The following is a 218,772-nucleotide window of genomic DNA, read 5'->3' on the forward strand; positions in this document are numbered from 1 at the left end:
GGTTAGTTTCAAGAAAGATTGAGAGACATTTATTTCTGGAAACAATTAAAGGCTAATTGAAGTTTATCTTTTATAGTAATGACTTGCCACCCGAGTGTCTCCTGGGAATTTTATTTCTTTCCCTGACGCTGTCCCCACCCCTCAGTATTGATTATCTAATGGTGTGGGTCATGCCTTGCTGTTTTCTGCCTCTCGCAAATGAAGCTTATATGATTCTTATTGGGGACTGAAATAATGTTCCTGAGACCATTCTTCTGTGTTTATTTAAACTCCTTCCTTGTTCTGTGCTCCCTTTTTCTTGTGTCATTTCCTCCAACATGAAAAAAAAATGTTGTTACCTATGGATGTAACAATGGTCACAGTCATAATATGTTATGAAACTATTCTGCCAATACTGGGCTCACCCTTCAGAGGTATCTCTCATAGTTGTGGTTCCTTATCCATTCTCCACCCATTTTGCTGCACCTAATCTCACTCCTGCCAATGTCACTGTCATAACCTTCCCCTAATGCAGGCATGGCTAAACTTGGCCCTCCAGATGTTTTGGGACTACAACTCCCATCATCCCTAGCTAACAGGACCAGTGGTCAGGGATGATGGGAATTGTAGTCCCAAAACATCTGGAGGGCCAGGTTTGGCCATGCATGCCCTAATGGAACCCATATTTGCACGTATACCACTAGTTTTTTCCTTGTTTTCTGTTTTCCTTGTTACTACTGACCAGAGTGCCAAGGCCTGTTGTTGTTGTTGTCCAGACTTTTGCAGGATGAGATTCCATTAAGAGGAATCCAACACTCCACTTAAAATTGCTTTGTTCCCTCACATCTCTTGCGCAGCATGAATACATCTCTAGTCCTCAGTTATTAGTCATCTAAATGTCTTAGGACTCCACTCTGGATTTGTGTAGGCCATAGGGTTTACTCCTTAGCCTTTCCTTCTCCCAAAGATGTCCCAAAAGGCAGTGGATTAAGAAAATTAGTTTGAGGCAAATGTGTATCCATAAACTGATAAAAGGGACGTGGGTGGCACTGTGGTCTAAACAACTGAGCCTCTTGGGCTTGCCGATTGGAAGGTCGGCAGTTTGAATCCGCACGACAGGATGAGCTCCCGTTGCTCTGTCCCAGCTCTTGCCAACCAAGCAGTTTGAAAGCACACCAGTGTGAGTAGATAAATAGGTACCACTGCAGCGGGAAGGTAAACAACGTCTCCATGTGCTCTGGTTTCCATCACAGTGTTCCACTGCACCAGAAGCAGTTTAGTCATGCTGGCCACATGACCCGGAAAGCTGTCTGTGGACAAACGGCGGCTCCCTCAGCCTGAAGCGAGATGAGTGCCACAACCCCATAGTCACCTTTGACTGGACTTAACCATCCAGGGGTCCTTTACCTATACCTATTACCTATAAACTGATGAGAGCATCAAGCACCATTTCTTCCTGGTGACCACTGCATCACCTGACCTGCTCATCCTGTTTCTCACTTCCCAGCCACTTGGCTCCTTCCTGGATCCTACTGCTCACCATTCAGCCATGGCAGCTTGGAAGTGCAGCTTGCCCTGGCTCCAGAACTCTTGGCCTTCATTGTGGCAGGGTACATTCTTTCCCTGTATTATACACATGCCCCTGAGCGATGCAGAATGGATGCTCAAGTCAAAGGTTTATGAAAGGTTTATAAGAGTTTAGAGCCAGCCTTTTTCTTTTCTTTTTTCTTTTTACATCCCACATCACGATATAATTTTGGCAAAAAGAGAGATTGGCTTGGGAAATGTGGTCATGGATATGGGCCCTGGCTTGTTGCTATAGCTCGTATTTCACCTCCTTGAAACCGTGTTTGGCTTGGTAGAGAAGATTGAAAAACACTGTCCTTTAGTATAGATGCTTCATTACACACTAGACGACCAGTTACAAAATAAAACAAAACAAAACACATGCTACTCAGAGATGATTTCCTCACCTGCAGACCAGTATTTTATTGATGCAACGAGAATTCAAAATTGCACCAGTCTAAAGGACACTGGATTATTGTATTCCTCTTGGTTTCCTGACTGCTATTAAATCAATGTAGGCAATAAAATAAGAACCTCGCCTGTAAATTCTTTTCTCTGACAGTTCTGGGACTGATTAAATATTTGCATGGTTCAATTGCAGCCATGTACGATCAGATTCAAGGTCCAGGAATGCACTGAAATGCAACTCAACACTCTCGGATGCTGAATTTTCTTTATTCATTTGCATGTAAAAAAGAGAAGGAACATTAAATAAACACCTCGGAGATACCTGAGCAGATACACAATCAGCCCTGTATGATCAGATTCAAGCATAATTCTTTTCCTTTTCTTTTAAAAAGCCAAATGTATTCCAACAGAATCTTTCTCCATATCACCACACACATTATTTATACTAATTAAAACATTAAAATGAAAAGCATTTGTTGTTTGCGCAAGGGGGGGTCATGTTAATTAATGCTGTAACATGCATGAATTATCGTTCTTTTTCAAATAAAAAGGAATAAAACAGGGTCTTCAATGACAATAGCAGATATAGGTTAGCAGAATTATTAGGTAAAGGGTTCATTATTCAATCATACATGAAGCTGAGCCCTGGCACTGTAACTGAGCTCTTGTGAACCCCTCTTATAATAAACCTTGCATAAATTTGTTTAGAGTTTAAAGGCAGAACTTTGCTGCCATATTCATTGAGGAAAAATAGAATAATTCTTATTGAGCTAAACTGAGGGTTGATACAACCCTCTGTCCTGACAGGTATCTCTACATTTGTGGTCCATCTGCACTATACATTTAATGCAGTATCATACCACTTCAAACACCCATGGCTTCCCTCAAAGAATCCTGGCAACTGCAGTTTGTTAAGGGTGCGGAGAGTTGTTTGGAGGCCTCATTCCCTTCACAAAATGACAATTCCCATAATTCTCTGGTAAGAGGAATTTTCTCTTTGAGGGGAATAGGCGGTCTCCTACAGTGGCGTAGCGTGGGTTGTCAGCACCCGGGGCAAGGCAAGTAATTTGCGCCCCCTAACCCATGGATTTGCGCCCCCTAACCCGTGGATTTGCGCCCCCTAACCCGTGCATTTGCGCCCCCTAACCCTAACCCCCAGATGTTGCGCCCGGTGCGGCCGGCCCCCCCTGCACCCCCACGCTACGCCACTGGTCTCCTAACAGCCCTCAGCACACCTAACAGACTGCAGTTACCAGGATACTTTGAGGAAAGCCAAGGCTGTTTGAAGTGCTTCAAATACTGCTTCAAATGTACAGTGCTGAATGGGCATTATTTGTGTGAAGATTGTATCAACACAAAACTTTAGACAATTTCCAGTCACCCATTCTCAGCCTCTAGTTTTATGTTTTCCAGTGCAGTTCTATACATATTTACTCAGTGGCAAGTTCCACTGGGGGAAATCCGATGATATCAGTCTACTAGCAGAACAGACGTAATTGGTGAAATGGATTTCCCCGTTCTGCTTGCAGCTATTATGTGTACCCCAGGTATGCTCCAGAGGGTTAGGGCATACAAGCAAAACACATTTTGGGGGAGATTTCAAAGGGGAGGAGATAATGGGTAAGTTCCTTTGGGACTTGCTTCCTAGTAAGCATGTTTAGGATTTCAGTCATAGAGACACTCATAGGCATGAGTATCTTTTATAAACTTTGTCATAACAGTAACAACTACCTTTTGCTGTGAATGATTTTACACTTCCTTTCAAAGGGCTACCCTTTAGTTCAGGACAAAAATCTGATGACAAAACAAAAGTTTAGTTGCATTGGTGCATTAAGGTTCGGAAAATGTACACACCACAACAAATGTCACAAAATTTGTTTGCATCCTGCCCTCAGTAACCAGCATGGTACCTTGAATGGTATCATAGCTAGCCTCATACAGGTGTTCTTTCTTTCTTTCTTTCTTTCTTTCTTTCTTTCTTTCTTTCTTTCTTTTGGTAAACTGCCCTGGAAAATCTGCTGAAGGGCAGCATAGAAATAAATCAATAAATAAATGAACAAATTTTGTGAAAGATCAGGTGCTGAAAACCTCACCAAAAAGCTTCGCCTTTTAGTGTATGTATGTAGGACGAGACACCCCATTTCCCTCAGTTACAAAGGGCACACACAAGATGAAAGGGAAGACAAGACAGGCATAAAAGAACTAATGAATTGTTTTATACCTTCCACTACATTGTTACAGACTTTTATTTCCCTTCAGCTTTAGCCATGCCTATGTTTTGACCACACTGGTCAGATGATAAGGATTAATTTGCTGTGACCTATTTGTTTTTAACCTTCATCTGACCTCTAAGCTTCTCCATCCCCTTCTCTTACACTCTTGGTCATCCATGCAATGAGGCCAAGAATAATTTCAAAGCAAAGCTCTCCATTATACTTAATTTTATGACACAAGCCTTTGGTTCCTACGAAACTTTGCCCCTCAAAAGAGAGCCAATATTATGCTTCAAAGGATGTGCAAAACATATTGCATAAGGTATGTGCAATACATTTGGCTATTCTGGCCAGGATCCTAGGATTCTCCAGGGCTCATGCTGTTATTACATATACAGCATATCAATAATAATAAAACCAGAGGTCCCTGCACAATGCTGCTCCTTTGAAGCAAAGGAGCAGCAACTCTCACACACAGGATCTGAGCCTGTGAGAAGCAAATTCAGAGGGTAGGACAAGGAAGGAGGAGTGGCATGGCACTGGTGGGAAGAAAGAGACTTGGCAAGAAAGGTGTCCCCTACCTTCTCCTGCAAAGATGCTGCTGCCTGCCAGGTGTCTCATTTTCACATTCAGCCTTCTTGCTGTTGCTTGCCTCTCCTTCCTGCCTGATGCTTCACCTTCTGACAGCCCAGGATGGCTCTGGGCTGTTCGACCTGACCTGTAGTAATCTGAGGCTGTCTCCACTGGACTGGAAGAAACCCAGATCCCTCCTAATAGGCTCATGTTGGCCTAGGATCTGGGCTTTGACCGTTTCTGGGACACAACCCTAGTCTCCAGTTCACAAAACCCAAGAAGATAAGTATGGATGTAAGGCATGTTACGTTTTCTTTTGGTTTATCAAGTCTTTGATATGTTCACACGTACATATACATAGATCTCTCTCATTCTCACAGTACCTACTTTTCATGAGGGGAAATGTATTTTCCATGTTCCTTTGGCCACCTCACCTGCCCCATGTTCATTATTCCATCTTATCTAAACAGATGCAGCGGTGCCCAAATAGCAGAGCACCTGATAAGAATTTGTTCCACACTGTAAAACTTCTCTGTGAAAGAACAGAACTTTCCTATTAACACATCTTTGCTTAAAAGGATATTCTGTCTGTAAAAGAGAGCCCTGTTTTGATTCCCTTTTGACCCCTGTTAAGATGGGTCTGTCTTATTAGTTTGGCATCACCTAATTCACACCCACTTAGTCACCCTTCATTCGTTTCCATTCCCGCCAAATTTGACTTTCTTCTTCAGTGCCACTCCTCAAAGAGCCCAACTATGCAACAGGAAAGTAACAAACATAAAGAGATGTGTACAGTAATAATGCATTCTGGCAGTAGGACAGTAGACTCAGCAACTTGCTTACAAGAGGCTAATAAACGTATGAAAACCCTAAACCCAGTTTATCAATGGTAAAAGGTAAAGGGACCCCTGACCGTTAGGTCCAGTCACGGACAACTCTGGGGTTGCGGTGCCCATCTCTCTTTACTGGCCGAGGGAGCCGATGTACAGCTTCTGGGTCATGTGGCCAGCATGACTAAGCCACTTCTGGCGAACCAGGGCAGCGCACGGAAACGCTGTTTACCTTCCTGCCGGAGTGGTACCTATTTATCTACTTGCACTTTGATGTGCTTTCTAAATAAATAAATAAATAAATAAATAAATAAATAGAGATAGCTAGATAGATAGATTGATAGATTGATAGATAGATGATAGATAGATGATAGATAGATGATAGATAGAAAGATAGATAGATAGATAGATAGATATAGATAGATAGATAGATAGATAGATGATAGATAGATAGATGATAGATAATTTGTATCCAACACTTCTGTTTCGCTCATGCAACAGACATCTGCCCATGCAATGAAATTTCTCCCTCGTCTTCTCTCCCACAAAATCTGCTCCAGAGGATTAGAGGACCCTCTGGAGTAGATTTGAGGGGTGCATGAGGAGAAGAGCAGAGAGGGAAGTTAGATTGTGCAAGCAGGACACTGCTCATGCAGCATTAGATACAATTTCTTCTTGTTGTTTCCTATACTTATCTACTGCTTAAAACTAAAGCAGTATCTAACATGCAGTCCTGAGCAGGAAAGGCTAAAAGCTTCATCTTCTTCCACTGCTAGGGACAAGGCTTTGCTTTTAAATAAGGTCTGAGAAAGTGATCTGAGGCCCACCTCAGGCTTGCATTCTTTAAAGCTCAAGTAATTAATCTGGGACGATTCTCCCTGAGGTAACAAATTAGCACTTCTGGTTACACTCTAGTGCCATTTAGAATCAAACTTCACCCTCAGGCTTGGGGTGTGGATGTCTGTAATCTACTTGTGACATTGTTTAATCACCCCAATTAGAAGTTCAAAAGAGCGGCTAAAGGAATTGCCTTACCCTAAACAGTTTACTTAGAAGATCCAGTTCGCTGTGCTCAACTGGATCTCTTCACGGGTCAGTTTTGATTACAGCCTCTGCATGTCAATAGTTTAATTACCAAGTGCTAATGAATGCTGGTTTGTCTCTTTTTAATAAATAAAACTCCAAACTGCCCTGCCAAGGCACTGAACAATATTACAAATGAGCCGGAAAAATAGGCACGGGTTTAAAAATAATTATCTAGATCACAGTAAGAATGATATAATAAAGCACTAGCCGAGGAGGTATCATGTGATATTTGCAAGCTAAAAGTTGTAAAATATTAAAAATTACACAGATAGATAGATTGTTTTAGTGCTGTAGGGTAGATGTGCTGGAGAGCCTATCCAAGGAGAATGTGTCTTAATTGCAGTCAGATTATTTCTTCTTGAAGGTGCAGATTCTTTCTTCTTGAAGGCGACTCCCTCCTGCAGACCTTAGGTACTGGACAGCTTTGCATGGGAGAAAACAGGCTCATCCACATCGAACCCAAGCATCTAAAAGCTTGAAAAGTAACAATTAGCAACTTGTACTGAACCAAAAGCAAACTGCAAAATCGAGCAGGTGAGCAAGAGTTGGCTCAATATTCTGTTTGTGTCAGACTCCCATCAAAAGCTAGCTGAAGCTTCCTGTTTTCAAGGGCTGTCTTGCATTGCATATATTACACTGGTCTGTGCAAGGGGTTACATGAATAACTATGACCAGATCTCTCTTAGAGACAGAAAAGTGTATTCAGTTTCTCAGGTGTGACTGATTAAAAGCATTGAAAGCATTCCTGGGCAGAGCTGCAACTGGGCATCTGGGAAGAAAGCCAGAAGGCCATGAAGCCCTATGAAGAAGCTTTATTTTAATAATAATAATAACTTTCTTTTTTCCTGGGCAAGAGAAATGCCAGAAGTGCTAGCATGTTTTTAGATGCTTTTTATAAAGCAAATGACTGCATGTTGTTAAAATTAAGTGGGCTTTAATTATAATTATAACATCCTACTCAAACTTTCAGACCAAAGATACACTATGGGTGAAGATGTGTGGTTGTTTCACCCAGTGTTTTGGTTTTTTAAAAATGCAAAGCAGCCACAGGTGGCTTAATGTTGAACAAAAAGCTGGTGAGAGAGAACAAATGTTTCACCTGGGAAGTCCAGAGGATGGCAAAATGAGAACAGTCCTTTTCAGTTGTGGCTACTTGGGGAATGCTCTCCCCAGGGAGACTTGCCTGGCCTCATCTTTAAGCACCAGGAAAAAACATTCTTTTTTAATCCAGCCTTTGGCTTTTCATTGTCTACCCTTTTTGCACAGGTGGGATGTTTTGATCTAGGTTTTTTGTCTTTTAGATTGTTTTTTAATGCCGGTTTTAATATATGTATGCATTTGTTTGCTTGCTTTAAATGTTGTAAGTCACTTTGAGCTGTCATGGCAAAAAAAATTGACTGATATTATTATTATTATTATTATTATTATTATTATTATTATTATTAATTAAATATAACAACAAGAACAACAATTGCAACCACAGTCCTTTCTTTGGTGCTATTTGTTCATTCAAAATTACCTGAAGCTGCTTTTCTCTTTGAGAGAGTAAAGAGAGTGTAGGGATCCTTTGCCTTTTCTGCCAGAGGTGGAAACACAGCTGGGGGCAGGGGTGAGTGTACACATGGGTAGCAAGGGAAAAAACCCATCCTTTTCCTCCTGCTGATCCCCTGTTCAACCTGAAGTCATATGTCATGAGTGGGTTTTTTTAAAAGCAACAACCATGAAAACAACAACATAATATTGCGTAATACAGTCGTACCTTGGAAGTCAAATGGAATCAGTTTCGGAAGTCTGTTCAACTTCCAAAATGTTCAGAAACAAATCGCAGCTTCTGATTGGCTGCAGGAAGTTCCTGCAGCCAATCGGAAGCTGTGGAAGCCCCATTGGACGTTCAGCTTCCAAAAATAGTTCACAAACCGGAACAGTCACTTCTGAGTTTGCAGCATTCGAGAGCCAAAACTTTCGAGAACTAAACTGTTCGAAAAAAGGTATGACTGTACTGAATTTGGTCTATAGGTAGTCATTTGGGACCTCTTTTTTTTTTTTACTACAAACTTTTTTTACTACAAGCTTTTTTTTTTACTACAAACAAATGCAGTTGTATATGTTCTGAATTTTAGAGTCCATTGTGATTTTAAAAAGTGTCATCTGCAGTAATAATCTGTATAGATTAAGACCACACTATTTGCTTATGCAAATAGTGACACATCTTTTTGTGTCTCTTGGAAGGTGTGTTAGGGAAGAAATGAAGGAACAACCGCTTGCTCTTAAAAACTGCATGCTCTCAGCACATCTTCAGATGTAAATCACGTGTTGCACTGGGCCAGGGAAAGTCCACTGAAAGGCATTGCATCCATAGTCACAACCTGTTTAATTGGAATTTGTGAGAACAAAATTATTCTGGAAATAATATACAGAAACACACACACACACAACCAGTCAAAGCTGTGGCTATGAATAATCTGAACAATCTGCAAGGGCTTCCGGTCTGTGGCTAATGGGATGTTTCACCAAGGCTTTGTCACCATGGCAAATACTTTATAATACATAAACATGTGCCGGGCTGAAAATCCACCCACTCTTGCTGAAAGATGGCCAGGTTTTGTAAATCTGCATTCCAGCTACCCTGCTGACTTTTGAGATAAGCCCTTTCAATCAACATTCCATGTGTTTAACAAAAATGTGTGAAAAGTACAGTTTAGAAGAACATGCATGCTTTTTTATTTTTACAGCTCAAGTTTTCATGTTTTCATGGGAGAACCTGGTTTTTAAACACACACACACTTCTCCAATGGTTCTGTATTTTCTCCTTTGTTTTTTCCTAGGGACAAGCTGGGAACACTTTGCCAAGTTTCTAGTTTCTGATTTTTAGCTTTGGCAGGTGTTATATGAATACTCCAGTTTTAATGAGATTTTATTGAGGTTTCTGACTGTTCCTTTATGGATACGTTTAGAAGACCAGGTACTTCAATGAAACCCACCCCCTCCCTGCTATATTAGCAGGGCTGCAGAACTATTTTTAAAGTCCATTTTATGATGTATTGCTTTAAAAGGGATCAAATGCGTGCAAAATTTTAAATTACAAGTAAAAGAAATGTCAGAACGAAAGTAGACTCCTGTCCCACCTAGCCATTTAAGGACTGGGTTGTGTGAATGACATCTGTAGCTTTGCATGACATTTAGATGTTTGATGCTGGGGGTGGGAGAATGAAAGAGTTCTGTATAAGGGAAACATCACAGAGCTTTTGAAGACAAAAAGTGGCTCGCTGTCACCTCTAGGAATCAGTAACTTGCAGTCTTGTGGAATGCGAGAGGTTTTTATAGTCCATTAACAAGTGGAGTGTCACAGCTCTGATAAAGTTAGTATCCTAATTCAGACCTACAGCTGTGGGTGCACTCATAACCCAATGGCAAATCAACAACGCTCCCCAATGTTATTTCCCATAGACAAAGCCAGAAATGTGGGTTTTAGTTTCAAGTTCTGTTAGTAATTTGAGTCACTTGGTTCTGTGGGTGCTCGGTGCTTTTTAACAGTTTCCTGGGTTTTTACTGCCAGCAGACTGGTTAATCTCTATAAAAAGTGTGTCACGCTGCTGACTTTGCCAGCATGAGAGAGGAATGCGCTATGATGTTGTTGCCTGGGATATCTAATGATGCATCAAACTTGTCAGACATGCCATCAGCTGTAAACAAAAAAACAAAAAGCCAGACTGGGAAGCACAAGAGAAATTCCTAGACCTACAGAGACACATGGGGGAGAAGGGGTGTCCAGAGGCGCAAGCTCTGGAGAAAATCCCATTAACCCAGTTTCTCAGACCCATAACCCAATAGTGCCAGAAGAAAAATGGCTGCCATGGGCAACAAAACAAGAGGTGCCAGTACTTCACCCCTTTCAACATTTCTCTGATGAAAATAGGGACATCCTATTCCATCCCCTCCAAAATTTCTCCAGTGAAAATAGGGAAAGCTGCACTATTGGGGAAAGCAGCACATTCTGGGATGAAATCAGAAGCCAGGTCATACTTTGTAATTTTGGGTCTGTCCCTGGAAAATCAGGACACTTGGAGGGTATGGTACTCCATACCAGTAAATTACTATCACTCACAAAAAGCCCTGCCCATAACTGTTTTCTGGAACATATTGAAATATTTCTGTTCATTAAAATGCACTAACTGTGAGAATAGCCATTCTACATTAAAAGCCTGACCAAGTCAAAAGCTTAGCCTTTCAGGAAGTTTGCTGCCCTTTGTTCTTGGAATGCTTAGCTTTATATTTTCAAAGGCATGTCCAATATGCATTCATCTGGGTTCTTCTAATAACATGCTGGAAGAGCAGGCTGGCCCTACTATTAGGTAGAGTGAGGCATCAGATGGGGGGGGGGGCGAGCGAGTGGCAGGGAGATGTTGGATGACAACACTCTTTTGTGCTGCCTAGAATACCCTAAACACCCATAGCTCACCTGCTTCCCTCAGGTGTGATGGGGGATATTGACCCATTGCCAGTTGAAATATGATTCAGCAGCCAGTTCAATCAGCTTTTATACATGGACTGAAGAGGACCACCATCTTGTCACTGGCCTCAGTCAGCTACATTTATTGAGCCTGTGAAAGAGAACGAGTCACCAAAAATAAAACCTATTACAGTGGTACCTCGGGTTAAGTACTTAATTCGTTCCGGAGGTCTGTACTTAACCTGAAACTGTTCTTAACCCGAAGCACCACTTTAGCTAATGGGGTCTCCTGCTGCTGCCGCACCGCCGGAGCATGATTTCTGATCTCATCCTGAAGCAAAGTTCTTAACCTGAGGTACTATTTCTGGGTTAGTGGAGTCTGTAACCTGAAGCGTATGTAATCTGAAGCGTATGTAACCCGAGGTACCACTGTACATAATGTAGAAGAGTATGCAGTGGGGAGGGGGCCTGGACCTACATAACTACATCCACTTTGACCAGTTAGTTTATTTCTGCAATTCTACACACACTTGCAATGGAGTTCAGAGCTATTTACTTCCAACAGGCTTACAAGTGCATTGCACCAGGTCTTGCTGAACTGAAAAGGGTCTCTGGAGCATATTTCAGAAAGATACTGCCCACTTGCCTTGTTGTGGGGAGCAATCTTTTATTTCCAGTAACAGGAGGATGATAGCAATGGCACAGACAGTGCAAATAAGCCAGGAAGAAAAGTGTTTTGCTCAAATGTTTTAGGAGACAAAGCCTCTCATTTGGGGAAAGTCCTCAGTACATTGGTTTTGCTCACCCATGTGATCAGATTGCTATACAGTGGTACCTCGGGTTAAGTACTTAATTCATTCTGGAGGTCCGTTCTTAACCTGAAACTGTTCTTAACCTGAAGCACCACTTTAGCTAATGGGGCCTCCTGCTGCCGCCGCACCGCCAGAGCACGATTTCTGTTCTCATCCTGAAGCAAAGTTCTTAACCCGAGGTACTATTTCTGGGTTAGCGGAGTCTGTAACCTGAAGCGTATGTAACCTGAAGCGTATGTAACCCGAGGTACCACTGTAACTGGGTTTGAAAGAATTTCCTCCATCTCTTGAATCTTATAAGCTGTCAGCTAGGAACAAAGTTTCCTGCAATGCACCAAGGATCATGGAAATCAACTCTCTATTTTTCTTTTGTTTTAAAAATGGGCTCCACAGTCTTTAGAGGTCAATAGAATCTGAAACATATCACAAAATCGGTCCTTTCTGTTTAAGAAGATACATACACCAGATGGCACCCACACAATTTACTGTTCTGCTTTGGCCAAAAAAATCCCTGCATTGAAATTCCTAATGATAAATGGCCTTTGGGAGCAAGAGAGACTCAAAACTAGGCCATTCTGAGTCATATTTTATAGACCTTTACTATGAATTTGAACTTAGGAAGCACAAATACCAGTGCAGTGTGTGTTGTCTGCCTGCAGTTATAAATTGGATTGTTGGGTGATAGGGACAAATTTCCCCCACTAAAGAAAGCTTATGGGAAATTAACATTTCCTTTGCAGCACAGCGGTTTCTTCTAAGAACAAGATTATTAGTGTACAACAGGAAGCAAGTTACTCTTGCCTAGAACATTTAGGCCATCTTGAATATTTAAATCAATTTGACCACTGCATTGAAATATTCATTTCCTAATTGTGTAGTGCATGAAATCTGAGGGCTACTCATGTTTTCCAATAAATGGAAAGCATGCTAAAAGCTTTCATACAAAGAACATCTGGTGATATTAGTTACCCCCCTCTAATACTAATTTTAACAGCTCCCAAATGTGGGTAGAAATACTACTTTTTATACTTTGTTTAAAGTTCATTTCCTGTCCCTAGGATATTTATTGACCCTCTAATGCTGGCCATTTCCACTTTCCACTTTTCCTGTGAGTCTTATACTCGTTTTCATTGACTTCATTCCATTCTTGACCTCTTTTCCCCTCAAGAAAATTAAACACAGCCCAAGACATGTTGGACACCAATTAGTTTTACAGCTCTTCTTACCTCCCCTCCGACTGCATTCTTTAGTTCATTGAATCCACCCATAATGTTACGCTTCAAACCTGCAGAGACAGGGAGGGAAATATAACCACACTGCAAAACGCAGATAATTAAAAAGGCTTTTGGGTAGCAGAAACAAAATTCTGATTGAAAGGGAGGTGCGGAGGGAAGGCTGGAAACAAAGCCGTGAGGTAAAGTTGTTTACTTTTTCCTTTCTTTAAAAAATGCACACTAAAGGGGGAAAAAAGTAGTGTCTAACAAGAAGCAATATTAAACCCATCGATACAAAAACAAAGCAAAACAAACAAATGAACCTTGGTCTCTCAACTTTTATATTTGTAGGGAAATAAATGTTTGTTATATTTGAGAAAAGGTTTTGTTTTGTTTTTACTTCTTTTTAAAGGCACTATTCACTTTTACAGTCATAAATTCTTATCATATGCTAGTCCAGGGGTACCCAATGTGCTGCCCCACAGATGATGTTGGGCTCATAGAATCATAGAGTTGAAAGGGACACCAAGTGTCATCTAGTCCACCCTCTGCAAGGCAGAAATCTCAACTAAAGCATCCATGACAGATGGGCATCCAACCTTTGCTTAAAAGCTTCCAATGAATGAGAATCCACAGGTTCCCAAGGGAGACCATTCCACAGTCAAACAGCTCTTACTGTCAGAAAGTTCTTCCTGATGTTTAGTCAGAATTTCCTTTCTTGTAACTTGAAACCATTGTTTCGAGTCCTGCCGTCCGGAGCAGGAAAAAACCAACTTGTTCCCTCTGCCACATGACAGCCTTTAAGATATTTGAAGTTGGCTATCATATCCTCTCTGTCTCCTCTTTTCCAGGCTCAACATACCCAGCTCCTTCAACCGTTCCTCATAAAGCTTAGTTTCCAGACACTTGATCATCTTAGTTGCCCTCCTCTGCACACGTTCCAGCTTGTCAACATCCTTCTTAAATTATGGTGCTCTGAACTGGACACAGTATTCCAGGTGCGAACTGACCAAGGCACAAGAGTGTAGTATTATTACTTCCCTTGACCGTGACACTATACTTCTGTTGATGCAGCATCTGTATGCTGCTGCATCACATGTTGACTCATGTTAAGCTTCTGTTCTACTAAGACCCCTAGAACTTTTCACATGTACTATTGGAAAGTCAGGTGTCCCCCAATTTATATTTGTGCAGCTGGTTCTTCCTGCCTAAGTGCAGAACCTTACATTTGTCCCTATTGAAATTCATTTTATTAGTTTGGGCCCAGTTCTCCAAGCTGTTAAGGTCATTTTGAATCCTGATTCTGTCTTCTGCAGCATTAGCTACCCCTCCCAGTTTGCTGTCACCTGCAAATTTGACGAGCATCCCCTCAATTCCTTCATCCATTTCCTTCATCCACAACTCCCATCAGCCCCAACCAGCATGACTACAGTAATGGTCAGGGATAGGGATGAGAGAGAAATGTGATTCAATTTGCATTCACAGCTGAGCTTGCAAAATTTGTACTTTCCAGAACAATATACAAATCACAACATAACCATCCTTCAAAATTTGCACTGTGTACAAAAATGCAGATATCAAAATTATTATGATATAGATTGGGAGAGGGAGAATTTTTGCTATATTCTAGTGCAAACCTAAAGCAAAGCAGCGATAGTGTTCTTCCTGATTCACCCAACAGTATCAGCATACTCCTTCTGAATGCTGGAAGTACAAATGTTTACCAGTACGAATTAATGTTTACAGATTACTTAGCTACTGCAGTTAGAGCCAGAATTTCTAAAAATCAGCCATTAGACAACATGCAAAACTAGGCAGGTTTATTGTGACAGAGCTTCCATTTAAATCAATGGAGCTATCTTCCAAATAAATGTGCTTAGGATTGATTACTCAGTGCTTACTGATGACTCGGCATTCACATAGTTTAGTTTGGAGGTGAACTGAAAGCAAAACAGCTTGAAAAATCTTAGTCTAATGCTAAGTGTTCCTTGAATTCTGGTCAGTGCTCTTTTCCATTAATCCAGGAACAGGGTCCTCCAGATGGTGTTAGATTTCCCATTGATTGCAGCCAGAATTGATATCCGAGATATTGATGTAGACTAAATGTTTTTGAGGACCATATTCTCTCCAAGCAATGCTGGTTAGAGAAACTAAGGACAGGAAGTTGAGCAGAAAAGTGTCAAATTTAGATTTTATAATCTCCAAATGGAGAAATATTTATCCCTTAGTTCACATGAATTTAGAAACTGGATCTTCAACCATGACATCAACCAAGACAGAGCATCCATTATCACTGCCAATTATTCTATTTGGTACCCTCAAATTAAGGACACCATTTAAGGCCTCACTACCTTGAGACACTGAATTTTCCACTATTACTGTATTTTTTGCTCTATAAGACTCACTTTTTCCCTCCTAAAAAGTAAGGGGAAATGTGTGTGCATCTTATGGAGCGAATGCAGGCTGTGCAGCTATCCCAGAAGCCAGAACAGCAAGAGGGATTGCTGCTTTCACTGCGCAGTGATCCATCTTGCTGTTCTGGCTTCTGAGATTCAGAATATTTTTTTTCTTGTTTTCCTCCTCCAAAAACTAGCTGCATCTTGTGGTCTGGTGTGTCTTATGGAGCGAAAAATACAGCACATAGATGCCCTCAGCATACTTATAGGAGAGATGCCTACTATAGGTGAGATGTTCATATGGCACAAAAATGCATTTATGGATGTCATCAGGTTGAGAACATCATGCAGTATTTGTTGATTTGCCCTTTATATACCATGTCCAGAAAAAAATATATATATCTCCTATCTTTTATTGGCCTTTTCAGATCAATTCCCCCCAGGAAGTGATAGTTGAACTCATACCCAATAAAATTAAACATCTGGTAGCCAAATTTGTTCGGGCAGCTAAGAAAGTTTGCTGCAGTTAGATTAATGCATTGCAACTTTAAATTGTTATGCCGTAAATTTTTATGTTGTAGACTTTTATGCTGTAGAACTTTATAGACTAATGCTGTGTGATTTTAGAGGAATGCCTTGGTTTTCCCCTCTGCTGTTCATTGTTAAGTCCTTTGGCTATGTACAGTAAACTGAATTGAAATTGAAATTAGTGTTAAATTCCAATTCCCATCAGTTCTAGCCCACATGGTCAATGATCAGGGATGAAGGGAGCTGAGTCCAGCAACATCTGGAGTGCCACTGATTTCTCATTGCTGCATCGATCCATCTCCTTCCTTTCCTTCAGGTCAAAACACGGATGTTCACAGTGTTAGTTTAAAGCAGAGTCCCGTGCACAGCAGAAGGATGAGGAGTACGTGCTGCATACTCTATATTGCTTTATTTATAGTTCAAAGCAAGTATATTACAGAAAGACATCTTGCCTCTGCCGGAGCAGAGAAATGCATCCTCTCTCCTCGACAGCTCGGAGAGAATCACCAAAGCGAAACTGCAAAGAACAGTGAAAAACAGGAAACCAGTGTACGTCACATCCAGTCTCCCTTTCCCGTGAGAAACTCCAACAGTACAGACTGTGGAATGTAAACACCTGTCTCGTGACAAGCCCTTTCGCTGCACAGTGAAGGAAAGCAGAAACCAACATCCTCCCCCTTTCTGTGAACATCACTGGGCAGCGTGTTCGTACAATATCAGTACAAACCCAACTTTTGCACATAGGTACAGTGTTGATCCCTGGATACAATCTTGGACAATACATCAGCAGGAATTTCATTACCTGGCATATAGGACACCGTTACGAGTCCCTTCTGAATACATTCCCTAGCATGCTGCAACTTTAATTGCAAGTGCTTTGTGCTTTGCTTACAACCTTCAGACTTCAGCAAAGCTAAACATGCTTTGTTGTCCTGGTAAACCCGGATTGGACATTTGACAGGAATTTTCATATCTTTGCACAATTGTATTAACCATTCACAATCCTTAAGTGAATAAGACAGTGCATTCAGTTCGGCTTCACAAGAACTTAAGCTAACTGTTGTTTGCTTCTTGCATGACCAATCAAACAGATCCTGATTGTACATGTAGCAAACTCCAGACGTACTTTTCTTGTCTGTAGTGTCACTTCCAAAACTTGCATCTGCAAATATCTCAAGATCACCAGACTTTCGATTGTTAAATCTCAGTCTGTAATGCATAGTGCCTTTCAAATACCGCGCTATGCGTTTCAGAGCTTTCCAATCCTTGATACTAGGATTGTTGACTTGTCTGCTTAGCAAATTACAGCTAACAGCAATGTCTGGTCTTGAACATCTGGCAATGAAGTTTAGCTTGCCTAGCACACTTCTGTACAATGTAGTGTCAGAAAATGCTTCTTCAGTGTCATCTATCTGATAACCTGTTGTCATCGGTGTGTCTACAGGGTTAGCATCCATCAGATTTAGTTTGCTTAACACATCAGCAATTTTCCGTGACTGGTGTACTAGAATGTTACCATCTTGATCTCTCTCTATTTCCAGAGATAGGTAGTTGTTTACCTCACCAAGATCTTTCATGTCAAAGTGCTCTTTCAGTTGAGCTAGAGCGTTATTGTACATTGCGACATCTTTCCAAAAGAATAATAAATCATCAACATAAAACAAACAGTACAGTTTCTTCTGCCCCTCCTCTTTGACAAATACACATGGATCAGCTTTCCCTTGCTGAAAACCTAGAGAAAACAATACTTCAGTGAGTTTTGTGTGCCAACACCGTGCACTTTGTTTGAGACCATAAAGGGATTTCTTCAGAGCACAAACAAATCCCTGTTTTACCTGTACGCCATCAGGTGGAAGCATATAAAGTGATTTATCTAGAGATCCATACAGAAAAGCTGTATTAATATCATGGTGACTAATGTGTAGATTTTCCTCTGCAGCTAGCTTGAGCATAAGCCTTATGCTTTCATACCTCACTGTGGGTGAGTAGGTCTCGTGATAGTCTTCACCTGGTACCTGTGCAAAACCTCTGGCTACCAATCTGGCTTTGTGTCTGACTATCTTGCCATTTTGATCTGTCTTCGCTTTGAAGACCCATTTGCTTCCAAGCAGTTTCATTCCTGGAACTACTGGAACTAGCTCCCATGTTTTGTTCCTTTCTAAGGAATCAAGTTCAGCCTTCATGGCATTTAACCATGGCTCAGCTTCCTTTGAATCCAAACCCTGGATTTCTTGGAAACTAGAAGGTTCAAATACCTTCTTGTTTGCTGCGCATGCTTTGCACTTCATGTGGTACCTGCAGGGTTTAATAGTCATACCTTCAACCAAGGCAGGCATTTTAGATACTGCCTCAAAATGCAAATGACCAAATTTTCTATGAAAATCATGAATACATTCTGCATGCAAACTTTTGTTAGAACCTGCAATGCAACAAGTGTCATCCTGCACAACATCATCATAATACAAAACAAACAAACGATCAACATATTCAGCATGCAATACATAATCATTTTTCTTTGTGATGATGCACTTCCTGTTCTTGAAGGAAACGTCAATGTTCCGCTCATTCAGCTGTCCAACGCTGAGCAGATTATGTTTGGCATCTGGCACGTAAAGCACATTCTGTATCGATAAGTCCAAACTGTGAAGAACAACAGTTCCGTAGCCTTTACTGGGAATTGTGTGGTCATCCGCCTGGTGAATCGCACCTTCCTGCGGTGTAAAAGACACAAACAGTCTCTTATCGTTGCACATGTGGTGGGTCGCCGCTGAATCAACAACGAAGAAAGATCTAGACGTCTTCTGGACCTCTGCAACCTTTGGAGTGAAGCGTGAAACCATAGCCTTGTGCTGCGTTGTCCTTGACACCGGACCTTTGCCTTTGCCTCGGCCTTTTCCGCGCGATGAGCTTTCGCTGCGCTGCTCTGTCTTGGCCCTGGGATATCTGCATTCCCTCTTCATATGGCCTAGACGTCCACACGAGTAGCATTTCACTGCCTTCAAAGCTTTGGCGCCATCTGGTGGTTCCACTGCACTATGGGACGACGTCTGTGAAGACTCCCCCTTGCCCATGCAGCTAGCACCCCGGCGATCTGCTTCATTTAAAATCACGGCAGTAACATAATCCACTGTTAGCTGAGCTGTTGGTTGCACAGCAATCTGGGTTGCAACAGACTCCCAACCTGAACCCAAAGATTGTAGTATCATGAAAGAATACACAGCCTCTGGAAAGTTGAGTCCTCTCTGTTGCAGCTCATGTCTCAGATTTTGCATCTCCATCAGATGTAAACGCACATCTCCACCTTCAGCAAGAGCCATATTATGCAGCTTGTTGAAGTAAAACATAGTGGATCCAGCTTCTGTCCTTAAGTGAGCCTCTCTCAAAGCGTCCCAAATTTCTCTGGCTGAGGTCTTATCACGCAACAGACAGAGCTCTTCCGGGGATACTATCAATGTAAGAGTTCCCCTTGCTTTGGAATCCTTAGCTGCCCATACATCTGTAACTGGAGCTGGGGGGTTGTCTGTAATCACCTCAAACAAACCCTCTTTCCGCAGAATTGCCTCTGCATACAGAACCCAGTCCGCGTAATTCTTCTTATTGAGCTTTGGAATCCCACAAGCATCCTGAAGGGCCATCATGACTCTGGCATTAGCCTTCAGCGTCATATATGCTGCTTTAAATCTTGCTGCGTCACTGCTGCAGCTGCCTTATTCCAAAAGCGCACTTAAAAGTTACTTTCGATTTCCCCAGCATAGTAACTTGTGCCTGGGAGCCTTTTGCCTATTCCCAGCAAAACGGCTTTAAAGTTAAAAGTCCAGCCATAAGGCCATTAACTAGAAGCTGGCAGGCTGCCCGGAGCAGTAGCACATACCTCATCAATCATCTTGACACGCAGAGCAGATTCCGATCCGATCTGTCCCTCTGCATTCCGATCCCTTGCCGGCACTCCGATTCGACTTCTGGGCCCATAACCACGTGTTAGTTTAAAGCAGAGTCCCGTGCACAGCAGAAGGATGAGGAGTACGTGCTGCATACTCTATATTGCTTTATTTATAGTTCAAAGCAAGTATATTACAGAAAGACATCTTGCCTCTGCCGGAGCAGAGAAATGCATCCTCTCTCCTCGACAGCTCGGAGAGAATCACCAAAGCGAAACTGCAAAGAACAGTGAAAAACAGGAAACCAGTGTACGTCACATCCAGTCTCCCTTTCCCGTGAGAAACTCCAACAGTACAGACTGTGGAATGTAAACACCTGTCTCGTGACAAGCCCTTTCGCTGCACAGTGAAGGAAAGCAGAAACCAACACACAGTTAATCTTAAACAGATGAACTGTATTTTTAGTATGATAAATGGAACTTGCCAAAAGTTCTCAAATGATGGTCCAGTGGGACGTGATCCAGGTGAATTATTCAGATAGCTATGATGGATGTCAGCATTCTAAATTAAGAGGCTTTCGTTAAATCCTGTATTGTGAATCAGAAGGAGAATGACAAAAAAATATTAGTGTGTGAGCAAGGATATTGTTGGGTGAAGACATTTCCCACACTAAAGCTTTAAAAAAATGTTTGCCTATGGCAGTATTCAAAGAATATAAACCCCTTTCATTCTTGCTTAGTCCCCTAAGGGGGAGGTTATTGTTTTGCTGTTTTATTTTACTTATTTACTTGTTTTTATCCTGTATTTTATTCTGTGAACCGCCCTGAGTTCTTATGATGAAGTGTGGTATATAAATCTAATCTAATCTAATCCAATCTAAATAAATAAATAAATAAGCAAGCCACTGTAACAATTTGGGGAAGAAGAAGACAGTCAGTGCAATTTGGAAAGAATGAGTTACAATTCAAGAAAAAGATTGGTCCAATGATACGAAGCAAGGTGGAATCATTTAATCATTACACTTTAATGGTCGAAATTTGTAAGGGAGAGGGACTGACAATTGTGCACAGAGGCTCACGAATATGCCATTTGAAAGGAGCAATTGTATTTATTATATGTAGAAATTGCTCACTTCAGGATATGCACACACTTCTAACCACACGAGTCTAATGAATTTATATGTTCAGGTTAATAAGAAGCCACCTGCTGTATGCAGTAGAGTGAATAACAGCAAATGAGGTTAGTGGGACACTCATTGAGCCTAAAATTCTGGCTCAGAATAGCATCTAAGGAGTTGAAGCATGCAAAGGTTTGTAGCGTGTCTTGTATGAGGGAGAGGTTTAGAGGAAATGTGTGTGGGGGGGTGCCATAATCAGCAGGCTGTAGTGGTTCCCACTAGCAACACTTTGGATGTCCTATACTCTTCTATAACAAGGAATTTGGAGATCACCTTTGGAACACAAGGGTGAGCACCTTCTTAGATTTCCAAGTGAGTCTCTCCCCAGTGTCATATTAAAGCCAACAAGATAGGCTGGACAGTCTTTAGATATGTTAGCAGAGAAAGAGGGTCCCAGTTGCCTGATGGACAGTTTGACTTTCCTTTAAATGAGCTAGAGACTGGAGTGCAACCCTTGCCTCTACCACTCTATGCTTTTTACTCAGCAGGACCACCACTGACCATTGGTGATCTTGAATGGTGACATCAGGACAGGGCTTTGGAGAAGAAGTCCAGCACCCCACTTAGCAGAACGAGCAGGAGAGCTCCCAAAACACAGCAGGGCTAGCTTTGTATCTTGGAAGTAAGTGAGGCCATGCATATTGCCATCCACAAAACACCCCCATAAGACCATGAAGTCTAGTGCTCTAGAATTCCCCACCCATACACGCTTCTTTTCTGAAAACCTTGGGGAGCAACATTCATTCATTCATTCATTCTGCTACATTTCTCTTCTACTTTTTCCTCCAAGGAGCATAAGGTGATGTGTGTGGTTCTCCTTCTCCTCGTTTATCCACATAACAAACTTGACTGGCCCAAGGTGACAGCAGTGGAAATTAATGAACCTAAGTTAGTCAGGTCCACAATTTTCAGTGCATCTAACTGTGCTGGTCCCAGGGGGTTACCATGCGGCGTGGTCCGAGTCCAGTCCGAGGTAGAGGGTGTGGTATGGAGGCTGTCCGTCAAGGCTGAAGCGGGGTCCAAGGCAAGGAGTCGGGTGTGGTCAGGAACTCTGGCAGAAGAGCAGGACAGGGTGCCAGCAGGAACAGGATACCAACAATGTTGCTCCCGCAACCTGGGACTGGGCTGGCTGCCCCTAGGCATAGGGCGGTCCCGGTCTACAGGTGACTCACCTCTCCTGGCCTGGAGGCGAGCACTCCTCCTGCGAGAACTTAGTTCCCTCCGCCTCTCTGCCCTGAGCCTCTGCAGCTCAGGAGCGCCTGGAGGGTTACTGGACCCAGAGGCAACCTCACCTTCCCCTGACGGGGCTGAGAGTGGAGCACCTGCAGGCAATGGGTCCTTGATCACCTCTGGAGCCAGAGCAGACTCAGCTGGTGTCTGCTCCTGAGGATCCGGCACAGGTGAGGGCCCTTCAGGTTCAAGCCCCAGCCCCGGCTCAGCTGGTCCTGGAGGCAGGGACTCCTGTGCAGGCTGGGATTCCTCAGGTTCAGCCTCTGAATCCGATTCCCAGGCCATCACACTAACGTTAGATACAGCTCTCTGAAGTGATCAGCCAGTGCCTTAGTGCCAAATTCCATATAGAACATAATAGTTTAACGGTAAGAGATTTGCCCAGCTAAGAAAATCAGATCCATACTCTACCACAGCCTTCACCAACCTGGTGCCCTCCAGCTGTTTCAGACTATACCTCCTGTTGTGCTGGCTGATGGGAGTTGTAGTCCAAGACATCCAGAAGGCACCCAGTTTGTGAAGTCTGCCCTACTGGGCAGTTCTGCATAGGATATGATGGAGTTAGGATAGGATATGATGTATGTGCATGCCCCATTAAAATGTTAAGGCTGTGCCCATCTTTCTTTTAGCCTGTTTCCCAAATAGTCTCAGTGACCCCAGCGACCCCAGATTCTGTCATCACTTGTCATCTTGGCAGGATCTCATTCGAATGCCTCAAGAGCTTGTACTGCTGAGTGACCTTCTGTACTAGCAAGTCTATTTCTTGCCGCTCTTGGCTACTCTGGAACTTGCCAGTGTCTCAAGACTGTCACACAAATAACTGAGAAGAAAACTTTAGGGAAACGTTGGCTGTAATCTCCTAGGACAGTGCACGCCTGTTCAAGAAGCAAGATTTGTGATGTGAGGGGACTCAGCGTATTGTGGATTTTTTTTTGGTGTGTGTGAAAAGCATATTTTCCATTAAAGGACACAGGTTTACGCTCATGGTTTTAACACCCAGCTCTTCAAAGTGCATGTGGAAAAAATGGGGGTTTCCATAAAAGTAATTTACAGACTGAAGCATTTAGTAGCTAATTCGGCTAAAGTTTAATGTGGAGAACCAGAATGCTGGGCCTCCCAGGGTTGTCAAGGGCAACCATACATATTTTTGATATGAGGAAAGCCTGAGGAAAGTTGAGGGTGGTGATTGATTTGGAGGAGGAGGAGGGTGGGAAATCAGATGTCGCAAGAAAAGATAATATTGATGCTTTGGTTTTCTCTCAGAATTCAGAAATATTATATTCACCTCTGGAGTCATGATTCCAGTGTGGTTTACAAATGGTTGTGGGAAAACATGATAGAGCATTCCACATTTTTTTTAGCTGCATAATGCTTCTTAATTTCTTTTTTGTGAGAACATTTTTTTTAAAAAAATTCTGGGTGGAATTAATCCTTTAATTTACTCTTCATAATCCATCTTCCTAGTCACTTACACAGAACACAGCGACAATTCCACTTGTACAGTGAATTCATGTTCAACATATCTCTGTATACAAATAATAATAATAATTTATTATTTATACCGCTCCCATCTGGCTGGCCTTCCCCAGCCACTCTGGGCGGCTTCCAACAAAATATTAAAATACAGTAATGCATCAAACATTAAAAGCTTCCCTAAACAGGGCTGCCTTCAGATGTCTTCTAAAAGTCTGGTAGTTGTTGTTCTCTTTGACATCTGGTGGGAGGGTGTTCCACAGGGCGGGTACCACTACTGAGAAGGCCCTCTGCCTGGTTCCCTGTAACTTGGCTTCTTGCAGTATGGGAACTGCCAGAAGGCTCTTGGCGCTGGACCTCAGTGTCCGGGTAGAACGATGGGGGTGGAGACGCTCCTTCAGATACAAAACCATGGTTATACTTTGTATGTGTATGACTTCCTGCAAGGTGACTTTTGGCAGTGTCCTAATTGGAGATCCAGTTGAAATGCAATAATCTAAATATATTTTACACTGTAATCCCTCAGGGCAGAGGCCTGTTCTCTTATACTCTGCATGTGCCCCACACATACTGGTGATGTTAAAGATAACAACAAGCAGGACTTGCAACAGAGTGTTGCCATGTGGGGTGCTACTGCTGGGGATTCCAACTACTCAGTTCCCCTCTTTGTTTTGTTCCCCATGTCAGGAAGCTGACCATCTTTCCAGCCCAATGGGCATACTTGGTCTTTCATTTGATTGTTTTGGGGTTCCCCCCCAACTCAGTCTTCCATCTTTTCCTTTTTTGGGGAGGTGCTTCTACAGTGCTTGGGGCTCCCTCAACCTTGCTGATGCTTCCCTCTTGTGCATGAGTGGAGACATTTCAGCTACATTAGGACTGGTATTTAGAGAACTGATTTTCCAGTTAGAATTCATGATAAAATCGGTGTGATTGTAATATTGGCCTATCATGTGCTCTGCAAAACTCAAGACACTGAACAACTGGGCATGTGTATTTCAACCTCATTCACAGGACCAAGTTCCACATGAATCTTCCTATTGAGATAATTGGGGCAGGTCTGTACAAGAAACCAAATATCATGTGAAACCATTCTTCTTAAATAAAGAGATACCTCACAAACCTTTAGGGCTAAAGCACACTTTCACTTGTCTTTCACCTAGAAAGTGGTTTTCTGCTTGACCCTCTGGGCATGGATCCGAGCGGTTTCCCCCTTGCCCTGCTCCTTTCCCAGGGAAAACTTACTCTTTAGTGCTAAATCAGAGCAAATGTCAATCAGGAGAATACCTGAATTGCCCTTTGCTCAGATTGAGCACTAAAGAGCAGTTTCCCTGGGGGGAAGCAGCAGGACAAGAGGATATGTGGATAAGCTCTTGGTCTCAACACTAGGTGTGTGCGCGCTGTAAACAATCAATCAAAATGAAAATAAGGAGTTACCTTTTGCAAGGCAAAGGGAGACATTTATGGAATGCACGTTTAGTGGTTTAGATGTGCACACACAGAGAATTGTATTAAGTCCTATGCAATCAACCAAATCAAGGGATGTTATGAAAGGAAGGCTGTATGAAGGGCTGATTACAAATGTTCCAAATAAACAAAGCAAACAAAATAAAGCTCAATGTATACCAGCAATTTCAAATGTGGGTGCATGTAAAATATATTAACATGCATTTCATCAATGCCTCCTTTCTCTGTCTAAAGAGCCCATCATAATTTTCAATATAGGTGCTTACAAAAGAGCAGGGAATAGTAAGAAAATGAGTGGGGTGAGGCACATAAAAACTCATCACTATTATGATAGAAAAATGATTCATAAACTAAGGCAAGCCTGCATAATTTGTGGTCTGCCAAACTGAATGCAGCTTGCTAGGCTTGTTCACCAGGTGGGACATTTCCTGGTCTTGCTCTGGAACACAATGCATGTGAGCTGGATCCCACTAAGTCAGAACTTCCCTCCCTCTCCTCCACTCCCTGCACCACCACCACCACCCCATGCTACCTCAAAATTTGCTCAAGGAGGTTGGGGAAAACCCAGAGCAGATTTGAAAGGTAGGTTCAAGGTGCAGACAGAAGTTGTCCCACTTGCTTGGTGACTTAGTTGGATACAACCCTGGGTGGATGTGTATTATACATCTGACAAACCACGGTTCATACCTGCTGGGCTTCATTGAGCTTGATGGGTCAATGTTGTGTGGGCCTGAGGTGTTGTGTGGGCCTGAGGTGGGGCCATAATCTAATGACATACATTATTTTGACAACTAACTTAGATGGCTTTAAAACAGGATTCATGACTGATGACGAGTGGTTGTGATAACTGAATGAAACCTTCATGTCCATAAACCATATACCTCAGTCAATGCCAAGTTGACTTCAGATAGATACAGTGGTACCTCGGTTTTCAAATGCCTCCATAGTCAAACTTTTCAGAACTCGACTGTTGAAAGCCCAGAAGTAAATGCCTCGGTTTTCAAACATGCCTCAGAAGCCAAACAGGAAACGCAGCTTCTGTTTTGAGTTTTCCATATTGAGGCTTCCGTTTTAAGGCTTCCGCTTTCAATTTTCGGTTTTGGAACGTTTTGAAACTCAAATGGACTTCTGGAACAGATTATGTTCGAAAACCAAGGTACCACTGTAGTAGAAACCATTATGGCATTAATGGCAAACGAAGTCCTCGAAAAACAAATGTGCTTTCAGCAAACAACAAAATTGCATTAACACCAACATTGCACTAGCATAGATGCTTGGCTTAGTTCAGTGGGGAAGTGGTAATACAGAAAGGGTGCCACTACTGAAAAGGCCCTCTGCAGGTTGAGACATAATCAGGAAGGTCTCATCCAATTACCTTAACTTATGACTGATCAGGTTTGTATGTAGAAAGACTATCCTCTCTGTAAGCCAATTCCATGCTGTTTAGAATTGCATGTGCCAAATCCCAAACCTTAAACCTAGCTCAATAGTATAGTGGCAGTTAGTGCTACTCATTTTGGGATGTGTATAATGAGCATGGCAGGATTCTTCACTCAGCACTTTAGCTGCTGCATATTGCTATAGCTGCACTATTGCCTCTGGGTTGGTCACTGTTGGTCACAGGAAGCTCCAATTCCCACCAGCCCCAGTGGCCAGGGATGATGCAAACTGCAGTCCAATTTGCTCTGTGTTATCAGCTTAAGGAAAGCAGTGAATAGCCATTAATAGTCATGAAAATAAGCATGAGAAATGTGGTGGCAGGTGGGTACAGTAATCACAGCATATTTGCTGCAAAAGCCAATAATTCAACGTAAATGAAAAGTCTTTAAATCCTCCAAACCTGAATTATCATACTGTGTAGAAAAATCACTCTATGGTGACTGAGCGCCATTAGCTAATAAAGATCAAAACACGCAGCACAGTGATACAATTTTTTCAAGGAGGAAAAAGGGGTGTATTTGTGACTAGAGTAATGAAACATTTATTTCTTGGATGCCCTATGACTCCTCTTTTATTTGGATGTGAACAGACAACCAGGCTGGCTTTATCTGTGTGTTTTTAAATTGAAAGAACTTGCAACAAATGAATGGCAAGTGGGTGGATGGAAAACCAGCCCATCATTTCCTATGCTGTTTCTTTCCCCTAAGATGTGGTTGCAGAAATCTCTTTTGAATTATATTTCACTCTCTAGATGACTCAGGGCCTTGGTTTTAAATGGTTGGTGCCAGATTTTGTGTACTTTGCATTCCACACTGGCATGTATTGAATATTCAGGAAGTCTTCCAACAGCCTGCAGTCTGGTGCATTTATTAACCACAAGTTCAGGAACCAGATGGCCACTCCCTGACTGCCCTCGAGTCTTTTAGAAATGAACATCTGGAGAGAGGAAAGGAAACTGCACTTGATAGCCCTACCCCTGGCCTCCAGTGCTGATCAACCTACCTGTGTGCCCCAATGCATGCATGCTCTGAATGCTGCAATCTAGATTTTTCTTCCCCTCCAGGACACAGACCATACATTTATGGTCAATGCATCCTGGCTAGGGCTGGAGACAGGTGACACAGCTGACTGCTTGAGATGCTGGGCTTGGCAAGAGGCTGAGCATGGGTGACTCAACAATCCATTCAACAGCTAAAATACATCATACAAAACTGTTCAACTTGTAAAGCTGGAAATGCTGGCCTGTATGGAGTGCTGGGATTATGTATAGGCTAAGTAGGCTGTAGCCTTGGGCCTCTAAATCTAGGGGGCCTTGCTAGCCTGCCCTTTCCCTAGTGCTGTAGTCTCCCCTCTCCCAAAATTGCAAACCCAAGACTTCATGCAAGGGCAGGGCAACTCAGGCCCAGCAACTATGAGACAGGGCTAGCCTGAAAATGATGTATAGATGGTACATTACACCTGTGAAATTAGCTAAAATGTATAAGACAAATAATGAATGTTGGAAATGTAAAGAAAAAGACGGAACATTTTATCACATGTGGTGGGAACGTAAGAAAGTAAAAAACTTCTGGGAAATGATATATAATGAGATGAAAAAGATGTTGAAATATACATTTTTTATAAAAAAAACCAGAAGCATTTTTACTTGGCATTATAGGTGAGGACATCAATAGACAAAATGTTAAATTGTTTTTATATGCAACAACAGTGGCAAGAGTATTGTTAGCCCAGAAATGGAAGCAAGAAGAAATTCCGATGAAAGAAGAATGGCACATAAAATTAATGGACTACGGATAAAATGACAGGAAGGATTTGAAACCTGTGGAACCAGAGATTTACAGAAGATTGGAAGAAATATACAAACTATTTGAAGAGCAATTGTAATCAACAAATTATGCTAGTAGGACTACAAGAAGTTTTGTAAGGAGAAATATATGAAATACTGCAACGTAGAGAAAGAATAGAGATATTAGTTATCAGTTTAAATGTAATAGTGAAAGTAAGAAATGTAAATTAAGTGAATAGATTGAAAAAATTTCAGATGTGATTGATGGAAGTAAAAAAATTGTATAAGACATAAAAGTATGTTTAATTATTGTTGAAAATTATATGTTAAAAAACTAATAAAAATTATATATATATATATATATATATATATATATATATATATATATATGAGAGACTCAGGGCTAGCCAGGGGAGCCCAATTTGAAGAAGTGGGGCCCAACTTGAATTTTTTTGGTAAGGTCTCCACAGTCACTTACGGACTCACTGTTAAGACCGTGTTTATGGAAGACAATCTTACTCGGCTATGAGTGATCGCCAAAGAAGAAGAAAAGAAGAAGCTGTTTAGCCGCACACAGCCTCCTAAGAAGAAAACATTGTGGGCAGTGTCTGGCAGCAGGCTGGTAAATTATGTCTCAACGGGTGTGAACTGTGCAAGGCAACGTCATCATGGTTGTGGTAATTCTCCTCTGCCTGGCGAATGTGTCTCATCAATGTGCTTCATCGTGGGTGGTAAGTAATGGCAGAATTTTGAAGGGTGCTATGGGAGTGGCTGTCGGTGCTGCTATGTCCTGACAGCTGTTGCTGTCTGCATTTGGAGTACAACTCTATTACGCCGGTGTAAACCCTGGTGCAGCAGAAGCCCAGAATAGCAGCAAATAAAATCTGTTCATACGTCAGCGACTGATAAGACTTGTCAACCAGTTCTTCCAAAGTCTTCCTAAATTATAAAGCTTCAAAATGTAGGCCAAAAGAGAGCAGGTCTGGGAAGAGAGAGCCATGCACCTGCTCCGTGTAGCTCCTGCCCTGTCATTTGAAAGGGTGCCCACTTGCCCTCCTTCTTGACATGGAATGCTCTCTGTTGGAGGTCCAGTATAAAGACCATAAGAAGGGAGAGCAGGGACTTTGAAGTTCCCAACAGCTGTTAATCAAGCAAGCATGCAAGCAAACATACACACAGGTCACCTTTGTCACAGTTAGAACGCCTATGACATGGCCAGGCCTGTGCCCAATCTTGTTTTTGTACTATCTTGTTTGTTCTCAGTAACCAAAATTATATTATCAATATATACAAACAGAAACCTTTTCCTTTATTTGCAAGGAACCATACAAAACAAAGCGGCACTAATAAAAAAAAGTTCCAGGGTGGCAACAGAAAGCAAACTAAAAATGCTTTTGCAGCTAATTTCCCTCCCAAAGAGTTAAATGATAACTCATCAGTTGCAAATGGAAACAAAATATCTGTGAAAGGAAGAGGAGCAGGTTTGCTCAAGTGTGTTGCAGGTAGAAATACTGTTTTCAATGAAGTGAGAACAGTAGTTTACTTGCTTGAATTAACAAATAAGAAAGTTTTGAGAATTTACATACTAGATTAAAATTGATTAATTAATTGAAAAGCATAGCTGTCAACGTTTCCCTTTGTAAAAGGGAAATTCCCTTATTCCGAATAGGATTCCTTGCAAGAAAAGGGAAAAGTTGACAGCTATGTTGAGAAGGGGATAATAAGAAAAACACTGGGGCCTAATTTGAATAGTAGAGTGCCTGGTATCTGGTGGGTAATCTCCTCCTTTATTTCCACACTGTGGCTGCAGACCAAATCACCCGTCAGGAGAGCAATGAGATTCAGGTAAGGGTCAGATGCCTTGTCAATCCCAGCAGGTATATAACAGGCCTGTGTCCTGGCCAAGATCCTCCCGGCGCCCCCGCGGTTGTCCAGTCCCAAGTGCGCAGGAGGGCAGAGCTGGCTAGCTACCTCAGAGTCTCGCTGTCTCAGTCGCCCCCAAACTCGCGGCGCAGAGCCGCCCACAGCAGAAGAGCCTACCATGGCGCTCCAACCAACGGGCGGGCTCTTCCCCAGACTCAACTCTCGGGCCCCAGACTCTCAGCCTGGCTCCCCTTAGAGCTCGCGCCCGGGTGCCCTGTACCCCTAGGGCCTATGGACAAGACAGCCCTGGTCCTGGCCAGGCTTGCTTCCTGGCTAGGCCTGCGACCTGAAATTATATACAAGGAAAAAATTTGGATGTCCTTTCCTAATGTGGAAGCAATATTCCTGGGTGCCTGAATTTTCTGAAAAGCCCATGATACCCTTTCCTGAGCTTTCTAGGAAACATAGGAGGGTGAGGAGGCTGCATATGAACCACCTGATAGCTGCTCACTTTTTTCCTTTTCTTTAAGTGGTTTTTTTTAAAAAAAATGAAGACATTTGAAATAAATTCTAAAGTGCCCTGAAAATCAGGCAGAAAAATAGAAGCTTCCTTTGTAATGGAACAAAACTTTTTAGGGGTTTTAGCACAATATGAGATGTAGGGTAAAGGTTGTTGTTATTATTTCCAACTCTCTTTTCAATAAAGCTTTTAACAATAATCATAATAATAAAAATTCTCCCTTTCCACCCTCACAATCTCCCTCTGATGACGACCCTCATAATCTTCTTCTATAGGGTAAATGTTTTGTGACCCTTTCCCATTCCACAGTTTTCAGGCAGCCAGTTGCCTCATGGAGCTGCTATTCTTCCCAGAGGATAAAAGAGTTCTATTTATATCTTTTCTCCAATATGGGCATAGGGAGCAGAAAATCCACCACTGGGAAAAGGCTTCAAAAGCCACTCCCCACCATTTCAGTCTTCCACTTTAGATGGCATCCTTCATCTCCACTTCTGCATTTTTAAAATTTTTAATGCCAGGGACAAATATAAAACATGCCTGGAAAATGGCAGAAAAGACTTTCATCTTGATAGGTTTAGACGGTTACATGGTCTTTATTCTTATTCTAGATAAATTGTATAATCTGCATATATTTGAATCACTACAGTAGTTTTGTTAGTGGTTCTTTTTTTTTAGGTTTGAACAGTATAATATTGTGCAACATGCTCAGCTAGGAGCTTTCTACTCCTTTGAAAGCTGGGCCCTGGAAGCTTATTTCCCATCAGCCTAGCCAGTGTTTCCCTAATTTGCATCAATCAGTATGGAAGTTGTAGCCCAAAACATCTGGAGGGCACCAGGCTGAGGAAAAGTTACACATTTGAAGATATAAAAAATCACAGCCTGGCTAATACCTTTATTATGACCAACCAACATACCTTTTTGCCATTTTGGCTGGTTCTAATAAAGGTATTGCCTTTACTTACGTACTCAAGGATAATTCTTTTTGAAGCACACCTGTGAAGGGTAATAACATCCACAAAAATACAAATGAATATAGATTTTTTAAACCTAAAATAGGGGACACTATTAAAGGCTTAGCTGAGCACATATTTCTCAGCCTTACTGTGATGAACCAGGATCCCATCTCCTTTTGTCATATTATTTTTCCACAATGGAATGCCAGGATTTAGGTAAGTCACTACCTCCATTCCAATTAGTGCTAATAGGATTTACCTGTGCTGTGTAAATCCACCAATCTTCTATCAATAAAGCCTATTGTAAGGACACACTCCTGTGATCCGCAGCTATACTTCTAGGAGTGCTTGAGGCAATGCAGTGACATTTGATTTTAGGAACAGAGGATCCAAAGGATATTTTTGTGTGTGAGAGAGTTGCACCAATTAGAATCCTTTCTTTAAAAAAAAAACACATATCTTATTCTCAAGTTACCAATACCTTTTTCAGTACACACACACACGGTTTCCCATATCGTATCTTAACATTATCAATATATTTCCTCATCTTCCTCCAAGTACATTTCCACTAAGAATTGCAGAAAGATGAAATAATGGCACTGCTCTGGTTTCTAAGCAACCAAGTTGCCCAGGATCATGAAGAAGACTAAGACATGTCCTGGAGACTGATGAGCATTCAGACCCACCCACTCCCATATAAATAGCAATATATAAACTACATTTCTTATGTTTAGCCTCCACAAATGTATAGTATGATATCATCTCATAAAAAACAGTTCTTGAAATAGTTTCCCCACAGCATGAAAAGTTTTCTTTCACCTTCAAAAGGAACTTCTATTGTCTAGTTCTGTTTTGAAACTCACAGCAACAAAAGCCTTTTCAAGGGAGCTTTTCAGGCGGACATCAGTCAGAAAATATCATAAAGACAAATCTGGGCATTTTGGAACTTCCACTGGTCTAAAGATACCAGCTTTTGAAATATCTAAATCCAAGTCATTTCACCTAAGTGTAAAAATGAAACTGCTAGGCAGAGTAAAAATTATCCTCTAAAACTGGAACTTCTGCATTCATAGCATGTGCTCTGCCACTGAGCATCTTTAAATGTGAGGAGGTGGAAATGACGGGTATTTATAAGTTATGAAAGGTTTGGAAGATGTATAATATTCTCCCTTTATTGTAATATCAGAGCTTGCAGGGGGTTAGCGAGTGAAACTGACTGGCAGTAGAATTGGAAGCAAATTTATTTATTTAACTTAAATATTTATAGACTGCATTTCTACATAAAATACCACAATCCTTTTTAAACAGTGCCAGGTTAACTTATGGAGTCCACTACCACGATATGTAGCGACTGGCTACTAACTTAAACTGTGTTGCTTTAAATTATAATTATTCTGTTTCTTCAAATTATAAGCCTAACATTGCACTTATTTCAGTATACAGTTTTGATGTATTTCACAATGCTGTGCTTCTAAGTTATTTCACAAAGTTCTGAGTAGCTTTTAAGGTTAGGCCTCATCCTTGACCTTATGAGTTCGAAAACATAACACAAATAGACTTTTAATAATCATAATCTTAATCATAATAATAAAGCTTTTATATCCCCGTTTGTCCTCTCAAATTCTGATAAGATATGCAAGCCTTAATATAAATGCTTGAACTCAGGAATGGGGTGGTCATTTTGTTTCCATTTAGAATTAACAATCATCTGCTTTCTTTCTTTTTCTTAGGTTCGTGAAAGACTAGAGGTCTATTCAAAAAAATCCTGAATGATGGATCTACCAGTGGCCATTGGCCATGGCAAGATGGAACCTCTATGTTCAAAAGCCTTTTAACAGCAGGGCCTGTTGTCTTCACTGGAGACAGGATTCTGGACTAGACAGCTCTGTCAATCTAATGTGGCCCAATTCTTCCTTTGTTCTTATTAGCATTCAAAAGGGAAATTGGTCCTCTACCCAAGCCTTCACGTGATTATAAATTGCAGCTAATGATTTCATTTCATGGATTTGAGATGAAAGAGGTTCACTGCCCTAATTACAGAAAGGATGTTGGGGGGAAAGTCATCCCTTAAAAACTTTTCATCTGAAATGAAGACCCCCATTGGCTATACAAGTCATGCGACAACAAAAAGTAAGCAAAGCACAAGGTGATTGGTCTTCAGAATCCCCCACCAGCAGCAGAAACTTCAGCTCCAGTTACTATGGTTGCAGTCCACAAATCACTTTCTCGTTGGGATTATTCCTGAGTGAGTGGTTTGTGGACTAAAGCCTATGTAAAGTTTCTGTCTTTTAGAAACCATTTAAAGACTTAGGTCAAGTGACTTGTGGCTTAATCTTTTAATTCTATTGCTTGATAAGATTCTTTGTAGGTTCATTGAACAAGGAATGCAGACTTTTTCTTGTTCCCCTAAAAGGAGTTACCCACTGGAACAACTGGAAAATGAGCTGTACTTATAAGAAGGGGACTTGAACCAATGTGTTTCAATAGCAAGTTTTCTGGGTTGAAAAAACTTTCATGCTTCCATTCATGACCTTTTGAACAGGATGCAGACAATACATGCAGAATGGAAGCCTGCAGGAGGTCTAAAATGCTTCTTGTGATTTCAGCCCTGAATGATCATGGCTTTATTTTGATTTTCCCCACCCCAATATATTCATGTATGCTCTCCTCTTGCAAAATCTTCCTGTTTCCCTGTTTGAACAGTTAGCACTATCCTGTCTCTTCTTCTAGTCTCCCCTCCTTGTTTCTGCTCCTTTCCATCTTTTTGTTTTGTCTTGAGGAAGATTATACCATTCTTTCCCATACAAAACCCCTTTGATCCCTTTGCTCCTCGTTTTTGATGTTGTTGTTAATGCTCTTTTTCCCTTAATTCTTCCATCTCTTTTAGTCATCATCAACCTCTGGCGCATTGGCTTCCTAATTTAAGAATGCTGCTATCCCACTATCGTTGGGGGTGGGTGGGACTCTTGACTACTTCACTTGCTACAGTTGCTATCAACTATTGTCCTTCAAACATCAGGTGAAGTTGCAACTCTTTGCCCAGATCTTTGGGTAGGATGAGGTGGTGTTATTTATTTATTTATTTCTCTATCAACAACCTTTCACATGTGTCTCAAGGTAATTCACGAAAGTACCATAGAAACAACTAAAATTAGTTTTAAAAACAGCAGGTGGTATCAAATGCACTTGTTCCCTTAGTTCTTGCTCAGTGGAACTTAAAAGGTGCAAAAGGAGAGGAAGGATGATAGTTTTGTTGTGCAAGCATAAGAGTTTGTGTTAATGCAACATTAACATCCTTAGTGCCACATTGGGTGCAAGCCCTTACAAGAACAACTGCTATTGGATGGGCAAAACTGGATACCACTCTTCATCTTCAAGGAGCCACAAGACCCTTTATTATTTTCATTGCAACAGACTAATGTTGCTATCCTCCTCAAACTTCCCCGTGTACTTCACCTTGCCAACCATCAATATCATTATTCAGTTTTGAAATATGGTCCCACCATTTCTTTCATGTTTCTGTTGGAGGATCTGTCTTGTCCTTCTACCATAGGGAAGGAAAGGCTGCAGACCTGCAGATATTCTTCTGTTCTCACTAATGTTTCTTCCTGGTTATCTGATATTTATTTTTCACCATATGAATCACAATATGGCCAAGACAGAGTTCTGGTAATTCTATCTGTCATTGTCCCAACTGCCTGTTTCTCTCTGTTGATGATGTGTCATTCACCTATCTTTTGTATTTCTCAATCTTAGAGTTTCCTTTCATACCACTCTTCTTTTTAAATCTTTTATCTTTTTTCTTGTACAACTAACTGTGCAATCCTATCTTTGCCTACTCAGACGTAAGTCCTCTTGAGTTATATAGGACTTAAAAGGTAAAGTAAGGTAAAGGGACCCCTGACCATTAGGTCCAGTCGTGACCGACTCTGGGGTTGCAGCGCTCATCTCGCTTTATTGGCCGAGGGAGCCGGCGTACAGCTTCCAGGTCATGTGGCCAGCATGACTAAGACGTTTCTGGCGAACCAGAGCAGCGCACGGAAATGCCGTTTACCTTCCCACCGGGGCGGTACCTATTTATCTACTTGCACTTTGATGTGCTTTCGAACTGCTAGGTTGGCAGGAGCAGGGACCGAGGAATGGGAGCTCACCCCATTGCGGGGATTCAAACTGCTGACCTTCTGATCGGTAAGTCCTAGGCTCTGTGGTTTAACCCACAGCGCCACTGCCTGGCAAACGATTGGGAGTTTTGGGAGTAATATTTTAAACATGCATTCATCTGTTTTTGATGGTTCTGAATCCTAAATGGAAAAAAAAATCATTTTGCCAAATGCCTTTCTGCACTGTGAGATGGACTGCCATCTTTTACTTGTTTTGTAAAACATGGTCTCTTTGCTATTGCTATCGCTATCGCTATCGCTATCGCTATCGCTATCGCTATTGCTATTGCTATGGTGTCAACACTTCAAATGTGCTGTGTAAGTGATGACACACTAATAGTAAAAGTAGTAATAGCTGTAATCATCACCACCACCACCATCATTATTAATAAGACACACTTCCCATATAAAGCTACAATTAAATATTAGGTGTTATAAAATCCTAGGAACATTTCAGATATCTCCAGTCTCTCCCTCACCCCATGCAGTTATTGCACTGTCAGCTCCACCTTAACTCTTCACTACATTGAATTTTGGGGGGTCATAGTCTTAATGGAGAATTTCTCAGGCCAATCCAAAGCAATGCTTACTATAAAGAACAATGGCTAGGGAAACCCACAAACTGCATCAGCTTCTCTAATTGCATCTGACAGCTTACTGCCCTTGAGGCTGATGGAACTCTGCAGCTTAGAGGAACTGTGGATCACAGCCAAAGTGCTACGTTCTGGAGCTTCTTAAATACAAAAGCATGTAGAGGAAAATGTCAGGTCCCCCCCCCCCAATGTTCTTCAGGCACATCTTGGTTAACAAAGCAGGTTTCTCACGTATTTCCAGTGAACAGCTGAAATACTGCCTGTAAAATAGCTATATGAGAAGGTCCAAGTGGCTAGGAATTTTCAGCCACAGAAGACGCTCAAGACACTTGTTTCATGCCTGAGCACTAAGCACTGCCTCTGTGTAGTCATCAAACAGTGATTCCAGTTATAATGCATACTCCAGCATGCAAGAGAAAGTCATCTTCCATCTTGCTGACACACTATGCTTCAGCTGATGGTGTTGCAAGTTGTTTCTTCACTGAAGCTGAACTAAGAAATGTCTGGATGTATTTGGAAGATTATCCTATTACTGTTCCTTGGCAGTGCCTACAAGGGCAATTGTTAGCACAGAGATGAATAAGCAACAAATAACTAAGGACCATAATCTTCCATTAACAAATAAATAACCAAAGCCCTTAAGCCCCCATCATAATGTATTGAAACAAGGTACAGATCAGCACATTGGTAAATAGCTTAAGGTTTACTATAACTCAGTTCCTCAAGGGAATCGGAGGAGATCTAGCAGTAGACTGGAAGCTAATTCTTTGGCAATGGGGGAGCAGATGTTTAAGACTAATTGGGTGAATCTCTTTCTGTGTAATAGGAGTAGGCAGTGTGTCACGCTTCAGATGTGTTGGTCTCCATCGCACTTGCCCATTGGCCATGCTGGCAGGGGCTGATGGGAGTTGTAGTCCAACATCTGAAGGGTGCCACAGTGGCTACTCCTGTAATAGGGCATCATTGTTGGATTCCAACTCCCATCAGGCCAAACCAGCATGGGGTGATAGAATTGGTACTCAAAACATCTAAAGGGGACTAGGTTGGAGACGGTTAGTCTACAGCACTGCACTTATAGGACATTCATCTTCCTCTGCTTAAGTCTTGCTAGTTGCAATTGTTCTCCAAGATTCCTGACAACCCATGCAATCTTTAAAAGTAATGGGATACCCAGGAACATACTCCCCCCTTTTTTTTAGTAATTTATATACATCAAATCACTTGGCCTAGTGACATTCATGAAACACGATCACAACATGACTCTAACTCTGTTACCCCTATTGTTTATAGTCACTTTCTTTGGAGAAACCCATTAGCTTAGAAAAGATTGCTTAAAAAAAACAACAGTGGAAGCAATACAAGCCTTACTGGTTATTACATTCAACAGTCAATCCATCCAAATTCATTCCATTCAACACGGGCTATTTACTGAACATTTATTCTCAATTGTTTGCAAGGACATTATATGTTATTGCATCAAGCAATTGTTATTTCAAACTTTTGAGTGCCTTTCCCTGCCACTTTCCTTATCACAAAAATGTCCTGTTTGCAGGGGGGTGGGATCAGTTTAATTGCGCAACTTGAATTTGCCAGACTGTGATTGAATCCCATCCAAAAAAAAGTGGCAGTCTGGAAGGAATATCATGGCTGCAGAGGCTTGGATCCCTAATAAGAAATCAAGATACGTTACGGTTGCCCGGTGCCAGAGCCATAAAATCATAGAGAATCAACTAGTCCAAGCTCTGCAATGCAGCAATCTCAACTAGATCATACATGACAGATGAGCATCCAACCTCTGCTCCAAGGAAGGAGAGTCCCCAACCTCCCTAGGGAGTCCATTCCACTGTTGAACAGCTCTTACTGTCAGAAAGGTCTTCCTGTTTTTAGTCAGAGTCTCCTTTCTTGTAATTGAATCCCTTGGTTCAGATCCTATCCTCCAGAGCAGGAGAAACAAACGTGCTCGATCCTCCATGTGACAGCCCTTTAGATATCTGAAGATGGTTATCACATCTCCTCTCAGTCTCATCTTTCCCAGGTTAAACATACCCAATTCCCTCAACCGTTCCTCATAAGGCTTAGTTTCCAGACCCTTGATCATCTTGTTGGCCCTCCTCTTCTAACGTTGCGACTTGATGCTTTTAACTTCATGCCTGGAAAATACATTGTCAGTCCTGGAATAGAAAAAAAAGGTGTTGGGTAAAGCATCAGCTAATATCAGGAAACCTACATACTGGGCAAGTCAGAATTACTTGTGTATTTATCATGATTATTAAATATATTTCTATTTCCATCTGTTTTCCATCACAGAATCCAAGAGACTGTAGATGAAGCTCCTGGGCAGTTTCCCATCCAGACAATAACCAATCTCAGACCTGCTTAGCTTCCACAAGGTGGCTGCATCATGCATCCTCAGACCATGATTCTGAGTTGGCTCCTGGAAGGATTGCATAGAACATGCAATTTAACTTACTCAGCTTTTTATATCACACTGAAGAAATGTTGGGAAAGTGGTCAGACATCACCTTCCATACATCTTGTAAAGTATATAAAATCTCTCTCATTGTGTGGATCTTGCATCAATATTTCAGTTCTAGTATACAATCTTTCAAACAGGAAGAAAATCACTAATATGTCAGGGGTTATTAGGGGGTGAGTTAGAGCAGTTGCTATTTTGGGGTAGGATTCAATCATGTACAGGCAAATGCAGGTTGCACGATTACGTTTGATTGGGAAATATTGTGCGACAAGCCTGCTTTGCCAAAAGTCTGGACTATTTGTGGTAAGTAAAATGATGAGGAAATGCACCTGGAAAGTATGGGATAACTCCTGGTTTGATGCAATGTCATGTAGCCTTTCCAGAAACAAATCAGAATGAATGGTTAAACAGCCAATGTCATCTAATCTCCATGCAACCACATTGGGACGAATGTTCAATAAAGAGGTTGTCTGGAAGCTCCTTTAGAGTAGAATCAAAATGTTTCTTGCATATGTGAAGAAAACCCTGAAGAACAATGTGAATTCAGGAGTTTCTGGCTACCACTGTTCAAAGCTGAATTCTGCCTGATATTCTGCCTTTAAAAAAATCACTCATTCTTTGTGACTCATTCTTGGTCCTAAATGGTCCTAAACCATTTAGAACCATCCTTGGTTCTAAAATAAATATATAAATAAAATGGAAGTAGCATGGGAATTAACACAAATAAAAATGTTTAGCTGACAAAGCAGCCATGTCTACAACAGTGGTGAGTGGAGGGTTGTGTGAAAGGGTGTAGTAGTGCAGCAATCAGTGAGGCAAAGTACTACTACTTATTTCACAGCATTGATGATGGTAATGGTGATGTCATCGTCATCTCCTGGGGCCACATTTGCCAGTCCTTGTCACACCCAATAAATAAGATTTTATCAGAAACTGCACCAAATATGCTAAGCAGAGAAAGGCGTAGGTTACACGAAGATGCATGGCCAAGGATTAAACTGCCACTTCAATTTGGGGGAAATAAACTCTAAAACCGGTTAGTATAACCAACCAAAATGCCATAAAACAGTGAGCAAGCTTTGGGGTCCACAAGGTCATATATTAAACAAAGCGTGAAGTCAAGAGGTGGGTGGGTGGGGGGTCTAAGAATTAATTAAATAAATAAATAAACAAAATGTTGAGGGGTGGAGTGCATGAAAATAGCTGGCTTTGCTTTGAATCAATAAGTTTCATTTTACTATACACTCTCAGAAGGAGTATGGATTTAGGGCTGTCATGAAGAATGCCTGTGGTTCAGAATCTACTTCTATGTCATTGCTTGTGTGTAGAGATTTAGACCAGCACAGTCATACTGAGCAGTGGCGTAGCGTGGGGGGTGCAGGGGGGGCGGGCCGCACCGGGCGCAACATCTGGGGTTAGGGCAAATCCATGGGTTAGGGGGCGCAAATCCACGGGTTAGGGGGCGCAAATTACTTGCCTTGCCCCGGGTGCTGACAACCCACGCTACGCCACTGATACTGAGAGAGTTTGGCGTGAAAATCCATTGAAATTAGGTCCTGGCCCAACCCCATTCAGGAACTGGATTTTGTTTTTCATTTGTTCAAAGTTCTTTATCTTCTGGAAATCTGCACTCATATTAATGTCAGTAATTATGGTCCTCCTGCTATTTATTTTGTTGTAGTATCCAAGCTGTGATGAACTCTATCCAGCCAGCCATTAAATCAAAAAGCATGTCTCCTCATAATGGTCTGAAATTGGTGAAATATTGTCTGGCGACAAGGTCACGTTACTTAATTTTGGGAGACAAGAATTCAGCATTTGGAAAAGGCAGTTAATGCTAAGTAGAGGCTAATGAGAAAACCGCTGGTGTATTATGTCTTTGTGTTTTAGTTCTTTGAGAGGATTTCATGTCATAATTATGGGTCAGCAGAAAGGAAATTGCTGTCTCTGTGACAGAACTTGCTTTTGAATTTTAATGCTGAGGTGATCTGTAGCTTTGTGAATTATCCCAAAGAGGAAAATATAGGATCTTGTAACCACTTCTAAACATAAACCTCATTCGCAAGGTTTCACTAAAATAAGTCACAGGATTGCCTCATAATTGGTGCTCACCTCACATGGAGTTTTCAGGGGTTTCTGTCAAATGCTCAAGGAAGGAGTGTTTTATAGGAATGTTTGGGAAAGTCCAGATGGAAAAAGGGTGGCTCCCCTCTTACCCATCATCTACACTAGGGGTCAGCAAACTTTATCAGCAGGGGGCCTGACCACTGTCCCTCAGACCTTGTGGGGGGCCGGACTATATTTTGAAAAAGAAAATATGAACAAATTCCTATGCCCCACAAATAACTCAGAGATGCATTTTAAATAAAAGGATACATTCTACTCATGTAAATACGCTGATTCCCAGACCGTCTGCGGGCCAGATTTAGAAGGTGATTGGACCAGATCTGGCCGCCGGACCTTAGTTTGCCTACCCATGATCTACACATTCTCCACTTTCCTCAAACAACCAAAAGTCTTAGCTTAGGGAAGGGATAACAGGGATAACAGTAAGGAGAACTACACGAGAGAGACTTATCCCCTTACATCTCCCTGTTTTTTGCCTGAGGAAGGTGAATGGACTGGCAGAAGAGCACCCAGGCACTCTCTGGAAGAAACCCAAACCATGGTGTCGGGAGCCTTATAGGAAACTAATGGGGGAACAGAGTTTGTTGGAGTGTTGATGCTGTGAACCGTCCATCGTAGGCTCAGCATGTCTACAACTGTAAACAAAACTATATAGCACAGGAACTGCACCACTCTCTGGTGACCTTCATTCCAAGGAAACTAAATCCAAGGTATGTGCTGGGACTCCTAAAATCTCTCACTACTCTGAGGTTGGGGTGCGCATATCAATACACTTTATTCTTGAATAGAGCCAAGAACAGGCTGCAAAGCTTCTCTTGAAGCCCAACACCTAAATCTCTTCCCCCTCCCTGCCAAACACCAAAATCTTTTGAATCAAATCTGTCCTTTTCCTTAACAAAAAAACAAAAAACACTATCAAAATAAGTCAATGCCTCGTTTTGATAAAATTTTGAATAAAGGAAACATTGCCCATAGCCAATTTTTCCACAATTATGTTTTCTGTATGAAACATGTGATTTCTTTTAGACCCTTTAATATGTTGTGGTTCTTCCACCACAGATCTGTAATGGCAACCAGTCCCAGATAGAAGAGACACTGTGTGACTGTCAAGAGTCTAGCCTTATGCCAAAACATTTTACCTATTAGCATGCACAAAGCTTATTAAAGTCAAGGAGTGCTTGGCATCCCTTGAGTATCTTCCCAGTGGCTGCTTTCTTGAAAGTGTCTCATCCTTAGAGTACAGTAGCTACATTTTAGGAAGTAACAATGCAGGTCTTTTTGTTTCTTTCTGAGAATTTTCCCAGACGACTTTTGACAGCTTCCAAATTTTCTGGTGAAAACAATAAATTACGTTTGTCTTCCTTTTTCAATTAAAGGCACTGTAGCTTCTTCAGCTGGAACTTTTTTGTGTACATTTCCTACACACCTGTACTCATTTTCTGAAAATGTTGATTTGAAGTTAAATGGGGGGCTCATAATCTACTTTTTGTGTGGCTTCTGTTTTGACTGCTGCCTCTTTGTAATATGACAAAGAGAGAGAGAGAAGAGGAAGAAGGTTTTGTAGATCTTTTTGACAGCACCTGCAAGGCTGGATCAGCTGCAGGCATGCCATTGATGCTTTGACTAAAACAAAGATGGGAGTTTATGACCTTCCAGATGTTGTTGGGATTCCCATCAATCCCAGACAGGGATGATGGACGTTGGAGTCCAGCAATATTCAGAAGCCCAGAGGTCCTGAACTAAAGGGGAAAATTGACACAGATGCTTTTATATGCAGGGTCACACCTGGCTGAGAAGCCAGGCTCCTTCCTCCATCAACTGTCATGTGCCAGTAGCAGCCATTACACCGAGATATAGCAGTGCAAGGAACACAAAGGTTGTGGGGCCACCCCATCAGCACAACTGTGAGACCTGCAATGGCTGGAATAGTGTGAGCTTGCCTTCTGTTACAAGTGGGATGCACACTCCCATGTATGAGCAATGTCAGGAGCTCGTCCTACACTCGAATGCCCCTCATTCCTGATCCAGGAAGGCTCCTGCTTCTGCAAACTTACCTCTTTATCAGGATCAGAGCTGTCATGTGCGCAGTAGGGCTGGCCCTATCGTTAGGCAGAGTGAGATGACCGCCTCAGGTGGTAGAAGCTGCGGGGCAGCAGCCCAAGGGCTGACTCTTCTATTGGAGGACACAGTGTGTGTGCTATGTGGCCAGTCCTGCTTCCCCACAACTAGCCTGCTCGCTTCAGTAGGTGCCCATATCCCATTTTGAGTATTAGATTATAATTCAGTGGCCAGCCCATCCTGGAATGGAATGGCGGGGCAGCATCTTAGCTTTCCTCCCAGGCAGCAAAATGTATTTGGCTAGCCCTAGTACAGGTGTACCTTGGGTTGAAGTTACTTCCGGGTTTCGCCGCTCGTGCATGTGCAGACGCTCAAAATGATGTCATGCGCATGCATGGAAGCGGCGAATCACGACCCACGCATGCGCAGACGCATGTTGCGTTTACTTCAGGATGCGAACGGGGCTCCGGAACAGATCCCGTTCGTATCCAGAGGTACTACTGTACACGGAATTTCAATCTTGGAGATCATCCATTTCTTCCTATCTGTTCTCTGTCACCTAAAATCATCCAATGCATGTGTGGAATCACTAGAATACTCTGTACCATATTTTTCTTTCTTTCTTTCTTTCTTTCTTTCCTTCTTTCTTTCTTTCTTTCTTTCTTTCTTTCTTTCTTTCTATCGGAATAAGGTAACTTTAACTCTCTTTTTAATTGCTGGCCCAGTAAACCTTCCTTCTGGCCCCAAGTAGGCTTTCCGATAAGTAGAGGTTATCTCGCACTGATGTCATTTTTGTCTGGGACTGCAGATGTTTAAGGTATGCATGCATGTACATACACTAAAGTTATCCCTGCTTAGCTTCTCTCTTACAAAAAAAAATTGGCGAAAGAGTGCTTCAGGCTTCTAGTGGCTGCGGCTGTGGAATTTACTGCCAAATCAACACCATTTTAAGAAAGGCAAGCTTCAGAACAAAGCTGTTTGTTTTAACATCGGGCTCTTATTTCAAAGAGTTGGTTTTGCATACGGCATTTGCATCTGCAGGAACAATTATTTGGAATTTTAAAACAATGGTGGGCTGGTGGCTGTCAGTTCTTTCCCCTCCTCTTTCAGTGATTTAAACAAAATGATTTTTAATTCTGATTGTGTTGGAGAAAGTACGAAGCCTCATTGCACATGCCAGCGAACCCTTGGCTTTCTCATGAGCCTTTGTTAGGCTCTGGGTGTTGGTAACGTAAACAGACTGCTGTAGGTCTTTTCTGATGAAGGAGCAGTCAGATGACACTCTCCTGAATGCTGAATGGGAACCCCCTTGGAAAGCGCTTCTAAAGCTCTCCGTATCATTTTACTGTGACCCGAGAAACAGGAATGAACTGGCTAAATAAACAAGTAGTAAATTTAGCCTATCTTCAGCTGCAGGCAAAATGTTATGCGGTCCTTTCTTTCTTTTCACTACTCTAGTGATAATCAAGACTCTTCTACTTAAATATGTTTCCTTACTTTAAGGAAAGCTTGACCTTATATTTTAAAGACTAACCAAGAAAGGGATTTTAAGACAAATGGAAATGCATCTTCAATAACTTCTGGAGTGTGTATGCTGAGTGCGGGAAGCTAACTAAATTGTATTGAAGAAGCGTGGGCTTGTGGTAATGGAAAATAGAGAAGTTTAGCAACACTGTTACTTTCACTCCAAATACTGTTCAGGAGACAACTCTGACATCCAAGACATAGTGTCATACATACAGAACCTTGTACCTTGTGTGTGCATGTCTGTCTGTTTGTTTTTTGTTTTAATGTTTCGTCTGTAAACTTCCAAGGTCAAACGTTTTGGCTAAAATTTATTAACTGCAGAAAGAAAAATGAAAACCCTGCTGTGCTCTGTAGTAATGCCTTAGCAATACACTATATTCTCATTGAGAGGTTCAGCAGGCAGCAGCGACATAAGTCACTAAGATGCTCATTTATTCATCATGCAAATAGAGAGAGAGAGAGAGAGAGAGAGAGAGAGAGAGAGAGAGAGAGAGAGAGATATGAAATGCATCATCACAAAAAGGAGGGTGCAGATTTTCAAATCATTTGTGTATTCTGATTTGCATGTATATATGCCAATTTAGAAATATTTACCATAATTCAAATAGAAATACAGCACATCATAGACTGTAACCCAGTTTCTCTGGAAAGTACTACTGTACTGACCTGAAAACTGCTATTCTCCAAGAAAGCAATCTCAAAGGGATGCTCCAACATAAACTATTAAACTAAGAAAGAATTATTTTTATTTATTTTAAGTATTTCTAGGCCACTTTTCCAGGCAATACTCATCCAAAGCATTATACAACTACATAAAACACAGCAAAAGCCAACTAAAAACCTGACTTTTGGGGGGGGGGAGGAGAACACACACCAGTAAAAGATAATAAAAATTAGCCTCATTCCATCCACAAACATTAGTCCCAGAAGATCAATTGGAAAAGAAAGGCCTTTAAGGCCTCCGCAGCAGGGTGGCACATCAAAGCTTCACTGGGAGTGGGTTCCAAAGCTGTGGAGCCACCATGGAAAAGGCCCTCTCCCTTGTGGCCGCCAACCCCTTTGATCTAGTGGGTGGACACACCAAGAAAACCTCTGCTAAAGATCTCAGTGTGCAGGGGAGATGATCCAGGTGCAGGTGACTCAATAAATAGCTTGGGTCCAAACCACTGAGAGCAGGGGTGGCCCTCCAGGTGTTGCTGAACCTTGTAAAGATTGGGATAACACATGAAAGAGGAAGACCTTTCTAAGAGCCTGGGGCAGCATCCAGTGCTCCCATTCTACAAGTGCAAGGGATATACGCTAGCAGAACTAAACTCCCTTCCTCTCCTCTTCCTTGTAGCCCCCACTGCCCTTAAAGACAGCTTGGAAACTTCAGCTGGTTTGGAATATGGCCACCAGAGTGCCCCAACCTCCTCCCCAAGACACTGGAGGCTGAGTAGTCACAGAATCCAGGAGATTGCAGGTGCCTAAAGGTGCAGGCTGAATTGGCTTCTCCAGATAGGGCTGCACTCCTGCCTGCCAGGCTACCAGTCTTCCCCTGTCAGTGGCAAATTCAGGAGCATTGCCAGACTGTGTCTTTAAGGGGAAATGTTACCTCATCCAGTACCAGCTGTAAACCTCCTTCCAAAGCCAGGAATCTCCCAACGCATGGTGTGATGGCTTGTGAATGCTCTCCGCAAGAAATGCCTCTGCTCACTCAGAGATACATATATACAGTCTTTATTTTACATATGTACAAGCAGCACGTTACAATCATGCATCCGAATCCTCCGGCTCAGATTCTGGGAGTGCCTTATGCCCACCCCTTCTCCAACAGAAAAGGCGTGGAATTTTCATGTGATGTCTCTGTCCCCTCCTCTTTAACACTCTCCTTTCCTTCTCCAGCAGACGGAACAGGCATTGTTTCACTGTCTGTGCCAGAATTTCCTGTGCGGTGTTGAGGCTCTGGTCCAACATCTGTGAGCTGTCCTTCCTCCTGGCTTTCCCTTCTTTTCTCCACCACCACTTCCTGCCCCCCTTTCTCTGCCTGTCTCTGCTCCTCCCCTTCATTCTCTGGCAATACCATGACACATGGTACCTCCATCTTGGCTGAGATTCACTTCAGTTTGTCCACTTTCATTTGAATAGGGACAATGATTTCCTGTCCCACTAATGAGAATTGTCAGTTATGGCGGTGGCAAATGGTCAGGTCACTTTGCTTATGACCTTTGTTCCTTCATTCTTATATGTAGAATTTATACCCTACCCTTCATATTATACATTATAGAGACTTCATGCATCCAATGAAATTCAGTGAAGTCCACAAACAACTTATGCCACAATAAAGCTTTTAGTATTTTTAAGAAGTGTGAGGGAAGCATTGCAAACTATTCCGGAACAAGACCAAAAAGCCCTCCATTGTGTTGAAAGCAAAGGCATAAGATTATTAGGTTCTAAATACCACATGGAGGGGGACTATGAAATCAAGCAAATCTTGCTTAACTCTGAACTGCCGCATGAGGGAATAAAAAGAACAGAGGAAAAATATCTAGTGCTCTGATCTGAATAACAGCGACACATGCAGATGACTCAGCTACCATAAAATGAGTTCTCTTGCCCTGAGGTAGCTTGGTCATCCTTATGCTGCCAAGTTGCACTGAGAATCTTAGCAAAATATCTGATACAGATGGTTGGCAAAATGTGTGGCAAAGTAGTTGGCTGCAACAGATGTTCTGGGTGTGCCCCTCACAACAGTGAGGTGCTTAGCATGTAGGATGAGCCTCATGCAGTGCCATTTTTATGTATAGGCTAAGTAGGCTGAAGCCTAGGGCCTCTAAATCTAGGGGGCCTTGCTAGCCTGCCCGTTCCCAGCAGGCAACTTCCCCTCTCCCAAAATTGCAAACCAAGACTTCATGCGAGGGCAGAGCAACTTCTAAAATCTAGGGGGCCTCGCCAGCTTGCCCACTCCCCAGTTCCGCAGTCTCCCCTCTCCCAAAATTGCAAACCCAAGACTTCATGCAAGGGCAGGGCAACTCAGGCCCAGCAACTATGAGACTCAGGGCTAGCCAGTGGGGCCCAATTTGAAGCAGTGGGTTGCAACTTGATTTTTTTTTTGTAGGGCCCCAGTTGACAGCCAAAGTCTGCAAAATCTTATAGATATAAATAAAATCCATGTAGATTGCCCTGGTGCAGGGGCCCCCTTAGGGGTCCACAGGACCCAATTTGGCCCAATTGCTCCAATTGCCTTAAGGTCAGCCCCGATGAGACTGTGCAGGGATTGGCCTGACAAGCCCTGCACCTTCTAGGTCCCTGGTGTCACCATTTAGAGTACAGACTCAATGACTCGTTATGGAAATAAAGGAAATCAGTTTTCTCACCTCTTCCCCCCCCCCAAACCCTGAGACAATGAGCCCAGCCACCTTTTATTCACAGTCGCATAAGCACTACACTACATCATGGCCATAAACTTGTACGTTCAACCGCTGACATACACACCCAATATGTAGCAACGGAGATTTATGTTACTGCTTTATGAATGAACACTGTATTTTATTAATGTACTCTGTATTTTGTGAATTACCTAAGAGCCACCAATAGGGAGCTCTAGAATCTGACAGCTAACCAATTGGGTACTACCAAACAGTGACCCCTATTGCTGAAAGCAGGTAGCCAGCAGGAAAAGCTTCAGCTCAGCCTTTGCACTGTTGACTGAACACCCCCTGCTGTGCAGATAATGGAGAAAACTCTTAAATTGTACCCCTTCTGGCATCCTGGCCAACTCTATTATGCTGGTGTAAACCCTGGTGCATCAGGAGCCCAGAATAGCTGCAAATAAAATCTGGTCATACATCAGTGACTGATAAGACTTGTCAACCAGTTCTTTCAAAATCTTCTTAAATTATAAAGCTCCAAAATGCAGGCCAAAAAAGAGCAGGTCTGGGAAGAGTGAGGCATACAATGGGCAGCACCAGTGAAAAGGCCCTGCTCCATGTAGCTCCTGCCCTGTCATTTGATAGGGCGCCCACTTGCCCTCCTTCTTGACATGGAATGCTCTCTATTGGAGTCTCCAGGTCTAATATAAAAACAAAAAGAAGGGAGAGCAGGGACCTTGAAGCTCCCAACAGCTGTTAATCAAGGAAGCAAGCACACAGGTCACCTGGCCAGGCCTGGACCCAATCTTGTTTTTGTACAATCTTGTTTGTCCTCAGCAACCAAAATTATATTATCAACATATACAAGCAGAAAAGTTGTTTTCCTTCATTTGCAAGGAATCATACAAAATAAAGTGGCACTAATAAAGAAAAGTTCCAGGGTGCCAGCAGAAAGCAAACTAAAAATGCTTTTGCAGTTCATCAGAACTATCCAGCAATATCAAGTTATAGGAAAACTGGTGCTATTAACAGTAACCCTTCTAGTTCGTTAATTGATTTGGCAACTTCCATGCACATGACCTCTGATGCTAATTTTCCCCAAAGAGTTAAATGATAACTCATCAGAGGCAGCTAGAGTTGCAAATGGAAACAAAATATCTGTGAAAGGAAGAAGAGCAGGTTTGCTCAAGCGTGTTGCAGGTAGAAATACTGTTTGTAATGAAGTGAGAGCAGTAGTTGCTTGAATTAACAAATAAGAAAGTTTTGAGAATTTGCATGTTAGATTAAAACCGATTAATTCATTGAGAAGGGGATTGTGAGAAAAACACTGGGGCCTAATTTGAATAATAGAGTGCCTGGTATCTGGTGGGCAATCTCCTCCTTTATTTCTACACTGTGGCTCCAGACCAAATCACCTGTCAGGAGAGCTATGAGATTCAGGTAGGATCAGATGCCTTGTCAATCCTAGCAGGTATATAACAGGAAGACCTGGCCTGCCCAGGCCTTAAAATAATGTTATTTTAAGAAAAACATTACAACTTCATTTTCCTAAGAAATAATGCTTATTCCACAAAATGTTTACAAAGTTCAGCTATGGCAAAAGTTTTTCAGTGTTAATTTTATTCATTTTTTTAAAATCACCATGGTATTTAACAATAACATATTATGTCCTTTAGAGGAGAAATTGTGAATTGCAGAATTTTAAATATAACACTCTTCCATTTTCTTCTAGTCATGAGGGTGGGGGTGGGGAGGGGCCTCACAAGTGGAGTAGCCTAGGGCCTCTCTTCATCTAAATCTGGCCCTGGCCTCATGCGCTCTCTCAACCAGTTCCAATGTGGCTAGGAGTGGGTTTCAGTCAACTATATGTTTGGTTTCAAAGAATCATATGCAACCAAGAATCCTGGTATGAACCAATCAATGGTTAACTGCTAAACAAGTGCATTTTAAACCTTAGGTTATGATGAGACTGGTTTGTTTAACTACTGCTTGTTTTAAAGCAGAATTTCTAGTTTATACCTAATGCTGAGTTGAGATTTGCACATAATGCTAAACCGAGGCTCTTCAAAACTGTATGGAAAACCACAGTTTAGCATTACATGAGCTCCAGCCTTTTGAATTCAACACAGCTTCCTATAATTAAAGCAAAACTTCAAGTTATCACAGAGATAATCCAGAATGTGAAGAAAACAAACTAGCAGGTAGATTTTTTGAAGGCATATTTTAAACATCCCACTGATGGTATGTCAGTCACTTGGTCTTCAGGAAAATTGAACTTGCTTCCATTTTTTTCTTTTTTTAATTAGGCAATATTTTCTTAAGGTTTGCAAACTGATTGTGTCGACAAGCAGTCCCATTCATGTTCCTCAGAGCAGATTAATCATGTCTCTTCCATCAGTCCCTTTCTCTCTTCTGCTAGTAGCTGTTACACCAGCCTGCCTGTGTCTGCTTTCCCAGAGACATGGAGCAAAAAGTCAATGCTGTGGAGCCCAATTACCAGTCTAATTAAGTTTTTGCAGCACTTCACTGAAAGCAGTTATTTCTGTCCCAGGACATTCCGTCAGATTGCTCCATACTTGTCTTTTAAAAATTCAGTGTTAGGGTGGGAAGATGAAAGAGGACTCTTCACCAATGTCCTCTTAGGTAAAACACCATCAATTAAAAGGTCCCAGGAAGAATAATTTCCAACTTTTCTCAGTAATGAGTTGTCTGGAACAATGTGAAATTTGGTGAGTGTGCATACAATTAGTACATTTCAGAAAGGCAGCTTTAAGTATACATACTTTGCTGTGGCTCTGAAGTACTCTCTTATCTTCCTCATAGTTTCTTTTTAAGTATTTACTTCCTGGTTTTTCTTTCTTATTTCCATCTGAAAACAAAGAATGAGAAACTATTGTGGAACACAGTTCAGTCAGAAGGACATAGGACATGCCATGCATGATAAAAGTGACAGATTCTTGAAACAACACCCAATATTTTCTTTCAAACTATTGTGTCTTATTCCTTAGTTCTTTGTTGTTGTTTTAACTGAAGCTTTCCCACATCAAAACTATTTCAGCCATAGTAGCCTGAGATACAAAATGACCATTGGCCAAGTTCTCTGACTGTCCAATAGCTCATACTCAGCTGTAGGTAATTACTAGTCTCTCCTTTAACTTTATTCTTGCTGCATGGAGTTAAATTAGAAAATGCTTTAAATAATCACTGGACCATATTATTACCGGGGTGGGGGGAAGGAAAGAAGAGTTTCCACCACCCCCCTCCTCTGAACTAGAAACTCCAACCTTCTGGAAAGACTCAGAAGATGACAGCCTTTTGAATTCAACACAGCTTCCTATAATTAAAGCAAAACTTCAAGTTATCACAGAGATAATCCAGAATGTGAAGAAAACAAACTAGCAGGTAGATTTTTTGAAGGCATATTTTAAAATAATCTTGGCCGAGAATAGTTTAAAGAAAAAAAATCTACCCTCAGAAATCTGTCACCCTTTAGTGATTGATCTTCACATGTAACATTCAGTGGGTGTACACAGTAACTGAGCTGCACAAATAAACAAGCATACCTGCTTTCACACAAGTGCATGTACATGTGTAGAGACAGCTTGTACCTTTGTTCAGTGTGACATGTGAACAAGCCTTTATGAATAGTATATGGGGGCTTATTTTTCTAGTCAAGAAATAAAGTCAGCAGAGAACAGTGCACTGCTGCTTTTTCTCTCCTCCTCCTCCTCCTCCTCCTCCTCTTCTCTGTAGGGTCTCCCAAACTTCCAGAGCTGATTTTGAGGGCATGCAGAGGAGAGAAAAGTTCTGCTCCACTGGAGCGTTGGAGACTGTCTCGTGCCCCTCATGATGTGTAGATGCAGGGCTTTATTTCAGCCAGAACTCGTCGGAACTCAGTTCTGGCACCTTTCAGGTGGGCACCATTCCCATTGTAAGAGAACAATGGAGATGTTCGTGGTGAGTTCTGCCACCTCTTTTTCCAGAAAAATAGCACTGTGTAGATGGACCCTTGGAAATGTCTTCCTGTTTTATGTTCTGTCACAGTCTTTATGACCAGCCACTTGCCCTTCCTTAAATATACCATCTATACACCAATTCCATGCCTTAAGGGTCTGTAGGCAAATAAATGTTCTTAGTAATCATGGAATGCTCTTCCCTCAAGACCTCACCAAAAGTCTAAGCCTGCCTGGACATTTTTGAACCGCACCTTAAGGCTTTATTCTTTGAGATTGCTTTTCATGGTGAGGTTGTTCAGCATGTATAAGCTAATCTTAAATCAATACAATATTTTAGCATTCTAATGAGTGTTCCATATTTTGGTTTTATTGGATCAGAAAGTTACTGTTGCATAGGCATAGCAAATCCTTCAGATAATCTTTCCCCGTGCTGTTCTTTTCAAAGTATATTGATTCCCTAAATGGATCCCTAAACCATCATTAACTTGTTCAGGCAAGCCATGTAACGTTTGTGGACATTTTTCTAGACTAAAACCCAACATGGAGCAGAGGAACACAAGTCCAGAAGAACTCTCAAAGGAGAAGAGAAATCTAAAGAAGCTTGTCTTTCACTGAGGGCAATGAATATGTTCTATGACCATTTCAAGGGGTTATGGAAATGTCAGAAGAGCTCTGCTGGATCAGACTAAAGACCTATCTAGTCTGGCATTCTGCTCTTACAGTGGCTATCCAGATATCTTTTGGAAGTCCACAAGGGAGCCTATGGAATAGCTTAGTCAGCAGAGCATGAGACTCTCAATCTCAAGGTTGTGGGTTCAAAAAGACTCCTGCATTACAGGGGGTTGGACCAGATGACCCTCGTGGTCCCTTCCAGCTCTGCAGTTCTATGATTTGCATAAGGGCAATAACCCTTTCCCACTCTGGTTCCCCAGTCACTGGAATTCGGAGACAAGGTGTGTCTGATACTAGAGGTGATAGAGCCAGTCATGACTAGCAGCCATTGATAGCCTTATCCTTCATGAATCTGTCTAGTCTCTTTTTTAAGTTGCCCCAAATTGATCACTATCACTACATCTTACCGTTGTGAATTCAGTAATTTAACTATGCACTACACGGAGAAGTACTTTAATCATTCCTGAATCTTCCAATAATCAGCTTTATTGGGTGACCCCAAGTCCTAGTATTATGAGAGAAGTATCACTTTCTTTGCTTGTCCTTTTTAGCACCTTTTCCCGTTCTACAATACCCTTCTTGGAAGTGATTTGAGTTACACCCACTCCACCCGCCACCCACCAGGAACAGTCTTGAATTCGAAACTCATCAGGCCAAAATACTGCTTGGGGGGGCATCTTTAATTCTTTCCTATTTTCTTTCCTGCCATTGTTTACTTTCCTTCAAACTACCGCCTTCTGATCCCAACATTTATTCATTTGTTTCTGAATGAATGAATGCTTGTCATCAAGGTAGAAACAACAACCTTGCAATATCTCTAGTTAAATGGCACGGAATATATAAGGTAGGAAAGAGAGCCAATGTTTGAAGTTTAATTCTATGCTGATATTAAGAAAGAGATTTAAAAGGCCAAATATGTCTCGAAATATCAGTATGGCAGTACCCAGGGCATATGTGTGTGTGTGTCTGTGCGCACATGTTTTAAGTATCCAGAGAGAAATGTTTACTTTAGCTGAAGGTGAATTTACAGTCAGCATTTTTATGGATTAAATATCATTTGAAAAGAACAGTAGGGGAAAAGGTTATTTTAAGGATTTTCTATTTAAACTAAATAAAATATTTATGCAGGCAGGCTTCTGCATAGAACACAGAGGCGAGTATTCATGGAGGGCTCCTGTCTGTTTCTCTAAGCTGAGTAATATAGCAGGTATAGAGATGATGCATAGTTCTCTCTCTCCCCATCTGTGTATTCAGGTCCAGTCCCACACTTTATGTGGCAGATAGGTTTGCCACTAGGCACCACATGTCCCCCCCCCAAACCCCTGTAATACCAAGTGGCAAACTTTCAGGACATAAACAGGACACATGGTGATATGTCCTGAGTAACTGGATGCGACCATGATGTCACAGCAGGAGCAGGCAGCAAACTAATTTGCTGCATGAAGTGCTAATTGGTCTTCAGTTATATAATGGATGGGCAGTGTGGTGTGGGTGGTGAAATGACTAGAGTCTTGGACCAGGGTTCAAATCCCCACCCAGGAAAAAATGGGGAAGGAAGGAAAGAGAGAAGGAAAGAAACTAGAGGTGCTGCTAAACATTGTGAGCCCAACATGTTCTGGAAAAATTTCTTAGCAACAGTTCTGACACACCAGGGATACTGCTGTAACAACCACAACAGGACTTTGTGGTGGTGCTACCTTAGTTCTTTGTCTGGTTTTCATATCCCTAAGGACCTTGGGCTAGACACTTTCTCTCAATCTAACCTTCCTCACAGTGCTGTTGTCAGAGTAAAAGGAGGTGGAGAAATGCCTTGTGGATAATTTTGAGTGAAAGGTGGGATAGAAATGTTGCCATATTCCCAAAAGTGAAAATCTGGATAAAGTCGTTGACCTTTTCAGTTCAGAGGAGGGCGGAAGGTGAAGTTGTTGAGCTTTTGGGGGGAGGGTGAAGTCTTTGGGTTTCGCTGATTTGGTGAAAATCTGCCCGGACACCATTTTGACAGTCTGATTCCTGAACGGAAAACTCGGACGTATGGCAGCCCTAAGTGGCTCTACATGCAGACATGCATGAACTCGCCAAATACAATGGTGCATTCATTTAATACAGAACCTGTCTCCATGCAGGAAAATTGTGCATGAAGTAGTAAACTTAGGTTTGCCAGAAGATGTTATCTAAGCAGGTATATGATGTCAGTTACAGCTTTTTGGTCTTTACCTGTAGGATAGACCTGTGTGGAAACATTCATATTTCTCATTAGAAATGTGCACTTAGAACATTTTAGGTGTGTACTCAAAAGTGTGGAATATAAAATGGCCCCATATATGAACTGTTGACAAAGTATGCATTTGTACTTAGGTAAAATGCAATATAGCACAAAGAATCTTACTCCTGTCTACAAAAGTCAACTATGTATTTTTTTAATTTTGTATTTTTTTAAAAAACAACCTAAGAAATAGGGAAGTGTTGTATGGCTCACTGAATGCAATGGTGGAATGCAGATAAGAAATCAAACACAATAACAATATTACATATAAAGTCCTCTGTAAATCTATTTTGTCCAGAATCCTGTTCTCACAATGACCAACCAGCCTATGAAAGCAGGACCTGATCACAACAGCACTCTCCCTCCTCGTGTTCCCCAATAACTGGCACACAGAGACATTGTGCCCCAACAGTGCAGGTAGGACTAATAGGCAACATCCTCATCCTTCTTGCCACTGTTCATGTTTTTGCCCCATCCACTAGGCCCACCTTCCATGGAAACAGAACACAGCATATGGAGGTTACTCCTCCTCCTCCATCTACTATTGGTTCCCTCTGATAGGGCAGGTGACTTTCTTGTTTGCTTCACAAGTGCAACAGAAAGAAGGATAAGCAGTGGGGTCAGAAGGATCCAGGGATTGGCAGTGCATGCTTACTGACTGTGGCCTTGGCAGGTTCCCGTCAATGCCAATTCCTGACACCAGCCCTGTGTTTAACTATTGCTGTGTGACACAAGGTCGCAAGTTGTATGTGTGACACAAGTTGGAGGTTGGAAGCTGATGAGAAGGCCCAATGGCATGAGAAAGGGATGGGGCATCAGAATTAGGTTGTTATTGGCCTGTAACAAATTTACTGTTATAAAGTCAGCATGGGGTGTCCAAAATACCAGGGCGAGAGAAGGGGGCAAGGAGTGGAAGCAAGGTTTGGAATCCCCAAAAACTTTCCTGTCTATCAGAAACTTAGTCTTAGCAAATGTCAGGAGAATAAAGAGCTTGGTGCTTAAGCTAGGAGTGCATAACCAGCACGTGTGCTCCCATTTCCACCCTATGAAACTCTAGGCATTCAGAATGGCAAGTGCTGATAAGGGGAGCAATTTCTGTTGAATAAATGACAACTGCACAGCCAGTTTCTTCATGTTCAGCTATCCATCCTCCTAGAATTTCTGCAGCCTGGGTGAAAAAAGTGGTTCTATATGGGCTCTGTTAATTCTAGAGAAGCCAAAGCTCAAAGTCTGTTGATTCTGCCTTGGAATTAGCACCATCCATGCAGGTTGAAGTCCACGCCCTCCCCCACTATTTCTTTTCAATTTCTTTCAGTGGAAGTTTTTTAAAATGATGTAGTAAGCATAGACACTCTAATGCTTTCTATTTACAATAGTCCCTATTGGTGGTCTCTCCCGGGTAAACTACTGTCCCTATTTTGCATTTGGTAGAGGGGTGCTGTTGTTGTTGTTTGGGTTCCCTTTTAGAAATGTGTGCGGATGTAAACTAGAGTAAGGCTAGCCTGAGCTTCCCTCCAAAACATCTTATCCAGATAAATGTGGCTGAATGTGCTCATTGCAGCTATTCCAGATCCACTGCAAGATTAAACACTCTATTAAACATTCATAGTGAATTGTTATGGTCAGTTTCCCAAGACACCAGCTTCAGAGGTCAGCCCCAGGCACACTGTTGCAAGGAAATGTGCATAACACATGTTGAAGACCTACCTACAGCACCCCTATTCACTTAGGGGTTTGGATACAAATGAACACAAGGAGGGGGTGATTAGGGTCATGCCACTGGTCTGCATACCAATTCCAGCACATTCTTGAGATTTTTTTGGCAAAAAGGGGGATGTTTTGAGCTATTTTTAAGATAAATCGCCAGAAAAGACACTGCCAACATGGGTTACCATACGTCTGGGTTTCCCCATACATTTTTAGCGATATCTTGCCCAGACACTTCCAACTGCAGTATTCTGGCTAAGTCCAGGAAATTCTGGATTTATGACAACCCTAGTTTTACATCTACATGTATACACCCAAATGTGGAGGTATGTGATCCGAACCCCAGAAAATGGATAGTAAATGCTATTAAAATGCACTATTAAATATATTGCTTTGGAACTCGCCCACTATTATGGTTTAGTGGTTAAAGAGATGGACTAGGACCTTGGAGGCCAGGTTCAAACCCCAATCAGCCATGAATCCAGTGAATCTGCTGGTGTATTTCAGCCTAATCCACCTCACATGGTTTAAAGCAAATGTCTTTCCCCAAAGTATCCTGGGAACTAGTTTGACCCTCAGAGAACTACAGTGCCCCATACCCCTAACAAACTACAGCCCTCATGTGCTTTAAATGGATGGGGTGTGTGTGACCATAGCCTTGAGTAAAGTGGAGAATGTGGAAGTAAGATTGAAGTACCAGTCTTCTTCACTGCTATTTTTCTAGAAAAAGAGGTGCCGGAAGTCACCATGAATGCCTCCCATGTTCTCTTACAATGGCACTGTCAGGTGGTGAGGTGGTTGCTCATGAGTAACCAGGCAGGACTCCGACCTGTCTTTAACAGGTTTTTATTTGTTCAAACTATTTACAGTGCAGAACCAGAAAGTTCATGTCCATCTCAGTCACTTGCAGATTCCGGGAGTGGCCTCTTCCAGTTCTCCTCCCAGCGTAAGAACTTAGACGCCCCAAATCTCCGCCTCCCCTCCTTACGTTTCACCCCTCTGCGTAAACTAGGCGACAGAAACGGCTTGCCTGTTTCCTGGCCGGCTGGGCTAGGTGAGGCACTTGGGCTCTCAGTAGCATCTTCAAGCCCTCCCCTCGCTCGGCTTCCCCCTTCCCCCTCTGCTTCACTGGAGGTGTGGCTTTCCCCACCATTGGATGAGGAGCTGCTCCTTAGAAGCATGGGAGGCTCTCTGTATTCCCCTGCCTCCCACCCCTGTTCCGATGGCAATCCCCTGACAAGCGCCCACCTGAGAGGTGCCGGAACTGAGTTCTAGCAAGTTCCAACTGGAAAAAAGTCCTGGTCTTGTTGGCTTTTGTACATGAAACAGAGGGAGTTGCAATCTTGTCCTTTGCTTTAGGCTGCAAAACCTTTTGGGTTGGGCCTGAAAGGAATATAAGGCGCAAGTGCTGAAATATAGGCTTCACTAGCAACTCTGGTTTTCATCTTGGAATACAATCTCTCTTGGTGCTTCATATTTACCCAGGGCCTTGGAGACATGTTCTCTCTCTCGAAAGGGAGGGGAAATTTTCAACCTATGACACAGCCCAGAGCAGGTCACATTTTCCTTGTGTGGGGGTTATTGTTTCTTTTTAAAAAAAAATCTTTTGACAACTGAACTTTGCAAGGAACTCAAGACAGAAAAGAATACTATGCTTTCCTGGGCCGCAAGATAAAACAAGGTTCTGCTGTTTAACAAACTTAAAAGTAAATAAAAATGGCTTTAATGATTAGGAAATGGTCGTTGTTGTTGTTGTTTTAAAAATGGAAGCAAATCTGCAGTTATGTATGACGTTGGTTTTTCCCCATTTTGGTAGCTTATACAAAAAACAAATGGTTAGAAAATAAAGAAAAGTCACAGAAGCAAGACATTCACAATCCATGCATTCTTGACCTTCTGGCTCGATTATTACAACTCATTTTATCTGACAAAATGCCACATGCCATGAAAAGCTTCCAGCTAGTACAAAGTGCAGCCGCTCCTCTCGTTAGCAAAATATGTCATCAATTCTGCCTCTCCCCCCAACAAGCACATTCCCCAGCTACTTTGTGCTGGCTCTGTCTCAATTAGTTCTGATGATCTCTTGCTCGCTTGAGCAAATGCCTGAAGACCCTTGACAATTGTAGGGTGATACTTTTGCTGCTGTACTAGCAGGTCCAAGAGATTTGCCTGACCCCTAGATCCATATGCTTCTGGAGCTTGGGAATGGCAAGGAAGGAAGGCACTCCTGGGCCAGATGGAGACAACTGAGGAGACATGTTTCCTGCAGAGCCCAGGAAGCCTTAGTCCAAGTAGAATGTAGCTCTTTAGAGCAATAGAAAACACAGAGAAGCACAATATGGTTTTATGATCAATGATTTTTATCACTAACAGGTATTTATAATGAGTGCTACCAGAATCTTCCATATTTGGGCATGATTTAGTTGTCCACCCACCTTTTCCCCATTCAGATGAGACCAGAGTACAGAGATAGCTGCATATGCCCCTTGGTTAAAAATAAATAAATCCCACTCTAGAAAACAAAAGTGTATGGTCTGGCAACTGGAAATTCTCAGCACACAATTTTTAATGTGGTTTGCTTGTGTGGATTTCTTGGTGCGGCTATAGGAACCCAAAATAAGCTTCATTAATGTGTGATCCAAAAATTCCAGATTCCCCCCCCAAAAAAAAACTGATGTAAAAGTTTTATGCTACATTTGTGCTGTTTCGTGCTGCAAACCCCACATTTTGCCCCCCCTCGCAAACTGAATAATTGATACTCAAACTGGGGTCACAAGTAAAAAGCCAAAAACCTTTGAACGTGATGAGCCCCATCTTAATGTTTAATGTTTTTATATGTGTTGGAAGCTGCCCAGAATGGCTGGGGGGGGGGGCAACCCAATCAGATGGGTAGCGTAACATTATCATTATGGAATGGGAGGTCCCTATTTTCATCAGAGAAATGTTGGAGGGTATGTAAACTGATAATCTCAAAACACATCTGGATGCTATGCAGCAATCCATCGTTATGAAGTAATTGTATTCTACGCAAGCGAGTAAACATCTCTTGTTAAAATGAGGGAGGTCAGCATATGGAGGACTGCTGTTTGCCAACCTGACCTGTTTGAAATGTGACGTGTACATTTAACAGGGTTATTCGGTGCAGGTTTGGGGTGGGGGTTTTTGTGTTTTTTTAATCCAGCCAACAATCAGAAAATCCATGGCATCTTTGATGTCTGTGATATACAACAGAAGAAATGAGAACAAAATACATGCCAAAATGTTATCGGATTTAAAGCATAACTTACCGTCCCTTGTGAATAGCTAAAAAGAACGTGGTTCAATGTGAGGTCATTGTGGAACACAGACTGTAAGTGGAATACATAACAGCTCCAAAGGCAGCAGAAGGAGACTTTATTCTGGAATGGTGAACATTGTTGCCAGAGTAACAGAAACCTTGTGTGTTTTCACAAGGAAATGAATCACTTGTTTCTGTTGGCCAAAACTCTGTTTTCTTTTCATTTCATATTTGAGCTGCCTAATATATTCTGAAAGAGACCCAGCTTTCCAGTCTCCTGACTAAGACAACTTGTTTAATTAAATGCTCAGCAGAAGGTTTGCATAGTAATAACAAAGAAGAACCAAATAAAAGCACGAGTAATTTTTTTTAAGCACCCTTAAATGTCTCTTAGTATACACTTACTTTAATCGCGAGAATGTTTTATAATGATGAGGCATGATTCCGCCAAAGTTAAGCACTTTCAAATGGCACCATTTTCAAGGGATGGGGAAAAGATTTAAGCTTATGCTTAATTCTTGCATTCACTTAAAAGCACTTTAATGATTCTCATATTTATGATTTTAGTATGCAATCTTTATTTCTGGTTTCCATCCTCCTTAAATTACAGTAAGTTAAATATGTTTTTGTCTGATCTTTGTATCATCTCCGTCATGAAAGTAAGATTATACTCCCTAGCAAATAGCTACTAAAGTAATCTGAGAGGTATCATTGGCTTCAAAAATACATTATTTCACTTGTTACAAAAGCATTTTTTAATATTCCCTTCCCTGGTACATTTGTGAGCGAAAAAACTGTGGCCCATCACCACTTTTCATTTTTTTATCTGTTTAGTTTAATTTAGACAGTTTTTCCTCACTTTATATTCAAAAGAATCTCAAAGCAATGTGAAAATAGAAAAAAAATACAGTAAGAAATATTAATAATCAAATAAAAATCTATTAAAAGTAACATTCTACTATTCAAAATAACATGGTACTATTCAATCAGTAGCACACAGAGCTATCAATAGCCTTCGATACAAAATCCCAGATACTTTCTACAGCAAAGACAGCTTACTAGATAAAAACTGTACTCTTAAGATAAATTATCTGTATGCTGGCATGATAATAAGAACAGTTTGCTTATTTGTTTCTTCTCTATGAAATGCCAGATGAGAGGGAAATAGAACACAGATTATTTTTATTTTTAAATAATAATAATAATAATAATAATAATAATAATAATAATAATTTATTATTTATACCGATATTTAAAAGCAATAGAAACAAAGAACCCATTTAAAATCAAGCTCAACTCAGCCCTACAGAAGTGCAATTTTTAAAAGCTTCACAGAAGAAAAAAACTTTTTACTTACTTGTGTATAGCATATAAGCAGATCCTTCAAGTGTCCCTATTTCCCAGGGAGAGTCCCAGATTTAGAGAAGTCTTCCCAATTTCTGATTTGATCCTGGAATGTCCCACGTTTCCTTAGGACATCCCTATTTTCATCAGAGAAATGTTGGAAGGTATGGAGCTGGAAAGTATCGAGCAACCCCTGAGCCAAGGAGATAAATAACTATACAACCTTTAGAAGACATCTGAAGGCAGTCCTCTATAGGGAAGTTTTTAAACATTTAATGTTTTATTATGTTATTATTTTTGCTGGAAGCTGCCTAGAGTGGCTGGGGCAACCCGGTGAGATGGGTGGGGTAATAATAATAATAATTATTATTAATAATAATAATAATAATAATAATAATAATAAATGGGACATGCCTATTTTCACCAGAGAAATGTTGGAGGGTGTGTATAAGGATGGAGCTATTCGTCTTCAAGGGGCAGAGAGTTTCATAAGGAGGGTGCCTCAATTGTACAATATTCCTCTAGTGTAGAGGCCACAGTAGCAGAGCCAGCACAAGACATCCTGTCACTTGAAGCAGAACAGCAAATGGTGCTGAATGACATCAAGGTGCACAGAGACCAAGATTAGCCACTGGTGGTAGCTCAGTGACAAAGCAGTAGCCTTGCATGCAGAAAGTATTGAGTTTATTCCCCAGACTCAACAGGTAGGGATGCCGCTGTCTGAAACCCTCGGTAGGCACTGCATGCGCTGCATCATGTGATCGATTCTGCGGGGCGGGGCTTGCCTGGGTCCCCACAACATTTTACTCGAGTTGGCACCCCTGCCCAGGGGAAAAGCAGTGGGTCAAATGGAGGTGTGGATGCGATATATTTTTATGTCTCTGTTCTGTGTTCCAAATTATTTGGCACTTGAGGCAGGAAATCCCACAGCCGCTCCTCCTCCTCCTCCCTTGTAGCAAAGATACAGTCAGAATAAATAACTGAGCAATTTGCTGCCCTTGCACGACACCCAAAATCAGCTGAAGTGGCTGCCGCACTCTACCTAATGGCAGGACAGGCTCTGTGTAGGAGGCATGTAAACAAGGCTTGAAATCAACAAGCCTTGCCTGCCGTGTGCCCCAGCATCTATTAATCAGAAGTTGCCTGCTTCTAAACATGAGGTTTGGGAGCTGCCGGGTATATTTATGACCTGTAGGCTTATATAAGCCTTCAGCGATAATTAATGATAACTTGGATTAAATGAAATCAAGGGCATATTAATTAAACTAATAGGGTCCTGTTCCCGTGGGTCAAACAGATTTATTGTAACGCCCCTGGCCCCCATCCAACTCAAATTAGTCATGACCAAGGCTGGAATTCTATGCATAATTCTCTGAGACTTCCACATGGAACACAGAGGGACTTGATCAGAAATACCTAACCTCACAGTGCTTTAAGTTAGCTGAATCAGGGCCTCTCTTCTTGTTGAGCAGGGCACAGGACAGCCTAATAGCTGAGAGGTTTTATGGCTGGATGTTTAAAGAACAACACTCAAAGCAGGGAGGTGAATTTTTTTGCGGAGACCATCTTCCAGGCTGAAAGACAGCTTAACTGACTGTACAGATAATCGTTTAGTGCAGCATTTGCCAACCTGGTGCCCCCCACCAGATGTTTTGGACTACAACATTGGGACAGAGGAGATATGATAGTGATCTTCCAAAATCTGAAGGACTGTCATATAGAAGAGGGGGAAAGCATCAGGAAGAACTTTCTGACAGTAAGAGCTGTTAGATCATGGGTAGGCAAGCTAAGGCCCGGGGGCCGGATCCAGCCCAATCGCCTTCTAAATCCAGCCCACGGACGGTCCAGGAATCAGCATGTTTTTACATGAGTAGAATGTGTCCTTTTATTTAAGATGCATCTCTGGGTTATTTGTGGGGCATAGGAATTCGTTCATTCTCCCCCCCCCATATAGTCTGGGCCCCCCACAAGGTCTGAGGGACAGTGGACCGGCCCCCTGCTGAAAAAGTTTGCTGACCCCTGTGTTAGACAGTGGAATAGTTTCCCTTGGGAGGTTGTGGACTTTCCTTTCTTGGAGGTTGTTAAGCAGAGGTTAGATGGCCGTCTGTCACGGATGGCTCAGCTGTGATTACTGCCTTGCAGGGGGCAGGTCTGGATGACCCTTGGGGTCCCATCCAACTCTATAATTCTATGATTCTATCATTCCCATCAGCTCAAGACAGCAGAGACTCTGTTTAGACATAATGAAGCAAAAGACTGGATTTCCTTCCAGCCTTATTCTCTGTGTGTGTGTGTGTCCCTTTGTCTCATTTGATAGAACCTGATTTAGAGTTGAAGGCACAGCTCCATTAAAAGTTCTGGAGCAAGAAAGTTTTCTGCATTGTACTAAATCAGAAGTATGAATTCGTTGATTGCCAGGTGTTTCCTTCAGCTGGGAAACTTAGGCTAGCTGGTTCAGCAGGCAGGTGAAGGAATTGTATTTCTTTAGGCTAGAAAAAAGTGAGTGTCTTTCTTCCATTTATAATCTCACAGGGTTACTGTTGTAGGAGTGCAATGCCATGCAAGGCAATTTTAGTACAGTGGTACCTTGGTTTAAGAACAGTCCGTTTTAAGAACGATTTGGTTTACAAACTCTGCAAAACCAGAAATAGTGTCTTGGTTTGAGAACTTTACCTTGGTCTAAGAATGGAATCCGAATGGTGGAAGGGCACAGGCGGTGGGAGGCCTCATTAGGGAAAGTGTGCCTCGGTTTAAGAACAGTTTTGGTTTAAGAACGGACTTTTGGAATGGATTAAGTTCGTAAACCAAGGTACTAACACATCTAAGTGGAGATGCTGACTGTAAATTACGATGGGCAGCAATTTAGAGCATGATCCTGTATGTGTCTACTCAGCATTAAGTCCCAACATGTTTCGACTCCCCCAGATAAATATGGGTAGGACTGAAACCTTCTGTGTCAAGAGCACTTCACCCTTGGACACTTATATTGCCATAAATGATAACAAAAATATCCTGCGGTCCATACTTAAAAGAAGGGTGTTGCTAGCTATTTCTCCACCATACTTCATACCACATTGGATGATGTATTAGGATATCCTTCTCCAACCTACTGTCCTCTAGATGTTTTAGACTCCAGATGATTTTGCACTGCAGCTGTGCCAGCTGGGGTATGGATATAGTCCATAATGTCTGGAGGGCTTCGGGTTGGAGAAAACTATACCAGGAGTGCAAATGTGTCTCATCTGAAGATTAGTTTCACATATTGGCTTAATGTCTTATACCAGGGGCAGGGACCCACATGTGTGTGATTTGTTAACAAATCAGAGAACCCAAGGGCTGCATTCAGCAGTGGGCAACTTATTGGGGGCCACATGTCAGTGGCGGGCAGGGCCAGAGTCAAACATGGGCAGAGCAACGGATGCGACACTAACTTTTGTACAGTAGACTACATTCTAGCCACACACACTAATAGGTTTCTGTACAGACAGCCCCACACTTAACACTCCATCCTCTGTCCAAGCAAGCAAGAGGCATTATTACAGCTCAAGCACACATTACAGCCAAGCAGAAGCATTCCAGGAGAGTGCAGAGCAGGAGTGGTGAGAGGTGTGTTCTGGAGAGACTTCCAAGGGACAGAGAGGCCTGATGTTGCCCACTTCCACCTTCCTTATACACCCACATAAGAAGAGCCCTGGCGGATCAGACCAGTGGTCTATGTAGTGCAGTATCCTGTTCTCACAGTAGCCAAGCAGAAGCCTGTGGGAAGCGCGCAAGCAGGACATGAATGCAACAGCACTCTGCCCACCTGCGATTCCCAGCAACTGGTATTCAGAGGCCTATGGCCTCTGACAGTGGAGTTAGAGCTACTAGCCCCTGACAGTCTTGTCCTCCATGCCTGTAGCTGAGGGATGTGTCAAGGAGGGGGACATTTCTGAAAATGACCCTGGCTCCCAATCCAACAAGGCCAAGACACAGCCTCTGCACTGCTCACTACTGAACAAGGGAGAGGCTCCAAATTGGCAGCGCAGGATCAGTCTCACCTCCTGACACAAGTCTGATGAGCTAAGACACCTGAATTTCCCTCGGGACCCAAAAGACTGAGAATTTTTTGCTCCCAGCCTACTAATGAGAACAATTATTGTAAATAAATTCCACGACATTGCTATAAATGTGGAACTGCCAGCATTTAATAGGTATTGGTGCATATTTTACTCTCTGAAATTGTACACTGCGGGAATTTAAAATGCGGTTCATTGCAGCAACAACAAAAATACACACATATACAAAACTATTACAGGACTTTATAGATATCAGTTAATCAACTGTCAAACGATATACTTCTAGGATATGATATACTCCCACATCCTTGTGGACAAATCTAGAGCCATCTGAAGTATTCTCAGGCAAGCATTAATTCATTCAGGAGTAGTCTACTGTGCCTACACATTTCATCAAATCCTGTCACACAAAAAAAGATAGATAGATGGTAAATAGATAGTTTGCCCCATCACAGTGAGTGCAGAGGCAATGTGAAGCTTCAGTTTTCCAGAATCAGGATTATTGTGGTTGTTTCACACCCCTATTGGAGGTTTTCCATGCTGGCTTACCATGAAACTCCTGCAAAGTCAGGAAGAAGTTGTCCATTGTCTCTGGCTATGTGGTTCAGCATTGTACTACTGTCCTGCTGTGACTAGTGAGAAATCTAATGAAACAGAGGAATGGTAGTGCTGGGATTAGTTGTGTACATGGCAGGAGGCTATATGATTGTTCCCCCATGTACTTTATACACTGTGTTTAACGTCACATGCCCCAGAATTGTGAACAATGTATTAATACAACAAAATATACAATAAAAATACAATAAATCTATCATTGTAACAATCTCAGTCAGCAGAATCACAAAATATCTGAATACAGGTAGGTAGCCATGTTGGTCTGCCATAGTCGAAACAAAATAAGAAAAATTCCTTCCAGTAGCACCTTAGAGACCAACTAAGTTTGTTATTGGTATGAGCTTTTGTGTGCATGTATCTGAAGAAGTGTGCATGCACACAAAAGCTCATACCAATAACAAACTTAGTTGGTCTCTAAGGTGCTACTGGAAGAATTTTTTTATTTTGTTTAAAATATCTGAAAGTAGCCTATTTACACTATGAACCAGCCAACATATAGCAATAGAATAACCTAGGGCTGTCTTTCACTCAACACAGGCACTATGGGTTAAGCTTCTACAATGGTTACTGTATCATGGCATTCAGCAACTTGAGTTACCCACAGGAAGGACTTGGGCATAGCTAATTTAAAATGCATTCAGATGGGGCATTCTGCTAGCGTAGCTGTCATACCATACCTTTAAAGCACCCTACCAAGAAGGAGCAGGTATATAGCCCGGGGGTACTTCTGGGTCCATCACTGTCGCTTGATGGTCAAGTGGCCTTTGGTAACGTTTGTTTTCAGGGACACATTCACTTTAACAGTGGAAGGTATCCATAGATATTAATTGCAGCTGGGATAGTTTCCAGCCCTGGTAACTGTTTAGCCCACCAATGCGTTCAGAAGTTGAACAGGGTGAGTTGCTTGCCACCATTCTTCCTTTTAAAAAAACAGACAGACAATTGTTTCATTATAGTCAAAGAATGACGGAGCATTAGAGTTGCCATTCAGCTTCAGCACTCCTAAGGTGGCCAATCAGATGCCCTGGAAGATCAAAAGCAAGGTAATGATTGTAATAGCTTTCCTCTGTTGTTTGTCTCCCGCACCTGTCAACCTGCCTGGGAACACAGAGGATCTGTTTTTCTCTGTGAGAGCTGATAGCCTCCTTGTTTCCTTGTTGCATTTTTGCACAACTCTATCCATGAGCAACTAGAACACATTTTGGCTTGCTTCTCAGGTAGCTAGTAGCTCTAGTCCTTCAGCTGACATGCATATAAGTTCGTTCACATGATCAGTCAGAAGACAGCTTTTCGGTTCATTGAATTCTGTTGGATGAGTGGGGACCCACTGAACTGAAACTATGTTTGAAGTAGCCACTGACCAGCTGGCTGCATGAAACGTTTCCATACCGCAGTTTGCATGCTGCACATTCCTTACAGTGGTTGGGGCAGGGATGCCCACTCTCCATGCGACCAGGTCTTCAGGGGTGGGGAAGGCTTGTGAAGGCTTGTGTAGACATTCAGTCTTATGGGAATGTTGAGGATAGTAGGAGAGGATATATTGATTATGTTATCCTTCCTCACTCACGCTAGTGAGCTAGTAGCAGAGCACATTCCCTGTACATAGCAGGAAGCTAGATGATAGATTCGTTAGAACCATTTGAGTTGAGCAATCCAGTCTGGCTTCTCCAGATTGGATTGTTCCTGGTAAATCCCCTTTTGTTCCCTCTTAAAAACAATAATGACACAACAGTCTTCTTTTAAAAGTAATGATAAGGTTTACTTACATTCAGTTCACAGTATGATCCTGAAGGCAGGCTTTAGCTTTTAGTTACAGTTACAGAGAAAGGTGTGGGTTCATCCTCCTGTGAGGGATGAGCCCATGTGCGGCTGGCTGAGAGCCAGCACACAGCAAAAGGCATCAAGATGGAACAAGGCGAAACAGCGAAAGGGAAAAGGTGAAGATGGCTGCATGACCAGCCCTTTCATAGGGTCTGTCAGGGTCACACCCATCTACCTGGTCACACGCAGGGGAAGGATGCTCCAGACCAGGTTTGACAGGAAGTCCTCCTGGCTGGAGCAACATCCCCCTGTGTGTCCACTCTGGGCAAACAGGAAATGTTGTATTTGACTGCTTTTGTGATATTACATCCCACAAGTCTGACCCTCTTTATAAACCCTCTTTATTGTTTCCTAGCAGGCTCTGCCTCAACTTCTGGGCTTCCTTTGCTCCTGTGTAACCAGATTTACATGCCCACCAGCAGGGCCTTTTTTCAGAACTCAGTTCTGGCACCTTTCAGGTGGGCACCATTGCCACTCTAAGAGAAGGAGGGAGGTGTTCATGGTGAGTTTTGGCACCTCTTTTTCTAGAAAGACAGCACTGCACCAGGATACATTCTAATGGGGATAGAACTCTCTACCATGTTTCTCTCTGTGTCCCTGTTTCATGGAACTATGAAACCTCTGTGTTCTCATCATGTTTTCATATTTTCTGCACCCAAGGCTGGTATGCCAAGTTGAGTGAATAGTAACGCAATCTAGAATATACATAACAACAGGAAAGCTGCAAAGATGTCAAAAAATGATAGAATGAGGTGGGGGGGTCTTTGAAGGGCTGTAGCTCAGTAGGTAGAGTGCTTGCTTTGCATATAAATGACTCCAGGTTCAATCCCTGGTGTCTCTTGGTAAAACTGGGAAATATCCTTTCCGAAACTCTACAGAGCTATTGCAACTCAGTGTCAACAGTACTGAATTAGGTGGACTGGTGGTGTGACCTGGTAGGGAAGCTTGCTAGGAGGCTAAAAACTGCATATAAAAAAGTATCTTGACACTTTTCCTGAGAAAAGTGAATATCATTTCTTTTTCCCTGGGAATAGTGATTAATATTTATTTTTCCCAAGGAAAAGTGTACTGTATATCTTGGAGAAAACATGCCCTTAAAAACACAATGTGCAATCATTCATGAAAAATTAACAATATTCTTCTAATATGTAAATTTGGAAGGGGGGAACCCCAAAAATTAGAGTGTCTGTTTTCTGATCCAGGTGTGGCATTTCCACAGTTGCAAATAAACATATTTTTGACAACCACTGTCCAGTCCCTAGTGATATCTGGAAACAAGCTGAACACTGCAAAGAAACTGTCACTTATTTAAAGTTGATTAAGATCTCTATTTAGGTTTGTTATTTTGCTCTAAGCAGGAAACATGGTCTAGTGGCATAGTATGAACCAAACCCCATCACCACCTTGAAATGGCTGAGCACCGCACTGATGTATTCGGCAGCCTGCACGTTCTGGAACTATGCGTAGTTTATTTGTTGCATGAAAATGCAGGAAGGAAAACATTTGGGGCAATTGCATCTGTTTCATGAAGTGACTCAGAGCTTCTTTCTCTCTCCCTGCCCCCTCACTCTAGCATATTTATCATCCACACTTCCATCTTTAACAGACAGATGATACGTGCATCCCAATCTTAATAAAAAATAATGGAGAAATGTTGCACTGCTCCGATATGACTTGGGTTTCATCACCTTGTGTTGGGAAACGAATGTGAGGACACCCCTGGGAGTTTGGATTAGGATCCCTGCAGAATATGGATGACTTCTATCTAGCTATGTGCTCTGTGACAAGAGAAACAAGTCAAGAACATAGGGACCACCTGACATTTCAGCTACGAAATAAGAGAGTATAGACGAAAGGGAGGGTGATCATAGCAGTCTAGCTTGGGTTTTTGCTAGACATTTGATAGAATTCTACAAATGCTATCTTGATATTCTTCTCATATTCAGTGTGACATGATCTCTCTTACCAGCAGCAAGTGCCGTCTGTCTGTCATTCTTGACTGTGCTCTGCAAGGTTCCAGAATTACACCACCGATTTACATTCATAAGGTGTCATTCAAAGTGCATAGTCTGTTGGCAATATTTATGTTGCAACTCATTCAAAGTTGTTAATTAGCCTTCTAAAAAATAGATGTCCTGATTCCTTTCTAGCATTCAGCAGCTTGATCCTGGACTGCCCTCCCTGTGTGAATTCAGGGCAGCTAATGTTTAGTTTGAAGCTAAAGGGGATATTCTGTTTAGCTGTTGTGTCTTACGGTGTCTGGTATTAATATGTCCTTTATTAAATATTCTGTTGTTTTAAATTCTGTTGTAAACCAGAGATTTGCTAAATGTAAGTAGCATACAAATTGTCCACATAAATAAATGAAAAACTGTAGGTTGCTCAAGTCTTTCCTTAATACCTTTATCTATATAGATATAGATATATATTTTTAAAAATCTGCCCTCCTAATGAGTTGCAGGTGCCACACACTTTTGCATTCCCTAAAGCACATTACTGTTTCGGAGATGCGTGGTAGAGCAGTTGGCACTCCATAAATTATAAAGTGTTAATTATATTCATGCCCTTGAAACAAGAAGAAAATCCTCTGTTAACAGCAGATTTCTTCCAAAATGTGGTAATGAGATGTGTTACACCTCTTGAGGAGAAACCTGCACAGTCGACTTTCTGCTTCAAGCTTAAAGATCTATTTTTGACTCAAATCTCCATGGTCAGAATTGACAGTGACTATTTTACTAGCCGAACAAACAAATGTTTATTATCTATCAAATAAAGCCACTTGGAGGAGGATGAGAGCCCAACAGCTAAAGTAGAAACAGGAAGAGAAACACTTATTTGCAGATGCTGGCTGGGTTCTTGTTTTTCAAACAAATTTCCAATTAGGATCAGAAAATGAGCCAATGTACACATGGCTGGGCAACGTATTCTTGTGTTTTTATCATCATATTGTTGCTGTTATTTATTATGTCAATCAGTCACTTCAATAAAATGTATTAAAGCAACTTGACAATATGAAATACAACACATAAAAGCAATTTAAAGCCAGAAAAATGTAAAATAAAATAAAATGAACAATTGAGATAAAGCTGGGAAACGGTGAATGGTCCAAGGTTACCTACCAGTTTACACAGCTTAGTGGCAAAGATGGCACCAGGTTTGAATGGAGCCCACAGAATCATGCCCTTTGGTGGGCTTCATCCTGTAGCCAGGATTGTGGGTGGCTTCCAGGCCTAGTTGCCCAGTGCGTCCTGCCTCCCCACCCTTTGGCAGGCATCATTGCAATCCAGAATACCCTAATTGATATCTTACACTCAACACATTCGTACTGGAATCACTGTACACATTCCTACATTCGTACTGGAATCACTGTATGTAAATGGCCATATGATAACATGCCTTTCTTGAATGGCTTTAAAAGGAGGTTGGACAAATTCATAGAGAAAAGAGCTATCAATGGGTAGTTGCCTGGTGGCTATGTACTTCCTCCAGTGACTGAAGCAGTATGACTCTGGGTTATTCTTATGCCAGTATTCTCAACGACTTACGATGCTTCTTAATTTTGATGAGCTCTTTTAGGGCACTATTTAGATCAAATAACCTTCATCACACAGTGTCAGGGACTGGGCAGAGGAGGAATGGTGGAGGCCGCCTCCCCAGCCTGACCCTTCCAGAGAAGAAGACAGTTCAGAATTGCAACAAGAGTTTGAGGGAGGTCACAGCTTAGAGGCAGATGAGGGGGAAAGCTGGGAAATAATGGGAGAGGAGGAAGAGGAGGGCAACAGCTGATGGACAGTGTCTTTAGAAAGCATTCCAGACCCACCCCCTCTCCCAGAACCCGGTGAGCCTTGAAAGTAGTAGAGCAAAGGTCGCAGAAGCAAAGGGCCCTCAGTGCCACCCGTAGGGGAGAAGGTGACGAATGAGGAAGTGGGAGAAAAGGGAGTGGAGAGTCTCTTGGGGCAACACCATTATTCCAAGAGGCTGCATTCCCAAGACTGTCTCTGTGAATATTGAATAAAAAGCAGGTGGTACAGACTTTTCCTTGTCTTATCTGTTCCTGGCAACCTGCCATAGGGGTTGGTTCCTCTGCTGCCTGACACACAGTTACAACTTCATAGTCAAACAAGGTTAATCGACAGCAGAAACTTAAGGAGATAACTCAACTTCCCTTTTGCTGTCAACCCACCATCTCAGAAGATTTCATGTGATGCATTTCTTGATGCAAGTGATTAATGAAGCACTCAGAGAGTGTTCATAAATGGTTGTTCCACCAACCCAGGCAGAATTAGTGTGGAGGATGAGGGGATATGATCACACCCCTCATCCTTCAGACTGCACTAAGGAGAATAAGTCCCTCACTCAGTTTAACATGGTTCACTTTTAGGCAGACTGGAAAGAGTGCTAGGAGGTAAATGTAAAGCTGATCAGTGGTAGAAATAGCATTAGCTATGGTGAGAACCAAAGATTGTGAGCAGAACTCTCCAGTAACCAGAATTCTTTCTGGCAGCTAACAATGGTTTTCAAGTATGTGGAGTCCATTTAACAAAACCATTGTTATCATGTGCCAGCTGCAGTTATGCTGTTATTTATACACTGGAGTTGTGAAATCAGCTGTCCCTGAACAGCTGAACAGCTACCATGGACAGAGCTTTATTATAATGTGAACTGAGTAGTTGCTATGGAAGTAAAATGGTCTGTGATCATTGCCACCTCAGCTGATGATGTGTGATGAACTGGTTCTGAAAGTATTGTAGAGCTGGCACAAATCCCCTTCCTTCTGGAGCAGATTGCCAAGGATGCCCTAGGACTTTTATACAATTTGAAATTGTATTCCAAATAGTCTCTTTAACTAAGCCTGCCCTTCACACCTGTCATAGTGGGCACCTTGGAATTAATTCTACCATGCATCATGGCATACCTGAGAATAATCTCTCCAATGTACCACCACACCTCCTGTTGCTGCTTTCTAGTACAGCCCATTACTGCATGATGAATGCATTTACATTTTATTCTCGAGTGTGCAAGCTAAATAGTAAAACAACAAAATGACACTGCATGCTTTGTTTTGCAAAATATATAAAAAACATGGTGATAATGGCACACGACAATGGCTTAGTGTGCTTCTCTTCCACCTACCTTCCTAGCATCCTTCACTGATCTTTTGTATGCTTCAATTTGTGCCACATAAAGCATGCATATCACATTCAGAGAAGGGTAAATACTGTATTCAGAATAACTTTTAAGCAAGTTGAAAAATGAAACACACTTTTGCTGCAAGTAGCAGGTCAGTTCAACAGCAACCCAGATAGATGATAGATAGATAGATGATAGATAGATAGATGATAGATAGATGATAGATGATAGATGATAGATGATAGATGATAGATGATAGATTAGATATAGATAGATAGATAGATGATAGATAGATAGATGATAGATAGATAGATAGATAGATAGATAGATAGATAGATAGATGATAGATAGATAGAGAGAGAGATAGAGAGATAGATATGGATAGATGATAGAAGATAGATAGATATAGATAGATAATCATCCTGCTAAATTTGGTAGCACCTGATCCATTCAGATTAATTTGTCTAACATTGATCCTAACTTTCACATTCCATTGGTTTCACCATGAAAGTTAAGCACATGTTTAAACCTTTCCCACTGAAATCAATGGGCCTTTGATTGGCTTGTGTCCAAAGTGTTTAAGCTGTACAGCTATTTATGGCCAATGAAAGGGCTTTTCCTACAGCATTATGTTGCCACTCTTGGTGGTCCTCTTCAGGTGTTCTGGTCACGAAGGGACAGCATGGGAAGAAAAGTGCCATGGGGCCATCCATGCCTTTTAGATCATAGTCCTTATCTTGTGGATTAAAAGGCTCCCCACTGCAGACATGGGGAAGCCAACAAGAGCAGCCCAATGAGAGGAGTGTGGCCCCAAAGTCCTTTCTACTTGTGTCGTCCATTCATGGTTGTAGTGCCTGAAGAGAGCTTGTGTATTTTATATAACCACGTACCCTGTATATATTTCACTGCCACGGTGATTAATTGTTTCAGATGCACACAGGTTGGGTGGGATCAAGGTATTCAGAAAGCACATATTATCATGCAGAATGGTTGTGGGCAGAGCCCTGCAGATGCATGCAGGTGAACAGGAAGGAAACAGCAAATACAATTCTCTGGCATGCTCAATAGATAAAGACATTAGCATAGTGGAGCAATATTAACATACTGTGACTCACTATTTACTGAGCATCCATCAGTGCTGATTCCAAGCACCAGTAGTGTACACGGGATACGGGCAGGGGGTGGTGGAATGTGCTAATGAGGAGGCCTGTTAATAGTTTCTCAAGATAATATTAATAACTTCCCTTGGGATGCTCAGTAGCTTGGGTTATAGAAACAAGGAAAAAAATCACATATTGGCAGAAGCACCTATCAAATGTGGAAATGTTTTCATCAGTTGTTGCCGGTTGCCAAATAAACATGGCACCACTGAAAGATTGTCCATTTTTCAATTTTGCATTGTATGTATTCAGCTAAATCTGAACATATGCATGTGTAAGAATAATAAAAGGGTGGATTCAGTTGCAAAATATCCGAATGTATGCCTATGACCATTCACATTACAGAAATGACACATAGATTCACTTAAAAAGAACATATGCAATGCTAAAATAGTTGTGTATACATTAACTCTGTTACACTCTGTAAGATAGGAGGAGGTTCATACTTAGAACTTTAAATATCTGGCAGCGAAATCCCATACTCTTCTGTTTGATGGCACTCAAACCTCTGTTGAACTATGTACTGAATATAAATTATACAAGCCTTAATCTAGAATGTGATGGAGGAGGACAACCATGTTTAGTACAGACACTGTAGGGTTTAAAGTGATTCATGAATGAAACAAGTAATAACAGTGGTGGTAATTATGATAGTAACAAAGACAATAACAATAGTTAATTGCATTCATACAGGAGCCATGCAAAGTACTACGTTGGTTCTAATAATGCTTTCACACCTTTTCAACTGAGTGCTCATGGAATTAGTTGCTCTAGTGGTGAAAATAAAGCTATGGTGTCCATGGGGATGTGCAGCGTGATGCTGGAATGTCTGTGGTCAGGCTAGAGCAGTACTTTAAGACACACAAGTGAGGATGCAGACTCACATGTCTGTTATTTACTATTTGTGGACAAAAAGATTTGTGCTCCATTACAAAATGTGGTACCTCAAAAGCCATTTAAGAAAAGCTTGAAAGACTGGTGCACACTGGTACAACAACATATAAGCCAACAACTGGATAATTGCAGTGGCAACTATGCCTGTCATGTAATGTTAAGCATTTGGGGATGGGTTTTTTTCAGTGTTGGTTAATAAATACTTAACTCATATAACTGACATAATTCACCTATCACTTTCAACTGTTCAAAGCACTTCACAGATATTATCTCAGCGATCCTCACAACAGTAAAGAAAAGTGAATTAGTGTTATTATTATCACATTGCAGATGAGGATCTGAGGCTGAGAGAGAACAGTGGCTTTCTACTCAGCAGTAGGACTCCTGTTTCGCATACAGAAGGTCCCAGGTTTAAAGTCTGGCATCTCAAGGTAGGTATCCTGTCTGAAACCCTGGAGAGCAGCTACCAATCGCTCTAGACAATCCTGAGCTAGATGGACCAATGGTTTTACTCGGTATAAGGCAGCTTCATATGTTCCTAACTCTAGACTGAGAGGCTATATTCCTATAAGAGGATCCTCCTCTTCCTGGCTCTCACATAGCTCCTGATTCAGACAGGCACCTTCCCCCATATAGAGCTACCTGATCACAAAGATCTTCAGAGAAGGTCCTGTTAGATGTACCATGAGCTTCAGAACTCCATCATGCAGCAACACAGAAAGCGGCCTTCTCTGCGGTGGTGCCTACTCTGGAATGATCTCACTTCTACAATATGGCTGGCACCCATGTGCTTCAGTAACATATCTTTTTGTACCATCATTTCCCAACTGTTGATATTGTGATATTGTGATATTGTGTCTTAAAACTATGCTGATGTTGAACATAGGTAGCAATTGTTCAGAAAAGCAGCTCTTAAATATGTTAAATAAATAAATAAATAAATAAATAAATAAATAAATAAATAAATAAATAAATAAATAACATCTAACTCCGGATAGTCAAAGTAACAAAACAAACAAAAAAACCTTGTTAGGAATTAAATATTTGATTCTCAGGGTTTTTTTGTCAACCATTATTTAAACTCTCTTGATAGCTTCCCTTAAGCAGTATGTGATAATTTCACCATGCATTTTTGTTTTGTTTTCCCTAAAAGCCTGGAAGTCAATCAGCAGCAATCTTACAGGTAGAAAAAGATTATTGTGCCTGGGAAACAGGTTTTCATCATTTCCTTGTAGAAATAACTCATTCAATAGCCTAGAGGATAACAATTGCATTATTGTGCATATGAAATATGTAGGTGAGACTATAAAATAGTGCATTGTTTGTTGTCTTAGTTGTGTTATCAGCTCCACTTTGTTTTAAATGTACTTACTGTTTTTAGTTGCAACAGAATACAAGCTGGGTTAGGTATTCCACATTGCTGGTTTGCCTTCAAGATAGGCCTGTTATGGAAATATGCTTGAGAAACCCTTTGCTGACAAGCTAGAGACTGAGAGACAGTTTGCGCAAAATAATAATCTAAAACACACACACACACTGCAAAACATCCATTTATATTTGAATCTTCTTGGAGGCCACTGAATTTTATTTGCTTACTTGACTTTTTGTACATGACATTTCCTAGGAATTAGAAGCACACTTAAAAAGATGAAGAGCAAAACATTTTTTAGCCCTATGACAAAATCAGGAAGTGCTAAAAATATTTTCTGACAGGTTTGCAATGTTCCCAGCGTCAAAGCCATCCAATGGAGCAACCCTAAAAGTTAAATTAAAAACAGCATTGATGACGACAACAAATGTTGTTTCCAGTAAGGTATATTTGTGAAAAAATGATTATTGAGAACTTGAAACTTCTGGTCTTTCTAATTTTATATTCAAAATATTAACAATATATGGCAGATTTTGTGGCCATCATTTAAGCAGCGATGGTGAACCTTTGAGGGCCCAAGTGCCATGTTTACTATTGGCAAGCCTCTGAAGGCTGCGTTCCAGCAGTGGGCATAACCAGACTGAAAGCCGCAACAGACAAAATTACATTCATTACTAGGATTGACAGAAAACGTGTAGTTAAAATCTGAACTATGGAGATTCAGGGGGGAAATCATAACATTGTTGTTGTTATTGTTTAGTCGTTTAGTCGTGTCCGACTCTTCATGACCCCATGCACCAGAGCACGCCAGGCACTCCTGTCTTCCACTGCCTCCCGCAGTTTGGTCAAACTCATGCTGGTAGCTTCGAGAACACTGTCCAACCATCTCATCCTCTGTCGTCCCCTTCTCCTTGTGCCCTCTGTCTTTCCCAACATCAGGGTCTTTTCCAGCGAGTCTTCTCTTTTCATGAGGTGGCCAAAGTATTGGAGCCTCAGCTTCACGATCTGTCCTTCCAGTGAGCACTCAGGGCTGATTTCCTTCAGAATGGAGAGGTTTGATCTTCTTGCAGTCCATGGGACTCTCAAGAGTCTCTTGAGAGACTCTTAAGCAGGAATCGGCAAGCCACTCCAGTATCCCTGCCAAGAAAACTCCATGGACAAAGACAAAAGGCATATAAAATCATAGCATAAGGATCCACAAGGGGGTGGGGAGTCAAAGGAGATATTTTGTTTGTATTTTGTATTTGTTTTTATGCCCCACAGAGCTACAGTTCCCAGCACCCTTAACAAGTGTGCGTATGTAAGAGTCTCTCTCTCTCTCTCTCTCTCTCTCTCTCTCTCTCTCTCTCACACACACACACACACACATGCAGATATAGTCATTCACAACATGAAGATAAACATAATTTCCCCCACTGTCTGTCTCCAGCCCCCAAATCATCAGATCAGCCACCATCCTTTTGTCACATTTTGTATCCCAAGGGCCACAATCCCTCATGGGCAGCCTTCCAGAGGGCCGCAAACCAGTGGTGGGCTTAGCCAGATGCAAAAGTGGGCAGAGTAATGGTTGTGAATCTTACCTTTGTACAATCAGGCACATTCTAGCCATGCAGAAGTTTCTTTGCACACACGCACACAGGCCAATTTGAATAAAATATGGGGGGCAGGTAAGCCTCGCCCCGCATAATCCATCACATGACTCGGTGCATGTACACAATTTGAATGGCAATGCGCATTAACTTGGGGGCCCTTGTCCCCCTCAAATATTTTATTGGAAGGGCAGAAGCCCTCTCAGCCCCTAGGAGTTGACTTCTGTGCAGGCACACGTATCACACCTCTCTCCCTACTCCTTCCAGGCAAGCAGGTGGTCTGAACACAGCTGAAGGGCTCATTCAAGCCAGACAAAAGCATACACTGCCTAAGGCAGCCGCCTCACCCTGCCTAATGGTAGGGCCTGGCCTGGTAATAAGAACCATGAGGATAAACATTCATTGTTGTGAATAGGCCTGAGTGGTCTTCTAATGTGCTTCTTCGGAAAGGAAAGCTGAGATTCTTACAACGGAGCAAAAGCCGTCAGAACTCCTGCATTTGAGAAAAGCATGAGGCACTCTAAGTGCAGAACAGTGTGGTGTTCTTAGAGTAGTCTTTGCTCTCTTGCAAGTTCTGCTATGGGAAAGACTTTCTGGCTCTGGTCTGTACACATTAGAGCAGCTGTGTAGTCTGGCTCTCCCCTGGGCACTCAGTTGGGAGGAGAAAACTCTACTTACACTTTCCCACTTGGATCTGAAGTGAGCATTGGTGGCTTTCCCCTCCCCCTGCGCTGACTCCACTTTACTGATTTGGGATTTGAACAAATACAGTGTTTGTTATTTTTAATTTGGTCGCAAGGATGGGTGAGGTAGGGTGGAACTATTCAGCATTTAATATGCTGGCTGTCTGATCAAATTTTAAAGAGTATTCAGTCGAAAATCTGTTAGCTAGGGCTCCTTATGACATGCTAGGAAAACTATTTCGCAGCCTGGTTGACTTTTTAAGAATAAAAAATGCAGTCTTATATTTCTGAAATAGTATCTGAAATGCTTCTAATCTGTTAAGGGTGTGGTCCTTGCAACACAATGTGTGTGCTTGTAGGTTTGGAATAATGTGTACAATGTTTACATATTTGTGGACCTGCAAGAGGAAGATCTAGGTCCAACCTCCTGCCATCCAGATGTTCTGGAATACTCCAGCTGTCACACATCTCATTTTGGCTGCAATGCTGTACACAGGCAGCTGAAATCCTATGGACATCTGTGGAATTTAAATATGTGCTAACATTGCAAGCTCTGGCTTCTCTTATAGTATCTTCCTTCCCCCCCTTCCTGTTACTGTTTAATATAAATTTCATGTATTATCTCATTGGTTTAAAGAGACAAATGTAAGACCACTCATTCAAGAAGATTTATTTTGGTCCGTGTGTGGGGGGGAAATGGAATTATCTTAGGAGCAAATAGAAAAAGTAACAAAAGACACAAGACCAAACAATAACAGAAGATATGTTGTATGGGTGAATGTGGGAGGAAATTCATTGTACATTACAGCGGTGAGGCATTGTTACTATTTTGTTATCGCAGAGAGATGAAAAAGGAAACAGATCAGCCTTTGCCACATTTAATTAGCACATGGGTATTGGTGTGATTCTAATCTGTTTTCCTTTTAATTAGTATAATTGTAAAGCATATGAGGGGCTTTCCATATATGTAGAAACTGGCTACAATCTAGCTTTGTGTTCTAAGTACAAACTGAGCTTTGTTTTCTAACTACTTCAGATACCAGGGATGGAATACATGCTCCTCCAAAACTGTTACAGTGGTACCTCGGGTTACACACGCTTCAGGTTACATACGCTTCAGGTTACAGACTCCGCTAACCCAGAAATAGTGCTTCAGGTTAAGAACTTTGCTTCAGGTTGAGAGCAGAAATCATGCTCTGACGGCCTGGCAGCAGCAGGAGGCCCCATTAGCTAAAGTGGTGCTTCAGGTTAAGAACAGTTTCGGGTTAAGAACAGACCTCCGGAACAAATTAAGTACTTAACCTGAGGTACCACTGTACTTTTATTTATGTGTACAACCGTTAATGGCATATCCAAAACAATGCATTTTGCTCACAGGTGCACACATTAAAGGCTAATGTATGTTCACGCTCTTGGTATTAACTTGAAGGGATTGGTCTTCAGCCTTCTGTGTTGTTGATTCCTATCAAGATCCCTTCCCTGGTCACTCACCTCCAACTCAGACCCGATCAGTATATATGTAAAGTTTGATTTTTTATTTTGAAACCCATGTTCTCAACTTAGCATTTACTAACATTGAACCACTTCTGCCATTTTAATGCCCATTCACCCAAGTTTAAGAGATCTTTCTGAAGCCAAGGCAGCTGGACTGGAGCCACAGACACTTCAACTCAACGCCATGTAGCTTAAGTTATTCCGTTGCTTTCAAAGGACACCAGGTTAAGATCTTCTGCACTTACGCCCATTGAAATGAGTTGGCCCAAGTGCACTTAACTGTGCATTTGGATTGTGGCCCAAATATTTATGGCCAGAATCCAAAGAACTACTTTAGTCACACCCAAGAGTTTAGGTATGCACATTGGGATTATTTTACAACCTTTTTTGTTTGCACATTAGACACTCATGGTATATCATAAACTCCTTTTTCAAGCTCTCTTCAGTTCAAAAGCAAATTGCTGCATGGTATGGGCAAACTGCTGTTTGAGGAACACAGTCACAAAGTTCCCTTTGGGTCATGGAACAAGATATTTAGTTCTTTGGATCCTCATCCACATATTTTCAAATGATCAAAAACAGAATCTAAAGTAAGGGCTGGGGAAATATTTTGTGTATCTACATTCTGCCACTGACTTGGTTCACGTCACATCAGACCATAGTTTAAATTATGGTTTCATGTGAATGAGTAGGCTGATCTGCACTGCTCAAAAGACTGAACTTCATTCCTCCCCTACTCTGTTCTTCAGCACACTGAGGTGTCGGGGGAAACCAGAGGCTGTCTTACCATTGCTTGCTTACCTTCTGCCCAACCTGGTAAACTAAGGTTTGTCAAAGGCAAACAAACCATAAGCACTGGTTCACAAGTAATGGTAAGTAATGGTAAACTAAGTTTGCCCTCATTTGCCCAGCACCTGTACCTCATCACTCCTCCTTGGACAATGGAAAGACCTGCAATCCTGTAGGAAAACAAGGTTTGCTATGTGCCAAAGAGGGTTACAACAGTCCCCTTTAACCCAACTTGTCATTTTTAACCATAGTCTGATTCCTTGATTAACATTTGTAAATGGCTGTTGAAGTTAGCAAGATTTATTTTAATCTGCACATTCACTGGGAAAAATAATTAACCATCTTTTCACTTGGCAGGTGTTTTGATTGTGTAATAGACAGGTGTTGATTATACTTATATGAATTGTAAGATCTGTTTCTTAGTGCAATTGTATGTCCTACAAGAAAATGTTCTCTATTTTCATGACCCCTGTGTAAACTGAATGCTTGCCATGTCATATTGGGTTGGATTTTAATTTTTTAAAATAAAGATTAAAGGCACGATCCATCTAAAGTTGTGCTTTTATGTCCTGTTCACTTAAATTCAAGAGATTTACTTGGATGATAAACTATCCCATTGAAATCTGTAGGATTTAAAAGTATTTAACTTTGCCTGGATTGTACCCTTTCTTATACAAAACAGACCCATGTTTCATGAAATTATACAAGTGACCTTGACAGCATGAAATCTCTTTAGGAGACAAAACTCCCATCCAATTTGACAGCATGGACCATTTGAGCTGCAAATGATTCTAACATTAGATTTGATGTTCTAGCTATCCAAGAGGTCTGTAGAGATCTGAATATCAAGCAGTTCAAGGAAGGAGGCACTATGGGCAGGTGCTCATAGTTTCGATCTGATAGAAATGCCCTACATTCACATAATCTTGGAAGGTAACAAAACTGGTATCCATTGCAGTTCTCTAAACATGATTTTAATCAACTGGGACCTGCAACAAAATGTTATATTGCAAAATTATCCTGTTCAGGGTCCCCCCCCCCAGCCAATCGTTCATTCTTTCTCCTTCCAGTTTGTTAATTACTTTTTAATAAACATATATTCTCCTTTCTTAGTGTTTTATCCCCTAATGACTTTTTCTGCCTTTGCAAAACTGTGGCTTCCCACAGAGCCTGTTGATACCACCCTCTGGTTAGTGGATGGTGCTGTTATGGCTACATAAGGATCCACACTTGGATGATGAGTTTCCTATTAAGATGTAAGATTAGTATTGCAGCAAATGGTGTTTTTATCCACAGAAACAATTCCCAGAATCCACAAATTCTCTTGGGACCAAAATCAAATCCATGTTCTGCCAGTCTACTGCCTTCAGTTTTGTTTTTAAGGCCAGAAGTGATAGGAGAAATAAGTTTGAAACAAACAAACAAAGAAAAAACCCTAGCCTTCTCTTTTACACAGCTTTTACACAGGGGGCATTTCCAGTGGAAGGGGAAATGGCAAGGAACAATGCCGTGCTATCAGTCAAATATTTATGTAGGCAGGGGATAGACGGTCACCCTCATTTTTCCCCCCAGCTGTCCTGCTTGGTAGGTTGAAAAACAAAGCAAGGAGTGGGGAGAGTCAAAGATGCTGGGAGAGAAAGACAAATACTAGCACAACAGAAGAACAGGCAACTGGCTGTGGCTTTGCTAAATAAGGAAAAGAAGCATGAATTTTCAAATGCCTGAATTGCAGAGCATAACAATCATTCCTTTCTGGGGGTAGGTGTGTTAGCTGTTGCAGCCCGGAAAAGAAAATATGAAGACTCTTGTAGCACCTTGAAGACTAACAAATTTATTACAGCATAATGTTCTGTGGATCTGAGTTTCCTTCAAATGAAATGGCAGGTACCGGTATATGTATTCATTGGTGTAGACTCCACCGCAGAGGAAAAATAATTGTAAAAGGTAGTGTTTGGTGGCAATGAAATGGGGGGAAAGCATAACTCTTTGTTTCTTGCTTAACTGTTTCTTGAGGAAGCAGTAGAGATCCCATCATTAAACATGGATTACTTTATAAGGCCTTGTCAGGAAGAGGAAAACATCACTGTTAAGGGAAGGGAAGACAGTGTTCCGGTGACACTATAAAATGGATTGATAAGGACATCCTTGTCTGGCTTCAAGTTTACAATGACTACAACATTGCAGATTTAGACAGTGCACACATTACTGTTAACACCGGCTCCCACTGCTGGTGTTTGAAGCCGAGTACGCGTGATGTTAGCCACAATCCATTTGTATCTTGTAGATTCCTAAGAAATACTGCTGATTGATATGTTTCCCCACAAACCAGCTTCCATCCAATTTGAAAACATAAGATGCAGTTAAGGTTGGGTGTGTACATTTAAAGCAGCTGTGTAAAAGATGCTTTCACTGAATAGGGGTTTGGGGATGCAAACTCCGGCCCTCCAGATGTTTGGGACTAACAGGACCAGTGGTCAGGGATGATGGGAATTGTAGTCCCAAACATCTGGAGGGCTGGAGTTTGCCTATGCCTGCCCTATTGCAAGCATAGAGAAACAGGTGATGTGAATCAGGTGAAAACATCCCTGACTCTCCCTGGCGGATACAGCAGCATAAAAATGTGTCTTGAAATGCAATAAGACACTTCCCCCTCTCTCGCTCTCTCACACATATACATACACATGCACAAAGCACCTTACTATGTTTTAAGCCAGTGATGTGTACATAGCCTACAATTCAGCTGAAATTATATTAAGTGGTAAAAGGGATTGTGTTTGGTTTTGACTACCTGACATTGAATTTTGGCAGGTTTTACAGGAAGCATATCTGCTTTTTTATATTAAATACTATAACATTTTCTTCTTCAGAAAGAGTGAAAGATATTCTGACCTTGCAAAGTCTAACCCCTTCTAATTCTAAACATGCTTCATGCCCTCCACATATTTCTCTATGAAGTTCCATGGAACTCGTTCAGACATAGCACTATACATCTGCTGACCTTTGTAAATGCCAGCCATAGAGACATGCTGTTCTAATGCTGTGAGTGTGAAGATCATGGTGAGGATGTGGGGGATGGATCATTGTTGCTACTTAACAAGAATCCTTAATAAAGCACATCTGAATACATGAGTGAAAGCATTCTGCATACACTACTATACTACATTTCACCAGGAGAAAACTGGTTGGTATTATACATTGATTATAGCAAAAATCAAACAAAATTTACAGATGGCCCATAGAAGTAAAAGACCTGGAAATCAACCATTAAAACTGTACATACATACATACATGCATACATTGCTGCACAAGCAAAGGAACCCATCTTTTCAATTACCGGTATATGCTTGCTTCTGCTTATCAACAAAAACAAAGTTGCTGTTTGTCGAATTAGTAATCAATACCATAAACTAGGCACCAGATATTGGGACTTATTTTCCTCATAAATATGAAAAATCAACAAGCAGTGAGCTAAATCAGGTATTCCACCCCCATATAATACAACCACAAAACTTCAAATTAAATACAATATTTAAGTGTCCTGCCAAAACTGCAGAGGGCAGCTGCTGAAGACATAAACCTGGCCAGTTATCCAAGCTCTGATAGCATTGCATTTGAGCTACTGAAAAGTGTTGTACGTACATGGGGCTGCCTTGAGTGAGTGGATATTATATATAGTACAAAAGGCATCGGAGAACATATTGAAAATGTATCTCATCAGTCTTAAAACAGCTGATTTTGACATTCACATTACAGTCCTATAGCATCCTTACTCAGCAGCAATCTCATTGAGTTCAGTATGTCTTTCTTCCATGAAAAGGGATATAGGACTGCAGCCTCAAAATTTATAAGACTTGGAGTGAGACCTAAATTTCTTATGGAAGCCTTTATTCAATATGAGCATCCCACATAAGATTTTCCTCAAATGTCTCTTTCTGAGTTCCACTATTCTCTGAGACCAGGCAGGTAGTGATCAGAGAGGGCCTTTCCAGTGGTGGCACCTCACTGTGAAATTTTCTTCTCGGGGAGTTTTGCCTAGTGTCAAGTCATGTTTTGTTCGCATAAGCATTTGCACTCACCTCTGAACACTGGAAACAGAAGCCCTCATTTTTCAGTTGCATTTATTACTATTGCTATTATTATTTATTGTGTTGATATACTGCCCTCCATCTGAAGATTTCCTTCCTGCATTTTAATGCTTTGTTATGTATATGATGTATTTCATAGAATCACAGAGTTGGAAGGGAGCCTGAGGAGCATCCAGTCCAACTGCTTGCAATGCAGGAACATGCAGCTGTCCCTTACAGGGATCAAACCTGCAACCTTGGCTTTATCAGCACCATGTTCTATGTTTCCATATATATCGCTGAACACCGCCTCAAGGGTTGAAGTTGATCACAACTTAGAAATGTTGTTAATAGCAGTAATAAATATGAAGCACATTCTGAATCATCATATTTGTAATTTTTCTCCAAAGACTCCGGAAGTCAGATTCTGTACATCAAAGTTAAGGTGTAATGGGAGCTTGTTCTCATGTAAGTGTGCATAGGACTGCAGCCTAAATGTGCCTGCATTTCCCTGCCTCTTTAGTTGTGGTACCAAAAATGTTGATGATGTGTCAGTCCAGGCTTCTCTGTTGTTGAGAAGAAGAACGCTATTAAATCCTATGTTAATTTTTAAGACGACCCAGAAACATTTGTTTCTATGCTGCGTGACATACTTCATTATGAATTGCTCTTTCCTTTACTCTTCCCAAGTGACAACTGCTGTTACTATAACAGGTGATTATTAGGTGAAGAGGATCAACCCTGAAACAAGGAATTGCACAGAGAAGCTAACTCAGCATGAGTTCTGGAAGCCAGAAATGGGAAGAACTGGAAAACTGAATGGGAGAAACAAGCTGCCAAGAGTCAAGGACAGAATTATGAACAACCTCTGCTCCTATCATGCTTGTACTACTTTTACTGCATTTTATATATATACTTAATGGTACAATGTCAGATGTAGTCTAGATAGACACAAATGTATCCAGGAGCAACTTAAATGAGGGTAGAAAGTCAACTATGTTACAGAATGGAGACTATGACACCCTTCAATTCCTCCAGAATTTCGCTTGGGAAATGAGCTGCAAGAATGAGCATTATATAACCCACCGAAACGGGGTTTTTTTGGGGGGGTCCCTCCTGCTCTGTGATGCCTTTGTTGATAATGTACAGTCGAGGCACCCCTGTGTGTGTGTTCCTGAAAAACCAAACTAAAACAAAACCAAACAAAATAAACTTTCAAAAAAACAGTCAAGTGGCCCCTAGCAGCGCAGGGAACGTGCTCTGCAAGGAACAATGCGAGGCTCGTTCAATTCTCCAAAAATGGCCCGGGGAGGCAGCTGAGCATCTATAGCGAGCAGCCAGGAATCCCAGGAGGCAGGTGCTCCGATCCTCTCCTTTCTTTGAGTTCTCGCTTTCCAACGTCCATCAGCCGGAGAGCACCGGGCGCCAACGCTGCCGTGCCCCTTCGAAGCAACCCGGAGTGGGTCGGCTCCCGCCGCTTGCTGGCCCGGCTGCCTCTCGGAGCTCCCCTCACGACGACCGGCTGGACGCTACTCCGGAGCGCTCGCCGCGCGCGCTTCCCCCAAGTCAGTAGTACTGGAAGCCCGTCCCACCCTCGGCGGGATTAAGCACCGCCCACCTTGCCCTCCCCGCGCGCCTCTCTTCTACTCGCCTCTTCTCTTCCACCCCCACCCTCTCTCTCTTTCACCCCGGCCCTTTCCTTCCCACCCCTTGGCATTGCCACACAGCGGGCACGACACCCTCGGCTTTCCAGTCAGCGACACACACACACACACACACACACCCCACTTCGCGCGCCCGCGCGCAGGACTCTTTCCAACCGGCCGGGCGCTGGTGGTGGTAGCGCCGTCTGTTCCCTGGTCGTGCCTGGGCTGCTGAGGCGAGCGAGCGAGCGAGCGAGAGAGAGAGAGAGGCGACTCCCGGCCCTCGCGCGCGCGCGCGCCCCCTCCCCCTCGCGCATACACACACACGCGCGCGCGAGTGTGAGGGAGAAGAAGAGAGCGCTCTGGTGTCGTCCTCGGTGCCCTCTGCAGCCTCTTTCTTGCCGCCGCCGCCGCCGCCGCTGACGCCTTTCAGGACAGCAGGAGGAGGAAGGTCTGGGCTCAGCCGAGGAAGGAGGAGCCCCGCAGCTACCGCCGCCAGGAAGAAAGAAGCCGAGCCAGGGACATTTGGAGGGAGAGCGGGAGAGCGCGCGCGCAAGGGAGAGCGAGAGAGCGAGCCTCTCCCCCCCCTCCCGCGCCTTCCTTTCTCCGTCTCCTTCTTTTTCCTCTCTCCCCCCCCCCACTTCCCCTCCCCTTGTCAAGTGCCCTCCCTCATCCCTGCGCTGCGGGCTCCCTTATTCCAGCTTCATGGGCAAAGTGTGGAAACAGCAGATGTACCCCCAGTACACCACCTACTACTACCCCCAGTATCTGCAGGCTAAGGTACGGTACTGCCGCCGGGCTGCTGCTCTCCCTCTCTCCTCCGCCTTCTTCTTCTTCTTCTTCTTCTTCTTCTTCTTCTTCTTCTTCTTCTTCTTCTTCTTCTTCTTTTTCCCTTGCCAGGGAAGGGCACAGGGGGGCGGCAGGGCAGGGCTGGGCTGCAGTTTTGCAGGCTTGCTAACTATAGCCGGGAAGGAGGAGGGAGGGAGGGAGGGGGTGCTCTGGGGGAAGGGGGAGGGGGAAGGCTCTTGGGGATGGCATCAGGTTACAGTCACACACACACATGCACACATACAGGAAAGAGCCTGCAGCCCCTTTCCTGGCTCTGCCTCTCCTCTGCTCCCTCTCAGGATATATATATATATATTTGCGTGTGTTTGGGAGAGAAAGAAAGAAATGAGTGTCAGGCTTTCCCCTCTGAAGCTGGCTGGGTCACTGAACTGCAAGAGCTGCCTCTCTGTGCCCATCTCTTGCCTTGCTGCCATCTCCCAGGCTTCCTTCCTTTCTCATGTCTATCAGCCACTCTTGACCCTTCTCCTCCTCTGTTTTCTCCTTGTCTTCAGCTGTCTTCTCTCTCCCCTCCTCTTCACCCCTCCCCTTTTCCTCACGCTGCCTTGCTTCATCCAGAGAACATTCCTTCTTCTTTTCTTTTTCTTTTCTTTTCTTTTCTGCCTCCTTCTGAGATGTATCCTCAGCTGACAACGCTCTTTTCTCCCCTTCCACAATGCTAAATGGAGATCAGTGCGGAGATGGGCATTTCGCTGCCCCTGGGCTTTGGGGCTTCCCTTGGGGATTTAAGTGAAGCCTTCCCCATTTCCGCTCCTTCCATCTCTGTTCTGTGCAGTAACAAAATGGGATCAAGTTTAGCCAGCCCTCATCCACATTCTGTTGCCTTTCCCCCTTGTTATAAGTGCATTGTAACTTGCAACTGACCTTAAAGATACTTTCAAGTCTGGAAACAGCTGGATTGCAACAGAAAACCCTTTTTAAAATGACAGTGATGGTGTGCATTTGAAAGTTTGCTTTCAGAAATTTAAAATGTTAGCCAGACTGTTAAAAATGAAATCAGTTGTCAGTAGCTGTGGTTTACATTTTAATGAAGCTCAGATTTAACTCTCATTTATCTCTCATCACTGGATGATGAGAGTCAGAGGAATCTCTTTCAGTGAAAGTACAGCACTCGAAGCTAGTTTGATTGCAGATGGATTTGTTGTTTGCTGTTTTGTTTTGTTTTTCTGTTCAAGTGCATTTGACATCTCTTGTTATGCTCATGTCTGTGACTATGGATGCCTGTGGAATCCCTAAGGCCAGTCGGTACATCATGCTGCAAACTGGCAAATTCAGGGCTGGTTGCATCAACTGTCTGGAATATTTGGCATCCCAAATGTTCTCCAGCTACCAGCATTGCACACAATACACAAATTGTATCATATGTGAACTTTGACAATCATTATACAGTAATGGTTTTCTAGCTAACGGACCATCCAAAATGCAACCGTCCAAAATGTGATGAATGTGAAAATTCAGTTGTGAACATTGACAGTCTCAGACAAATTGTCTTAAAACTTACATATAGGCAGGTGAATGTTGACAATCACTGAAATAGGACTGTTAGCACCTACTAATTGTGTGTGTGTGTCTATTTACATATGTTCTCAGACATTCATTAAATTAATCTGAGACTGCTAGTGTTCACATGGGTATCCCCAAAGTCCACAAATCTTAGCATTTATACAAACTAGAAGAGTTCACATGCTAGTTATCGAAATAGTATCTTGCTTCTCTTAGAGGGAAGCCACCTAAGCCTGTAAATTATAAAATGGAGCAGTGACCAGGCTGTGGCTAGTAGGCAGGAGTGCTGAGCCTATGATAAGAGGGAATGGGAAGGAACTCGCACTTCTCCTAGCAGCTATATTGGGAACCCTTGGCCTCCTGCTTTGAGAAACATGGATCTGTGAACTCTCTCTGCCTTGGTGTCTTTGGTAGCAGCAGTTTGAGCTTGGCAAATTCTTATCTGTTAGCAATCACATTATTTCACATCAAGTTGCTACAGATTAGCTGCACCTCAAGTTGTTGTTGTTGTCTTACTAAATGTATCAGCACTTTTGGATATTTTGAATTGAAACCATAGTAGGCATTGGAATATGGTTGGTGCTTAGAAGCTCTGTGTCGACTCAGGTTTAAGCCAATGCATGCATATGAAACAACAGAATCATTTATTACCAAGTGTTATGGTTTATGACTGAAGTGCACCCTTCATTATTTCAGTAATGCAGAGTAGAAGCCTAAAGGGTTTGGTGTGTTTTTCTTTTCTGTTTTACTTTTCTGCACATAACAATATGAATAATAAATGAATGAGCTCAGGTGGGGAAAGCACACTTTTGCACGGGAATATTTGCCTGAGCTATTTTTGTATGTTATTAATAATAGAGAAACAAAGCACACAATATTTTAATATAGCTAATGCAGTACCTCTTGCCTTTTTTGCCCTGTAAATAATTGAAGGGAGAGATAAACTGTAATAAGCTTGCACTTGTAATTAGGATATCATCTAGAGAAAAGCTCAAGAACCATCTTCTGAAAGTATGCTTCCTGTATAAAGTATTTAATATTGATTTATTCTATAGTCAGTGAGTTCTTCAAAACATGTATTGCAGTTACTCCTATGAAATTATGGTCTGAAATCACATTAGTCTTTGTTTCATAAGGGAAGCTCACACGTCAATTTGACCTACATATATGAACTGCTAGATTTGATGATTATATCCAAATTTCCTGATTTAGTGACATCCTGCTCTTTGTTTTCTTTTTTCTTTTTTTTCTTTTTTAAGGGGAGAGGGAGAAAATAAAAACAAATTATAGATGGTTCCAATTGAAAAAGGGCAGACAGCTACTTTGTATAATTCAGTGGAATAAGTAAGCCATTTCTTGTCTCTACATAAATCTGGCCTGGACATGTGGGCAAATTGTTTCCATACACAAAAGCTCATTTGCCCTGTAATTTAGCTTAAAAGCGCACACTCACCCAAAGAGGTTTAAATACTCCAGTAGTTCAAGTGGCTTCAGGTTTTGTTACACGGCAGCAATAGAAGTGCTCCACAGGTTTTATATAGCACATTTAGAAATAATGTGATATAATAGGATTTTTCTTTAAAGCAGATTTAAATAAAAATTACACAGCCATCAAAAGAAGTGAATTGACAAGCTACTGGAATTAGTTTAAAGATCCCCATCTTTAAGCTAGCAAAAATATTCATTATAAACCAAAAAAAAAAAAAAACCCAACCCAAATGGGGTTGTAAGGTCAAATATCCCTATATGATATTTTAATGACTGTGAATGAATTCATCAGATTCAAAATGCATGAAGCAATTTAAACGACCCAATCTTCATTTTTAATGTGTTCATTGCAGTTAGTCATGAAACATTCTCATTATTTCTGCAATATAGTCATACGATGAAAGCACAGAGTAGTGTAAGTAGCTGTGATTCCATCTCTTTTCCCTACTCCACATTTAGATGGTAAATTTTGTGGATCAAGGACACAATGACTCTTCTCAAAATAGAAAGAGCTATCATGTATAGAATAGATTTTGAATAAGAATTCTCCTCTGTCTGTTGCTATAAATAGAGACAATTTATTTTGTAATAAGTTTTTGGGTAGATTTCATAGGTGATCATTCAGCCGAAGTTAAACTCTTTTAAGTACTACATATTTCCAGGGGAAAACACTTATATCTGTATCACTGTATCACTTAGCTTTGGCTGGACCCTGCTCATACTATTTATATTCCTGCAAAATAAATGATCTGGTTTTACAATGGAGACATGATTAGCAGGTGATAACTTCAACGTTAAGGCTGTGTCCACATTCATATAAAACAGAGGCCATTTTAACACGCATATTTGCACAGCTGACCTGCTCTACTAAGCAAAAGTTGTAATACAATGCAAGTGCAGAAATATTAATGATGAATACTATAGGTTCTCCTTGCATTTTGTTGAATTCAGAACTTCATGACAGTGGCTAAACCATCTGGAATGCAGGCAAATACAATAGCTTTTTACCTAGTCGTAAGAAAGTATTGACCATGTTTCTTAATATAGCCTCTCCTGGGTGAAAGTATTACAAAATGTTGCTGTGTGGTTTATGAAACTTTAATTTTGCCCTTATTTCCAGATCATGAATGGTACATAAACAAACTCTACTGGTTATGCTATAACATTTTGCTTTGAGAACACTTTAAATATAGTTGTTTATTCCTGTTAATACTGTGAAGTACCTGATACTTGGAATAAGGAGGCGCATTCAAACACAGTAACTTAAATACCAACACTCTTCTTCTTTAGTGTGCTTGCTTGGTGGTATAATAAACTTCGGAACAGCAGGACTGAATTTTGTTCTGGAATTCCTATAAGAATGCTCTTGTAGCATTTGTATGATATGTGGAAAATTTGTGAGTTTGATGCTAGATCTATATTAAGATTTTCCAAGGAAAATCCACAATTCATTTTAGCTGTAATTTAGTGGCTGGAAGCCTGACTGTATACCATAAATATTATTTGAATATGTTCCAACTGCACATGTGCATAGTATTTAAGTATTACAAAAATGGATATGGCCCTGTGATAACAGATTGTAAAGATAACACAATGTACTTTTCTCTCATGGTCATTATTGTGGGTGTAGGAGTGAAATAGCAGCTATGTCAAGATATCTTATACAGTGGTACCTCAGGTTACATACGCTTCAGGTTATAGACTCCGCTAACCCAAAAATAGTGCTTCAGGTTAAGAACTTTGCTTCAGGATGAGAACAGAAATTGTGCTCTGGCGGTGCGGTGGCAGCAGGAGGCCCCATTAGCTAAAGTGGTGCTTCAGGTTAAGAACAGTTTCAGGTTAAGAATGGACCTCCAGAACGAATTAAGTACTTAACCTGAGGTACCACTGTATACCAGAATGAATAACAGTGGTTGACCAACCTTTGTATATCGACAGCCTAAGCTGTACTCTGTACAGTGGCCTGAAAAAATAAGTGAATGAAACAAATAAATAAATAAACCAAATCCTCTTGTGGGACCATGCAATCTTGGTTGATGGTCCGTCCACCAAGAGAATGGTATTCAACCTGTTCTGGAAGGGGTTGCTGTCTTCCTAAAACACCAGGTTCACAGTTTTCAAGGACTTTCAAATCCCATTGAATAAGTGAATAAATCATATGCTCTACCTCCATTTAACGCATGTATATTTAGTTGTTTAACACTGATGAAACTAATAGGCCTGAAAACAGAAGTCTGCTTTCTTAAAATGTTCTCCAAAACACTTCCTAAAATCTGAGACGTTTTCAAAGTGTCAGCATATGCAACGAAATATCTACTAGGTTATCATCTATCATTTCCATAGCAAGCTGGCTTTGCTTATCCACAGTTCCCATAGTAGCATAATATCCACTTTTCCATGATAAGAACTGCAAAAACCTAATTAGTGTCATGCAACAAGGGAATTCACAGGCACACATTGATGGCAGTGTTCTCCAATGGCTCACTGTGTAAAGCACAGAGTTAGAAAGCAGCAGGTGGAATTGCCCCACTTTTCATTTGCATACCTGCATATCTTTCTATACTATGCTTCAATATTGGTTTCAAGGCAACTTTAGAAATACACGATAAATGATGCAGGATAAAAAAAAAGTAAAGAGAACAATTTCTAAGGTTAAGCAACATTTTGAACAAGGTGCTTCCTGTGAGTTAACAATGTTTAGGGAGCTGGTGTGTATATATTTCAAAAGGTGTATATATTTCAATTTATGTGTAGAATCCCACATCTACCTTATTCTTTAAAAGGGTAAGAAAACTGGCTTAGGATAAATGCCCTTTAAAAAAAAAAGGTTCCTTTTTGTTATTTTCTGTCTCTAAATTTATTTATTAATTCTGTTAAAGAGAATTTAAACTCTGGACTCCAATTGCAGCCACGACACTCAGGGTGATTTACAACACCATAAAAACATTCTGAAGATGTAGTTCTAGTGGTCCTCCCCACCCGCCCTTAGCTTAATAACAAAACAAAATTGTGAAACAAAGGTGTTGTGCGAATGCAGCTTTTTTTAAGCTGGCTGTTGCATACTGTAAAATGAATATAGGATATAAAATATACCCTGCCTTTGGCCAGCCGAAACATAAAACTGGAGCTTCCCACACAACTGTCAGATTTGAAGTAACTAGACTACTAAGTTTTAGCCAAACTCTTTGGTTCTGGGAAGTGTTAGAATGATAGGATTTCACAACAATGATGCCTAGTTCAGCACAACTTATCTGCATGGTATCTGTTTTCTCCTGTAGGGTGAATCAAACTTTAAGGCTAATCATGGTTTATTGTGAACGAGCAGCTTGCTAGTGCACACTGCTAAATCGCTCCCACTTTGCTTATAACATTTGCGCTAGTGGAGGAGCAAACCCAGAAGACTTAGCTTCCCATTATATCTAAACCAGGAAGAGTGATATGTTGCTCTCTAGCAAGCCATGATCAGTAGCTGACCTTAAGTCATGGTTTGTTGTTGGCTAGCTGGTCATATGTGAATATTATTTGGTGATTCCAAACAAATGTTGATTGTTATATCATATTAGTATGCAAAATCCATGTATCATTTTTTCTTAAGTCATTTTGGGGGGAAATTAAGAACTGCTAGGACATATTTATCTAATGATATATAAACAAAAAATGTCGATACAGGCCCAGATACAAGAGCCAGAAAACATATACATTGTAAGAGATTCAAGAAATTTATCATCCAGGACTGAATGGTTGAAAACAGCACTTCACCACTGTTTCTCCAGAAACTTGGAATAAATTGAAATGATGCAGCTAAAGGAGCCAACGGCAACCTACACTACTGCAAACTCTTAAAATGGTCACATTTTTAACTTGACATAGGCCATATTCACACCATTTCCCCGAAAGAACTTTAGTAATGACTGTTTTAACCATTGTCCTTCATAGACTTAATTCTGTCCCCCCAAAGTAAATATTCTTCCTCATGGATAGAAATATTGTCTCCTCGTTGAAAAAAATTAAAATGCTGTAAAAGGCAAACCCCACTGGTAATATTACTCTGTTGCAGTGCAGGGAAACTTACACATTTTCTTCACACATAGCATTTGTAGCGTGTAGGCATTTGAATTTGAAGAATGACATGAGGAATAGATTACTGACCCCTTCAGTACCACAGAACAAATCCTGATAGAAATGTCAGGAGAGCTGACCATGGATCTTGTGTGTCTTTTCTCGTTTGGTCCCCTAATATATCTTTTGTTATTCCTGTGATAAGTTTGAGAAAACAGGCATTGATTGTTCTTGGGTTATTCTTTTATTTTAAATGAGACATTCAGTTCTATGTGAGCTCTCTTGATTTCATGTTGTTTTGGAGCTGCTCTATCCTCTATCATACGTCTTATGGAGCTGTGAAGAGTGTTGTATCCATGATCTGAACCTGCATGTACAGCTTTTTGCTCCCTCTGGATGAGTTTCCTCTCCATGGTATGATGACTACACACTGGGGACCTTACTGCAGCCTACCCCAAACTTGTTCCCCTCAATATGTTTTGGACTACAATTCCCATCAGTCCCAGCTAGTGATAATTTCAAAGCAACCACACAGAGATCAGGCTTGAGTACAACTAGCCTGCACACCAGTTCCATCCATCTTCTCACGCAGTTTCTATAATTCTGTCAATAATTATTATTATTATTATTATTATTATTATTATTATTATTATTAGGGCGTTCCGCAGGGACTAAATGGTAGCCAGTGCAGTCAGACCAGGATCAGTGTAATATGTTCAAACCATCTTGCTCCAGTGAACAACCTGGCCATTGAATTCTGCACTAGGTGAAGTTTCCGAACCATCTTCAGAGGCCAAGAGGTTATGTATAACTTATTGCAGTAATCTAACCTTGAGGTTATCAGAGCATAGACAACAGTAGTTAGGCTATTCCTGTCCAGATAGGGTGCATAGCTAGGCCACCAGCTGAAGCTGATGGAAGGCACTCCAGGCCACTGAGGCCACATGAACTTTGAGTGACAGCAAAGGATCCAGTAGTACTCCCAAGCTATGAACCTGCTCCTTCAGAGGAAGTGTAACTGCATCAAGAGCAAGTGAACTCCCACCCATCCAGTCTAGGGAACCATCCACTAATAGTGTCTCAGTCTTATCTGGATTGAGTTTCAGTTTGTTGGCTCTCATCCAATCCATCACCGAGGGAAGACACTGGTCCAGCACTTCCACTGCCTCACCTGCATATGTAAAGGAGAAATAGAGCTGCGTGTCATCAGCATGCTGCTGACCACGTAATCCAGACCACTGGATAACCCCACCCAGTGGTTTCATGTAGATGTTAAACAACATAGGGGATAGGATTGAGCCCTGTGGAACCCCACATTGGAGGTTCCATGGAGCTGAAAAGCATTCCCCAAGCAACACCCTCTGGGAATGACCATCCAAGTAGGACTGGAACCACTGCAAAGCAGTGCCACCCACCCCTAGTTCAGACAGTTGCTCCAGAAGGATAGCATGGTCAATGGTATCGAAAGCCACTGAGAGGTCAAGGAGAATTAATGGGGGCATGTTTCCCTTGTTTCTCTCTCAACAGAGGTCATTATATAGGGCAACCAAAGCAGTTTATGTGCCAAAACCGGGCCAAAACCCTGATTGAAATGGATCCAGAAAATCAGTTTCTTCGAAGAGTAACTGGATCTGGTCTGCAGCCACTCTCTTCAGAACTTTGCTCAGGAAAGGGGGATTAGCAACTGGCTGGTAGTTAGTTAGGTTTTCCGAATCTAGTGAAGGTTTCTTAAGGAGTGGTTTTACCACTGCCTCCTTCAAACAGGCAAGAGCCACCCCCTCTCATAAAGAGTAACTGATCACCTCCGTGGTTAAATAGTGGTTAAATAGACTAACTTATGAACCTGGAATTCCCCAGGTTGAATCTCATCTCTGCCATGAACTTATTAAGTGATCTTGGGCAAGCCTAAGCATCTCCCTAAGCATCCATTTCCCCACCTGCAATATGGGAGTTGCTGTTGACCTCCATTGTAAGGATTACAACTAGATAATGCATGTGAGGTGCTCTGAGCCTGGGTTTGTCTACATGTGAACCTACACTTCATAGAACTACATCTTCCTTCAGGGCATATGATTAGACCTTGTTGGCTGTAGGCCTTTGGCCTGAGAAAGATGTGAATGGCTGTCAGCATAAAAATATTAATACTTGTATAACACTTTCAAGTGGCACCGCATGCACTCACTTGGGTTATAGATGTTTCTGCAGCACTCAAGGAAACTACATGACCAGAACATAATCATAACTCAAGAAGAGCAAACAAGAAAATGAACACCTGCTTCTTTGGAGGGCTGGAAGACAATGACTGCAATGCATACTTGATATGGGAGTCAGGAATGACTGCAGGGAGGGACACAGAAATGAACAAATACCAGTATACAAGTATAGCTGGACACAAATCTTTGTGACAGTGGAAGAGAATCTCAGCTTTACCTTTCAAAAAGATGTTTTGGTTAGCTAGAAGACCAGCCGAATTTCTGTGTTTTGAAACCTCTTATTCTTCCAAAAGTGGGTGAAATGTGCACAGACACAGGGACCTTTCAGAGGTTTCGTAGATAGAGTGAACCATTCCAGATGTGCTATGAGAATTGGTCCATATGGACTTCCGGAGGCGGCGCGACCGGTAATGGCTGCCTTCTCCGAGTAAGGAGAAGGGAGCTCCGCTGTAAACGGGTCGTCCGCTACGGCGAAGCGGAGACCCATTCAGGAAAACCACAGGTGGCAGAAGCCTGTGGTCTCGGGACCCGGCGGGCGCCAGAAGCAGCCCCCAAAACGTTGAAGGGACCCCGTAAGGGGCTCCGGATCGCGGAGGGGGTAGCGGCGCTGTGGGTCGTTGCGCAAACAGCGAAGTGAAGCCGCATTGCTGTTGCCGGTCAGCGCTGTCCTTTCTTCCTGCAACTTTTCTGAACTTTGGAAACTACAACCCGTGAGTAAATTTGGACATTGAAAACTTTCTGAAACTTTTGTCAACTTTCTGAAACTTTTTGAGAACTTTATGAAACTTTTAAAACTTTTTTAAAAAGTTGAAATCTGGCTGAAAACGGAGTGAGGATAAGCAGGAAGCCCATCTCCCGCTATACTGAACTTTAAGCAAAGAGCAGGAGGAGTGGAGACAAAAAGTTATGCGTTAACTAAATGCTGGCACCCTGTTAAAGCAGTTTTCTGAGTGAAAGACTTTGAGCTATTGACTTTTGCTGGTCATATTCGGGGTGCACTGATATCCTTCTTCTGTGGCACCAGTGGATTATAAAATAAATAAGAATCTCTGGTGCTGGAGCTGCCTGGATGAGCACCAGTTTGCAACTTTGGATACATTGAATTCAGGTTTTGAAACATTCTGAGTTGGAACTGGATACTTTGAAACTATTGCAGTCAAGGCACTGTAAGAAACACTGTTTTGCTTTAAGTTTTACTCTGCTAAAAATAATACATTGTGGAGGCGATAGACATGGATTTAAATTTATAAGTTTAACTTGGATTTGATCTTTTCCCTGAAGACGTATTAAGCTCCCTCTAGAGGATTTTGGACTTACAGCAGTGACTTTGTTTTACTTTCCCTTTCCCGGCCTCTGTTTGACTATTGCATCTGGGACTCTGCTTTCTCATGGGAACAACTTGGATTGACCTTGGATTACAGATAACTTTGGAATGAGTGGCGCAAGGAGAAGAGGAAGGACTAAACAAACAACTCTAACTTTATCTGCAGCCTCACAGCGTAGATCTTCTGTGCCGGCCTTGCCTTCCACTTTGCCTCCAGACATAGAGGCGGCCTCCCTAATACAGGCAGGGGAGGGTGAGACAGAGGAGCTGCACCTGGGAGATATGGCTTCAGGGACAAGTAGCTCTGTCTTGGAGAAAATTTTGGAGAAACTGGAGGCTCTGGACAAGAAGGCTGATTTGCATACAGCTAAAATTGAACAGAACACAGAAAGCTTGAATAAGCTGACTGGACAAGTTGCACAGAATGCCCAGTCTATTGGAGAATTAAAGGAGGCTGTAGGTGAAAATCGTAAACTGGCTGAAGATACTAGTCAAAGATTGGAAGAACTTGAGAAAGAAGTAAGACCACTCAGCAAACAAGTTGGAGAACATCAGATTTACTTTTTGATGACAGAACTGCGAAACAGGGAGACCAACTTGAGGATACGGTCAATACCAGAGGTGGAAGAAGATAATTTTATTGAATTTCTAACTAAGGAATTTGCCAAGTTTTGGAAGTTAGAGGAAAAAGACTTTAAAATTGTATCTGCTTTCAGGCTTGGCAGAGTCAGAAGGACAGAGAAGCCCAGAGATTGTTTGATAACACTGAGATCAAAGGAGGAAAGGGACAAGATTTTGGGCCTGCACTACGAAAAGTCACTAGACATTTTGGGCAAGAGAATTGAAATCTACAAGGACATTCCTAAGCAGTTGCTGGACCTTAGATCTAACTACACGGAATTGGCAAGACTGTTGAGAAGCAACGCAATTATCTTCAGGTGGGAGTTTCCACAAGGATTATCCTTTACCTACAGAGGGAGAAAGATCAAAATCAAAACAGTGGAAGATAGAGACAAGTTTTTGGGAGCACACGGAGAAGACCTCCACAAAGGACTTGGATTGCCAGCGCCAGAACTTCCAGGGGAGCCCGCCCCCTCGGATCCTCAAGGACCGGAGAACAAGGTACCACCCCAGAAAGAATAACCAGACCTATCCAGGATGTCTCTGCAGCTTTTGAGTTGGAACATAAATGGCTGTAACAGTCCCGAAAAAAGGTCTAAAATTTTTCATATTTTAAAAAAGGAACAATTGGACATTATATGCTTACAAGAAACACATGTGATTAGGCTCCATAGAAAGGTGTTAATAAATAAAAGGCTTGGTCAAGAATTTATATCATCGGATACAGTTAAAAAGAGAGGTGTAGTGATCTATGCAAAAGAGAGCCTTTCACCAAAATTTCTCTTTAAAGATGAAAGTGGAAGAATCCTCGCAATAGAAGTACAGTATCAAGGAGAAAAAATTTTGATATTAGGAATTTATGCTCCAAATGAAGGAAAATCGGATTTTTATAAGAAGTTGCACGAGATCATGCTGGATTATCTGGATTATAACAACGTCATCATGATGGGGGACATGAACGGGGTCGTATCAACAAATATGGATAAGTCACAGAACCAGAACATTACTAAAGAGGGAAGACTACCTAAGACCTTTTTTGAAATGACTGACAATATGGACTGGGTTGACATCTGGAGAGTTAGAAACCCCCTGGGAAGAGAAGGAACATTCTTTTCTGAAGCTCAACTGACTTGGACACGAATCGACCAAATATGGATAACTAGAAGTCTGGCACCTAAGGTGAGGAAGGTGGAAATCTGCCCCAAAACATGCTCCGACCATAACGCCTTGAGAATGGATATGACATTGATCCCAATCGGCTCCTTTAGATGGAAGATGAATGATGGCCTGTTTAGAGATCAAAGAATTGTAAAGAAGGCCCAAAAAACCTTAAAGGACTATTTTGAGATTAATTTGAACACTACGGTGGAAAAAAGAACTATCTGGGATGCAAGTAAAGCTGTGATGAGAGGGTTCTTGATTCAACAGAATTCCTTAAAGAAAAGACTGCAAAATGAAAAGAAAGATAAAATTCTGGAAAGTATCAAAGAGTTGGAGAAGAAGTTAAGATCTAACCCGAAGTCCCAACCGATTCTGAGAGAAATCAAACTTTATCAGGCGCAATATTCCAAGCTGATAAATCAGGAAATAGAATGGAAGATTAAAACAATGAAACAAAAAACTTTTGAATCGGCAAATAAATGTGGGAAACTGCTAGCTTGGCAGTTGAAAAGGAGACAAAGATTAAATACAGTAACAAACTTAGAGGTTGAAGGAAGGAACATTCAGAACCCGGGAGAGATTAGAAAGTGCTTCCAGAGGTATTTTAAAAAGTTATATACTCAAGGGCCACAAGATGAAATAGAGATTACACAATTTTTGGAGAGAAATGGATTAGCAAAGCTGTCAGAAGAAAATAGAACAATTTTAAATGGCAAAATAACACGACAAGAGATTGAACAGGCCATCCTGAGTCTGAAACAGGGCAAATCACCAGGGCCAGATGGACTGACCTCTAACTACTATAAGACATTGAAGGATTATTTGATACAACCTTTGTTGGAGGTCAGTAATGAAATAATGGAGGGGAAGAAGGCGCCTGAATCGTGGAAAGAAGCATTTATCACATTGATTCCAAAGTCAGAAACTGAAAAGACACAACTCAAGAATTACCGTCCCATCTCCCTTTTAAATGTGGATTACAAAATATTTGCAGATGTTTTGGCACGAAGATTTAAGAAAGTTTTAAGTGAGATAATCCATAAAGACCAGGCAGGCTTTCTCCCGGGCAGACATATGTTTACTAACACAAGGAACATCATAGACATATTGGAACTTTTACAAACAAACATAAACACTAAAGCAGTTTTAATTTTTATAGACGCGGAGAAAGCCTTTGACAACATTTCTTGGAAATTTATGAAGGGGAATTTAAAAGAAATGGGAGTGGGACGGGGGTTTGAGAACGGGATTGAGGCAATATATTCAGAACAAAAGGCTAAACTGATAGTTAACAATGTGGTTACAGAAGAGTTTAAAATTGAAAAAGGTACACGACAAGGCTGCCCGATTTCCCCATTACTGTTTATTTCGGTTCTGGAAGTGCTCCTGAATATGATTAGGGGGGACCGGTTGGTGGAAGGGATTCAGGTCGGAGCGAAACAATATAAACTTAAAGCTTTTGCAGATGACCTAGTTCTGACATTACAGGAGCCGGAGTCTAGTTTGAAAAGAGTACTACAACTGATTCAAAACTTTGGTCGAGTGGCAGGATTTAAGTTAAATAAGCAAAAAACTAAAGTTTTGGGGAAAAACATGACAGATATTGAGTTGGAACAGCTTCAGAAAGAGACAGAACTAAATGTGGTTAAAAAAGTTAAATACCTAGGGGTAAACATAACAGCAAAAAATCTGAGTTTATTTAAAGATAATTATGAAAAATGTTGGTCAGAGATTAAGAGAGACTTGGATAGTTGGTCAAGACTAAAACTTTCTTTGTTAGGCCGAATAGCTGCCATCAAGATGAATGTATTGCCAAAAATGTTATTTTTGTTTCAGACACTGCAGATTGTAGACAAGACAGAGTGCTTCCGGAAGTGGCAGAAAGATATTTCTAAATTTGTCTGGCAGGGCAAAAAGCCCAGAATCAAATTTAAAATATTAACAGATGCGAAAGAAAGAGGGGGCTTTGCCCTGCCAGATTTAAAGTTGTATTATGAAGCTGCAGCTTTCTGCTGGTTAAAAGATTGGTTACTTCTTGAAGATACGGATGTCTTGGATTTGGAAGGTTTTAATAATGCGTTTGGATGGCATGCATATTTATGGTATGATAAAGCTAAGATAAATAAGGCCTTCAAGAACCATATTGTCAGAAAATCAGTTTTTAATGTCTGGACAAAATATAAAGACTTACTGGAGAATAAAACTCCGAGGTGGCTGTCACCCCTGGAGGCTAAGGCTCGGAAAAGAGCCAATATGGAGGCCAACTGGCCAAAATATTGGGAGATAATAGAAAAGGATGGTGACAACTGGAAATTGCAGAGTTTAGAAAAGATGAGAGACAAAGTGCGAGACTGGTTACACTATGCTCAGATTAAAGAAGTGTTTAAAAATGACAAAAAGCTAGGATTCCAAGTGGAAAAGTCAAAGTTAGAAACTGAACTGTTAGAACCTAAGACTAAGGTACTTTCAAGAATGTATAACTTGCTGCTGAAATGGAACACACATGACGAAATGGTAAAATCAACAATGATAAAATGGGCGCAGGATATTGGGTATAATATTATGTTTGAAGATTGGGAAAGGTTGTGGACCTCTGGGCTGAACTTCACTGCATGTAATGCGTTGAAGGAAAATGTGATGAAAATGATGTATAGATGGTACATGACCCCTGTTAAACTGGCTAAAATATACCATTCGTCTGATAGCAAATGTTGGAAATGTAAGGAAAATGAAGGAACATTTTTTCACCTCTGGTGGACCTGCCCTAGAGTGAAGGCCTTTTGGGAGAAGATATATAATGAATTAAAAAAGGTGTTTAAATACACCTTTACTAAGAAATCAGAGGCCTTTCTCCTGGGTATTGTCGGCCAGAGTGTGTTAAAAGAGGACAGAACATTCTTTTTGTACGCAACAACAGCAGCAAGAATATTAATTGCCAAGAATTGGAAAACTCAGGAGCTACCCACTGTGGAAGAATGGCAGATGCAACTGATGGACTATATGCAATTAGCCGAGATGACCGGCAGAATTCGAGACCAGGGAGAAGAAAGGATGGAAGAAGACTGGAGGAAATTTAAGATTTATTTACAAAAATATTGTAATTTGGCTGAGTGCTGAATTGGATGCCAGTGCAGACAATTGTCTACCATTAAATTAGATTTAAGGCTGAATTATATGTCAAACCAAATTAAGATTATTAATTAAGATGAGTTAAATGATAATTTGTTTGAAATTAATTTAATAATGATGTAAGTGTATGCGGGAGGTGTGGGGGAGTCCCATGTAACAATTGAGAGATGTTAAATGGACAATGATAAGTGCTTATCTAATATATGCTTTATTTGAAAACTTTAATAAATATATTATAAAAAAAAAAAAAAAAGAGAATTGGTCCATATGTGGAGAGCAGTCTCTATCAAATTCTTTGCTCAGAATTGATGGTTTCATTTCTATTTATTTCCTGTAGTTTATATTTAGGATTTCCTTGTTTGTTTCTGCTACCTCAGAACGTGAAGGCACAAGAGTCAAAATGCTACAGAAATATTCGTAAAATGTAGGTCTTTTTAAAAGGTGGGGAAAGGTTTGGAAGTAACTCACTTTGTCTGTTTTAACAAATCTATCTATGACAACATGTCATTGTCATGCTACAATGTACTACAGTTTGCCAGCTATAAGATGTGCCTCTTATGGAAGAACTGTCTGTTGTTGTGAGGTCTTGATGTCTTACTTTCTAAAATTTAGTATTTTTTTGCATATATGAAGCACTGTTAAACAAATAAAAAAAGATAGGTTAACAACAATTTAATGACCTCCTAATTTCAAAAATGAGGTGATATACAATGGGGTGGTATCCAATTGAATTTTTGCACTAGTACAAGGATTAACACTAGCTCAAGGATATTTTACACACACACACACACCCCTTTCCTGCCTCTATGTGCACCCCACAGAACCCCCCAAATTGGTTCTGGAGGGTAGATGAGAAATCCCAGAACAAATTGAGTGTGTGTGTGGAGGACTGATGTGGTAGATTGTTTCATTGCATCAGGAGAAATCCTTGCACTGATGGAACAATCTGCTTAGGGCTACACTGAGTACAACCGCAGTTCCCATTTATGGTATATATTGACTTTGTGAACTTTTTTCTTCTATTACCCTCTCAATTTTTGTTGGGTTGTCTTGTAGTGTTTTAGCAAATATTGTGAGCTGCCTTGAAGGTTTTTAAATGGTTTTATTACTTTAAATCAGGAACACCCCATCCTCTAAATGTAGAGAAAAAGTAAGCTCCATGCAACTGAACGGGACTTGGGATGGTTAGGATCGTGCTATAAGGCTGGAAGCCTATGTTCTGAGTATGTTGGCTAGATAGCTGTATGTCTGGGTCTTGATGTTACATCACCATTAGCAGGCTGCAAGCACAGCAGGAGCACTAAATTGATATGGCCATTGGTTATTATTCTAGAATTATATTTTTATTTTTCTGTTTTTTTATCTGTCTATCATCTATCTATCTATCTATCTATCTATCTATCATCTATCTATCCAAGAGATTTCTGGCCCTCTAGTCACAATGATTCAAGGCAGGAAATCTTATGGGAAATTTTCCAGGGCTTCGTTTTCGTGTAGAACATTCTTTTCGTTTCATAATTTCATTAGTTGCTATGAATCAATTCCAACCGCAAGTACAGTAATACACAAATTTGGCAAAGTTTTCAGCTTTGTTTTCTAAATACAAGTAAAATAAACCTGCTAAATTAGATCACTCTGTAGGCTGTGGACTCTAATCTAGAGTCTGGGGCCTATTTCATCTCACCACGGAATATACTTGCTCTGTCTGCTGCATAGTGTCTTGAGAAGTACTTCATGCCTAAATATAAGGGTAGAGGGAGACATGCTCCTTCAGCTACTTAGGTCTCATGTTGTTTTGGGCTTTCTAAGTCAATAGCAGTACCTTCAATGCAGTCAAGACATTTATAGGCACCCAACGGTGTTATACGATCCCAGCTACTGCCCCAGGCAACATCCTCACAGCTGTATTTTACATTAATTTTAGCATCCTTACAATTTTCAAAAGCAGCCTAAAGTGTATTACAGTAATACAGAGAGCAGATAACCTAGTAAACCAAGACCTACTGCTCTGGTAATCTCTGTTTAGGAATGCCATAGCTGGTGACTCAACCAGACCTGGACAAAGGTAACCTGTGCCACTGAAGCCACTTGAGCCTCCAGTGACAGAGTTGAATCAAGGAGTACCACCAGAATATGTACGTGTTCTTTCAGGAGGAGTGTGTCACCATCCAGAACAGGCTGTCTACCTGACAATCACTCACCTACATGTCTTCCCTCTAGAGTTTCATATTTAGTTTACTAGCCTTCATTCAGCCCATCCCTGCCTCTAAGTACTAGTTTAGCACCTGTAAAACAGGGACCTTTTCTGTTTTAAAACCAATGCTGTTTTTAAAAGATCTATGAAAATCAAGGATAACACAACAGAATAAGGATAACTATTACTGTATCTACAGGACTGACTGTTCCAATATTGCTCCTAATTTCTTATAGCAGTGCAGATCAAAAAGGGTCCCAAGCTTGCCACAGTTTTTTAAAAAATGTTCTTTTCATGCCCCTACAGTACTGTATACCTAATCTTCATGGGTGGGAGTGGGACTATGAATCTCCTTTGTGTGGTTCTAATGCACAATGGAACAGCTCATCTGCCAGCGACCTTCCACACAGTCTTTGAAGCATACTGCCTTAAAGTATGCTGCTGCTGCTGCTGTTTTTATTGTTTAGTGAGAACAAATTTGGTTTATACTTGCCAAATAGGTCTGTCACTATCTAGTGCTGGAGTTTGTCACCTGATTCTGCCAAGGTGAAGTGTCTCCTTGCCCTAGAGAGAAAGAAAGAAAGAAAGAAAGAAAGAAAGAAAGAAAGAAAGAAGCATCATAGCTAGTACACACAAAGTCAACACTCCATCTGTGTCTGTCATGTCTTCTGTTTAAAAACAAGGAAGCTGAAGCAGGGTTTAAAATAATAAATAAATGAAACTTCGGAAGAGTGGCACAGAATGAAAAACCTGTATTTAGGGATATTTTAAACTTAAATAATGGAAAACACAATTTAGTGAATATGTAAATGAAAACGAAAACAGAAGGGTTCTAAAAGTGTACTAATATTGCTTCTCTATAACTATATATTGGGTGGGAATGCAATCCCAAGGAGCTAGGGATCATACCTTTCTAGTTTGATTAAACAGATGATCAGTAAACAGTTACCTAGCACAGCAACAGTATGTTTCTGGAAGTTAAATCAACTCCATTAAATACTTTTCATACAATTTTGAAAGTGCAGCACTGGTCATCCACCCTCCGTATACAGTGGCACCTCAGGTTACATACGCTTCAGGTTACAGACGCTTCAGGTTACAGTCTCTGCTAACCCAGAAATATTACCTTGGGTTAAGAACTTTGCTTCAGGATGAGAACAGAAATCAAGCAGCGGCGGCCCAGCGGCAGCAGGAGGCCCCATTAGTTAAAGTGGTGCTTCAGGCAAGAGGGAACAAATATCTCAGCTAAGGTGTCATAATAGTAACTTGCATTTTTTGCTCCATTTGCGCAATTCACAATATGTACAATATCCGTAATATGCACAATATTCACACTTGCTGCCACAAGGGAATGGCGGTAGGTCAGTGGGTAGATCAGCTGCTTTCATGAAGAAGTTCTCAGGTTCAGTCTCTAGCATCTCTAGCTGGGATAGACCCTGGAGAGCCACTGCTAGGCGTTTCTGACAATACTAGACTAGATGGTCTGACACAGCATAAGGCAGCATCCTATGATTTTAAGTGGACAGGGTTATGTAAAAGTTATACCTTTGCAGCACTTCAGTTTGCACTGAGATGTTTAAGGAGTGTCTCCACCCCCAACATTCAGTCCAGACACTGAGGTCCAGCGCTGAGGGCCTTCTGGCAGTTCCCTCCCTGCAAGAAGTGAGGTTACAGGGAACCAGGCAGAGGGCCTTCTCAGTGGTGGAGCCCACCCTGTGGAACGCCCTCCCATCAGATGTCAGGGAAATAAACAACTATCTGACTTTTAGAAGACACCTGAAGGCAGCCCTGTTTAGGGAGGTTTTTAATGTTTGATGGTTTATTGTGCCTTTAATTCTGTTGGGAGCCACCCAGAGTGGCTGGGGAAATCCAGCCAGATGGATGGGGTATAAATAAGTTGTTGTTGTTGTTGTTGTTGTTGTTGTTGTTGTTGTTGTTGTTGTTATATGGTGGTTCCTTTCTGAGTAAGAAAACATCCAAGAAATATATTCTGTTACTGATTTTCGTGGTCTCGGTGCATCCCATTGAAAGCAATGCAGCTACTGATAGTTTGTATCTACAGTAAGGTATGCATTCTGAGGTGCATTGGGGTGCAGAACTGTAGGCCTGCAGTTCCTGATCCAATAAGCGACTTGCAAGGATAAATCTGGGTCCACGTTTTGTGGAAGTTCATGGAATGTCTTGGGGCTTCAGCATCTTGTGTTGTGATTCAGTGAAGCTTGTAAAAACATGTTTTATTTGATTACCATTCTTACGTTTTTCTCTAAGAAAGAGACATCTTAGTTTTCAGAAGGTGTTTCATGCTGCCGGTGCATGACAGGAAAAGTACGCTCCCGTTGCAAAAATATATTGATTCATTTTCTTTCATTTATACCCTGTATTACTTCCATTATGGACCCCTCTTTTCTCATTAGTAGTCCTGTATTGGAATGCCACTTGTATTATTTGGGTCCTTTTTACTTCAGTGGGCAGGGATTCTTTGTGAATCAGAGCTCCCTCAGATAGCATTCTGAACTTTGAAAGAGTTTTTGAACTGAGTGTGCTGGGTCAATCCCATTGTTCCACTACATATGGCTTCTTCAACTTCTTAGTTATTTCTCCCTGTGGATCACACCTGCCTGGAGCTCTAAACTTTCCTAAAAAGACCAGCCAGTGATCTTCATAACCTATTCCAAAAGGACTGTCCTCTGATAGCCCTTCAGACAGAGGGTTGTCCTCTGTAAAGTAGGTTGAGCAAATGGAAATGGCAAGGAGCATATCAGTGGGGCAGCACCACCAATGTATGTGAATAATCAAAGGTACAATATTAGCCACATATGAACAATATTGAGTATAATTTCTTTGTAAGGACAGAATTCATCATGATGCTAAGAAGCACACATATTTCATCAATGAAGCACGTCATAAGAATGGAATGTGTCTCATGACGAACATGTTACAGGGAATTCAAATCAAACGATGCAGTGGGAATGATTTAAACAGTCCTTTTCAAGGAAACATATTGCACTATGTGAATAATGAATGCTCTCTAGTTCTTTCTTCTGAAAGTCATATACTTAATGGGAAGCTTAGGTTGCAAGGATGAGTGAAATGAATAAGTACATGGCATGATTAATATGTAGTGTTACAATTTTAGTTGTACTGCCAGTAAAAAGGATGCCTTTAAAGTAAACTTCTTTCAGGAAGAAAATGAACCCTTCTCATTTTTAATTGCCATTAGCATTCACCCATCAATTTGGGAAGACATTGTATCATTTATTTGCTATGAGATCAGCAAATCTAATATATCAATGTAGCCGATAACAGGGGGTTACTGACAAGAAGAATCCTATTACTAGTCCATCTTGTTTGTTGTCTTGGTAGACCAGATTCATGCATAGAAAGTTTTTGACAGATAACTTAACCTACTATTGTTTTTATCAAGTGGGCTACAAGTCAAATCTCAAAATATGACAGAGTGCCACTGCAAAGCATACTGTTTAGCCCCTTCCTTTCCATGATTTGGAGTGATTTTGCCTATTGAGCCAATGGGCAGAACAGCACGAAGGATTCAGGCAAGAGTGCAGGCCTGGGTTTGTTTCTTGCTGTTCCTAGGTCCACAGACTCTCTAGCACCTGTCCAGGCATGACACAGACCTTTAACATTTGGGATACATGGGTACATGGGATACATATTGGCCAATGATGATGCTTCTCCAGCTGATAGGATTTCCTGAGAGCCGAACCAGACCATCAGTGTTGGATGCCCATAATAGCTTATTTTTCTCCCACTCTTATGGTGGCTTTCTACAGATGGAAAACTGGTCATGTGAAAAGTTTGCTATAAAGCTGCAGCTTTGACCAGTGCAACTCTACCCATGTCTTAAAGGCTTGCAGTGGCACACAAGGCAGAACAAAATTACTGAAGGAAGACTCTGTGAACCTAAAAGAACATGTGTATGTCCTGCGGTTCAAAAGGCTTATAGATATTCCCAGATAAATTATAACATGGGACAGAGAATTATCAAATGTAAATGTTTTAGATACTGATATATTAAGCATATGATAACAGGGGGTTATGAATATTGTGCCTTTTGTCAAATTGATAGTTCTTACCAATGTTGCATAAATCATTCATCTAATGGCACACTTAAAGGAACGGTGGATGAACGCCAACAGGACTGGTCTCAAAGCACAACATGCAAAGGTTGACAGCTGGAAAAATAAAACAAAAAAACTGGGGTGAGGAAGACAAGTGAATTGGCTTGCCGGAGTCTCTGTATCCCTGGTGAAGACTACAGGGCTGGAACCCGGAACAGAAAGACTCCTGTTTAGAGGTGATGGTACATTATAGCAATATTTCACTGCAAATACCATTTGTTATAAACAAGTCTTGCTTTCATTTAATCATTAATATATATATAATCAGTTATCTTTTTTGAGGTAGTCAAAATGGACATACCTGCTCTTTGGTGAATGGTTCTGGCTCTTTGGCAATGGACTTCTTGAATCAGACAGAAATAGCGCACGAGTTGTTCACTGAAAGAGGGGGGAAAGAATAATATGTCAAAACCAGAGACTGGTGCCAATGAAAATCTCGACTTTCGCAATTTTGGTTTTAAAAGAAGATACTGCACTGCAAAATCTAAGATAGGCTAACATTTTTTGACCTGCTTGGGAACAACTTTTTACCAGTTGGATGCTTTCTCTTGTTGTTTCTTTATAAATTGCCAGTCAACCACGTGACTCTAAAACATTTAACTGTGAGAATAGCTGCAGATCATACCATGCAGTTCCTTTTTGTTTTTCCTTGTACCTTTCAGAGCCTGAGATGGTCTGTCTTTGTAACTGAAAACCTCCATATAAATTGGATTATTTCAATCAAGACATCATGTAAAAAGTTGAAGGATGAGAGATTGGTTTTTTATTTATATTAAAATGCACTGTGATTGGCATTTGTAACATGCAATCGTTAGACGCAGGAGAAAGTAAAGTCTGGTTTATTCTGGCTATAGATAGTAGATATTTTGGGGTACTAGCTGCACTAGATGATGATGATGATGATGATGATGATGATGATGATGATGATTCTCTGTAGTTAATAGAGCAACTATACAATGGAAATTTGAACTATATAAATCACATTCTTTGAACAGTAAATTGTCTCTGTTATTTCTGCACTATACTCTTTGTCCCATAACACCGTAACTATAAACCACTGTAGTTAATAGTGATAATATTCAAATGTGGGTGAACACTAGTTAAAACACTGCAAACAAACACGTTGAGAAAGAACTGCACATTTTTGACTGCAGTAGAAATGTGCACAAAATGATTGCAAAATATGCATGTTCACCTTTAATCTATTGCTTGTTGTCATATATTACCATACAAATGAATATTTTGGGGGAGTAAAAAGGCAGGCAATCCCAAGTTAACTGATGAGTGCTTCTGTATTGTTATTATTATTTTTAAAAATATGCCAGTACATGAGCTTGGTATGAGGCTGGAGCTGTAAATGGCAGGTTTTAATCATGTCCATGGAAAGGTCAGTCAAAGGCATAAAGTCACAATCTGCAATCCAGAGTAAGAGAAATGTAAATGCTAAAGAAGAAGTAACTGTCACTTTTGGTTAGGCATATAAAGGCATGAGTTCCATTATTGTGCTGATCCTGGCAAATCTTATACAATGTTTACAATAAGGTTTTGGAGAGTTGCCTAGCACTGGAGAATACACAATTAAACAACATAGTTCCATGACTCTCTCGTGTCAGCACACTGCTAAAAGACCTCCATTGTACTCATATGATAGCCGTTCTTGGAACTTTTCACATAAACAGGAGCAGAAAGCAGTAATCTGTAACTGTTTCCTATGCTTCCTGAGTACACAGAAAATAAAGTTTTAGATATGATGGAACAGAAACTAGAAATCAAGTAATGCAGAATAATGCAACACTATGCACAATACTATGAAATACTAATGGATTTATACACCAGGCTTGTGGATGTATGGTTGCATTTGTTAACTGGGCTGTAGGTCTGCAGGCAATGCTCATCTACTACATATATTGCAAAATTAATGCTTTATTCTTTTGCTCCACCCCACTAGACCTTATCAAGTATAATTAAATGTTCAGCACATTTTTCCTTTATTCCCAAGAGTTCCTCAGTAATATAAAATACAGGACTATTGGGGCAAAGTATTAATGTTCTATTCAAGATGTTTTAATTAAGTTCTTTTCCAGCAGTGTTGACAGCTGACAGTCCTATTGATATCTATTTTGTGAAGTGTCAGATTTCCTATACAAACCCCCAGAAGTAGAGTTGTAAATCAAACCAGGATATGAGAACATTAAGTCTTAGGCATGTTAGCCACTGGCTGTTTATAAAGAGGAAATGGCAGATTCTGCACAAAAATGAATGGTGAGGTTATACCCTATAATTCTTCTTTCTCATTTCTATGAGATTGAATTGATTTTAATGGAGAATGCATGTGCTGGTGACAGAACTATGACTTTTGAATTGAATTATATAAGCAATTCAGAATATTGAGAATTAAATTCTCATGGTTTGTGAGCTTTTCTAAAGGGCTGAACTGAGATTCAATATGTTCCCCAAAGAACAAATATATAGCCTGTGAACCAGAGAAGAATCAATTATAAACAAAATTCATTAATTAATATTATGGCCTGTTTGGCCCTAGAGATCAAAATGAGAATTATTAATTAATTAATTTCAAATAATTACCTATTTCCCCAGTTAATGCACTATGATGTGCTAGAGACACTACATACATACTTACTTACTTACTTACTTACTTACTTACTTACTTACTTATCTATTCATTTATTATTAAATTTATATCCCAAAGGAGCCCAAGGCAGGAAACAAGAATTGATAAAACAATAACAATATCTCAGACTCAATTCCTGTACAGATGCAGACTGAGAAATATCTCTACTTAAAAGTCTTGTTGGATAGAACTGAAGTACCAAGAGAAAACAACATACAGATGAACAATGGCATGCATTTCGAAAATAAAACCACTTACTACTGGCAATGCCTCTACATGCTTAATATTCTAAAATGATAATACTCCAAGAAAGTGTAACTATTACCACCTTTCATCTTTCTTAATGAAGTCTCTCACCAGAAGTCTTTTATTTAAGAGACTTACAGCGCAACATTCCTATTCAGGCCCGCTCAGAACTAATTCCCACTGAGTTCAAAGATACTGACTTCCGGATAAGTGTGTTTAGGATTGCATCCTAAATGACACTCACTAGTATCTGCACAGCAGCACTCCTTTGCATTATTATCCTTCATCCTGTGTAGATAAGAAGCTGCCTTGTTTCTGTAATTAATCCCTATTAGCAAACATAGGAGTGGAACCTGTTGAGGGCTGCAACTCAGGAAAACAGAAACCAGGCTGAAGAACGAGTTACAAAAGTTAGGGAAATGTTTTCTTGTGTCTTAGTTAATAGATTGGACATGACTAGACAGAATGATTCATTTGAGGGGACAGAACCATAATAACTTTAAACAATGCTTGTTTTAATTAATGTGACCAAACCTTTCTTAGTGGAAGACTAAGCTTATCTGAGAGACAGTGTGTAGTGTGTATCAGAGTACAATACAGTGGGAAAGAACATCTTTCTCAGGTTGCAAGGAGCTCTTTTTATTTCTTATCTGCCTATTCCCCTCCTCTCTGAATTTACTCCATCAAGCCAAGAAGTCAGAAACTACATAATGTTGCTGCAGCTGAAAATGTATAATGAACACTAGTCTAATGATCACTATCTAGTCTTTGAGCACCCAATATTAAGAATCAGGTGGGAAGATTTAAAAAATGCCCGGACTTTTAATTGTAATTCATTTCTTACTTGCTCTCAGCTTTAGGTATGTTGTCTTTTATTCTTCTATTTTACTGATGTTTTGTGGGTTGTGGTTTTTAAAAAAAAATTTCTTATTGCTGTGTTGCAAGCTTTTGGTTGCAAATTTTTAACATGAACGTGGGATGTAATAAGATATATACGTTTGTGAGAGAGAGTGTGTATCCATGTCCACCATACTACACCAAGGAAGAAAATAATTAAAGCAAGGATAGAAGAGTTGGGTTGCACAAAAATAATATGGATTCTTAAGGATGCACAACAAAGTAAGATACAGAGAGAGAGGGAGGGAGAGAGACTTATATTGTTCTTAGCCTACAGTAAAATGAATGAAAACCTCAGTTCTATCACAAAAAATGTTTTTCTTTGTATGTGTCTGTTAACATGAAAGTAAGTAACCAGATTCAGAGTAATTTATTTCCAGTGAATGAAACCGAGAGCAGTTTCCCATATTTTAAATAAGAGGCAAAATCTTGTGAACAACCTGAGTATTACTTATGTACTTCTTAAGCTGGTCAAGATGATAACTGCAACTGTGCACTTAAATCTGCTATTGTAAATGTGGATGGGGACTCAGTTTCTTGTTCTTAGTAAATGTTTCTAATATAGTGGGGAAATTGTCAGAAGATTTTGAAAATGCAAAGAAACAGGTAGCAACTCTTCTTCTCCATCATCCTTTATCCTTCCCAGCAAAGGCGGATCTAGGGGAGTGCAATCAGTTTGGTTGCACCAGGCACTAAGCTTCTGGGGCACTGCAGCAATGACGCCCAATGGAAGGCGAGAGGCAGGGGCCGCCAGATTCTGGCATCACACAGGGTGCCACTGAAATTTGAGATGCCAAGATCCACCACTGTCCTAGGTTAAAAACACAAAGAATGTGTTTTGACACAAAGAGTGTCAAGATATAATGCATACCTATCTATATCTATCTATCTATCCATCTATCTATCTAATCTATCATCTATCTATCATCTATCATCTATCATCTCTCTATCTATCTATCTATCTATCTATATCTATCTATCTCTATCTATCTATCTATCTATCTATCTATCTATCTATCTAATCACCTTTCATTCAAAGATTATAAGGAGTGCAGAACCTGTAGCTCTCCAGATAATGGACATACTGACTCCCATCTGCCCCCTACCAGCATGCCCAGTGGTCAGAGATGATGGTAGTTGTTGTTGTCTTATAAACTGCTTTGAGGGTTTTAAAAATAATCAAGCGATGTATCAAATTAAATTAATGAATGTCCAACAAGAGGGACAGACTTCCCAACTCTGGAATATATCATTTGCCTGCTGTTGTTTATCTTTCTAGTACTGAATCAGACCACAGGTCCCAAAGCCGTATATTTTGACTGGCAGCATTTCTCCAAGGTCTCTCCTAGACTGGCAAATCTCAGAACCCATAAAGTGGAGATCTACAGATTAAACCCAGAACGCTGTGCATACAGATTGTGTTTCTCTGCCATTATGGCCTGTGGGCAAAGGAGGGTCACTTGCTTTTTGGCAGGAGAAGCAAGTAAGTGATATTTAGTCTGACATGGATCTGCTCTATATGGAAACAAGACATAATTGAAAATCCACACCAGAAGCATTTGTAAATTTCTTTTTTGGTTTAATGGAAATGCAGCCTAGAATGCTGAGATTCATATCTGCAGTTACTATTTAGAAAGGCTATGGCAGACTCTGTAGCTGTGTGAGATATTGGTCTGCTTTGGGTACACAGCGGGGCACACTGCCAAAGGAAGGGTTCCTTTCCTCCTACACTCAAGGTACTACTTTCCTGCAACGGTGCATTCTTCAGAAGCTTTGCACACAAACACAAAAATTAAAATTAAAATTAAAAAACAACAACACTGCAAAATAGATCTCAGCAGCAAGATTAGAGTTGATTGAATTTAACTTTTAATACATTTGCTAGCAATTGAAAAGACAGACATTTTTAACAATAAAGAAAAATAGCAGTAGAAGTTGTACAGTTTGACATTTTTATGTATTTATTATATTATTTTTAGATCCAACTGTTCATTTTAACAGGCACACAAGGTGACTAACACCATAAAACATGCACAATGCTATTAAACCCATTCTTAAAGCAACCACAAAATTATTATTTTTTTAAAAAAAAACTCAGATCAGCAGCACTAATCAAGCAACAGACCATATTGTTAATGGAACTTTTCAGACGTTATCACCAAGTCAACCCCATTGTCTTCCAGTTTAGTGTACACCCGCATTCCCACCCACTCCTTTATGTTACTATGAATAACACAAAAAGTGTAGTACCCATAATAGCCAAAGTAATGCCTTGAGGGGTAAATCTAACCTTTTTATTTACTTAATAAGAACTTAATAAAAACATGCATCTTCCACTCTTACTCTGCTAAATAAGAGCACTCTTTGGCCAAGTTCAGATGTCATCCTGGCTGAGGAACAGGAAGCATAACTGGACAGTTTTCCCAATGGAGGGAAGTAGAAAGAAGATTCTCCCAAAGATTAGTATTGGGACAAACATGAGCTTTTAAACTTGTTTATAAATGATCTAAGAGGAGAGCAGTGAGGTAGCCAAGTTTACTGAGGATGCCAAATTCCCCAGGATTGCTAAGGCAAAAAAAAAAAAGAGTGTGGGGATCTCCAAAAAGATCCCTGAAACCTGGATAAATAAGCAGGAAAATGGCAAATGTACTTCAGTGTAAGCAAATGTAAAATTATGCACATTGGGGCATCCCTCCCCTTTAACATATACAGTGGTATGCCGGGTTACAGATGCTTCAGGTTACAGACGCTTCAGGTTACAGACTCCGCTAACCCAGAAATAGTACCTCGGGTTAAGAACTTTGCTTCAGGATGAGAACAGAAATCATGCGGTGGCGGCGCGGCAGCAGCGGGAGGCCCCATTAGCTAGTGGTGCTTCAGGTTAAGAACAGTTTCAGGTTAAGAATGGACCTCCAGTACGAATTAAGTTCTTAACACGAGGTACCACTGTACAATAATGGGGTCTGAACCTTGGGACTGTAGTAGATAGCTCCATGAAGATGTAAAACCCCATGAGTGGCAGGTGTAAAAAGCCAAATTCAGTGCTATGGATCATCAGGAAAGGGACTGAAAATAACACTGCCAAAAGCACAATGCCATTATACAAATATATGATGCATCAACACTTGAAATACTGTGTACAATTTGGATCACCACATCTCAAAATGATTATTGTAGAGCTGGAAAAGTTTCATAAAAGGATAACCAAAATGTTTAAGGGAGTGAAGCAAGTCCACTATGAGGAAAGATAACAACCATTGGGGATTTTTAGGGGGGTTGGGGGGAGGCACGTAATGGGGGGCATGGTATAATTGAATAAGTTTGTGCGTGATGTGGAGAAAGTTGGCAGGCGCTTTCTCCCTTTTTTATAATGCTAGTATTCAGGACCCTCCAATTAAACTGAATATTGGAAGATTTGGGACAGACAAAAGGGAGCACTTTGCACAGCTAAGCAGGTTGTAGTAATGGCCACCATCTTGGATGGCTCTAAGTGAGAATTAGCAGATTTGTGGAGGATAGGGGTAATAATGGCTACTAGCTGTGATGGCTTTGTTCTGCCTCTAGTCTCTGTATACCTGCTGCTGGAATCATAAGTGGGAAGAGTGCTGCTGCACTCAGGCCATGCTTGAGACTTCCCGTAGGTATCTGGATGGCTTCTGTAAGAACAAGATGCTTAACTAGATAGACCTTTGGAATCATGGGATAATGTATGTGCCCCTTAATATTTTCTACCACGGGAGGTACCCTGTTTTCCAAAAGTACAAAGTATTATCCTGTTTTCGAAAGTGTATATTGTATTGAATACAATGTATTGTATTCCTGCAGCCCGTAAATTGAGTGCTGGCACTGGTTTCGCAGGAGAATAAAGAGAAGGAAAATGTTTCTCTATGTGCCTTGGATGGCACGCATGGTGGTGCTGCTGGCTGCTTCTGATGTTACTATTTTTGTCCATAGAAGTGCTCTTGCAAGTGACCACTGTGATCAAAATAGTAACACTGAGCTTACACTTGACCCTTTAAAAACCATGGAAAAGGTTGGCATTCCCTGAAACTATAAGCATTTCCATCAGTTTATTAAACCTTTAACACCGTTTAACTTACCTGCCTAACAATACTTAGTAAGCAGAAATTGCTCCTGACTTCTTGGTTCTTGTAATCGTTACAAGAGCAGGGTTATGTTCCAACTTTTGCTATGGTGCCTCTGCCTACTCCAAAGGGAAGAGTGATTTCCTCTCTTTGGAGCACAGCACTCTTGTGGTAACTCCGCCTAGTTTAAGGGGCTGAAATGGGTGGGGATTTAGAATAAATGTTGAAAGGTACCAAGGGTCATCTAGTCCAACCCCCATCCAAACTCTGCTTAAAAATCTCCAAGGAAGGAGACTCCACCACCTCTTGTGGGAGTTTGTTTTGCTGTCAAGCAGCTCTTACTTTCAGAAAGTTCTTCCTGATGTTTAGTTGGAAATCTCATTTCTTGTAACTTGAACCCATTGGAGGCCTACTGTCACAGTCTTTAGGCGACTTATAATAAAATGTTAAGAACAACCCATTATAGTGCAATAAGAACAGCACAACAAGATAAGTGACTAAATACCTCCCTCTCCTCCAGTACCAGAGGTGAAATCGCCATCTGTTTATAGGAGAGAAACCCCAATATGACCATCCTGGTGGCTTTAAAAATGAAAATTCAAGAATTATTTAAATCATTGCATTAATAAACCATGTCACCTGAATGGTACACAATTCTAAAATGACAAAATACAAATATAGTCAAAAATTAGCACACCACAGCCTTCTCGTGACCCTTTCCATAGTACCCAACATTGCTGTATTTTGGTTGGTAATGCACACAGATCGGCTTGCTTGTTAAAAGTGGTATGGCATTTTGTGATGTTACTGTTTTCATCATATGAGTTATTGGCAGAGGTCCTCCACAAACAAAATGGTTACATCAGAAATGGCTTGTAAGGGCTGATCCCACATTGCCCTTCCTTAGAGAACAAAAGATTTAAGCTCATTTCTCATGTTGAGAAATCACATAGGAGGGAGAAAACTCTGCATATCCTAACCAAGGGCAGGCATACTTCAGGCTTCTGGCATCTACTTAGTTTCTGCTAGAACCCTGAAATCTACTAAACACAGTAGCCAGGTGCAAAATGATACACTTAGAATTAAAAAAAATTCTGAGCCCAGGGATCTGTTTGTAGTTCACATTCCTTTCAAACAAAAAAACCCCACTTCTGGTCCCCACCCTTCTTCATTTCAGTAGCATAATTTGGTGGGGGGACATTTTGTTGCCATTGTTCAACAACTGGGAGCTACAAATCCTTGCTAATCGACTTCCAATCACCAACCGATCTACCTGTAAATCCTGGTCTACCTTCTGTTGACCACTCCTTAATATATTGAGGGGGTTGTGGGAGGAAAGAGGAAAGGGAAGTCCCATTGTGCAAGTGGAAATCTGTTGTGCAAGCAAGCTGACTTAGAGGAATGGTGGTACCATGAGATTATTTATTCACACTGAGAACCAACATAGCTTAGTCACAGCGGATGGATTTTTGAGCTTCGACTGATTGAAATCCCTACTCTGCCATGAAGCTCAGTAGGCAGTTGTGGGGAGTTAACAATCTCTCAGCCTAGCCTGCTTGTCTGGAGAAAGAGAGAATGATATGTATTCCTTGATAGAAAGACACAAAGTGATGAATAAATACATTTATCTAAATCTTTGTTTTTTATACTATTTATATGTAGTACACATGCTCATGTACTCTTTATATACTCTGCTTAAAAGAGACAAGTATGGGGAAATTTTCTTCACCAATGGCTGTCTGTCACCATATGAATTTGTTGAAGGGGTCAGGTGGTATTTTTCTAAGGTTGCAATCTGTGAGTCCTCCACACTTTGCTGTTGACCAAGATGGAGGTTGAAGGGGCTATTCCCCACCCCCACCCCCAGACAAGGAATCCCAAACCAGCACCACCAGCACCCACCACCTCCTCCTCCTCGGAACTATCCAGCAGCTAGAATGACTGAATTGCCTGCCGACTTGCTGGCATTTTCCTTGGCTGTGTCTGGCCATGCCTTTCATTGTATATAAACCAAGAGCTGTGTACAGTATGCATTGGTTCCCCTTGTTCAGCAGCAGCAGTGACTCTTGCAGGGGTGGGATGTCTTGGAATCTTTCATAGTGCAAACAAACAGAACATAACGAGCCCGGTTCAAGGTCCCTGTATTAATGGACAAAGCCCTGAACAACTTGGGGCCAGGGTACCCCAGGGAGTGCCTGAACCCTTATAACCCAGCTTGATCACTGAGATCATCTGCAGCAACGTCATTCCTCTTTTGACGATGACAATACAGTAAATGGAGCCTTTAGTGGCACAGACCAAGTATTGTGGAATACTTTGCCAATGGAAATTCAGCAAGTGCCTCCTGTTTCAACTTTCAAATGCTAGCTGAAAGTTTTTCTATTCTGCCAGACCTATGCAGACCATTAAGAATACATATTTCTGCAATAGTTAGCTGATTTCTTATTTTACTTTTCTTATGTGGTTTTTACTATAAGGTTTTATGTATTGCTGTAGTCAACCTCTCTGATATTTTTTATGAATAGGATTATATAAATATTTTAAATAAATAAATAAATAAATGGTTTTTTTTTGGTTTAAGGAAGCATGATCAAATAGAAACCAATCACAACAAGTGAGGCACAGAAATGTACAATGTATGCTGTGTTGGTGTGTCATTTGATAAGAGGTGCTCATAAACATTTTAATCATACTTTATGGCCTTTTGCCCAAAGTCAATATTTTAATTACTAAGATAGCTGTGTGCCAGGTTTGAAGCAAATCTTTGGCTAACAAAGTTTATGTTTAACTTCCTCCACTGTTAAAAAAAAAGAAAAAGAAAAAAAGCAAAACAACCAATGGGATTGCAGCAGTGTGGCAGTTTTGTTTCCAGCAGCTCAAAATGCATGCATTGAAAACAGGACAATAAGGCACATCAAGCTTTTTATATCATGGAGGTATATATGATGCTGCATTAACTAATGCATGGACCTTCTCCTCCCCCTTTTTTGAGATGAAAAGCAAGGTTTCCACAAAAGCCTTGTGTTGTACCACTTAAACACCCAATCAAAACCTTTCTATGCTGCCATGCTCATGCAGGCAATAAAGAAAGCGCATTTCCTTAGTTGGTCTGCGATGTTAACATTTTTACGTGGTTTTTATTGCATATATATTGTTGCTGTAAACCACTCTGATTATTTTTATGACGACATGGCAATATATAAATAAGTGAATTAATTATAGTTTTTAATGTCCAGTAGAATCATCGATGGCCTGTGAATTGTAATGTATTTGACAGCTGGGTGAGTCTGGCACAGGGGTCAGCAAGCTTTTTCAGTGGGGGTCCTGTCCACTGTCCCTCAGACCTTGTGGGGGGCCAGACTATATTTTGGAAGGAAAAAAAAAAGAACAAATTCCTATGCCCCACAAATAACCCAGAGATGCATTTTAAATAAAAGCACACATTCTACTCATGTAAAAACACCAGGCAGGCCCCACAAATAACCCAGAGGTGCATTTTAAATAAAAGGACACATTCTACACATGTAAAAACACGCTGATTCCTGGACCACCCACGGGCCGGATTTAGAAGGCGATTGGGCCAGATCTGCCCTCAGGCCTTAGTTTGCCTACCCATGGTCTGGCACAATGCCTGTATGTGGGAGGTTAATTAGGAGAACACTGATCTTCAGTGGACCCATTCCTATATGCAGGGTTAGTCTTAGCAAACAGTACTGGGGCCTTCCTGTTGCCCCCTGGCAACTATGCTGTGGGATTCCATGGGGTACCATGGTACTGCTGTTTAACCAGTAATTTGTTGTTGGGTGTGGTAATTGGGAGACCTGGACAAAGTGTTGTCGGTAAGCTACTGACACCCAACTCTGCTTCTCTGAGGCAAGTGAATTAAGGGTGGTTGTGGAAACCCAGATTTTCAGATTCTCATTTTTCCAGTCTTAAATTCCCAGCACAACAAGGTTTCTAGGAAGATAAAGTGCAAGACTGGCCTTACTGTGCAGTAAGGTGAACTGTTCACTTTGGGCATTGGATTCTAAAGAGGATACTGCCTCCTTGTATCCAGTCAGTATACCTTTAAAATAAAAATAAAAACCAGCCCTGGTCCAAACAGGGTGGTGCAGAGGGACTATTACAAAAATCTAGGCCAGCAGAAATGACTAGATGTCACACAGACTTAAAATATGTATTTGTGTATCATTAGAACAAGAGTATGAGATTATTTTAATTGTTTCAATGAAACAACCAGAGTGTTGGGTCCTGTCCCCCCACATACTCAACAGTTAAAACAGAGTGTGTGTCTCTTGTGGTCTCAATTACATCCTGTGTTAGTAATTGGCAGCATTTCCTCTCTGAAGGCCCCAGTCTTTGCCAGGGTGCATTTGCACACATATTAAGAGAACACAGAATGGTGGGGTTTTTTTAAGGGTAGAAGTGTGATATTCCGTACTAGAATATGAGGCAAAGCAATAAATATATCTATATAATCTATATTGATATCGATATCTGGCCGGCTAAACCAGGTGAGGGTAGCTGATGGGTCTCTGGCTGGTTGAGCAGACAAGACCAATAGTGGGTCCAACAGTCAAGAAGGTGATTTCTGCACATACCGTAGTGGGAAGTGCGCACCGACCCCTCTCGCTCTCCAGGCTTCAGGAAGCTATCCGCAAGCCTTGCGAGCCCGGCGGGAGTGCCCACCGGGCTCCCAAGGCTTGCGGGCAGATGTCTGCAAGCCTTGCGAGCCCTGCGGGAGTCGTCCCCCCCCCCCCCCGCAGCTGGGGGGAAAAATAAATTTTTAAAAATTTATTTTCCCCCAAAAAACGAGGTGCGCCCTATGGGCCAGTGCGCCCTATAGGGCGAAAAATACGGTAATGAATTTTCTGCAGCCCTCAGAAGAATGGGGTTCTAAGGTTCTATTATTATTCTCTCTGTTAGTACATATGCTGGTGTGTGTATGTTTCACAGAAGCAAGCATCGGCTGCTTGTGAAACATTTTCGGCCTATATTTATTGACAATGACAAACCCTTTTACAGCTGTATTCAATCTGGACTAAAATCATTTCCTGGAAAGAGTGAAATTCAACTTAGTATGCAAACTTCTTTGGAATACAGTATAATACTGTAGAGTAGGGGAGCCTGATTATGAAAATGAACACGTGCACCCTGCTGAGGTAATTTCTTATAAACAGTTCACTGTGGAAATTCTTAATGTCACCATTTTTAGAGCTAAGGATTCATACGTTTTAAATATGCTTCCCATTTTCCTTCAATCTACACCTAGACATGCACTTTTTAAAATTAAAAAAAAACCTTTTAAAAACAAGTTGTTTTTTGGTGTATTCAATGAAGGCATTGAAACACCAACATTCCAAACTCAAGCTCCAATCCTAAGCATGTTCACTAAGGAGTAAGCCTAACTGAATCCAGTGGGGTGAACATACATAGGATTGCTCTGGCACTGTATTAAAAAAATCATGCTGCATCTCCAGCCAGCTACAGATTTTAGTTTGATTTTTGTGGTGTGCATGGTGGGGTTTTTTTTTAAGTAGTCCATCTGTCATAAGTAAGTAGTTTGCAATAATAGTTTACAGATTTAAGGCATAATCCTATAATGAATATCTGCTGGTGGAGAACCTATAGCGTTTGCTGGAAGCTCCACTATGCTAGCGGAAGAATGGATGCGCCATTAAAAATATGCTTGCAGAAAATGTGGGGACAGACATGATGAACCAGTAAAGATATGCTGGTGGATTGCCTGAAATGGTTCAGTTATGAGTGGGACTAAACTCAAGGGAGTAAGCCCTACTGGTCCCAATGAGACTTAAGTATCAGTATTAGGATTGCATTGTAAAACTAATACATTTACTAGCTGTAACATAAAAGGATTTAGTGCTTTCTTGCAAGAAATATAAAAGAAATAACTAAGGATAGTTATTGATGGTATTGATAGTTTTCATGGTTTATTTTTTTGTGGTACACTGCTTTGAGTTTTTGTTGCATACAAGTAATATATACCTTTTGTTAAGTAAATAAATTAAGAGAATTAAAAAATGACTATGGAACTGGTCTTGCTGAAAAGTGAAACAGGTGTAAAAATACTGCTTACTCCCCAAGACTCATAGAAAAGGAACATCTACACAGAAAAATAATTTATAATCTAGCCTGTTGCTTAATGGCTCCTCTATCACCATTGTTTTATTAATATGCTCTTTAGAATGTGCTTTAATCCTTGACAGATATAGGGGGCTATTCATATTCTACTGCTGCAGTGCAACCTCCATTTATTTTGCTGAGGCTTGAATAGAACTGCAACAAACAGGGTTGTAAAACAACAGTTATTGATGTCTGGAAAGTTGCATCAGTACTCAGTGCCCTTTAAGATCCACCGTGGGGGGGGGGGATAAAAACTACTGAATTTGCTCAAAAACTAGTCCATATTATTTATATTGTAAATTTATGAAATATACCAGAAGCTGAAAATAATAAATACACTTACCTATGAATTAAGATGCATTAAAATGCAATTGAATTAAGCCCATATATGATTCTGGAACTGAGGTTTACAGAACATGAGAAAGCAGTTTTGTGTTCCTCAAGTAACAATTCTTCAAGTTTTGCTTTTATCTTAAACAATAAACCCAGAAAGATTAGGGCCAGCAGAGCCATCTTAACCCTCAATCCATTGCAATGGAGGGATTAGGATGCTCTGAATACTCCCTTCTGAAAGCAGGGTGTTGATGGTGCCACTCATAATATCACCTCTAGTGACAGCCAGTGTAAACCTCTGCCTCACTATAAAATGGAAAAAGACTCATTCTGATCCTTGCTCACTGGCCCCACTCTTGCATCTTATAACACCAGCCTGACCCACATAAATTGAATTACTTTAGTTCATAAAAATTTCACTTCAGTTTCTTTGGGCAGGATTCACCTAACGAACTCCATCAGCGGAAGGGCTTCCACTTGCACAACAAGGCTTTCCCCCTCTCCTCCCCCTGCTTGTTCTGTCTGGCCAACTGATATGCTTGTGCAGACAGAACATTCAACATAGCACAATATTGAATTCCACTCTATGTATATGACTGCTTTTTATTATTAAAGGCACAACAGCAAGACCAAAAAAAATAGTTGTGAGACTTAAGGAAGCTTCTTTTTCCCATCTGCTCCTTGGAATTGTTTCTTAGGGGTCTTGAAAACCACAAGTAGATTATTCTCTATTCATTGAACAAGCTGGCATTTCTTGGATTCAAAATTATTTTTCACTTTAGCTTTATAAAACTCAGCTGACATGATACAACATGATTCTTATGCATTTTGTTCCCTCTGTAGTACAGTCTACAGCAGCGAGATGTAGCTGCTTGGAATAAATTGTATAAGAACTAGATATTATCGTCATCTACTTATAGAAAGTAAAACAAGAATTCTGATTCAGACAGGTTCAACCCTTACTCATTCAACTTATCTTAACCCAAGCTTTATCTGCATAATAATAGGAATAGATGTTCCAATTTTGTTAATCTCTCTACCTTAAAAGCAACAGTGGCTCAGTGCAGAGGGGTTTGGCAACCCAAACTACTCTACAGTTTGAGTTTCTAGTCCAGGCATAGGCAAACTTGAACCTCCAGATGTTTTGGGACTGCAACTCCCATCATCCCTGACCCCTGGTCCTCTTAGCTAGGGATGATGGGAACTGTAGTCCCAAAACATCCGGAGGGCAGAGTTCGCCTATGCCTTGTTCTAGGCATACAAGATTGTATCCAATGAAGTGGTCCTATTCATACAAGCACTTCAACTTGTGCAGTGGAACCTCCATTGTCTTCCCCCCCACATCCTGCAAATCTGTTCTGGCGGGTTGGAGGGGACACCCAGCACAGATTTTGGGTGGGAAATGAGAGGAAGAGTGGAAGATCTGCTGCACAAATTGAACTCCTTGCCCAAATGGGACGACTTCATTGGATACAACTCACAGCAGGCAAACCATGGTTTAAAGCTGCTTGACTGCATAAGTCTTTGAACTGCTCAGAACTCAGTTTTCTATAACTATGGTGCAGCAGTTACACTAACCATCGCTTGTGAATTCAGGCATAACAGCAACCACAGTTAGCAACCGAAAGCGAGTGATAAAGGGAGAACCGAAGGTAGAGAGTCCACCATAGCCAAGCCCTTCTAGGCTTCTCCCAGCAGGGCAGAATAGATTTGTGTGAACTGATTCCCTCACCTCCTTTAATAATGTGTCTTCATAGACTCCATGGAAGGGAGAAGACTACACCAAGGCAAATGTAATTTGTCACCCATTCTGTAGGCATGCCAGAGGAATGGGAGAGCTTTGCATCCTGCAGATTCACAGCCTATCTTGGCACACTGTAATCATGGGTCTTCTTCACCTGTCTGATGTCAGGGCAGCAACTATAGTTGGCAGCCTCACAGATGTGGCTTAAAGGGTTAGATATTTCTAACCATTGGACTGAGACCCAATGGTGTGCAAACTAGCTTGAAACCATGGTTTCATATCCCAGTACAAGAGCCCCAGGTATGACACTATACTTTTCCCCTTCCCTCCCTTCCTTCCGTGAGACAGAGCAGCAAATGGCTCCCAACCCTCCTACCAAAGCAAGCTGTAGAAAACTCAAGGCTCACCAAATTATTTTGGGACCAGGAAAAAAACAACCCATGCACTTCTACTCTTCCCTAGCAATAAAAATGCAATAAGAAATAAAACTAAATAGCATTTTGTTGCTGTTTCATGATACCCAAAATCTGTTGCCTAAGGCAGCTTGACTCATTCTGCCTAACAGAAGGACCCGGCCTAAACAGCACCTTGCAATACATGGCTTGTAAGTTGGCAAAGTTTAAACATAATGCCAAACCATGATTTGATGTTATATCTGGATGCAACCAGAGTACAGTGGTACCTCAGATTACAAACACTTCAGGTTACAGACTCAGCTAACCCAGAAGTAGTACCTCGGGTTAAGAACTTTACCTCAGGATGATAACAGAAATCATGTGGTACCTCAGGTTAAGAACGGTTTCAGGTTAAGAATGGACCTCCAGAACGAATTAAGTTCATAACCAGAGGTACCACTGTATCTCAAAGCAGTATGAGAGTACATTTAAAAACGTTGAAAAGAGAATACTCAGCAATATTGTTTGTTAAAAGTACTTACACCTCTATTGAAATAAAACACTCAATACATATTTATTTTGTTAAATACCTACCCTGAGAGTCTGTCAGGTAAATTTTTGTCACCTCTCTGGATATTAATAGAAGATTATTATGATTAGTCTATAATTAATGCAGTGTTAATGATAGATGTGTATCCATGATGATGCACCAAATTATAACAAAACTGAATGGGTGCAAGCCTATTGAAGTCTTCCTTTTGTTGCCTTTTGTTATTTGTTTCTTTATTTTAAACATTGTTGTACTGTCTTGTTCAGAGCAAGGATTGCTTACATGTATAAATAACACAAAAACTAAATAAACTCATTCTAATAAAACTGAATACAGCAGTTGAAAAACATTTCACAATGCTAAAATCCAAAGTTGGAGAGCCAAATACAGTTGCAGAAAAATGCCCCAACGTTTTTGTTTCAATAGCATTATGCAGCTGCCCTCTGGAGTGTCTTTGCTTTCAGACAGTGAACATTTTATTGGTTTTAGGAGCCATCTGGAAACATTATTGCCACGGTAAAAAGTACCATTAATTAATATTGATAGAACCACTGTTTTTAACATAACTTGTAGTTTTTGTGCACAATCATGCAATTTTTAAATTTGCATAATGGTGATACAAATTACAATCACAGAGAGTAACAGATCTGTATCAATAAGTTGGGTTTGTTTGTTTGTTTTTCATTTCAAGTGATGTTCTTTACACAAAGAATCTCAAAATTTGTTTTTACTCATACTTATTGCCAGCTATTATCAAGCATCAATGTTCATATCACGCACCCCTTTCTTCACACTTTTTTTTTAGGGGGGGGGGGGGAGTCTGTCTGAAAGCTTAGTCTACATTAGGCATTATACAAGGTAAGTACTGGGATCCCAATCCCATGTTTCTCTTGTAATTCTGAGTGTGTAAAACGTTTACAGAGAACTGAGAGTAAAACACTTACTGTAAACCTTGCCCTGCAGTGTTCTCCCTATCCAAGATGGGATCCAAAACTGAAAGCTAGTGGTTGCCAATTGATTGTCTTCGCAAGTGCTCCACTAAGGACAATCTTAGTTCCACTATTTCAGCAAATGTGACACTGGAAACAGGTATTTGCTGAGATCAGATCAGGTTAGGACATTAAGGTTTATAAACTTTCTGCCCTCTTTACTTTCAGCTTTCTTGGACATATGAAACTAATTATAATTATCTTGGATTTCTGCTTATCCCCCAAGAAAGAAGGGCATTTTTGCTGGCCAGGTTTAATTCAGACCCATCAAACCTCCTTTGGGGTAGGTTCTCGGGAATGGTGGAAGGAGAAAGAATTTGCCCATGTGAAGACCACCTGCTGGAAACTCTTACTCATATGGTTCTTAAATGTAAACTATATGCTGATCTCCGCCAGCAGTTTCTAGATCAACTCTGCATCCCCAAATGGAAACCAGAGTTGGAGGTCATACATTTTCTATTACTGGGGAATGATCAGGAGCTCACCAAGTTAGTGGCTAAATATCTTTATTTGGTTTTTTGTCACAGAAACACATTGCAGATGTCTGATCTTCCTGGAGACCTAGAGATGTAACGTTAGACTTTTTTGCCTCTATGTGATGCCAATAAAAGGTTTGATGATGATGATAAACTTTCTGTAGTAAGAACAGCTCAACTACCCTTTCACTTTACAATAGAGCAAATGTCATCATGGACCATAGTGTTGCCAAATGAACAATAAATACAGGCAAAATCCACATGATGGGATTGCTTTGCTGCAGTAGCTGTATATGACAGGCTGATCTCTAAGCCATGTATTCTTATGTTTAGAGAAGCAACTTTGGTAGAATTCATTTGAGCACACATTTGTGAAGTCTTGTTTTCAGCTGTCTTTAAAGGTGTTTAGTAGTATTGTTTACAGGCTGGCCCTTTAACAGAAGGAATCAAGTTCAGCCTTCATGGCATTTAACCATGGCTCAGCATCCTCTGAGGCTAAACTTTGGACCTCTTGGAAGCTTGAAGGTTCCCAAACCTTCTCTGAGTTACTAACAACAGCTGTATCTCCTATGACTGTTTTAGCAAACTCTTCAGCATACCTTTTGTGGCCCTTTCAGATCTGCGTACTATACACAAGTCTTCCATGATAGGCTTCTCCTCTTTAGGAGAATGGTAGGCAAACCACAGGCGGGTCGTCCTTTTATATACCTGCTGGGATTGACAATAATAATAATAATAATAAATTTTATTTATATCCCGCCCTCCCCAGCTGAAGCTGGGCTAACAACAATCAAAATAATCCAACATTCTAAAAACATTCATTATAAAATTAATTAAAATCAAATTAAAATCAAATTTATGGCAACCATTAAGCAAAATTCTGTGCAGATTGCCAGAGGAGGGGGTCAGGCTGCGCCCTGACCAAAGGCCTGGTGGAACAGCTCTGTCTTGCAGGCCCTGCGGAAAGATGTCAGGTCCCGCAGGGCCCTAGTCTCTTGTGACAGAGCGTTCCACCAGATTGGAGCCGCGGCCGAGAAAGCCCTGGCTCTAGTTGAGGCCAGCCTAACCTCTCTGTGGCCTGGAATCTTCAGGATGTTTTTATTTACAGACTGCAAATTTCTCTGTGGGACATACCAGGAGAGGCGGTCCCGTAGGTACGAGGGTCCTAGGCCGTATAGGGCTTTAAAGGTTAAAACCAGCACCTTAAACCTGATCCTGTACTCCACCGGGAGCCCGTGCAGCTGGTATAGTACCGAATGAATATGATCTCGCAGCGAAGACCCCATAAGGAGTCTCGCTGCGGCATTCTGCACCCGCTGGAGTTTCTGGGTCAGTCTCAAGGGCAGCCCCACGTAGAGCGAGTTACAATAATCCAGTCTGGAGGTGACCGTCGCATGGATCACAGTGGCTAGGTCAGGGCGAGAGAGATAAGGAGCCAACTGCTTAGCATGGCGGAGATGAAAAAATGCCGCCTTTGTTATAGCTGTAATCTGCGCCTCCATAGAGAGGGAGGTATCGAAGATTACACCCAAACTCTTAACGGACGATGCTGGCACTAATTGCACCCCCGCAAGAGATGGGAGTTGCCCCCTCAATCCCATATCACTCCGTCCCAGCCAGAGGACCTCTGTCTTCGAAGGATTTAACTTCAACCGGCTCCCACGTAACCATCCAGCCACAGCTTCCAGACATCTGGTCAGTGTGTCTGGGGCCGAGTCAGGATGGCCATCCATCAACAGATAGAGTTGGGTGTCATCGGCATACTGATGGCAACCCAGCCCAAAACTCCGGACAAGCTGGGCGAGGGGGCGCATAAAGATGTTAAAAAGCATCGGGGAGAGAATCGCACCCTGAGGCACTCCACACACCAAGGAGTGGCGCGATGACAATTCCCCCCCAAGCGCCACCCTCTGTCCCCGACCAGAGAGAAACGAGCGCAGCCATTGGAGGACTGTGCCCTGGATCCCCACGTCAGCAAGGCGGTGGTCTAGGAGTTTGTGATCGACCATGTCGAAGGCTGCTGACAGGTCTAGAAGAATCAGCAGCCCCAACCCGCCTCGATCCAGCTGCCTGCGGAGATCATCTGTTAGGGGGACCAGAGCCGTCTCGGTCCCATGACCAGCGCGGAAGCCGGACTGGAATGGATCGAGAGCCGATGTTTCATCCAGAAACCTACCAAGCTGTTCAGCAACCGCTCTCTCAATCACCTTACCCAGGAATGGAAGATTCGAAACCGGGCGGTAATTGGATAGATCTAAGGGATCTAATGATTTCTTTAAGAGCGGACGCACCACTGCCTCCTTCAGTTCCCCTGGGAATATCCCGGTGCCAATGGACAAATTGATGATATCACCCAGGGGGGCCCGCACCTCGTCTGGACACGCTCATCTGACCCTCACCTGAATCTCATAGCTCTCCTGTAGCTGCCTGTGATTAATTATTATTAACTCTTGGAGGAAATAAGTAGCATCACACGTCATGTGCATGGAAGTTGCCAAACCAATTAACCAACTAGAAGGATTACTGTTAATAGCACCAGTTTTCCTATAATTCAATATTGCTGGATAGTTTTGATGAAATGCAAAAGCATTTTTAGTTTGCTTTCTGTTGCCACCCTGGAACTTTTCTTTATTAGTGCCACTTTGTTTTATATGATACCTTGCAAATGAAGGAAAACAACTTTTCTGCTTGTATATGTTGATAATATAATTTTGTTTACTGCGGACACACAAGGTTGTATAAAAACAAGACTGGGTGCAGGCCTGGCCAGGACATAGGCATCCTGACTGTGACAAAGGTGACCTGTGTGCTTGCTTGCTTGATTAACAGCTGTTGGGAACTTCAAGGTCCCTGCTCTCCCTTCTTATGGTCTTTGTACTGGACCTGGAGACTCCAATAGAGAGCATTCCATGTCAAGAAGGAGGGCAAGTGGGCACTCTATCAAATGACAAGGCAGGAGTTACACAGAGCAGGGCCTTTTCACTGGTGGTGCCCATTGTATGCCTCACTCTTCCCAGACCTGGTCTCTTTTGGCCTGTATTTTGGAGCTTTATAATTTAGGAAGACTTTGGAAGAACTGGTTGACAAGTCTTATCAGTCGCTGACATATGAGCAGACTTTATTTGCTGCTATTCTGTGCTTCTGGTGCACCAGGGTTTACAGCAGCATAATAGAGTTGGCCAGGATGCCAGAAGGGATACAATTTACGAGCTTTCTCCATTATCTGCACAGCAGGGGGTGTTCAGTCAACAGTGCAAAGGCTGAGCTGAAGCTTTTCCTGCTGGTTACCTGCTTTCAGCAATAGGGGTCACTGTTTGGTAGTACCCAATTGGTTAGCTGTCAGATTCTAGAGCTCCCTATTGGTGGCTCTTAGGTAATTCACAAAATACAGAGTACATTAATAAAATACAGTGTTCATTCATAAAGCAGTAACATAAATCTCCATTGCTACATATTGGGTGTGTATGTCAGCGGTTGAACGTACAAGTTTATGGCCATGATGTAGTGTAGTGCTTATGCGACTGTGAATAAAAGGTGGCTGGGCTCATTGTCTCAGGGTTTGGGGGGGGGAAGAGGTGAGAAAACTGATTTCCTTTATGTCCATAACAAGTCCTTGAGTCTGTACTCTGAATGGTGACACCAGGGACCTAGAAGGTGCAGGGCTTGTCAGTTCAATCCCTGCACAGTCTCATCAGGGCTGACCTTAAGGCAATTGGAGCAATTGGGCCAAATTGGGTCCCGTAGGCCACTCCTAAGGGGGCCCCTGCACCAGGGCAATCTACATGGATTTTATTTATATCTGTAAGATTTTGCAGACTTTGGCTGTCAACTGGGGCCCTACAAAAAAAAAACCAAGTTGCACCCCACTGCTTCAAATTGGGCCCCACTGGCTAGCCCTGAGTCTCATAGTTGCTGGGCCTGAGTTGCCCTGCCCTTGCATGAAGTCTTGGGTTTACGATTTTGGGAGAGGGGAGACTGCGGCACTGGGGAGCGGGCAGGCTGGTGAGGTCCCCTAGATTTAGAGGCCTGAGTTGCCCCGCCCTCACATGAAGTCTTGGGTTTGCAATTTTGGGAGAGCGGAGACTGTCCACTGGGGAGCAGGAGGGCTGGCAAGGCCACCTAGATTTAGAGGCCCTAGGCTTCAGCCTACTTAGCCTATACATAAATCTGGCACTCCTAGTAGGGGGTAGTTCCGGAATAGTTACACTGTCAAAGAGGAAGTAGCACGGTTTGTGAGTGGGATGGAATGTGAGACTTTTCATTACAAATGGAAACAACACTACTACTCACCTTTAAAACTGCCACACATCACACCCATGTTATGGAACTATTCCAGGGTGATGGGTCTACTCGAGAGACCTTGAACACAGAAATATTGTCAGGCTGGCGGGGGAGTGGGGGAGAAAGAGAAAGGCATTTGACAGGTGTAAATAAGAACAGAGGAAACTAGTCACAGTTGTCAACTCTTTACCTGATTACTAACGTTTGCCAAACAAGTGCAATATTGTTGATATCGAGGAAGAATTTCTTTGTGCATTAAAATAAGGACAATTCTTGCTGATGAGGGAGCATAGACAAAAAATTTTGCAGCTTTTTTAAAAAAAATAGGCAAAACCCCTGTATTACAAATACGAATGCAGCTGTTTGTAGAACATGGAACAGAATGTCTGTGTATGAATCATAAGTCACACAGACCTGCTGCACTACAAATTTCAATCAGTTTGGAAATAATGTGAGCATATATTTTGACTAGCATGTGAACCCAAAAGAAGCCTGGGAGCGGCACTTTTGATGTCAATAGCAATTCTTAAGGCTCTTCAAAGAGCTGCAAGTTTAAATAAACCGTAATAGCTGAGTCTGCAGTGCAGATGTGTAGCTTAATTTGCAGCACAGATATGCCTGCAGAATTGGTAGCATGTCAAGCAATGGAGCAGTTGTTCTATTTATTACATAATATGGGACTATTCCTGGGTTCCAGTTTTCTCACTAGAGTCATAATGGCTTCTGTAGCTAGGAATGTTTATGCCCAGCTTAGACTGGGTTTGGCAGCTACAGCTGTTCCTGGATCAAGACTGCTTGGCCTTAGCTGCCCATGTTGTCATGATCTCCCACTTGGACTACTGCAGTGCACTCTGTGTGGGACTCCCCTTGAAGGTGGTCTGGAGGCTACAGCTCGTGCAGAATGTGACTGCTAGGTTGGTAAGAGGGGCAGTCTGATAGGGCCATGTACCACCGACCATGAAAGCTGCCAATGAGTTACTGGGCCCAATACTAGCATTGTTGTTGTTTAGTCATTTAGTCGTGTCCGACTCTTTGTGACCCCATGGACCAGAGCATGCCAGGCACTCCTGTCTTCCACTGCCTCCCACAGTTTGGTCAAACTCATGCTGGTAGCTTCGAGAACACTGTCCAAGCATCTCGTCCTCTGTCATCCCCTTCTCCTTGTGCCCTGCATCTTTCCCAACATCAGGGTCTTTTCCAGGGAGTCTTCTCTTCTCATGAGGTGGCCAAAGTATTGGAGCCTCAGCTTCACGATCTGTCCTTCCAGTGAGCATCCAGGGCTGATTTCCTTAAGAATGGAGAGGTTTGATCTTCTTGCAGTCCATGGGACTCTCAAGAGTCTCCTCCAGCACCATAATTCAAAAGCATCAATTCTTCAGCGATCAGCCTTCTTTATGGTCCAGCTCTCACTTCTCACTTCCACACACCACTAAATACTAGCATACAAAGCCCTAAAAGACTTGGGACCCAAGTACCTAAATGATTGCCTTCCTCAGTATCACATATTGATATTTATTATCCTGGTACCCATATTCCTCTTTCCTCTATGGAGGAAGGTGTATAAACCGAATGAATGAAAGAAATAAAATAAGTTATTCCAAGTTGTTGAACCAACTTGTTCAGTAGGTATAAGGCTCTGCAGCATGTCTAGGCCAATGGTTGGCTAGTGGAGTGTTGGCTTTCAGTGAAAGTTTAGTTGCCAGATAGTCTGAAGAAGTGTCCTAGACTTTTAACAGAACTTGATCTGCAGGCATCGTTTTTAATGGTGTGGAGATAAAATGATTTGTCTTGCTTGCAACAAACCATGAGCTGTAGCTGCATTTTTCCAAATTCTAAGCTGTACTCATAGGAATAGCAAAAAGCAGCAAGATGTGTTTCTTTACTTTTTTGTATTCATTTCAATTATGTATATACTGCCTCTGATTCACATCATACTAAGGTAACATACAACAAAATAATTCAGTGCTAAACAACAATTATAAGTGATTCAACACAGAATACAAACAATTCATGAAAAACAATGTATCACAATTCACAGTAACCAAGAATCATTGAACTAGTGTCAGGTCACAGATTGTACCATACTGTAAATAAGCCACAATTAATAATCTGAGAAAGCTTTTTTTTAATAATAATTAAAAAATCACACACTTCAAGCCTAGAGCTATGCAATTTACAAAATGAGATAAGAGTGCTGGCAGCATGTGGGATTAGGAACCAAACACCACTTTCAATTTAAATCTTCTTGTAACATCATCCTACCAAATATTATATTAGTAAAGGTTACCCTAATGTCCCGAATTACTTTTAGATATTATGCAGGTTCACTCTTTATGAGGACTTCCTCATTGTGGCCTCATCCCATCTTTCTCTTTCCCTTATTTCAGTGATGAGAAAAAACGTGTATAAAACTTTGCATCTGTTGATGTCAAAGGATAAGTGCCATGCTAATGTGTCAGCATTGCTTGACTTGCCAGTACAGTCATACCTTGGGTTACAGCTGCTTCAGATTGCGTCTTTTTGGGTTACACACCTGCCAAAACCCAGAAGTACCGGAACGGCTTACTTCCGGGTTTCGGCAGTCACACATGCACAGAAGCGCTAAATCGCACTTTGCACATGCGCACCGAATCGCAACCTGTGCGTGCGCAGATGCACCACTGCAGGTTGTGAACATTTGCAACCCGAGCATCCACCATATAGTAGAAGAAACCACGTCATGATGCAACACTGCTTAGGGCTGTGCAGCAAAACTCTTGTTTCCTTTTCTGTCTCACTGGAAATGCATCTATCGGCTCAGGTCATCTGTATGTGATACTATAATAAAATTAAGGTGTGGAGACTTTTCCCATAAGGGCATATAGTCATTGTTTAGAAGCAAGCAGATGATGCGCTACATTATCATTCAAAGGTCAAGTTTAATTTTAGAACAGAAGTGTAAATTCCATATTTAGGAGTTCTTCATTTATTTGCTGTTTAGTTGTGGCATGTTTTCAGTTGCACAGATAGCAAGTTAAACGGGAGCCAGTGCTTGTGACTCTTCATTGTTCATGGTAACTGGCAAATGAGTGGACAGTTCCCAAGTTGTCAAAACCTGAAGTTTCCATAATTGCTCAGTTGTGTAATATATGGGGTAGTGGTGAATGAGGAGAACCTAGGTCCCCCCCCTACCCAAGATGGGCATAAATCGGGCAGCTCATCTAAGTACCAGCGTGGCACTCTTGTGCACACTTAAAATGTGGAGTGAGTACCATTTAACACAGTGTCTTACATCCAAGTAAACACATATAGGGCCAGGTGGTAAAAATCCAGTTTTTATTCTTGTAAAGCCAACATGCTTTTAAAAACTGGCTTGTTTTCTCCTACATTCCCATGCTAGAAAGACTTTTTGGCCGCAGGGTTACCATGTTGAAACAAAGTAATGTTCCTGTGTAACATTTAAGTCTAGACTTTGCAGCCACAGTCAATCAGTGCCCCCAGAGAAAAGAAAAGAAACAAGGTTGCAACCTATGGTCCTCTTACTCTGCAGAATCTTATTCACGTTTGTGGTTTATTTGTAGTCTAATCATCCAATTTTGTAGCCATTACGAACGTACAACCCCATACTACTTTTGTTGTTTTTTGTTGGGAGTTACTTTTAGAGGGAAGATACAAGTAGATTTTTAAGCTTCCTACTCCCAAATTAAGATTCCAGAATATCTCTCATTTTCGTTGTTCATTCAACAAATCAAATCCACAGCAAAGCAACTTAAGGGGACATAAAAACCAGTGCTTCTACTTTACAGATATTCGTCGTTTTATTGGGCTGACTGTTGTTGGCCGCCTGACTGCTATTGGGCGGGCCGCTCCGTATATCAAAATTAGGTCATTTTAAAAAGTTGATCTCGTAGTTAATAAGAACGCATTTACTTGAAGAGCGGGGTTTGGCGCTTTAATAGCAGTTTCACAATCTCTTTACGCGCCTGTGTCGGGGATCATATTACTGGAGATCACAAGGCTTTGGCACAAGCTTTGGAGTCCTCTGTCAAGTTTTTACGGACGCACATTCTTTCCTCTGCCACTAGGGTAGCTTGCAGTCTCCCCGGGGACAGCGGGTAGGGAGGTGGGGTGGAGAGAGGCGCGTTTTAGTTTCGTCCCTTGATGTGGCACGAGTCGAAAAGTTCGTGCCAAACTCTGCAGTGAGTGGAGCGCGGTATTCGCGCCACCGCGAATTAATTCTCTGGCTTCTGAGCCTGTTGGTAAAAGTAGCTTTCTCCCTGTGACCTAAAGTGTTTGGGAAGACGTGACGCGTCCTGGCTGCGCCTTCGTGAAGGCTGGGCCCTTTCCAAGCCATCTGCAAGAAGCTGGAGTCGGCCACTGACAACTGGGCCTCTCCTTGAACAGAGAAACTAAAATGGTGCGCGGTTTTCCGCGCCCACTACGGGGCTCGTCGGCGCAAACGCAACGCGAGAGGCTTGAGAGGGCGCACTCCTTTGGCAGTTTCTCTCGTTTCCCCTCTCAAACAGACCCGCAGACATTTCGCGCTTTCCCCACGAGATTTACAGCGTGGAAGAGCGCGAGTCCTTTGGCCAAATTTGGGGCTCTTTGTTCTCCAAAGTAAACGAAGCTGTCGGCGGGGGGGGGGTGTCTTTGGGTTCCCCTTCCCACACACACACTCGCTCGATCCCTTCTCCCCCGCCCGCCACCGGAGAGCTCTTGGGCCGGCACGTAGAGAGCGGCGCTGCTGCCGCTGGTGCGCGCAAAGAGGCGAGGGGCGGCCGAGCGCGCCGACTGACTGGCTGCCCCGAGGAATGCGCGGTATGCAGGAGGCAGAACCAACCATTCGGCGGGACGGGCAGGGGGGAAGGGAGCGGCCGACGCCTCCTGCCGGCGCAGAACCCCGCGCGCTCGGGGGAGCAGCCCGCCCCTCGGGGGACAAAGGCAAGCGGCGCCGAGTGCCCAAGACTTCACTGTCGCCGCTGCAGCTTGGAGGCGTGGAGGCGGCGCGGTGCCTGCGCTGGGCTGTTCCTTCCCCCCACCTCCTCCCTCCTCTTCGGTTGCGCGCTCTCAGCCTCTGTGTGTGTGTGTTTCTCTCTCCCTCTCTGGGCGGTGGTTGAGGCCGATAGTAGGTGCAGAAGTCGCCGCCGCGGATCGTAGTAGATCGATCAATGAAGTGACTTTTATGGCTGGCAGGCTGGGCTGATTGTCTGCGTTCAGCCTGGCTTTGCAGCCGCCAGGGATCCCGGGAGAGGGGAAGGAGGACGCGCAGCAGCAGCGGCGGCAGCAGCAGCAGCAGCGTTGCATGAGAGACTCAGCCAAGGGAGAAGAAGAGGGTGGAGGCGGCGGCGGCGGCAGAGGCGTCGAGCCAGCCAGCGGCAGGAGAAGAGGAGCCCAGTTCCAGCAGCCGGCGAGGGAGAGGCACTTCCCCGCGGCCGCCTCCCTGAATCGCGCGCCCGCCAAGTTGCCTCCAAAGTTGCTTCCCGGGCGGAGGGGAGGCTCGCTGTTTGGCTGGGCGATGATTTTCCCCAACAGCAGCAGCAGCAGTAACTCTGCGGGCGGCGGCAGGACTCCTTATAGAAAGCAGGTAAACGGGGGTGGGGGGGTGGGGAATCGCGTTATAATATTTGTGGGTGGGTATGGCAGGGGGAGAGGCGGAGGAGGTCTCGGGGAGGGGAAGAGGGGTGGGGACTTGGAGGCGTCGGGGCTTGCTCTTGCGGAGGAAGCGTCTTCGGGCCACCCCACCCCCACCGCCCGGGGGGAGGGGGGGCTATAGACAAGAAGTCTGTGTCTCTTTTAAGTTTATGTCACGTGCGATCCTCTTTAACCTTCTCTCTCCTTCCCAACCCAACCCTGGAGATTTAAGAAGGGACATCTTTTGCCTCGTCGTAATTGGGTTGAGCAGGAGGTGCCAGATTGGGCAACTTTCCTAGGTGGTACAAGCACTGCAGCCCAGGGGGAACTCCCTATCAGGCTCCGAGCAACAAGTTAGGGGTTTTTTTCCCCTCTTTGGCTTCCGACCCCTCTTCTTTCTTTTTTTCCTTTTGGCTTTCTAGGGCCTGCGACAACATGATTTGGAAATCGAAACTTTGAGACCGACCGTTTCCGTTTTTACTGAAACAGCCAAGTAGGAGTGGGAACCCCTTAACGCGAAGCGACTTCACTTATATCCTTAAATTAAAATAAAAAGCCACCCCCAAAATAGTGCGGTCGCGGGTCTTGATGGCCCGTACTTGTGGAAAATATCCCCCCAGGTAAAAAAACAAAAACAAAATACATTTGGGATAAGACACCCTTTTAGAATAATAATAATAATAATAATAATAATAATAATAATAATAATAATAATAATAATAATAATAAATATGTAAGGTAAAAACATGTGTAATTACTCCCATTGCCGTTCTTTAATCTTAAGGAATAACGTTTAAAACGTGTTAAGGGGTAACTAGATGCAAAATTCTTATGGATTTGTTTCCCGCCCACTTCCTTCTCCATTCTGTCTCAGACTGTAGGAAAATTGGATTCTAATAAATAGGATGAATCTGCCTCAGTCTGACATGCTGATTTAATTATGCCGAAAAAGGACATCGTAGTAGGCAGAGTTTGTACAATGGTTGTTGCACCAATAACCTGCTTTTAAAAATAAGATGGCAGTTGGAAATGCCTCCTTCAACAATCTTCTGAGTGCTACGTTGTTCATTATGAAGCAGTTGTGGTTCATTCATTTTTTACTTTGCTGCCTTCCACAAAGTTCTTTTGCTGTTGTGTGTTTCTTTGTTTGGGTATACATGTATTGTGTGTGCGTGTTTGTGAATCCTCTTTTAGAGGTGATCAGGAAGAAATTGGGTTAGAAAATAAGAACTCATGGTTTTCTTGTGGTGTGGAGTTGGGCCTGTTCTCAGTAGCTTAAAGGAAGTGAATCAGTGTCTGTGATGACTTCAGTGAGATTACACCAATGTAAGTGGTTAAATAAGTTAATTATTGTAACTTTACAGGCATGGGGGTATTGTTTTGCTGTTTCATTTTACTTATTTACAGGTTTTTGTCCTGTATTTTATTCTGTGAACTGCCCTGATATCTTACAATGAAGAGTGACATATAAATTTAATGAATAAAATAAATAAATAAAATAGCAGAATTGGCCAGTCTTTGACTTTATTGTAGGCAGAGAATAGTTACTGTACAATATATACGTCTGCCAAGGATTTCATGGAGTACTGATTTAATTTTTAAAGCCACCTCACCAATAGTTTTTGAGGATGTTGTGAATTTCATAAAGTACTTTGAATGATGAAAACCCTATTTTTTTCATGTTTTACCAAATTTTAAAGCCTTAATTTGTAAGTGTTGGTAAATTTCATTAGTTGGCATAGTTAGTGGGTACTGTTGGTTAGCTTGGTATCCTCTCACCTTTTTAATAGAGAACTATTACCGTGTGGATGGTACAGTAAAGGATAGCATTATTCGGTCTGCAAATACTATGTAAACAAATACTTAGGGAGTGTTGGAGTCTGAAAAGCTAGTTAATTAAGCCAGGCACTTTTTGGAGTCTTGTGTGTTCATTGATTTGTCAGTGGCACCATGGGCTGTTGGTGATGAAAGGCGGGGTGGGGTGGGGGAGTGCAGAGGGCAAGCCTTTCACTTGGAAGGGGTGTATGTTTTGCATGCGGATGTGAGTCGGCCTGCTGGTCTGGAACACACTGATAAGATGCTCTTCTTTTCACAGTGCACTCCTTGAATTCAAAGAGCTAAAAGGGCTGACTGAATCAGAAAAACAAACAGACTTCTTTTTCAATGGGGAGCGGAAAAAACGAATGTGTGGTCATTATGTGGTCCTAAGACCCTGGGTACCAAAGATTCCTTTTATTGGTGTCAAGCCATTCTTTGGAGAAACACTTCCCACACAGGGAAGGCTGAGTGTGCCTGCATTCTTGCCTGCATAAGCTCCTATTGATTTTAATTGGGGACAACTGTGGCTCCTTGTCACTCAAAAGTGCTTTTCGTGATGTCGTTTTTGCAGATGTCTTTATGAATCTAGGTGATAAAAAAAGTGGTTGTCTGGTTTTTAATCTGCAGATATTCCTATTTCACCCTAAAATTATCCTAATATTTTAAAATAGAAAATTTAACAACCCATGTTAAGCTTTTCAGTGCAGGTTACACACACACACCCGGGTCCAGTATGTTTCCCAGTTTTTTCATTAAGTTAGAAAAATCCAATAAAATTCAATACATTATTCTCACATTGTATCCCTTTTTAAATAACTATAAGTCATAATAGAGCATAAATGTGCCTTTTCATGAAGCATATATCATAAGAACACATATGCTTTTGTTGTTGATCAGACAAAATAATAGAGTTAAAACAAAACAAAAACAAAGCATATATGTTATTATGATATCATACTACAAGATAATAAAGTCTGGGTTCCAAAATCTTTTGAACTATCATTGAGGCACTCTTAGTATATGTCACAGGATAGTCCCATACATGTCTTCTTGAAATGAAGTTCCTTTCAGCTCAGAGGGCTTACTCCCACTGAAGAGGTAGAGAAGGATGGTCTGCCCTAGGTCCTAGATCCTGGACAACCTTGGGACAATGCATAAGGCAAAGGGAAGACACTTTCTTGACAACTTTTGTAGAAAGAAATTGTGCATTAATTTCAAAACGTTGAAAAAATGTTCATGTGTCTTCCATATGCGCATGAGTGTATTGCTGCTTAAATAACCTGTTCACGTTACAGAAGAATATATAATTACAGTACTTTGAGTAAAGACCTGCTATACTGCTTTCTGCTTCTCGTCTACATTAGTCATAGGAGCCAGTCAGCTAGATCTCTCTTTTTTCAGGTCAGAAAGAGATAGGTGGTGCCTAATCTTTTCCTGTATTCTACTGTTATGTTGAACAGTGATCACTGAACTCTGAAGTCATCTGTTTAAACAGGATTTTCCTGCATCATGGTCAGAATGGAGCATGCTGAAGTCCTCTTTTGCTCAGGTCAGAATTACGTTGGAAACTGTGGCTAGGTAATACAGAATAATGGAACACAGTTGACATGCGAATCATAATCTTCCAAGCAAGAGCAGTGATGTCTTTAAAAGTTATTGATGCTTTACTTTAGACAATATTTAAAATTGAAAGGGCATTTTACCAACAAAGAGGCTACCTTGGAGCACTATCAAATTTTAACTCTTTTACCAAATATGTTTTTTGTCTTAACCGTTTCAGAAACCTGTTTATGCAGTCTGGTTTTTCCTTCTCGCTTTGTACAAATCAGAGACATTTCTTTGAGACTCCTGGGTATTGCTATATGAATAGAGAATTGGGGTGTTTTCACAGGTGATGCAAATTTAGCCTGGAATTTTGTTTCTTGTGAATCTTAGTGTGAGACAAGAGAGCGGCTTCTCAAATGCATTTGAATTGCAGATGTGAAAGCAAAAACTGATTTATGCTTTCCTTAGGAAAGCATGGTTTGCTGTTGATTCTGTATGCAATTTGTGCCTCTGCAGAGCTGGTGGAGAAACTTGACTAGGGAAGGAAGTTGGTGTGTGTGTGTGTGTGTGTGTGTGTGTGTGTTGCCAGTCCGTACTGCTTGAAAATGAGTTGGTTGTAAGACAACCTGTTTTGTGAGGTGTTTAGCTCCCCTCCCCAACATCCACTTTTGCCAAGTAACAGTCATTCTTGTTGCAAGTTGTTACATTTTTGATGACTGTAATGTTTATCTCACTAGCATAAGTAGATTTACATAGTTTGCTGCTTTCAAGCAGATTAACTGGGCGTAGCTGCATGTGAGGAATTTAACACTGATTCAGTGCTTGGCCTTGTTTAGTGGCTGACACACAAAACTCTTGATCCCAGGTCTGTTCACAATAGGATTTGTATTATGAATTTTAAATTTGGCTAAAACTGGCTTTTTTTTGCTTAGAAGTGGTAAAAAGAAAAAAGCTACATGGCGATCCAAGTTTAAAATGTACGGTGTCTGATTTTCAACATTTTGATTTTAAAGTATAGCATCAAAGCATCATATCTGCTTGCCGTTGTAAAATTCCTTCTTCAATTTTTATATTTTTTTCTAATGCGGGTAGATAGTGACGGTATAGAGATTTGAAAGGTGAAGCCTTATACAAGGGAGAGGGAAAAGCTTGGTGATGCATTTTAGCTCAGTAATTTGCAGGAAACTAAAAAGCACCCCCACCAGCACACTTTGATCCTAAAAACTCTTAATATATTTAGATTTTTATAGTTGCATTTGAACTTGGAAAAGCATGTGTATACAAATGCCTTCTGGATTAACATTTAGGCATCGGTCCACAATTAATTTACTCAGGAATAATCCTATTAAAAATGGGATTTGTGGAGTAAAAGATACTTCAGATATCAATTTTCTGCACACAGAGTAGTTCTAGGTACAGAATAATGTTTCTTATGGCTTGCAATAATTGCATACGCATGTGTTTCTGCAAATGTACATGAAGTGCTTTGCACTTGAAGCTATGGCCTGTTGTAGTTTCCAATGTGGGCATGAAGTGGAATTATTTATGTGTCATCATCTGCTTGCAATTCTTTTCTTTTCTTTTCTTTTTATATATAAAGTGTAACCTTCAGGATAGTTCTCCTAAAGCCCAGACTGGAGAAATAGATAGAAAAAATATATCTAAACGTGAATCCTTTATAACTCACAGATATTGTACTTCTTGCAGCTCTAATGCTCTATTCTGAATTCCGATGTAGGTAATTTAGAATGTGGCATTCCTCTCCATTCTAAAGAATAGATCTAAACATATTATTGTTCCAAATCTTAACTGAATGAAGTTGCTTTAAATCAAGTCAGGCTGTTTTGTCCATCTATCCCATTATTGTCTAGTCTTACTGGCAGTGGGTTACTGGCAAAAGACTTCAGTCAAAAGTCAGAAACAGAACAGTGCCAAAGGAAAATGTCAAGATGGACTATTGTTTTGAAATGTATCTGATATATCAGACATTTCTTTTTTATGTGGTAGAAGGTTCTATACCCTACTTTCTTTTCCCTTTTATATTCAGTGATGTATTAGGCAGAAGTACAAAATCATGATGTGGGGGAAAGTGGATAGAGAGAAGTGTTTCTCCTCCTCTCATTTCACTAGAATTTAGGGATCAGTCATTGAATTCCAGAGAAACAAAAGGAAAGTACTTTCTCACACAGTGCGAAGTTTATAGCTATGGAATGCACTTCCATGAGTTGGGGGGATGACCGCTTTCTGAGATGGTTTTAAAAGGAAATTAAACAAATTAACGGAGGACAAGGCTTTCAGTGGCCCTACTCAGGATGGCTAAATTATCTCCAGTTTTGGGGGTAGTATGCATCTGAATATCAGTTGCTAGCCACAGTGGGTAGGGGAATATTGCTGCACTCTGCTACTAAGCTGTAGACATACTTGAATTGCTTTATTTTCTGCCATGTACTGGTTTGTCCTATGGCTGATAATCTAATTTCGCCAGCCTGTCAAATCATATCTTTAGTATAATTGCAGCAAAAAGTTACATTTTGAAAATACTTTTATCTGGGTGTACTGATTTCGCTCCACTTATTCTCCACTTATTTTTGATTAATGGAAAAATGTGTTGCACATTTTTAGTATACTGATATATTGATGAAGCATAACAAGGAGTCCTGACCAATTAGTCACACACGTTGTCATGGTTGATGAACATATTAAACTTGGTACTGAAATCCCACCAAACACACACAACAAATGATCCCTATCCCACCTGTAACATTTAAGCATGATGCATGTGGATCACAGTTGGTCTTCATGTCCATGACATACATTTCTGGCAACAGCATAAAATACATTGAAAGATTCAACAAATTCCTCTTACTTTTGAACAGCTGGGTGTGACAAAAGCACTCTCTGTCCTTGACAGGACAACTACCATTGGTCTAAAGTGTGCACACTTGCAGTAGGTTATAGTGGTGGTCCTGTCTTGGTCCTTTTTTCAGTCACTGCTTGCTTTTCTGCCTGTTTTTAATACATTGAGTTAGTAGCTCCCTTTCTTGAAATTCTTCCAATTCTTCAGGTAGATTGTAAATTGTCATTCTGTTCAGGAGATGCTCACATTTGTTTTCCTCTATGAGCATCTGTCAAAACATCCTTACTGTAGACTATTTCTGACACTACTTTATTCACACTTTATAAGGCATGAATCTTAACATGTGTGCAAATGTACTTAGAAAGATTGTTTTACTAGCAAACCATAAATTTGGCTGACCAGCTTCCATAGGCTTGCCAAACACAGCAGTGAAATACATATATCATGAAGTGCCCTCTCCTTGCATTTTTTAGGACAGGCGTTTGAAAGTGCATTGGGAGGAGAAAACGGAATAACGTTGGCTTTCATTTTTAGTGGTTTGAAATCAATATCTTAAAACCAAGCAAGGTGACCTAATGTACATTGCAACACTGTGACTACTAATGGATGGAACTGAATCCTGCTGAGTTCTGTAGCACTTACTTCTAGACAAGCAAGTTTAGGATTGCAGCCTAAATCACCCTTGTACCTGCCTTAGAAGCATGTTAGCAAAACCCGCTGCTTAGTATTATTGTTACAGCTGGAATTGGATGGCAAAAGCTGGTCATTTTTCTGTTTGTTTGGCATGCCATTATTTGAAACTCCCAAGATTTTAAAAATATGGAGATTAAGAGCTATATAGTTCTTAGAAAATACAGCATGCCTTCTTGTTCCTCCTCCCCTCCCCTTTCCCCAGTTACCAAGGGACCCTACATCTGTGCTGGTGGTGTATCTTTATGGATGGTATATGCAGTTCCATGGCAAAGAAGATTGTAACTGGTGACGAAAGAGCAGTAACTGAGGCTGCTAGAAATGTGTAGAACTTCATACAAGTCAACTTGCCATGGCTCCCCGTCCGTGCCTCCTCCACGCCATTCACTTCATAAGACGCACAGACATTTCCCCTTACTTTTTAGGAGGAAAAAAGTTTGTCTTATGGAGTGACAAATACGGTAATTAGTTGTGCATGGTCCTAGCTTGGTAGGAGATCTCATGCATTGCATGTGGAAAGTCCCAGGCTCAATACCTGGTATTTCTAGGTAGCAGTTGTTGGGCAAAATCCCTGCCTGAGACCTTGGCAAACTATTTTCAATCACAATAATACCGAGCTAGGTGGATAAATAGACTGCTCTTGTATGAAGCAAATCCCAATATATCTAAGAAGCAAGGATGTGTACCACAGTGTGAAATACAGCCATAGCTAACAACAGTCAATAAAGTTTTCTGTCTTGCTCTCTCAAGCAGCTGTTTTCACTTTATGGAGGGAGATTCTCCAGAGAAAAAAAATCTCAAAACAAAAGAATGTATTTCCAAATGAATTTCTCTCTCTCCAAAATAACGAACGTTTTCTCCTTAAGGACATTTGCCTGGGGTTTTGCACTCGACTAAATTCAAAGAAGAGGTTGAAGCCATTGCCATAGGGGAAGGATAAGTTAGATGCTTGCATTGCAGTGTGGTAAATTTAGCTGCACCGTGCAGAACCGTCTCAATTTGCAGTTTCCTGATGCAACAGGAAAGGGAAGGGATGTGCTGCAGACAGATGAGAGAAGTGGGTGGAGAACCATTTGTTAATTCAGCAGGGAGTGTAAGACCGGCACTGTCTATTAACTAGAATGCTGCAAGCCTAGTACAGGTTTAATTAGTGTTGTTCTACAGCTGCATTTATGCTTACGCTATCCTATCCTCCTAAAATACCTACTCAGTCTTGTTCTGGTAAGATGTAAGAAAAGATAGCAAGGAGCCAGATTAAAATATATGTTTAAATTGCTTTAAGAGCATCTGAACAATTTGGCAATTTTAGACAGTGCAGACTGTTCGTTGAGTCTGAGCTAGGTGTTAGCCAATTTTGACTTTATTCTGCTTCACATAAAAACTGTAACTTTAAAAAACCAGTTTAACATGGAACATCAATATCCTAACAAGATGAAGACTCAGCTAAAATACATAATGCCCTTAACATTTGCGGTATTTGGAAAGCCAGAAGGAGATAATGTTCACAAGTGCAGAGCCGTCATTGGTACACTCATTCATTATGACTTCATTGAATCATTGCCAATATGCCAACAAAAGTTGCCATGCCATAAATAATAATTACTAACCTGTCTGCAAAGACAAAATTCTGTTAGCAATTTTGTGGTGGATTTGAAGGCCTGTTTTATTTGGGCAGGGTGGCAGGGAACCATGTCTCCGTCCAGATTACAAAAGCTCCTTCAGTGCTACCTGATGGAAATCCATTCTTGGTACTAGTTGCCAGGCTAGTCTACTTAGTAACATGGAAGCTTCTCTTGTTCAGTTACAATTTCACTCACAATGTATTATGCCTGACAATTGACGTCCTTCATTCTCCCCCTTTACAACACTGTCACTTTTGGGACTATTTCCTTTAATGGTATGTTAAGAGCTCTGTTGGGTTGCAAAACAGAAGGCAGGACAGTCCTGGACTATGATGTATTCACTACACATGTGAGGAAACCTTCGGCCTCCTGCCAGCGAAAACGTCTCTTCAGACTGAGGTCTGAAAGTGGCGTGTTTTTGTTCAGGAAATTTGCAGCATGAAGTATGTGTTTTCCAAGACCAGTTCAACTCTCCCCAAAGCACATCCTTTATGCTTAGCAGGTGATATATGGCATACATAACTGATTTCCATGGTCCCTGACTCTTGCAATGACCTGTTATAGAAGCCTTGCTTATATTACTATCTTTTAGTCTGTCAAAAAAGACCTGTAGCAGGGATGGTGAACCTTTGCCTTCTAGACGTTGGTGGGCAACAACTCCCATTATCCCTCACCATTGACCATGCTGAGTGGTGCTGATTAGAGTTGGAGTCTGACAACTTATGGGAGTCCACATATAGTTGTTGAGATGCTTTAATGGAAAACATGGTGCAATTACATAATTAGATTTGCAACTCTTGATGGACGTACGGAGTTGTGTTGTTACTGGAAGATGGGTAGGAGCAGCAGGTATGGTAACTTCTGCAATGGTGATAGGGCACTAATTCATTCTTTGGAAGACTATAAGTATACCCTTTGATTAGGTGACAAAGCTGTCCTTGTACATTTATAATACGTTGGCTAATCAATGGTGGAGTAGCTAAATATTCTAATGAAGGTTGAGGTAGCCTAGAAACTGCACTTATTGAAAGGATTTATGAGGCTGACTTGGTTTCAATATGGTATTCTAGAATTTCTGGTTTTCTTTATTTGCATCAGATGATGTAAAGCTTCAAACCACAACTGACCACAGTTTTGAGGCAAGTGTTGGGATCATGTGGATTGTCTGACACACCAGCTTCTTGCTGAATATTTGTATCTAGAGCTTGTTTTGTGCTTCTGGCTGCTTATCCCTGAGCAACTAGGTCCCCTGTGTGGCTTGGCCAAAGTATGAACCCAGCCACTTCAGAGTAATTGCTTCCTTGTACCTAGTTAATTGAGGGACAAGTTGATCTCACTGAGAATTGCTTCTGGTCTGTTTGTATTACATATACATTATATTAGAATTTCTTGTTCATTGTAGCAAGTGCTTCTGTTTTGATTAATTAATCAAAATCTTTTAAATTTTGTTTTTAGTCTGCCTTGCTAAAGAGCAGTGTGAAATAAGAATGATAAACTGCCAGTGTAAAAGAACCAAAGGTACACTACCCATCTTCATTAGTAATCGTTGTCCTCTAAACCTTTTCACGGGTATTCTGAAACTTTTTGGTAGAGAAGTTCCAAGTAAATTAACACTGAATACATTTTTGCTGAAACTGCCTCCTTTTACAAAATATTGATTGAAAAATCTGTTGGACATTAATGAAGGTCATATTGCCCAAGAATTTTGGCACATGTATTTTTAACTGGATGTGTATATTGGATCGAATCCACAGGTTCTGGTCCTCCAGGGGGAAAGAATCTATTCCAAAGCCTCTGGAGGTAACCTGCTGAGGGGCCAGAGGACAAATAAACCACTACCCATTTCTTGAAGCTTATTTCCAATGTTTCATGATAAGGAGATGCTTACTTCTAAACAAGTCGCAATATCGAAATAAGTTACTTTCCCTCCTACCCATTGTTTCTTTCATAAATTCCTTAACGTATATTGGTGAAGCTGTAGATGGTGCCAAAGCCTGTAGATGGTGCCTACAGTTTAATGATATTTGGCTTTATCCCAATGTTCTCTCAGGTAGTACTGCACTGTCGGGAGAGAGACAGGGAAAATGTGTCCTTGTTAATTCTCCTCAACCTCTCAGTGGCTTTTGATGCCATCATCCATGGTTTCCTTCTGGAGCGGTTGTTGATGAGTTAGGGGTGGGTGGCACCAAATTGCAGTGGTTCTGGCCTTACTTGGATGGGTGTTTCCAGAGGGTGATGCTTGGGTGGTGCTTTTCGGTTTCGTGGGGCCTTCAGTGTGGGGTTCCTCAGGGATCAATTTTATCTCCTATACTGTTTAACATCTACATGAAACCACTGAGTGGGGTTGTCTTGCTTCAGTAATGGACTAGATGAGAGCTGGTGAACTGAAGATAAATCCAGATAAGACTGAGGCACTGTTAGTCAGTAGTTCCCTAGACTGCATGGATGGGAGGATGCCTGTTACTGATGGGGTTGCAGTCCCTTTGAAGGACCAGGTGCACAGCTTGGGGGTACTACTGGATCTCTTGCTGTCGCTTGAGGCTCAAGTAGCATCAATTGTGCAGGGGGCCCTATATCAGTTTTGGCTGGTGGCCCAGCTGTGCCCATATCTAGACAGGGAGAGCCTAACCTATGTTGTCTATGCTCTAGTAATCACTAGGTTAGATTACTGCAATGTGTTATACATGGGGCTGCCTCTGAAGATGGTTCAGAAACTTTATCTGGTGCAGAATTCACCAGCCAGGTTGCTCACTGGGGCAAGATGGTTTAAGCATAGAATGCCAACTATGGGCCGACTGCACTGGCTGCCAGTTATTTTTCAGGCCCAATTCAAAGTGCTGATTTTGACCTACAAAGCCATGAACAACGCAGGACCACAATACGTCAAGGACCACCTCTTCTCATATGCACCTTTCCAGTCCCTGTGATCATCATCTGAGACCCTTCTTTGTGTACCTCCTCCACAAGAGGTCCAGAAAGCACCACCAACATGAGAGCGGGCCTTTCTTGCAGTGGATTCCCACTTGTGGAATGCTCTCCCTAGGGATGCCAGGCTAAAACATTCCTCTTCTCCCAGGCGTTAGGCTAATTTAACAATCTATGGCCTTTAAAACTATATGGGGGGGTATTGTTTTTGTTTGTTATTATGCTATATATTTTTTGTGCTTCTATATTGTAAACCACTCTGTGATCTTTGGGTGATGGGCAGTATAGGAATTTAATAAAAAGTAAAATAAAATACAGTTTTATTAATTTGTGATAAATACCTAATACAAAAAAAGGATAAGTATAGGCACAGTGATACAGCAAGCTGAAGCAGTATGCCGTGCTTTGGAGATGGCAGATGCAAAGACTTCTGTGATTACAGGGACACTCTGGTTGCTACATCATTTCCCCCCCTAATACATCTGGGAATCACATTTGCATCCGTGTGCAGTTCACAGATGTATACAAGACTTGTTTGGTGCTAATAAGATCACAACACCCCCACCTGCTTCTACTCAGCTGATTGCTTAGTGTGTTTTTGCTTCAGGTAGTGCCTTTTCAAATCACATGCACAAGGTCTCTGAACCAAAGTAACTATTCTGTAACTTCCCAAGTGTGTTTCTTGAAATTTGAATACTAAATAATTTATTCAAGTGAATGATAAATTTCAAGCAATCTGTGCTCATATGCAGGACATGTTGAGGTATAGTCACCTAAACAATGTCTTCAGAACAGTTAATAAGCATTTCTGAAAACTGGATAATAACTGGAACAATTACCAAATAGTGGCTGACATAACAAATATTAGTAACAGGTTGTCACTAATATTTGGCAAGGTTCTTCCAATTTTATGGTGCATTCCATCAATGACTTATTCTCTCACAAAACCCATTCATTAAAAAAGAAGCTGGTGCATGGCTGATGCTGTTTGGAATGGTATCATTGTGCAGAATTTGAAGCTGTTTTGCAGTTTGTGATTCATAATTTCAGAGGAAAGAGGAATTGTTGCAATGCCTTTTTGGAAAAAAAGACATCACCAAGGGAGGAGAGTTCAAAAAATTTGGAATTTTTAGTTAGCACCAAAAAACAAAATAAAAGTCAGACCTAAAAATAATAGTACCACATCCAGTCATATCACATTTTAGAAGCTACACGATTTCATTTAAGAAATTTATAGTACAGTATTTGTAAGTAGAGCAAAAATTCCAAGCTTTGCAAACCCTTTTGAGTAACCAGCTTTCCCAGAAAAACAGTACACTGCCAGTGAAATGATGGATAATTTTTTGTAATACATGACTAACATAACTATTAAAGCCTTTATTTAAGATACATCTGCCAGAAAGTGTTGGAGACATCTCTATGACATGTTGTCTACAATATTTCATGTTCTTTGTGTTTGACTCTGGGTCCAAGATTTAAATGTAAATGGAACAAAATATAATGCTCCACCATCTCTTAAGAGAATGGAAGTTGGAAAAATGTATTTTAGCATTTAGTGTGCATCAGGAAGACATGTTGAAATTGACAAAAATTTGGTTCAGGCACACTGCTGTAGAACCGATGACAGTTTTGCTAAAGTTAAAATCTTGTTACAGCTGCTTAATGTGAAATTCAGCACAAATATTTACCATTCCCTGATAGTTCTGAGTAACTGGAACAGATTTTCTTTCAGAAAAATGGCAAAAGCATAATAGCCTTTTCTGTGCCCATCAGGAAGAGGCAAAGGTTCCATGTTCAGTACAAACAAACATGATTGATTCAGAGTATCTTATCTGTGAAGTTTGTGTTGGAATTGTCTCTGAAAGAATTCACATAGCATGAGCCACACTGTACAAGTCATTAGTGGGAAAGCTGTATGACAACTACAAATAGTCCTGCATTAGTCTACTTTTTTTTAGTACATTTTCTATGAATGACTGGCCTCCTCAAACTACATGTACATCCTGTTATTCTTCTCTTTCCTCTTAAAACGGCCATTATGAAGCAAAAATTGTGTGCCAAGGATATCTATTATAAGATGCATCTGCTTCTTTGGCAAACCCAGCCTATAGTATTGGTGGTGCTGGGATTGTTGCTAGGTTGTTTTGTCACAGGATTAGACCACAGATGGATTTTCTGGCTAACACAGGATCTGGCTTGTTTCTGTTTTGCTCATGCTTGGAGGTGGGAAAATAATTTTGTGAATATACAGGGATGAAATTGCAACTATGCACAAAACCTTTGCCAGCCTATTTGTTCCTATAACTTCCTCAGTGACGCATTACTATAACTTTGTTCAATTGTATTAATTGTTTTGATGAATTTGTTGTTGTTTGCTTTATGCTGTTTTTGATATTACAGTGGTTGCAATGTTTGTTTTTTAATGCTATTGTGAGCCGCTTTGAGCTCAACGTAGCTCAGTTGGCAGAGCATGCAATATTCAAATCCAGAGTCATGGGTTCAAGCCCCATGTTGGACAAAAAGGTTCCTGCATTGCAGGGGATTGGACAAGATGACTCTTGTGGTCCCTTCCAACTCTACAATACTGTTGTTAATATGCAGTATCTGAAGGACCACCTAGCTCTATAGAGCTTGCTTGATTATTAAGATCTGAATCCAAGGCCCCCCTGGAAGTGTTGCCACCTGCAAAAATGGCAAGCACCCTGGTTGTGCCATCCCCAGGGACCCTCAGGTGGCACCAAATTTGGTGGCGCAGTAAGCACTATTTAAGGCATATTTATTTTCTCCTTTAATGAATACTTTTATTTCTGCTGTTTGTCTTGTGTTGTGGCTGCTTTCCTTCTGGTTTTTAATCTGCTGTTTTTATTGTTGGTGTTAGTTTTTAAATGGTATTTGATGTTAGCATTTTAAGAGTGTTTTTATTTGTGTTTTGCTAGCCATCTTACAGGGAAATCCTAACCATATCTTTTCAGAAACGTATCTACTTAATTCAGTGGGACATACTCCCAGGTAATTGGAGATAGAATTGCAGCCTTAGACTCAATCTCTTTAAATAAACCCTCAAGGCTGGCAAATGTCCCTTCTATGAACAGAAGAGGTTGAGATCCAGCAGCAATTCCCAGGGGAAGAAGACAAGAGAGGCCATTCACCCCCCCCACACACACACACCATACCCCCCTGCAGTCCTGTACACCATCTCTCCCTCTGTTCCTAAGAGTTGCTCAACCCTCTGGATAATAAGGTTTTACAGGGTACTGCAAGAGGACTCACTGAAAATCTTCTGCCCCATCCTCCTCCAGCAGCATTCCACAAGCAAAGTTCTACTCATCAGGAATTCTGTATCCAAGCCATACAATTCCTTTGAAATTTTGAAAATTCTGTTTTACTATTAGGTACCATGTTCATCTCTTCCTGGTTTTCCCTTCATAATTATGAGCCATAGTTAACAGCATGGCACGCAAACCTCCCCTTTCTTAGTGACAATTGAATTTGCAACACCTGCCAAGTGGAGAGTGCTTCAAATTGCTCCCAGTAGCAGTGGGAATTCTACAAGTAGACTGTAGTCCACAAAAGCTTCTGCCATAATAAATCCATTAGTCTTTAAGATATAACAAGGCTGAAGCAGTCTAATGTGACTACTATGCTCTCTAGAAGCTGGTCAATTAGAATATTTGGTGATGTGTACCTGTTTTTTTTTTTGTTTTTAAAAAAACTTTGCTAATTTTATCTGGTGGTGGTGTTTTAAATTATTTTATGTACACAGCTTAGTTTTTTTTAATTAAATGGTTTACACCTTTTTTTCTAAATGAGCCAAATACAAATAAAATAAATTCTAATAATTTGAAGCTGTGCTAGGTGACAGCTTAATAAAGCATGGACTGTGAGGTACAGGGGGCAACTGAATTGGAATCCTATAAATCACGAGTGGCTTTCAACTCACAACACAGGGATTTTCTCCACTCTGCACTCACATATGAGGCTGCTGCTGCAGGGAAAGGAGACATGAGCCTATGGAAATCAGGAAAAGAACATGAAAAAACTTGGACAAATAAATAAAACACAGGAGTGCTTTCTGCTCACACAGGTTCTTCTTAGTTCCATACTAGTGAGTATCTAATGTGGTAGTCTGTCCTTGGACAAGGAGGGTGCTTGACATATCTGTGGTTAAGGATTTAGTTGGTTTATCTTTAAACGTGTTAAACCTTTCAGCCCTAATGTAAACACTGCCTCATAAGTAGATGCTAAAGGGGAGTGCTGCTGCTGCTGCTCCTCCTCTATTTTTAAAACAAACCAACAACCCCAAAACATTTTTTTTAAAAAAGAACACTTGAAATCTGCATCAGAACAATTGGATAAAAAGTTACTAGAGTAAAGTTGTTACTACTTCTTTCAGTTCTTAAAAATGCTTTCTAGCAGGAAGTAGTTACTGTGAATTGTAGTGGTTAGAGCGCAGGATGAAGTGTGGGGCAACCCAAGCTTAAGGTCTCACTTTGCCATGAAGCTTTGGAAAAACCACACCTCTGCTGCCCACGTGTTAACTCAAGCTATATTTGAAAACCCTTAGTTTCATACCAAACAGCGTAAACTGATGAAGTGATCTGGCAGCATTTAAGTGAAGGGCAATTACTACTTTACTTCAGACCTTTGTTCTCAAATTCAGAGGCATTTTGGACGTGCAGACACTCACACTAATTTAGGTATCTTGGGCAAAACGCTTCATCTCATCTTATATTTTAAAACTACACCTGCTGGTCTTTGTACGTCAAGACACTGGCTTAATGAAAGGCACGGCAGTTAAGTGGATTAAAGCTGATACTTCACGTTTAATTCCTTGTCGCAAGCTGAATGCCAATGGCAAGATTGTTCAGATCATCCAAATATTCAGCTAGTACTTCATTCTGAGACGATTTCCTCATAGTGCAGACTCTCCTTCAACCAAATCATATATTAGATTACTTGGGTACTGAAAACAATCTCCTTACCAAAGTTAAGAAAATACAATTAGCCTTTATATTCAGCTTATTAAATGTAATAAACTAGCATTTGCTTTGGAGAATGGTAGATTACTATCTGTCCATGCTAGTATGCAACATTTCAGATTTAATTCCCTAGTAAGGGGCAGGAGCCATAAATCATTGGCTAATTAACTTGGCTAACTTAGTGAATCTATTACATCTGGACATCTAACATTGCCTTCTTTCTTTTTGGAAGAAGGTGGCCTCACTCTAGTGACAAGTTAAGTCTGGCGCATCCTCCTAACATCTATTGCAGGTTAGGTATACAGAGCATAATTGTGTCTGAGGTCTTAGCTTTACTACAAATGTGTGATGGTTTTCTTACATTTTTAACTGCTGTGGCTTTAAAACCCTGGAAATGAATGGCATACTGTGAAGCATGCTGAGAATATTGTTAGACCTCTAGACCACAGTTCAGGGTACAGAGTGGCAATCTTGTGCACCCTATGTAGTGCTAGAAACTAGCCAGGCACCAGGCACATTTTGTGACTGGCATAGGTCCAATTGCAATCATGTGGCAATCCCTGGATGCCAAGTTGGCGACTGGGGAAAGCAAAAATTCACTTAGAGAAGGGTCTGAAATATTTACCTTGAAGCTTGAATTTCTTTTGTTCTGGATTGTTTTATTTTCTGTTTTAATGTGTTCTAAAGATTTGTTCTTTAAAGTATAAAGCAGTATAGAAATGAAAATAAATAATAGTAATAGTAATAGTAGTTTCAATCGCAAAAAAAAACCCCCAACAACCTGTGCCTAGACATTTCATTGTGGCGACCATAACCCTAGGCTTAAGGTGCCATTTGCCAATTAAATTATTTATCTGAGTTTCTAACACTGGTAGGAAGTTGGCTTCATTTAGACCAATGAGACTTACTTCCAAGCAAGTTATGCATAGGATAGCACTGTAAAACCTCTAAGCAAATAAGCATAGGATTGCATTGCATGTCTTGTACAGGAAGATGCATCCTTAAGACAGGCTGCTTCTGTTCAAAGGCCAAACTAGGGCAGTCCTGTGTGTTTAAACATAACATGGTCCTCCTCAATAGTTTAAAAGGGGGCATGTGTCTTAAGCAAAAGGGTTGTCCAGATTAGGAGAGCTGAACCATCCCCCTCCTGAGGTTTATGTCACTGCAGCTCGGCTGTCTTGATAATTTTTCTCTCAACCAGGATCACTTTTGGCATCTGATTCCCTGCTAGGAGAAAAATGAAGGGAGCTGAGCCACTGCATAGTTGAAGAAGGGTGTGTCCTCCCTGGGTACATGGCTCTAAAATCCAGCACCCATTCCACAACAGGATCAGGCAATCTTTGCTGTGGGTCGTGCTACTTCTGATAGAATCTGTTGGAGGCTGCACCATGGTGGTGGGCAGAGTCAAAATCCGTTTCTCTCTTCTGTCATCCCCCTCCCCCCTTTTTCCTCAATGACCTGCATAAAATAAGGTTCGAGGGCAATGGGTTACTTACGCTTTGCGGGAGGGCAGGTCTGTGTTTTTTTAATAATAATAATAATAATAATAATAATAATAATAATAATAATTTATTTTTACCCCGCCCATCTGGCTGAGTCTCCCCAGCCACTCTGGGCGGCTCCCAATCAAGTGTTAAAAACAATACAGCATTAAATATTAAAAACTTTCCTAAACAGGGCTGCCTTCGGATGTATTCTGAACATCAGATAGTTGTTTATTTCCTTGACAACTGATGGGAGGGCATTCCACAGGGCGGCCACCACTACCGAGAAGGCCCTCTGTCTGGTTCCCTGTAACCTCACTTCTCGCAATGAGGAAACCGCCAGAAGGCCCTCGGCGCTGGATCTATACAGCTGCCTCACTATCTGCTTTGGCCCCTAATTGTAGCAATGCCCCTATGTAAAAGGAGAAGCTTTCTTTTTCTCATCAGAAGCTAGAGGGTTGTATCTTGATTTCATGAAGGCTTTTGACAAAAATCCCTCATATTGCAGGGAAGCCAGTAAAATGTGCACTGGACAAGATAACTGTTAGGCAGAGGAAGGAGCTGCATTGGTCCCGACCCGGCAGTGCACAGAGGGGAAAATGAGCTGCATTTGCCCCAGTGTCATGCAGCTTGTTCTTCTATGTGCTGGACACTGATGGTGGAGCGAGTCCCTCTACCAGCAGTGCCCAGCGGTGGTTAGTGGACTCTTGCTGCAGTACCAAGGGGCTGCTGCACCATGCAGATAACTCCTTTTCCTTCATTATGCAGTTCACCAATACTAACTAGGCGCTTTCCACAAAGTGGGACTTGGGATAATATAGGATAATATTGACAGAGTCTTCCCACTCCTGCCCTATTGTGTGTCCTAATGCTCCCATCCTCCAATTTATTGCACATGTTATTTTGGATAAGGCTCGTCTGCAAATCGGCCTCACTAGTGTTGAAACAGGACTCAGATTTACTTTGTATATCTCTTTGTAGATGATTTTTTGGAACAAAATTCTTTCATCTTAATGAAACCGTGTTATGACATTCCAACCACCATCCCATGGCTACAAATATTTCTTGAGATATTTAAAAATGAAATGTATGACTGACTGCTGTGCTGTGGAAGTGTGTGTGTGTGTGTGTGTGTGTGTATAGGCGGGGAGATGTGTCTGCAGTATAAGTTTCCATGCCCACTTCAACAATTGAGTAGGGCTGTATGCCAGCTCCCTCGGCCAGTAAAGCGCCGCAACCCCAGAGTCGTCCGTGACTGGACCTAATGGTCAGGGGTCCCTTTACCTTTTTACAGTAGAAACTGGTTCTAATTTCTTATTCTTCATCCCACTTACTTGGGTTCAATTATCAAAGTAATTGGCTTTCAGCTGCTATTTGTATGGTATATGCCATAGAAATGTCCATAGGGCTCTTTAGCTTTAGGTACATATATCAGTATTTCTCAAATTTTAAGTAGTCATGGGAGAAATTCAGCATAGCAGTTACAACAATCATTCTGTCAGCACACACTTTTCAGCTTGCCAGATGGAATGAGCCCCCATTCCAACATACACTACTCTGAGAGTTCTCCCAAGCCAATTTTTTTTGGGGGGAGGCATCTTGGGTACAAGTTGAGGAAACCAGGGGAAGCCCCATTGCACTAATGGAAGCCCTTGTGCAGGCTTTCACCAGTGGAACTATTCTGCCCATAGTGTCCATAAGCATTTAATTGAGTTGAAATATGTCATTTTTAACACAATTTATAGTCTCCTCTCTTAGGGCAAAGCACTAAGCCACTAGGTCTTTTCAGGGTTCAGACAGTACCTAAACATTGTTTAAACATTGTTTAAAGCAGTACTTATGAACAATGTGTTTGGTACTCTTGGAATTAAGACTTTCAGTTTTTCCATTGCCAAACTTTCATGCTTTGTCTGTGCAGCTGGCTTAGACTTCCAAGCACCAGTGTTTTTGAAGATCTCAAGTCTAGGGCACAGTCCAACTCAAGTCAAACTCTTGGTTTCATTCATTTAAGTTGGAGTGATTTATTCATCTTCTTTACTCTTTCCTTTGAGCTTAAAACTGCTTAATTTTGGTTGGAACATTTGGCTCGTCCTCTAAACGTTTTCCCTCATTTGGTAATATAAATATTTGCTGTAGAAATAGTGGTTGCCTTTAATATGCTGAGTGGTTTATATATACATTCTTTGTTTCAACATTAAAAATCCAAGTTAATTTTATAACTAGGAACACATGCAGAAAATATGACCTAATTTGATGCCTGCTCTTCTTGTCTGTGGGTGTGAAGATCATTCACATTCATATTGCATTGTATATTTTATTTTATGCATTTAACATAGTATTTGCATATGGGGGAGGAAAGTCACTCTAGTATTACTCAAACCCAGACCTTGAGGACATGTGTGGTAACAGTCAGAAACAAGGGAATCAGTTCTTATATCGGGGTTTTCACTGCTACCAGCTAATATATTTGTTAACAGAGAGATTGTTCTTTCTGGCTTTGCTGCTGGAATGATTATTCTGACCAGAGAAAACAGAAGAAGAGTTTGGACTTGATATCCCGCCTTTCACTCCCTTTAAGGAGTCTCAAAGCGGCTAACAATCTCCTTTCCCTTCCTCCCCCACAACAAACACTCTGTGAGGTGAGTGGGGCTGAGAGACTTCAAAGAAGTGTGACTGGCCCAAGGTCACACAGCAGCTGCATGTGGAGGAGCGGAGACACGAACCCGGTTCCCCAGATTACGAGACTACCGCTCTTAACCACTACACCACACTGGCTACACCACAGAAGAAGCATATTACTAATTTTGAAGCTTAAACCTGTTTGGAGTAAACAGATTATGAGGTCCAGAATCCAACAGAAGAAAACAACATAGACATATGCTAACTAGCTTACCCCATAACTTTGGCTAGCTGTTGCTGATCCAAGAAGAACGTTCTCCATATCCAGGAGGCAGGGCAGATTACCCTTTCAAAAGCCAGGCTGGTTTTGCTTCAGCAAGACTTATTATTCTATATCAGGGGTAAGCAAACCAAGGCCCAGGGGCCGGATGTGGCCCAGTCGCCTTCTCAGTCTGGCCTGCGGACAGTCCGGGAATCAGCGTGTTTTTACATGAGTAGAATGTGTCCTTTTATTTAAAATGCATCTCTGGGTTATTTGTGGGGCATAGGAATTTGTTCTCCTCACCCCCCCAAAAATATAGTCTGCCCCCCCAAGGTCTGAGGGACAGTGGACCGGCCCCCTGCTGAAAAAGTTTGCTGACCCCTGTTCTATATGGTTGGTAATCCAGTACACTTATGATAATGGATGCCATAAATGTGCATAGTTCAATGCAATTGAACTAAAAATGTCAACTCTTGCTTCAAGGAGCTTACAGCTAGAACTTGATGGGTGAGTGAGGAAGCAGTAGAGCAGTAACAAAAAGGAGAAGTAAATTAATAAAGAATAATTGTTGTAAATTCAGTTATGTATGTATTTCCAATGAGGACTAAGCTATTCAGTGTGTTTGAACTTAAATAATACATCACCAAGCATGTACATTGCCTCTACCTGAAAAGTTTCTTCTCCCTTCCCCCTGCATAAAGGAGTGGATAACTTTCCATGATATGACATAGTGCAGTATGTTTAGGGTAGACACAAGCTGTAGATATAGTCAGCTCATGCTGATTTGACAGCCTTATTTTAAGTTGGAGGCTTTAGCCTGGTCAAAGAGAGACATGCTGATGATAAGAAGTTTATGTTCTCTACATCTTCAGTTGTGCTTGTCTGTTTAAAGAGAAACATCCTACCTTGTACTATATGCCATCCTGTGAAAGGGCAATATGATGTATTTGCACCATAATACGTGTGTCGTCTCCTTGCATGCTTTGAGTGACTTGCTCTGTAGGCTTCCAAGGTGCTGTGGAAGCAGGGATATTTGTACCACGGAGTAATAGCATCAGAACTTTTCTCAGGATGAATCAAGGTGCTGTGCGGTTCATACTGTATGTCCTAAATGAGCTCCTCTGTTCTTGCTTTATTTTTCAGCAGCCCATCGTGCCTGCCCATCCAATGGCTCCTCCTAGCCCCATCATCACCAGCAGCAATAGCAACAACAGCAGCAGCAGCAACTCAGGATGGGATCAATTAAGCAAAACAAATCTTTATATCCGAGGTCTGCCACCAAACACCACTGACCAGGACTTAGTAAAACTATGCCAACCGTAAGTATACATTTTGAAAATTGAGGGATATGTTGCTAAAGTGAGAAGGTGCTTTAAGTGATTTTGTGCAGGGCATGCAAACAACCCCTAAATAAATAAATGAATAAATACTGAAGCGTAGTAAGTCAAAATGGTTGAGGTTGCCCATATGCATCACCTGTATGCTGTACAGCAACTTGTGTTATGGAGCTGTTCACTTGCAAAAACTTCTTCCTCGTATATAAATATAAGGCTGTTGTTTGCAAACTTTAAGAGGGATGCTGTTAGCTTTGCAGAAATCATTTGAATAAAAACTAGTAAAATATTTGTGCTGTTCTTTTTTTAGGATATTGTGTTGGGGTCTTTTTTAGGATATTGTGCCTCATATGCAAGAATGTATATTCTCCTTATTGGAGGGATGTCTTTTACACCTCATACTACAGTGCTGTACGAAAAAAAGTTTGACTAAATCCAATTACGTTCTTTTGTATAAGCACAAAAGCTTGTGAACTTGGAAGCATAACAACTATAAGAGAACCTACATATTATAGGACTATATGTTCAAGTTCTTGGATGGGCATTTGTGGAGCAGTGCTAGTGGCTGTTTACCTTCCACTCACAGTTATTTGGATTCAACCCTTTAAGTTTATCACTGAATCAAGTGGCAACTGTGTAGATAGAACAGGCCCAGATTTCTCTAACAAAAGATATCCAGATAGGTGCATGAGGCTTGGGTCACTGCAGGCAACATATGTGGGTCTATGAAAGCTAACTTCTTTCAACATGGTCCTGAACAACTAGAAGCAAATGGTTCAAGAAGATAAAAACTAGCTGGCCTTTGCCAAGTTGTCACTGTATTAATTTTATGGATTGTGGAAAGTTAAGCACAAGCCAAGTTCTTCCCGCTAAATTTCTCTTTGGACAATGTTGTTCCCTGCCTTATTAATGTGCTTTTAGCAGCAATAACATACAAAGTGGTTTGATACCACAGCACCCTGTACTTGGCAAGAGGGGCAAAGTGATACAAATCTTTCCAGTTTGACTTTAAAAATTACACCTAAACTGTTCGTTTGTATTTCTGTTCTGGATTCTTCTTCCGGTTTCAGAAGGAGCTTTTGCTATATTTGTGTCGCTCTTAGTTCTGTGTCCATTTGTTTCTGCCCCTTCTTGCTTCATCCACTGCATTCATCTCGGTTTTGGCATAGTGCTACTGGCAGTGATAAACTTGAACATGTTTGTATTCTGATGATTATTTTCTTCTTTTGGGAAGAACTTCTTTTGGGAAGTTGCTTGAGAGAGCTCTTATCTAATTACAGGCATGTTGTGTTTTTTACCTCCTTATTTGTAGCAGTACAGTTATAATGTTTGCATTCTTTTTTGTGCTGCTTTGGGTGCTTTTTTAACAGATTAATGTGGGGAAAGTACTTTTGCTGGGGAGACCATTTCTTGTTGCCAGTCTGTTTCCTCTTTGGGTATCTTCTATTCCTCACCTCTATTCATCTGTTCTTTCTAACGGGTGTACAGCTTGTGCTTTTCCTGCCAGATTGGAACAGACTTCTGTATAGTGTATGTCAAACACTCGCTTGGGAGAGCAGGTGTTTTCAGATGGCATTAGTGGAGCTCTCGCTGAAAGTGGGGAGACAGGACTCTGTTTTCAATAGGTTGCCCTATTTTGAAACACAAATGTACCAGTGTTGTTTTGCTTTAGGACAGCCAAGTCCTCTCCCTGCTCTTTGAGAGACTACGGAATGATTTGAGGATTGTGCTCAATTGGACTTTTTGTTGAGGTGATTTGCAGCTAGTGCTTTGCATTTTCAAATTATCATACAAATGCTTCCCGGGGGAGGGGGGCGGATATTACTGAACTATGAGCATCTCACTGAAGCAAAAGATGGATGAGGTGAATACCTATATAAGTCCCATGGTTCAGAACTTAAGAACATGTTGTACTTTGATCCAAGGATAGGAATTCTTATGCATAGCACTTTTTTGTGATGATGGCCTTTTCTTGGCTGCCCCCCATTCATTCTATAGTTGGGTGTTATAGAATAGAGATGGTGATGTTGAACTTCAGCTCCCATCATCCCTGACAATCCTTGCTGGGGCTGTTGGGAGTTGGAGTCCAACAATATCTGGAGGGTCACAGGTTCACCACCATAGAGCAAAACCGTTTGTGGTAAGAACACCAGACTGCTGCTAAAACCTGACATCCTCTGTTATCTTTACAACCCCACACTGTAAGAAGCAGTGTAACTTACCAGTATGCCTGTGTCAGGAATCCATTGGTTGGAGATACTCCAAAAGAAAACTTTTTTTTTTGCACATTTCTCTTTTTTTTAGTATTAAGTGGTGTTCTGTTCTTAAGTGGCCCTCCTGCTGCTGAAACATGGTTGACGTATCTAGCTTTGAATATTCTATTCAAAATCTATTTGATTTGTTTCTTTTTTAAAATCCTGGCAAGCATATATAATAAAAAATCAGAAACAAAGTTCTTGCTCAAGTTCTTCCTCTTCCTATAATGTTGTTGCTATGGCTGCCACACATAGACATTAAACTGAACTGCAATTAGAAAAGCAGCTGTTCTTATGATAATAAAATTAGTGATATAATTACGGCTGCAGATCACAGTCCTCTTCCAGGATTGATGTAATAATGGACCACGGTCTCTTAAAGACTAGCTTAGTGATACATGAACCAAAGAGACTGTAAATCTTTTGGAATTATGCCTTTATAACCCTACTTGAACTTCAAGTAGCCTTACACATTTAGCCTTACAAAGTTGAACACTTTAGCACCAAGGAAGTAAAACTCTTTTTTTGTAGGCAGGTAGTTCCAGCATAATCCAAGAGGTAGCTGAGTTGATGGCTTTATGTGCAAAACATTTAGATGTAACAGTCCAGCAATAAGCTTTTCTGCTACACATGTAGCCTATTTTTTGTAAATTTGAGTAGCACCAATAAGCTTGCAGGTATTTCTACATCATTGTTTAATTAGATGGATTGTCTTCATTTCTGCTTGGGTAACTAAATTAATAACCTTAGGTTTTCCTCATTTGCCTCCCAATTTCATGAATGCATAGTTCTGAGATAGTAGTTACTATGAAATGGTATATCCTGAAAGAAGGTATTGTTGCTTGACTACCTGGAACCCTTATGAAGAGCACTTCACATTGCCATTGTTACAAGTAAGAGGTTTAGTTGGTGGTGATGCCAAAGAGGGCCTTATCCATAGTAATTTCCAGATTATGAAACACATTGCCCTTGATTACGGTTTGGCTCCTACTATGGCAGTGAAAACTGGTTTGTATCAGCAGGCTTATATGCCCAGCTGGTGTTTGTCAATGTACTTTGCTTTCCCATTTCTTCTTTGGAATATTATACATGCTGCATTGCTTCTTACCTGCTTATCATTATTACATTCAAGTAGTTTAGCTCTAAGCTGATTTTGGCCACTCATAACAGCTGAAAAAGTGGCATGTAAAAAGTTAAAGTAAGCAAAATTAAGATAAACACTTGAATATTTGTTACAAACTTAGCCATAAGTATGGGAAACCAGCAAAGCAGGTTTTAAAATGTATGCCAAAAACAATGGCAGCTTGGCTTGGTACCACTGATTTTTTCAGTTGATATGAGGAAAGACGCATGTAGCAAGATTTAAATGCTTTATTGGCAAGAAGAGCACAGAAGACCTGACTGACAGTTTCCTCCGCTTTCTGTGTTATTTCCATTCTTGTGAGCCCCATCAATAAGATCTTGTTCCTTCAAGTCATAACTGAGTATTTTGTGTAGAGGAGATCATGGTGCAGAGAATGTGCATTCCATTTGGGCTAACATGTTGCTAGTTTCAACTAAGTAACCCTAATCATAATGATCACCATTGCCAATCTTGCTACTGTTCTTAATGGATTGGTGTAGTAATCTTACAGTTAAGCCTCATAATGCTGCACCTTTAGTGGCATGGCACACACCTCTTCTTACTCACAAAGTATGCACATGTCTCTGAACTGGCAAGATCCTCATTCTATCAGAAGAACACGGGGAAGAAAGTTTTCAGTGTTGAGTTTTATGCACAAATGCATTGTTTGTCTCCACTAGCACAGATATTTGCTTCAACATCATCTTCTCACTGCACCATGTCTCCCACTGGCTGTCCTTAAAAAAGGAGGACATGGATGCAGTTGGGAATTAAACTCTTTTTTCTCCTCCCTCCAAACAACAGCCACTGATGGGCAGGGCTGCAGATCTATGAATCTTCTCCTTGCTGGATCTTGGATTACTGAAGGGCCACAAAGAGATTGGTGTGCAGCAGTGAATCAGTCACACTTTCTTACTTTCTGGGTGGCAAAAAAAGATACTAGTTAGAAAGTGAGGTACCTCAGCTGATTAGCAGATCTGTGTGCACTTATCCTATTCTCTGGTCTGGGAAATGGAGATATAGAAAGATCCTTCCCTTTGTGCCTAATGCATTGTTGTTGTTTAGTTGTTTAGTCGTATCCGACTCTTCATGACCCCATGGACCAGAGCACGCCAGGCACTCCTCTCTTTCACTGCCTCCCGCAGTTTGGTCAAACTCATGTTTATAGCTTCAAGAACAGTGTCCAACCATCTCGGCCTCTGTTGTCCCCTTCTCCTTGTGCCCTCCATCTTCCCCAACATCAGGGTCTTTTCCAGGGAGTCTTCTCTTCTCATGAGGTGGCCAAAGTACTGGAGCCTCAGCTTCAGGATCTGTCCTTCCAGTGAGCATTCAGGGCTAATTTCCTTAAGAATGGATAGGTTTGATCTTCTTGCAGTCCATGGGACTCTCAAGAGTCTCCTCCAGCACAAGAAATAATAAAATCTTTCTGCATTAATATCTGAACATGTTACCTGGCATACTCTTTGCAATTCATTAACATGCCTTGTGCATCAAAAGGAAAAAGTGCACACTGCTATGTTGTAGGAACATAGGAAGAAGCTGCCTTACAGAGAATGCATCTAACTACCTTATACTACTAGAGCCATCTAGCTCAGTGTTGTCTACAGCAACAGGCAGCTGCTCTGCAGCATTTCAGACAGGAGTTTTCCACAGTCCCATCTAGAGATGCCAAGGATTGAATCTGGGACTTTGAATCTGTGATTTGCTGCTAAGCCACACTCTTTAAGTAATGCATGTTTGCATCATTTTATTTTTAAAAAAATATCCTACACAGCAGGAGTAGCCCACATGGCACTTTCCAGATGTTGTTGGACTGCAGCTCTCATCAGGTGGTCGGGGATAATGGGACCCAAGAGCATAATGGCTATGCTTGCTGAACAAAGATGCTAAGCAGTGTTGTAGGAATGAGACTCCGCTATTTGATAGCCTTTCGACATTAACTATTTCAGAAACCTAACCATTGATTAAGCCTTTAGAGGAAGGATTTATTTAAATTATTCCAGTACTTTTAATTTTATCATTCTTATTAAGCATCTTTAATGCCTTCAGTTTAATAATAACAATAATTTCTCCCCCTCCCCCCAATTTAATGACAGCTCTTTCTAATTCTGGAATCAGAGGAGGAAATGCTGATCTTTTTTAATTCAAATAACCCAAGGAATGAATTCCTTTGTGGTGTAAATTGTTACCACTTGGCAAGGATCCTGTTTTGATCTTGATTAATGTATTTAAATATAGTCTTATTCAGTGTTGCAGCTAATATTGAAGTGCTTGCTTTGAAGTCTTGGCTGAGTGATTATACTGGGCAGTAAGATTCAAGAGAGAAGCAACCTCTTGTTGTTCTCTCCTCTGAAATTACTGTGGCCTTTTCCCAGTAGGGTGCTCCTAATTGGGCTTATCCATTAAGCTTGTTTGTTTGTTGCTTCATTTGATATGTTATGGTTAGGCATCAACCCCAGAAGTCCCTGGATAAAACAACTTCAGGGATCACTCCAATTCTCAGAAAGGCAATACTTCCTACTAGGCCTGGTGGGAGAAGGGAAGGCAAAGCAGCAGATAGTCTTAAATGGATATGGTGTTAGACCTGGGGTGACCAACCTGGGAGGACTCACCTCTGAGATGAGGAAGCCAAGATAAGTATAAAGCCAGCTGTGAGCACAATAGGTTTTTGCTCTGAAGATAAACATATTCCTTCCCTCTATCATCAGGAAGTTGGGGTTGGTAGGTACATTAAACCTGGCTTGTTTCTGAGGCCAAGCTTACTGTTCAGTTCAGTATTGGTGGAGGCTTGGGAATTCCCCTTGCAGAAGGGAAGCACACTCCACACATCAGGATGGGGAACTGTGACCCTGCATATATTTTTTGGATTGCAATTCCCATCATCCTTGATGGACTAGGATTGATGGGAGTTGGGGGTCCAACAATATCTGGAGGGCCATAGGCTCCCCACACCTGCTATATACATATTAATAGATATTTGTAACCTTTGGTTATCTTATCCTGGTGATCTACTGTTCTTTACTTTTTAATACCTTCTGATGGGGCAGGCAGAATACTGGGATTCTAATAACGTAGCCTTTTAAAAGGGGGGAATGACATACAGTGGTACCTTAGGTTACAGACGCTTCAGGTTACAGATGCTTCAGATTACAGACTCCGCTAATCCAGAAGTAGTACCTCGGGTTAAGAACTTTGCTTCAGGATGAGAACAGAAATCGCATGGCAGCAGCGGGAGGCCCCATCAGCTAAAGTGGTACCTCAGGTTAAGAACAGTTTCAGGTTAAGAACGGACCTCCAGAACAAATTAAGTTCTTAACCCGAGGTACCACTGTACTTTAAAAGGATACTCACCTAGGTGTGTTCAGGCACTTCTGTGTTCTCCCTCGTGGTTTCCCTCATGTTTTATGCTAGCCTTAGTTTCTCCTGTTGAATCAGAGGCACTCTCCAAGTTTGAAGAAGGACCATAAGTCTGTGATAAAACAACCACTCGCAGAAGGCTCCATGATCAATCCCTGGCATCTCTAAGGTAGGGCTAGGAATGTCCCCTAGAGAACCAGTCCCAACCAGTGTAGACTGTACTGACCTAGATGGACTCAATGGTTTGACTGGGTATAAGGCAGCTTCCCATGTTGCTCCAACCAGTCTGCTGCACAGCATGGGGGGGGGGAGGTGCTACTAGAAAGAAAGTTAGAGCTTGGCTTAGTAGTTATTGTTACTTCATTGGAATATGTGTAAATAATGTTAAAGTCAACTCATTAGTGTGCAGTTAGATTTTAAGAGAGAAAATGAAGCTATGAAAAAAGAATTACAACTTTGATTTTTAGATACTGTATTTTAGATACTGTATTTTCTATTTGCTCAATTTGTATTGTGTGTATAATGTTAGTGTGATCAGTTTTGAAGGTGGAATATTTTCCTATGGAAAACTACAGTAATGGAAAAGTTTCCACCCCATATAATGGATTTCAGACCATTGTTTAGGAGGGTAATTGACTTAATTTACAATGGTTAAGTAGAAGAGCATAGGAATATAAGGGCATCAATTACTCTTCTGTCCCAATTAAACCTTTTCATGTTATTTCTTGTATGTTTCAAGACCAATAGTAATGAGAGGTAGAAGAATAGCACGTGTGTTGCTCTCAGATGAGATGATCCCAGTCTCCTAAACATGGTTAGACAAAAATAACATTGCACCATCACCAGGCCAAAGTAATCAAATTTTGAGCTTAGTGATTGCTATACTTTCCTCTTGCTAAATCACAAAAAGCAAACTATGAATTTTGCTTGAATGAATGCCGCATTAATTTTTCACAATTCACTGTTCAGTGTAATTGGCCCTCTTTAGGTGTCTATCTATACTATTGACCTTGCTATGCCTATTCATTACCAGAGATCCTTGGTCAGTAAAGGGTCGCCTGCAAGCTTGGATCTTATTTATTTTGTTGGATTTTTCATTTGTTTGTGTTCTGCACATTACTGTGAAACACAGTAAATTCATGATTAGCTTAACCTTTTGGCCTTGCTTTATAAAGAAAACAAAATTATTTCTGTTCTCACAGGAAGTGTGTGTGCTTGTTCTTGGTATATACATGGCAATATTCCCATGGCTTGTGGCACCCCACAGTTGGACAGAGGTCTTTCCTATCACCTGTTACCTGAGCCTTACAACCAGTGCTATTTTTCTAGAAAAAGAGGTGTCAGAACTCACCATGAACGTCTCTCTTGTTCTCTTATAATGGCAATGATGCCCACCTGAGAGGTGCCAGAACTCAGTTCTGGCGAGTTCCCTGCTTATAACTCTAAATGCTGGGGATTCAACTTGGGATGTTCTTCCTGTAGAACATGCACTGTGCCACTGAGCCATAGCTGCTCCCACTTTGTGATCTGTTTGAGTGTTGCAGAACAGAGCCAATTACTATTTTCCTTCCACTCATAGTCCTTTGGATCCAGCCCAATGACTAGAGCATGGTGTCGTATCACATGTTTTCATGGAAGACAATATTCTTAAAATAATTAAAGGATGCTTTGATCTGTCTTGCCAGGCTCTGTCTTCTGTCTGGTGGAAACTTTCACATTGAAACTTCTGTAACGAAAACTGTTGCTTTCCTCTCTGTAAACCAGTAACAGATCTTATAGTCATGATTAGGAAATGCACTTTGATGTGTTTATTCAAAATGTCCTAGAGATGACACAGCGATAATACACTTAATTCCCTATTCTTCTATTAGTATACCAAAATGCACTCCCCATATTGAAACAACTAAGTTTAATTTTGACCAAAAAAATCCCTGTTCAAGGCTAAAAGAATGTGTGGGTTACTGCATTTCCGGTTGGATTTTGGACTACACAGGCTGGTACCCAGTCTCTACAAACAGGAGGAAAGAAACATTTCCTGACTTCTAAAGCATTTCCCTCCTTTCCTCTTGTTTGCATAGCCTTCATTTCATTTCCTATGCCAAAATTATTGCACAGCTGAACTTTTCCATAGCAAGCTTTGCATACACAAGACAATTTAAATGTCATGGGCTGGATCCAAAGATGGGTTAGCAAAAGAAATCTGGCACTGACACAAATTGTTATGAAACAACCAGCAAAAGGCATTGGCTGCATTCACACATCACAGTAAGCCTTAAACCATGATTGGTAAGCCAAATTTTGTTCTTTGATCAAAGTTTGTTTAAATTTAGACATACTGCTAAGCCAGACTTTGTTTCCTTCGCAAGCTAATAGGAAGGACCAAAGTGGATACAATTCACTTATATGCACTACTTCATGGTATATGACTTCCCATGATGTGCAAACATGGCCATTGGGTGACACAGTGCAAGAGAATTCATTCTTCTAACTTATAAATCTTAATATGGCTGATTTTGGTTTTTTGTTATGTATTTTGTGTTTTTGTGTTGTGAACCGCTCTGTGGTCTTTGGATGAAGGGCTGTATACACATTTAATAACTGAATTAAATTATTAGTATGCATAAGTACTTCATAGAAAACAACCATGAACTTTAATTTTCTTTGAAACCATGAAGCATAAAGTTAGATTTACCTGGTCCCTGAAGGGTCAAGCTTCATAGTAACACAGAAGCACAATTTAAAACATTTTTTTTAAAGGATATAATTATTTTTATGTTGTGAAAATAACTGGGCCCTCTTCAAGTCTTTGAACAAAGTCATCTCACAGGTACATGCAAGCATATGTCAAAACACTCCAGAATAAAATTCTACTTTGCTTTTGAAGTTCTACTAACGCTGCTGACCACCAGGTGATGTGGACATTCCTATCACAGTGGGATGCACATCTCGCTGTATCCCTTTCCTCCAGCACTACAGAGCCTTTTGGGAAAACACATGCAGGGTCATGCTTTGACACTGATGTCAGTACTTTGAATGAGACTGAACTTCTGTCTTTGCTTCTGCTCCTCCTCTCATGCTTCCAGAATGCTTTGTCCACTTTCCCTAAAGGAACAGCATCCCCATTATCTATAGTTATAGGTCTAGTCCATTTCTCTGTCCTAAATTATCCATCCTTGTCATTTATACACATATATACACATACTTCATAATAATGAATTGGCACTCGCATTGGAATTCCATTTGCTCAGTGCTATCCATAATCTTATCATTAATTTGTAAAATTCTATCCTTATCTTCTCCTCTGATTATTTGTTGCAAGCCTTCTTTCCTGTGCACCTCTTTGGTTAATTTATCCATGGCAGCCCAGTTTTAACATGTTTTAATAACCATTCCCAAATTGTGGTTGATTGGGAATGTTTCCAATGTCTTGCCCATAATTGTCTTAACAGAAATCAATGAGTTTCATGAACAGTTTCATAGGGCTTGGTAAATCTGTCTTTGTCACATTAAACGATATCAGTAGGATATGAACCAAATGTGAGAGATGCCATCTTGAGATATGATGCAGTATTTGTTGCTCGTACACCTGAGCCTGCTGGTATCCCTATCAGATATGAAGATGATATGCTCCAGATGCCTTACATTCTAGCATTTGAATTGAATGATTGAGGATATCCTATTAAGTTGCACTGGTGTTCTAAGAACCACTGAAGCAACAGTTTATACTGTATTTGCAGACTTAAGGGCATTGTCTTAATAGAATGAAATATGGGGAGCCATGTTTGTTCCATAATGGGAATTCCAAGATCCCATTCTCTTTGAATTAATGCTGATTTTGATTAAGAGTACCAATTAACAGTGAAGTAAGTCCTATTATATTCAGTGGGGTTTATTCCCACATAAGAGTGCACAGAGTGTGACTCTCCTCTGACTTTTCCTGAAGGGGGAGGACATGCTTATGAAAGGTCATTGACACTGGTGAAGGTAATTGAGAATGACAGACTTACAAAATGTAGTTTGAAAGTGAATAGAATAAATCGAACACTGCATAAACAAAATAGGGTGAGTTCTGTCCAGCACATGCGGCTGATAGCAAAAAAGTGAAGAGTGAGAGTTGAGGCTTTAGAGTTGCCTACATTTCTTACGTGTTCCTTGAAATACTTTGTGCAACAGACCAGCTTCTGCATGTGCTGAAGTGGTTAGAGTTTGTTGTTTTGTAGCTCAGATGAAATTCTTGCTTGAGCTATCAAGCTCACTGGGTGGCCTTGGATAAATTGCAGTGACTCAACCTACTTGCCTCATAGGGTAGTTGCTGTAGTTAACAAGAGAGAACCCCAACTACATCACATGGAACTTCTTAGAGGAAAGGTGGGGTGATAATATGCCATAGTATTCCAGCCACATGCTACATACACCTGACTTGACAAAATGTTTCCCTTGGAGGATTTGAGCATGAGTTATTGAAGACTGCATTTGTTGTTCTTGTGTAGATACTTCCATTGTAAAAGCAATAGTGCAGGGATGTGGCTTCCCATTCACTTTTTTTTTTCAAGTGAAGAGAAACTGGTTTGACTTGTATTTCTTGTGTGATGAACACATTCCAAGACACTATGCTTATTAAAGTATTTAATTTAAAGTAAAGTACCTTGAGTGATGTTACTTAAAAGTGATCCTGGACTTGAACAGAGCAGAAAGAGTTGCATATGCTGCTGTTCTATTGTGTTACATGCAGTAGAAAGTTTACTTACATATACAGCCTTCCCTTCCCCCTTTTTACTGAAAGGGTTGTAGAATGTGAAACAATCCATAAAGATTTATAGAGAGAAAACTATAAAATTATGAAGCTCAAAAAGAGGTGTGGAAATGTTAGCTATAGGGGAATAATTGAAAGAACAGATAGAGAATAAATCCTTATTTACATTATATATGTACACACACTAGGACTGTGTGATAAATCGCCATATTGTTGAATACCGGTATTAAAATAACATTGTGATAAGTGTTTTGACAAGGCAATATAGCTGTGAACAAAAGGTGGAGACTTGACAGCTTCCCAGGGGGTAGCTCAGCTGAACAGATACTTTACAGATAATTTTCAGGCACCATGTCTCCTGCTTTGTTTGTACTCTCCCTCCTCCCCTCCTAATTGGAAGTGGGGCTTCCGCAGCTTCTGATTGGCTGCAGAAGCCGCAATTTGGTTTTCTAACATTTTGGAAGTTGAATAGACTTCTGGAACAGATTCCATTCGACTTCCAAGGTAAGACTGTAATCATCGTTGACTGTTAAGGATCCACACCACTGTAAAATATTTCATGATGATGATTTTATTTTATTTTTTGTATTTGTATAAAGCTGCTTCAAGACTGAATGTGCCCAGTTAAATAAAAGTATTGCTGTGATGATTGGGAATGTGGTTTGTATAATAATCTTTAATAGACGTAGATCATGTTGTTTTCCTTCCAACTTATTTTTTAAAAACTAACTGAAGAGAGAGGTGGGGTGTAATCATGCTTGTTTATGGTAGCAGGGAACTCATGAAAAATACTAAAGGTTGGAGAAAATTCCAAGTGTCTAGGAGTGGGAAAACAAAATGCATGGATCTTCTGCTCTTCTGAAAACCAACACATTCTGTGCAGAGAAGATAGATAGTGATAGAATCTTCCAAAGAAATTGGCTATTAATTTTTTGAGAACATATGTACAACCATCTGTGAAAAAAAGATGCTGGCTATATATTTGATTTGATTTATTGTATATGTTTGTGGGGTTCCAACAAAGCCATTTTTAAATATGCTTAAAACATTACTTCTGAGCGACATTGAACAGTCAGATTCCTCTGGTCTGCACCAGTTCTAGGTCAGCCGCTAGGCACCAGCCATGGTTGGAGGCAGAAATGCTTCTGAAAATCAGTGGCTGGAAACCAAAGGGAGGGGGGAGAGTTCTCTCCTGCTCGAATCCTGCTTGGAAGTTTCCAACATGCATCTGTTTGGTTGCTGTACAAACAGCATGCAGGACTAGATGGGCCATTGGCTTGATCCAGGAGGGCTTTTCTTAGGTGAGATAATGTTAGCAGAAATGAGAGGTGGTAGCTGACGATGTGGACATGACATTACCAGTTGGTGACTTGAGCAGCGGTGGAGGGCAGATAGGTCACCATGGTGCAGGCACACAGCTGCTTATTGGCCAGCTGCATCCCATGTGGGCATGGACCTATGACATAATATGTCCAGGTCCACGTGGGGTACATTGAGCTAGTCAGCAGCTGCTGCTGACCTGGCACCTCTTGCCTCCAGTCCCCCACCCTCCAAAAAGGGCACAATTTCCTCTTAGGAATGTGTGCTGCTCCTTTGAAGAATTTTTTTTTAAAGCAAGAAGTATGTGTAAGTCCAAAAAGTGTTTCAGAACAATCCATCTCCTCATTCATCATCTCCAGATATACCATATGCACAAAATGGCGCCATAAATGGAATGTCTAGGCACCGTTTTTGTTTGTTTTGGTTTTGCGGTGGACTTTTTTATTATTATTATTATTATTATTATTATTATTATTATTATTATTAATTTTATTTCTGTACTGCTTTATATTTTAAAGAACAAATCTCAAAGCAGTTTACAACACATTAAAACATGAAATAGAACAATCCAGAATAAAACTCTCTTTTTATGGCAATGAATGCTTTATGTCTGCTTGGCACTGTGGAGACTATGTATTCCAATTATTATGTATTCCAAAATACATAATAATTTGTTTTAATGAAATTAAATTTGTTTAATTAAGGAATTTTAAATTGTAAGTACTGTATTGTATAAATGAACTGTACTTTTACTTTCCAAACATGATAATGTTATGACAAACCAAGTGGCTTTTGATCTGTAAATGGTGTTAAAAATGCATATTTTCCTATTTTCTCTAAGATTTCCATTTCTTCCCCCCACAAACCAGGAAAATAAGTGCACCTTGCCCCCGGTTTCAAAATTTCTATAAATTTTATACATCTGCACCTAGCATCTGAAAGGAAACTACCACCCCTGTATTACTGGCCTTCATCACCACTTGAAAGTGGGTATTATTATGCCACTAGATAAAAAAAAAATTTAAAAAGTTTATTAGCTTGTAGCCCTGAAAACACAGGTTTGTGTTGCAGGAATGCAATGGAGGAGTTCTTACTGTGATTTCATATTTTTAGTCTGCATATTCCTTGATAAATAAATTTATCAGGAAATAAAGGACAATTTTATGCTGTGTTGTATTACTGTACCTTATTGCAGTGTACTACAAACCTAAAGTGCAGCTTTCATGCAACAGCCACATGAAACACATGTCTTGGAGTGCGTAAAACTCAGCAGGCTTCACTCTGATCAGAGCCCAGATCTAACTGATGGAACATAAGGAGGACTTACCCTTCTATCAAGTCGGACCATTTTTTCCATCTAGCTACATAATATCTATACCAGGGGTAGACATTCCCTCCAAATGTTGTGGACCATACCATCTCTCTACTACTCTCAAGTATCAATTCTGAAAAATGGGAACAAAAAATCCAAAATGTAATGCTTTGGAGTGCTACAGATGAAATTTAAGGACAAAGGATGGAATCCAGCTGTTCTGGTCCACAAATGCAGTATTACATAATATAAAGGAGTTGAAGCATGCAGTTGCCCCACCTTCTGTTTAATAGAAAGTAGGCCCAGTGGGTGTCACAACTGCTGGTCTGATGCAAAGCCCTGTTGTATACTCAGGTCACTGCAGCCATGGGTAGGATTGGGTTGTTGGGCAGTACTTTTTTCCTTTTTGGAGGTTAAAGCAATTGAGTAAATGTATTTTCACAAGTGCAGGGTTGCACAGTAGTACTGCAGTTTCATTCTTAGTACTGGAATTTTGTAAGCGTAACTTCTGCTTTCTTCCTTTTATGAAAAAAAAATTTTAGATATGGGAAAATTGTGTCTACGAAAGCTATTTTGGATAAAACGACAAACAAATGCAAAGGTATGTTCCTTGTTAATTCTTTTTCAATTTTTGATTTAATATCCTTTAAAATTTGCTTTAAACACACACACACACACACAAATGGTCTTGCCATGCATTACTCTGGAGCATTTGTTCCCTAGTAGGTCTGGAATGTACCCAGCCCTACAAACAGGGTGCCAAAACTTCAGATGACTTCAGTCAAATTTAACATGCATGGCACTGTTTGCCATTTAGCCTCAGCTTCAAAGAAGAAAGGGAGGTTTGAAATGCTTCCACGCCCCCACCCCCCTTAGCCTGCCGAGATGAGAACTCTTTACAAAGGACCATTTGACGGCAGAAAGTATCTGAAAAGATTACATATTGTGTAAATTGGCTTTATTAATTAGAACGAAGTAGTGTTAAGCAGTTCTTAATTGCATGTTCCAATCCTCTAATTGTATTTGTGTTCTGTTTCTTTTTGAATATAATGGAGCGGGGGGGGGGAGGGTTTCATTTTCACTGACATAATTATAGCTGGGGGGGGGGAAACAATAAACTTCTTTCTGAGACACCGGGTGCATTAATTTAGTTTGGTGACCTTCAGTGTAATTATGATTAGATCATTTCCTAACAGAATGAGTGGTGGGTGGAACGTAATGGCAAACACTGACATATCAGGTTGCAGCCCCTCTTTCCAAAAGGGGAGGAACACCACTCTTAAGCACAGGAAAGCATCTGCCAACTTAGCAAGGCTAATATTGACTCCCTCCACGATTAGGGACAAAGTTGACAAGCAAGAACAAAGAAAGTGAAAGCTCATCATTAACCGAACCCAAACATTTTACTCAAAGGCTGGTGGTAAAAAGCCAGTTATTTCAGAAAACATACAGAGGATTTTAATCTCAAAAGAGATTCTATTAATTGGATTTGTCCACATTATTTTCATGCTGATGCTAAACTTAATGCTCAGATGTATCCAGTGTTTGAAAACAGGAATTACTTAAATTGAATTAGGCTGCAGTCCTATACCCGTTTGTGGGAGTGTCCCAGGGACCTCATCTGAATAAACATGTATAGGATTGCAGTGTTAGGATGACAAAGTACCTTTTCCGTGGTGGTCCCCAGCCTGTGGAATGACCTTCCCACCTACATACAGCAGGCAACTGTAGTGAGCTTCTACTTACTCAAGCTTCCGCAGGCCTTTGATACTAGTCAAATGAGTCCTGCTTACTGCAATTGTCATACGTTATCCTTCTTTATTGGATTGTTTTGTACTTAATTGCTGTGCAGCAATCCCTCATTTCATGTGAGGGGTCTCTTCCCAGGAGGTTGTGGGGACCATCCAGAACAGTGTGGAAGATGAGTGCAGAAGGAAGGTAGAAGCTGCACAAGCCGTCTCTCTTTCTCTTTCATTAACAAAGGCATATGCTAGAACAAAGACTCTTCTGCGAATGGAAAGACTCCATTTGCAGAAGGCCACTACAGTCGTACCTTGGAAGTCAGACGGAATCTGTTCCGGAAGTCCGTTCAACTTCCAAAAACCAAAGCACAGGTTCTGAGTGGCTGTAGGAAGCTCCTGCAGTGAATCGGAAGCCACAGAGGCCCCGTTGGACGTTCAACTTCTGAAAATAGTTCGCAAACAGGAACAGTCACTTCCTGGTTTGTGGCATTTGGGAGCCAAAATTTTCGAGAACTAAGCTGTTTGAAAACCAAGGTTACGACTGCAGTGTATACAACATAGTGTCTTCATTTTTCTTAAGAAAGAGAATAAAACGTAATCTTACTTACAATATCTAAATATATTAAATATATATTATATCATATTTTATTTAGAATATATATATAAAATATTCTAAATATTGGGGGTATCCAATGAAGTATCTCTGTAAGCACAAGGACTTTGGACTGCACAGTGAAAATTCACCTCCCACTCTTAATCCCTGTGCACTCCCTAAATCTGTTCTGGGACTTCCTGCAATGCTCCAGAACAAAGTTGGGAATGTCACCCTAGGTAAAGATATGGAGGGAAAGTTCCATTGAACAAATGAAAATCTTTGCACTAATAGATCTACTTTGTTGGATACTATCTACTGTGATTTTAAAAAAAAAATATCAAAGTAAAGCTTTGCATTTCTTTAAATGTCATATTCAAGGCATATAAAAAGGGCTTTGTTGACTTTCTCCCTTTTAATCAAAAACTTAATTTCAAACATTTCTGATAGTTGGGGAAATGCACTACAGTAAAAAGCAATACAATGCACAATAAAATCCAAATCCAAACACAATCTATATTCCAAATAAATTAAAACTTGTAACAACAAAGGCGAAAGTAAATAAAAAGGTATTCAGCAACTGAACTAGCAGTGGCATATGCCTTATTGCTCAGGGAAGGTTATGTGTGCCACCACCAAAAAGACTGCTTAATCTCCTCTGTTTTACCACCATGACCATCATCAATAAAGAACATATAAGAAGATGCAAAACAGTCTCTTTAATTTAGTATATGGGTGCACTCCCAGTTGCCATCTAATCCTTGACTGGGTTTAATAAAGATTTCCAGATTCCCATCTAGGATGACTGCGATGAGAGTGTCCACCCAAGCAGACAGCATGCATTCCTCCTTTTAATTTAACTGCATGTAGTGAAAATCTGCTGGTCTGCACAAAGCACTAAAAACCATGAGCAAGCATTAATGAGCTCAGACACATCCTCTTCTTCACATCTTCCTGCATGGCTGCATCTTCCTAATTTACTTTTAGTTTCAAAGAATATCTGCTTCGTATTACACCCCAGTTTACAACAACCAATGATTAGTTGCTAAATAAGCCAACTTCAAACCATGGTTTATGAAGCTGGCTTGTTGTAACAGTCTGTTGCTTGTTTTAAACCAGGATTCTTGGTTCATGCATGTTGCTCACCCATAGTTCTTTCAAACTAGTCTTGGCCGTGTGGGTAATAGGGAGCATGCAGACCCTACTCTTTGCTGAATCTCTCAGAAGCTTGCCAACATAAGCATTGAACCATGGCATGGTGCAAGTATGAACCAACCCAAGAATAGCATGTTTTTTAAAAAAAAAAAATCTGGATAAGCAGATTGTTGTATTTAGTGATATTGCAGTCATATTTCAGTGCAGATAAGGGTTAGCAACAAATATGGGCTAAATACATTTGGCCATTCTCTTCATGATGAGATATCACCATTCATGGATGAATGCCCATTGTATATTGTATATTCAGTAGATGTATAAATAATGTGCATATACAATTTTTGTAAAAGGCTACAAGTGATAGCCTTATATATGGCACTGAACAAGGAATCATTATAGGCAGTAAATGGAGCATGTGCCAATAAAAAACCAAATCCAAACAAATGTCTCAGATATTTGTTTTTTGCAATATGAAATGTTTCAAACTAAGACAACATCTCTTTTCTAGTGAATTGTGCAGTAGTAACAGTTAAAGAAAAAAAGCCTTTTGGAAGCTCCGGAAAACAATGCAGAGTGTGCTTTCATAGACGCTATTTCCTCATCCTCATTTTTCAGGGGATGGTTATGAGGATGAAATAAAACATGCATGTTATAAGCCATTGCCCTTAAGCTTTCAGATGAAATAGGAAGTGAACACTTCAGCTTTTCTTACCCAATAAATAAGCGATGTTTTAAATTCCAGGTTATGGTTTTGTAGACTTTGACAGTCCAGCCGCAGCTCAGAAAGCAGTATCTGCTCTGAAGGCCACAGGAGTCCAAGCACAGATGGCAAAGGTAAGATAAATGCATTTGGATCATTCGGAGAGTAACCTCAGAAACCTGTGGCCTCCAGTTATTGTTGGACTTTTTAACTCCCATCATCCCTCACTGCTGACCATATTGGCTGGGGATAAGAAAAGAGTTATAGTCCAGCAACACCTGGGGAGCCACATATTCTTCACCCCTGCTCTACACTCTGGTGATAGTGGATCCTTCCTGGCATGAAATCAATGCCCTCTCATCAATGCCTTCTCATAATGGACCTTCTCATGTGTACTTGAAGTCCTCCATCATTTAAAAAAACAAAACAGGCTCATGGGGCAAAGTCTTAAACCATCACCTAGGATGACTTTTGACAGTACTACTCCTGGGGTAGTTAGATTTTGTTACCATAAATCTATAGCGATGACAATTTGTCACTTGAAGAGAAACTAAATACTTTACTCAGGAAGTAGTCACCACTTTTGGCTACCTTACAGAGCATGCCTGGAATCTTCCCCCTCTAATTCCAGTCTCCAGCCATGAGTGTTGTTGATTAATGTAGCCAAAACAGCACAACAACGCAGAGAAAGGAGGTTATCAGTAGAGGAGGGGAAACTCCAAGGTTTGCAACAACAAACCTTTAGGAAGAAAAGTAAGGGAAGATGAAATCTCCAAACAGCCCAATGAAGACAAAATGCTCAGCAGGTACCACTTGTAATACTAAGCTAACCATCAAGACAAAAAATATGTCACTACCAGGCACATATTCTCAGCAGCTTGTTATGACAATGAAACATGCATTGTTTCTTGTTTTTAAAAGATGGAACACAACAGTTTTCAACTCTGATGTTTATGCTGCATTTATGTTTTTGGGGGGGGGTGCAATTGTCCACATTAAGGCCTATTTACCCATCTCCCTTCTTACTCCCCTTAAAAGAAAGGTATGTTGACTTGGTTATGCGCATAATATGCAAGTTAATCAGGAACCAAAAGACCAAGCTCTACAGTATGACAACCAGTGTTCTGAGGTCATTTAGTACTCCAATATGAAGATGCTTGCAAATAAAACCAGTGAGTGGCAAATTCTTGTAAATAGTTGCAACTCCAGCCATCACATACTGTGGCCTAGCACATGGAACTTGGACTAGAAAAATGGCTTGCTTTGGAGATGGAGGAAGCCAAATGTCAGGCATGGTTCACTCACTAAAAAATAAATTGCGGTATTTTTGTCAGGTTCTGCTGATCTAGAATCAGCCATTTCAGCCACCAAAAGAAACGTAATCTGATAAAACTCAAGTCAGTCTGAGTAATGCTACAAATGTTGCTATTTTATAAAGGCCAAAGGTTGCCAACAGAATGCATATAAATTAGGAGAATGAGCACTCTTGTGGAAAGAACTGAACAGCGGGGAGCGGGAATAAACTTTCTTCAGAATCTGAACTTCATTAAATAGAAAGTCCCTGCCATTTCCTGGAAAATTTTGTATTGGTTATAGCAGCAAAACACTTAATTTTTCTAAAGCATATTCCCCTACTTACAATGGTAATTCAGTGCTTACCTCTCTGCATTAACGGTATATGAAATGAAAGAAGTAGAAAATGACTGAAGAGTGTGAATCTTTGCAGACTTAGAATAGAGCAGTTCAAATAGTCTTTATTTGTATATCAAACTTTCATAAGACCAGCAAGTGGGAGCCACTGGTGTGGTCGTTGCTCTTGTTGTTATCCAACTACAAGTCGGTCAAAATATAATTACAACAAAAGAGATACATTAATGATAGAGATATAATGATAGGGATATAAAGGCAACAAAACTCTCTGGGATGCGTGGTCATCAGCTGCCAACACACTGTAATAGCAAATCTATTCCAACAATACTGTTTACCTAAACAGAATATATATAATTTCTTAAGTGACTTGCAACATCCTGAAAAGTATGTACTCCTGTACTCTGGTGCACTAATATATTATAGACATACCCCACCTTTCCACAAGGTTAGTTAATTTTATTGTATTTACTATTTTCCATGTTTTGATCCTCCAGTCTTTTGCTGTATGGGTCCTTATCTTTGTCCAGTTGTGACAGATTATAATGCAGGCAGCTGTCAATAATGGGAAGTATTGTAAACCATGAGTGATGCAGGTCTTCTGCACATACATATATTGCAATCATTCTTTAAAGTCTATCCTTCCAAGTTTGAAAACATTGTACTTTCTAAAATATTCAAGTGACTAAATAATGTGAGAGCCCCTCAGAATGATTAAATATGAAACAAATCTGGCACACCTTTCTTGTCCGTTCTGCTTCTTCTTGAGTAATGTATAAACCAGGGTGGCTTTTTTCAGCTTAGGCAATATTTTTCCAAATTCTCCACTGAGGAACAGTGGAGCTAATAACCTGAAATGTCCTTGGATTAGTTCCAGGACAGCAAAATGAAAACCATATGTTTATTACTTAATGCACATTTTATCACATGCATGCACACTTGCTCTTACTAGATGACTTTCTTGCATTATGGCTGTTCTGTGGGTCTCTGTGTTAATGGTGGTGTCATAATATTTAATATCTAGGCACGTGACGGGTGAGAGGAACACACAAAACAAAAACTGGAAATAGTGCACATTTGTCTCCAATGTTAATGAGCCCTCTTTGTGTGAATTTGAGTTTTAAAAGCGGCAATGTGTTCATGGTTATGCTCTTAAATTTCAAACGGAAGTTGGAAACACAAGAGGATAGAAATCTGAAAAGGCAACAGTGCTCTGAACTATGTGTATGTGCTGATGGGGTCACTTATAAAACTCAAAAGGCAATGTGACTATAATTTCATCACCCTTATTACATATGGTGAGTGATAAGCATCAAATTCCATAGTATTTGGAATGAGCAGAATTTCAGTCAGCAAAAGGGAGAGAAAGGGAAATGTACTTCACATGTGAATAGCAGAGTTGGCTAACTAGAGATGTCATCCTGGTTCAGGCATGCAGAGACCACATTTTCTAGATTATATAGTGGCCTGGACCTAGTCTGATGGAGAGGATAAACCTGTGTGTGGTTTGAACCATTGCAGACAGAAGCTTACAAGGTTCAATGTTCCTTTGCTTGCTTATTTTGAAAATCTCACACAGAAAGCTAACATGTCACAGAGAACACTAGCCTAGAACCTGTACATCTAGTTTGCTGTAGACTGAGCACTATGTTTACTAACCTGCATCAAGAAGGAAATCTAGTTTTAGCCCATAAGTAAGCTTAATTTTTTGTGTAATGCAAGGGACCATTATTTACCGTTATGTTGGCTGGTTAAAGGGGTTAGGGCTATAAAGTTAGGCAGCTGACAACATTGTTATATAAATGACAGGGTTCAGGAGATGACATCTTAATGTGTTTGCTCTTCAACAAAACATTTCCTATTTTTAATAAGGGCTATTGATGCTGTGTCTTGATATCTCGGTGTGCTGTGTAATCTTCTTAAAATATATAATATGTTTGCTTTTATAAACAAATTGCTTATGAGACAGCTTAAAGTTTTGCCTGTAGGGCCTTAGCAGTTTCATTTATGGTTATTTTCTGTCCTTTTCTTATGTTGCTTTTGTCACCTGATGAACTAATCTCCTTACTCCCCTCTACCACCTTCTCACTCTTTGCAAAAGGTACAGCTCTGAGTTGGGCTTCTAATGGCTTTCTGTAAACTCCCTTTAATCTTACTGCCACCCCACATACGATGTACCTGAATCCTTCCCATCTGTAATGTAGCCAAATAAGTGGCATGTGGTGCAATACAGTAATTTTATTAAAACAGAAGTTATGTGATCACTTAGTGCACAGAAGGGTATGGTTTCTGTTATGTTTTATTCCCCCCCCCCCCTTTGTTACATATAAAGCAATGGTTATGTAGTACTAATACTATTCTATTATGCCAACCCTTGCTACCACCACTCAAACACACTCTAAACACCTCCAGTTCTCACTCCAACTACCACCCAGTTTGAAACTCAACTTATTCTCTGAACAGTCTCTCACTAGTGTTGAGGCTCCCTCTCAAACTCTTATTCAGTCACCACTCACTTCCAGCATTCCAAGAACTCTCTACTTCTCCCAGCCTAACACATACCTTAATTTAAATACCATAATTACCTACACATTTACCTTAATTACTCTAATATTATGACATACACACACAATTATATTTACTTAAACACCAGAACATCACCGTAGACAATAGAGTGAGATGTCTCTTACAACATACTTACTCTGGACCACTGCTTGGTCTTTTGGATTCCGATTACGTGAACTGAAGTCTACTTCTTAAGTTTATTGTGTTAGTTTGCCTACTCCGCCCAACTTCCATGAGCTCAGTGCAATGTTAAAATGAAGTCTGAACACCTATACATGCCTACAGTATATGCCCATTGATTTAATTAATTGAGAGTTCCTCTTACAAAATGAAAAGTACCGGGTATTTATTTTTATTTTTTCCCCATGAATGTTTTTGGCTTTTTGTGGTCCTCTCAGATAAGGTTAGTGGAATACACGTGGAGCTTCTAAAAGGTCTCATTGCATTGTCTTCTTAACAAAGCCCTGAACATCTTCATACAAAGGGTTGTCCTCTTATCCAAAAGGCACTTAGGAATGTCTCCATTCTCATGAATTGAAAAGAAACGCTGTTTCAGATTTGCTCAGCTATGTTCTTGTACCATAGTCTGGTGAAAAATAAAGGCCCCTTTCAGCCATGCTGCTTGTCTTGTTTGAATGCCACTATAATCAGGAAGCAGAAACTGTATTTTGTGTTCATACATAGATTTAAGACCAGTATGAATGGCACATCATTTTTCTGTTTCAGTGAAGCTTTCTAGTAGCAGTGCTGAAAGTTCCGTGATGGAATTGAATCGTGGAATCTTGTGCTAAGCTCTATGAGGTTAAGACTTCTCTTCCTGCACTATCTGCCCTGTGAGGAGGAAGAAGAGGCTAGGGAGGCAGGCACAGACAACATTAGGGCCTGCTCCAGTGGGACTGTCCCCTCCCATCAGGCTAACTTTGTTTTAGTCCTTTAGAATCATAAGCTGCCTTGGGTGCCCACACAGAAAGGCATATATGAATGCAGTGAGTGAGTGAATGAATGAATGAATGAATCAGGTACTAGATTGTGATTGTCAGCACTGAGTTGCAAGCTGAGGAATAATTTGGTCATAATTGCACTAATGTGCCAAAGACTCCCATATTATTGTGGGTTGCTACACACGTTTCCTCCGGCAATACTTAGATCATTTGGGGGATGGGGGTGCAATCTTTCCTCAGGTGGCAAGTTTTTGAAAGAGTTACATGAGCATCATTTCACTTCACTACCTAGGTATATCCCTTGTTGGAAAGCAAGTAACATACTGAACCATGATATACATGGCACTTTCTCCCCTGCCATTGCAATGGAATCAAGTTCTATGACACAGAAAGGATTTATCAATCATGCCTACTGAAAATGTTGCCATACAATGTTAACTTTGCTTCCGTTGGCATTTTTTATATTTGACTAGATAATGCAAGGTGTGTTTCTTGTTTTTGATTTTTGGCTTTAATTCCCCCCTTTCTCTAACTAGTTTAAAGCTTTAGTTCTATACCCACTTACAGGGAAGTGATCCCCATGGAACATAATGGATCTGTGTTCCCTGTCTCTCTCTCCAGCTTTCAAAGAGAGCTAGATAAATACATATGGTGGTCCCCATGTGTTGGGATATTGTTTTGGTGCTCCCAGCATACTGAGAGCTTCTACTAACATGGTCTTTTAAGGAAATCTGCAATAAGCCCCACTAATCTTTTGGAACTTCCTGAGGGTCACAGCCTTTCTGCAGAGCAAATAGAATGCAAAGCTGCTTGCAAGTATATTAAAACATAACAAAAGTTGTTAAAGCAACAGTTAATTTTTAAAATATTAAGTGGGAGGAGGGGGAAACCTATATGACAGCAGCCAGAGTGGATTGGATCCAGCCTTGCTTACAGTAGACCTACTGAGATCAGCAAGTTAGTTGTGGCTAATATAAGACCCATCAATTTCAATTGTTTTATTCTAAGCATGACAATTTATCAGCAGAAGCTATGAGAGGAGGCTACATAGCCAATGTTCCCAGACAGAGAATTACATAATGTGGACTCCATGATAACTAGAAAAAAAGGCCCAGCTTTATATTACAACTTGGCTCTACAAATTTGGGAACATGAATGAAGGATTCAGCCACAGACCTCAAAGACCATGGAGGTATATCCACGGTGGCTGCAATTCATCCATAAAAATTTCTACAACATATGAATTTTGTTGCAGTTATGAAGTTTGCTGCCTCTGCTGATCTTTTCCCCTATTTTGTGCACCTATTACACAATATAAGCAATTCGAGGCACCATTCCAAACTAAATAAATACAACCACTTTTCTTTTTTTTTAAGAGGCTTAGTATTTCAACTTGTTCAGGAGGGGGGGAAACTTCTAATTATAGAGATTGTGATTTCAAGGGTGAGCTCTGTGTTCTAAGCGGTCTTGGAGCACAATTATTTCAACTTCATGCTTCATGTACTTTTTAAAAGGAAAAACAGGATGTGCGTGAAGACAAAAAACCATATGATTAAACAATTAACCGTGCTGTTAGCATTACAACAGCATTCATTGTAACAAAGTACCTTTAAATAGTTCCTTGAGATCAATGAACAAAAACAATAACCATGCTAATTTATTTTATTTTATTTTTAGAGAGAGGACCCTGATAATTAGCTGACTAATGTAGACTTGGGAGTTATTTTTTACTGATGCATTTTTGTGGCTGTTCCAGACCAGAAACAAAGCCATATATGGATGCCTAGTTCAACCCATTTGCTGAATGGGTCAGAGCAGTAACTGACAGCACTGCAGCTGAAGCTGAATAGTTTTACATTTAACTGTGGGTGCATCTTCAGTGATACACATGAGCACTGCTTCCATGGGAAGGCAGGCCAGCTAGGATCGAATCCCTTTTGCCAAAAGGGTCTTCCATACAGTCACATGTTTTCTGAATGGCTGTCTGTTAGCCGTGACCCTTTGCAATGGAAGAGAAAACAGATGTTTTATCATGCTGCCAAGTTGTTGGGGCTTCCCCCCCCCTTGCATGTTAGGAACAGTTCTACACACAGGGAGTTTTTGTTAATTAGTTTCAGATGATGACTGGGAGTTTTACACCATGCAGGACCTCCAGTTACTGCTCTTCTCTCCAACACCCCACCCCCATCTGCCACCCCTGCCCTGCTCAAGTCGATGCTCATGGCTGGCTGTCCCCATTTCTTAATAAATGCTGAACATAGCTTTATGCTTATTAGATACTTAATCCCTTGAGTGCCTAAGGAAGAATAACATGCATACATACAGAAGAACGCTAACTTAAAATCAGCCTTGTTTTGATATGCTTGAGGAAAAGCAAATAAGTGAATTCAGCAGACTCGAAAGCTTTTAGTTCTAAGTTACCTTTCCCTCCCTTTTTGTTAGCGGAAGCCCAACACAGGAGTTCTTCTTTTGCAAGGACCAGTTTACTTCTTGTATTTGTTATTCAATGTGGTGCGGTATTAAACATAACTATAATAAATGCAATAAAACAATGCATTCCCTTCAAAACAGAAACATAGCAGCACATTTTAATACATAATCTCAAAAATCTTTACAGAAACAGCAACAGGACAACAGTATTATAAAATATCATAAAACATCCACCATGCAGTGTGGAAGGTGAAATAAAAGCTGGCATCAATTATCTGGGAACGCTTATCCAAAAACAAAAACAAAAATATGTATTTAAAAGGTAACTGAGACAAACTACTTTTTGGTGCCTTTTGTATTGCATAAAGTGGGTGCCATCATTGAGAAGCCCACTGCTGTGTTGCTGCCTGATGTATTTTTTGGACAGGCCAAAAAGCATCCTCTACCTAAAAGCGTTGCTGTGTTATCCTTCCTTTCTTTTTGCTAGATAGGACCTGCTACAAATTGCTGAGGTGACACATATGCTTGCTGAATAATTTTGTATTGTATATTCAATTTCATTGTCACGCCTTTGAGAAGCATGTGCTTCTTGTGAGTCTTTGCTAAATGGATTCTCAGAGCCTGATCGTGCATGGAAGTTGCCCTCACTTTAAATTTGTTACTGGTTTGTATGAACACCTTGGGGTGTTTGCACTATTCTGATGTCATCTGTTTATTCGTAATCTGCATCTTTATATAATGTTAAAATAGAGCCAACGACTTCTTAGACTTCTCTGTCAAAGAGAGAATGAGATAGTGTATATAAATATGGAAGGCAGCTTCAGGAGGCAGAAAAAGAGCTCCTGATCATACATGCTCTAATTTATCTCAAGCTCACTCAAACAAGATAGTTAGAGCCAAATACTCCAGTGCAAACATACAGATTCCCTTTCTGTCTACAACTGTCCTCGCTAGCTTCAGGGGGTTGGATAGGAGTCCTGAGGTGGATTTCTAGAGGGGAAATTGGCAACAGAAAACCTATGGGCAGAAGGGTCTCCTACTTGCACATCAGAATCTTTGAACCCGAGCCATGGTTTTTTGACCAACTCTGAGCAAAGCCACTTTATTCTGCAGAACTTTTGAAATAGGCCTTGTGATCTGTTGCAGACTTTCATGTGAATCGTCTTAGCCAACTGATTAAAATTGGGACAATTTTTTCAGGGATGCAGGATCCAGCATGGCAAAAGCCTTTCCATGGTGCAGCAAATACATTCCTTTTTATCTATTTATTTTCCCATGAATGTAATTCTAGAGATGATAATGGCTTATGTTGTCAGAAGAAGGAAGAGCTTATTCTGTGAATGGTAGTAACGATGAATAGATGTAATCATACATTTTGGCCACAGCCGTTTCTCTAGTTTCATTGATCTCCTAGGGAAGTCTTGAGAGACTGCTATTCAGTGACTTCAAAATTACACATTTAGCTTTGACTGCTGTTGGTACCTCTATATTGTGGAGACTTTCAGAGCAAAGTAAGTCTCATGGGTACAATTTTATGTTCAAAATTTCCAATATTCTTCTGAAAAGTAATATTACTTTTTTTTGCTTTTTTTTCAGCAACAAGAGCAGGATCCAACTAATCTATATATTTCCAATTTGCCACTTTCAATGGATGAACAAGAGCTGGAGAATATGCTGAAACCTTTTGGGCAAGTTATCTCTACAAGAATACTTCGTGATTCCAATGGCACAAGTCGTGGGGTTGGCTTTGCAAGGTACGATGGTAGCTGTCTTTTATATCACTTCATGAATAGTATCTTCAGAACAATTATAGTTAAAGTAAAATGAAGGTGCTTAGCAAAGGAAAACAGTATCTTACCATGACAAGAAACTCAAAACAAAGGTGGTAGGACTGATCATTTAACCAAAATATTAATGGGTCAAATAATATTCAAGGATGCATGGCATGCACCTATTAGTACTGTAATAGAGAATTGTGCAAATGTCAAATATTGGCATTAACAGCTTATTATTAATGTACCAGCCACAAAAGACAAAAGTGTATGTTTAAAGGTGGGTGTGGTTAAAGAACATAAGATGTTATAGTCTAAATCAGCATGGCAGCTGGGGCTGATGGGAATTATAGTCCAAAACTGCTGAAGGGCACCAGGTTTGGAAAGGCTGGTCTTAGAAGAATGGGTGTGGGGCCTGACTTTTGAAGAAAAAAGGGTTTTCACACCACACTTGCTTTAAGGTGCAATTTGAATTTTATTGCTCTCTTGCAGTTACAAGATGAGACACAACTGACACAAGGGCAATATTGACTTATTAGACAATATTAAACTGCAATCAAACAAGTTGTTAGTTGCCTTCTATTCCAATCCTAATATTGCTGCCTTATTCTTTGCATGTTTTTAATTGGCTCAGTTATTTTAAGGGTTCTTACACAATGAGTACTCAGAAATAATTACCCAGTATTGCCATATCCATACAAAGGTAATATACAAAGTTGAATTCGATTAGTAATTACACACAAGAAACCTGTTAAACTAAATAAGGAAAACTGTGTTCATACCCAAGACAAGTTGTCTTTCCTTTTTAGATAGTTCCAATGTGCAATGAGAAAAACACTGCCATTTGAATGTTTACTTTCAATCTTTAATAGTGGAACGATGATTGGGGGGAAGCATAAATCTTACCCCAAATTTATTTTTTCAAAACACACAGTTAAAGCATCCTTCTCACACACATACAAAAATGTGCAAGCACTGCATAGAGCTTGTAGAAGGAGCCGGGGAGAGACAGTGAGATAGACAGATATGGACACAGACATAATTCCAAACCTTAGGAAGCTTCTTTATAATGAGTCAGATCACTGGTCCATCCATCTCAATATTGACCAATAGCATCTCTCAAGGAGATTTTCCAGCCATAAATTCTGGGAAGTGAACCAGGAACACACTACATTCAAAGCATGCGTTATAGCACTGAGCTATGGCCGCTCCTCCTGGTTTGGCACTACAGGATTCATCTTGGGTTCATCTACTAAGATTCACTCCCTCCCTTTTTGTCAGAAAACTGCAGTTGGCCCACTTTGCATGTGCTGACAAACAATGGCCAGCAAACCATGAGAGAAGACATCACAGTGCACAAAGGGATGAAGGGAGTGCACAAGTCATGTTTATCCACATACTGCCCAAGCCTTGTTTTGTCATTACGACAGGACTGGGCTGGAGGCTTTGTCATTGTGACCTAATAAGAAAGCAAAACATGTGCAAATCAATATTACACAGTTATCTCTTTTTTTTTTTTTGTCTTTTACACAGGATGGAATCGACAGAAAAATGTGAAGCAGTAATTGCTCATTTTAATGGGAAATTTATTAAAACACCCCCAGGAGTTTCAGGTAGGTCTAAGTATTCTTCTGAAAATGTTACAATCTAATGATTCCTGTAACTAGATTATGCAAGTGGCACCTGCATAACGCCACCTCTAAAAGGAGTGTGAACAGCACTACAATAACCCTGTTACATACTGTCTGGAGCCCTGAAGAAGGACACTCTGTGCTATTCAGGCCCTTGGGGGGCCGAGGAAGAAATTTCAGGAATGCAGAAGCATCTCTTCTTTCTTATCTTTCCCTTGAGTCCTTCCCCTGTGGGCTAGTGGGCTTGTAGATCCAATACGAATTCACACACCTTTACTTGAACATCCAAATCATCATTCCCAGAATGCATTCATGAGGGCACATGCAACTTGTGAACTGAGCAAGTGAGCATAGTTGGTAGTATTTCTGTAATCACAGCCGCATTTTCTTTACATTATAGAGGTTTGCATATAATAGGAGAAGCACTGAGAATACTGTAACTCTGACAAGGGAAGGTAGCTCTCTGAATTTGTATTACACAGCCCCAGTCCTGAGTATGGGCAGAGAGATTAAGGGTGCTGTTGATTCCAGTGATCCAACTACTGTGTTTGTAGTCAAGCATTATGCCATTTTCTGGAAAACCATGTGAGTCTGGACACTGAAGACCCTGAATATAGGCCATTGCTACTCTGAGTATTGTAGCATTCTGCTGCTTTACAAGGATTGCTCTGAAGCTTCGGGCACAGGTCCTCCCAACAGCTGTAAATAGTTCTAGATAAGATGTGCAGGGAGGGGAACAAATAAGGCTTCTATTTTTAATTAGTCCCCTTTTTCCTGTGGCTTTGCAAGCTTGTTCAATAGCGCTGAAGGTGAATGAACCTCGATGAGAAAACCTGATACCCAAATACCAAATGATGATGATAATTTTAGATCCCCCTCTTCCTGTCTAAATTAACTTGCGCCTTTCTAGTGCAAAAAAATTAGCAAGGAAACAAAAAAGGTCCATGAGGTGTTCTCCTAATGCAGCTTAATTTATTCATTTGCTGCTGTGAGACTCCTAACCCATCTTATGATGGAAAGCTGTCAGCTCATGATAATTGATTGCACTTCTTACTATGGGCTCTTTTGAAGCCAAGAGTTGACACCCTTTTACTATCAGCCTCTGCCAGGGAGTAGCAGATTATTGCTGGATTGGACTAAATTAATATGACCAGAAAGACAGAAGACAATAACAGAGTGAGAGAGGAAATTTACTATACAATAAATAGTGCTTTTCTTTGACTTTCTGGGGATAGTAAAATTGTATCCTATAAGAAAGAAGAGACATAGTAGCATTCATGGCAGAATGCAGGTGAAGAAATCAAAGGTAAGGTATTCATATTTATTTATTTTTCTTACATTTATATCCTGTCTTTGTTTCATCATGGAGCCCAAGGCTGCATACATGTGATTCTCTGGTGATTGTTCATCCAGGCAATGGCCATCCTCAGACCGGCTGAACTTCAGCAAGGTCGTGACCTCATGTACCTTCAGACTATATATCCCATGTTTTGGTTCTCTCTCCTGCTCCCCCCCCCTCTCTAGTGTGGGTGGTAGCCACACATTCTTCAAAATGGGGTTTCAATGTAGAATTTCCCAGGATGCCCCCAGTGCAAAAAAAGAGAAAGATAATATACTTCCTTTTCCCATGTTACTGCAAACACCCGTTGTTTAGGTAACTGGGCTGACTTAGCAGCCAGCCACTTTTGAGCAGCCTGACTCTGACCAGCATAATACAGTGGTACCTTGGGTTACATACGCTTCAGGTTACAGACGCTTCAGGTTACAGACTCCGCTAACCCAGAAACAGTGCTTCAGGTTAAGAACTTTGCTTCAGGATGAGAACAGAAATTGTGCTCCGGCAGCGTGGCGGCAGCAGGAGGCCCCATTAGCTAAAGTGGTGCTTCAGGTTAAGAACAGTTTCAGGTTAAGAACGGACCTCCGGAATGAATTAAGTACTTAACCCGAGGTACCACTGTACACAGTTTGATGGGACAAGGTAAATTAACCTTTGCTGTGCCATACTCCTACCATTACTAAGAAACTCTCAGTTCTCATGTTACAGGAACTAACCTTTAACAGACTCTACTGCCTTTAGAGGCCATTTGGGTGGTGCTATACAAATAGCAGCAGACTTAGTGACAAATCTGGGTTGAGGTTAGTATCACTATTAGGAGGGACATGGCTAATTCTTCAAAGCACTGAAGGTACCGAGGATTGAACCTGGGACTTCCCTGCAGGCACTATAGCACTTTCCCAGATCTTCTAGAATTTGCAGCATAATTTTGAATGGTTGGTTATTTGTGGTTGACTTAGCTCTTGTAGGTGATCCCACATGGAGGCCTACGGGATCTCCCTTCTCAGAGCAGGTTGTCAAAGCCATTTTCTACTACACCACATTCCTTTTCTCATAATTACATGTGCACGTGCACACATATGCCTTCAGCTGACCTTGTTATGTTACTGGAGTCCTATGTGTGTCTTCAGTCATCTGTCTCATTTGACCTTCACTTTGTTTCTTGGCTTTGTGAGAGAGGCAGGCATTGCTTCACTCCCAAGTTCAGGAGACGCACCATTAGCAAAGCTCTTCCCAGGTAAAGGACAAGGAATAATCTGCAGCATGAGAATGTTTGCAACGCCAAGTTTCACAGAAACTAGGGTAAATTGGCAAATTTCAGTTGGATGGGGGAAATGTTGTAATGGACGGAGAATCCAGAAGATGGCAATGGAATAGGTGTGGGAGGAGGAGGAACATCTGTTTAAGAAAAGCATGCTGTCATAGTGCAGCTTAGCTAAAATAACGAGAGTTTGGAACTGAAAATGGAATAGCTAAATAGTTTTATAAGAAAGGAGGTCGGGCCTCCTGGATAGTGTGAAGCAGGTCAGGAAATTCTTGTGCAAACAGACTCAAGGAGACTAGACCAGCTGGTAAAAAAATACACGCATACTTAGTTTTAGTAGGTTTTTTTGTAAATTTGTATGTGGAAACACTACGTTAAAACTTCAGAGCGCACAAACAGATCGACTCTGAAGATTACACTTCCTGCCATAGTCTCAGGCACAGCCTGTGGTAGCTACAAGGTAACATTAATGCAGCCTTCCACTACCTGATGCTCTCCGGATGTTTTGGATTACATCCTGTTTCCTTCAGAGACCAACCAGATGCCTAAGGGAAGTCTGCAAGCATTGGAGCCCAACAGCTCTCTCCTGCTATTCTTCCCCCATCAGTCATCACTCACCACCAGATCAGACATCATCCATGTATATGTGGAGCTAGGATATTTTTGCCTCAATCTTTTCCCTCCAACTTGACTAGCAGCCATTGCATTATCCTTCATTAGCTCATGGTAGCAAATTCCATAAGTTTTAACTGTGTGCTGTGTGAAGAAGCGCTTCATTTTTTCCATCTTGAATATCCCAACAGTCATCATTAGATGACTCAGGGGCCTAATACTTTATGAGTGGGAGAAAAACGTAGCTCATACCTGCTTTCTCCATAGCGTACATGATTTTTTAAATGCCTGTATCATTTCCCACTTTACTCACTCCCCTGCCTCTTCCAAAAAAGATATTGTAACTTTTCCTCATAGTGGGACTAGCCCAGTTGCAGCCATTTTGGTTTTCCGTTTTCTGCACTTTTTCCAGCTCTACAGTATCCTTTCTGATCCAAATTGTACACCGTATTTCAGGTGAAGTTATACCATAGATTTGAATAAAGGCATTACAATAGTGGCAAATTTTATTTTTCGATGCCTTTCAAATGATCCCTAACATAGAATTAGCATTTTTCATAACTGCCACACTGGTTTGACATTTTCATTGAACAATTAATTCATCACAATCAATGTTAGAAATGTGATTAACAAATATAATAAATAATAACAACCTCATCCCTGTCCTGATCATTCACCACCATCCCATGCCCCCATCAATGTGGGGTTAGTAAATTTTTTGCTTCAGTGCTCACCTTCTTGCACTTACCTATCTTGAATCGCATTTGCCATTTTAATGCCCATTCACTCAGTTTAGCCATTCACTTTTGGAACCGCTTACAATCCCTTTTTTTTGCAGTCTCTTTCTGGTTTTAACCACCCTGAATAATTCTGTGTCATATGCAGACTTGTCTGCCTCACTTCTTATGTGGATCATTTATGAACAAGTGTGAAGGCGCTGCTCCTAATACAGGTCCTTGCAGGGAAATTCCTTCCACTGTGAGAAAAGTCAGTCCATAAAGGGCTTGTCCTCTTATCCTGTGACTGCCAATTTTACTCAGGCACATTTAGTGGGGAACATCATCAAATATTTGTTTGAAAGCCCAAGTGTACATTGCTGATTCAAACAGCACATAAGAATGTGAGTTACCATTTTAAGTGCAACTCACAATGCTGTCAAAACCACAGCAGGAGGGGAATTGTCACAACACCTTGGAACATTCAAGCTGATGGTTTGATTCTGTGCCACCCATCCATGATCTGAGTTTTGTTTTTAATCCTTCTGACATACACAATTCTAACATGGGTTGTATATTTCGTGAAGCAGCACATTTCTGTAGGCATCTTTGTCTGTCTAGGATATTACCTAACTGTGAGGTAATTTGTGAGGAACGAAATTATTAGCAAAAAGTGTGAGAAGCCATGACTACAACAGCATTTCCACTCAGTGATTAGGGATAACAAGGAAGAAGAGAGAAGGACTCTATTTCAGCCAGATGCAGGTGGTGCATTTAGGTAATGGGGTATGACTGAGACAAGCATTGCCACTCCTGAAATTGTCCTGTGTTAAACTTCAAAAACAGAACAAGAACTATAATGAAGGACATGAGCGCTTGACTTGGAGCTTGGAAACTGGGTTATTGTGTTTTACCAGCTTGCTTAGTAAACTCAATTCTTCAGCCTGGGTTTCATGTCTGTAAAATAGGAATAATACCTGCATGGGTTACCTGCATATGTTATCAGATTAAGTAAAAGCCACCTGCTAGCTCATCATGCAATATGATACTTCTGTAGAACAAGACAGAAAACGCTGAAAGTCACCTTTCTGGCTTGCGCAGTGGAAAGAGTTAAAAAAGCACTCAAACTGGAAAGAGTTAAAAAAGCACTCAACCCTTTTGCAGCATCTTTGTATCTATGCCCTTAACCATTGCATGGTTGTCAAAAGTAATTTACTCTCTCAGAGAACCCTTTTCTGTAGAAATCTGTGGTACTGGAACAATACGTAAGTAAAGGGATGCTGTTGAAACACTCAAAGGGTGTTTTCATTTAACGAAAGGACCAGACATGGAAACCATAGAAATGAATTCAAGTGGCTTCTGCTCATAACTTGCCACTTTTTCTTTTGAATGCAGAGCTCAGAGTTAGCCTTCCAAGATTCTGCTGGCTTCGGAAGCATGCCAGAACATATATTGTGTGTCCTGAGAGCAATTTATAGTGTCCTCATTAAAAAATTTATATAAGTAATCCAACCAGAGCACCTACGTAAATAATCTTCAGTGAATACCTGTATCTAACTAGTTTCTTTCATGTGTTGCATAAAGTAGCACAATAAACATGTAGCTTTTTTTGATGGCCATTTTGTGCCAATCCTAGGTCTTCCCACACAGGTTTAAATGTCGTTTAAGTCATTTAAGTGACTGACCTCAGCCCTAAAGCTGTTTGTTTGGAAGTAAACCCCATTGGTTTCATTAGGGCCATTGCACACATGCACCTCAATCACTTAAGTGCATGAGTGAATAAGCCAAAGTAGACTTAATACCAGAGGCAAAGAAAACTACTTTTGTCTCAGATACAGTATTTTTGGATGAAGTTGAGTTGGACTAGCTGCTAGCAATGAAGTGACAGAGCACGTAGGTGTGACTTCGTATATAGCACATCTGTAACCAGAAACTTATATTGAGGGGAGAATTCTCTGTAAACCAGGGGTTGGCAAACTACGTCTCTGGGCCAGATCAGGCCCACCCGGCCATTTAAGAACCCACCACCCGCCGCAAAGCCGAGACTCTCGGCGATCGCAGCAGGAGGAAGAGGCCAAGCAGTGGTGGCTCTGGCACTCAAACGCCGTGCCTGGTTTACCTCAGTGGCTTTTGCTTGCTTACTTACCCAGATATCATTAATATTGTTATTAGTATTTGTATTGTTTTGTGCCCCCAGAAGCTGAGTGGGCGTGGGGAGTTAGATGGTGGAAGGACAAAAATCCTCTTTCCTCTCTTTCTCTCTGCTTTCCCACCAGCCTTTCCCCTCTTGTTCTCCCTCTAAGTCAGGCCATTGGGGAAATAGTAGTAGTAATAATAATAATCTTCCTCCCATCGCCATCGCCGCCACCGCCCTAGTGCTCCTGTGGGCCAGAGACCAGAGTGGATGAGCTCACTCTGCCTACCCACCTCACGAAAAGCAGTGGCGGCGGCAGCTCTTTCTCTAGGCGGGGAGGAAGCCTGTTTCATGCCACCACTGCCAACCCTTTGGCAAATGAGGCAGGCGGCAAACCGGGAAGGTGGCTAGGGCGGGGTGGGGGGAGGACTACTTGCCCCCCTTGCCTCTTCTTCCAGCTCCACCCCCCTGGTGCTGCTTTCCCCAGAGCCGCCATCTCTCCTTCGCCTCGGCTGTTCTCTGCATATTGAACTTGCTTCCCTTTTCTCTGTGGGGCGATTGTGGGTCTGTGTGTGTGTATGTTTTGGGGGGCGGCGGGAGGATGAGCAGCATGGTAGTGGGTGAGCTTGTCTGTTGAGGAGCCTTCCCCACCCTGCTTTAATGCACACTATTTTATTTTATTACATCTGCCCTTCCCCCACCCCATTCTTCCCAGTGTGCATAGGAATTCATTCATTATTATTTTTTTCAAAATATAGTCCGGCCCCCCACAAGGTCCAAGGGACAGTAGACCGGCCCCCTGCTGAAAAAGTTTGCTGACCCCTAGTGTAAACCATTTGTCAGATTATTTTTTTGATCATAACATCAAAACAGATTCCACACTGCAGACCCTTCCTTCAGTCTAGAGCTCATTGTGCTCTGATGCATCTGTGGAGCTCCTAAAGAAATCAGGCTTTCCAAATTACATCAATTAATGCAGCAGCTCTATGTATCCATCCTTTTTCAGCTATGGCCCTTTGTTGAAATAATGAAGAAATGTCACATGTAGGTGTGTTGGAGTGCTTGTATCTACTAAAACATAGCAAATCTTTGCAATCAGGATGTTTGGGAATGCATGAAAACACTGGGCACTAAGCATGTATCTGAATGTTATGGCTTCCAAGCAAAATAATTTGGGGAAAACCTACTATGTAACATCTTTTCACAAGTGACAACTTTTGAAATGTACTTTATTTTGATATCACAAAGGTTATTATGTAGACTATTCCTAAATGGTTTGTTTTGTTGTTGTTTTAGCTCCTGCAGAACCTTTGTTGTGCAAGTTTGCAGATGGAGGACAAAAAAAGAGACAGAATCAGAACAAATATATACAGAATGGAAGAGCGTGGCACCGAGAAGGCGAGGTGAGACTTGTAAGTCCTCCTCTCAACCTTTAGTTAGAGTGTGTGTGTGTGTGTGTGTGTGTGTGTGTGTGTCTATAGATGTGCATTAAAAAAATAATAGTCACAAAGAGATGTGCTGCCTTGGTGTCCTCCTGCATTGTTCAATGGAATATTACAATCCTTCATTCTGCTTCGTTACTTGACATATTTAAATGCACTGTTTAAAATATTGGGCCATATTCAACCAACTTATTGTGTTAGCGGAAACCAGTGCTAGGGTTCCCATGAGTGCAATGGGAATTCCCGCCAGCAGTACTTCTCCCCCTACACACCCTCCCTGAATCTGTTCTTGAGGGACTGGAAAACTACCAGAACAGTGCACTATGGGAAGGGAGAGGAGATAATTCCATGAACACACACATTTCTATCTCCTTAGTCCTATGTTGAGTACAACCCATTGTAATTATATGAATGCAACCCATTGTAAATATTTTATACGAATGTATTTTCATTTGCCTCTGTGTGTGTGTGTGTGTGTGTGTGTGTGTGTGTGTGTAAGGCTGACTTTTCTTAAATAATTCATAGTAGCTCACAAACAGACTCAATAAAAACACCAGCAAAGTCAGTAGATAAATAGTCAACTATCTGTAACCAAATCAGCATGATATAATTAATCAGGGGAAATCCAGGAAAGCAGAAAATTGTCCGTTTTAGAAAAGCAAGATTCACTGACCCCAGAGTCCTTATTTTTAAAGCCAGCTTTTAACCTGGTGTCTGAAGGCAAATAACACTGGAGCCAGTTGGGCGTCCCAATAAAATGGCTGCAAATACTGAAATTGCCCCGCTGCTAGTACATCACTCTAGAACAGCCTTTCTCAACCTGTGGGTCCCCAGATCTTGTTGAACTACAACTCCCATCACCCCTAGCTAGCAAGGCCAGAGCTCAGGGATGATGGGAGTTGTAGTCCAACAACATCTGGGGACCCACAGGTTGAGAACCGCTGCTCTAGAACTTACTGCACATAATTTAACATCTCAACTGTGTTCCTGCACACTGTTTCACGTGCATGTAAGCTGGGCCTTTTTGAGTCTTCATCAAAGCAGATCTTACCAGCAGCCTCTCAAAAGAGATGGTACTTTCTTTATTTAAGGTATTTATAAGCCGCTTAATTACAAAAGTTTCTTAGTGGTGCACATAAAATTAATGAAAAAGTATACAGTGGATACACACATGGGTCCAATGGTACTTTGGAGTATAATTGCAGAGCGGCCATTGCAACGTAGTAGAAGCAAAACTGTCCTGGTGTTGTAGGGAATGAGGAAGCCCTTGTATATTCAGAAGCTCTGTGTCCATGCAAGAAGCCTCTGGATTGGGTCCATAATCTTTTAATGCATAAGGGAGATCCAAAACAGGTTACTTACTGCAAATCACTTGCGCCAACAAAATTTCACAAAACATAAGGCACTACTGGCAACCTTGACTATTTCAGACAGATGGGCTAGTGCTAATGTTTTGGTTTGGAGTGGTAGCCAGTCTTTTCATTGAGTATATGTTTTATCCCTTCCCTAAAGGCTGGAATGACACTTACGTATGATCCAACTACAGCTGCTTTACAAAATGGGTATGTACAATCAGACAATAAATATAAGTTATTCCATGGTGCCCTTTTAAAGGTATTAATAAAGGTGTTTGTGCTTTTAGATTTTATCATTCGCCATACAGTATTGCAACAAACAGAATGATCACTCAGACGTCTATCACGCCATATATTGCTTCTCCAGTTTCTGCATACCAGGTCTGTATTTCAAGATGGAAGGATAAGCTATTAAAATACTTGGTAGGAATTTGTGTAGAGCTCACATGAAGGCTTTGTGGAATGCAATACCTTACCATTTTTGTCATTCTATGTATAAAACAGCCGGAGATCAGAAAGGAAACACAAGAAACTTGCTTTTGAAGTATTCTTGGTTTCCTGTAGGACAGAAATCAGTGTGTGGAGTATGATGAAATAGAAGCTTGTGCTGCTTAATTTGACGGCTAAGGCAGATGTCATAGTGTTTTTTTCAGTGAGGAGACGAGTAATGGCAAGACTAGCTTCTGTGAAAGAGAGCTTGCTTACCACTTTCAAACATACCCTGCAAGTGCACAGTAAACTCCCCCCCAAAACCTGGTTCAGGTCAGCTGTTTTAAATACACACTGCCTGGAGGCGCAGGGACACTCTGAAGAGCATTACACAAGCGAAAGACCTCAGCCAGTCTCAATGGGGAGAGATGGATGGTTGCAAGGAAGCAAATGTCCTGCTGTTTGCTTTCCTTTGACTCAGCTCAATACCCCACACATAGAGGAATTGGCACTGAAGGGGGAGAGAGAGCTTTTGCTCATCCCCTGATGCCAAGACAAGTTGCTACAGTGGCTCAGAGTCGATGAGGGTGATGAGCAAGCTCCCCTTCTAGCCCCAAACTCATCACAGGCGGTTTCTGTGGAGGTCTGACCCTACATCCCATGAGTTCTCAGGACACTTTACCAGCCTCTCCAGGATTTATAGGCCACTAGATTAGGAGAAATGGGTGGGAACTGGTAAGGGGAATCCTGCTACTCCACTTACTCTCAACCTCTCTTGAGTCCCTTTGTGAGTCTCTTTGTCTTTCTCTTTCTAAAGACACTGAGCATGGGAAAGACACTGAGCATGGTTTGGGAAGTGGGGTTGAACTGCTGTGGGTGAAGGTTGTCCATGCACACTTCCCCTCATGCTTCCAGGAAATATCTCTGGTAGCAAAGGTCAAAGTTGTGTGTGTTAACACTTGGCCCATTAGAAGAGGAAACTGTTCTGGTTTCAGGGAAGAGAGCTTTGTTCAGCCAACACAAGGTCCTGCGGCTCTCCTCAGGGTTAGGATAGGCTGAATGCTGGGCTGGTCACAAGGAGAGCAGTAAACCCCCCTGCCCTCACTGGAGCTTCCATACAGAAAAGGGACTCTGGGGACATCTGCGCCACATCTCATTTGGGTATGTTAGCCACTTCCCCAGAATTCTCCTGCCTGCAAGTTCCCAAAAGCAACCGAAAAGGAGGGCTCAAGAGAACATGCAGTGAAAAGTGATGGGTGAGATCAAAGAACAGAGCCTCCATCCCTCTGCCTCTCCACTTCTCCACTAACCTCCCCAGAGCTAGGTACAGGAGGGAGTGGTAGAAGGATGCATCACAACTCTCCTCTTACTTCAGGTCCTCAGTTTGATTTTTTTTTTAAGGCAAATTTTACTTACACTTGGTTTTCCAGTCAGTCTCTAAACCTACCAAACTGCCAACTCAGTATGTTGTTCTAATTCTAATCAGTACTTATTGGAAAAGGAAAGCAGCATTTAAACACTCTTGTTTAGTTATCCAAACAAAGAAGGATCTAGGGCTGCAGTTGTATGTTGTGGAATAGCTTCTTCTCCATTACCCCGCCTCCCAATTTCCAGCTGTTCCTTATCAGACCTAAGGAACAATTTCCCCTAGTTTCTTGAATCTCTACTTTTCCCAACTAGCTGTTACTTTTACGGAAGATTTCCCCCTCCCTTCAAAAATAAAAGCAGAATAGCTGCTGAGCATATTTATGAGAATCTTCTGCAGTTAACCTGCCATCGCAGTTGGGCATTCTACCAGGGCTCAAGCCATCTCTGATAATGCAAATCTCAGTCGGTTGGAGAGAGAGGAAACAGATGTTACCACTTAGCAGAACCACTCCCTCTCCATGCTCTCTGAGAAAAGCACACAGAGAAGATCACATCCTGTACTCTGGCTGTCTTTGTGATGTCGGAATAGGATTGTCAGTGTTCGGCTTGCTGCATGCTGAGTAAAAGTGAATATTGAACTGATCATACTTTTCATTCCAGTTCTTCCTAAGAGTGAACTTGAGGAACTGGAGATTTTTCTCTTTACTCTCTGTGCCATACTACCACCATCTCAGATCCTCAGAGCTTCTGTTGAAATTGTCTGTGCATAATATTTTTTTTGGGGGGGGTGCACTTAATAAGAGAAAGGAGAAGGCTGTGATTTAATTCAGGCTTTTCCCATTCTTGTGCTTCAAAAAGGGTTATTGCAATTCTTAGCACTTGTAGGCAGCAATGAAGGCCAGAACAATGAGTAAAGATGAAAGCATGATGCTTTGAAATGTGTGTAATATATACATTAAAGTTGTGAATATTGTTTTCTTAACAAAACAAAACCTTTTCATTCTCTACAGAGCCCTTCATGGATGCAGCCTCAACCATATATAATGCAGCATCCTGTAAGTTTGCATACTTTCACCTATGTCAGCTTAGGATCAATATTCTTATTTGTTCCTCATTTTCATTAGTTATTTCTTTCTCTGGTGGGTGCTATTTCTTAATGCCCACACTAAATAATATCCAACTGGTATGGCTTTCTGCAGCCCAATAATAGATAGCCTAGCCTTATGCCAAGTCTTCCTAGCGTTAACAGTAGAATCTTGATGGGTGGCTATTGAATTGATTCTGGCAACATCCAATGGAATGAAGTAATAACTGGGAGTAGTAGAGGGGGGAGAGGGAGAGCTGTGCAATGGGGGCCAGGAACCTGTGGCTCTGCAGATATTGTGGATGACAACTTCCATCATTTCTGACCATTGGCTGTGTTGGTTGGGGCTCATGGAAGTTAGAAGTCAAATTTTGATTAAAAGACAGAGGTAAGGAAGAGGTTAATGTAAACAAAAAGCTGCTTGGTCCTTCTAGTATTGTCTACACTGACTAGCAATGGCTCTCCAGGTCAGGGTCTCTCTCAGTCCTACCTGGAGATCCTGGAGATCCAACCTTGGACTTCTGGCATGTAAAGCAATTGCTCTACTAGTAAGCTACAGTCCTTCCCCAGGTAAAATAGCCAAGGTAATTAAGAGTTTCTTGTTGAAGAAGCATATGCACGCACCTGTACAGAGCAGGGGAGGAACAAAGCTCCATTAACATATAAATATCGCACAGACTATACATGCCTCTTAATCTCCTACATTGTACTGCTGCATGGCAAATGCAAAAGAGAACCGTATTCATACAGCAATGACAATACACATAAAGGTTTCTTGTGTTAATGTATGCAGTGTCACGGCTTGCAAACAATAGCACTTTAGAATCTAGCATAGACAAAGTATTGGTGTTGATCTCCGTACAGCTATCAAAATCCGAATTATCTTTGATTATGCCTTTTCTACATATGAAAGCAAATGCAATTGTCTTGGACACTTAGATTCTCTTGATACTTCCTATTAGAATAATTAGAATAGCTGGATTCGTCTCTCACAAGTGCAATGATAGCACTTAACAAATGTTCCAAAATAATAAACAATATGCAAATCGAAAGCAAAGCAGTTAAAGACAAGGCACTGAGATTGCTGGGCTATTATGCTGCATCATGTAAGCCTCCCACAGATGTATAGTTCTGACACACAAAAGCTCCCTGTCTGTGGTCTCTAAAGGTTAGGGTTTGACTTTTTCTATGTGCACATTTTTGACACTGAATTTAATTTAAAGAACCTTGCAACCTATGGGGCAGTGATACCCCCCCATATTTGTGGAACACAGTGCTTGTGTTTTAATTCCTTACCCCAGTACAATCCACAGTTCTCAAATGACTTGGTCAGAAAAAAATCCTATTGGCAGAACATAAAGAGTCCTGCCAGATTAGACCAAAGGTCCATCTAGTTCAGCATCTTGTTTCTCACACTGGCCAGCCAGATGCTTCAGGGAAGCACGTAGGCAGGAAGGACATGGAGGTCATAGTTCTTCATTCCCTTACTCTTTGAGAGCTGCTCCAGATTAAGGTGGTTGAGGGGTACTTTAAGTTGGGTACTTAAAGAAAAGCAAATTTAAGCCATGGATAACAATCACCAGGCATGTTTTGGGTTGCCTGCAGTCTATCACTGGCTGCTGAATTTCACAGGTAAAATGCCAACAGAGGTGTGATTGCAACTGATTTTCTCAATACCAGTTAAAATCCATGCCCACACTTGGAACGTAGTAGGCTGAATCGAGCATTACAAAAGTAGAGGGAGAGGCTTTCCTCCTCCTTACCCAGAACACACGCAACACATCAACCACCTGCAAACCTCTCCTGAGTGTCAGAGGAGCCACACTGAATATTTGGAATGTGCCAGGAGAAATTGCTGGTAATTAGGCAAAGCAGCTTGTGCAGTCAGATATCTGCTTCGGTGAAACTGGGCAGAGCCCATATTCTTCTGTACAGTGCCCAGTATAACATTAATCTCCTTTAAAGTCCTAGCTGGGAATAACTTTAATAGCTGATTCCAAAATTTCTCCAGTTTAATATAAAAGAAAACTTTGTTAGCATTGCATTCCAAACACATAGTCTTAACGCAAAACCTTTTGAAGTATGTTGAACCCCTCAAACTGAACTCAAATTCTTTTATGGGATATCAGGAAATCCTGGAGGAAGGAAAACGGAGGTGAGGGTTGGTGAAATAGTAGGTTCATAATCGGGGGTAGTGGGGTGGTGGGTGGGAAGAAACAACAAAAATACCTAAGGGAAATATTAGGCGCCTAATAAAATCACTGGAAGGGGTTCAGTGTATTTCAATACCCTAATAGTGTTCTTTTCCCCTGGAAGAATGTTATAAATAAATAAAAACCAGTGTTGTTTGTTTGCATCATGAGAGTGTTAAGATAAAGCCAACTCGGAGCAGAATTAATCCCCTAGGATAAAATTTTGTTCTCTGGCCCAACAGACCCATGCAATGCTTTGTAACAAGTGTTTGTCTTGAGATATAAACAAGCAGGGAAGTGAGAATATTTCAAGGACTGCGGGGAGGGGGGAGAATCCCAATGAGATGCAACTGCAAAACATGGAATTTTATACAGGATAATGAAGTTCCTGGTGATGGATTGGATCCCAATTAGCTTTGCTAGTTTTGTTTTTCCCCATTCATTTCAGTAGGGGAACCCCTGATAACTAGAATCTCTAGGCATTGAGAGGGTTAGACTGACATCACTGTAAGACGTTATCCCATGAATGAACTGTAGTTTCATAAGGGAGCTCCAGTTCAGAGTAGAATTTTTTCTGCTACAAATCACATGGGTTCTTGGCGAAAAACACAAACTAGAGTGACTCATTGGTGCAGGATTTCATGTATACTCTCAAGTCTTTTCTGACCCATAGATGGATCTTACTATTACTGTATTTGTCACATAACCATGTTTTGCTATCAATGAAGTGTTTCAATTGCACGCACCTTTACAAAAGAAAAATTGAACATGTGTCAGTAAAATGTAAACCAACAGAAGCTGTGTACAACTTTACTGCTTTAATCTGAAACAATTTCCCCCCACTCTTACAGGGCACTGTATTAACTCCTTCCATGGACCACACCATGTCACTGCAGCCTGCATCAATGATAAGTCCACTGACACAGCAGATGAGTCACCTTTCATTGGGCAGTACTGGAACAGTACGTGGCAATTCTAATAATAATAATAATAACACCCAGAAAAAACTGACATATTTACTATATATTCTGCCCGTAGGAAAGACATTTAGAGTATTCCATCTGTCACATTTTGTTTTCACTGACCAGTAATTGCATGTGCATTATAAATCCATTTTCTATTGCAATGCATCTTAGTCACTTGGGGAAATTTTACTTTTAATATTAAAGAAGTAAAACTTGGCTACTATTGACAGCTTTGAGCAGTGTAAGGCTGAATCTTGCCGATCTTCCTTAATCAATCAGAAAAGAGGGGATGTGGGGCTTGGACGAGGTTCTCCACCAAAATGTGTGATCTGAACTGTCAATGCTGATAACACTACTGTGGATGTATGTTTTTGGATCACAGCATAAATCATCCTGTCATCTCCTTGTCCCTAGGCTGGAGATAAGAATTGGCATTGCCAAATGGACCCTCTGTCCTAAAGGAAGATGTATTGCCAGTGTCTTTAGAAATATCACTCTTAGCAGCAATTTTGAGAAGACCCAATTCCTTTTCTTCTTACATCCTAAAGCAAAAACAAAAACCAATGCTGTTGGGCTTTCTATGTGTTTTGAATTATTTGGGTGGTATCCAAAGACAAGCTAATGCATGTGGAGGGCATGCATCATTGAAGGGCTGCATTATGTTGCTGGAATGCTGCATAAGAAAGGTGAAATTCAAAGATGGTCTTTTCTGTGCAACCTCATGTAAAGGAAGTGTTGTGCAACCTGTTTATTAGATCACACTTTTGAAAGCATTTGTGGAACACTACTAGTGGCTTAGGGACGTGGGTGGCGCTGTGGGTTAAACCACAGAACCTAGGACTTGCCGATCAGAAGGTCAGCGGTTCGAATGCCCATGACGGGGTGAGCTCCCGTTGCTCAGTCCCTGCTCCTTACAACCTAGCAGTTCGAAAGCACGTCAAAGTGCAAGTAGATAAATAGGTACTGCTCTGGCAGGAAGGTAAACGGCGTTTCCGTGCGCTGCTCTGGTTCGCCAGAAGCAGTTTAGCCATGCTGGCCATATGACCCGGAAGCTCTACGCCGGCTCCCTCGGCCAATAAAGCAAGATGAGCGCCGCAACCCCAGAGTCGGTCACGACTGGACCTAATGGTCAGGGGTCCCTTTACCTTTACCTTTACTAGTGGCTTATCTCCCATCCTTTCACATTTGTTTTGGGTCAAACCATCTGTTGTGTGTATTAGTTTCATTTAGCTGAATACATTAATCTCTTTTTCCTTTGCAGTACATGCCTGCCACAACAGCTATGCAAGGAGCCTACATACCCCAGTACACACACGTTCAGACAGCAGCTGTTCCAGTTGAGGTAGTTTTTCTTTTTAATGGGAGAGTCTTTTAGTTAAAATCCATCATTTACATCGTACATAATGTTTCAATAAATGTAACTTGCTGAAATGACATCAGTGCTGCAATAAGCAAAAGATGTCATTGGTACGAATCCTGTATTTGCCATACCCCCCCCCCCCGAGTGCTCTTCAGGAAGGGATATAAACTATGGAAGATGCACAGGCAGTCAATGATAAACCTCAAGACAAATTTACCCTTTGTAATATCAGAGCTAATAATTAGATGCTGTGTGTCTCCTACTTCTAATTTCTTTTCTTACAGGAAGCCAGTGGTCAACAGCAAGTTACAGTAGAGACGTCCAATGATCATTCGCCATATACTTATCAGCAAAACAAGTAATTGTGAGGTAAAGTTGCTTTCATGTTTCTTTGAAAAAATTAATTGGAGGGAAAATACTCTTCGTGTAGTATATTCAGACACTTCCAACCATTTTCTGGAGCCTTTTTGATGTTCACTTAATAATGCAACAAATTGAGAAGCTGCATGCATGTTCCATAGGTGCCGTACACTTGGTACATTGAACATCTTCAGAATATCTGTGACTTACCAAAGTTGGCTTGTATGAACTATCAGTTTGTCAAACATATTAGAAAACTGACTTAACAACTCCAGATAATGTGATTTACCAAGTTCTCTGATTATGGTTGTTGCAGCGAATTGTTTAGTGCACTGAGCTACTGGATCTATAATTTTCATTGGACCATTGACCCATCCCCATATACATTAAATCATTTTTTACAATAAGCTTTTAAGATAAAGGCACCACCTAAATATCATACATTTGTTATTCAAATAATAATTTTATTACTTGTACCCTACCCATCTGACTGGATTGTCCCAGCCACTCTGGGCGGATTCATTGCTTCATACATGAGATTCTTCATTGCTAATTGAAGATGGCAGCAATACTTTAACGAGTTAGTGGCAAAGAGAAGCACAATCCTATAGGAAAGTCTGTGCCTGTGAATAGGAGGACAACAAAGTAGGTGCCAGGCAGATCTCTCTAGGGAGGCCAGAGAGCACCACCACAGAGAAGGCTGCTGACCTTGCCTCACAAGGCAAGAGAACCTGCAGAGCATCTCAGCTGTAGCTACAGGCACGCACATATGGAAGCAAGTGGCCCTTCAAGTATCCTCAGCCTAAGTCACAAAGGACTTTTAAAGGTCAAAATCAGTTCTTTGAATTGGACCTGGAAATGGATGGGTACCACTGCAACTGGCGTGGTGATGATGGGCATGATCCTAATGGTGGGCATGATCCTAATGCCCAGTGTCACTTAGTTATCTCACAACTGCAATCTGAACTAACATCAATATTCAATGTATCTTCAATACATTTGAGTGTTGACCCTGAGGAACTTGAGTCTTTTTGAAAACCTTATCTTATTGTAACTTGGTCATGAATCTGCCCCACAACAACATCCTCTGCCCTGCACATGAGGCCTATTTGAAGGATCCAGCCTGCATTTGTGATTGTAAGTTGTTTTTAAAAGCTTGTGATGTGTTTTAAATTGTTGTAATGCACCCTGGAATCTTAGGGTGAAGCGGAGGTAATAAATTAAGTGGATGCTATTGATGTGGAAAAGTGTGTCTCCTTCCTCTATGCTCAGATCAGTATAGTTTCTCCATTCTATATGCTTAATGCAGTCCCAGGAACCAGAAGTACAAACCCTTTGGCCAAAGTAACCACATGCAGAAATCTGCCTGTACACACACAGGCACAAAGAATATGTAGTTATCTGCTTTTTTTCTATTTCTAGACTCGCAGAGTCAGGTCACACAGGCTATAAACGCTATGAATCAGAAGAGTACAACTGAATTCTACTTTTTCTTTTTCTCTCCCTTTCAGAAATGTGTTGTTGACCTCGCCTGGAGAAGGATGCAAAGGCTGAAACAATCATGGATTTTACTGATCAATTGTGCTTTAGAAATTATTGACAGTTTTGCACAGGTTCTTGAAAACGTTATTTATAATGAAATCAACTGAAACTATTTTTGCTATAAGTTCTATAAGGTGCATAAAGAAAAAGAAAAAAAATCCTTAAATTCATCCTAGTAGCTGTTTCCCTCCCCCTCCCCCCTTGAACAGGTTTATTTTAGTAAGAAATTTTTTATCAAGTATTAACGACGCAAAAAAAATAAAATAAAGGTAAATAATTAAATAAATGGGGGGAAATCTGTCCATGCACAGATTGCAATGGAGACATGTTCACGTGCATGACAGAATCAGTCTCTTGGTTTGTTTTTGTTTTTGTTTTACCGTATTAAGATTTTGTTTTTGTTTTTTGAAGTTTAAACTAGTAAAAACATCCATGCCGATGTTCTGTGCTTGCCGTGTGAGTGTTGCTATAGTGCAGTGTTGCAGTTGTAGGGTCTATTTTCATAGCTTTCTCTCTCTCTCTCTCTCTCTCTTTTTCTTTTAAGGTAGTGTGAAGTGTCTTATCCTTTTTCTATCAATTCCAATTTGCCTTAACTCTTTTAATGCTGTAGCTGTTTCAGTACGTAGTCCAAACTAATGGTGTAGAATGCTTTTGACCAAATGAGCTGGTCTATTATGCCTTGTAAAACAGCAGGATAGGGCTTTTAACAGGTAGTCGATTAAAATTGCTGAAAAATTTGGCTTTTAAAAAATGTGTAGTAGGTGTTTTTAATGATTTTGTTTCCCCTCACATAATAATGTAAGGTTGTGAAATGCAAGATTGGGGGGTAGGGAAATGTTTTGTGTGAAACACATTTTCTGACTGGGGAAATTTTAATAGGATAAATTGTTTGTAAGGCCTTATGCCAATTAGTTTTCCTCTGCTAGTTAGGAACTCTGCTGTATGATGCAATGTAAAAAAAAAAAATCTTTTTGCCTTTTTCCAGAAGATAATTGATGTTCTAGTTTTAGGGTGGGGGAGTTTTGGGGATGGGGAATCCACAGAATGTTTCTGTCCTTCCTTTCTAGTAATGAATAGTGCTTTAGAATGATGCTGTGCAGAGAAAATAGCAAATAGAAGCGTTTGCTTTTACAGCAAAGGCGAAAGCTAAAAGACTTTTTTCAAAACATAAGCTGAGATGTAAGTAGAAAACATACTAGATTGGGTACTAGCTCTCTATATTAGGTAAATAAAGACTTGGCACTTTTTAAAGGTAACTTTACCAAAGAACAAAGAGCCAGTAACCAATAATTCTGATTTTGTCTCAGCAGTTATGTCTTCTGTACTCTTTTAATTTTGTTGCCGGACCAGTTTGCGGTTAGAAGAATGTGCCTTTTTTTGTACATTTGCATTTAGGTTTTATAATTTTTAATTGATGTATGGACACAAACAAACAAACAAAAAGCATGAAGGAAGACTTGGATCCAAGCAGTGCCACACTTTACATCATCACTACAAGTGTTAAGTGTAAAGAAGAAGAAGAAGAAAATACAATTTTGAAACTATGAAATTCCTGATTTAACAAATACACTGTTATTTGTACTTTTTACATATTTAGATGATAAAACTCACTGCTATTAAAGCTCATTTTATTATGATCGCATGTGTATTAAATCAAACGGTAAATTAAGTTGTCTTCCAAAACTGTGTACTTGTCTGGTCAGCTGTGTATGATCAGTTATCTACCTCAAGGCTTATTTCCTTTTGTAATGGGACAGGTTGCTGGCCCTCCCTGTTACCACAGACCAAATCATCCTAGCTCAGGAGCTAGGCCTAAGCAATTCTTTCTTTTCACTTATTTTTTTTTAAAGTTTTTAAATTTTATGTGAGTATTCAAGTACAGATGTCAGTGACATTTCATAGTTTCAAAAGTCAATGCTGCTCTGAGAAGTGTAGATTCTAGTAAATTACATAGTCATAAGAAATATGTTTGTTTCTTTTTGTTTTTGTTCTTTTGTTTTTTTAAAAAAAAAGTTTAAAAAGTTGTGGTATTATTGGTTCTATGCTCCCTGGAATTGACTGCTTTGTCAAAGTTCAGACTTCTTGCAACTCATTCCCTATAGCTGGTGTATTTCCAGATGTGGGGGAGAAGATGTGGGGGCAGGCAGATATTTGCTACTTGATGTTTTATTTCAATTAGCTAAGCATTAGGGTTAGAGGGAGGGAATAGATGCTGCTAGAAAAGTCTGAACTAAGTGCCATACTCATTATCTGGGTAAGATTTGCAAAATGTAACCTCTGTACATAAAGAAATAATCAGTTACTTAAACATCACATAGTAGACAGCCATTAAATTATAAAAAAAATAATTTATGAAGAAAGACCTTTTGTACAGATTGAAAAAAAAAGATTTTCATAGAGATATCTATATGATCAAGAGAGTTAATTTTTTATTTTTGTTTTGCTAGTGCCACAAACTTGCCAGTGGTAACTTATTTGTCCGGTTCAAGATACTCTGTCATTTTGTTTCCTAGGACTTGTTGTTAAATGCCAAAAGACATTTTTGAACTGTAAATTTGATTAGATCATTAGTTTTTTCTGTTTTGTTTCTTTTGAAAACTTTTGAATAAAAAAGATCAAAATATAAACATTTTATGTGTGTTTTTTAACAGTGGGTGGAAACAAGCAGCTGAACTTCATAACTGAAAAAAAAATATTACTTCTATCTCAGGTGAATTTACGTAGGCTTTATTGAAATGAATAGTAACTTTCTCAAACTGTAATATATTATTCTCAAGGAAGAAATGCTACATAATGTAAAATGCTTGAAAATGTAACTAACATAAACGACCAGCTGCCATAAATGAAGGAGCATTTGTCTCTTCAGTGTCCTTCCATTCCAGACCCAGAAATTTTTTGGAAGATATGGTATCAATAAGACTCTCACATAATTCTAACCTCATCTAAAATAGTGGCAGTGTTTCCTCTTTATCTTACAATAGTAAAAAGCACATCAAAGGATGTTGGCCAAATGTGTAGGAGGAGTTCTTTCAACTTTAGCTCACTTGGCAAGCCAGCTAGGCTGCCTCTACTCTGGGTGGTACCTTCAGAGAACTTGTTCCTTGCACCAGGACATATGATCCCTTGTATATAGGAAGGCCCAAGAAAGGGCACTCTCTGTGGCAGTCCCTTAGCTGTCAGATCAGATCAGATAAGAGCACAAACTCAGTCAGGCTTGCTTTGGGAAAGTGTGTGAGGGAAGTTATCTGGTGACCTGAAGTGAGCCCTGGCGAATTGCCTGTGCCACCTATAAGAACTGGCTTGACAGGACAGTTGCTCCATGCCAGTAGATAACCCTTCCACAGAAACATCTTGCCATTAAAATATTTTATCTCCCTGCTTGGCCTATAATGGGATCTGACTAAGAGAATTGGATGATGGGGAGTAGGAAATTCATGGGCATGGGTTTTGGATCCATTTAGATCTCTGTATATTCTTTTATTTATTTTTTAAGCCTGTTAAATTCGTCAGTGGCTCAGGGCAGGAAAGATAACATACTGCTTCTGCGGAACTCAGCTTCTTGTCCATTTTTCATTCTATCAGCCACAGGGTGAGTTAAAACCTTTTCATTCCATGAGAATCAAGATTATCCCCAAGGACTCATTTGAGACATTCCATAATGTCTTAAGAGCCAGTGTGGTGTAGTGGTTAGGAGCAGTAGACTCGTAATCTGGTGAACCGGGTTCGCATCTCTGCTCTTCCACATGCAGCTACTGGGTGACCTTGGGCTAGTCTCTCAGCCCCACTCACTTCACAGGGTGTCTGTTGTGGGGGAGGAAGTGAAAGGGGATTGTGAGCTGCTTTGAGACTCCTTAGGGTAGTGATAAAGCCGGATATCAAATCCAAACTCAATTCTTCTTAATGCCACCAAGACAAAAAGATCTGAGTGCCTTGAAATGATACAAGGTGGTACCTCCTGGATGAATGGACCAAAGGAGTATATCACACACTTTTTCACACTTCCTGCAACAGACAGATTAGGGATACCCAACTTTAGGGTATCTAAAGGGGGGGGCACATTTGGAAACTCTTGTGGGCACCCATTTCAAAGAAGGAAAACTGGAAATGCCCCAAACCTTTTCCCAGTTCCCTTCTTTCACCAAGAGGCAAAATGTCTATTTCTCTCCATGTTTGGGGGACTTTCCAACTTAAAAAAAAACAATAGGAGGAAAAAACCCTCCATGTTGTTGTTTTTTTAAAAAATGGAGGGGTAGGAGGACTTGGTGGGCACAAGGTTTTTAGGATGTCAATGTGTTCATAGGTGCCATGTTGGAGACTTAGAGTTAGATACTTGTCCATTGTACATCTCCTAGTAGATGCCCATAATATGTTATGGGAAAGCGTTTGTCTATAAATGTATAGCAGACACGTTTCTGAGATCATTGGCCAAGAATGGATCCTTGCCCACATACTGTATGCAGTGGCCCCCCGTAATCCCCTTCTGTTTACAACATCAGGATATCTAATATAATACAAAACTCAGCTGCCATGTGAAGTGTGAGTTGTCCATCAGAGGGGAAGGGAATTTATTTTGTATATTCTCCGTGGCCCTCCCAACCATTAAGTGTTCATATGGCCCATCCTTTGTGCTTTGTTCAAATCTTCGACTCCAACACTGATTTTTCACATTGCATTCTTAAGGGCAACGTTAGCAGAGAGGGATTTGCTGGCGGGAGGATATTGCTTCAGTCTGAAAGGGTGTGGGGGAAGGAGCTTCTGATCAGTTCCAGTCAATTCCCTTCCTGAAAATATTTTGCTGATGAAATAATCCACCAGTTATCTCTGGGAAAACAGTTCAGGACAAAAAGAACACACCACCGCCTGTATTTCAGCCAGTGAATGGGATCCTCATTGATTCCAGATGGCAGTCACATGACCAGCACTAGTTATGCACAAAGAGAAAGATCCTTTATGAAAGCTGCTCTGAATTCCTGAACATAAAAATGGGGGAGTTGAGGGCAAATGTACAAATGCTCTGCTCTAAAGGTCCTCTTTGCCTTTAGGGCTGCTTATCCCAGAAGTGTCTTCATTTTAGTAGCAGCCACAGAATTTTCCTCTGAGCTATTTTGGGACCAGGGTTGGGGAGGGGGAAGGGGAAACAGACATGGAACAAATCCATTATCTTTCCCAGAAGGGAATGGGATTTCAATGGCTTTACTCTCATTAGCCACTAGAGGGCAACTTCATTTCATTAATATGCAAACAATATGTTACTTGTCCATTTATATGTCTGGAATATATATTTCAAGACCTGTCGGGGAGGAGACTAAAATGTAGTTTTTATACAGAACATTGTTACCTTCCACTGCCTTCAGAAGCTTGAGGCATCCATCCTTAATTGGAGGGAAAAGGTTGCCTTGGTGACATATATTTAGAACAATTTTTGAAATAGCTTAACTAATTTAAAGGACATATTTTTTCTGACTTGATCCTGAAATAATAAATAACACAGGATTGTCATCAGATTTTATCATATACTGCAAAGTGGATTGCTTCAATAAAAATAGTAATTAGATTATTACATTACATTATATCTCAAATGCCAAATAACTGAGGGTCTCTGGGCACCAAAGCAGAACAAAATAATGGTTCCCGTAAAACTAGCTTAACACCACAAGAAACTTCAGCAGAAATCACACTACAGCAGACCATAAAATCCTCCTAAAGGCAAAAAGCACCATCACAAAATGGAGATGTTAGGATGTTAGCAATAAAGCTGGTTTAAAGATTTAAATCTTTAAAAGGCCCAAGAAAATAAAAAGTATGAAGTATGTGCCAGGAAAAGCTTCCTGGGAAAGGCATTCTGCAACCAGGGGGCTGCCACTGAGAAGGCCCTTCTCTTTCTCCTACACAGCCTCTGTATCTTGGGCTTCAGCCCATTGTCAACGCACACAAATGCTCTATTAATTTACCATTAAACATGATATTAATAAAACTGTTAATCCTTGCCCTTCCCTCGCTGAACCTGTGAAGAGATTACCTGAAATCTTCACAATGTTTTGATTTATAAGATTTTCATGTTGGTATGGAGGAATTGTATTTGACACCTGTTAAGGTCATATATTCAGATGATGATATACAGGCTGTTAAAATCAATTATTTAATTCACTAGACTCACAATAGCATTCACAATATGAAAACTATTACAACACTTCTGTGCAATAAAGGAACAACATACCCCACTGCTACCCAGGAATAATACCAGTATCTAGAAAATAAAAATCATCTTATAAAATAATGGAAATATATCAAATCTCTAAAAGTTTGCTTGTCTTATGTTTCTGCTATCATGACATCCCTTTGTACATATGGCTATCATTGTGGCTACATCCAGAGCAATATATAAAATTCCAGAATTGCACCCATAACTACCCAGAATGCTCAGATATAATATGAATCAAGCATCATTTTAAGTTGTTTTCTGGTTCAGAATGCATAAAGCAAGATTCCTCACACAAGCAATAGCATTTAAGGCTAAAGGCCAGGCTGCTCTGAATATTACCTCCCTCCTCACAAGGAAGCTCTCGCTGATTGCTGTGATGCTCTGTAAACTACAAAGCCAACAGCAAGTTGGCTATGAAGTTCTTAACTGTTTAGCCCCTTACTTTCACAGTGATCAACCATCCACTCAAATAGCCTTTGCACAGTGAGTATCTCTGTTTTGAGCAACTCCTCCAATTACTTCTTTTAAAGAAATGTATGTGGTTGCTATGCCCCCACTCCAGATCTTTACACACACACACACACAGACTATATTGCTCTCAGGATATTTGTTTTGGCAAGGGATACTGGTGAATTCCTAAGCAGTTCTCAACTCCGGCTGTTGCTGGGAACAACAACTCCCAGAGAACAATGTAATAAGGCACACATGCAAAGCACCAGCAATCTGCATGCACCAAACCAGGAGAGAACTCTCAGAAATAGATGGAATGTTCAGAAGAACATAGGCTCTGATCCTAACCAGGGCTTCTTCCGTTCATAGATGGGACTAAGATCTGGTGGAGGTACTTGCTGGCAAAAGAAAGGCTAGGCATTTTTTGCCGGTAAGAGGAGGGGAGAATGCGTGAACATTGCCTCCTCCCTTTCTCCTGACAGGAATGTACCATGAGTGAACATAAGGAGAGCCTGCTGAATCAGGCCAATACTGATTCTAGCATCCTGGTCTCACAGTGGCCAACCAGATGCCTACTGGAAGACCCAAAGCAGGACCTGAGCAAAATAGCACTCTACCCACTTGCTATTCCCAGTAATTGGCATTCAGAGGCATGCTGCCACCAACAGTGGAGGTAGAACATAGTCATAATGGTCTGTAGCCACTGGTGTAAAACCTCATTCAGGGGATGGCCCCATCAGTAAAAGCCTAGTTGCAAGCCATGGGAAGAAACATAGCAAGCTACCTGTATACCAAATCAATCTAACTCACTATTGCCTACAGTAGGTTGGCAACCTAAGGCCCATGGACCTCCACCGCCCGCTCGGGGACTGCCGTAGCCTACTTGGTCGGCTCCCGTGCGTCGTGCTAAACCAGTGCAGAGCAGAGCGGAGGCCGCCTTCCGAGATGCTGGCTGGCTTTCCATTGGCTGCAGGAAGCTCCTGCAGCCAATGGGAAGCTGAACACACCTACTCTGCATTGGAAGGAGCACTGGAAGTAGTGTTCGTGCATGCGTGTGTGCGTGCACACTCCTGCCCACCACGGCGTCTGCAGGACCATGAACCAGCCCAAGCCACAAAAACTTTGCCAACCCCTGGCCTACACTGACTGGCAGAGCCTCTCCAGAATACTTTCCCAACACTTCCTGGAGACGCTAGCGACTCAACTTAGGACCTTTGGCATGTGCTTTAACCACTGAGCTACAGCCCGTACTTCACAAGCTAGTAAATATCATGCCATTTCTGAACTGACTCAAGGAGATCATAGTCATCAGTATCCCAGGCTTTCTCTTAGCGGAAACAAAAGCAACAGATCCTATTGTGTTCTCTGATTCAGGCTACTTTTGGAGCACTCATACTAGATATTTTGTACTGATTTTGGAATTCAGCAACCTTTAACAGTTCTGCATTTTGAAAGTCTAGCTTTCAGTGATATCTTTTAAAAAGCTGGTGAAACCTCTTGATGAATTTTCAGGCAATAGTGATAATTATCAACTCCTCAGAGTTAATAATTCTATTTCTTTTATAACTCGGAATATGGAGGAGAGGGTCACTTCTAATTAGATGTTCTCTTTGAATGGTTTTTTAAAACATTTTTAAACATCAGACTTTTTTTACTGTATCTAAAAATTAGCTGCTTTTGTATTATGCTTGTAAATTACTTTGACACATATGTAAAGGGTGATTAATTAATTGAGGAAGAGGAATTAGAACTGTAGTAAGGAAATGCAAATTTGGATAATGTAAGCAGCCCCCGCTCCCCAAATCATTTCAGCTCTAGTGCATTGTGAGTGTAAAATTAAAACCAGGCAAGTTGGCAAGGTTTTTTTGTCCTTCTGTAACTTAAATCCCACACTTTTCAGACTGATAAAAATAAAAGCCAAAAATGGCCCTCTAGTGGTTATGATAAATAAGCTTTCACATTCTTCTCTTACTATTTAATGCTGGGCTGTCAAATGCAAATAGGTTGGAGAGCTGAATTAACTGATGCCCCAAAGTTACAAATATCCCACCCTCCCACCCCCGCCACCACCAAAATATGTCAGCTCCATATGACACCAAAGTATCAATTCCTTTCAAGGAGATGCTATTTTTCCTGGAGCTTGGGTGATTTATCTGTTCTTAAACACTGATTACATGGATGGACTGACAAAAATGGTATTGTGTATGCATATGTAACACAATGCTGAGAGATGCAATAATGGCCACGCATGAATTAACATTTTTGACTGCAACTCTATACAGATATCCCTGGGAGTAATTCCTACTGAACTCAGCGGGGCTTACTTCTGAATGCACATGCAGAGAATTGGAGAGGACACCCATGCAGAGAAGAGTCTTTAGCTGGCACACAAAAAAACAAACCAAAGTTAGGATCAACTGAAATTTGGGGGAGATAGCTGAGAAGGACCCCTGGTGAGTTACCCATCTCCTAGGCTCCTGCAATGATGGCACTGCCAGGCCCTTCCCAAAAGACAACCCTAACCTACAAAGTTTAAAAAACACAAACCTTCATTATGAGCCAGCAAAACTGGATTTTCTTATTATGGTATTTATGCTGAGGTACACTTACCAATTTGGCTTTGAGGATTATTATACTGACCTCAGTTATGATACCCTCCCACAGTGCTTCATCATTTATCATTTAACATACTGCCTAGTATGACCCTTAGTATTGGCCTGCAAACAAATCCAAGCCTTCATTAAAAGGCATACTTTTGGAACTGTCCTCTTGTCTTGTACTGTACAATCTCTTGCACCCATCAAGATCTACACAGTATATTAGTCAAATGATTCTTGAAACTGATCAATATATAATTCCTATGAAATGCAATATATAATTCTAGATAAAATTGTAAATAATTTCCCAGCATTTCAATGCATTTATTTTCCATCAAATAAAAAAAAGGACTGCTACCATTCTAGAGTCAGCTGCATCTGAAGAAAGCCACAAAAATAAAATGTCTGTGGGATGGTTTTAAGCATGACACCATTTAGATGTTTTGTAAAATAAAAACAAAACCACTGAGAACTTTCCTTTCTTCGTAACACTATATCCATTGGACTCAATAATGTGAAGTACATAAACTAACAAGAGTCATGTTTTGGGGTTTCTTCGGCCTCATATTTTTTAAGATCATAAAACAACATATTGTTTCATTATAGAAATAGTTAAAACCTTGCATAACAATGCAATAGTCATAATTGGGAATTACCTATGAGAATAAATTTCATAAAATTTGCAACCATAGAACATGCTGTTTCTGCACCATAATGCACCATAATGCACATCTACTACGTTTCAAAATTTTAGGAGTTGGACAGACAAAAGCTAAAGTGGTGCTTCAGGTTAAGAACAGTTTCAGGTTAAGAACGGACGTCCGGAACGAATTAAGTACTTAACCCGAGGTACCACTGTAAAGTTAAGCCACAAACTTCTCCAGAAGACTTTTCTGCTCTCTTCCTGTTGAGGCTCAGCCCGTTCTCTGTCTCATCTCAGAGCAACATCCCATTTGGATTCTCTCTCCTTCAGTCTGCTCCCTTATAACCTACCTCAGGGCTTTTTTTCAGCCAGAACTTGCCAGAACCTTTCAGGTTGCGCCATTGTCATTCTAAGAGAGCGAGGGAGGCATTCATGGTGCGATCCGGAACCTCTTTTTCTAGAAAAATAGCATTGCCCTACCTGTTGTTGTTTTGCTCCTTTTTTATTTCAAGTGTTTTGTCCTTATTTGTTGTCTCCAGTAGCTGTTTATCTGTTTTCTCTTACTGTGTTTTGTTAAAAAAACAACGCCCTCAGCTTTCCTCACACTTTCCCGCCTTTTTTATTCTTGCTCCTTTCTCACCTCTGCTCTGCTCTGTGAAGTGAGGGATTTTGACTGCCCCACTGTGGGGAAGACAGACAAAGCCCTACAAGTCAGGGTTACTTCTTTGAAGAAGAAAAAACCCACAATTTGAACTTGGGGGTAGCTGCAGTAAGCACCCAATGGCCCCCATTTCTGAAGATCCCAGAGAAGGCCCTTCTCTTGAAAGTGTGACCTCTTCTTTTGAGTTTTACGCAAGGGATATCACCCTCTGCCACCTCCTTAAGCCCCAAATTCTCTACAAATTTCATGGATGCCTCTCTCAATGTCCCAGGCGAGTTGGCCATGTCCCTAGACTCATCCCAAGGCTTGATCAACTTTATGCCTAGGTCTCCTTAGAGGAAATACCTTTTAGGATGTTCACACCATTGTGAGTTGTTTAGTTTCCAAACATGATGGCCAGTTTAATAGGCAATAACCACTATATTGGTGTGTGTGAGAGAGAAGTAGGGAAGGTAGGAGACATCATCAATATTTTTTAATATTTACTATATGATTCTCAGATAACTTTCTCCTATGGGGCAGCATACAAATGTTAAATGATTTTAGAATTGTAGTTACATATTCATTTAATAACATTTGTTTACCTCTTGATTGTATTTTAAAAACCCAACAACCACCCTCCAAGTTATAAGCAGAGTAAAACAATAAAATCATCAGCTGGAACAGTTAGTTAAAAACAGCTATTTAAAACATTAGTGATAATCCAAACACAGATTAAAGCACATGTAAACTTTCTACGTATCTGGGTAGGCATGTCTAAACAAAAATGTTTTTAGCAGGCACAGAAAAGAGTGCAGTGAAGGCAACTGCCTGGTGTCAATAGGCAGGGAGTTCCAAAGTGTGTGTATTGCCACACTAAAAGATTGACTTCTTATAAATGCAGATTGAGTATTATATACCACCTGTAAGAGTG

The 218,772-nt window shown here is 41.0% G+C and overlaps 1 protein-coding gene and 1 long non-coding RNA gene across 6 annotated transcripts; one reads left to right on the forward strand and one right to left on the reverse strand.

Annotated features, from left to right (window-relative positions):
* Positions 1-1,958: 1,958 nt before the first annotated feature.
* On the reverse strand, positions 1,959-20,521 carry LOC310746185. 2 transcript variants are annotated; one of them, XR_014540510.1, is made up of 3 exons: positions 20,418-20,521; positions 13,144-13,202; positions 1,959-2,217 (listed from the first exon to the last, which is right to left on the reverse strand). It is a non-coding gene; the product is annotated as an uncharacterized lncRNA (long non-coding RNA). The 2 variants fall into 2 exon arrangements; XR_014540511.1 differs by lacking the exon at positions 1,959-2,217 and adding an exon at positions 7,003-7,129.
* A 60,950-nt stretch (positions 20,522-81,471) lies between these two features.
* On the forward strand, positions 81,472-209,933 carry RBMS1 (RNA binding motif single stranded interacting protein 1). Of its 4 annotated transcripts, none has more exons than XM_083579542.1 (14): positions 81,472-87,438; positions 159,662-159,837; positions 174,515-174,573; positions 178,204-178,295; positions 187,341-187,498; positions 189,050-189,129; positions 196,506-196,621; positions 198,164-198,213; positions 198,294-198,387; positions 200,814-200,858; positions 203,931-204,041; positions 205,306-205,386; positions 205,689-205,773; positions 207,276-209,933. In XM_083579542.1, exons 1-13 carry the CDS (start codon positions 87,364-87,366, stop codon positions 205,764-205,766), a joined length of 1,215 nt encoding a protein of 404 aa, XP_083435668.1. In that variant the 5' UTR covers positions 81,472-87,363; the 3' UTR covers positions 205,767-205,773; positions 207,276-209,933. The 4 variants fall into 4 exon arrangements, with proteins under 4 accessions (XP_083435668.1, XP_083435669.1, XP_083435666.1 ...); XM_083579543.1 differs by having other exon boundaries at positions 196,506-196,612; XM_083579540.1 differs by lacking the exon at positions 81,472-87,438 and adding an exon at positions 136,185-137,670.
* The last annotated feature ends 8,839 nt before the right edge of the window (positions 209,934-218,772 follow it).

The sequence above is a fragment of the Podarcis filfolensis genome (assembly GCF_964270895.1).
Source record: "Podarcis filfolensis genome assembly, chromosome: 1".
Classification (NCBI taxonomy): Eukaryota; Metazoa; Chordata; class Lepidosauria; order Squamata; family Lacertidae; genus Podarcis; species Podarcis filfolensis.

What these genes read in the sequence shown, in the direction of transcription:
- RBMS1 (XM_083579540.1), top strand. Translation starts at nt 137,389, where the DNA reads ATGAGAGACTCAGCCAAGGGAGAAGAAGAGGGTGGAGGCGGCGGCGGC. An exon ending in CTCCAGTTTCTGCATACCAG is followed by an intron (nt 198,388 to 200,813) that starts GTCTGTATTTCA and finishes CATTCTCTACAG; the next exon opens with AGCCCTTCATGGATGCAGCC. An exon ending in CAGCAGCTGTTCCAGTTGAG is followed by an intron (nt 205,387 to 205,688) that starts GTAGTTTTTCTT and finishes CTTTTCTTACAG; the next exon opens with GAAGCCAGTGGTCAACAGCA.